Below are 288,358 nucleotides of genomic sequence, written 5' to 3' on the forward strand. Positions count from 1 at the left end.
AAAAATGAAGCTGCTTAGAAGAGGTCTGGATTTCCCAGTGCTATGTGCTAAGTGCACCTGTGTATAAAGCAGTGAAATTTTATCTCCCAGCACAAAGGTATTCATGGAAGGATTCATCCTAGAAATGTCCCTGTGTTTCCAAGATGAGAATAGCAATTTCCTTTAAATGTTTGCCAAAAATTAATTTCTGTAGAGTGGAACTTGCAATCTTTTAATATAACAACATCAATTTCCTCCAACATGCATATAGTTCATATCTAGATCTATTTCATAAATATATTTTATGAAAACATGAAATAGCTATACTTACCAATTATCTTCAAGTACTCATTTGTGATCGACTCCATCAGTTGAGAGATAAAAGATGATACCAACATAGGGAGTTAAAGACATCCTGTTTTTATAAATGGGAACCCTGCATGTAATACTCTTGTGCCTTACACAAATAATGTACTCAGGATTCCCACTCATGGATATATGCAGTAGAAAAGCCAAAGAGAACACTTCCCTAATGCATACATATGCCTCTTCAAAATATCAAAGAGACTTCATTATTAGTGAATGAAAGGAAAGCAATGGAGTACCCACCAGTTCAGTTCCATCACCTGGAACACTAGCTTCCAACAGCTGTTTTACGACCATCATAAAGAGCCTCTTAGGTTAATCCTTACTTCATTTCTATGTTAGTTTGCTATGTAGTTGAAATCAAAGGGATTATCTAAATGTGACATGACATTTAGCACTGAGCTGCTATGACACAGTAATTTAGGCTTTTCTCTGTAGCTTGTACCCACCATACAGAGATATATGACAAAAACAACAAAAAACAAAACAAACACCCTTTTGAAACGCAAATTAAAAATGCAGAGTAATTTGGGGACACTATCGACTTGAAAATCATATCTGTCTGGAAATATTGTATCTGCTATAGTTACAAGTCACTACTAAACTGATTATAACTGCATGAATTAGGCGGAATTATTTCCCCTCTGGTGTTTTTACTGTGGTTACTTTGTGTATTTGCAGCATTTTATGAATAGTCAATTTCACTGTATAGGAAGTTAAATAGTTTCCCACTACTGAAAAAGGCCTTTATAAACATAAAGAGGTGAGCAGAACCCCTCTCCAATAAAAATAATACTTTTAAAAAAATTCATGGAACATTTTATAAAGGGTGTAGCAGAAATTGGTTTTTTTTTTAAAGAAATAATCACTTTAAAAAAAATCAAGTTAACATTGTCCCTCTCAAGTGATTATACACAAGCAAACTTAATGTTCATCCAGCAATAGTTTTTTTCTCCCCTGGGGACTGAGTTTAGAAAATCAGTGTTCACATCTGAAGGCTAATTATGCTTAAACTTTGTTTTTCTTTAGTTAGAATCATCTTCTTAAAATAATGCTTAATAAATCTTTAAGAATGTTAAAGCCGAAGTGACCAAGCAGGTATGTGCAGAAATTAACCTTTTTATTATATTATATACTATAATAGTAAAGTTTGTTTGAAGTGCATGAATAAAAAGTTAGTGAAATTACAGGAGGAATAATCTATATAGCAATAATAGGTGCATTCAGTGTGCATCTGACAGGAAAAAAAAAGTTCTCACTCATTTTGGCCTAAAACTTTGTGTTCAGGTTTCCAGGATTCTGACATCAGAACCAAGATAACACTGATTAGAACCATAGGGCTTTACAATAAAAGCTAAAATATCGACCATATGATGGCAAAAAGTCTTTATTTTGTTGTTAACGTATTCTCTTCTAGCTACTCTCTGACGAGGTCGGTGGTGCTGTGGAGGAGGATCTCCGTCTCGACAAAGATCGTGATCTCTCAGCACTGTAGGCAACATGCTTGTCGTAATTTTGTATCTGAGCTTCAAGAAAATCCCTCTGTTGTTGGCTGATTGTCTGGCTAATCAGTCCTGGGAGAGCTTGAATGCTACCAATTAAGGTTTCCAGTTTAGTTTCCAGAGTAACAATCCTCTTCTCAAAATCTTCACTTCTTTCATTTAAGTCAGAAATCAGGTCGTACATGATGTTTTGAGTCTGAAAGGAGAGGATGCAAGCAGAGCTTTAGATCTGGTTTGCAAACATTTCAGTATGAAGTGTTATTCCAGTAGGGTTTTGTTTTTGTTTTTTCCCCTGCCCTTTAAAGTTGGTACTGAAAGAAAAGGTCAGCATGAGTGGAGGGCTGATGATACTACGACAAGCACCTGTCTCATGAAGTAATTTTACTCAGGGCTTCAGTACAAATCCCTCCTTGGTGCAACATTCAATGAAGTTAACATTAATTCCTTAATGAAGCTGTTTTAATTTCAAACTGTTGATGATTTGGGTAAAACAGAAGACCTTTCAGAAGTACAGAGATTTAGAAATGTGCTACCTTAATATTGGATTTATTCAACAAGTGGAAGAAGTCCAAAGGTTCCACTGTATATGGGATAAATTCTGGAATTTTTATCCTTTTCTATATTTGTGTTACATGGATCTTCATACTTCTAAGCGGTATGTTCTTCCTTGATCAGCACATGAAGCTCTCATTGGTGTTAATGGAGCTCCTTATGCCGACCAAGGAGAAAATATACTTTTAAAAGGTACAACCATCCCTCCCCCCAGAAAACAAAAATATAAGTGATAATACAAGTGATTTGGTAATACAAAGTGCTTTGAAAATAACCACATGCTCTATCGTAAATATGAAGCATAGAATTTTTATACTTCATTTTCACTGCTACAAATGACGGGTCTACACTGGGACTTGTTGAATCAATGATGCTTAAATGATTAAACAGAGTTTAATTTATTTTCAGAGTTCACTAGCTTTATGAGTAAGCAGAACGGATATCCCTTGACAATTTGAATTTAAAAGTACATTCATATTTGCATGGTTGTATTGCTAAATCTCTTTATTTATTTAAAATATATACATGTCTCGCTTAGTGACATATGAAGTTCAGATTGAGCAGCTGCTATGTACACATATGCGGATGTGAAAACTTGTACATTTTGGCCTCAATCCTATAAATCTGATTATTATTCCCTACAGAAAGCACATAATATAATAGAACTTTGCACCTGAATCACACATTTCATCTGAAGATCTCAAAGAGTTTTAAGAAGTTTAATTAATCAAGCTTCATAGCACACTATCAAAATAGGTAAGTATTGTCCCTATTTTACAGATATGGACCAGAAACACAGATGTAATGTAACTTGCCTAAGGTCACACTAGCAGTGCTGGACATGAACCCAGAACTCCTGAGTTCCAGTCCCTTGCTGTAACCAGTAGGTTATGCTTCCTCTCACATCATATGTAAATATAGGGAAGAATGTACTCTTTCACATATATACCATCACACAAACATGGCCCATTCCTGAAAGAGGCTAAACATCGGATCAGGCTCCTTGTTATATGCATTATACAAGGGCTTTGCCTTTTTTCTGAAGTATCAAGTATTTGCCATTTCAGACAGGATGATACTGGCTTTAACAGAATTTACCACAGCAGATAAGACAATTGGTCTATTTTCCTATAATGACAGACTGAAGAAGAATGTGTATGTGTACCTGTGAACTACAGTGAAGAGATGAGCTTTTTATTCTGAATTCATTTTGAGAAGATAAATATTAATTTACAAAAGAACAAATGAAATATTTGATAATTGCCTACTAACCTTCGCAAGGTCCACCAAAGTGTTTGCTTGATCGTTCAGTTTCCTTTGCTCCATTTTTACACTTCGTAATCTAAAAAGGTGGAATTTGAGGTCAGATATGTTTTTTTCCAGCTTAGGACTTCTAAAGAGCATGCATATAACTTACAAGAACAAATAACTGCATGGACAATGCCTTGAGTACTTTGTGTAAAGTCAGATCTGGTTATGTGTCTGGTACAATGAGAAGCATGCTTCCTCAACACCGCAAAAAAGAAAGAGCAAGAAAATGTGATGTCCTCAAGACTATTATTTGTCATGGTTAAAGTTGAATTCAAAAAGGGAGGTAAAGGTTTACTCATACTGTATGAAAGAAAGCCAAAACATTCCTTAAAGCCTCAGTATCATGACAAGTAGATATAGGAAGAGAAACAAAACAAGTCAGATTTCATCAATAATGTTATAACAGTCAAGAATCTTCCTATACCTACATGACTAGATACAGATATTAGCCCTGTTCAGTCTGAAATGGATTGGGTTAGAATGTGTTTGAACCTGATGAAAACACAGTGATAAGTGAGTTTCTTTTTAATTAAAAAAAAAAAAAAACTTTTATCTGACCAGCAGCTAAATAATCAGAATACTTGTCACTATATTAATTTTATTGTCCTACTGAATTTAACTTGCAACTTACCTCTAAATAACAATAAATTTCAAAATATATATCAAACACGTTTTTCTGAATTATGCTGTTAATATGTCAGCATGAAAATGTACTGCTTAAACTACAGCATTGTAAAAACTCTTGTATTTTTTTCCTCTGGATGCCTGAGTAATTGAATTAAGTTAATTACAGTTATGCACATACATTGAGAGAGGGAATGCAAGCTTTCAGTTTCTCACACTGTTCTAGGAAAAAAAAAATCAGTATGCTTTGTTAAAAGGCCTGTATTTCCAACAAGGCCTATACAAATGGACAATTTTAATCAACGATTTTGTGAACTCAAAAACAGTGAGAAGGAAAAAAATCCTCATTCATTTGCTAAAGTTAATTATATTACCAAGCTTTATTGCAAATGGTAAACTGATCAAACACACCAACTGACATAAATGTGTTTTTTTGTTGGTGACAGAATGGGTCATTTTATAATCTTTTACTCAAAATACAAGATTTGTTTTGTATCACAAATATAAATTTCAGTATATAAGAGTTACAACACCTCTAACTTCTGATTTCTCATATAAAAAAAGTTAGGGGCCTGAATCTCTTCTCACTAATACTGGTTTTACCCTGGTTTAAAGTCACTGACTTCAGTGCTCCTGGGTTACACAGCATAAGTGAAAGGAGAATTAGGCCTAAAGCCAGGACAATTTCAGTTTTACAGGTAGAGAATCAAAACTCTAAGGGCAAAATTCTACCGTCAGTGAGATTTTTGTGATTAATTCCATTGTTGAGCAGATCTCTCCATATGATCAAGGCTACAAAACTTTTCCACATTCTTCCCTGTCACAAACTCAGGTTTCCAGATCAAGCTATGGGAGTGGTTTGCAGATGTACTCATCCGCAATAGGTTTATGAGAGTTTAACCATTTAAGTGTGAATTGTTTGCTAAGGTGTTTCATTTTAGCTGACAAGCAGAAATTGGGCTACTAACCACATCAAGAGTCCTAATGGATATTCTTAAAAAACACACTATTTTCAAAAAAAAAAAAAAAAAAAGTCACACCATATGATACAAATGGAGAAATATCATGCACTCTAACTAACATGCTAGACATGTATGCATAATTAGGGAATAGATTCCTGTTCAGTGGCAATTCTTATTTTTTGGAAATTTCAACAGAATGAACTCAGGAAAGCGACTCCAGTTGCCATTAAAATACTAAGAAACATATAGGAGCTGGAAGTATTATTCTGTGTCTCAAGTCAGAATTTTTATGTAACCAAAATACTTCAGGAATTTTCCAAAATCCACAAGAAGTTATCAAATGAAGTTTGTATTTGGATCTTTACATTAAGCAATTAATTTGTAGAAACATATTGACTTCCAACTTCATGCTTGAAAAAAAGCTGTGAAGAGTAAAATATCCCACTGAAGGGGTGTAATAATTTCTGTTCCTGAGGTAGGAATCAATTGTTTTCAGAAGACTGACATTCAGTCAGTGTGCTGGCTAGCTTCCCCTTTTGGGGCAAACCTAAAGCTTCATCACCTGAAATCTTCTGAAACATTGTTGGTGCACAAAGCTGTAGCTAAGCCCTTTTGGAATATGGAAAACTCCTGAAGAACATGAGTTAAACGTCACAGTCCAGAACAGACTCACTCAAGATACTTTTCAGAGATAAGGATGTACAGATTTGACTGTAGAATTATACCCTTAGTATTTTGTTGTGAATTTATTCAAACAATTGAAAAGGTACATATACATTTTATTTTCTAGCTTAACACACTATATATTGTGGACAATCCAATTGTCAATTCTTTACACTTCAGCACACTGGACTAATCTTTGTGCTGACTAAAAGCCCATGTAATTACATGGATAATGGAACAGCAGAAATACCAGCTGACAAAATTTGGCCTAGGGGCTGCAAAGGTACAGCTATTACATACAGATCATTCTTTAGCTGCAACAGCCAGATTAAAAGGAAGTTGGCAGATTTTATTTTTTTCTTAAAATATGGATATTCCAATTCCTTCCTTATTAACTTCACTTATCACAGCAAAGATCATGATTTTGGATCACATTTTCACAGCAGCAATCAGACCATTAAATTCACAAATAAAAAATCCATTTGTTGCATGCAGACAGTGGTAAATTCTGCAAATTTGAAAGGAACAGCTCATACAACTTACTTCCGAGCTCTATTTTCATTTTGTTGAAATAAAAAAGACAAAACAAAAGAAAACAATCTTTAAAATATACTAGAACAAAACAACACAGGGGGGTGGTGTTCATAGGCACACAGTGGATTCAATTCAGCAGGTCCCATGGTTTCACCATTGGCTTCTATGGATCAGCAACAGCCATGGGGGTTAAGCCTGATTTGTTTGCACAATAACGATGGGATTTGCAATAGTGTTACACGTCATTAAGCCTTGCATTTCTTTCCCATTTTCCTTTATGCCTGCCTGTGACGCATGGATCTTCCTTATCCGTATAGAATATACCATTTATTAATTATGTCTAGTGGTTCCTGTGATTCTCCCCCCGCACCCCCATTTAATTTACATGAGGAAAAAGGACAATGAGTTGCTGAAGGCAGAGCCAGAAACAATAATTTCATGGATTTTGTAGTTTTTAAGGGTCAGAAAGGATCATTTACTCTAACCTCTTGTATAACACAGACCATAGACCTTCAACCATTGATTCCTGCAACTAGTCCAATAATTTGTGGTAGAACGAGAGAATAATGTGTTTTAAAAAATTAAAAACTATCCCAGAATAAAGATGGATAAGGGACATATTGCCATGAATCAGAAGAGAAGTAAACCAAAACATTTCATTGTGCCCAGGTACTCTAACTAAAAGGGGGGGAAAAAGCAGCATTCTGGAGCTGTACTCCCAACAGATTATCATTGCATGCACATAGGAGGCCCTCTGATCTTTTGCTAAAATACAATATGTAATGCAAAGTACCCTTCTGAATCAGAAGCAAAGTGCTGCAGGGCAAAGGAAAACTCATTAGCATGAGCTCTCAGAGCCCTGGACTGGCATAACTAGAAAAAATGACCACTGCAGTCCAACTGAACTGACTGCTGAATAGTTAAGGCAGATGCAGAACAAATATCTGCACCCTTGTGCACCTCTTTTGGGGTCTGAATGGCGTATAAAGCTGCAGATTGAGCCAGATGGGCTTTTTATTTTAAATTCATTTTTGCATACACACACACAAAATAAATGACAAGGTTAAAATGAAGGAATATCCTATGTGGTCAAAGGACAAATGTAAAATGGTGCAAAGGATGACAAGGCTGAGTAAATACATTTCAGAATACATTTTCTTAACTACCAAATCCTAATCTTTTGTGGACTTTTTACATAAAAGTATTTCAACTATAAGTGTTTACAACAGTTCTACATTAAAATTTGCAACTTTGCTAAAATGAACCAACATGCAGTGTTTGTACAGTATTTTAAAACCTTCAACGCACTGCACAAACATTAACTAATATGCAGTGAAGCAAATATTATCCCCAATTTATAGATGAGAAAATTAAGGGCCAGATTGTGCTCCCAATCCCTATATCCACACAGGAAGAGAAAATTTCCTCCTGCAGATCTCCCACCTCCCGAGCAGTGAGAGTGAATATATGTGAGCCAGCCAACACCATCCCTTCCTGCGGCTTGGACCACATGTAGGCAGAGGTTGGAGGGCTTGGGGTGGGGGAGTGGGTATGGGATGTGCACGAGCCCACATCAACCTGCATTTAGAATTTATTAAAAAAGCCAGTACACCCAAAGGCTGAGTTAACTTTTCCACACTATGTTGCGGAAGCTCAGCTCATGGCAGGTACCAAAGGCTTCAATTAGCTGGGTTGCCATGCAGCTGGAAGGGTAAGCAGGGGGTCCCAGAGCAGGTGTGAAAGTGCCAGACCTCCTAGCAACCCCCTGGGATCTGCATTTTTGGGGGACAGAAGTCCTTTCATTCCATGCAGCTCATCTTTGGGTTGGAGGAATGCTACTCCCCATGCACTATATGTCTTTACTTTGAAGCCCAGAAGTTACTGATGTGAGGAATCTAGTTGGGAGGAGTCTTGGTCCTCCCTCCATCCTCCTGGCTGTGGATCTGCTTTATGACAAACACTTACTGTGAATTTTAGACCAAATTTAGAACGTAGCAGAGATTCATGGGCTGTATTATGATGATTCAGCTTACTACCACGACTGGGCCCAGCAGAGAATCTGGTCCAGTCTCCGTCTTTATCACTCCTGATTCGCAGACTGGTTTTATCCTCTGGTGGAGATCAGGACAGGCTGGGGGCTGATCTAAATTATGCTGGTAAAAACTCGTAAGGGGCCATCTGGGGTTTGCCAGAATACAGCATGCTCTGGCCATGCTACGTCCCTGCCTAGATGCCAGGGGGTAGTGTAAGAGTCAGCGATGCCAATTACACCCACTGAGGACTCCCGCATACTAAGGAAATCTCCAGCTGAGGATGGGCAATTACGTTTTTGTCCCTTTGAGCTGCTGGAGCAGCTCTAAGGGCCAGAGAATCTGGTCCATTATCTTTTCATTAAATATTAGTTGCAGTAATAGCCTCTATTTTAAAGTGATTAGATTATTCTGACATGAGACGATTAAAATATTTGCTTTAAATGAAACTGACATACTTGCTGCATTTCTGTTTTCTACTGTGATAAAAGGAGGCAACTGCTTTTCAGCCAATTCATAAAACAGTAACAACAAACTACTGGTAATAACATAACATAAAAATCTTCATGGTAATTTATGAAGCATTATAGAGAATTCCAGGAAAATGTTTACAAAAATTCAGATCATAGCTTTGCACTGCTGGCCCAGTTTCTTTTGTGAATAAACACTACTCTAAAATCTTATTTTGCTTTATTCTAAGAGAAAGAGAAAATTCAGAACCCAGAGCAAAGTTCTGGGTGAGGATAGATAAGTCTGGACAGAAAAACCAAACCAAAATAGTACTTACTGATGAATAGCTTGCAAGAATTTGCGTTGATGTTTCCTTACTTTTGCATGGTCTATCTTTTTAACCAGCTTTGTATTTTTATAAATTAACCATGTTTCCCTGAGTACATTGGCAGCTGCATTTTTCACCTGTTTAATAAAAGAAAACACCAGGCTCACAAAAATAGCATTAATGTCTCTTTGAATTTTCTCAGGTGTATACCGTTTTTCAAAAGCACTCATGGTCCTAGCTATCTGTGGGGTTGGGGTGCTATATGAAGCTACAGCAGTGATGCAGGAAAAGCGATGACATGACCAGAGACAATGAGGCCTATCTAATAAATCTATACTTCTTCTAAAAGTGATATTTGTAACAGCTTCCTCTGTGACTGAGAATCACATCTGTTTCTGATGGGAACTTGACCCATTTGGTGCTCTGAGTATGTGTAAATTATATGAAACAGACATTAAAATGTTACATGTCTAGTATTTAACTGGAGAGATTGTACAGGACCAAAAATGGATTTCCCTATTACAAGTTTGTCTCTTCTGGTCACTTGTAAGATTTCTCCCTCTCACTTCTAATAGTGATTTAACAGTCTTTTCTTCTGTGATAAACTCAAAAGATGCTCAAATAAGTGTTTCTGTTTTTCTTTGTTCTGGTTCTCACATTTTTGTCCCTCCACTTTCTCTGAGATAAGCATGTTGTCAAAACCTTCTAGCTTTGTTTACTGTATATGATTCAAGTCTGCTTTGTATTTTTCTAAAATGAGGGTCTCTATAAAATGATATTCACAATATAAAATGTAAGGATACCTTCAGTTTTCCTATGCCCTCTGATGTCCCCAGTGTGGCACTGACAATTCTTATAGAAATATTGACAAAGCATTTCAATGTATTGATGACTAATGTTAATTGATAGGATACTTCCTATGGTAAATATAGAGTATTCAATTGTAGCTCTTATCTCTCTCCTTATCCCTCTCTATCTATGCCTCTATCATATCCACCATTGCAGTATTCAAGCTAAATCACAGTATACAGAAGGGAGCAATGCAGAGCTGCAATTGGATCCTGCAACTAGCAGGAGCTCCCAGAGACAACGGTCCCAATCATGTACCACTGTAGTCAACGGGAGTTTTGCCACTGATGTCAGTGGAAGCAGAATCAGGCTCACTGGACCTCACTCAAGGACTGAAGTCCTTGCTCTCTCCTTAGCTTTGGACACCGTCAGTTTGTGATTTATGCCAAAATCCAACTTGTGTTTTGTGATCTAACAAATATTCAGAAACAGGAAGGTTATTTGCTTTCCTTTGTATTATCTGAGTGGCTGAGGTTACTGCACAAGTATGCTCTAAGGCTAACTTAAATATTACACTGAGCTGATGTTTAGATTTATTTGGAGGAATAGATAGATAGAGAAAGCGGATAGACTGTAATTAAAGAGAAGTGAGTGAAATCCTAAATTCACATGAGCTAGCAAATTTGTATGAATCCATTTTACTGCCTAGATTTTCAAGTGTCGTTAAAGATATTTAAGAGACAAGGCAGGATGAGGTAATATCTTTTATTGGACCAACTTCTGTTGGTGAAAGCTTGTCTCTCTCCCCAAAGAAGTTGGTCCAATAAAATATATTACTTCACCCACCTTGTTCCACATTGGGAGGGAGGGGAGGAGAGAGGGAGAGTTTTACCTCCCTATTACTCACGTTCATGGTTGGCATGGTTCAGTTTCTTAATACCTATGTGACTACCACCACCTTCTTCCTAATCTGCCAGGTTGTGTTTCCTGCTTTTGGGTCTGACTGAGCAGACTTTTCTCACATAAATAATCCCCCTGAAATGAATGAGACTAATCAAATGAGAAAGGATAAACTCCATTATTTGTTCCCTTTACATAAACATATTTTCCCAGGATTGTAGATCTTCATTGTCTTCTTAGCTGTGATGCTTATATTTTCTGAAATTGTTATTTTTTAAATAAATTAAAAACATTTTCTTATGAATTTTAGTTTCTATCTGTGAAATATCTTTAATGGGTGTATGAGATTGCTACATTATTGCAAGTGGCTGATTGAATAACCCCAGGTGTTCAGTAAATGAAGCAATAGCAGACTTGACAAAAAATCGCTTGTGAATATTTTTAATCCTGTTTTTCAAGATGTTCTCTTTTACAAAGAACAGTTTTTCTACTTGTGTATGTTTGGATTTCAATCTATATAACTCTTTAAATTCATATAATCTAATAGAACTACAAGAATTACATATATGCTGTAGTTTTTTCCTCTCATATGCTGCACAAAACTCAATCTAGTTTAATACATAATAAACTCGTCTTTCAGAATAATATTCTGTTCTTTGCTGGTTACCTCAGTTAACTTCCAGCTTTGGTCTAGTTTCAATATGTCCTGCTGGAAGAGAATCTTCAAATCTACTGTCATTGCACCAAATCCTCATTAGGAGTGAGAACCTGCAACTTCCGTTGAAGTCAATGGAAGTTCAGGTGCTCAGTACTCCCAGAAGGCACCCAGCACCTTGCAGAAGAAGGCCCATAGAGAAGTACAAGAAAGAAAATTATATTTTTTTCCCCAATGAGTCTCTGAAATACATTAAACAACATTCCTTTTTCAGTGGGGAATATAAAGATCTGCAGATATAACTTACTCTTTTAGTTAGCTGGGTATCCATCATGAAATTATGCACATGTTTTTCAGCTTTGGTAAGTTCTAACTTCCTTGCAACCACAGCTACCACCAGCGCAGTGCACCCTGCACCCTGAAAACAACAATAAAACAAACCCCAAGGAGTTACTACTGTGTGTTTCAAAAGCATTTTTTAAAGAAGTTTCGCCTTCACTGAAGAAATATGAAAGGCATCAGATGAATCACCATTCCTAATAAATGTGATGAATATAGTACAGCTATTTTAGTTTAGGGTTATATAAAGAGTCTGTTACCATAGACTGGTAAACTGTCAAGGCATTATCAATTGCTTACTGAAGAGCATCATTTTAAAATCCTGCTTTTTTTCCTCTAGAAGTTAAAAAAAAAGAAATGGATTTTAGAGCAAATTCAGTTTCTAATGTCTGAACAAAGGCAGCCAGATACAATGTTTAACATTTAGAATACAGCCATAAATGAATCCAGAAAGGCCTGTTCATAGTCATGGTATCTGCAATTGCTAAAAGGAAGTAAGATTGGATTAGTATCTAGCACAATAAAACTAGAATCTGTTTTAAGACTTTCTTTAAAGTCTAAAGATAAAGTTACCTTAAATCTAGTTTTTAGTCACATATATTCTTCCTTGGAGAGCTGGTCAAAATTTGTTGTGCAAAATCTTTTTTTACTAATACAGATTTGTATTGACTAAAACAGTTTGCGAATTTTGGTTGAATTCACGGAACTGTTTTGGCCGAACAATAGAAATAAAACATTAAGAAAAATCTAACTTTAGTTTCAACATTTTCAACTAAAACAGTTCAATTTTTAAAATCTGAAATGCCCTTTTGTTTCAAATTCTACTGTGATTTTATAGGCAGGGAAAAAAGATTTAAAAAAAACCCAGAAAATGAAACAAAACATTTTCTTTCAGGTAGAATGAAACATTTAGTTTGACCCAAAATAAATTTTCCCCACTTTTTCAAATTACCAAAACCTCTTGGGTCAGCCCAAATGATTTTTTATGGTCAATTTTTTGGTTTGGATACCGAAACAAAAACAAAGTTATTTGAACAGCTCTATTTCCATGTTCTCTTCTGACAAACAGAAGTGATCTTTTTCTACAAATTATGCTTAGTTGACTGTATTATTTTGAACAACACACGTGTCTTGCAGAAATAGCTTTGTAACTTGGACCTTTGTAACAACTGGAGTTTGTTTTGTGCCAAGTATATGTATGTTTGTAACTATAAATACTGTTCCAAGAACAGCCTGGAATAAGCAGATACAAATCCCATGGAAGAGAAATATAGTGGGGTAGAGTATGTGCCAAGAGAGTAGAAGCAAGTTGTAACAGGTAAAACAACTAACAGGAGGGTGTAATATAAAGCAGTCCCCAACTACAAATTAACCCGCCAATTTCCAAATCAGCTCTGTTGTAATACACCTGGCCAACTTCTACAGACAGCCCATCTATCCCCAGTATTTTTCTGATACATATACACACTGAGTTACACTTTGTCTAGTCGTCAATGAAGCTGTATCAGTTCAACTCCTAGTATAGACAGACAAAGTCTCTCTTTGCATTTTGAAGTTTATCCTGGTTTCACTCCTATGCTTGCCTCCACTTTTTCTCATTCTAAATTCTTCTGTTTCCCTCACTCTCTCATCCTTCCCTCCAAAACAATCAATTCTGCTACCTCCAATAAATATGGAGATTTCCCTAATTAATTTGCTCCCTATAAGTTCCCCTCAATTAATTTATTTGCCCCTACACAAAGACCCCACAGTGAATTCACCTGACTCCCTCATTAACATAGACTTGTCAGTGAATTCATCTGCCTCCTTCTCCCCATATACTGAGACACACCAAATACATTCATTTGCTTCCCCACCGCCCGCATACCATTTAACTTGTCCTGGATCCCTCCCAAACACAGACCCCTCCAGTGAACTCATCTGCTCACCACCAACAAATGCAGCCCTGATCTCCCCCAATTAGTTCCGCCCTAGCTGAACCTCCATGCCAATTTTACCCCCCAAATAAGTCTCTCCCCAGAAGTTGCAGGTGCTGCTCCCTGTTCTGATTCTCTCTTTAAGCTTCTTCTTCTTCAGAAGCTCTACTCCCTCACTCCTATTCTAGTGCTGGATGAAATCAAGGAAAGGGAAGCTGGAGTCTCCCATGCCCTCGAGGCATGTGGGAGCCAGGAGGAAGTGTCTTCACTTCTTCCAAATCCCAGCCCCAGCAAGGAAGCATTGCTGAGAGCTGCAGAGAAGGCGCTATTTATACCAGTGCTAGGGGTGTGTGTAGTTTATATACTCCACATACCGCCAGAAGTGTAGATGTAGTCTTATACTCTGCACACATTTTCTGACCAATCTCCCCCTAGCATGTAAATTAATCAACCCTTAGCCTCACCTTTGAATCTGGGTGAAGTTACACAGGGTGAGGGCAGTGGGAGTGCACAGGGAGTCAGTGCAGACTCTGAGCAAGGTCTTTTAGCCAGCAATGGAAATCAACTGGTTTGAGGATCACCATGTTCTCTTAAAAATATAGCCCTGAAATCTAAACTGTCAAATGTATCAAAAAGAGGCTATAATGAAGATCACTAGAAAGTCAGTGGTGGTGAACTCGGTGCCTCAGCTCAGGAATGCTATTATTTAGTCCCAATAATTATTTAGTCTCTGTACCATCTTTCATCAACGTTTCTCAAAATACTTCCCAAATATTAATTACTTGAGTCTGAGACCATCCCACTGAAGCAGTAATGTACAAAGAATAGTTCACCTGCTACTGGCATGATGGAATGAAGCAGCTGTTTAAATGGCAAATCACAGTCTAGAACCAAAAGGTAAAAAAGAATATTGTATCCAATTGAAATTAAGGGAATATAGGTAAACAAAATGCAATTACCTGAATTGGAATGATTATCATCTGAAAGACTGTGCCTGTAGCAGCTCCATACTGCCACCAACATGCTAGGGAAATGCCTTATATTGGCCTATGGGACAGAATGCTATCTCCTGAATCATCAAAACTGCTTCATGAAGCATCAAGATGTTTGTTGGAGGGTTCTCATGCAAATACTAATTCACACTGGCTCTGTTCGGCTAGTGAAATATGACAGGATCACATCATGATGGTATGTGTGAAAATGCGCACTTTTTACCTTTGTTCAAAGGAGGAAAGGTAGAATATTACTTGTGGATTTCTTCTTTGCACTACCATGGAAGAAAACAAATGATGTTTATTCTTTTAATAATAAATAGTTTACAGAGATAGCATATTAATTTAAATTGGGATTTTAACATTTTATCATTATTATAAATACACTGAATTATTATCATACTTTGTACTTTCACTTGAACTAAGATGTGGTATTCACATTTTAAAGATCAGGAAACTGAGGCATAGATAATCTGTACTGTTATGTTAAATGATGGCATAATGTTGCATAATCACACCCTCCCCATTTTTTCCATAATTAACACTGCACAAAAAAAACAACAACATTTTCTGTTGGAATTATATCTGCTGGGTAAAAGCACAATTCCAGTTGCAAGAAAGTCTTATTTTAAGCTGAAAAATGTATTTCAATTATTGTAGTTTGAACATTATGCAGGACTAAGGCAAACAATAAACTAAATCACTGCTTCAAGCGCCTGCTCTCTCTTCGTGGGAATCTTATTTCCTCAAAAACAAAACAAATGGGGAAATGCACACAGCTTTTGGAATGTCAAAGTAGTAATATACTCTATCTGGAGTTTACACACAGTTTGGTTTGGTTCATTCTTGCCTGTTAGACTACATTTTATTTTAAATTGCATATTCTGTGTTGGTAAACATCAAGTTTTTAAGAACTTGGGAATGCCAGTTATCATTCACAGACCAAGTTGAAAGGACAAATACAGAACAAAAGCAGTATATTGTTAGTACAGTTAAAAGGTAACTTTCAGATGTACTCTTGAATGCTACTATGGTCTTCAGCCATCCTGATCTATCTTTAGAACAGAATCTGCCAACCAGGTTTTTATTTTTTACAAGAATTAGAGAGCAGCAAGGCCTGCTAATTAATTGCAAAGACTTTGTAGAACATCTAAACATGATGACTTGTAGCCATTTCAGAAAAGGAGGAATTTATCACACATAGAACAGAATAAATTCAGAATTTACTAATCCATTCTAGCTATCCTGAGCCTCATAAACTGCGCCAATTTTTCAAGACAGCCTATGATTGCGTATACAGTTTTACAGTGTGCATAACCCTTCCTTTGTCTAATGCAAACAGAATTCTCATACTCATCTCATATAGAAATCTACCTGATTTGCATATGCAAATAAGCATCAAATAATTGCAAAATCACTGGCACAAATTTAGAGGCAGCCTTTTAAAATGTGGCTTTCATGCTAATTTTTATAACCGATATTCCATTAAAACTCATTTTAATTTTTTTATGAGATCTCCTGCATTATTTTTCTAACAGCACCACTAATTCTTAAAACACTATATTTAGTAAGGTGCTGGTATTCTGGGGGATGGTATATTTTAAATGAAAGCATGCAAGTCCCTGTGTTAAGTAAAGTAAATTTAAGTATTTTAAACAATAATGTATACAGTAAAATAATTTTGTATCCATTACATAAAATTAAATTATGTGATTTTATTCAGTCTTCCCAGTACAGTTCACAAACACCTTAAGTAAATGTCCACCTGCCTTAAGAAATTGTTTTTTTCTCTGCCTCTTGCCAAGTGGTTGCTTAAATGAATTTAAATTTAAATGCTGTACATTAATTCCATTTTATTTCATAATAAATATTCATAAAATAGAATAAAATAAATTATGAGCAGATATGCAGTTAAATATTCTCACATAAGTGTTCTAGGAACTCAGAAGTTGCAGGGCAAAATTGTAAGCAACACATCTATTTTATTTAATGAAAGTGGATAGCTGTTGCTAAAAGCAGAATTAGGGACATGATGTTTGTTTTTCAGGAGTACTGTAAATTATGCATTAGATGGATTTCCAGCAAACTACACACTAAAATGATGACCTGCCTAGATTCTTCAATTCTCCTAAAGCGTCAACAGATCTGTCACGGAGTCCCCGGGCGATGCTCTGGAACTGCTCCCCACAAAGCCAGTCAGGACTCTGGGGAGCCTCCTCTCCCTCGGAGCAGACTGTCTTCAGGGCAAGAAGCTCACATGGCTTCACCTCCTGGGTCTCTCCTGGGAGCATTCAGCATATGCCCCTCCGTGCGCTTCCCACAGCGAGTCCGCCCAGGCGGGGTCCTGGGGAAGCCAGAGGGTCCTGCACCCCCACTTCGCAGTCAGTCGTGACTCTCAGCCAGCCAGTAAAACAGAGGTTTATCAGATGACAGGAACACGGTCTAAAACAGAGCTTGTAGGTACAGCGAACGGGATCCCTCGGCCGGGTCCATTCTGGGGTTCAGAGAACCAGACACCCACGTCTGCCCTCACTCCTAGTCCCCAGGTAGCTCCAACTCTCAAAACCCCCTCCAGCCCCTCCTTCTCCCGGCTTTCTCTCTTTCCTGGGCCAGGAGGTCACCTGATCGCTTTGTTCACCTTTAGCTATTTCCTTGCAGGGGGGGAAGGGGCCCTGGCCATTTGTTGCCAGGGAGACAGAGTGTCAGTGATTTATGCGCACTGGCCTTTCCCCACCACGTAGAGACTTAAGAAATGCATAGGGGAAACTGAGGCACCCACACAGTATTTAGAGGAAACATTAAGAACAGTCCCACTTCGTCACATCTCTCCCCCCTTCGAGACCGAACTGAGCGAGGTCACTTTAGCCAGTGACCCAGGGAAGTTCGAACCCACCAACGTTCCCATGGATGCCCCCGCATCCCTCCCATTCCTTGGTGGGAGTTACACCAGGCCCTTCCAGATTCACATCCTCCCGTGGGTCTGTTGTGCTTGATGGCGCTTGCAGGCTGCATGTGGGAAGGTTTATGCGGCCTGTACCCTTTTGCCAGCCCAATACCCCTGGGGTCTAAACTGAGATTGGGTCTTTTCCCAGCGCTCCAGTTTGGAGGGCTGCAATTCGAGCTCTCGGTTAAGAGCCCCCATCTTGACCTTGGCCACCCTCTGACCAGGTGTCTCTGTCCTCAGCCCCTTGCATGTGACGCCGCCCAAAACAATACAGCTGCAGCTTTCTAAGGGCCTGCCCCATGGCCGGGCATTTCCTCTCTGAGGCCGCACAGTTCTGCTCCCAGGGCAGCAGTTTCTTGCTCAGGTACCCGGTGGGGTGTCTCCCACCCTCAGCATCGGCTTGCATCAGCACCGTGCCCAGCCCTGCGTCTGAGGCGTGGGTGAACACTGCAAAGGGCTTGGCAAAGTCTGGGTTTACCAGATTTACCGGGCCCTGGATTAGAGCCTCCTTCAGTATACAGAGAGCCCTCTGGCCCTGCTCGGTCCAGACCACCTCGTCTGGCTTCTTCTCACCTAGCTCAGGGATGGGGGCAGCTAGGGATCTAACGTGGGGTACAAACCTCCGGTAGCACCCCGCCATCCTGATAAAGGCCTGGACTTGTCTCTTGGTCTGGGAATGGGCCAATCTCTGATCATCTCCACTTTGCACTTCTCGGCTTTTACCGTCAGTCCTGCCTCCTTGAGGCAGCCCAGCCCCCTCTTCACCTGGGACACATGTTCCTCCCAGGTCTGGCTAAAGACACACGTCATCGATGTACGCTAGGGCCAAGTTCTCCACCCCCCTCAGCTTGTCTAGAATCTCCCCAGGCCTAGGCGTGGGGCAGGAATCGCACACGGTGATGGCTTTAAGCTTCCAATAGTCCCCACAGAACCAGATCATCCTGTCTCCCTTGGGGACCAGCCCCACGGGTGAGGCCCAGGGGCTGTTGAACGGCTGGATCCCATCTAAAGCCAGTATGTCCTTGACCCCTCTCCAGGTTCTGGGCTGCTTTCCCAGTGACTCTGAACGGGAAACACCTGATGGGGAGATTGGCTCCCACCTCAGGGAAGAGATCCACCCAGGGGTCTTCCCCCTTCTCCTCCCAATCCTCCCCTTCCAGGTCCGGGGGTCCCCTCACTCTCCTCCCTACAGCAGCTCGAACGGGAAGAACCCTGTGGATTCCTGGGGCATCACCAGCTGCCTCCCGATTCCCCCCAGTTCTACTTCCCCTTGGGGAGCCCATACCCGGTACAGGAATCCCTTCTCCCACAGGACTCTGTCCCTGCAGCCTTCCCCAAGGGGGTTTGCAGCGCTGTGGCCAGCAAGTCCCCTCAGCTTCTCCAAGGAGGGATCCCTCTGCAGCTCGGTCGGGAATTCAGCTGCTGGGGGAGGGAGTGGGACCTGTTCCCTCTCGCTGGCTGGGCCTGGGGTCACAGCCTCCCTGAGCCTTGTCCCTGGTAGCTCCCTCCCTGCTGTGTAATCACTTCCCAGCAGCACGTCTGGACCAGGCAAACCTGGATGGCAGCCGACCTGCCCTGCCTGTGTCCCGCCACTCAGCTGGGGTCTTAGCTCCCACCATGCCCAGCACTGTCCTTGTTGTCCCAGTGGGGGCAGGCAGCGAGCTCTCTGCTCTCATCACAGCATCAGAGCCAGCGTGAGCCCCCTCTCCGTGAGCCCCCTCTCCGGTGTGCAGGGGGGTGGGGAGCATCTCTCCCTCCCACTCAGCCCCAGGGGTCTGGTTACAGGTAGGCAGGTATCCTGAGTCCAGCAGCCCCTCCCTCCTGCCAGCCAGGTCATTTGCATTTTCACTGACCATTTCCCTCTTAGCCAATTGGTTAGCGGGATTCAAATTAAAATCCTTGGCCGTTACAGGGGCAGGGGCCTGGATCCTGTCCCAAAGAGACACAGTCACCCCCCAACAGGACCTCACAGCCAATATCCTGGAGAACCCCAACGACCAGCCAGCCCGACCCCTCCTGGGTCTGCACAGGGATCCGGGCCATAGGCAGGGCGAGGGGCTTCATCCCAGGGACCTTCACCCAGGTCACACAGCCCCTCAGCACCTGCGGCTGCACCCCCGGGGCCCGACAACAGTTCTCTGTGTCCCAGGGTCTCGCCACCCCAGGCAGGTCTCCCCATTGACCCCCACCTTCCACTCCCACTGCGGGTCCGAGGGGCCTGAGCCCAGGAGACTCCACACAGACATATAGGGCTGGGCCAGGAGTGGGAGCCTGTCCACCACCCCACCCATCTGGCTGACAGCGTCTATGGCCTTGGGACCCAGCAAGGGAGCTAGATACCGGGGCTTTTCCGCAGGGTCCCTCTGGTTCAAATCACCTGCCTGCTCGAAGGCCGTGTGGTGGGCATCCACATCCCCCCCCTCCTTAACCAGGGGCAGCAATTTAGTGTCGAGCTCCCTGCGGAACTGGCAGCCCGGGGTCTATCCCCACTCACCCCTGGGGAGCCCCCTAGGCCTCTCCGCTCCACCAGCGCCAGTCCATGCTGCCGCTGCTTCTCCTGCCGCTTTTCCTCGGCTCTCGCTCTCTCTCACGGTCCTCTCGCTCTCTCGGACTCAGCTCCAGTCCCATCTGTCTCAGATCCCCTGATGGGGAACCCGATTGTGAAGACCCCTGTCTGGTTGGGGGCCAGACTCTTGGGGATGCCTGGCTACTGCTCCAGCTGCTCCCAGATCCTCTTGTAGCCCCGTCTGGGTCAGGAATCTGCTCCTTAGAGCGGTCCTCGTCCTCCAGCTGCACGATGAACTGGGCCTTGGTGAACTTCCCAATGCGTCACCCTCTCTTTGCACAGGATCACAATGTCCTTCTTGAGGAGATGGTGATAGGCCATCACTCCGCTCTTCCCAAGTTGCTTTGGACTCAGAGGCCCGTGTGCTCTCAGCTCCCCCACAGTTTCCAGGAAGAACCCCTAGTGTGCCAGCCCTTCTCGTGGTCACCACCTCTTTGCCAGGGTCGAGCTTCAGACTCCTCCGCCCTGGGACCGCTCGCTGCAATCCCCAGGGGACCCTGTTACTGCAAACGTCCTTCTCTCTCCCAGGTCGAGCGGCAAGCTCCTCCGCCCCTGAGACTGCTCACTGCAGTCCTCAGGGGGACCCTGTTACTCCAACAGTCCTTCTCACTGGTCACACACTCCTAGGGGTTAATCGCCCCCTGAAACCGTCCCTCTCTGAGCTTCAGCACGCTTGGTCCTCGTTATCCCCCCTCTGTTTTACTGCTCCCCAGTCACTTACTGCAAGAAGCGCCATTCACGGGGTGCAGTACATCCCACCGCTGCCACCAGTTGTCACGGAGTCCCCGGGCGATGCTCTGGAACTGCTCCCCACAAAGCCAGTCAGGACTCTGGGGAGCCTCCTCTCCCTCGGAGCAGACTGTCTTCAGGGCAAGAAGCTCACATGGCTTCACCTCCTGGGTCTCTCCTGGGAGCATTCAGCATATGCCCCTCCGTGTGCTTCCCACAGCGAGTCCGCCCAGGCGGGGTCCTGGGGAAGCCAGAGGGTCCTGCACCCCCACTTCGCAGTCAGTCGTGACTCTCAGCCAGCCAGTAAAACAGAGGTTTATCAGATGACAGGAACACGGTCTAAAACAGAGCTTGTAGGTACAGCGAACGGGATCCCTCGGCCGGGTCCATTCTGGGGTTCAGAGAACCAGACACCCACGTCTGCCCTCACTCCTAGTCCCCAGGTAGCTCCAACTCTCAAAACCCCCTCCAGCCCCTCCTTCTCCCGGCTTTCTCTCTTTCCTGGGCCAGGAGGTCACCTGATCGCTTTGTTCACCTTTAGCTATTTCCTTGCAGGGGGGGAAGGGGCCCTGGCCATTTGTTGCCAGGGAGACAGAGTGTCAGTGATTTATGCGCACTGGCCTTTCCCCACCACGTAGAGACTTAAGAAATGCATAGGGGAAACTGAGGCACCCACACAGTATTTAGAGGAAACATTAAGAACAGTCCCACTTCGTCACAAGATCTGTTTGGCCTATCTGCTGACACAAGTGCAGATTTCACCCCATTTCATTGAAATCAAAGGTAAATCCCATTGACTTTAAGGGGACCAGGAGTTTTTCCAGGTTCTGGTCAACACCTATTTTTCATGGTCAGAAACTGGGAGAGTTTGAGCTTTATAGTAAATGTACTAACAACATGTTTACATCATTAAGTGAACTCTATGAATACCAATGTATGACAAATTCTCAGACCTTCACTCATGCAGAGTGACAAATGTTGGAATGGATCTGACTGCATGATAGCTCTCACATCTGCAGGCATCATTTCTTAAAACTCTGTGACGTCAATGGAGCACACATTAGAGAATGGCTCATTTCTGAAGCAAAAGCCTGACAATCATTCACAAGTGGACAACATTTTCCCTTGACCATTGATCTACATTTTACCTGTACTGTAGGACGATGTTTCAGTTATATATACAAAACAAAAAAGAGCATTCCTCATATCTTCATTATAGACACAGTCCTCCCAAATAGAATAAACATGAATGAGCTTCAAGATCATTCAATTTCTAGTTCAAATATTGGTCTATGCTATGTCTTGTGAAATCAGTTACCAGGAATCTTGCTTAATGCCAAGAATCTAAAATAAGACCCGTTGTTAGAAGACATGTGTGTGTATGTATTTGACCCATTTTGGGGTTTTGGTATTGAGAGCCTAACTCTCTACTCATTTACACCAGTGTGAATCATGAGTTGCTATCCTGAAGCAAATGGACTTGCAACAGTGAAAAATGGGCGTGAGTGAGGGAAGGATCATACCTGACTGCCTGGATATACGTTTCTGGCACCAGTCTGGAACTTCGAAGGCCTACAGCCTCCCAATCCGGCAAAGAGAGGTAAAGTAATAACATATAAAATTATTATTTTGAGATAACCGTAAAAGTGAAGCATTGAAATCTTCCCCACCAAAAAGGTTGTACGGGCTGTTATCTTCAATTTGGACCTCTCTCTAGGTGCTCACATCCAGGCTACATCTAAATCTTGCAGATTCTTTCTGGATAACATCTCTAAGATACAGTCTTTCCTATCCATCCACAGAACTAATACTGTTATCCAGGCTTTCATCATCTCATTTCTCTATTACTGCAACATCCTTTTCGCTGGTCTTGACAAATTTAATTTTGCCCCACTCATATCCATTCAGAATGCTGCTGCAAAGATCATTCTCCTAGCTCATTGCTTTGGTCATGTTGCCCCTCTCTTTGTACCCCCCCCCCCACTGCCTCCCTCATTGCTACTGCATTAAACAAAAGCTGCTTGTCTTTACATTTCAAGGTCTTTTACCATCCATTCCCACCACACCTATTTTCTCTCACTATCAAGACATTGACTCCTGCCTCTGACTGGTCCATGAAACCAGCATCCGCCACCCACCGGTTAAATTTTCAAACAAGCATCTACATGCTTTCTGTCATGCTGCCCTTCATACTCAGAGGATCTCCCTGTAAATATATGCAAAGCTACCTCATTATCCTACTTCAAATCCCTCCTTAAAACCCTCCTCTGTAGTGATAACTACAAAAAACAAACAACCTGACAATGGTTAGGCTGCCAGTGTTCTGAGACCACTGCCTATCATGCTGACCAGTCATCTCAGTTTTTCCTTGTACTCCCCCATCGGTGTCTGTCTCATCCATCTGTTATCTATTGTCTGATACTTAAATTGTAAGCTCTTTTGGGACAAGGACTGCCTTGTTGTACAGCATCTAGCATAAAGGGGTGCTGGTCCATGACCAGGGCACTTATGTGCTACACTAATACTACTACTAATAAACAGCTCCTCAGTGGAGCACAATAAGCAAAACAGCAGCTCTAGTGGGGAAAGACAAATGTCACCCAGAGGAACCAAGGCTACAACCGTGATAGCTAAAAACAGACTTGAGATGTAAAGTCTGGATCAGTTTCCAAGCTTTCTTCAAATACAGAGGTGTTCAGATTCATATTTTCAGCTTAGGCACAACACAAAGAAAGGCCAGAACTGCAGTGTTTTGATCTGGACATTGACAAAGTGTAGAGGGTTTGGATCTAGGGTACTAGTGTGGGTTCAGTTTTAGTGATAGCCAAAGAATGGTGCTGGCATCTCTTAAATAAAAAGTATGAAAAAAAAATCTAAGATGATAAAATGCACTTGGACTTGAAGAAATTCTAGATTTCCTGTGGCATTTCCTCTTAATTCTGCGTTTGGCAGGGTATCAGAATTGCATTTAAATGTTGGCAGTGAACTAGGCAATTGCTTAGTCTAGGCCTACCACCTATTGTTTACATCTATCCATGCCTGTGGTGGAGGCTATGGGAAATGGAAGCAACTTTATGCTCAGTGGCTCAGCTGGAAATCTCTTGGCAGCTTTGGTCTAGCTGGACTGGGAGTGAAGTGTGTTCTTTAGTGCTGCAGTTGTCACAAAAATGTCCTGCTATACTTGCCTGGTACTGAGAGAAGGCAGCTGCCACATTTTCTTGCTCATTTCCCTTGGGATCCACTGAGGCAGAGAGAAGGTCCGCTTTGCAGACATATGTCTCTGGTGGGAAATTTAGCTCTGCACCAGAAAAGGCACAACATTCCTCCTGCTGCTCTGCATAAAATGAAAAGCCTGTAAGAATTTAAACAGATACTCTGTTCATTTGGCTCTCTAGTAGGTGGGCTTATTGGACCAGGAGGAAAAAAATGTCCTTCTTGAAGCAAAATTGCTCTCCAAACAAGCAATGTAAGAATGTTGAAAGAGGAATCCACCCATGAAATGGACACAGGGCTAAGGAAATGGGAGTTGTACAGCAAGCTCATACACCTGAACTTTTGCATTTATCACAGCTGCCTACAGGGAGTGAGGAGTAACCCTGCAGTGTTGAACAGAGCAGGAGACGTGACAGCACAATTACTGTATCCTCCAATCCAAAACTGTGACCTAAAATTGTTTTGCATTATGGCCCTTCTATGTGTTCAGTAGTTGTGCCTAGCTAGCAACTGGCTTCAGTGGCATTTCTGCCTGTTTGAATTTGATCCATTGTATTTGAAACATTTAAGCTTCTTCTACTCATAGTGTAGTACTTGAGCACATTTCCTCGCTTTTCACCAGTCTTTCAGGTTTGTCAGCAATATTAGAGAAAATACAAATTGTGTGAAATACTAAAAACGACACAAAATAACGTAAATTAAATACCTACAGATAGGCCAGGACCCCAGGAATTGCCTGATAAATACAGAATAGACCCAGTTTTAAAAATAGATCCAAGAGACAGAGAGAGAAAGAGAGGGCCAGTTTCACTTTCTGATAGACTTTCTGCTGCAAGAGTCAGTACTATTAGGTGAGAAAGGGGGTTAATGTTTTGCAAGACATGTGCATTCTACTCTGTACCAGAGAACCTGCAAAGGGTGGGTGGTACTGACTGAGAGCTGCATTGATTCAATGCAGCCTGGTGGTGGGGCTCCTACGGAGCCTCTGATGGGTTCTGCAGCTTTAATGTCCACTGCAGAGAGTGGTGGTGGGAAAACTGCCTGTCCTCCTTGGAAAGCATGAAGACTTCTTTCTGCCTGTGTGCAAAAATCTTTGCTGGAACAAGGAGGTGCAATTGTCTTCCCTGGACCAGAAGGGGGGAAATCTAGCTCACCCCCTGTAAAAATGGAAGGAAATGTTAGTTTTGTTCATTCAAGACAGTAGCCGTTCTTACTGATGATGATCTGCAAGTATCTGACAGTCACATGACTTACTGAGTTTAAATATATTGTTTTCAGTACAGCAGGCACAGCTAAATATTCAGACTGGTACCCAGCCACATACACATGTAGATTACAAAGCACTGCAGGTTGTGTACTATTGGGAAATAAAAGTTATATTTTTTCAACTCGTAAAGCAACAGTTTTCCCATAGTGTTGCTACAAACTATTCTTCATTCCAGTCAATAACTTCAGGTCTTTTAACTTGCTGAAATTTGATTTTGACTCCTAAGGGCTTCAGCGAGCGAGTTGAGCATCATTAACTTCCTTCCCCATATTATGCATCTGTGTGATACTAGTGTATTTGGAGCATACTGGGTTAGAAGAAAGACATCGCTGGAGGAAACGAGCTGTTCTGAACTGTGAGGTCATTATTGATATTTATTATTAAATTCTCAGAACTTAGCTTGTTAAATTCTTAGCACAACCATCTTAGTAATGGATATAAAATGCCACTAATGTGTGAGAAAGACATTTTCCCTTACTCACAGGAAAATGAAGCTGTTAGAACCATCATATCTATGTACAAAATGATAAAAAAAAGATTCCCACTAACACTTACAAATTAAATGAAGGAAAGCCTTGGGTAAATCTTTAATTGACAATGCCATCTATTTTCATCTGGTTGATATTACACAAAAATTGACTCCTTTCAAACTTCTGCCTCTGGACTGGGCATTAGTTTTAATGATACATTCCTTGAACATGACTCACAGCACTATGTTTTTGTATTTAGAAGTTACAAAATTAAACTGCGTAAAGCTCAGTTTTTCTAAAAATCAAATACAAGTTTTTAACTATTATGATTTAGGGTAATTCATGATTTCAGTGCACACTATGCATAAACATCAGTTCACAGCAAACTGATATTTATTTTCTCTCTTTTGTTTTGGATTCTTAACAGAAGATCTGTACCCAATGTTAACACTGCAGCTAGATTCTCCTCCTTTTCCTTCATTGCCTATCCACTATTATATATTAAATGCCACAAACTACATTAATGGGATGGTTCTGTTGAGATTTTGCTATATTTTTCTGCTTTACTACATGACTGCAGTGCATGCTATGAGGGAGCAGGATTGGGCCCACAGATGTTTGAATTTCTTTTCCTTTAAAGAAAAAGCAAGTAAGACCTAGAATCATAGATCTGTAGGACTGTAAGGGCCCTTGATAGGTCATCTAGTCTTGCCTCTGGCATCGAGGCAGGACTCAGTATTATCTAGACCATCCTTGAGAGATGGTTTGTCTTACCTGTTAACAACCTGTACGATGGAGATTCCACAATCTCCCTAGGTAAATTGTAACTACCCTGCCAGTTAGGAAGTTTTTCCTAATGTCTAATCTAAATCTTCCTTGCTGCAATTTAAGCTCAATACTTCTTGTCCAGTCATCAGTGCAAATGGAGAACAATTTAACAACCTTTTAAATACTTGAAGAGTGTTATGACCCACTTCAGTCTTCTTTTCTCCAGACTAAAATCATACCTTTTTCCCCCCTCACCAATCTTTCCTCAGAGGTCATGTCTTCTAGACCTATCATCATTTTTGTTGCTCTCCTCTGGACTTTCTCCAATTTGTCCACATCATTCCTAAATCGTAGTGCCCAAAACTGGCCATTGCAATTCATTGCCCTTATTAGTGCTGAGTAGAGGGGAAGAATTACTTCTTATGCCTTGCTTACAACACTCCTGCTGATACATCCAAGAATGATGTTTCCTTTTTTTTTTTTTAAAGTATTACACTATTGACTCATATTTAGTTTGTGATCCACTATAACCCCCAGATCCTTTTCTGCAGTACTCTTTCCTAGATAGTTATTTTTCATTTTGTATTTGTGCAGTTGATTACGCCTTCCAAAGCGTAGTACTTTGCATTTGTCCTTACTAAACTTCATCCTATTTATTTCAGACCAGTGGCAGCTGTGGAGAAGTAAGGATGGCATGGTATTGTGGAATAAATGCATCTTAACAGTTTGCAAAAGTGTGACAATGACCTTATCATATACATGTCTCTTTTCCTGGTTAGCTCTCTCAAAATAGATCACATTAAATATATACTCCAAAAACAAATTCACTTTCAACCCAAAGGGAAATGTTTCTGGAGAGTTAGAAGCACCTGAAAACAATAGTTTTGAATAAGAGTTCCTCTTTAACTGTAACACAAACTGCACACTGTCTAATTAACATTGAGAAGACCTGTTATAAAGAGATATGTGGGGGCAAATTCTTTCAACCTATGCAAACCCTGAGTATGCCAGCTTCCTTAGCGGTATCTAGAGGCCACTGCCCTTCACAGTCACATATCCCAGCTCTTCCCTAGTCTGTTCCAAATCCCTGTTCAGAAGCATGGTTTAGCCTGTACAAAGCATTCTCCTTCCCATATAGCAGAAACACTGCAGTCCTGGTGCCTTTTAGGTCCCAAGCACGTATGTGAGAGGAGGTAAGGTTTGCCCCTTTTAAAGCAAATACAGACCCTAATTTTCAAAATGATATGTTCTTTAATTCGTATGCATCCCTGATTTACACCTGGACTTTGAGAGTTGCACCTCAGCAGAACAGGCTTGAATACTTGTTCCTTACTAGAGATTTTTAATTGGCTCTTAACACTAGTGAAAGCTAGTATGGTGGCATCAGCTTGCCACAACTGTCTTCACTGTGACTATTCCTGATAACTGGTCACCTTTGTGAGGAAGGGGTTCATGATCCAGCCCTTAGAATGTGCTATTTAAAGATTTTCTGAAAGAAATTGCTAACCTCTCCCCCCCCCCCACCCACTTCCACTGTGCAGCCTAAGAATACCTTCTACATTTGCTTGCTTCACCCTTAAGCTTAATGAGCTCTCTAGTGCAGGCATTTACTTTAATAAAAATGGTATTCAAGTTGTGTTGTGAAGTTTCAACAACACAGAAACACAGAGCTGGTAGGGAACTCCTGTGTCACTGAGCTCAGTCCCTTGCTATTGCAGGTCACCCTGTTGTATAATTGACAACTTAGCCACCTCAAAGAGTCCGTAAGATAATTATCTGGTTAAAAGCAACCCTCAATCAAGCTACATCAGACATCTGTGTGCATCCCAAAGGATAGCAGTTATCATAATCTTCATTCTCCCATTTATTTTAGAAACATAGGATCTGACACAATAGATCCATCAAATCCAGTATCTTGTCTCTTGCAGTGACAAACACATGATACTTCAGAGGAAGGCAAATCCTCCTCTCTCTACCACCATAATGTCCCATCTCTTTCTGCAGTGCTGCATGTCAGAGGAAAATATTCCTTCCTGATCCTTGCAGCAGGATTTTTGGGTGCCATTATTTTCTCTTATATAAATACAAAAATTTATAAATTATATATACAATTATTTTTAGGGGTTTTTTAGATTATCTATTTAAATTTTCAGAGTTGTGGGAAATTATGGGGAGGGTCAGATAATTATTTAATTACAGTAAACACAAATTTAAAAAGTTAAAGTTTATAACCATTAAAGCACAAACTGTGAACATAACGTCAAAACAGACAAAGTGAATATCCTTAAAATCAAACTCTAAGAAGTTCTCAAGCAGCATTTTCCTTATTTTACCTATCTGTACATTTCAATTACTATTGATAGAAGTATTGTTTTGTCGGCTTGTGTGTGGTGAAATCGATATTTACTGATAAAAATTGAATCCTGCCAAGTTTACTTATCAAGATTTATAAAGTTTCAGAGTAACAGCCGTGTTAGTCTGTATCCGCAAAAAGAAGAACAGGAGTACTTGTGGCACCTTAGAGACTAACAAATTTATTAGAGCATAAGCTTTCGTGGACTACAGCCCACTTCTTCCGAAGAAGTGGGCTGTAGTCCACGAAAGCTTATGCTCTAATAAATAAATTTGTTAGTCTCTAAGGTGCCACAAGTACTCCTGTTCTTCTTTTTTTGAAGATTTATAAAGTTATTCAGACACACTGACTTGTTGACCACCTGTGAGAGTGAATTCCAAAGAGATTATATGTTCACGAAGAGGTATTTCTATTTATTTGTTCTAAATTTACTGGTCCTTAATTAAGATGAATACATCCCTTGTATGAGATGGTGTAAAAAGAAGGGACGGTTCAATTTCCTTTGCACCCATCATACATTTTTAATAGCTTAGTCATGCACCCTGACTCTTCTCCTTTCCACACTATGTAATTCTAGATCTTCCAATCTCTCATCAGATGTAAGTCTCCCATCAGCACCAACACTTTTCACTTCTCTCCTTTGACTCTTTAGAGCTAGATCCACAAAGAGGACTTAAGCTCAGCATTGCAGTGCCTAACTTCAGGTGCTCTGCCACTGAGTGGAATCCACAGTTCCAAGTTAGATACCCAGGCTCTTTATACAGGGCATGGGTGTGGGGGGGGGGGGAAGCTAGGCACCTAACAGTGAGAATCAAAAGCCAACAGGGATACTGAGCAAGGAGATACCCAAGCTAGCCAACAGAAAATGCCGAAGTGTGTATGTGTGTAGGTTATAATGCGTATGTGGGAGGGATGACATGCTGCATCTTGTCCAGCCTCTGGGGCTTGTCCTACCCTCCACTGTTGCCCTTTGATGTGGGAGTGGTGCAAGCTCAGGTGACAGGCTCCTGTCTGGTGATAAGTAGGGACACAGCAGTGATACAGTCTGCTTGTCAGGGGAGTAGCCATTCTCTTTCAGCCCCTCCCTTCCTTAGTCTAGTACCCAATATCTCCTCTGATTGCCAGTTCTAGGAGCTGAGAGGGATTTTCCCCCCTACGATGAATTCGGCAAACTGGAATGTGGAGTTTTCACCTTCCATTCAGCATCCAGGATGTCTGGTTTGGGTATGGGCGTGAATTTACAAATGTCACAAAGCTGGTGGGTTCAAGTTCAGTTGGTGGGCTAAGCAGGGTCCAGCAGAGCTCCCTGCATACTGGTTGAAGGCATTCCCATGGCATATTTAGGAGGTATGACTATGCCTGGCACAGCATGTGGCTCCTCATATCTAATACCTCTGCGCTCTGGTTGGGACTCTGACTCCTATCAGGGTCCCTTTGCAGGCCGGTCTAAGAGTGTAGAGGCAGCACAGCCTTTACACTCACCCAGGTTATTTCAACTGGCACCAATGGCCCAGATGAAGTCCACTCTGGAACAATCCTGCTGAGTAGCTCAAGATGGCTACCCCAGTTAGGTTTTAAAGTTGCAACTTCCATATTTAACCATACTATGGTGTCTGTGTCACACATCAACTGCACACGTCTAGTGCTTCTAAATGCACCACGGCTCAGCATGATGTTGTGACAACAGATTATGCATCATTTCTCCCAGTTTTTAAAGTATCCAAATGTCCTATTTGTGTTTTGTTGCTACGTTTGCTTTGTTTTTTTGTTGTTATTTAAGCTGCTCCTGCACCCAGAACAGACTTTTAAATGCATCTATTCTTGATGACTCCTGAGGTATTTTCCCTTCAGTTTATCCTTGAAGTTCAGAGTCTATCAACATATATTAGAAGTTTAAGCTATTTTCTGGCAACAGGAGTTAGTGGGATTTAAATGATGTCACATAGTCCAATCTTCCAAGACACTAAAATCCATCTGGAGTCTGACAATATATCATTAGTTTTAATAGTCAAAGCAAACTGTAAACACTCAAGGTCTACTTCTCTAACAAGTCATTATTAGACTGTTCCCAATATTGACTCTTGGGTACTTTATGTAACTGTTCTTGCATCCACTCACTACAACTGCTTCCCATTACTTAAACAGGTTTCCCTTCGCAACAATATTTTCCCTTTTTACCTATCGTTACTTATTTTCCTATCTACTCCTTTATCAGGGCCCTTAATAAGAGTTTCCGGAAACCCAATTGAATTAGGTACAGATCAGAGTTATCTACTAATTTATTTCCTTATTCAAAAGGTTAGAGTCATGATTTTCCTCTGAAAATGTTGACGGATTGACCTTATTTGGATGTATTTATTCAAGTGTTGTACTAGTAGACCTTTTAATTTGACTACCAATCATTTCTATAGAGCTAAGGTGAGGTTTACCAGACGGTAATTCCTGGCAGCTTGCTTTTTTCAAAATAGATAAAAAATTAGGTTTCCAGTCTTCAGAACAAGTTGCTGTTTTTGCTCTTGGGGTTCAGTCCCAAAGATCACATGCTCATTAGTGTGCCCACTATTTTATGCCCTTTGGAAGACTAGCAGGAAAACCAACTGTATTTACAGTACTGGAATTTCTCCAGTTGCTCCATAGCTTCCTTCTTAGAGATGTCAGTCTGTCAGAGCCAAATTTCAACTGCCCTTAAAAGCGTTGCTGGGGGCAGGAATGTCAATATTATCTTATTTTAGCTTCACCATTTTTTTCAATTGCTTCTCTCCTTTTCACTAGTTTAGAGCAGGAGTTCTCAAACTGTGGGTTGGGACCCCAAAGTGGGTCGCGACCCCATCACCAGGGCTGGTGTTACACTTGCTGGGGTCCAGGGCCAAAGCTGAAGCCCTAGCCTCACTGCACGGGGCTGAAGCCAAAGTCCAAGGGCTTTAGCCCTGGGCTGCGGGGCTCAGGCTTCAGCTTCAGTTCTGGGCAGCAGGGCTCAGGTTACAGGCCCCCTGCCTGGAGAGGCTTTGCCTCCCCACCCCCATGCACAGGGTGGTGGGGCTCGAGCTTTGTCTCCTCCCCCCACCATCTGGGGTGGTGGGGCTCAAGCGGACTCAGGCTTTGGTCCCCCTTCCTGGGGTTGTTAATTTTTGTCGTCAGAAGGGGGTTGCAGTGCATTGAAGTTTGAGAAACACTGGTTTAAAGTGTTTACAGTCTGTCCATTTCTCTAGGTCAGGGGTTCTCAACCTTTTTCTTTCTGAAGGCGCCCCCTCCCCCAACATGCTGTAAAAATTCCACAACCCAGCTGTGCCACAACAACTGTTTTTCTGCATATAAAAGCCATGGCTGCCATTAGGGGATAGCAAGGAGGGCAATTGCCCAGGGCCCTATAAAGCTAAGTTACTCAGACTTCAGCTTCAGCCCCTAGTGGTAGGGCTTGAGGGTCTTGGCTACAGTTCCATGCAGCAGGACTTCGGCTGTCTGCCCTGGGCCCTAGCAAGTCTGATGCCAGCCATGTTTGACGGACCCCCTGAAACCTGCTTATGGCCCCCCAGGGGGCCTTTGACCCCTGGCTGAGAACCACTGCTCTAGGTGTTCATATCACACTCATCACATGCTAACTGAGACTGACTGTGTCAGTCATATTTGAAGCCTCAGTGCTTTTAATGTATTTGGAGAATTTTTAATTATTTACTTCATGCCTTTGACTATGTTCTTCATATTCTCTCTGCATTTTATAGGCCAAATTATCAAAAAGGGTCTTGCTTGGCCTGGCCTCCAACTGTGTGTGTAACTTTGCATATGCAAATACCAAATATTAAATGGTAATTTAATTCATTTTTCACCAAATACAGTAGAAGCAACTATGGCAAACTATTTTATGCTTGCAGTAGAATCACATTCTCATAAGTAAAGTGACAAATATTGCTTATCATTCCAGTCTTGAGTGTGATTAATTCATGAATATGGAGAATGATACTTGCAACAATTTGGAGTCTGTTTTTAATTATTTTATTTTTACTATGTTCTTACCACATTACAGTTATACAGCAGACCCTTAACCATCAAAGTCTTCGAAAAGAGGCCCTAATGCTGATCTCAGCTATGCTAGCACAAATCAGTGCTAACTCCATTGGTGTCAATGGAGTTGTACTCGTGTGAAACCCACATGAGATCAGAGCCAGTGTGAGTGCACTTACCACCCCTTTTTGAGGCTAGGAAGCCCATCATAAGAGTTCTGTATAAAATTTACTCCGCACAAAAGGATTTTTCATATTGCAAATATCAATCATATTCCAAAATTTGCATTGAATGCATATTCAGATTAATTTAAAACCGAAGTTTGGCTCAGCAATTCTTCAAGCACTTAGGAAAAGGCAATGTACCTCTCAGTAACTGTAGCATGAACCAATCAGCTGCTGTTGCTTCTCATTTCTGAAAGGGAGTGGGGGACTGTTTCCTTCCAGTTTCTCCCCACACTAATGCTTTTCTCCCCTCTTCTTCCTACACTACTCATGTCAGATTCCCATGGCAAATTCTTCTTTGAGCCCCCTCCTTGGTATCAAAACCCATCTTGTACTGAGGAGGACAGTCGAGCACCTTGGAAGATGGCAAATTTGAACTTGCTTTGATACACTCTATGGAAGTTTTCTTTTTCACTCCTCACCTCTTCCAGACTGTGTTTTAAGACTAAATTGCAAACTGTATTTTAAAACAATCTGTATATGCCACTATCAGCAAACTTTGCTAAAAGGGCATGGAGACTTTCTTATTATCTCAACCACTCTAAGTTAATGACAAGAAATTTATCATAAGTAAAAGACCAGTTGGCATAAAGTCTCCAAGCCTTCCAGAGTGCATTAGTCTACTTCACATTTTAGAAACAGAAATATATATCATTATATACAAAGAAAAAGGAATTATTTTCAGATGAATTTGTCAGAATATCTGTACAGAAAAGGCAACTTTTAGAAAACAACCCTTAGTTATCATTAGGTATGAGCCAAAATCCCAACACCTGTTTAATGAAAGGCAGGTGTTCAAGCTGTATTTTTTTATTATGTGTGAACACAAGAATAGAAAGTTATTAAAATAATAGAAAAATATAACTACAATATATGAAGTTGGGTTACCATTGGTGCTGATTTGGGGCCAGCTTACATTACATTTAATGGACGCTTTCATGAATAAGAATTGCAGGGTCAAGCCCTTTATTACTAACATTCTGCAGCAAAATAAGATCAAATTAAATACATGTGACAGTCATTTGTTGCTCTATCCATTATTTGGCTTTAACCAAATACCACGGTCAGTTATAGTGCATTAGCCAAATATTAAAATTAGGCATTCGGTACAACCCTAGTAATATAGTATAATAATATAGTAACCAATACCACATTAGCATTGCACTTATGGTAGACATATTATATAAACCTATATATATATGTGGACTACCTTAGAAAATTCATGCACAGTAAAACATGCTATGGGAGACTAGCTACAGTAGCTTTTCTATATATTTAAATAACTTTAAAATTTTAGTGCCTTGCATGGTGTCAAGTATCAGGGGGTAGCCGTGTTAGTCTGTATCTACAAAAACAACAAGGAGTCTGGTGGCACCTTAAAGACTAACAGATTTATTTGGGCATCCGAAGAAGTGAGGTTTTAACTCACGAAAGCTTATGCCCAAATAAATCTGTTAGTCTTTAAGGTGCCACCAGACTCCTTGTTGTTTTTTAAAATTTTAAGAAACAGGTATAGAAATTATAGTTTTGCTATTATTACTGATCTACTTACATATGCCCAAACACAAAGCAAGATCCATAAGTGTTGTCGCTATATCGTAACCTTTAGAAACAGGCTTTATTGAGACTCTGATTCTCAGATAACAGCAGGTTAGATTCAATTTCTCCGTGTTTTATGATAAAGCTCTGCATTTACCTATAGAAGGCAAATGCTCTCAGTTACTGTCAGAATAAAAGATTTGGGAGTGGCCCAAAGTAACCCATGTACTGTACAAAACTACTGATAAGCATTTTATATCACCACCAAGAAGTGCTGTGTTAAAGCTAACAATCTTATGCTAGACTTAACTGAATTCACGAGAAAGTTAGTGAAGAAAATCAGTGACGCTTACCATTATTCCAGTAAGTAAACAGACTCCTTTCCCACAGTATGTATTAGGTACCATGTCACCATATCCAATGGAAAGGAAAGTTATTGAAATCAACCACATAGCTCCAAGGAAGTTGCTAGTAACATCCTGTTGATCGTGGTACCTAAAAGATAGAAACATAATTACTCTATCATAAATACTTCTACTAAATTTCTGTGCTTTGAGAGGGAGCTTTCACTAGCTGGTGTCTCAGCTGTTCCTTCTCAAAGATGTAATGCTATTTTTATTTATGTATTTTTTGTGTTTTGTTTCTGGAGATAAGCAGTTGTTATATAAAACTCAGACAACAACAAAAATCAGCTGGTACAACAGCAGAGGTATTTATCTGTGCTATTTAGTCAATATACTTTTATTATCATCTAAAGTGGTGGAAGCCTTTGGCTGAAGAACCCCACACCCCATAGAATCACTTCATTAGGGGGCAAATTCTCCACCTCCACAGGTGCAGTGGAACCAGCACAATCTGCTGCCTATACGGACGTAGCAGCGGGTCTCTGCAGGTGGTGGTGGAGGCATGCGTGGGCTGAGGGCAGGGCACCCTGTTCATCTCCCCAGCGGCTGGTCTGAGGATAGCCTTATAAGCAGAGGTTCATTATTAAACTGACATATGGACACTGAATTAAACTGAAGCAGCTTGGCACCTTCATTCTACTTCACTGCATTCAATAGCTGTAAGTCGGCTGTCCTGCATTGCATTCCTATTTGACCATGAAAGGTTCATGTTAAAAAGGTAAATATTCCTTTCTGTTAAAATCCAGTACTTACTATACTTTGATTTTTGGGGATGTGTCTTTTTGTTAAAATACTCTAGAACAATACAACTATTCCCACCCTCCATCCCCTGCAAAGAGAACAGTCTCAGAGAAAGGTTAAACAATACATTTGGCCCTTATATTACATTTGGACCCAAGCAGCTGTGAATCTAGTGGGACCTGCTTTAGGATCAAAACTTGTTGCCAACACACTGTCTGAATGAAATGAATGCTCACCAGCGAAGCTTGTGGTGATTACGGCAAATGGACATCTTGTCTCCCAGGCACAGAGCAACACAGAAACCCTCTGCTTCAGGGTAACCCCACAGCTGCCAGGCTGCTCTACATGAATGATTTAGGCTGTTGTATTCTGGTGTTGCCCTCCCCATGGTGTACCTGAGCCACCGTCCTCACCGGGCACAAGGTCCACTTGTGGAGCTATGCTCCGTGAAATGCAGGAGTATACTGTCTCCTACCACAAAAGCAATTTCCTTAGCGTTGCTTCCTTAAGAGTCTCCTATGCTTGCAGAGATGGGCTAGGATTGCACAGGGAATGCATCAAAAGCTCTCTCCTTCACAGAGTGCACACCTTTACTACACAGCTATTTCAGAGATGCAAGGATGCACATTTTTAACAGCACAATTATCAATGGTAATTTTCCAGGTTTCACTTGAGAGGTGTATCTTAATTAGTAAGGTCTTTTAGATGAAATATTCATTAAAGCTGTCTGCATCTATATTTAGTAGACACCACTTCAAGGACCTGTTCAAATGTTTTTATCTTGTTAGCTCGCAGCAACAAGCTGACTGATCTCTGGGATTTCCCACTCTGGTTATTTAAGCCTTTGATTTAGCAACATGCTTAATAGTGCTGCCAATTTTTGTGATTTTACCATGAGTCTCATGATATTTGGTGTTTTCATTAAAGCCCCTCAAGCAACGTGGTTAAAAACTCCTCATGCAATGAGATAACAGCTTTCATAAAATAAAGAACCGTTTCCAGCCCTAATGACTGCAGAAAACAAGTTTGGAAATGTGACCCCTAATGCTCAAAAACCAGAAGGCAAAACAAAGAAAACCCAAAATACATTAAATTTTATAATCTTGTGATTTTTAAGCCAGCTTCATGACTTTTGTGGCCTGAGTCATGTTTTTGAACCCCTGAGGTTAGTAATCTAGGTTTAAATATGTGCTTAACTCCTACTGATTTTAATGAGACTATTTATGTTCTTAAAATTAAGCACATACTTAAGTACTTTGCTGAATCATGACCTGTATGTCTTTATTTATTGGATCAGGTTCTAAGGGCTTGGTCCTGCACCATGAAAGTCAGTAGAAATTTTTCTGACTTCAGTGAGAGCAGGTACAGGCCCCATGTCTATATTTAAGATGTTGCATGCACTGTACATATGATCAACTACAAAGTGAATCCAGCTATATTAAAAATGGAAGAGGGGAAGAGCATTTTCTGCATACTAGAAATTGCAATGTTGCATTACAAGCTCTACGAGAATGACGACAACAACTGCAAAAGGATAGATGAGACATTAAATCAGTTCAGTTTGAAATATCTATTTTTTACCTTTCAGACTTGTTTTAAAGGCATTTTTAGTTATGCCAGACCCACAGCTATAAAGCCCCTATTTATCCACAGAACAAGTACAATGTGGATAGTGGCAGTTCAAACCTTCCCACAGCGTTCTACCAACATACCTCAAATCTGTCATAGAGAACACTTCTAAGAGTGAGAGGGTAGATAGGCTCAGCAGAGAGACAACAGACAGAACCCACCACTGAGGGAGCCAATTGGATTGGTGATTATTGTGGTGAGGACACCTGACTACTAGCCGTTGGAACCAACTTACCAAGATCACCAACTCACTGCAGAAAGGTTACTGAACAGCCATCAGCTGGCAATAGCATTTGCTCAGTATCAACCTGGGCTGGATTTTGAATGGCAACCTAAATGTTAAAGACTCCATAATCCAACTGCTATCCATTCCTTCCATGTCTGAAATCTCTACTACATGACAGTGCAGTCACCAGTGAGCAGTTTAGATGCATATCAAAAGTTTAATAAAACTGTAGCAATACAAAAGACAATGGTTAGATAAAATTGCCTTAACACAGTTTTGTATAGCAGATTTTGTATTTTGTATTTTATCATTACAGCTAAAAGCTGGGTCATTTCAGAAAGCACGTGCAGTAAAACTGTGTCCGACTCAGATTGTTCTTATATAAGAATGGCAAGTAAGAAGAAGAAGTGTGCAGACATACTCTATAAACTTTTTACCTACAAAAATAAGTGGCCACATTACAAAACACTTAGCTTTAAAAATGACCAAGTTAAACTAGATAAAATGAGGGCAAATTTGGACCCTTCTAAGGATCTATGAGTCAGAGGTGGGAGCTCTGAAATGGAACTGAGGGCCACATTAGACATAATTGTGCTTTGTTTAACTTTATCACTCAAACACTTATCACATTTCTAATGTGATATGGCTTGGCTATTTCTTAAAAAAAAATAATTAAATAGAAACATACTGTAGAAGTTGCTATACTGGATCACACCAGTGGCCTGTTTAGTTCAGTATCCTGTCTCTGACACTGGTCAATAGTTCCTGCTTCTGAGGAAGCAGCAAGAAATCCTGCAGTAGACAATTATGGAATAAATTGCCCTTAGTGGAATTTCTTTCTAAAAGACAACAATTCACAGTTGGCTTGTACCATGAAGCTCTATATCCTTTCAAACAAACAAACAAACAAACAAACCACCTTACCAATGTAACTGTGGAAGTTCTCGCTATCCATAGAAAAGTCTATGCCTTTTTTGAATCCTACTAAGCCTCACTGATATTTGTTGCAATGAGCTTCACAGGGTCATTGTGAACTGTATACAAAACAGTATTTCCTTTTATCAGTTTAGATGAGACACTATTTCCTTTATTGCTGGGATGAGATATTTATTGACTTTTTTCCTAAAGAACATTAAGGGGAATATCAATAAGAATGGCCCAGCTCCTGGCCCATCCTCCATTCCTTTTACAAAACTCTGTGGGGCAAAAGGGGGCAGAAACTGACCTCATCTCCCCAGCTAGGTATTCCCTCCATTTGGAGGAATTCTTGGCAAGCATACAGCTGGTTCCTACATAAAGCCCCTGAAAACTCTGACATAAATGGTTACAGGTGTGTTGTCAGCAAGATTAGAGATGCATCAAAGTAGCTCTCCAGCTGACAGATGGTTCCTTGGGATCAGTTACCAGCTAAAGAAGCTTCACACAGATGGGGTAAAAACAGCCCCAAGATCTGGGGTGCAACTGGCTCCCTGGACCCCTCTAAGGATCTAGAACAATGCATTTCTAATTGATTTGACAGAAATAAAATAAGAAATCAATAAAAATTGATGTACAGCTTGAAGAAGACTTGAACACAATATCTTGAAACATCAGATAGAAAATTAGGGGCTGATATTGTTCCTTGGGAAGTCAGTGGCAGAACTACCAGTGACTTTAGAAGGATGTAGGAATGAGCTCTTTATCCACTATAATCTTTGGCTAACTTAGTGGAAAGATAGAGGCAATAATTTGGCTACTAGAAGACTCTAGTGCATATCCATTAATAGAACAGAAATATTCAGGATTCTTAAAAGACTAATTTCAACACTGAATGTATGGAATACAAAGTTCTTATGCAGTGCATTCCATAGTTCTCATCACATGCATTCCAAATGTCACGGATATTAAACAAAATACTCTTCAGAATCTTTTGATTCATTAACAAAAAGATATATTTAAATATTTTTATTTTATTATAATGCAATATTTTTGGACAATGAAAGCAAGCCTTGAGAACAGTCACCCATTTGAAATAGAGAATAAGAGCTAGCAAATTTTAAACCCAACTATAACCAGTCACTGGGACACAACTGCCCTGCTCTGGCAGCACAAAGGGCTGCTTATGACAGCTGAAGATTCCCCTGGTGTGCGGGAATCCTTGGCTGGTGCAAAGTAAGGCAAAGCTGCCTTTGTCTGCATCATCTTTTCCCCTGCTGTATGGGTACACTAAAAGAAGGGAGAGAGCACAGCCAGACCACATTTCACTGTAATGGGGGGTAGTTAAAAACCAACATAAATTAGAGTAGTCCTGAGATTGCTGTAATTTACGACAAGGTCTGAAATGATTATGCCTTTGCAAAAAGAGAGTAGGTGTGCTCCTTCTCACATTAACGTTAAGGAGTTTTGCCATTGGCTTCAAGAGGATTAGCATCAGATTCCTCAACTAATAAAGCTGCAGTAATTCAATACTCCAGATTCCATGTCAAGTCTGGGTCTACAGAGAATGTAACAGCAGTGGCTCTTTTTCTAATCTGGCTCAAATCAATATCATGACTCAAAATTATTTTCCTTCATAACTGCATTTGTATTTGGTGATATTTCATTGTAACTGCTATGCCTGCCTTTAACAGAACATATTTATCACCCAGTAATTCTGCCTTGACAACCGATTACATTCATCTTAAAAATGATGAGTAAAAAGAAACAAAATGTAAGTTTTAGCCTAACCAATGACATATTACTTCACTCTTAGTAGCTTTGTTTCAGTTTAGCCTACTTCACCTGACAGCTGACTAAGAAATTTAACATTCCTTGATTTCGCTTTCCTAGACAATCCAAGCAAAAAATTACTGTGGGATCAACTGAGATGACTATCCTTTTAGCCGGGGGAAATATAATAGACTGTTTGTATAGTAATCATAAAAATAAGTAAAAAATCTTAAGCTTGCCAAATCAAGTAGGGTTTTGTTAAATCTTAAAACTCATAGACTAGTAACAGCTGAAAGTGTGTTCCGCTCCTTAAATCAGAAACTTGTCAAGGCTCAGATAAGACACTGATTTACTTAACTAGCTATTAAAGTTCTCCCACTATATTAAATCTTTTTGGCTGTTAAGTGCCTTTTCAGCTCTAGTTAGACAGTAGGCACAGGCAGGTCCCCCCCCCCCCCTTTAATACAGTGATGATCACAGATAGGTCTTAATTTTTCCACCATTTAAAAAGCAAAATCAACTGTGCTTAAAGTAACATACACCATGACTCAAAGTTGGCTTCTATGAAGTCAATGGAAAAAACTTCTGTCAATGGGCTTTAGAGCGGTGAGATGGTTTCAAGTAGGTGATGTTAGATTTCCTTCTTTCTTTCCCTCTGTCATCTTTTCTGGCCTCCTACAAACATTTATGAACAAAAGCAACATTTTTCTTGCAACACAAATAATTTCACAAATACACCAGGTTCTAAGGCAGATGTCTGGAATCCACAAACACAGATGCAAAAATACAGCAATTATAAATGAAAGTAAAGGTAAAAGGTGTAGGCAAGGGGTCTTTCCTGAAGGTACTGAGGTCAAAATGTTGCAAGTAACTATAATTTCTCTTTTTAAATTAAATATTTATTAATTTTAAAGAATGTTTATAAAGGTAATGATTAGCTTGTATGTAAGAGAAATAAAGACCGCTGCCCTGGTTTTCAAAGGGGCTGAGCACCTGCAGCTTCCAGGGATTTCAAAATCTATCCAGAGTCCTGAAACTTCTGAAGTTCTTTCCATTGTTTATAAAGGAGTCAAAAGCTGTCATTTCAGCTAAATTATTATACCAGTACTCAGCCTTTGGAGACAAACAGGATTCCACCTTTGCAAGAGAAGCCATTTGACTTCATAGGTAGCCTGAAGGAACCAGAGTTTCTAAGAGTTTGGACAACCTAATTTTAACTCTGTCAGTCCTAATATGGAAGTTCCAGATGTTACAGGATTATTCACATCTAAAATAAAACTGGTTCTGGCACAGACATCCTTCACATGATGGCAGTCCAAAAGCACAAATACTAATGAATCATAGACTTTGCTGCACCACCAGCATCTCTGCCTGCCTTAAATAAATGTGAAGTGTTCCTGCACATTAAGGAGCATCTCCTGTTGAGCTAACATTAACTGTAGGTCAGCTGAAGACTGTTGAATATTAGTGACAAATATTATTCCATTAAGAGGCAGTTAAGTACATCCCTTAGGGAAGCTAGTTTATCAAGGCTTATTACAGTATATCCTTTCCTGGTGAAGGAAACAGTAACAGAAGGCCTAACATATCTACCAGTCCCTTAAGGAATTTTAACATATAGTGATTCTAGAGCACTAAGACCAAATTGGTGTTCTAAAAAAATGCTTGAACTGTAGATGCTGCCAAGAGCAGATCATTGATTAGAATGGAGCTATGACAATTTACAGTGGCTTACGATCTACCCCTGCATGTCTTGGAAGGCCTTAAATATACCTGCTTAAATGAACTGGGACAGAGTTAGAACTCCCTACAGAAGCACTATAGCTCTGCTCAGAAGACTAACTAAATGTTGATAATCTTACACAATTATCATGTATTAAAGCCAATGATGAACACCAAAGTCCTCTCCTGGGCCTCCTATGTGAAACTGATGTCGAATCATCCAAAACATCCCTATTCAGGAATAGTGGTATTTTACTTCACTACCATATTCAGTCATTTTAAATAACCACTGCTACTATTGTACTTTCTCTAAATGTTTGCTAGAAATATTTATATGTACACAAACAACAACAGAACTGCAATCTCAGCTGACTTTGAGCTGAACAATGACAGCATGCAAAATTCAATCTATAATTTACTGCAGCACATAAACTGGAATATATTTCAGATACACATGAATTGTTCATCTTGGTTTTACATTCTTTATTGATTTAACCAAACATACACAATGTAACACCTCATCAGCGATAGGAAGAACTCGTTCCTCAAAAACTATCATTCAGGAGTGATTTTATAATTGGGTTTTGATGACACAGATACTAAGTTAGAAACTCCACTAAATCCGTCTGTTAATTCTCTATAGGTAGTTAATATTTGCATAATCCAGTGTAAATTGTTCTGCTTAACGAAAGACACACCTTCTACAAACATATCATAAGAAAAATCCTTAGACTTTTATTTAGTGCTGAAGAAATATTCTGAGTGCCAAAAACTGACCTGAAAACTTCCCCAGAGTAAAACAGGCTTTTCCGCATGCCCACAAACTAAACAAGTCTAGAAAACTATAGAATAATATCCCCAAGAGGTGGTATGCACAACTAGGAGCTGTTCTAAGGACACTGCTGACCTATCCCTTTGGAGGCAGCAGGATCCGGGGAGAGGCCTGTCTCCCACAGAGGTACCACCTCCTCTGTGTGCTCTACACATCCCATAGTAAAGACATCTGCTCACTCATCTCTATTATGCCCATCCCCCTTGAGAACCCCCTCCCCAATTACTACACACACTCCACCAAGATATTGGACTACTTCGTATTGGGATGTACCATCATCCCAATGAGGCAAGAACATGAGACATCCAACCCCGAAAAAGGCTCCGCTAATTGCTAACGCACCTCTGCCACCAATATGCAAGCTCCAAGTGTGTGCTCTGCTCCCCAAAAGACTCGAGACCTTTAACATTCCTTAGGAGGATGAAGTGAAAAATATCATTAACTTATTGAGGACCAACTCTTGAAGAAACTAAACAGGTTTTTATGATAGCTCAAGCCTTCCCCTCTGCCTCACTGAGGCAATCCACTTCTCCCAATTCATCCCCACCACTCCACCCACACACTTCCTTTATGAAGAGGAGAAATGGGGCTCTCTGAGCCAGACAACTTTTCTGAGTAGTTTGAAGGACAGTATGTAACAGGATTGCTCAATTACACTGTGTATAATTAGCTCTTGCAGAGCACCTTTCAACAGTTCTGCTGCTTCACAGCAGAGACAAAAGTTATGCTGAACTCACACACACAAATGAAATGGTATGTTTCATTACATTTTGATACAGCAAAAATATTAGTGTCATCTTTTTACACTTCACATATAATGCTAAATCAAAATTTGGACTAGGTTTGTTCATGCAGCTCTTTTCCTGACCTTGAAAGCACTGGGGAAAGAGCACTTCCTTTGCCTCGCCATGCTCAGCACTCCCCTCTCGGGAGTAAACCAGTCCCAGTTCAGAGAGCTTTTATTCCTCACTCAGGTTTTATGTTTCAATATTTTACAAGCTGGGCCTCAGTGTTGACCCAAGCAGTACTCTTCAGCCAAACAAACAAAAAAATTCATAACACAAAGAGGGAATCTCTCTCCCTGGCCCCTTCTCTGGGGTGCTGCCTTGTTATGCTAGCTCTAGGATGCCAGTCCTTCTCCAAACAGGCAGGTACCTTGGTTACTTCCCTTATAGGGAGGGAAGCAGCCTTCCAGCCAGGAGAAACCTTTTCTCCCTGAGGTACCTTATTTCATTTCCCTCTCTCTCACCAGAAAAGATTTTTTTTTTTTTTTAAAGGTCACAGATAGCCCTTAATTGGACTCAGGTGTCCCTAGCTGACCTGAAGTAACCTCTTTTCAGCTCAAGGGGGAAAGACCTTTACCATTCTAGGGCTCATATACTGCTTTTCACCACTCTCTTACAGCTGTCCAGCCTGACTTTGTCACAGCACATAATGAGTTTGTCCCCCCTAATTTAACAACACTTTTACAACTACAGAACCCTCTTTGTTGACTTCAAGTAGATTCAGATAACTCAGATGAAATCCTGGCTCCAATGAGGTCACTAGCAAAATTCTCCCTGATTTCAATATCGCTAGGATTTCACCCCTCATTTTTGATGGAGCATCAGCAAATCAGTCTTTTAAAAATGTTTTTCTGCCCTAAAATATATTTGCACTCAAATACTTCTGAAATGTTTATTTTTATGTTGTCTTGGATTCAAGTTTTTGGCTCTTAATTTTGAATAAAGCTTCATTTTTTAGTTTGATTTTAAACATTGAAAGACATTTCACATTCATTAAAACAACCAATGAAATTAAAGCTAATACAATTAAACAAGAATTTATTTTTACTTCTTAAACATTCTAAAGTGTGATAATGATTCAATAGGTTGATATTTGTTACTGAAACTTAGTTAATATTGATTAACAAGAACCAAAATAAGCTTCCTACAAAATATTTTCTGACTGTCCAGATAGCTAAAACTTTCCTCATCTCCCATATTGACTTCTTCAACCTCTCTCTCTCTCTAACATTTCGCCATGAAAACTTTTATGACCAGTATGTGGCCAATCAGCTTACTTGTTCATTCATAGAATCATAGAAGATCAGGGGTAGAAGGGACCTCAGGAGGTCATCTAGTCCAACCCCCTGCTCAAAGCAGGACCAAATTCCCAAACAGATTTTTATCCCAGTTCCCTAAGTGCCCCCTCAAGGACTGAACTCACAACCCTGGGTTTAGCAGGCCAACGCTCAAACCACTGAGCTATCCCTCCCCTGGAGGCTGTTTGTTTCTGCTGAACTCTTTGGAACAGGGATGGTGCTTCCTTTTATGTTTGGAAAGCGCCTACCTTATTTTGGTCACTGCTGGAAACAATTAGTAATGATAATAAAAATAAGTTTAGTCTTGAGGAATTAAAATAACATGCATAAAGATTTGTATTAGACTTGGAAATGTTAATTAAAAATGCCAGTGTAACACCATAGTTGCAACCAATGGCCACAATCTTGCTGACTTCAATGGAAAGTTTTGCAAGCATAAGGCCTGTGGGACTGTGTCGGGTGTGAGAAATTACAAGGATCACTACATTACAAAGAAGAGTAAATGGAATGAGAAAATATGTTAGAATACACACAAAAAAAATAAAAAGAAAAAATATGTATGGTTGGGAATATACTCATTGCTAAATTTACATTAAAATATGGATGCAGAGTACAGAATGACAAACTGTAGAAGAAAATTAAAATCTGGTTGCAAGGAATGTCAAATTTATTTTCTATAGCTTGAGTGGTTTGTACTACAGATTTTTCAAAACAGCAAAGAGAGGTGCTACAGTATAATTCTGAGTTCATTAAAACAGTGCTAGGCAGCAATATAAAACAAACAAAATTGTATTTAGTCACCGTCTGTGCCTCAGATTACACATTTATATAATAAATCTCAGATAAACCATAATTCTATTACAATACGTAAACATATAAAGCAGTCAGACCTTGTGCATTACTGTATACTCTATTGGCTAATTTACCCAAGTATTAATGCCTATAGCTAGGTGAAGGGGAAAATATTATTTAAAGACAGACTACCTTAGTAACGTTAAACAATTATATAAGAATCCATGAGATTTCAAGGTTCTGAGAGCTCATTAGAATATTTTAAATGTTCAGGCTTCCGTTACAAACCATCTGAAAGTCCCATTTCAGGAATATATTGTATGAGATTTGGAAAAAGGAATTTATATCACCTGCATTTACTAAGAATGAGCCAATGAAACTGGAAAGAAACAAATTAAAAATGGATAAAAGGATATTCTGTGACACAATGCACAATTAACCTATAGAATTTATTGTCACTATTTGTCATTGAGGACAAGAGATTAACAGGATTCAAAACAAATTTGACAATTATATGTATAATGAGAACATCCAGTTACATTAGTGAGATAAAAAATGCATAAATAATAAAAATCTTGATGTTTCATGGCATAAAGCAACCACTAACTGTCAGGGATTAGGAGGAAATTTTTCCTATAGGCAAGTTTAATGGATCTGTTAATCTCTCCATGTTTCATACCTGACTTAGCAGAATTAATGTTAAGAATGAATTCTAGCATTACACACGCACTGTAGCTTTCAAAGCAGATGAAACCAGCTTCAGGATAACACCTCGAGTCAAGACAATCGTCATGAAAGCATAATCCTTAAAACCCAGCAGTGTGGATAGACAACCTGTGAGGTAGGGATGCTTATAGGAAATTATAAGATGAAAAAGTTGAATGGGCAAACAGGAACTGAAACAATTTAGGCATAGCACTAAATATAGTTCTGCATGATTGTGGGACCAGACCCTGGTGAACACCCCTTAGTGGGCGGGAGTCATCCGGTATGATAACTAGCCAGACATATCAAAGAAATCTGAGAAGGATTCCTGCACTGTGAAGGAACTTGAAAGGAGTAAAATCAGAGGTACACCTCTACCCCACTATAACGCGACCCGATATAACACGGGTTCGTGTATAGCGCAGTAGCAGCGGGGCTCCGGCAGCACTTTAAAGGGTCCGGGGCTCTGGCTGCTGTGGGGAGTCCCAGGCCCTTTAAATCACCGCTGGAGCCCTGCCGCTGCTACCCCGGGGCTGCGGCAGCGAGACTCGCCAGCGATTTAAAGGGCCCGGGGCTCCGGCTGCTGCGGGGAGCCCCGGGCCCTTTAAATCACAGCTGGAGCCCTGCCGCCCCTATTCCGGGGCTGCAGCAGCGGGGCTCTGCCGGTGATTTAAAGGGCCAGGGCTTCCCGCAGCGGCTGGAGCCCGGAGCTCTTTAAATCACCACCGAAGCCCTGCCGCCCCTACCCCCATATAACGGGGTTTCAGCTATAACGCGGTAGGGATTTTTGGCTCCCCACGACCGCATTATATCGGGGTAGAGGTGTATGTCTTTCTTACAGACTGGATGGCCAAGAAGGTCACAGAGAAAAAGGTAATTTTTATAAAATGCAGTCTTCTTTTTTGTTCCTTTATCACAAAGAGCTTTATGCAGTTGTTATACATGCTGCTTCTTTTGTTTTAATTTCTGTTCTCCTAGACTGATGTTTCAGAATTATCTAGAGAGAGAAAAAATAAGCTAACAAAACGAGTCTGGAGCCTCTCTCTTTTGAGATCATCATTCAAAAGGAGCATGGATTAAGAAGTCCCCTCCCATAAGGTGTAGCCCAATGGACACATGGAAAATGCCAACTAACCATACACGAGAAACAAAGTATAGGGGATGGAGGCAATAGCAGGTTATTCCAAAATTGCCCATTATGGAGTGTCTTGCACTTTCCTCTGAAGCAATTGATACAGATTGGATCTAATATGGTAATTCCTGTGTTCCTACAAATACTGTATGGAGTTTTTATTGTTTTGCCAAAGTGACATGAAGGACCAATTTGAATGGTGGTTTCATATTGCTCAATATGTGGAAACAGACATCTACCCCCCTGGGCTTGACTATCCTCTTATTTACATGGATGTAAATCCTGAGCAAGTGAGAAAGGATCAGGCCCTCTGTTTCTAAACAGAGTTCAATTTAAATAAAAGCATGCAAGAAAATAAATGAGAATTTTAATTTAAAAATACATATACTAGCTCTCTCATTCTCTTATTCAGAAATTATAGGTTGGGCTGGGTAATTAAAGACTTTGTCATATTGCATATGCACAAAGGGACAATAAGGTTGTACAGGCAGCCTTAATTCTGGCATCTCTTCACATTTGAGTGATTGACTTTGCAGCCTTAATAATGTTCTATTAGGTTAGCGTGTGTGTGTGTGTATTAATATACATATATAAAAAAGGCACTTTCTGCACCCACAGTTGTAGTGAGCAGCATAACGTTAAACATTTGCATTAAGTATTGATTAAAACAGAATCCTATTATTTGCAAAATGTGTTTCAATTTCACAAAGTTTGTAACAATATATTAATCTAATATGTCTCGTTTTAGGAGTATCAATCTTTCACAATCAAGAGTCCCTTAATGGATTCCACTGTGAATCATTCAGGATATTCACTTGCAAGCAATATACTCCTTCCTCATCTTCCTTTGTCTTGCATTGGATGTTCTCTCTGGGTGTGTTCTGCTACTATTTTATATACAAATCCCTTTTTAAAAGGACAAGTTTTTTCAAAGCTAAAACCAAACAATCAATTCAGGTCCAAAGAAAACTCTGTCACTCAACCGTAACTGCTTCAATCTCAAGCAGATCAGAAAAAAGTATTAATCATAATTCACTTAAAACCAAACCCACTGGTGATATTTTTGTCCTGACATAAAACTGTACAACCAGGGAAAGCTTACCCTAGCCTTTCAGCCATATGGAGGAATCATGCAGCTGAGCTAATGCTGCAGTGTCTGGGAAGATTCTGTGACAAACTGAATGGTCTCTAGGGTGTTTTTCTGCTATGAAACTAATTTCACTTGTCATCATTCATTATGCAATTATTTTTTTAATTCCTTGTTTCTTCACTATAACAGCAAAGCTCCATGTATGCGATCTCACAAAAGGTAATAAAGTAGAAGCTTACAATTATAAAATTTAATCTTAACAGCTACAATACTTCAAAATAAAAACAGTTTTACTAGTGTGAGCAGATTTTCAAATTTAAAGTATATAGAATAGGGAGGGAGGACAAACAATCTTATTTCCTTCAAAATTCACTGATAAAATAAAATACTACTATTACCCAAAATATCTTTCCTACATAATACAGTGTTAATAACCATTTTACATAAAGCTATGTATGAAGAACCTTTTAAATAACTTTGGGCCTGATCCAAAGCCCCTGAGAGTCAATAGAAAGGTTCCTATTGATTTCCATTGGCCCACGTCTCATGCTACATTATTAGGACATTTCATTATTCCAAACAATTACTGCATCGATCATCATTTGGCTTTTTTTTAAACCATTTTTAAAGGGAAAGGTTTTATTTATTTTTATGCTTCAACAATTCATTCGGTTGGAAACTAGACAGGTTTTCCTGAATATTTATAAGCTATTTCCAAAGATGAACACTGTTTACTTGCAAGACATCTGAAAGTTGTGCCAGATTTCATCAACAGTCTGCCACTGATGTGGAGGTGACAATTAGTACATGTAATTTCATGGAATGTAAGAAAGTATACAACACAGCTATTACATATTGTAATTCAGGAAACAAAGCAAAGAAAGCACATGTTTGTAAGATAAATATTATTTATATTTTTATATGAAACTCTTTAGCATGTTACTGCAAACACTTTTAAAAATTGCTTTCTCTTTCCCAAATTTTTATCACCTATCACCGCTACAGGCAGACTTGGAAAATATTTATAAGATGACCTGGATCTCATATTTAGCTGTTCAACAAGAACATGTGGTTGTCCTAGCGGTTTTGCAGTCAGACATAATTGTCAATGTACAGACTTCCCAAAGTGCAGTCTGAGGCCCAATTGCCTGAGCTATGCAAGTGGAAAAAAATTAACGGAGTATTGGGGCTGAGAGAACAAATCTCCCATTTCTTTTGCTGGTCGCTAGTGCTTACTAGAAAACAGAGAGGAGGACACTTTCCGTTTTCATCTTCAGTTCCAACATACAATCCCAGGATGTACTGATGGGTAAATGGAAGACAGCAGGTGGTAATTAAATTCCAATGGTCCAGAAAAGGTTGTTCAAGCTGCCAGATATCAGGATTTTTCCTAACCTTCCATGGACATCTTTAATTAAATAATATACTATTCCTTAGAATATATATCATAATATGGACATTACTTTTCAGGAGATTAGGAAATTTTTCTCCTTTTCTATAGACAAATCAAAAGTCTATGCTTTCTTTGGTAAGACTACTACACTGTTCTATGCCTAGCAGATTAGCAATTGGAAGCACTTCTATGACTGTATAGCATAGAGTAAAATGAAAAGCACTTCCATCACAGATGTTGAAGAACAAATGCTGCAATGGGAGAAATACTGTACTTTCGTCTTGCTATCAATAAACATGACCTACTTGTACTGTCTATATTGATAGTAATATAAGAATATCATGCTTAGTTTATTGCACATCTCCAATATCAGATTTGAAGCCAGAAGTATTACCCAGCAAGACACATTTGATAAAAATGAAAGCACCTCAAGTGATTTTCACAATGTCATGTATTAGGGTTTTATACTGTCATCCATCACCATAGTATCTGGGCTAGTGGACTTCATGGAATCTCTGGCTCTTCTCCCTTTTCACAGTAAACACCTCTGCTTAGGGTAGAGTTTGGGATGTTTTGGTTCAGTTGGTCGGTCAATTTCTTTGTTTGATAGTTTCAAGTTTGTTTGATTTGCTTCAGGGGAGTGCAGATAGAAAGGGTGTCAATGTAGTATCTTGTTGTGGTGGAAATGCTTTATCAAAAAGAAAGATTTTGCAGTGTTTCCTAAAGATGCATTCACACAATCACCTCTGGAAGTTCGTTCATAGACAGATTGACCAAGAAAACCTTGTTGTCAACTTTCATGCACTTCATTCTAGGCTTTGTGATCTGCAATGGCCATTCACCCAGTGATCTCGTATATATATTGAAGAGAAAGTCAATATAGGACAGTATTATGGATCCCTGAGGGACTCAACATGTGAGCTTCTTCAGAAAGGAAAAGCAATTACGTATCATCCCTCTCTGAAGTCTACTGGAGAGGAACAATTGGACAGAGCCATTGTAGTGCTGTGCCCTCTATTTCTGCTATGTCATGTGGGCAGGTTAGCAGTACCTTATGCTCTACTAACTCTACAGTTGCAAAGAAGTCCACCAGTATGCACGTGGAAAGCTTGTCCGATGTTTATTGTTGGCAATTTCCTTGTAAACTATTACTGATTTTCCATACAATGTTTGTGTGAGGCAATGAAAATGACTTGACATTTAAATTGGCCATTTAGGTCCTGATTCTATAAAGCACTTAAGCATGTGCTTAAATGTTTTGCTCAACTGCGTCCTTAAAAAAAGATTAAATGAAAGGGACTTGGTAGTTGTGGGAGTGCTCAGGGGTTTGATAACAGGACACTGAATTTTTCATTGCTGAAGTTACTGGTTTGTATTCAAAACAGACAGTTGCCAACTGTATGCTGTTCAGCCTATGTGATATGGATCCACACCAAAAAATCTATCAATACGATTAGTACTAAATGGCAACAAGGCAGGTAGCCTGAGCAGAGAGGTCAAATATCAAATGAGCATGGAGATTAATTTGCAGTACTCTCTTACCCCAAGAGATGGTCTGTCTAGCCTGGCTGAAGCTCATTGATGAGGCAGTGTGGAAGAGTCTGCATTGCCCATTTAGCTCTATGGATAGAAGACTTGTGTCTTCAAATCTGTCAATTCTACTCTTTTCACAAGGTCAAATTCAATTTTAAAAGATAAATTAAATCAAACATCTTACTGTTGCTTGGAAGAGTTGGCCTTCTGAAGTACAAGATTTCACATACATAGTAGGAAAAAACTAATTCTGATGTCTATCATATTATCAAAAACCCAGCATGCTGAAGGATTCTAACAATAAAACCCAGGTCATAGCCATAGTGCAGAATATTTTTGGTTTGGGGAGCTAAAGAGAATTTAAGATATTTGTGTTGTTGCTTTTCCTTACATGTCCCTCACCAGAAGTTACATTACTGGATCTTCCAAAAATTAATTTTAAAAATTGATAAAAAAAGAAACATTTAAACATTTGAAAATACGAAAGTTACAATTCCTCTACATTTTGAATGTCACTTTTTAAATAGGATTTAAAGAGATATAAGTAAAGTGTAAATTACTGGGCAGATAGCCCTTTTGATCTACACATGGAGGGTTCCCTGGACCCTATGTAGGGAGCTTTATGGGCATAAGGACCTATGCAGAATGGAGTAGAAGGGCAGTCGGCAGATCAAGGGAGAAGTGGGTATTTCCCTTCTTGGCCAACAGAAATTTCCAAGAAACGTAGCACAGACACAGGCTGTATTACATTTCCACTCTCCAACTCATGGTGGTGACCTCTCCCTTTAAGGTGGGTTTAGGGGGAAGCTGAGGTCAGAGGAAAACAGAGACAGGGCTGCTGCACAGACACAGGGCCTCTGCATAGAACGTCCCAGGCCCCTTGCAGCTCTCCGTTTCTTCCCAAGGAGTGAGAGGAAGCAATGGAAGGACACAGAGGAAATGCCTTGGCTGAGTTCCCAGCCCTTCATCATGGATATTACCAATTCAGCAATTGATTTTAACTGTTGTAAAGTACGAGTTATGATTTTACACTTTTCTAGACCCTTCCATCTGAAGATCTCAAAGCAATTTAACATTACAATCCCCCTGCTACTCAGAGATTAGTATCATTAGTACTGTTATCCACGCTGAAACTGAGGCTTAAGTGACTTGTTCAAGGTCACAATAAATTTGTGACTGAGCCAGAAACAAATCCCAAATCTCAACTTCTCACCCAATGTTTTAATCACAAGACCATCTTCTGTATATTTAGTTAGACAACCAACTGCACTTTCCACTAGTTTGTTGCACTTTTTTATTAATAGACTTTGGATGATGTACCATATGATTCATGAAAACTTTCATGTACTAATTATATTGAATAACAGGAGGATAAAGAAATTATTATGGAGGATCTCTTTAAAATCTATGTATATGATTCATTGAATTTGGGTTATATTCTGGAGAAAGTAAAAATGAATGGTGAAGTTACAGGTGCATATTGCGTATGTATTTATCACATATTGGTACAACAGATTTCTTACCTTGGCCATTTGGTTGACTGGTGCCAGACCTTACCCTCAAAATAAACAGAAACAAGGCCGGCTCCAGGCACCAGCCCAGCAAGCAGGTGCTCGGGGCAGCCAAGCGAGAGGGGCAGCACGTCCAGCACTTCGGCCACAATTCGGCGGAGGGTCCCTCAGTCCCTCTCGGAGCGAAGGACCAGCCACCAAATTGCTGCGAAGACTGAAGCGGCGGCGGTAAAGCTGCCGCAGAAGTGCCGCAGATTGCAATCGCGGCTTTTTTTTTCTTTTTTCTTTCTTCTTTTTGCTGCTTGTGGCGGCAAAAACCCTGGAGCTGGCCCTGAACAGGAATCATATATCTCAACATAGGTGCAGTAAATGAAGAGTCATAATGTTCAGATGAGACAAGCCGATTATGTCAGCAGCTATGTGTCTACCAGTACAATTAGCAATGAAACCAGCCAAAAGAGCAGGAAAGGCAACCTCTGCAACCTGCTTGGAAGCAGATGCCATTGTTAGTAAGCAAATACACTCCAGTTTGGTATATGGCTTTCAGAAGTGCCAAGCCTAATGTGTTTTCAGTGCTGGGCTACAGAGAGAAAAGGGAGCAGAATTAATGTCCACAAATGTTTACTGAGCTGTAACAAGCCTCTCCAGTGTTAAATGATATACATGTAACATGTAATTTGCTTTTGAATTGCTTGGAAGGAAAGATCTACTGGAAAAGAATATTTACATTTACAGAGGAGTTTGAATAGGCAGGAGTAAGATTTTAGAAGCCTATTAAAATGGTGTCTGATGGCTTTCTGAAAAGAGGACTGAATAAAAACAAAGCCAAGAAAAAATGACACATTTTAGGGTGAGAATTTGTTCTGAAATTGCACTGTTACATCACTGGTGATTTTGCACCCCCAAAAAACTGTATTTTACACACATTTTCCTAGTGTCTAATTTTTGCTTTGAAACATGGGACACCATAAGAAATCACCTTTATTTTGAAATGTTGCAGTAATGAAATTTCAAGTGGAAAGGGAATAGCAGGCTTCTTTGAAATGTTACTTTTGTGTGTCACAGGTGAGGAGAGAGGAAATATTACTACAATGCTGGCTCCTTCTACTACTGGCCTGTTTCTTCCCCCAAAGCTGATCTACTGAAGACTCAAACACGGTGGTCCGGCTACTAGTTCACATATCTATTATGAGGGCAATTATCCTGCATAGCACCCAAGTCAACAAGTGTTAGCAGCAGCAAACTGAGTACCAACATTTTTAGGTTCGGTTTACTTCGTCCTGGCCCAGAGCAAGGGGCTGGACTTGATGACCTCTAAAGGTCCCCTCCAGTCCTACATTTCTACGATTTTTGACAGATTTGCATTATTCCCTAGGACATGAGGTGTCTGAAATTAAGCAAAGCAGGCAGGACACAAAGATTACCAGCATCCAGCAGTAACCTTTCAGTCCTGCTGCAGAGTTTAAACAAGAAACGATAGGCACAAGTGCACAAGCCAGACACCACCTGCAGCAGCAAAGGTAGCCTGTTCCCCACCAGGATCCCACAGCATTGCTGATCCTTATGTCACACCTAACACACTATATTAACCATGGAAATGAAAAGCAGCTGGACCACCTGGCATGATTGGTCATCAACCATCATACTCCGCCTTACAGGAAGATTTTGGACTTTTCCTCTTCTCTGTGGAGGGGAGTGGGGAGCGCTGGGCTTCTCCCTCTGGATATCTCTTATGGTGTGTGCTGGCCAGGTGTAGGTAATTAATGATCCAGAGGACAAGGAGAGGGCACATTCAACCACCAGTTTCCTATCTAGCACTGCAGATCCAAGGGGCAGAAAGCTAACTTTTTTTTTTTTTTTTTTAAAAAAGCTCAGATTCATTGATTCCAAGCGCAGAAGGGACCACTGTGATCATCTCATCTGACCTCCTGAGATGATGACTAGGAAAATAATTTCTTGTGACTGATTTTAAAACAGCCAGGCATAGTTTAGCCAAAATGAGTGCAGAATAACTCATTCAAAATGAAAGCAGAAAACACTACTAATTAGAGCTGCAAGAGAAGTGTGGGTCAGTAAAATGCAATTACCTCAGGTAACTTACCTGTACTGGATTTTGATTAGACCAACACTGTTAACATATCTACGCTTGTGAAAAGTGTTATGGGGTTTTCTAAGGACCAGTGACTTTAAGTTTCATTTGAAGATGGCACCTCTAGCAGCACATTGGGCTCTAGCACTCTGCTTGCATACTGATTCCAAGCTGCCTGTGTGCCCCCTATTGAATCACCAGTATCACTTCCTGCAGCAGCATCTAGGTTTTTCCTAGAGGCCTGCCAGACAAGTATTGACCTAGCTCAAGCTCCCTTACCTTATGATAGCTAAGATCACAGCTGGGGTTTGTATTGCTGCACATTTTAAAAACTCTGCTTTCATCAGTTGAAGTTTGGACATTTAATAGGGTATAATTTCAAAACACTGGATTTTAGCTACATGACTCCTATTAACTTTATAGCCACACAGCTGAAAAAACGCTGCATATTGCTTTCAAAATCTATGGAATCCACCCCACCCCCTGCCCTTTATCATGAGGAACAAAGCATCCAATCAAAGATAAAAGGATGTGAGAGCTAAGCAGCTCACACAAGCAAGTTGCAATATTTTCTTCTGAAACTAAGAATGTTTTCACAAATGGATGTGCATAAGCTAGCAATGCCTTGGTCCATAATCACTCTTTGGTTCACCAATCACTAAAATATCTCTAAAAGAGAGGAACTTAAAATCGCCTTCTCTGATAGCATTGATTAAAAGTGGTATCCTGTTTTGTTACAGACTGCAGTGTAAGTAAACTATTTGTATGATGTTATAGAAATTATATTCTATGTAGTTACAAGAACATTTCTCACAAGAATGTGTCTGAGGCCTTGGCTACACTGGCAATTCACAGCGCTGCACTTGCTGCGCTCAGGGGTGTGAAAAAACACCCCCTCTGAGCGCAGCGCTGTAAAGTGCCAGTGTAATCAGCGCCTGCAGCGCTGCATGCTCGCTCGCAGCGCTGCACGCTATTCCCCTTGGAGAGGTGGAGTACTTGCAGCGCTACGAGAGAGGTCTCGCAGCGCTGGCGGCGCGACTACACTCGCACTTCAGCGCTGTGAATCCGCAAGTGTAGCCAAGGCCTGAGACACCCTCTGAGTAAGGTGAATCAGACACAGACAAATTTCATTTACACTGTCAGACTCACAGTCTTCATGGGATCTTCAGTTGTGGGAGCCAAAATCCCACTACACAAACACTAGCACCTTCAACTGGAAATAACTGTAAAGGGTACTTTGTTAAAACATTACATCTGGGAGTCTTGAAGTTAGCATACTTGGACTTTCAGAAAACTTTTGACACGATCCCCACCAAAGGCCCTTAAGCAAAGTAAGTAGTCATGGGATAAGAGGGAAGGTCCTCTCATAGATCAGTAACTAGTTAAAAGATGGGAAACAAAGGGTAGGAATAAATGGTCAGTTTTCAGAATGCAGAGAGGTAAATAGTGGTGTCCCCCAGGGGTCTGTACTGGAACCAGTACTGTTCAACATATTCATAAATGATCTGGAAAAAGGGGTAAGTGAGGTTGCAAAATTTGCATAGGATACAAAATTACTCAAATCATGCCGTTCAAAGTAGACTTAGAAAAGGGATTTCACAAAGCTGGGTGAATGGGCAACAAAATGGCAGGTGAAATTCAAGGCTGATAAATGAAAAGTAATTCACACTGGAAAACATAATCCCAACTATACATCCATAATGATGGGGTCTAAATTAGTGGTTACCACTCAAGAAAGAGCTCTTGGTGTCATTATGGCTAGTTCCTTGAAAACATCTGCTCAGTATGCAGCAGCAGTCAAAAAGGCTAACAATTGTTAGGAACAATGAGGAAAGCGATAGATAATAGGACAGAAAATATCATATTGCCACTATACAAATCCATGGTATGCCCACATCTTGAATATTGTGTACAATTCTGGTACCCCATCTCATAAAAGATATATTACGATAAGAAAAGGTACAGAGAAGGGCAACAGAACTGATTAAGGGTATGGAACAGCTTCCATATGAGGAGAGATTTAAAAGACTTGGACTTTTCAGCTTGGAAAAAGATGACTCAGGGGTGATATGACAGAGGTTTATAAATCATGAATGATGTGGAGAAAGTGAGTAAGGAAGTGTTGTTTGCCCCTTCACATAGCACAAGAACTGGGGGTCATCCAATGAAATGAATAGGCAGCAGGTTTAAAAACAAACAAAAGGAAATACTTCTTCATGCATTGCATCAACTTGTAGAACTCATTGCCAGGGGATGACGTAAAGGAGAAAACTACAATGGAGTTCAAAAAAGAATTAGATAAATTCCTGGAGGATAGGCCCATCAATGTCCATTAGCCAAGATGGTTTAGGGATGCAACCCCATACTGTGGGAGTACCTAGCCGCTGACTGCAAGAAGCTGGGAGCAGATGGATCACTCTATGATTGCCTGTCCTGTTCATTCCCTCTGAAGCACCTGGCATTATCCACTGTCAGAAGACAGGATACTGGGCTAGATGGACAGTGGTCTGACCCAGTACGGTCAATCTTATGTTCCAGTATCTGAGGCAGCCTTTCAGTAATTCCTATCTGGTTTTAAAAAGTGTATTTGAACAGATGATAGGCAAAGCCCTCAGCAGAAAGTGTTTGGAACAATAATAATAGGTTTAGCTTCTGTTGGACTTTTAATCTGAAGATCTCAAAGTGGTTTATAAACATTAATTAATTTAGCCAGCTAACAACCGCAAGAGGCAGGGAAGAATTAACCCCATTTTATAGATGAGGAAGCTGAAGCAGAGAGATGGTATATAATTTTTCTTAGGGCCCACAGACAGACTCTGAAAAAGCCAGAAGTAATACCCTGATCTATTTTTAATCCTGATATTTAAAAGAATACTCCTTTTAGCTCAGGCCAACAGTCTTACAGTTCATAAAGTTAAAAAAAATTCTTACTTTGGACTCCTATGAAGTTCTGTAGAGCTAAACATATAGGAGATAACATTGCTTGGAATGCAATTTGTCAGATACCACAAAGCACGTGTTATTTGAATACAACTGTATCTATAGATTTACTCTCAGGTTTGGGACTATTAAGAAGAATATTTGAATATTGATCATTGTCTAGCTTATAATGGTGTTATCATAAAATCACCTGATTTATTAAACAATTATAAGTCATTTGAAATAACTGACGGACATTTTTATATCTATTGCACTCCAAAAGACAGGACATGGCCCTGCAGTCCTTCCACACCCACCACTACCTGCTGACTATGAAACTACATTTGTATTAAATATATAATTGTATTATACTTTATACATGAATAACATCATGGGGTGAGAAAAGAGCAGCTGCTGGCTCCCATAACACTACATCCTATTTTTTAATTGTTTCTATGACACTGGTAAATGAAGTGCCAGCTCTGGCCAAGGCCTTAGGTGTTAGCTAAGAACTGAGAAACTCATAGCTGGAGAGCAAACCAGCTCACCTGTATGACAGTTTTTTTTAAAATAGGTGTTATATATCTATAAGCATGTATTTAGTGTTTAGACTCTATGAAATGCTTATAAATTGCTGCATACATTAATCTCGTGTAAAACGCTGCGTGCCCATTTAGGAGCCCTAGCAAGATTAAGCGGGTCATTAAGGAACATCACGACACAAAGGACTGGTGAATGCCCCTATCACACCTACATGCAAGGGAGCTCATCTCAGAGTTTGGAAGACTAAATGTAAAAGATAAAATAGGGTCACAAGAGAATTTTGCATCTCTTTACTGTTTGAACTATCTCACAGCCGAAAACATTAAACTAAGGCACAGATCCCCATGGGTTACCCCTGCATCCACCCTGAAAGACATTTTGTATTGACAGATTATCACATTTTTGTCATCTTTAGGAATCATAGATAGTAACTCATTGGGATGTATATGTTTGCTTGCTTTAACCTGTAAATAACTCATTTCTTTTTTCCTAGTTAATAAACCTTTAGATAGTTTATTATAGGATTGGCTATAGGCAGTGTCTTTGGTGTAAGATCTAGGGTACCAATTGATCTGCGATAAGTGAGTGGTCTCTTGGGACCTGCAGCAACCTGAATATTTAGCGATTTTGGGGGTGAGTGACCATTTATTACTAAGTCCAGCTTACTTTGGTGGCAAAATAGACTGGAGAACCTAAGAGGAAGTGGGCTGTAGCCCACAAAAGCTTATGCTCAAATAAATTTGTTAGTCTCTAAGGTGCCACAAGTACTCCTGTTCTTTTTGCGGATACAAACTAACACGGCTGCTACTCTGAAACTTGTCATGGTAAGACTGTTCTAGTGATCCAGAAGTTCACATTTGTTACTAGGTTGGTGAAATCTAATTATAAAACATACCAGAAGTTTGGGATGATTGCCCTGTTTTTGACATTCTGCCCTGAGATAGGCACTCATGGTCGTGAGACATTTCAGACAGCATGTCAATTTCACCATTCCATATTTAAGTTATATATTACAAAATGCAGCATTGTTACAAATTCAATGTACAGACTCCATGTTTATTATGAGTTTCAGCTTGGGGCTAGTCTTTTGTAGGAAGAGAAGTTACCTGTTTTTATATTCATGAAATTAATTGAAGTGGAAAAGTTTGAAGACAATATTTGACAATTAAGGTTTTTTTAAAAAAACCTTCTCTCTCTCTCACACACACACAGTGTCACACTGATGTTACTTTTCAGGAAAGCTGATGCCAATAATAGCAATTAAAGTATTTGTTCTTAGTTACACTTTGCAATTTACTAACATTGATGAGCGTTACTTAATAGGGATGTGCAGCAGTCTCCAACTACAGCACTCATCTGAATCTGAATTTGGGACCAGTCCCAATTACATTTCTCACCAAGTACCTGATCCAAAGCCCAGTGTAAGTCTTTCCACTGGCTTCAAAAGGCTTTTGATAAGGGCCTAAAGCCAGGGCCTAATCCAGTGTTGATGGGCTAGGATCTTTTACCAGACCTCTTCTCATCCTGTAGGGTCAGGTAGTGTATGTGTAGAATGTCCTTTTATCCTCAGCCCCTTTCTCCAATTCTCAGGGATTGATCTTTCTCTTTTTCACACACACACCTTGTGCTAAAGGGTAGATGGGACCACAACACAGTTACCAGCTACAGCTCACCCCATTTTTCCATGTTCCAGATCATTCCTTGCTGAGAGGAGTTAAGGGGAATGAAGGATTCCTTTCTCCCCCTGCTCCAGTGTGGATGAGAGGGCTCACTGGCTCAAATGCCACAGTCTCTTTGAGAGTGGGGAGCCATTAGTTAGAGCTGTGTTATTTCTGCCTGGTCAGTGCACTCAGTGCTATCTGTTACCATAGCTTACAGATTCTGAACATAGTTTAACTCTTAACTCTAAGTATCAATAATCTTCTGCACACTCATCTGTATCTGAACATGGCTGGCCTTCAGAAGAAGTGTTTGATTTAGTTCTCATTTCTCCTTTTTATTAATTATTATTAGTAGTATTTATTTGTATCACAGTAACCCCAGTCATGGGCTATGCTAGGTGCTATATAAACACAGGACAAAAAGATTGTAAGCTGTTTGGGGCAGCAACCACCTAAATTACCTGAAATATTTACTCAACTTTCACTGCACTAATATCTGGAGTTCTCCATTTTTGAAGTGTGTGGGCCCAAGCCTGCTCTCAGTGAAATCAATGGGAGTTTTGCCACAGACTTGCACTAGAACCGGATACAGTGGTGGTGGTTTCTGTTTTTAATGCTCATACTGTAATTGTAGCACAGCACAGACTCACCTAGCAGCGCCTCCTGCTGGCTGTCTCAGGGAATTAGCTCTGCCAGCCTCAGAGCACCCTCTGCAGGCCTGTGTCTTGCCACCACTGCTGGCCCCTGTGTCCCTCCCAGAACCCCAGTGCCCCTTTAACTGGGTGCTACCCCCAGCAGTACCCCCACAATTCTGGGTCTCCCCCTCCCAGGGGAAGCCCCACCCACTATCCCCACTTCATCTCAGAATATGGCTACTGCCAGTCACCATCTAGCCCCGCTCACTGGGGGCAGACTGCAGTGTACATGCCATTCATCACTGGCAAACGGGGGTTTGGACCTACTGCCTTTGCCTAAACCAGGCTACCCCTCTGTAATCCCAGTACCTGTCCTGGCCTTTATCAAGGCCTGCAGCCTGGGGGTTCTCCAGGCTGGAGCTCCCCAACTCCTCTAGCCTTTCCCCAGCCCTGCTCCACTCTAGGTACCTTTCCAAGCTTCAAGGCAGCCAGGCCCTTCTCCTTCAACAAGCAGAGGGAGACTGTCTATCTGTGCCTGGCTTCCCTGCCTTTATAGGGCCAGCTGAATCTGTTTGGGGTGTGGCCCCAGCTGCAGGCACTTCCCCCAATCAGCTCAGCCTAAGAGCTGCTTTCTCCAGCCACAGCCCCCTCCTAGGGCTGTATTTCAACCCCTCTGGACCAGAGTGGGGTGACCACCCCACTACAGTAATGGTAATGCTTAAAAAAAAAAATCAGCATCTTTACACCAGTCCTGATCAGATTGCTGATGTCCATGATGCTAGAGATGCTATTAGGTCTACTGTCTGAGATTTTGCTCATCTCAGGGGAAGCCCTGAATGTGACCCCTCAAGAGTAACCATTTTTCAGTGATGAGGCTGTTGATCTTCAGTACATCACCACCACACTAGCAGCACTGTAAATGCCATGTAATATATTACTGTTAAATGCACTGCTGAATTGATTACATTTGCCAGGAAATAAGAGGTCAGCTCATAGTAACAGAATCCAGAAGAAAACACAATCTCCTTCCAAAATATTTTGTTAAAGAGTGTGTTTCACCATTGTTGTTAAAGACGTTATGAAATGCAACACTACTGTTGGGGATGCTACGGATTCATATAATAATTAATGCTAGAAACTAAAAATTTGAAACTAAGTGAAAAGTATACAAATGGGAATTATATTTCACTCCTGATGATTAATATGCCAGACTGTAAAGTTTATTTGATGTTATAATCACATCATATTGAACAATTCCCTAAATGAGCCACAATTGGAAAAAACATCTATATAGTGAATTATATTTTACTCTATTTTAATTTGTTTTCACATATTTCCATCTACATGGCCTTGTTCATAATAATAATTTATTATTTGTACAACATCAGGGGTAGATATGGTATTTTACAGAAAAAAACACACACGATACGGTCCATGCTCCAAGAAGCTTATATTTTAAATCATATAAATCAATAAGATGTGATGAAGGTATGGGTGTGTTTGGGAATCCAAAATATAAAAGTCAGCAATAATGTGTATTTACATGGTACAATATTTTATTTAGCATTTTTGGGGGGCTCATTACTTCTGGTCATATGGCAAAACATTTTTACATTTAGATCTTCCTTGTAAAGATTTCTAAGGGGAAAACAGTGAGCAGGGGCTGGGACAGCATTAGAAGAATGCTCCTGTGTTGCCTTCACTCATGGAAAAACACATGTGGGACATCAGCTACTGTTCAAACTTTCTTTTTATAATGGACTGCTAAGTTTTCTACATATACAAACACTTATATATTTTAAAGAAGGACTGTCCAATGCTGACTAAGATCAATTGAAAACCAGCAACTAATTTCTCTTCAAGACTCACTTCTGGTCAACATCTTTCAGAAGTCAGACAATTTATGATGACACCACTTCAAGGCAGATAAGAACAGCTTGGACTTATTTATAATAATGTTTAAAGTTGTTAATGCATATACATTTAAATTGTATCCATTTCCTCCCACCCATCATGTGTCAGGTGTCCAGTTTTTAACCGGAATGCCCAGTTGAAAAGGGACCCTGGCAGCTCCGGTCAGCACTGCTGATTGGGCAGTTAAAAGTGCAGTTGGTGACACAGTGGGGCTAAGGCAGGCTCCCTGCCTGCCCTAGGTCTGTGCAGCTCCCGGAAGCAGCAGCATGTCCCTCCTCCGGCTCCTATACATACGGAAAGCCCAGGGGCTCCACACGCTGTCTCTGCCCCAAGCACTGGATCCGCAGCTCCTATTGGCTGGGAACCACGGCCAATGGGAGCTGCAGGGGTGGCACCTGTGGACGGGGCAGCGCGCAGAGCCTCCTGCCCATGCCTCCATGTAGGAGCCGGAGGGGGGACATGGCGCTGCTTCTGGGAGCTCCTTGAGGTAAGCGTCGCCCAGAGCCAGCACTCTTGACCCCCTCCTGCGCCCCAACCCGCTGCCACAGCTCTGATCTTCCTCCCATCCTCTGAACCCTTCAATCCCAGCCTGGAGCACCTTCCTGCACCCCAAACCTCTCATTCTTAGCCTCACCCCAGACCCTGCACCCCCAGCCAGAGCCCTGACCCACTCCTGCATCCCAACCCCTTGAACCAGCCTGGTGAAAATGAGTGAGTGAGTGAAAGTTGCAAGAGCAAGCGACAGTGGGAGAGGGGGAATGGAGTGAGCGGTGGCGGGGGCCTCAGAGAAGGGGTGTGGCAGGGCATGACCTCTGAGGAGGGGCAGGGCAGGGAGTGAGGCAAGGGTGTTTAGTTTTGTGCGTGTAGAAAGTTGGCAACCCTACAGGGACTGTGCCTTCATAGGTGCTTGTGCAATAACCAGCACAGTGAGGCCCTGTAGGCCATACACTAATATGAATATTAAACGACTGAACTTGAACGCATTCCTACAGCACTTTCCAGGAACTACTGGAAAAGAAGTCATTGGTACAGAACTGGATCTTGTTCTCAGTCTGGCTACTGCAAAGAGACAGTGTTCCCAAAGTGACCTTAAAATGGAAATTAAGGCTGTCAGGCTCATGACAACCCTCTAACATACCCCAAGACTCTAGTATCAGCAAGGATTGTAAGAACTTTGGGCTATAGAAACAAACACAACAGATGAGGATATGGAAATATGGAGAAGAGTTTTTTAAAACAAAAAGCAACTAAATAAAACATACAGTACGATTTGTGTATAAAAGTTTAAAATTGTTTATTATAGTTAGGCAATATTTTCATAACATTACCGTACACCATATACTTCATTCTTATGTATAAAGAATATGCCAACTTGATTGCCCTTCCAAATTGCATTGTGGGATGTGTGCTGATGCGCGTGTCCCTACAGGAGAGATATTTCATAATCTCTTCATCTAGCAGTTTTTAAAAAGACAGGGTCTGATCCTCTCGTTTGCAATAAAAAGCATGCAAAGAAAAATGATGCTCCAAAACAGAAACATATCAATTCTGCACCCTGCCACCTCATAAAATCCATAAAAAATTAGCAAAAATTAATAGCAGCCACTAAATGTTGTTTCAGTGACAGTGGATGTTCCATATATGAAAGATGCCATATTTATCTATGTGCTATCAAAGCATCCTTATTTAGTTTCTGGAAACCCTGCAAACAGCATAGTGTAACCACAGCAAGTGGCTCATATGTGAAAGATCTTTATTATGCACAGCTCAGAGGTAATTGCAGCTGATGGTATAGCTATAGTAGACAGACAATAGCATGGGCCAAATTTTCAGTGGCCCAGTCACTTGACTGCGGGTGCAATTTGCAAATGAGGTACCCATGTAAGCACTAAGGGTTATGTCCACAATTCATTTGCTAGGGTAAAGACTGCATGTATATACTTGTGCCAGCAAAGAGACAGGCAAACCTTTAGCCTAGCTGAAAATTTCCACTGTGAATATAGATGAGTGGAAATGAGAATGTAATCCAGAATTCCAGAAGAGATAACTCATAACAAATAAGATACACAAAAGCAAACAATCACTTGATATAGTTGTGACAGTGACAGACATTGCATTTAGTATAAATCTGCTGTCTACCTGCTGTGTAATACTGCTCCAGCAGTCACTCATGTTGTTGGAATGGGTGTTACCCCAAGTAACAACAATCTGTAGCCCAGTCAAATGAAGAGGGATTGTGAACCAGACTCTGTTTGGTGTTGAGAGCCCCTAACACTCATTAATTGGAACACCATGCTCTGTTCCTCGCAAGATTGGGCCCTATATCCATAATCAATATGACCCATTTTGTGACAGAACTGTTATGGGCACAGTGATCCCATCCACCTGGACAGCACACTTTCTAGTGCATATAATAGAACTTGTATGCAATACCGTCAGTAGGATATACATTTTCAAAACTGAATATATATATTTGTCTCTACTTCATCCTGCAGGTAGACCTCATAAACTGCAATGACCTCTCACTAGCACCAATATCATGATTACAAAAAGCACAAGTTAAAGATATCATGGGCAGCAAATTGTTGTTTTTTTTAAAAACAGCAGGATCAGAATTGGACACTACTGAGGTACTTCTTGGAGATACCATTACGATAGGCTATTACATGTTCAACATAGCTTTCCACCAATACTTATTACAAAGTGTCTTTGTATGTTTGAGACTGGGAATTATACTTTATAAGGCAAAAAGCAAGCATTTCCTTATAATTACTTTTAAAGAGATATAATCCTAAAAGACCACATATCTTTTAAACAACAAGAAAGAATAACTGAGAAAAATATGCACATCTTGGGCCTTGAGAACATCTTTGGGAAATTCCGGAATAAAGATGTTTAATGAAACATATTATAAAGACTTCTTGATCTAAAGTGCCTAGTGTAGGGTAAAGCTTTAAGAGGTTACTCTGTACCTACCAGAACGAATAGATGATTCACTTCTTTATGCAAGAGAAAATCCATTGCATGGAAGACAATCTTTTCATATAGGAATCCGTATATAAAATGTTGCATTAATTCAGAAAAAATATCTTAAGGCTTTTATTTCTTTATAATAAAGATTAAAGGATGAGGCGGAGAATAACTAAAGTCTTGGGCTTGATGCAGATAGCACTCTTTGATGTGTTCAAATCATAACTTGCTCCTCCCCCCATCATAGAACTCATTCTGGAGGTAGGCGAATCAATCACTTAGTTCAGGAGACTATTTTTGAATCCACTTTCATGATAAATGGGAATTTAGCAGAATGTGCAAAGCACTAATATTATTGCCCAAATAAATGGCCAGCAAAAGGCAGAATTCAAAGCAGTCCAATTCATCAACACTACAGAACTGCAAAGCATTGTACAATCGGAGCAGAATGTTGTATTTTCAAATTCTGGGCCATAAACAGAAGCCCACTGGCATAAGCTGAAAACACTTGCATTTGTGCATATGGGGAATGATGCTGTACCCATTGAAGCCAATGGTAAAGCTTCCACTGACTTTAATGTGGGAAAAATCAGGTATACAGTTATCATGACTACATAGGCAAGGCAAGTTAGTGCATGACAGTACGAGCTGGGCTCTTAAGTAGGCAACCCACACTTCCCCCACCTGCTCCCAATTTGCACACAGGAATCTTGGCCCTTCATTTTGAAAATGAAGTCTAAATATAGTGACATGAAATTTGTTACGTTTCAATTTACATTTGTTCAACAAACCAACCCCAAATGGAAAATAAACCTACAAATAACACAGTAGAAATTTAACAAAATGTTTACTTCTGCAAAAGGCATCATGAACAGGGTCCCCTCTTCCTCTCCAGGAAAGCCCTAGCTGGTAAGCCCTCTTTCTGAATTAAGAGCACATGGTTCCATCAAGGTATCCTTACCATGTGAACATGTTTGTCTCCTTCTTAAACAGCAGACAGAATGTAACCATATAAGAGCAATTATGAGAAACCCCCTTTCCTATTCCCCAGGTTAGCTTTTTATACTGCCTGCTTTCCTTCCTGGGTTCTCTGGCTGATTATCTAACTACCTCATTAACTCATGAGGCTACCAGCAGGCGTAAGTGCTCTCTTCTACCTTAATCACATCCAGTGCCTGGGGTTTTCTAAGTGACCAGGGTGCTGGCTTCCACTGAGCCAAATTTGAAACTGTTAACAGTACCCTGTCACAGACACCTTGACATTTATTTTCATGTATGAGTATAGCTCCTCTTAAATGTCAATTCAAGGGGGGAAAAAAGCAAATACAGTACAGTACTGTTTTAAATGTAAACTACTAAAAAAAAAAAAAGGGGGGGGGGGAGTTTAAAAAAAAGAGTTGACAAGGTAAGGGAACTGTTTCCGTGCTTGTTTAATTTAAATGAAGATGGTTAAAAAGCAGCATTTTTATTCTGCATAGTAAAGTTTCAAAGTCAAAGTCAATATTCAATTTAACCTTCTGAAAGATCAGTAAAAATGTTTTGTTCAGAGTTACGAACAACCTCCATTCCCAAGGTGTTCATAACTCTGAGGTTCTACTGTATATGTGCTGTATAGATGCAACATATACTGGCGAAAGAATGTTTTTGCCAAAATATCATATACCAGTTCCTTGAATTAAATAAGCTATGCTGGCAAAAGCACTTTTATGCCAATATAACTACTACTACACTAGGCCTTCTGTAGGGTTACCATACATCCGTTTTTTCCCGGACATGTCCGGATTTTTGGTAATCAACCCCCCGTCTGGGGGGAATTGCCAAAAAGCCGAACATGTCCGGGAAAAATACCGGCCGGGCCCTTCCCCTCCCGGGCTCCAGCTGCTCTGCTCCTCCCCTAACTCTTCGGCTCTGTTTAAGAGCTGAGCTGCCCGAGCGCTCCGGCTTCAGGCAGCCCCCTTGTCTCCGGACCCCGACCCGTCGGCCGGGCACTTCCCCTCCCGGGCTCCAGCTGCTCTGCTCCGGCGGCGCAGGGTCTGGAGGCAAGGGGGCTGCCCGAAGCCAGTAGCGCTCTGGCAGCTTGGCTCTTAAACAGAGCCGAAGAGTCAGGGGAGGAGCACAGCAGCCGGAGCCCGGGAGGGGAAGTGCCCGGCTAGGGGCGCAGGGTCCGGAGGCAAGGGGGCTGCCCGAATCCCGAGTGCTACCGGCTTCACGGTTTGCCGGGCAGCCTCCAGACCCTGCGCCCCTAGCTGGGCACTTCCCCTCCCGGGCTCCAGCTGCGCTGGGGAAGCGCCGGCCGGGAGTGCAGGGTCTGGAGGCTGCCCAGCAAACCGTGAAGCCGGTAGTGCTCGGGCAGCCCTTTTCGCGTGGCTGGGAGGGAGGAGGGGGAATTAGGGCAGGGACTTTGGGGAAGGAGCGGAGTTGGGGCGGGGCCGGGGTTGGGAAAGGGGTGAGGCCAGGGCATGTGGAGTGTCCTCTTTTTTTATTTTTTAAATATGGTAACCCTACCTTCTGCTGTAATAAAAATGTCATAAAAATAATATCACAACCCTAACTTACATTACTATACTGGCAAAAGTATTAAGCATAGACCTGCACTGACTCTCAGCCAGTAAAAGCACCCATTCCTATAGCCCACTCCCTATTACACAGATTCTCGTGTTCTAAATTTTGAATGTGTTTGGCCATTTGGTTTTGGGAACTGGGCAATGGATTATCTTTGCTACATATTTATATATAGCTTTATCTATAGCTGTTTTGCAGTACAACAGGAAACCTACTTGAATTCAGTGATTCCACCCCATAAACACAAGGGTGTTAACAGTCTATCCAGCTTGACAACACTTATTCCCCAGACCCAGTGGTAACCATTAACTGAAGGTGACATTACTGGTTCAAATATCAAACACTTATGTCCAAAACTATTTTAGGACTGGTCTTCACACAAGATGCACTGATTTAACTGCACTGGTTGCAGACCCCTTATGCAGGGGCACCATTTGCTATGGGGCAAAGGAGGCAGTTGGTCTCTCTCATCTCCCCCTCCCCCCTCCAGTCTGGACTTTTCATAGGTCTATATGTTCTATTATGTCTTCCATGTTTTGCCCCTCATCCTCATCTCTCCCCCACTCGCTGAAATTTGCAAGATAAAACATTTGTGATTATATTGTATTTGGTAACAGAACTTGGCACCTCCCACTCCCAATTTTTTTTTTCTGAAATGATGTCCCTGCCATTGTGTGGACATTCTTAAATGGGTTTAAAAGTGCCTTTTATTGATATAGCTTAAGTTGATTCCTTATTTTAACTGCTTCAACTTTTGTGTGCAGACAAGGCATTAGGGTTACTTCTTAATACATTAGCCACAGAAATAACTGCCATCTGCAAGATTACTTAGGGCAAAGGTTATAAAAATCTTTGGTTGATTTTGAAATTTTCAAGGTAAAAAATCAGCAATGCTGTTTCAGTACATAAAATAACATCAAAAGCAAGGAGATGTAAGGAGTCCACAAAGCTGGAAAAGAAATCAAATTAAACTAGTAAACTGCATATTACTGCAATCTTGATTTAAAAGAGGGATTCTCATGCAAGGAAGAGAAACAATGTACTTTTTCAGTATTCCCTTCATATAAGTATCAGTGTTTGAAGCATATGAAATTTCTCCTACAAACCCCAGTTTCTCCTACAGCTGAACTATGCAGTTAGGGCACAGGGTCAAATTCTACTCTCATATTAAAGTTAATGTATAAACATCTAAGGACAGAAGTTGGTCCACAACCCCCCAATCGGCTACCACAGAAATGATTACTATGTTACAAATGTTATATTCTTTTTTGCAGCTTACAAACTAGGTCAAGTAGCAGGAGAAAACAGATGGTAAAGCCTAAGATCCCCCCATTTGAATGTAAAACTCTTTCCTAAATTAAGAGGCAACAAAAAATAAAGATTAAAAAAAAGTGAAAGATTGTACTGAAGCATAAATCAGTTTACCATGTATATTCTACAGTTTTTCCTCAAGGATAGAGTCCTTCTGAGGCAAGACGCTGCACTATTAAGAATATTTCAGTTTAAAAGCAGTCAAAACAATTTAAGTTATACATTACAAAGGAAAAAAATTCTGCTTTGACACTAAAATTTGTCTTTGTTTGAAAGCAGACTTCAGAGATTATAACGTTGACTTTGAACACTGAATAAGGATATTATAGGAACACACACAAATTTCCAATTTCCTGTAAAAAACAGTATCAGTTTGGGAACATGACCAGCTTTCTTTCTATGGGAGGAAGGTCAACATCTATATCATGTTTTGAAGAATCCAAATTAAACCAGACTTTTTTTGTCCTTGAAAGCAACTGTGCACTTCTCTGTTTCACACTCTTGTGGTTTGATAATGAAGCACTTGTGATTTTGCTCACCTGCTGTTTTGAGGCCCCAGAATCTTCTAGGTGATTTGGTCCTGATTCTACAAGAATTTATACAAGTGAAATTAGGAGTAGAACTGTGGAAATAACTGATTTTTCTGTTTACTATCAGTTCCAAACAATACTAAAAAAAAGATTTAATTTTAAATCAACCCAAAGGGGGGCGGGGAGGGAGGAGTGTTTGGTGTTTTTTGTTTGTTTGTTTGTTCTGCTATTCAAAAAGCTGGGGGGGGAATTGTTTTGGTGGTAACACAATGTTCTGCTTTCAGGCATTTTTAAACCTCTAAAAAAATAAATAAATAAATAAAAGCAAATGAAATTTACAAAACTGTTGTAGTAGTGCCATTCTTTACGCTCTATAGCCCAGCAGTTAAAGCACTCACCAAGGCTATGGGTTCAAGTCCCTCCTTGGCCTAGAGTGGAAAAGGGATTTGAACCCACATCTCTTATATCCCAGGAAAATACCCTAGCCACTGCGCCAGAGCGTATTCTATGGCTGGGCTCATAATCTCTCCTGCTGAAGTTATTTCATTTTAAATAACTAATTAATATTCATTAGAGCAGGAATTAGAATTCAGGTCCCCTACTTTCCTATACACACCCTCAGTGTGTGCCCATGCCACCAAGCCATAGAGTGATTCTCACTCAGTCTAGCCCAATAAATATTGAAGTACTTCATGCAAAGTAGAACAACTTCAGTAGGAGATATTGAGAGTGATTTACTGCAGAATACCCCATAGCCCAGTAGTTAGTACAATTTGCTTGAAAATTGACACAAATTCACAAAATGTTTCAGCCAGCCTGCATCTGCATTTTTCAGAAAGAAAAAAAAAATCAGACAAGTTTTGCACAGCTTTAATCAGGAGTAATGTCAATAAAATCAATACAGTTACACAAGCATAAAAACAGTGCAAGTAAAAGGAGATTCAGGCCCCAAAAGATTTTCTAGCTTTAGTTGGATTAAACTAAAAAATAAAAACAGAGACATTATTTTAACCAGTTATAAAATCTCCTGCACTTAAATATTAAAGAAAGAAAAAAAATTTTTTTAGGTAGCCGTTGTGTTGGATATGCCATTTTTTGGATTGGTTAAAGACTGACATTGCCCTGGTTCACTAACACCTTTCCCTGAGATTTTGTAAAGAGAGAATGTTACTCACTGACACATTACTCTTTTCTTTGTGATCTTCCATTATAGTGAAAGTAATTCCATAAATCAAGGCTAACAGAAGAACATGTCAGTGCAAAGTGTTCCAATTCATATTCCACGAAGTTCTGGCAAAAACCACAATCATCATCGCTCCAGAATATAATCAAGGGAAGAATCTAAGACAGAGTGGGGTCAAATTCACCATTAGTATGAACTGGTGCATCTCCATTGCCTCCACTAAAGGTTCCCCCTTCAGACTGTGCAACAACATGGTACATAGTAATTTTCCTTTAGCATTACACTGAAGGTCAGTTTCTTCCCTGGATCAGCTACACTGTGTTGGGTATGGGCCTTCCAGGATTTATCTGCCCCCAAACAGGTTGTGTATACCATACAAGGGTAGAGCTTCAGTGATAACACCCCTTACGTTTGTATTGTTGTTTTGTAAAACAATATTGTTAGTGCCTACTGGTAACTTTCACAAATGGAAAGGACGGTTACATAAATGGTTACATCTATTTTTAGTCCCTTGAAGTGTAAACATTTAAAAAGCACTACAACTTACACTTACAGTAATTAACATTCACTCTGCAACATCCAAAACTAAAGTTGGAATGAAAAGAAAAATATTTGATCATTCATAGCATTGGAACAGAGTCATAAATCAAGGTGATAATAGGGCATGTTTGATCACTGTTGTAATGAATATTTTATGATTACTTTTACAACCATTGAAGAAACCTGATCACAAGTAATGTGTTTCAATTTCAATCAAACCAAAAGGAAATAAGAGATTCTGCACTGAATGGACAGTAATGATAAAAATAAGACGAAGAGAGAAGAACACTGGTTGTCGGTAGCTGAAAGGGCAATGGAACAAGCTATGTTGGGAATTTCCCTTCTGGATCGTATCCCAAATGAAAAGATTAGAGAACGCACTGGTGTAAAAGATATTGTCATGGAAAGCAGATATAATAAGCTATGATGGGCGGGCCACATAGCACGGTTCACGGACAATAGGTGGACCACAATCATTACTGAGTGGTACCCGCAAGAACAGAAAAGACCACCTGGTCAGCCTCCAAGAAGATGGGAAGATGACATTGTTAAACGTTTCAGACGAACATGGAGAAGAAAGGCAAGAATGCGAGAAGAATGGCGGATGTGTTGTGATCGGCGCAGTCTTAACGACAGCTGAAGACCGATCGATCCAGGTGATAAAAATAAGAGAACAATTTCTTTCATATTCTTTTTGACATTGTTTAGACAGGTTAGCTGAAAAAATGAAAAATTTGGTTTATTATTAGTAATATATATATACCTATATCTCATAGAGCTGGAAGGGACCTTGAAAGGTCATTGAGTCTAATCCCCTGCCTTCACTAGCAGGATCAAGTACTGTCCCTAACAGGTTTTGTGTGTGTGTGTGTGCGCACCCCAGATCCCTAAATGGCCCCCTCAAGGATTGAACTCACAACCCTGGGTTTAGCAGGCCAATGCTCAAACCACTGAGCTGGTGCCTTTCCCGTTAGCCTCGCATCCTGCAGACCTGCCTCACTCCAAGAACCATAGTGTCCTCTTCATGACGGCTCTCAAGTCGGGTCACCATCCGTGTTTCCCACTTCCAGGGTTACCCCCAAAGTCTTTCTATGCAAACAGTCTCAGGCAGTCTTCTTCTGTGGTGCCCTGATGATGCCACTTCCCCAGTGGCCAGTAGGGGAACCCAGGCCTGAAGTCGACGTATTTAGATCTACTTACCGCGGTGTCTTCACTACGGTGAGTCAACTGCTGACGCTCCCCCGTCGACTCTGCCTGCACCTCTTGGCCTGGTGGAGTACAGGAGTCGACAGGAGAGCGCTTGGGGATCGATTTATTGCATCTAGACTAGACGCGATAAATCAATCCCCACTGGATCGATCGCTGCCGCCGATCCAGCCAGTAGTGAAACATACCCTTAGACATTAAAGGGAAAAGGGAGAAAGGGTAATAGTTCGAGAGAGACAAGAGGGGCAAACAGTGGATTTGTTTTAAGATGGGAGAGACTAAAGCATGTTTGTATTGTGAAGGGAAAGAGCTAGAGAAGAATGAGAGGTTAAGGAGAAGAGTAAAGGGACAGATGAGATAAGAGTGGGTGTAAGACATAAGAGTTGGGTTGGAGTCACTGAGGCAAATGGGTGATTAGAGGAGGAGAGCAGCAAAGAAACTTCTGCCTCTGTGACAGGAAAGAAGGAGGAGAGATATAGGAGGAGAAGCAAAGGCAATCTGAGGGGAGGAGGAAGATTTGGATGAAACTTGTGAGAAACTGTGCAGAAAGGGAGGTTGAGGCCAGATCTTAACATCACTATCAACTAGACTGCAAGATCTGCAGGGCAGGGAATAGATTTTACTGCATATATGTCCAGAGGATTATAAATATAATGGGGCCCCAATCCTGATTAAGGCATCTGGGAGCTACTGTAATTCACGTAACTTCAATCTGTCTGGTAAACATCTATATTAAAAAGTCTTTAAAAATAGATAGATAGCCCATGCAGAAAACAGGGGTCTACTCAGTTTACCACGTGATATGTGGCATTCTGCTTTATATGAATACTTTAGGACACATTTCCCTCTCACACCAGCAAATGATATTGGGCACAAGTCATGAGGAAATTAGATATCTAAATAACTTTCATTTTCAATGAGAGTTTAGAGGCTTGACATGTCTGAGTTGTCAGTATGAAAAAAGGGATTCTTAGATTTCCAGAATTTGCCTCACACTTACGATTTCTAAGTTTCTTGTAGAAACCTTTGAGATGACATCTGATTTCCAGAAAATAAGGTACACAGAAGTTCATGTATTTGTAGAAAAATGAAAGAATGTACAGCAAGTACAGAGGAAGTCCAAGTGAACGCAAAAAGAGAGTAAACAAATATCTGAGTTAAATCAAGGACAGAACAGGACAGAACAGAATCTGAATGAGAAAAAATGATGACATAAGCTTCTTTGTCTGAAATGGCTTCACAGTCAAAAAAGTCAAAAGAGAGACACACAAAAGCAAACAAGATGCCAATGTCATTTGTAAGAAAAATGTAGTGGACCCAATTCTGCTCTCAGTTAAACTGCTGTTAATTCAGAGAAACTCCAATGAAGGGAATGGAGCTACTCTGGACATACAGCAGTGTAAATGAGGGCAGACTTTGGCTCAGAATCTTTTTACAGAGACGCGCTGGAATATTTGCATAGAATATTATAGTTACAGCTGCAACCAGCATTCCATTTTAAGCTCTCTTTTTGATCCTCCTTGTGCCGGGAAAAATAATCTCTTTTCAGCGTGAAATAAAGGGGTTTTTAATTTAAATTTTTTTAAGCTTGAAGCAAATTTGCCAAGCCATTTTTCAATTATAAAATACTAAAAATTTAATGTTTCTCTAACTTTTTTGTGGAGGTAGAAGATATTTATATTTCACCTGTTGTAACTGACTGACTGCCGGAATGAAGAGCCATTTCAGCAACAATTGAAAGATCACTATGATGGAGACAGTAAAAACCTATTAGTTTCACACTTGAATACTGGACCCAGTAAGCAAAGGCATTCATGAGTGTTGTAGATTAAGAGTCAAATGTCTCAAAAAGACAAATGAAAAATTAAGCATTTCCTGGGTTGGGCCAGATAAAACTAAGATATATTTTAGGGAGCACATTCATGACAGACAGCTGTGCATCAAACTGATACCTGCTGGTGAGGTGTAGGTATTCAACACTATGCCACATTTGCAGCCCTAGAAACCACAAGCAATCAGTCAGGTTTCCAGGGCTGCATGTATGGCAAAGACTTGAATACCTCCACCATGCTCATCTATGTTTCTTTTGCCAGATTATCCTGGAACGCTGCTAGACTGCCTACACTCAGTACACAATACCTGCCTGCTCTCATTTTCATGCATACCTAATGCCCTCAAGGATGACCTTAAGCTGCATCCTGTAAAATGTCTCATGCACACACCAACACAAAGGATGCCACCTACTATTGTTAATTTGCTGAGAGCTGACACTATGCTCAGTGCCATACAAAACATTGAGGAAGACACAGTTCCTGCTCAAAAAGTGTTTAGACTAAGTCAAGCCAAAGGATAGTCAAAGCAATGACTAATCTAGAGACAGACGTTTCCTTCTCAACCATGAATATTCCCACTCAAACCTATCCATCACATTTCCAAGAGGTCTATGATGTGACAGTCTCCAGAGTCCCAATGGGACAACCGATTGGCCAAACAGTTTAAACCAAGTAGGACTGGTTACTAGGCTGTCATTCAGTTGCTGCTTCTGTTGTTAACATGAGTACTCAGGATTTTACAGCACTTACATGAAAATCTGTTATGCCTTTTCTGTTTGCCATTAGCTATTCCTGGCTATGCATAAACCTTCATGAGTGCTTTGGAATGGGATGATAAAGTCTAATATGCATTCCATGATTTTTATTAATTTTTTGGTGAGTCCTGTCTCCATTCACACTATTTTGCACTAACTGGAATAGTCAGGCAAATTGATATGAAGATATACAGTCACAGAAACACTAAAACAACTTGCTATAGCACTTTATCGACCACTGTGTCTGTAGGAGAATTAGTGATATTTGTAGAACAGAACAGTTACTTCTTCTTTATTTCATTGTCTCTCATCAGGAAAATAAATCAAAATCCTGACAGAGTTTTAATTTCTGCTGAATAAGAATCTGTCCCCCCACCCCAAAAAAACAATTAAAATATTAGACTGCCATGTATAATGCCAAGTAAAACTATAAATTCTTTCTAATTGTAATGTTTATTTTCTGACACGCTTAAAACAACCTACTAGAATAAAGGTTCTCTCTACTTATGATGGAAAAATCAACTTAAGTAAATGAAACATGTGGTTATCTGTGTACATTTTTGCTAGGGAGTGAATCAAGCCCATTAAATACGGTTTCAGATCCATCCTCTATCTGGGGATTATAACTGCACTAACCTCAGAATGGACTCAATTATCTAAATTGTCTTTTCCATCTCTAACTACTATTATAACTATGAATATATACAAGAAGATGATGTTGGTTTAAAAATAGACACACCTTTTAGCATTCTGTGCCTGTGGCACTTTCTTACTGTACTTCATTACAGAGTGAGGAGCCACAATTTTTTAAATGTGACTAATTAGTAACTGGGCCAGTGACACTGATTCAGTGCAGTTCTTCTATGAAGCATAATCCCTCCAGGAGAAATACAAAGTGTAATGTGCAGGAAATTGGCCATGCAACTCCTATTAATGATAGGAAATGAGTATCCAATTCCTCATGCATTAGGCCAAAGCTTTTAAAATTCATAATTACTAACAATAAGGAGCCAAACTAATCTCTCATTTAACTCTACTGAAGGAAGTGCAGTTACACCAAGTATAAAGTTAACCCTAGGACTACTGTATGTTGATCTGGTGTTTTTTTAAATAAATAAATAAATAAAATCAGTGAATGATCCCGCCTGGTATCTACATTCATTCATTATAGTGAATTCAAGAACTGCAAATGAAATTAAAAATTCACAAATTCTGTCATTGGTTTTGCAGAGAATAAGACAAGTCACAGTCATGATATATTTGCAATTTTGTCTGAGTGCAATGGAACTAGATCACATTAGCAAAAGTATTCACATGCTTAAGAGCTTTTCAGGAAACTCACTGTTTTCATTCAGGACCTTTCTTCTTGACAGAAACTGGCTTTATCATAGTCTGTTTTGAATATTCATTTAATACAGGGCAATAATAATTAAATTACAGTATATTCAAAAACAATGGTGTTAAGTAAAGTTGAATCTGCTCAGCTCCTCTTGGGAGGCTACTGGAAGGTGTCCCAATTGAAGGGAAATTGGAGGCAATATGACAAAAAAAGGACAAAATTGGTGAAAAATTAATTATGTTTGAAGTTTATTGTTAACATTCAGGAGGAGAAACTGACTTTTAATAAATAAAACATATTAATAATAATTTGTTATACCTGTCCCAGCTGAGGGGACTATTCTGATAGACAATGACTAATGTTTGTAGTGTTGTAGCCACAATGGACCCAGGAACTGAGGCAGACAAGGTAAGTGAGGTAATATCTTTTATTGGACCATTTTCTCTTGGTGGAAAGTACAAGTGTCTTCTGAAGAAAAGCTCTGTAGTGGTCAAAAGCTATACCACCAACCCATGTTGGTCCAATGAAAGATATTACCTCATCTACCTTGTCTCTGTCAATAAATAATATGACATATGATCCTTAGCATGGTGTTTCAGAATATACTCTGATGACAAGCTATTCCTGGCATCACATGCTATACACTGTACATCTTCACCACAGCACTTGGATCATTGACAATCCAGAGGAACATACTATATCACACTTTATTCCACTGTTTTTCAGTTCTGAGGTTTTTAAACAGGGAAGACTGTGATAACAAGATAACTTCCATATTCGGTTTATAAAATTTGCCACTTTTCCCCTTATCTGAGTGGAGATGTGACAAGCAACTTTCAAAAACAACATGTTTACAGCCATTGACTGCCAGAAAGCAATTGCAAAATTGTTTTCAAAATGGGCATATAGGCAAAGTACTATAGAGTGATCAGCAATTGATAGTGGAAATCTTGGAAATATTTTGAAGAAGGTATTCCACCATGAGTAACTGAGGGTATTTCAGTGTTGGGCCTGAGAACCACATCAGATATCAAATCTTTCAGAGATTCTTCCTAATTGTTTCAATCAAATGGTCCTGTTCTACCTGTTCTCAGTCACTCACTCACTCGAGTCCACAGTAGTCAGAAGTTACCCTGCTCATTTCTTTTTGTAAGTGGTATTTTTGAGAAATCAGATTTGATGGTGTCACTACTGATACTGATTTGTTCTGTGCCTGTTCAACGTCCATTGGTTGCTGAAGCTTGAAACGTAAGTTAACAAAATCTGACATCAGGAATCATAATACTCAAAAACCAGTGGGAGAACACTTTAACCTGTCTGGTCATTCAATGACAGACCTGCGGGTGGCTATATTACAACAGAAAAACTTCAAAAACAGACTCCAAGGAGAGACTGCTGAGCTGGAATTGATATGCAAACTAGACACAATCAACAAAGGATTGAATAAGGACTGGGAATGGCTGAGCCATTACAAACATTGAATCTATCTCCCCTTGTAAGTATTCTCACACTTCTTATCAAACTGTCTGTACTGAGCTATCTTGATTATCACTTCAAAAGTTTTTTTTCTCTTACTTAATTGGCCTCTCAGAGTTGGTAAGACAACTCCCACCTGTTTATGCTCTCTGTATGTGTGTATATATATATCTCCTCAATATTTATTCCACTCTGTATGCATCCGAAGAAGTGGGCTGTAGTCCACGAAAGCTTATGCTCTAATAAATTTGTTAGTCTCTAAGGAGCCACAAGTACTCCTGTTCTTTTTGCAAAATATCATGCTATCAAGTGCACTTTTTCTGGACTTCCGAAAAAAGGTGTCAACCACTATAACTCCTACCTCTTTCCTCTATTGTTATATTTGTATTTCTACCAAAGTAAATCAAGTATTTGTAAATACACCTCTACCCCAATATAACGCGATCCGATATAATATGAATTCGGATATAACACGGTAAAGCAGCGCTCGGGGGGGGCAGGGCTGCGCACTCCGGCGGCTCAAAGAAAGTTTGATATAACACGGTTTCACCTATAACGCGGTAAGATTTTTTGGCTCCTGAGAACAGCGTTATATCAGGGTAGAGGTGTATAAACGATATGCATTCAACCTAACCAAAATAAAAAGATCTCTGTCAATAGAATATATTGGGATTACACCTTTGATTTTTCATTTTCACTAAAGGGCACTAGAATTATGAGAGTTTTTGGAATCAACTTTTTACTGGCTTTTCTGATTACTGATTTATTTACACCATTGTCAATAACTGTAGTAAGCCATAAGCTAAAATGTCTGAGACCTAATATTAATACAGAATTTTAAAGACTATTATTAAAAGTAATATTTATGGCACTCATGTTCCACTATCCACTTTAATGTTCTAGGCTACTCATAATAAAGCACTCAGATAAAATTAGAATGAAGTAAAAAACTCATATCACAATGCTATGGGAGAAATCTCTGACAATTTAAACATCCCTTTCAAAGGCCTTTGAGGTCAAAAGATAAAAGTATTCTAAGAGAGCCATGATACAAAAAGCACAATACAACTAACAATCAACATGCCTCTAGCAGGGCTGGTTCTAACTTTTTTGCAGCCGCAAGCAAAAAACAAACAAACAAAAAAAACGCCCCGCCGAACCAAAAACACCCCCCCCCCCGAGCGCCGCCCTGCCGAAACAAAACAAAAAACAAAAAAACCTACGCGCCGCCCCGCCACCCCAAGATTGGCCGCCCCTTACAAGGTGCCACCCCAAGTACATGCTTGGTTGGCTGGTGCCTGGAGCCGGCCCTGGCATCCAGGTATTGGAAGCCTCACTCCTCAACATAAGAGAATGAAATAATATCCAAGGGATTAGAAGAAAAACACTTTGTAAGACATTTACATTTCTTAAATATATATATATATAAAAGGAAAAAGAAACTTACCTTTCACAAGCTCGGACAGTCCATGCAGCAATTATCCATAATGAGATACTAAAAACCAACAATACAGTTCCCGGACATATTGTCATTAAAGTCTTCATAACAAAACGTGTATTGAAATTTATCTTATTTAGTGCTCCAATGCTTCTAGATGAGGCATCTGTGAAAAGTTTGCTATGCAAAAGCATAACTCTGGCAATAAGATATAGTCTTAAGAACATTGGTATAGATAAAATAATATCCACATCAGCTGTTGTTGTGGATGGAGCATAGGAGAAGGCAAGCCGGGCTGTCCATGTGAATGTATAGTTCCCAGGTATGGGATGTATAGCACACACCAGTATTTCCAAGCAGATGAAGAAAATACGCTCGTAAGTCATGGCTATTCTCCAGTCATCTGCTCCGTTGTCCACCATGAACAACTGAAATAATAAAATATAAGGTCTACTTTAGTAAAGGGTTTACAAATTTCTTTAAAAAAAAATCAAACACATATGCAGTAGTTGGTCATTAGCAACATTACAACTGACAAAATTTGAAAATTGTAAATATGTCAAATACCATTTGCTAAACCACTGTGTTATGGAGTCAAAGGTATAACTAAACCAACTCAATACATAATTTTACTTAAGCTAGAAAGAACTTTTATATAAAATAGAAATTGATGTAAAAGATGTTTATATAAAACTGAAGTTTACTCAAATTCTTATATCCTCTAATTGTAATTTTTGATTAAGGCCCTGCATATGCTAAGATTTCTTATATGCTTATACTTTCCACACTGTGAGTAGTCCCATTGAAAGTGATGGGCTACTCACAGTAGGTAAAGTTTAGAATGTATGAAAGCTTTCTCAGGATTGTGGCCACATGACAAATTTTAGGCCCCTTTCCTGCAAAGTATCAGGGGGTAGCCGTGTTAGTCTGTATCTACAAAAACAACAAGGAGTCTGATGGCACCTTAAAGACTAACAGATTTATTTGGGCATAAGCTTTCGTGCGTAAAAACCATCTGAAGAAGTGAGGTTTTTAACCCATGAAAGCTTATGCCCAAATAAATCTGTTAGTCTTTAAGGTGCCATCAGACTCCTTGTTGTTTTTCCTGCAAAGCTTACTCATATGATTAACTGCAGCACATGAGTAGCCTCAATGAGTTCAGCAAGCCTGATCACATGCTGAAAGTTATACATGCTGCATGAGTAAGCCTTTGCAGGATCGGGGGCCTTCAGCACAAAAGGTATCAGATACTTCACTATATTTTATCAACTGTCACCTCCCAAACTTTTCTAAATAAATACCAAACCAAACAAAAAATTCACTCTGGGAGTGGGAAAAAATTGATAATTATGATATTGAGTTAAAATATTTCACATACAATAAACAACCTTATGGCATCTCCTTTCTTTCACAATCCTAACTGGCTAAGTCCTTCCACAGGCAGACCTCCCACTGATTTGAATTGGAACTATTCAAGGAAGAACTGCAGAACCAGGTTCTATGAGCAGCTTTGCAAGAGGGAAAATAATCCATGACACTAGCAGTGTTTCGTCAGTGATAACATCCCACCATGAGGCAGAAAAAGGAATGTCTGGTACTGCAAATATAGTCTGAACCAAGCTTTTCACTATGTGGGCAGTATGTAAAACTCCTTTCCATAGCTGAAAGATGAGAATCCTTCCTAACTAAGGTTGTTAGAGGTTTTTTTTAAATCAAATTATTAGGAATTTTTAAACTGATTTTTAAATACCACAATAAATTTCTAAAAGGAAGCTGCAGGAGGACTATGAACATGTGAATGGTACCCTAAACAATGTACAGTGCCTCGCAAACTCTTCTTCACTGGCAGAGTCCTCGAGCAATCTCACCTCTCTTCACAAATCAGGAGTTTAAATGGTCGCCTGAACTTCCTGTATTAACTCTTACAGACTGCTAATACACTGCACATCCTCCTAAGAATTCAATCAACTTGCAGTTTAGAAAATGCAGCTGCTCTTTGGGTTAAGACTGAGATGGACACACAATTTATTTTAAAAGAAGAAATGGAAGACTACAGTTCATGAACTAATCTGGAATTGAGCAGACCATAAAATTGAAACATTCATAATTCAAACATTCAAAATTACAGTAGGTACAGATCATAAGTTAATGTAATAATCGTTCAACAAGTGTACATAACAAATGCAAAGAGTTATTTGCTGTTTCACCTCTGTCTGACTTTCAACTAACTCTTAAAAAACAAACAAAAAAAAACAAACGAGCACAGTTCACTTATAGTTCTTAACTGTGAGAAAGGACACTTAAGAAGACAGGGGTACTTATACACAACCTTTCCAAGGCATGACACATCTGATAATATGGTGCTTTCACCAGAGCATAGGAAGGTCAGTATTTCCACATGCTGAGTGCATGACCTCTGCTCATTGCTCAAGTACATAGACAAGTATTTATTAATCAAGGAATAAAAATGATTCATGTAGCTGGTTGATCACAACAATCAGGGTTCTATTGTTCAGTAATCATCTAGTGTTCCATCCCGTCGCTCATTCCCAGCTTCTGGCAAACAGAGGCTAGGGACACCATCCCTGCCCATCCTGGCTAATAGCCATTGATGGACCTATCCTCCATGAATTTAATACTTCTTGGAACCCTGTTATAATCTTTTTAATTAATGCTCTTTACCTTCATCATAGATGATATTCTTATCTTTGCTTACTTCAGTAGTAACAACCAGGGCCGCCTGGAGGGGGGAGAGAGGGGGCAAGTGAGGCAATTTGCCCCAGGCCCCACAGGGGCCCCCCACGAGAATATAGTATTCTATAGTATTGCAACTTTTTTTTATGGAAGGGGCCCCCTACATTGCTTTGCCCCAGGCCCCCTGAATCCTCTGGGCGGCCCTGCTAGCAACAACTAGTTGTGGTATGCTAAAGAAACTGTACAGACTAAATTCCACATAGACAACCTGTACTCAGAATATTGGTCAGTAAATTGCTCAAATACTCTTCCCAAATTATTTCAAAACCTTGTCTACAGACTTTTACCAGTTCCTCCTCCACCTTTCAATTCTCACATACAATTTCACCGGAAAATAAAGGAAATTTCTCAAGTGCTCTTGAAAAATGCAGATGAAAGGAAAATAGTAATTTATATTAGAAAGATCAGTACAGCAAGTTTACAGTGAAGAAACACTTTCTAATTATTAGTTCCATGCAGAAGTCTGTATGCAACCATATTTAAAATCCATATGGTGGCAAAACTTCCACTGATTTTAATGGGAGCTTTGCCTGTGTACTGACCTCAGGATTCTGCTCTACAGTAGGAGTCTGTTCTCTCCTTATTGCTCAGGCATAACTCATTAATTTTATAGGGACTCCTAAATTAAATACATGGTTAATCAGCACCACACCCACGTAACTCAGAGCAGAAATGTGGATTGGTTGATCACAGGATGACTCTGAGCTGCCAATGCGATGTGGCTGTGAAAAAGGCTAATGCAATCGTCGGATGCATCAGGCGAGGTATTTCCAGTAGAGATAGGAAAGTGCTAGTACCATTATACAAGGCACTGGTGAGATCTCATCTGGAATAGTGTGTGCAATTCTGGTTTCTTATGTTTAAGAAAGAATTATTCAAACTGGGACAGGGGCAGAATAGGGCTACTAGCATGATCAGAGAAATGGAAAACCTACCTTATGAGGAGTCCGGTGGCACCTTAAAGACTGACAGATTTATTTGGGCATAAGCTTTCATAGGTAAAAAAGGCAGAGCAGACAGCAGCGGCTACAGGCCAGGTGCCTAGCTCTGAAGGTAGTGCTGCACCAGCAGCAGCACAGAAGTAAGGGTGGCAATGTGAAACATGATATTTGTCACCTCTTTCCAAAGCAGACTTAGCTCCCCATTGCCACCCTTACTTCTGTCCTGCTGCTGCCACCCCATGGCTGACAGCTGGAGCCCAACCAACTCCCAGTGAGGGATTGGTGGGGGGGAGAAGGTGAGCCCGAACGCAGGTGGCGGGGCTCTAGATGTCAACCCTGGGCTCTAGCTGTCAGTCCTAGGGTGGTGGGGCTCCAGCTGTCCACTTTATCCCCCCCTCCCAGATGTGCATGGCCTTTCTGCACAAGCCTCAGTCACCCAGGCCTGACAGCCAGAGCTCTTAAAAAAATAATCACACATCTCGCGCCTCCCTTGACACATTTCCACACCTCCTTTAAGAGGCCCACCCCATAGTCTGAGAATCACTGATCTGTAGGTCATCCAGGGTCTGTTCTTCTCCCTTCTTAAGCCTGGAGAGATTGTCGAAATTACTGAGGGCTGCTGGACTCCAGCATGGTTGACAGGAACAAGTCTTGGATACAAATCTGCATGGCACAGAAATTAGGAATTTCTTTTTATTTTGTCTAATTTTGTATAAGGACATGGTGAATCCAATACTTACTGCATAACAAAACAAAAAGAGGTGAATCAAAATATAACCCAGCAGTGACACAGCACCTTAAAAATACTCCTGTAATATATTTTTGCTTATTTTGCATATAAGAGCTTGTTACCTTCATACAGGGGTAGAGACAAACTTTTCATTGGGCCACTAAAAATGTGTCCATAAACTCTTGTTAGTATAACCACCTGTATGCATGAAACACATCATTTGTTCAAATCGGGTAATTAGACAAGCAAATACATTATTTGCATGCATAAATGCCTAATTTGCTTGTAAAAAATCTCAAATTAAGGGGACAATTTGAAAATGTGTCTTTTCATGTCATCATGAAAACAATTTTCTGCATGTTACTGTTTATGTAAATGTGATGCCATTAAATGAAATTATACAAAATGAGGTTTCCATGAATGTCAACATCCTGTGGTTCTCCTATGAATACTATATAGGTCGGCATATGCATAGGAAACCTCACGGTGAGGCAAGTAATGGTGCTAGTGATTCAGTAGGTGGCACACTTCCATTTGAGACAGTAATAAGCCACTTCTCCTGGCACACAGTTAGAGAGGTGCTGTCATTTAGATGAAACATTAAAATGAGGTCTGACCACTTGTGGTCATTTTGGAAATCTGATCTACACATGGAGGGCCAAGGTCTGCAAATAAAAATGCACCCAGAATTCTATGCTTAATTATTATGTGTGTATAATTGTGCATGCAAATAGCTAAACAGGTGTTTTAAGTAACATGTGCATAGTTGTCCAACTTGTGCATACATTTAAATACATGGTCCTGGGCCGTTTTGAAAATCTAGCCCAAATATTTCTTGGTACATTTTGCAAAAGAAGAGATATTAATCAGGGTGTCCTGATCACACTACAGTTAAGGTTTCATTCTGCCCACCCAAATTTCCCTTCTGTTTTCTTCACTTCCTCTCCTGAGCTGTTGTATAACAGTGATTTATACTGTTCAACACTATGGGCTAGTCTTCACTACAGATGTAAGTCAACCTAAGTTACACTACTTCAGTTATATAAGTTATGTAACTGAAGTCGACGTACCTTAGGTTGACTTACAGCGGTGTCTACATTGTGCTGTGTCGACAGGAGATGCTCTCCCGGCAATTTACCTTATGCTCTCGGGGAGCTGGAGTACAGAAGTTGATGGGAGAGTTCTCTGCCATCGACTTAGTGGGTCTTCACCAGACCTGCTAAATCAACACAGCTGCATCAACCGCAGCAGTGCCAATCTAGCTGTAAGTATAGACATGGCCTATGGGCCAGAGCGTTAGCTCCATCTTTTGTCCACATGACGCCTAAGAAGACAAAGGTGGCATTAACTGCTCACTTTCTAGAGTCCCAAGGGGCCAATACTGCAACCAGCAATCACTGGGACATAGGGAAGCCCAAGTGATGCCATCTTTCCTGTCAAACATACCCACTGCAGGAATCAAGCGGGGTGTAGACTCTGCAACAGTGGCTCTATGCCACCCAAGAATTCCTCCATGCGAGGGGAATTGTCAAGATGCTAGATACAAAGGCTTTGCGGTAAAAAAAATGTCTTAGTGCTGCTGGGAAGATGGAACCTTACCAAAGACTGCAATTCAGTAGTGAGTTAAGTGATTCCTGTAAGTCTATAAAAATATCATGAGATCAAAGAAATTAGATGAGTTTATTAATAATAAAGAGGTGTTAGCACAACCCAAAAGTTACGTTCTGCTGAATTAAAAAGGTATATCATGAGCTAATTTACTGAGTATAATTTCTTCTGGACTCTTGCTGGAATAATCATCAGTCTTAAGCATCATCATATTTGTAGTCAATAGGGAGCTATTTATCTAGATGAATTTTACACATCTTTCAGCCAAATCAAAGATCCAAATATAAAATCCTCCACTCAGGGATACCATCTGGATTTGTGACACTCCTTGGATCCATAAGTAAGTGACTGAATTAAGATAATACAATAAATGATCCTTTCATCAGTGGCAGTTTTAATACAGATAATTTAATTTTTCATTTAACAGGTAAGCTAAGTGTAATTTAACACAAATGCATGGCCTGTTTCTCCCTAATGTGGGAATAAACAGTGTAATAAAATATTTTTATTTTTGTATTAAAAAGAGAAGGGAAAGGCATTTATCCCTTTATGCACTTATATATAAAGTTACAAACCAAGACACTGGGCTTGATTTTAGCTGCACCGAATTCATTCTCAGTACAGCTGATGAGGGATGGGGAGAAGGGGAAGCATGCATAGCTTTAAACCACGTTTCTGACTCTTGATGTCAGGGGTTAGCAACGGCCAAAGCAGCCCACACCTCAAGTGGAGCAACGTAATAGCTGCTCCAGCTTCTGCCAGATTGTAATGGTTCCTCAGGCACTGGCAAGGGTAACGCATTCTGGCCCCATCACACCCCATCCCCCAATTCCACCTCTGGCCTGCTCTGAAACACCCCTACTACCAAGAAGAGAGAAGGTGGCATAGAGCCACCTATGTCAGCTTTACAACACGACAGTGAAATCCCCAAAGAAATCCCCAACTGCCCCCTTTAAGGCGGCTTTAAGTTCCCTTTGCACATCTGGAGAGATACATAATACAGGGACATAATTACATTACACTGATGATTATACTAATAAAACTCCAGAAAGAAAGGCCAAATCTCTTAGAACAAACATCATCTTGTCTTTCAGACAGTAAGATATCCCTCTCCAATTTTGTCAGTGCACTAATCCAATCACCCCACTCAGTAATGTTATGGAAACACTAGTTATGGTTCTGTAATTCATGGGAAATGGTGGCCTCAAAAATATAGGACCCCACCACCTTCCCTGAAGGCAGCTTGGCATCTCTCCCTTTGGGAACAATGGAATGAAGTGACCATTTTGAAAGTGAGCATCCTTCCTAAGAAATCTAGAGGGGTGTGTGTAAGGGAATGTGAGGGACGGGGGTTAAGAGAAGACAGTCTGAATGTGGAGATCAGAAGCTGGAGGATACTGGCCATTTCACTTTGGGTGCTTTCCACTTGTCCAGAGTGAGATAAAGCACCAGAACATACTGGTGAATCTGGTCCTAAAAGTTAAAATAAAGGGAAAAAAGTAAGGATGATACTAATATATTCAAATAATTAGAAATACACATAACATGCTCTTTGAGTTTCTTGTTTATTGTTTATATATGATTTGTTTTTTAAAAATCTAAGGAACTTCCCAAATAAAACTATGTTAATTGGAGTTAAGGTTGAGGACATACCAGTAATTTAAGGGTAAAAACATTACAGGGATGTTGTAACTATTTTAAAAACAAGCATTACAAATCCAAGAAATTCCGAAGATAACATTAAACTTAAAAGATATCCAAAGATGCTAAGGTATAGAAATACAGAATTAAAGCACTTTAACTCTGCTCTCTAGAAAAAGAAAAAAAATCTGATGCATCTTTAAAAATCAGTTTTTAATCTACTGTGGGACAACAAAGACTATTTTGCACTAAACGCAACTGTATGAATATTGTACATGCAGATTACCCCCAGATTATCTACCTTCATCCCCATCACATCATTGGGATACTGGCACAAGGCTCCACTGACTCTCCACCCAGCTATCCAAGAAAAGCAAAAACACAGCAGCGCCTCTGTCCCCAGTTACCCAGATTATACTCAGGGCATAACCATAAGGGAGAGCATAAAGGGCCCTCATGCCCTCCTACTTCACTGTGCTGCTTCATATGGCAAGTTACAATCTTGCCATAAAGCAAGACTTTCAACAGCAGGGTCAGATAAATGAGGAAGCAGAGGACATGCGGTGCATTCTTTTACATATTAAAAATGTTTTTTTCCCTGCACCATTAGTTGTGACTGAAGCTGCTATATCAGCATAAAATAGCTTAACCCATCAACAAAATCCTTACAAACTCAAATCTATCAAGCATAAAAAAGGAAATCCCAGCCTATTCTATCAAACACCTTTTCAGCATCAAAGGTTATTGCTATTGCCTGGTTGTTGACATTTTTATTAGTGTTTAACACATCAACAAAAAGTCTAATGTTATTATCGGAATGCTTCACTTTTATCAATCCCATCTAGTTTATGTGAAGTATCCCACGAAAAAACAGGCTCTATCTAGCCTCATAGCCAATAGTTTTGCAAAAATATTGCGATCTATGTTTATAAATGAGATTGGACTGTAGTTAGAGCAACTAACCCCATCATTTTCCTCACCTTCAAGACAGAGAGATAACTGCATTTCATAATGTTTCAGGAAACTTCCTTTCCACAAACTGCATTCTGCACAGCAGCCCAGACTAGGAAAAAGCCCATTGTCTAGCAGCCCAGGAAAACCAAACAAACAAACAAACAAAAAAACAGGCAGAGAGGTGAAATTTAAAATCACTTACTGCCTGCTATACAAAGTGTTTATCTGAGTTCAAACTCCTAGGTGCATTGACTAACACATCTGACCTGAGGCTGAAAATAAAAATTGCTCAGTCTCTTCTGTTTCTTCCACCAAACAGCAGCAGAAAAGAGTGGTTTGCCAGCCCTGCCACTACACTGTTAGGCTTGGTCTACACTACCCCCCCCAATTCGAACTAAGGTACACAACTTCAGCTACGTGAATAACGTAGCTGAAGTCGAAGTACCTTAGTTCGAACTTACCTTGGTCCACACGCGGCAGGCAGGCTCCCCCGTCGACTCCGCGGTACTCCTCTCGCCGAGCTGGAGTACCGCAGTCGACGGCGAGCACTTCCGGGTTCGACTTATCGCGTCCAGACTAGACGCGATAAGTCGAACCCAGAACTTCGATTTCCAGCCGTCGAACTACCTGGTAAGTGTAGCCAAGGCCTTAGTTTTCTCCTTTGGCTCTACTCAGCCAGTAGTGTCCCACACTGCCTTTGGGAAGTAGACACATGTCCAAGTATATATGGCTACAAAATACAAATGGATAATCACACATTTTCTTATCTGACAACCAAATCTGAGATGCAGGTTGCCATTGTACAGAAATCCTTCATTTGACTTTGCTGTCTCAAACCATCTCATTTGAGAGATCACAACAAAATGGAAATTGTTCATACCAAACTGGATGTAAGACACAACTGAGTGCCATCTTGTGTTATTAGAGGCTAGTCCTGAATAGGGGGCAATACAGTGCAGTATCCCAGTGGGTGGATCAGGAGAGTGACATTTTGCTATAGTAGTGACCAAAGAGAAGCTGTTCTACTATACTGAAGTTTGGCTGACAGAGGATTTCGTCTCCATCAGCCTATCCTTTGTGCACAATCGAGTTACATCAGCTGCACTCTACAGTCAAGAATTTGAGTCAGATCAGCTCCTTGCACAGAAATACTGACTGGAATGAAAAAGAGCACTAAAAGAATCAGGCCCTTATTGTGTCATAATGCCTTTTGAAGAAGAAAGTGCTAATGTCCCAAACTGATGGCTTTGTAAGATAAAAGGGCAATATGATTCCCACCCATTTATGCACTTTCATAAATGCAAACCTCACTCTGTGGTAACATTTTGCCATGACACACCTCATGTTGGTGTGCAGCTGATAGCTACTCCCATATCTGGGATAAAACTAATATGGGTGATTTTCAAAAATAGCCCTTGATGTGTTGCCAGTGAAAGCTGTTTGATGGCTAACTACAAAATTTGCAAGTGCAAATTGTTATTTCTATTTATTATTTATATTTCACTAGGTGATAACATGTTAGGCACTGTCCAGACATATATGAACACATAGCCTTTGTCCTGAACAATTTACAATCTGAGATGTGGGTTCTGCACATGCAGAATCTGTGGGGACAATTTTAGAAATTGGGTCAAGGCCACTTTAAAAGATTGGGGCTACAGTGATAATACAAGGTGCCTCAACACCAGGCTGTAATCACACAATAGACTCCTCATAAATGGACTTATCTGAAAGTATAATTGTCTTCCTATCAGGGAATAGCATTCGTTATCTGAAGCACACTGATGTGTTTCATGAGAGAGTAAAATTGAAGCACTGGCCTACAATTCTAGTCAAATATATCACATATATTGGTCAAGAGTGTGTAAAGAAAGACTGCCTAAGATAGTGTCCCATGAGAGGCATCAAAATGCTGTGGAGGCTTGAACAGATGTTCATAACAGCAATCTAGTGACTCATGGAGGTTTTCAACATTATACTATTAGAATGCTTCCTAACACTGACCTACATAGTCCAGTAATACAATATCACTGAATCGTTTGCATTGCAACATTATGTTGTAGGGGATGTAGTGTTGTGCCATATGCCATGCATATCAGTTACAGTGAGCTATGCTATACACGTGCTTCCTGACTACAGCACATTATCCAGACATTCATGAGAGTATTATTTTATTGTATGTTACAGTCTAAGTGTCATATTGCAGCCAAAGTAGTATTTGTATGACATGCCTCTCATTTCAATGGCATGTATTTCGCTGAGCACAGGACTGGGCACCAGGAAATACTGAGCTCCAGTCATAGCTCTCACTCCAATTTATTCTTTGGCTCTGGCCAAATCAAACTGTTTGCCTCAGTTTTCCCTTTGAACAGTTTTCTATGAAATGGCAGATAATAATAATTATTTAATTCACAAAAGCGTTGAGAGGATTAATTAACATTTTGAAGTCACTGTGACAGTGAAAAGCACAAGGTAAATAATGTACTCAGGTTTTTTTTCGTACTTTACACACACCCTGTACCAACCTGTGGAGGTAAGGTGGTTACATCTTTAACTGTTCATGAAAGACATGCAGCTACCATTTAAACAGTTCAAAGCAAAAAACTTTACCAAAATTCTATTTGACAGGTGACAACTTATACACTTCACATCTCAGCAGACCAAATATAAAGTCCCATTCAGAAATATTTGTGACATATTGCAGATGAGAAAATTAAAAGATGGTTTTATTCAAAAAAGTGACTCTGTAGAAATGTCATTGTGGGGTCGTATATTTTTGTCTCCCAATTATTTCCATAGCAAACATGCTCCTTATACAAGCACAAAATCTCTACCACCCTCCCCAGTCCTGAAAACCTAGGCTCTGAGAGTCAAGCAGGGTTCCTTCCTTCTAAAGCATTATCACCAGTAATTAATGTTCTGCAAGCCAAATTACAGCTTCAGTTAAACCTGTGCAACACCTTTGTTTTCTGGTTATGTCTCCAGTGACACCTGTGCTGTCCTATTGCCTTCAATGCGTTTTCTCAGGTGCAACTGATTGTAACATAGTAAACAATTCTGTTGATAATGCTCAAGGGATAGACTTCAGTTCCCTATGTGGGCTCTGAGGTGTCATATACTCAACAGCAATATTAGAAAGGATATACACAGGATAGATACATAATACACCTCTACCTCGATATAACGCTGTCCTCGGGAGCCAAAAAATCTTACCGCTGTTATAGGTGAAACCGCGTTATATTGAACTTGCTTTGATCCACCGGAGTGCGCAGCCCCACCCCCTCCGGAGCACTGATTTACCGCGTTATATCCGAATTCGTGTTATATCGGGTCGTGTTATATCGAGGTAGCGGTGTATAAAACAAACTATCAGTATCTTCAGTTGCGTAAGTCTAGTTTAAAATAAATTGATCCTAAGTGACAGCAAGTGCTTCGTCTTTTACTATTCTCTTTAACACTAGAATTCTTTCTAAACCAGAAAGATGTTCTATAAAAATGAAATGTGATCCAGTGGCAACTATGAAATTTGTTTCAATAAAACTTCCAAAATTAAAGTACCAGTAATATAACAAAGTTGACCAACCTAGTCACAGTGAAAATACATAAGCTACTAAAAGTAAAATTGTTAAATATTGCAAAGACCAAATTTTCAGACTGGACTTTTCTCATCCACCTGTCAAATGTAATAGATTTCATAAAATTACAAAAAAATTAAATACTATTAAAACAAGGAGCAATAATCGATAACTAATACTGATTTTCTCTGTTCAGTCATGTGCTGTAGCTCTTTTATTAATTGTAATTATGTAAAAAAAGGGAAAGAATCCAACTTTACATTCAGTGAATGCAGCATTTTCATTGAGGGAGTTCCCATTGACTCCAATAAGTACCCGGAGTGCATCACGGGAATAATTTGGTCTAGTGTTTATTGTAATAGTGGAAGTTTCTTAATAGCTACTAAAGCTCCATATAAGTTTCCTACTGGTGTGTGTTCCAATCTGCATATTTTGGGGACTGGGAGGGAGAAAGAGAATCTCTGGGTTCCCCTATTTATTGCCCTACCAACACCTTTGGGCTACAGATTGTAATGACTTCCCCTGTGTTGATGAGAGTTGCATGTGGCTCAGTCATTGCAGGCCCATCAACAGCACTATGACTGCTAGCCAAGAATCACTTAAAAACACTCCAAGACACTTCCTCTTCCCTCTCTGAGGAACCAAAAGTGCTGCCTCCACAAAGAAGTCAGCCTCTACAAGCCTTGGAAGTGATGGATTGAGCTCTGGAAATTAACATGAGCTCGAATGGACCAGCCATGGCTTTGGAATTTTATTATGGTTTGTACTTCACTATTTTAAAGCTCACTGAAGTCCTGTAGACTTTCATCAAGACTTTTGCCTGAAGGTCCAGTCTTATGAGGTGATGAGAAACTTCAGCTATTCAAGGGCTGCCGATCCTGATCCAATTCTAATGGCATAATTTTAACTTTCTGTGCCAGCAACTGAAGCTACATCCTAGAGGGTGTCACTTCTGGGGAAAAGCATGTGGTGGTTCCTCAGGTTAGGGCAGCTTTCACTTACATCGTGGGCTCTGTAGGAGTTCCAATGGTACAGATCCCCTGGAGGTGGCACTGAATTAGTACACACACGGAACATGCTCCACCCTAGCCAATGCTACCCATCTCCAAGGCCATACTGGTCAGCTCCAGACCCCTTGTGAAAAAGGGATTATGAACATGTTATATCACGGTGTCCTCCCTCCTGAAGGATTTTTGTGAGATTAAAAAAAAATAGTCACCAGAGGCCTTCAGTTCTGGGTTATGTAAGAAGAGGTCAGTATAACCCTGAGCTGCATCCAGCTCTATGAGAAAAAAAGGCAATGCCACCTCCAGTAATATCAGAGTAACATGTCTAACTTCTAATGCATTGCTATGAAAATTTTCTCTGTACAAATTATGAATTTCAACATTATGTTCTCTATCTTGGAAGAACAAGTTTTAATCACGATATATATTGCTATTTAAATTATGTAAAATAGTATGTGGTAACAGGCTGTGTATACATAGAATGAGTGCCTTACACATTGTATATCGGATGCCTTATACATTTTTGCAATAAATAATTAATTCCAAAAATAGAATCAGCAAAAACTACCAATAATTCCTGTTTAATGTATCCTATTCATTTGTGTATTTTAGGACCATGAAGCAGCAGAAGGAAACTGACCCAAAATTTTCATGTTAGCCTTTTCCTTACTTTAACAGATTTAGGGTTATCAAATGATCAAAAAAAATCTCAATTAATCACAAGATTAAAAAAAATCATGATTAATCGCAGTTTTAATCACATTGTTAGACAATAATCGAATACCAATTTTATTTCAGCATGGAAGCTTGAATGGTGGTAGAAGCATGAAGGGGCATACGAATGTTTAGCATATCTGGCATATAATTCCTTGCAACACTGGCTATAACAGTGTCATGTGAACGCATGTTCCCACTTCAGGTGACGTTGTAAATAAGAAGTGGGCAGCATTATCTCCCATAAATATAAGCAAACTTGTTTGTCTTAGCAATTGGCTGAACAAGAAGTAGGACTGAGTGGACTTGTAGGCTCTAAAGTTTTACATTGTTTTGTTTTTGAGTGCAATTATGTAAAAAATAATAATTCAACATTTGTAAGTTGCACATTCATGATAAAGAGATTGCACTACAGTACTTGTATGAAGTGAATAGAAAGATACTGTTTCTTTTGTTAATCTTTTTTACAGTGCAAATATTTGTAATAAAAAATAATAATATAAAGTGAGCAGTCTACACTTTGTATTCTGTGTCGTAATTAAAATCAATATAATTGAAAATGTAGAAAAACATCCAAAATATGTATAGCAAATTTAAATTGGTATTCCATTATTATTTGTGATTAAAACTGCAATTAATTGTGACTATTTTCTATTGCACAACTAATTGTGATTTTTAAAAATCTAGTTAATTTGTTTTGCGTTAATTGCTTGAGTTAACTGTGATTAATTGACAGCCCTAATTAGATTCTATTGTGGACACACTGAACTATCTAACTGCTCAGTAATGGAAAAAATACAGTGATTCAATGCCCAATTACATTTCCTCATTCTTGACATGGTTGACACCGTACTAACTGCAACTGACAGGGAAACTTTTGCCATTCTAGTATACTTTTATTTTTAGCTGTCTCATTCTTCAAATGAGACAGCAACGATGAAATTCATCTGAGCTATTTCCTTTTCCTCAAAACTTTCAATCAGATGCCCAGAGAGAAAAAACAGTTATTTAACACTGTCACTAAAGAGTTATAAAGGTCAGTTCTGAAATCAGAAGCCCCTAATCCTAAAAATGAAGTATTGCAGAAAATTTAGCCAATGTGCTTTTCATTTACCTTATGCTGAATCAATGTTGAATAAAAATTCCTGTCTCCCTTCTCCCATAGCTTTCCCAATATCTTGTTGGTGGCTTCTGCCTATATTGGTCTTCCTGCCACACATACTTATGCTGTGCATGCATGACAGATCAAGAAAGGCCAACAAGCCCATTTTGTGGTAAACCAACAGCAACACATACAATTAATTTGTGGTGCAACTCCATACACCCAGCAAGCAACGATATATTATCATTCTATTATATAAATAATGGAAGAACCTCTAGATGTGCAGAATCTTTATAAGTAAAGCACTGCTAAATGATATGTGGTATGTAGTGGATACCAGAAATCATAGGGATTATGTCTCATTTCATTCAATATGTACAAAGGTGGCAAAATTTAGAACCCTATAGTTAAACTTATTCCAGCTTTATTTAAAATATAAAGGAAGGAGAAATCAAAATTGCCTCAATCATCATAATCAATGTGTATAGCATATCTCAAGGTTCATTATTTTCATTCATTAATTCTTCCACAGTTTTCTTGGGTTTATAATTTTAAAGTAAACATTCTATTTAAACTAAAAGTCCATATAGAAAATATACCATAAATTATGATGTATAATTGCAAAAGTAAACCACTAGCCCTGGAGGGTTTCTGTCTCCATTACACAGGTTCCCAGTTCCTCAGTGGGATATTTGATAAGCCTTAGAATGATGGGCCACTAGTTTGTCACTGGCCAATAAAAATAAAGTTTATTAGTCTTACCCTACCTATCTCAAAAAACTTCCTTAGCAGACTTTTGCAGTCAGGGAAGCAGCTACCCTGTGTCAGGACTCTAGGGAAAGCATTGAGTATGCTTTCCGTATGGAGACATACGTTCTCCTCCAGAGAACAGTTTCTTTGATGAACCCAGAAGGCTTACAGATCTTTCATGGGCCAAAAGCCACCAACCCTTCTTTTGCTTGGATAGGCATGCTAATGCATATTTCATAATCTCCCAACTAAAATGTTTTCATAGCATTATGGGTATGAGACAAATGAAGAAAACTCAGCGTTAATGCTGTCTGCATCTTTGACTCCTGATGTTCTTGCCTTGTTCACAAAGACATAAGCTAAGAATAAAGTACGATCCCTACATTTAAAATGTCCTGGATCCTGCTGATTTGTGCTAGACTTAACATAACAGTTAGAAAGTTAATAAATTATTGTACTAGATCACCCTTTACCCACTGAGAGTTTCAAAATAAAACGTATTTTTATAATAGACTTTCAATTATTGTTAGTGTATTTCAAAAACATATTTCTTTGAAAAAAAACTTTAAAAAGGTTGCAAAACATCCAAACATCATACTTTTCCTAGTACTCTAGAAATATAGTATTCAGGAATCCTTGATCTATGTACATTTATTGGAGCATAAAAATGAATTTGTTTTGCTAATGGGTTTAGAATGCAGGACTTAATGTGCATTCAAAAATCATGAATTTCTATTCAGTTAATATCAAAAGCCAATAAAATGTCATTTAAACCTTGCATTTCCAGGAGCATTTTGAAATGGAAATTGAAAATTCTTTATTAATGATGTTAACATGTAGTTTCTGTTTAGAACACCAGGACGTAAAGCGCCATAGCCAAGCATTGCCAAGAGAATTTCCAATATGGAGCTGTCTGTGGTGCTGAAAGAGAACAAACCAACCTATGGCATGAGGAACTGCTGCCCTTCTGCCTTCTCACTATGGAGTACATGGTCTAACAAAATAATAATCTAACATGTATCAGCTCAACCAAGGCTGTAATATAAAATTTCCTTCATAAAATAACCTGGTGAAGGAACCTCATAATTCTAATAAAACCCGCTTACCAAACATCTTTAAAATAGGATCCTTGTGAGGTCTGGACTGGCAAACTGCAGAGTTTAGCTTTATTGCCAATTTGACTGTTTTCCTATCAGAATATATCAGAAGAGACATTTAAATTGGTAGCACACAGTCATCTCCAGTACAGGGAAGGACTGAACCACACATTGTTCAGACTTCCCATTGGCAGTAGCTCAAGGTAGTCATTGAAAATAAAGAAGAAATTTTGATTCCAGCTAGTAGGCATTTTAGGCCATCAGGTGCCATCAAGAATAACTTCTGAGAGCAGAAAATCTGTAAACTTTCATCATTTGTCACAAAATACTTTCCATCATGTTTTGTAGAATAATACCTCTCATTTCCAAATAGCGTTGCTTCCCTCAAATTGTAAAACGTGACACACTACAAACAGAGACTATGGATAGTCTTCCAATTCCTAGAATATTGTTTGCTATCTCAGCAAGTTCCTGTTAATTTGCACTGTACTGACTAGCACAGTCTCAACACTTCTCAGATGAGGATTAGAGTGGAATCAATGCTCAAACACAGATTAGGTTAACAACAATTAGCGAGTTCAAACAACCCACCAGAGGGGAAAAAACAACCAAACAATAAAACCTTCATCGTCAAGTATGTCACATCTCTATGGACATAATCCTGTAGTCCTCACTAAGGATAAAACTCTCACTGAAACTAACAGAAGTTAAAAATTTGGCAATATAGATGTCCCTTCAGAAAACAGATGGCTAAAAACTTGATCTTCTTTAAATCTACTGACAGTAGGAGTGTGCAATATTTTTCATGGAACAATAATCTGAAGAATAGATTTCACAATTTCTGTTACAAGCCAAAATATTTAAATTGTGTCCACTGTATTCAGACATGAAGTGTAACATTCACTTATATACCCAGTTATTATTTGCTACTTATATGGCTATTTATGTTGCTTTTTGTGTTTTTTTACAGAAAGGGGAATAAAAAGTTTTAAGTAGGTTGCCTCTAAATCAAGAGGATATTTAATGTTGTCAGCTTAAAGGTGATATAGTGCCCTTTCCCATGTTGCTGGAAAGAGATCTCCTTCTTCATTGTCCAGGTAAATGAACTGAGCCCTGAAGATCTGCAGTTTATCCAAAACCCTACAACTATTGGCAGTCTATAGTACCTTCCTGATGAAAAGAAACTGTATCACTATTTTGCAACTAAGGGCTTGTCTACACTACCGTGTGGGGTCGATATAAGATATGCACCTTCAGCTACATGAATAGCGTAGCTGAAGTTGCCATACTTAGATCTACTTATCACCGTGTCTTCACTGCGGTAAGCTGACTGCTGATTCTCTCCTGTCGACTCTGCTTGCGCTCCTCGTTCTGTTGGAGTACCAGAGTCGACGAAAGAGTGCTCAGTGGTCGATTTATTGCATCTGCGATAAATCGACCCCTGCTGGATCTGGCAGGTAGTGTAGACAAGCCCTACGTATGTTTTTAGTTTTAGTGCTGTCAGGCAGTGTTAAACTATATTAACTTTGATTAAGCTAGTAGATGGTGTTACTCATTCTATATCATCTCATTTACTGGGAAGCTCTCTAAGAGGGGCACCAAACCCAGAAGAATTCACAGAAATACAACCAAAGTTGCATTTTTGTTTATTACTGACCAGAAAAACAAATGAGTCACTGTAAGGTAGGGTTGCCAACACTGTATTTCAAAAAATAAGGGACTGTTTCCTTAGCACCTTCCCCTCCCCCTGTACTCACCTACATTCGCCGGGGGTATTTCTTGCTGCTTTTTGCAGCACTCAGCAACTCCCGATCTTGTTGTACAGAGATAAAAAAATAAGGGACATCCCTTGTAATAAGGGACTGTTGGCAACCGTACTGTAAGGTATTTGATTTCATATATATTAGCTGAAGAACAGAAGTCCTGGATTATTTTATCTTTTGTTAACAACTGATGACACATACAGAAAGATGCACAAGATTCAGCTTTACTACCAGCTGTAGCAATTATTTGCAAAAATTTAGCCAACACATGTAAATTTATGGGCTTTCTAAATAATTAGTACTAATCAAAATCCTAGGACAAAATCAGTGATATATTTTTTGGATCTGTTGTAGATTATTCGAGTTCCCTTATGAATACAATTGTAGGCACATTTCTCTACAAAACATTAACTTCTCCAAACTTCAGAAATCTTTGGGCTTTTTCTTAATATTATTTATTTTGATTAGGGTTGTGAGTTGGTTTTTGGAGGGCAGGGCAATAATCTACACATGGCGACTGTTTAATGAACAAATGCTTGAGTACTTTCAAAATTTTTATTTTACTGTAGTTTGGAAAATTAACTGATGTATACATAGATATAAAGAAATATTAAGATAATTTTATTTTCTATTTAAAGTTTCTTAACAGAATTGCATACAGCAACTGAAATATCTAGGAAGGTTATTTTTACATAACACACTTCTACAATTTTCATTATGAAAAGCACTGTGAGGGAAAAAAATCTCTGCATTACAGAAATATCAACAATTTTTTTTCTATTTTTCTTAAGTCCTCCAATAGTTTATATTAACACTTCCACAGCAACTACTCAAGAAGAATTTAATTAACAGGTTTCCTAGCTCTATGATCTTAGTGCAAAGAAACTAGAGCCTGATTCAGAAATGGGAGTTTTGCACGTATAAGGACTGCAGGATCAGGGTCCTATTTTGCAAATGGTCTCAGATAAAACAGTATTCTTTTACTCTAACCTTAGCAGGTAGAAGCCTGTACTTACTCTTATATAACAACTATATTATAGAGAGACAAAATGGATGAGGTAATATCATTTATTGGACCAACTTTGTTGTAGCTCAAAAGCTTGTCTCTTGCACCAACAGAAGTTGATCCACTAACCTTGTCTCTCTAAAATCTGGGACCAACACAGCTGCAACAACAACTATATTATAGTTCCTTTATAAGTGTTCCATTTTTCTTTCTGTTAATTGATACAACACAAAAAAAGCTTCTTTGTCCTTGAAAATATTCACTACTGCTTTAAGCCACAAGTTCTCTACAGCAGGAAATAACAATAGCATTATATGCATCTAGGAATAAAACACCAAGGAAAAATTAATGTGGAGATTATCCTTATTTGATTATAAATCCAATCCTTCTTTCACTCCTTAGCTAAGCAAAATCCCAACTGAAAATTTGGGTTATTTATGGAAGGAAGTCTACAAGTCCTGAAAAGGTACATTTTTAAATACTAATGAAGGCAACACTTGTTGACCATTACATTTTTTTCTCACATTTCTTTACTAGATGCCTATAATTTCTGTGCCATTAAAAATATCTGTTTACAGTTTAAACATTCTATGGCTTGTTTTATTTATCTTTTTTCTTTCCAACTATTGTCTTATCTTCAGTGTTTAGGACAGCATGGTTAAGACTTCATATCTAGAGGTGACCGAAGTCTCCCTACAATTAATCATGTGATCTAATGAGGATGTCTGGATCAGCATAATATAGTTCTAAATTCTGGGCTAAAAATTCCCCTTATAGCATAAAACAACAAGTGTACACAGAATACTCTATTCAGTCATTCAGAATAAGTGATTATGCAGCATATTACAGACATTTTTATAACTTCTAATAGGAATATCAATTTATTATATTTAGTCTCTAAGATCCCTTTGAAATAGATTCAGTAAACTGCACCAAAAACAAAGTGAATGTTTTCTGAAATACTGGAAAAGAGTAACTACTCACCAAAGAATACCCTTGAAAACTGAGTCTTTTCATTACCGACAGTTTCAATGTTTGGTAGTTTATAAAGTGAAACATTACCTGAATTTCCCTTGCGTGGTATACAATAATTAGACCAAGCAGAATAATCGTGGAGAGGCTAATAAGGCATTTTAGAGCTAATGAATACAGCGACTCCTGCAACAGAAAAATATTTGAGTGTCCATGAAAAGATATACACCTTTATAAAGACTTTTTGTCCTTCACCCTTCTGAACTGTGATGGGGGGAAATCTATCTTGCATAACAGAGACCAGGATTACTGACTTGATTTCTCTCTTTTAAGGATGAAGAATAGGTGCCCTAAATCAAAACGGCTACTTGTCATTGCTTCAGCAGCAAGTCCAGTACAGGTGGGACAGCTAGCACTGGGAAACCAATTTACTCTAGGGACTGCCATTGGGATGGAGAGGGGAAAAAAGTCTCTCTCTCAAGTCTATGGAATTACACAAATCCAAAGAAATTGACCCTGGTTGGCAGAATGAAGAGTTGAGCGTGGCGATTTAAACCGCTGACTTAGAAAACAGTTTTCTTTTCAAGTTGTTCTTAAATCCCTTCTCTCCCTCCTCCTCATCCTTTCCCTCCCAGGTATGTAGCGCATGTCGCAAAGGAGCAGCGCCTAACGGACACTGGTGACACTGGCAAGTGAATGTAGAAAGTGTCTGCAGGGCATGCACTGGGTGGGAGCCGCTCTCCGCGGGGGAAAGGCGGACTGACTGACAGACCAAGCAGCTGGCTGGGACCTTGGAGAGAGCGCGGAAGGCAGAAGGAGGGAAGGGTGGGTAGGAAGCTGGTGCCTGGGAGAAAGCAAGCCCAGCAGCAGGAGGAGTGAAGGTGGGTGGGTGGCAGCTAGCGCTTTGGAAGGGAGGCGAGCGGGGAGGGGCAGGTACCTTGGTGTAGGCGCCCCAGGACAGCTCGGTCTCGATGACCATCACCACGATGCCGAACATGCCGAAGATGAGCGCGTAGTCGCTGAGCCGCTTGCGCTTCTCGAAGAGCGCTCGGCGGTGCCCCAGCTTGTAGCCGATGTTTTGGTTTTTCTTCTTGCTGGACTTGCTGCCGCTGTTGTTCTGGCTGCTGCCCCCCACGCTGCCCCCGGGGCCGGGGCCGTGCAGCGCCAGGTTGTTGGAGTTGTTGTGCTCCGGCTTGGACACCACGATCTCCGGAGCTGAGGAGGCGGCGGCGGCGGCGCCGGGGCTGGAGAGCGGCGGCTGCAGCGGCTGGGACTCGGAGTCCAGTTCCTGGAGGTTCCTGCGGGACGAGCTCAGGTGGCTGAGCGGCCGCATGACGCCGCCGTTGTACCTGCAGCTGCTCATGGCTATTTCGGTGAAGGGGTTGCTCTCCCGGCGCTGGTGGGGCTGGTGGTGGTGGTGGGTGCTGCCGCTGCTGACACTGCTGCTGGGGCTGGCTGCCTGCTGCTGCAGACTATGGCACTGGTGGTACTGGTGGTGGTGGTGGTGGTACTGGTGGTGGTGTGGCTGCCTGGACGAACCGGCATGGCTGGAGGGGGTGAGCTCGCTCACGTTCAGCTGGCTGCCCTGCCTGGAGGAGGCGGCGGAGGAGGAGAGCGGCGAGGAGTGGGTCCTGAAAGCGCCCGACAGGGGCGAGGAAGTGCGGAGCAGCAGGGGCAAGTTATCCCCCGCCGCAGCCCCAGAGTAGGTGCAGTTGTTGCACTGGAGGCATGGGCTGTGCTGCTGGGGCAGGCTCTGCTTGTCCTGGACCGGTGGCTGCTGCTGCTGCTGCTGCTGCTGGCAATGCAGGCGCGGGCGCTGCTGCTGCTCTGAGCAGAAGCCCGGCTGGAACTGCAGCGGCGTTTCCATGTCAGAACTGTTAAAGCTGCAGGAAGACCAGGCGGTGGTGCACCCTGCGCAATGCGTTATGGTCGGCAGCGGCGAGTCCTGCCGCCGCCACGAAGGGCCCATCCCGGCGCCCGTAGAATCCAGCCGGCGAGTCCGATTGGCCGGGCGAACCAAAACAACGGGCATGACGTCACCTGGAGGACGGGAAAGCTGCAGCGTGAGGCGAGGAGCGAGGGATGGGAGGGGGCGCGAGGAGAATCCCGGGAGCAGCTGCCAGCCAGCGCGAGCGCTGCCCCGCCCCTGCCCGGGGAATTCCACCTTCCCTGCAGTGCAACACAGCCCGGGCGGGGCGCGGCGAGCCGTGCTGCAAGAGCTGCTCAGGCAGGTAAGGGTGCGTCCGTCTTCTCCCTCGGGGGCACTTACACCAGGGATCGTCCCGCCGGAGCAACAACAAGGCACAATTAATAACCACAATCACCATTCGTAGCAATATTCCGCCCTCCTAGAGCCTACCACGGTGGATGCCTCAAACCCTTCGCAAGCACTAACGACTTGCTGTCAACACGCAGCGCAACCCTGACTAGCGCAGCGCAACCCTGACTAACACAGCACTTGAGGTGGTTATATTCCATCTGGAATCCTGTTATAATACCTTTGGCCCTACAGATGCTGCCTGTTAGGATCAGAAATCTCTGCAGTTAGGATTTGCTGCTGCCTGTTTACAATAATATGCAAATTATTCCTCATTCCACCCAATTTGTATCCAAAACTGGGGGAAATGTGGCCTCGTAATTACTTGTTAGCAAAAGGTGCTGCAGTTATGATACTAAAAGTTTGACAGGTAACAGTATCAGTTTCAATAGGATACAAATGCGGTACCAGTGCAATACCTGGTGTATTTAATTTGACTTCATGGGGAAAGGGCTGCATGCAGGAATTTTCCTCTGCCCGGATAATTATTTTGGGAGTAGCTTGGAACGGATTGCTCGATTTGATTCATAATAACAGGAAATCCCAGAATTACAGTGATAGAGGCAGCGATGATGCCCTTGCCTGTGTATTGTGGTTCTGATCTGGAGGCAGCGGTGAAAAGCTTTGCACTGAAGTGCGGGAGGAGTGAATTGTTGAGCCAGGACGTGTGGCTGTTTCTAACGCGGAACTAGGACTGCACCTGTTCACAAACAATTAGCTATAGGGAGAGAAATAACCCCCACCACCACCCCACACACATACTCCAGACCCTTCTCCTCGACATGCTTAAATGATTTTCAGTCCCGATGTGCATTGGAAGCATTGGCATGCACGTCCGAAAGCTCTGAACTAGGGGGAAATGGGGAAGCCTGGCTGGAGGCGGGGATTTCCCCGGACCTAGCAATGCCCGCCTCGGCGTAGACCGTTGGATTCGCTCACATTTACGCTTTTTCCGAAACATCGGGCTTTGCGCCCCGCTTCTTCCTGTCCCCGTCTTCAGCTGCACGGGAAAGATGGTAGTAGGTGAGGCCTGGCCCCGGGGCGGTAGGAGCAGAAAGGAGGCCCTGCTAGTGGCCGCGGGGAGCTGTCCAGCGATCCCCAGCAGAGCCGGGAGGGAAGGCGCGGCGGAGTCCTGCCCCTCGTCTTCCTCTTTCTTCCTGCTGGCCACCTGCAGCAGGTTCCCTGGAGACCTGAAAGACAGACATATAGCATGACTTCATGCCTCCAGCCATCCTCTCCCTGTCTGCCTACCTATGCACTCAGAACAAGCATACATATGAGAGAATAAAGAGAAGACCCAAGCTATTTCAAGAAAGAGGTTGCCATTTGTATGTGTGTTTTAATGTACATGCAGAGACACTAAACTCTAAGGGTGAAATCTGGACCCCATTGAAATCCATGGAAAAATTCCCTCTGATTTCCATGGGACCAGGATTTTGCCCTGTGGCTCAGGCAACTAAATGCATGAGCAGTCCCATGTGCATGCATAAGTGTTTGCAGGATTGGGGCCTAAAACTGCACTCATTCACTAAGTTTGTTATTCATGTGAAGTCAATGGACTATTAGCAAAAGGATTATTTCTGAGTAAGGGTTTGCAGGATTGGGTTCAGAGGCTTAGATATACTCCTTTAAAAGTGGAGGGGTAGGGGGGAAGGGAGAGAAGAGACACAGGAATTGGCAAACCTGTAACTGGATTTTCCCACTAAAAATTAAAGAATACTCAAAAATAAACTAAATTCCAAACATTTTTCAAATCCTACAATTAAAAAATTTGAGGGATTTTGCAATATGATTTAAAAAAAATTGAGAGAAGTCAGTCAGTAGAAGATTCACAGTGTTTTAAAAAAAAATCTGCTTACAATAGTCCACCAAAAGATTTACATGATAGAGACTTGTTCTAATAGGTCTAAGACTTACTGTGAAACAGGATCACTTTCATTAAGTAATTGTATTTCTGACCTGGATCCAATTTCCTGAAATTCTATTCTGCAACAATTCTAATGTTGGCCATCCACTACCATTTTGCCTTCTTTTCCCCAGTGACTTCAAGTGAATAATTCATTTTAGCAGTTCCCTTAGACAGTTTAATGTCTGGGCCAGATAAAGTCTCTATTTTGCATTTGCTTAGAGAGAGGAAAGAATCGTGAAAATGGTAAGTGATTCATTTATTATAGCCATGCTACTCTCACTGCTAGAGTTAAGGCTGTGTCAGCATTTCCATTATGCAGATAGTTTCCAAGAACCAGAAATTCAACTGTTAAATTTCATTTGAATGGCCTGACTTTAAGGGGTCAAAGTCTCTAGAAATCTTTATTTTTTCCCTAATAGTTAGGGGAAATGTTTGTTCAAGCATTTGTAAATTATAGAAATGCAGAAAAAATAATTGTTGATGATAGGTTTGTGTTTTTCAGTAGGTGTTTCCATCTCACAAAATAATTAGATTCCCAATGACATTGTGTATGCTTTAATCAGGTCTGTCTTGGGTAATTTTATTGGGGGTGAGGTTGTCAGAGAGGAGTGGATGAAGTGTCTGAACAACTAAGCTATTTAATTTAGGAAAGGCAAATTTACAACAGACCAATAACTTTATTCTCAGCCAGAATGTGGTATATTGCTTTTAGGACACCGATCTTGTAAATACATACTCATAGCAGTTTCACTGATGTAATAAAACATTATGGTTCTAAAAACCAGTCACAGGATTATTGCAATGACCCACAAATTGGGGTGCTTAAGTATGCTTAGACATGATTATAAAATAAGTGCCTGTAAATATGGATTTGCATGATATACAGTATCATAATGTGACATCTTTTATGAGCATCTGTTGGGTTAATAATCTGGATTTGAAGTCCCTCCTAATACATATTTGAATGACAGATGAAGTTATAATATTCTGTTAAATCAATCTGCACCTTCAAACTATATTAATGTACTTGATCTGTATAAACCCACTTCTCATATATTTGAGTAAAAAGGAAATTGTTTTACATTTAATAAGAACAAATATTTTAAGTAAATTTAACAGTATTATAAGCAGACAAAACAAAATCCAGAGTTATGCCATGCATTCTACCTCAAGTTGTTCTGTTTTGTCTAAATCTTGAAGGGGCTCCTATGGTAATATTTGGGTCTCAGATTAGTCCACAGTGGCACAACTCAGGGACTATATTTGTAAATCTATCTATGCATGGAAATTCTATGTAAAGTTAGGGACCAAGAGATTTGCTTCATGATAGGATGAATTAAAGAATGTAGACAGTTTTAACTTTGAACTTCCTTACTTTTGTCTGTTCATGACATGGTCTTAATGTTAGCTTAATATACTTTTTTTTCCCCTTTAACCTTTCTGGCCACATTTGTTCTTTATCCTGAAGATTTCATATCATGTCAGTTTATCATGAGTTAATCTTAAATGCGTAACTAAATTTTCAGATTCTCTGTGTTTTCATCTAATCTGATAATTTAGTTTTAATTAATTGTGAATAAAGTTATAAAATCAGAAAAAATAAGATGAATTTTTAGTAGTAGAACACGTATATGTAAAAGCTTGCTGTGTTCTGTAAGGTAAATTATATCTTTATTCTATTATTTAATATATGAACAGTTTATTGTTGACAGATTGTGTCTGTCCTTAAAATTAGGTCAAGCACTCTGCTGCTACTAGCTTTTGGAATATCTTATGTGCTTGCTTCATCTTTCTTTAAAACAATAAACAACTGAATATTCCCCTGTTTAACACAAGAGGGCATACGAATACACTCAACATATTATAAAACTAATCAACTGCAAGCTCTTATTTGTTTCAATTATATAGAGATTATTTTTACTACCCAAATTTTAAAGGTCTAAAATCAAAAATTAGTGAGAGCTTACATTTTTAAATGCTAGAGGAACAGACCCCCTCTCTCTCTCAATTTGTCAAAGATGCAAAAGAGCAGGAATAGAAAGGCACATTATTTAAATCAACCCTGCTTCTAATAATAAGCATTTTTGAAACTTTATATAAGAATGGGTGAGTAAAAGCATTTTAATAGTACAGACAAAAGATGCTAATTGAATTGCCTTTGTATGAAAGGGACACTAGCATGGCATAACGCAAAACTGATAAAATGATATCATAAGGCATGTGCCAAGGTGTAATGACAGACCCCCTACAGAACAATTTAGAGATTTTCTTTGTTTCATCAAAACATTTTTTAATTCCCTATTAAGCCTGCTCTTAGCACTATTTTAGGTCACAAAGCTGTTGTGCCAAAGATGCCATGTTATGGGGAGAGATTTATTTTAGATCTAGTTTGATAGTATGTTTAGAAAAAAGTCCTGTTTTCCAGCTGGCTACTCTAACAGCCATTCATTGCTAGGGCAAGATCAATACTGTAGAGTAAAACTGTATCACTGATAACATGTGGAGTTCAACAGATACAGAAAAAATTATTGCTAGGTTTCTTAGATCAGGAAAATGCCTGACCTGACAGCTAATGCCTAACTATCTTAAGTGGCCTAAGTAAAAGCCCTCTACATTGGTCATTATTGTTTTAGCCCATAGGTGTTTTAGGAGGCAAATAATGGCAGCTGTTGTATTAGAGCACATTATCTGAAGTTATAGATAGCTATTTTGGCCAAAGTCCTGCAGTCCTTACTAAATCAAAACTCCTATTCAAGTCAATAAGAATTTTGCTTGTCTAAAGTTAAGGGTTCAAAGCTACCACAGGATGCATGCTTCTGTTAGTTGGGGCAGGGAACAAAATAAGTTGAACAGGCTAAGAAGTTGGTTTCCCATGTTTAAGAAAGATGAATTCAAACTGGAACAGGGGCAGAGAAGGACTCCTTGGATGATCAGAGGAATAGAAAATCTACCTTGTGAGAGGAGACTTAAGGAGCTTGGCTTGTTTAGCCTAACCAAAGGCTGAGAGGAGATATGATTGCTTTCTGTAAATACATCAGAGTAATAAATACCAGGGAGGAAGAGGAGTTATTTAAGGTAAGTGTTAATGTGGGCACTAGAACAAATGGATATAAACTGGCCATCAACAAGTTTAGCCTTGAAATTAGACGGTTTTTAACTATCAGAGGAGTGAAGTTCTGGAAGAGGCCCAGGAGAGCAGTGGGGGCAAAAAATCAAACTGGTTTCAAAGACTGAGCTTGATACAGTTATGGCGGGGGTAGTGTGATGAAATTGCCTTCAGTGGCTTGTGGCCCATCTGTGACTGCTAGTAGCAAAATATCACTAATGGCAAGAGATGGGGCACAAGATGGGGAGGATTCTCTTTTACTACAAAGAATTCTTTTCCAGGTGTCTGGCTGGTGGGTCTTCCCCACATATTTAGGGTCTAACCGATCACCATAGTTGGAGTCCGCAAGGAATTTTCTCCACAGGCACCAACTTTCCCAAAATGCTGGGGGATGCTCAACCCCTGGGTCTGCCCAGGCCCTGCCCCGCCTCTTCTCTCCCAGTTCCGCCCCCTTCCCTGAGCATGCCTTGTCCTTGCTCCTCCTCCTCCCCCCAGAGCCTCCTGAATGCTGTGAAACAGCTAATTGCAGTGGGTGGAAGGTGCGGGAAGGGAGGTGGAGGTGTTGATACATGAGACCCGCCGGCAGGCAGGAGCTGATAGGGCGGCTGCCAGTGGGTGCTCAGCACCCACCAATTTTTCCCTGTGGGTGCTCCGGGGCTGGAGCACCCACGGAGTTGGGGCCTATGATTTTCCCCCAGGTCAGATTGGCAGAGACTCTGGGGATTTTTTGCCTTCCTCAGCAGTATGGGGCATGGATCACTTGCTGATATGAACTAGAGTAAATAGTATATTCTGTGTAATTGTAAATCTTTAAATCATGATTTGAGGACTTTAGTAACTCAGCCACAGGTTATGGGTCAATTACGGGAGTGGGGGGTGAGGTTCTGAGGTCTGCAATGTGCAGGAGGTCACATTAGAGGATCACAATGCTCATTTCTGGTCTTAAAGTCTATGAGTAAGAAACAAAACCTGTAGCATGCTACATAAGTGTCAGGCCTGTCAGCTCCAAGAGATGCAGCTGTTAAATCATGGCCAGTTTAGGACTATTTTCCAGAATTAGCTTGTGCTTATTATTAATTCAGTGGCGTCACTTAACTGTGGCAAGTTTTCTCTTGTATAGTTCAAGAGGAAAATAGCTTTTGAATCATTTGTGGTCTCATACCAATTTTTGTATAGAAAATAAAAGCAAAGAATTTGCTATTTGGAATATAAATGTAAAGGTACATTGTTGACTTAATGAAACATTTTTAAAAGGCCACATATAAAAGGTGCATAGATTCCCCCCCCTCCCCCCCCAATCTACCAGCAAATTACTTTTAAAGCTGCCAAGGAAAACTACCAGATAATCAGTCTTTCATGCTAAAGAAAAGGAAATTTAGCAAGGACAATTGTGCTATTTCCTTATCTGTTATTTCCAGTTTTTTTCCAAAGGGTAGGGATTCAGTTACATTCTCTTGACTAATTTCATTTTTTGACTACCATTAGGTTGGACACACCTAATGACAGACTTGCAGTACATTTATCCAATACACAAATACATAATGTAAGGTTGTAGTTTATGCATACTCATATTGTTTGATCAATGTTACCATAAGTCTCAATAGAAACAAGAAAAGACTGGAAAATTACTCTGTGATAATTACATAATGACTAAAACAACACTGAGCAATAAAAGGCATAACGGCCAGATAAATGTGCAGCGTGAACACAGAGGGCTACATTATGAAATATCTGTATTGTAATTGCAGTCTGAACATTCTTGCATGCACCCATTGCCAGTGTAAAACTGTAACTTGGATATGCAAATGAGTATTGTCACCTGCCAAATGGGTAACTGCATTTACAGATGGATATTTATGCATATCTCTTATCAGCATTTGAACAAATACTTCTTTGCAAATGCACAGCTGAATTTTGTGTATGCAAGAGATGTACATGTAATATTTTGAAGGTGCAGTTTAAATGCCTACATTTGAAATTTTGGCCCAAAAACCCATGTCAGAAATAAATTCAGAACTAATAGCATCTGAATTAAGACTGTAAATCTGGAACTAGTGAAATGTGCAGAGCTCTAATAAAAAAGTTAGAAAATTTTTGCTGAAATATAATGGGATACACTTTCAGAAGGATGGTTTCCCTTATGCCCACTTTTTTGTGCCTACATTTCAACTGTAGGCATAAATCTGAAAACTTGTGCCTCTAGCTACCTGATTGCAGGCACAAGGTGGAGAGTTAAAGGCAGAAGCACACAGAACTGCAGGGTTTTTTATGGGGATAAATTGTGCCTGTTATGAGGCCAGGCTTGAACCTTAACTGAAAATATCCCCCTTCCCCATATGCATATAAATAATTTTTGAGTGAATACAATTGGAGTAAACACCAGTGAGAGACATTGATCTGTGGTATAAAAGTGACATGTGGCTGGTCTGGAAATGAAATTGATACGCTAGTTACTCTGAAAGAATATTGGAACTATAGAGATGAACAATTTGAGATGGAAGAAATGGTTATGATGAATAAAAAATAGCAGTTACAAAATAGATGTGACAGATATTAAAAAAATCTAAAAGTTGGGAATTGAAAAGTGTAATTATGAGAATGAGAGGTGATGTTTTGGTCAGAAATACAATATATTGACATAAAAAAATTGTCTGAACATGACATGTAGGCAGCATTGAAATTCTCAACAAGCAAAGTTTTTTCTCGTGTATTTAATGGCAAATTCTGAGAACAGACTTAATCCTGTAGAATAAGCAATACCACCCCTCTTCCTCAATGGGTGGGGGAAACTGAATGGGCCCATTGGGGAGAGGAAAATCTCAGCAGTCAAGTAGGCAGATGCTCAATGAGGAACACCAGGTAGCTCCAGCCTCCCCTTGGAGTCTGATACCCACTGGCCAGCTGGGAAGGAGAGGGTCTGATTGGCCAGCATTTCACAGTTCCCAGGATTTAATCTGGAATGAGAGCCATTTGGAGCGTCTTCCAGCTCCATTCCAGCAGCCCCACCCTGAACTAGGAATGGGAATCAGGCCTGACATACTATGGGTCAAGCTGATCACCTGTTTTGGGGTCAGGATGGAATTTTTTATCCTATGGGCCAGCTGGCAGAGGATATGGGAGTCTTTTGCTGTCCTTGCACCACCTTCAGGCCAGTTTTTTAAGTAGGATCATGCTTAGTACCTAGCTAAGGTTGAGTTGTTAAATTGCCACAATTTACGATCGGTACCCAGTGTGGTTAAAAGAACAAAATGACTGTTCCCAAAGGTAAAAGACCTGGAATTTTGGTGATGGGCCTTGGGCTCATGGGATAGGATCAGAGCAAGCTGAGTCCTGGTGAGTAGGCTGAGAAGAGCCTACCCAGAGTTATACGGTAAAAGCCCTGTACCCCATACTGGAACCAATTAAATGCCTGGTATAGGAGAGCATGGGTGATGTGTGCATAGCGCCCCTCCTCTGCCTTAAAGTTTAACAGAAATTGGGCCTGTTCCACCTGTCTTGTAAAAGGTGCCCCTGTAGTACGATTCAACTACAGTACTCTTTATAGCACCATGACTGCTCCCCTCATTGCAACCCTGGGATGCAAGGCACCCCAAAGAGGGCGGGAGGAAGGCAGAGCCATCCCCCCATACATCAGCCTGTCGTGTTGGCAGCTGTGCAGTGGGAGTGAGGGGAAATGCTTCATCTTTTAAAGCAGCATATCAGCAAGCAAGCTCCTCCTGGGGGGTTGTGGTTCTACGTGGCCCTCAAAGCAGAGCTGTACATTAAAGGCACAGTTGAGCCCTAAGTGAGGTATTTCAAAGGTTTGTATAGGAGTAAGAATTCCAACCACATTGCTGTATCCAGAAATTTACAAGCTTGTTTTGCATCTGCACTGCAAGAAGACAGTGCAGATATTTAGAAGGTTATTGGAAAAAGTTAAATGAGGAAGATAAAGTATGGATTATCTCATTGTCCTGGTGGTCTATAAACCCCTCTGTAGAAGATGATTTCACCAATTCAAATGCTGATTTAAAAGTGACTTTAAACAACTGCATACTGCTCAAAGAAAAGATGAATGCTAACATACCTAATACTGCATTAGAAGTAAGGGATCCTATCAAATCAAGACAAAAACAAAAGCTGCAATATGACATCAGGAAAAGTGTTGCTAAAGTCACATGTGAATCTGTCATTGAATTGGAAAATAATGAAAACATACTACCATGGAAGACAGAGCAAATATGCCAAGTTCTTCAATAAGCACTTCATTGATCAGAAGTGTCTAATTATATTTTAAATACATAATACTCTAATGCAGTGGTCCCCAAACTGTGGAGCATACTCCCTTGGGGGGAGTGGAGGAATGTTCAGGGGAGCCCGGGCCAGCCCCCACCGGGAGTGGCCAGGGAGTGTCACCCATCGCAGTTCTGACCCCAGGCACAACTCCACTCTGTCCTCATCCCAGCTCTGGCCCCAGTTGCCGCTCCAGTCTGCTCCCAGCCCAGCTCCACTCTTTCTCTGCCCCCAGCCCAGCTCTGCCTTCTAGTCCCAGCTCCTCCCCCATCCCCAGTTCAGCCCCCAGCCCAAGCTGCTCTACTGAGCCACCTGTGCAGTAATGGAGGGAGACACAGACAGATTCCATTACTGATAAGGGGCAGTGTGACAGGAAAAGTTTGGGCACCGCTGATCTAATGATATGACAATCTAACAACACTAAGGATCAAGTTTTCAAAATTATCTCAACCCACCCTCCATTTGTGTGCAAAAACCTGTGTGCATGAGCACTTTAAGCAGTAACACTTGAGTGCAAAAGATGCAATCATCAGATTGTGAAGGTAATGTTCGGTCCAGCAACCTACTAGGTAAACAAAAAGGGGAATGAACAGTAGATAAAAAGATAGGAGGAAAAGAGTGTAAGAAGAAGGAAATTAAAGAAAAAAGTTTGAAGGACAAGGGGCAATCAAAAACATGGGGAGAAAGGAAATGAGTTTCCCATGACGAAGGTCTGAATAAGGACTTCAGAAATTTTCTTCTTCATCCCCCTTTTCCTCTCTCATATGAAGGAATATAGTATGCACTGATCTTCCAAACTAAATGAAGCAGAGCCAGGCAAGCCTCTGGGCTTCCTCCAAAGAACCTGGGGGCACAAGTTAGCTAGTTAAATCCTCAGATGCAAACAAGAACAGAGGAAAGGCAATAGAGCATTAATCACAGGAAGTTTTCAGATTTGTTTAAGACAATAGGAACATACTGGAATTGCCAAACTGGATCAGACCTGACATCCATCCAGTCCAGTATCCTGTCTCTGGCAGTAACAAGTCCCAGATGCTGCTAAGGTAGGTGTAAGAACCCCACTGTTAGCAGATCTGAGATAATTGCCCTCACGCTAAATCACATCCTGATCTCTAGTAGTTTTGAGATTAAACTTAATGATTCAGCCAATGTCCATTACAAAGTTTTTGTTCTTAATTACAACTCTGGCTAGTCTAGTCATCCATGTAAGTGTGTCATACTTTCTTGAATCTTGCTGAGTTCTTTGCCTTAGTGACTTACTATGGCAATGAGTGCCACAATTTAATCACATGTGAAAAATATTACCTTTTCAATCAGTTTTGAATTTTACATTTAAAAAAATTTAATTGTATGTCTTCTTCCTCTTGTCTCATGAGATAGGGAGAACAGAAGTTCCTACATACCATTCATTATTTTACATACTTTTATCATGTCCCCTTTTATTTACTTCCATTCTAAGGTAAACAATCTTAATCTCTCCAGCCTTTCTTCCATGCCCTTGATAACTGTTGACCTTCTTTCAACCCCCTGCAATTCTGAAATATTCCCTTTCAGATAGGGTGACCTGTGCTGCATGCAGTATTCCATATGAGGCCACAACATTGATTAATATAAAAAGTCTTTATAATATTCTCCATTCCTTGTTCATCTTAACTTTGTTTACTATAGCTGCACACTGAGCAGAGTTTTTCATTGAGCTATCTATAATGACACCCATGTCCCTTTCCTAAAGGGATTTCCCAGCTCTAGTGGTTATAAAGACGCACATCTCTTGCTACATTAAGTAATAATGGTCTGTCATCCCAACATTTCCCTACATAGTCTGTTAAACCAAACTCTTTTAGAATGAACAAATGAAGAACCATTAAAGATAAACAAGTACCTGAACGTAGTGAACAGTGCTATACCCCTTTCTTATTTAGCTACATTCTTAGCTTAATGGGGTCCCCTGAATCTTTGTTTTAGCCTTTTTTCCCCTGTAATATGGATACAGTCGGTAGTAAACCTAGCCTGATGAGAGAACAAATTCACTTCACGGGTATAACAGAAGAATTTGGCTCAATTGTTTTAGCAAACCACAGACACTACAGAAGAGTCTTAAAGCAATGGGCCAAATCTTGTAGAACTTTAATGTTTTGTTAGTAGGAAGCATTGATGCTTAGCATTTTTGAAAATAAACCCACCTATTTAGATACCAAAGTGTGCATTTAAAAGTCTAACTTAAACACACTTTTTTTTTAAAAAATCCTAGCCAGAGCTTTTCTCTTGCTGCAATGTGCAAATGGGTGCTCTGAAGCTGCAGTGTTAAGACAGATGGGATAATGTAAGAATTACTTCCTTGGCTCTAGAAAAATGGACTACATTTATGTTAAGCCATTTTCGGAAATGATTTAGCTGTTCGAACATCCTTCATAAAGCTGTGGAGAATATGGATGATAAACATTTGTGCTCATAGCTTTTCAGAAGAAAAATTTTAAAATGCCAGTAGTTCCCTCTGAATGCAAGAAATCAAGAGCCATTGCTTCCCTGTAACATTTTCCTTAGTACTGCTTGTTCTATGTAGTGTTAAAGTGACTTTTATACTAAATGAACATATATGCCTTTTCAGTAAGGCATTTTCAAAGAGGCCTTACCAGAGCCATAGTAATTCAGAGACAAAAACAGTTGAAAAGAAATGATAAATCGTTGAAGTCAGAAGTGCAAGAGAAGCAGAAAGAAAATTTCATTAGTTTAAAAAAAACCTACAACAATATAAAACCAACATGGCACACCTTTCACGAATTAAAAAATGACTAACTGATAGGTCTCAAAATGTAATTGTAAACAGTGGGGTCCCACAGGGACTGGTTCTTGGTCCTATGTTCTTTAACACTTCTTTCAGTGACCTAGAAGAAAACAAAATCATCACTGATAAAAAGCAACAGAGGGTCCTGTGACACCTTTAAGACTAACAGAAGTACTGGGAGCATAAGTTTTCGTGGGTAAGAACGTCACTTCTTCAGATGCAAGATGTACTTGGGGGAGTAGTAAATAATGAAGGGGACAGGTCAGTAATACAGAGCTATCTGGATTGCTTGGTAAGCTGGATGCGAGCAAACAGTGTTTGTTGTACTACAACTAAATATATACATTTAGGAACAAAGAATGTAGGCCTTATTTACACAATGGGGGACTCTATCCTGGGAATGATTTACTCTGGAAAATACTTGGGGTCATGGTGGAAAATCAGCTAAACATGAGCTCCCAGATATGTGGCCAAAATGCTAATATGATTCTTGGATACATAAACAAGGGAATCTCAAGTACGAGTAGAGAAGTTATTTTACCTACTGTACTTACTATTTGGCATTGGTGAGACCACTGCTGGAATAGCATGTCCAGTTTTGATGTCCACAATTCAAGAAGGATGTTGATAAATTGAGGAGCGTTCAGAAAAAAGCCACAAGGATGACTAAAGGATTAGACTATTTAGTTTTAAAATTCTCAATATTGATAGTCTCAAGGAGCTCAATATGTTTAGCTTAACAAAGAGACGGTTAAGAGGTGACTTGATTACAGTTTCTAAGTATCTCCAGGGGGAGCACATTTTTTATAATGGGTTCTTCACTCTAGCAGAGAAAAGTACAACATGATCCAATGGCCAGAAGTTCAAGCAAGACAAATTCAGAATGGAAATAAGGTGTATATTTTTTAACAGTGAGTGCAATTATCATTGGAACAATTCACCAAGAGTGGTGGTGAATTCTTCATCACTGGCAATTTTAAAATCAAGATTGTATGATTGTCTAAAAAAGATACACCCTAGAAATTATTTTGGGGGAAGTTATGGCCTGTGTTATATAGGTCAGACAAGATTATCACAATGGTCCCTTCTGGCCTTGGAATCTATGAATCTACGAAAACATGAGTAACTAGAGAGAAGTATAAGGTAGCAACATGTGGTCACAAAGAATCTAAGGTTTTTCCTTACAGATATATATCTAAAGAAGTCTGAGAACTGTGGACCTTCATTTTTAGCTCCACCCATCAACATCCACTTCTTGTGTTGCTTCACGCATGGAATTTCACCTTCTCTTAATGTATTGTTAACTAAGTTCTTGAGCAGGATCCTGAATATACATTTTGGTGCATTTTTTCCTCAGGGATGTAATAGGCAAGGGGATTCAGACTGGAAAGCATTTTCATATTTCTTACTTGAAGCAGATCCTTATTTTAGCTACCTGGCATATTCTGGCACTTTCAGAATTACTCAGAATAAAAGCATGACTTGAAGGTGAGCTTGTGTAGTTCCAAAAATTACTCATGTTAGTGAAAAACAGATGAAAATAGGTTGTCTCTGAAAGAGAACCTCTCTCATTCTAAGTATATAAAACACAATGCAGCAATAAGGACCTGGATTCATTTGAAAATATATTTATTTCTCTTTTAGTCATATCCATTGAACAACAAATAAATACAAAATTACAGTCAATGATTTAACTGGAAGTTGATTGATAATCTTTCCTTCCATATCTCCTATACTGAGGCAATGCTATTTGTTTTTTCACATTACTAAACATGTATTTTTCAATGGACTTAAGAAAAAAATATATTTTCCACTGACAGTAAAAAGATGAGCATTCAGTTTCTCTTTAGCTTTCATTGCTAAATCAGTTTTCTTTCTCTTCAGTTTCCTTGGACTCCAGCAGTCAGTCTCTCTCTCTTTGAGCTTGTTGTGGTCTCTTTTGGCATCAAGTTAAATTGCCTGTCTCCAATCAACTCCACCCACCTCCCCACTTCTCTCAGCAAGTCAGTTTGATGTCACATATATGGCCAAGCTAGATAAAAAATGTGAGAGATCCGATTCTTGTGGAACAGTGAAGAATCAGTGGAGCGTGGAATACCATTGGTGAGAGTAGGGACTGTTGAGAGAGACTAGGGGGTAGGATCTCAAATATAGCTCATGCTCTTACATTTGAGCTTGTGTTTACCTTGTTTTAGACACCGATTTGAAGTGGCTTTCAAGTCAGTAAAAGAGGTTTTCATGGACTAGATGACTGCCTATAATTCCATATTTTCTTTGTTACTTTTTAATGGCTGTTTAGCAGCCAATGCAAAATAAGTTGGTGGTCCCAGGCCATTGGCTGGTGGACAGATTTCTCCATCACCGTAATTAGCTCACATCATTGATGAAACAGAAATTAAGAATGATGAGCCCTCTCGCTATTGCTCCAGTTCACAGTTAAAGCACTTAAATCTTATTTATATCTGTGAAATTGCCCACCATTTTTATCAGTTGTTCAGCTCCAGCCATGTTAGCCTCATTGGGAGCCCTAGAGTGGATGAGCCAACAGCAACCACAAGTGTTTTAAGCACTGTATGTGTTAGACCCTGGTCTGAATAGGGTTAAATGACACTGCTTAAAATACCGGTGGTAGCCATGTCCTTCCTGCACTAGGACTTCTAGCATTGCTAATACTGGGGGAATTGAACTGGTGGTGGTGAAAGTGGAAAATTTTGCAAAACTTTAGAAAAGACTATGAAGTGGGTTGTATGGTAAGCTTGCATTGCTGCTGCTGATGCTGTACTTGTGTGCCTGTTGTGGCTAAGTAAAGGACCTGGGTTTACCATCTGTTATATGGCATTTTTTACAATTCACATTAAAGGGGAAAAAAATCAATTTTATACATTCAGCAAAAAACAAATGGAATTTTAAGATGGTGCTTTATCCAATTACACCTAGTGATTAACTTCATAGCTATTTTAGATGTGTGGAAACATTAAACTACAGGCTTTTAAAAGTCTGTGCTCCTCTTAAAAAAATTTAATTTAAGAAATGCAAAGTTATACATAAATGAGCAAGAATCTTTGAGCTGCAAACACGTAGTGCTCTATTCTAAATAATTAGGATGCCATTTACCCAGACCCAAGAGGTGTATCTATCTATATACAGAATAAGCAGCTATTAAATATTGTCTCCTCATTGAACTACTTACCATATACCATTCAAATCCTGCTCTGAAGATGGAATTTATTAATTTCCTTGATGTTTTCCTATGATGCACATCACTGTAGTATCTGTGTGCTTCTCAAACATGAAATTTATTTCACAGTACTCCTGTAAGGTGAGGTGGTATTATTATTCCCATTTTACATGTGGAGAACTGACACACAGAGATTATGATCAAAAATATGTACTAACTTTGGGTATTCAAGTTGAGACACTCCAGGTTTGACTTTTTCAGAGAACTTAGCATTATACCTGCATGTAATATGTTCAAAGCACAGCTCCCATTGACTTCAGCTGGAAGTGCTCAGCCCCAAGCTGTCAAGTTGGACACCCAGAAAAAGAACACACAAGTTACTGAAACCAAACATCACATAAAAATGCTGTGGCAGAGGCAGGAATAGAATTCAGTTCTCCAGGACAGCATTCAATTGCATTAACCATTAGACCGGGGCAGGCAAACTTTTTGGCCTGAGGGCCGCATCGGGTTTCAGAAATTTTATGTGCCTCCCTAAACAGGCAGGTGTGGCCTGGCCCCCGACCCCTGCTGATGGCCCCCGGGGACTCCTGCCCCATCCAACCATCCCCATTCCCTGACGGCCCCCCAGACCACTGCCCCATCCACACACACACCCCCGCTCCCTGTCTCCTGACCGCCCCCAGAACCCCCACCCCTGACTGCACCCCGCCACCCCATCCAACCCCCCCTCTCCTTCCTGACTGCCCCCCCGGACCTCTGCCCCATCCAACCACCCCTTCTCCCTGACCGCCCCCAGAACCCCTGACCCCATTCAACCACCTGTTCCCCACCCTCTGACCGCCCCGACCCCTATCCACACCCCTGGCCCCTGACCATCCCCCAAACTCCCCTGCCCTCTATCCAACCCCCACCCCCCACTCCCCGCCCCCTTACCATGCTGCCTGGAGCACCGGTGGTTGGCGGCGTGGCTACACCATAACAGGCAGCCGCGCCGTCCACCCGGAGCCAGCCACGCACCGCACCGCACAGAGCACCGGTTCAGGCCAGGCTCTGCAGCTGCGCTGCCCCAGGAGATCACAGCCCCGCCGCCCAGAGCATTGCACCGGTGGCTGAGGCTGCAGGGGGTTGGGGGTTGGGGGGGGGAAGCAGGGGAGGGGTGAGGGGTGAGGGCCAGGGAGAACGCGGGCCGTAGTTTGCCCACCTCTGCATTAGACTCTTCTTTCTCTTCCTGCAGTCCCCTGCTGCATTTGCTACTAGAGCAGAGTGAATAATTAATCTGATTTTTCAGTTCAAAGGGCCAAACTGAAAAAAATCAGTTTCAGCCAAACCCATTTTTTTCTGGATTTTCAGTTTCTCAGCAAAGGAATAAATTTCAAGTAGAATTAAACTTTCATTGGACCTTAAATGAATTTTTTTCATTTTTTGGGAGGGGGGGTCATTTTGGAGTGTTTTTCAACCTTTGTTTTTTAAAAAAAATTGCTAAATTTTTAAACAAAATACTATTTGGAAATGAAAAGTTAAAATGTTTTTTTCCATTGAAACTGTTTGCCAAATTCAACCAGAGTTTGCAAATAGTTTAGGTTCCCTGAAAAAAAATGTTTACACAATTTCTCACATTTTATTTGCCAACTTTATTTACTACACACTCCTTACAACCAAGAGGCAGGGGTACTACAAACAATATCCTCCACAACAAAACCTGGATTGATTCCCCGGCATTGACCATCCTGTGTGCTGAGGAAAAAAGTATGTGATCACATAATTAAAGACTGTATCATAATATATATGCATGAGGGGGCTGAATCAAAGTTGTACAGGCAATCTTAATTCTGGCATTTTCTAACACTTGAGTCCTTGGTTTTGCAACCTTAACATTCTTTTAATGAGGGACATTGTTTCCCATTTGATATCGGAAGGACAATGGTAGAAGAGGAGAAAACAAGCCACATATGACAGATGTTAGTCATGTTACTAATGCACTATTGGAAGCCACTCAGGATATGTCTACAAGCGAATCGCCCAGCCCAGGTAGATTGATTGGGGTTGCAGGGATCATGCTACACTCTAAAAATAGCTGTGTAGGCAGCACTTTAAAGTTGTGTCTGAGGCTGGAAATTCGGCTTCAAAGCCCACTCTCCTTCTTAGGCTTCAGAGTCCGAGCCACAACTTCAAAGAGCTGTCTACACAGCTGTTTTTAGAGTGCTAGTGCAAGCCCGAGTCTGTCAGCCCCGGGCTGGGAGGCGTGCTGTCAGAGTCTGTGTAGACATACCTCAGATACTGTGGTGATGATGTGCCTATAAGGAATAGAACACAACACTCCTTGCCCTCTTCTACTGCACACAAAATGGAGTCACTAAGATCATGCTTTTTGCTCATCATTTTGCTCACGTCTGCTCACCTTTTTCAGTCCTTTGCTGGCCCCACTTTTCCACCATTTCTTGTTCCAGCAATGTTCAAGGCTCTGTATAACTGTGACTAACTTCTTCTCTATCCTTTCCTCTTGTTAAATCTTACCCCATCTCCAGCCTTTCCCCTCTGCCAATGATGCCAATTTATTTGTCCACATGCCACAAATAACTCCATATTTTTTCCTCCCCCGCCTTCTCAATACAAAACTCTTCTTGAGCCACAAAGCCTTTCTACCTTCTCATTTCAAATCATCTGACGATCTCTTGTTTCTGTGACATATGCACTACACCAACTGATCAAGTTTTCTACTTATTTATTTTGCTTATTTTGAATGAATTGGATCAAATGCTGAAAAGAAGGGTATATGGACACAAACTGATACTGGGAACTCATGTGCTGGGAAAACAAGGAGTAGAATTATGATAAGAGGAAAACTGAGTGTGTTAGTTCAGAGACTGTCTTCCTCTGCAATCCAAATAGTAAATACCTTTTTGGATGATAATTGCACTTATCATATGGCTGAAGTCCTTTGATTTTGTTACTAGTCATATGCTCAACATGTGTTGGGGTAAAAAAAAAAAAATATATCCATTTCATTTTTATTAATAAGGTTTAGCACCTCTACACAGTGATACCTCTTCAAACTACTGTACAAATACATTCATATTTGTAACTGAACACAACACTGTTTTTGTAAAACCTTACAGCCCCAACATCTATGTGGGGTGGGGGGGCAACCGACAGGGGCAGGGAATGATAGGACAACATATGGCAACTTTATGCCATACCTGCATATGTCTCAGCCTGTTGTGGCCCCTTTACAACTCCTATACACTACAGTAGTAGTAGTAGTGTGTTTGTGGCAAGAAAACCAGTGTCCTCTGCATTATGGCCTAATTCTGAATCACTTCCTCTGACAAAGCTCAAAAAATATCAGTGGTCAAAAAGTCAAATCCAAGCCTCTGTAGCTCATCTCCTACAAAAGTACAGTGCCATACATGCCACACTAATAAAAGGGCTCCTTTTCCTGCAGCACTGAATGTTGCATAGCTGTACCTAAAACTAAAATAGACCATTTTGTCAGTGGCTTGGTCGCATGATAAAAGAATACAACAAATCAATTCATCTTTCTTAGTACTGAAAATAGATTTGAATGGGAGTTTTGTTTTTGAGTAGGAGCTGAAGATTGGACTTATAACTAGCAAAATTATGTATGGTAGGCCCTGGTAATGTTATCCACTGTTCCACATAATGTGCTACTCATTAAATGGAAGAATGGAGAAGGCCAGCTTAATGTGAATAAATTACACAATAAAATGCACTACAATCTTATTTTGCATTAAACAGAGTGACCGGATTTTCAAGTGGAGGCACCTGTCAAAGGGGATGTTTTTGCTGGAAGTCAAGGACGTTTAGAGTGAGTGGTCAGGAAAAGGATGCCCATTTCTTCCCCTTTGTAAAGCTGTCCACCTCCACCTCAGGGTAAGGACACATGCAGACGTGGCAGGCTGACTGAGTGGATAAGGTGGCAACATGCGATGATGTTGGGGAACAGGGTCCTTGAAGCATACATGTCCGTTGTACAATTGGTCGATTTTTCATTCAATACCCCCCTCCCTCTGGCCTTTTTTCAAAAGGTTTCAGTTTTTGAACATTAAAAACTAAGGGTTTTTTGGGGATGGTCTCCCTCCCTTCTTTTTCCTACTGTCCCCCACCTCCTTTGGGGAGGTGGAGAGTGGTGTGGGGGAGGCAGTTTCAGCCTTCATAGTGGAAATCAATACTATGGACAGAAAAGGGAGATCTGATTCCAAAAGAAAGACATAATTGAAATTGTATTGGAAAATTATGATCTTATGCAAGAGAAACACTTCTGCCTTAGAAATGCTAAGTTAATGAAAGTTGAAACCTACTTAACCTGACTTTCTTTTGAATTCTCTCTCTTACATCTAACAGTACGTGCATTAATAATCTGCAAGGAAACTATCATGCCTGCCATCTTACCTTGAAAGTGTCGGGGGAAAAAAGCAAAAGCTGAACTTCGCCAACATTTATTGGACTATTTACATTCCAGAGATGTAGGCCATTGTCCAGCACTCCACTGGGTTTATTTTATTTCATCATGTGGTTAAGCCAATGACAAAATTATCCATTTTAGTTTTAGTTACAACTTCTCAGCATTAAGTGTGGCTGAAAAGAGAGCCCTTTTCTTTGAGTATCCCATACCATACAGAGCACACTGCTAGTCACTGGCGAGGAGCTACAGAGGCTTACACTTGGCTTTTTGTATTACATAGGAGGGCGAGAAATTACAAAGAAAGAAGAGGACTAGATATTCCGTATTGATAGATGGTCCCTTCCCTTGAGTCAACAGTTGTAAGCAATAATATACGGTATCTTTTTTCCTCCCACTATTTGCATAAAATTCTTTCAGTGGGTATTTTGCCAAGCTGCTCTTTTTGTTGAACACAGGAGTCTCTTCCTTGGTAAGTACAGTGCTCTTTGTATAAAGAAACTCTGCTTAAAAAAACCTAATCCTTACATATTTTGTGGCCAATATTTTCAGTCACTAGTGCTTTTGGTTGCTTAACTTGAGACATTTTAAAGAGGCCCAAGTTTCAGAAAGTGCTGAACACCACACTCAAATATCAGGCACGTCAAAGATATATCAGGTTGGACACTCACACTGATTGTTAATGACTCAAGAGAACCTTGAGCTCATGTCATGCTGTATTTGTTGCTAGGTCAAATAATATTGTAAGCATTTCTCTCTCTCTTTTTAAAAATCCATTCAGAGCTGTGTATATGAGCTCACCAAGTATTCTTCTCATTTCTAAAGAATAAAAGCCTAATTCCTTCACCTCTAAGGACCAGATCCATTACCTGTTGAAAGTAAATGGAAAGATCCCCATTTATTTCAATGGATGTTCTGTCAGGCTCCCTAAGTGTATATATAACAAAATTTACACTATCTTCTTTAGAACTGTTTTTACACACACACCACAGTGTATCTTTTGTGGAAAGTGATATGCCTTAAGGGTACATTTACAACTAATTAAGGTCCACATTTTGCCATCTGCTCTAGGTATATGCAAAAGGATTAACAGATACAAGAAGTCTCCCCACCGCATGTCATGCCCTTGCCCATCAGCCAGGTACAATCACAGTCCCCTGTGCTCCCCTGAATTTCAGTTTTTTTGATATGGCCAGATTCCTCCAAGAGCTGTGAATAACTAACTCAGAATCTGCTTACATTTCTCCTCTGATTGCCTTCTAATAGGCAAGAACAGACAAGGGTGCTCAAATGAACTGCTAATATTTTATTTATGATTCATCAGCAAAAGCTTTAGGGACGAGTAAAAAAAATATTCTCATTGATTCAAGTGAGAAGAAAAACAGAAACCAGGATTGGTCTTCAATTAGATAGCACCCCCCACAGTTAAACGGTAAATTATATGGATTAGATTGTGTGTTCATCCTTATAACTGCATTTAGTGGATGCAACACTTCCTAAATAAGTTGTACTATTAAGATAATAGTTATAAATTTAGTAGTTAACATAGTAGTCAGAGTTGAGAGAGAAAAACTTGTTTCCTTGATTTTAGTAATTACACTAATTCAACAATCAAGAAAAGTGATTTCAGTGATGTTGCACTTTCTTTTAAATTAATAGGAATCGCAGTACTCAAAGAATTAATTTAGTGTGTGGACATGCTCTAAAAAAGCTGAATTTGCTGCTTACCCGTTAGACTGATAGTAGGTATCCAAATAATCATTTAGCAAGCTTAAGACCACTTTTTAAATTTTACCTCCTACATGCCAGTGCAGCATGGTATGAGACCATTAGTAGTTAGAATGATTAACAGGAAATTGTAACCCACTAAGCTATGCTATGTTACAGTTTCAGAGACTCATTAAAATAAAATGAACATTCTGTAGTTTATAGTATTTCACTACAATATCGATAATGTTTCAAAATCACTTCCATTACAAATATATGCTACTGGGCTGGCAAATATATGGTCTGAATTATTAGCATTATATACAACCAGACAGTCGATGGGATTTTGGCTAAGTGCCTAAATCCCTTTTGAATGTGAGATGTAGGCTCCTAAATCAGTTAGTGTTGCAACACTGAGTGCATCAATGCCTTTAAAAATCTGGGCCTAAGTGATTTAGAAAGCTAAATCTCATTTTAAAAAGTATATGCAATTGTCAAATTAGAGACTCAGATTTCAGGGAAAAGTTCTTTTCTCAGCTCTGAGAGATGTCAACTCTAAAGCTCTCTTCTCTCTACTTTCTCCGAACTCACCTTTATATCAGTTACCTGAGAGGAAAATTTTGCACTTGGAATTAAAATTAAAAAAAAAATTAAAATTAATGGAGATATCCCATCTCCTAGAACTGGAAGGGACCTTGAAAGGTCATCAAGTCCAGCCCCCTGCCTTCACTAGCAGGACCAAGTACTGATTTTGCCCCAGATCCCCAAGTGGCCCCCTCAAGGATTGAACTCACAACCCTGGGTTTAGCAGGCCAATGCTCAAACCACTGAGCTATTTCTTGTCCATCAAGTAAGACCCTTTGTATTGAGGGATTTGTATTGAGTCCACAGTAAGAGAGAAAGGGATGACATGGTGTTCACACTTCAAGAAGGATGTGTAAATACTGGAGAGAGTTCAAAGAAGGGCCACAAGAATGATCCAGAGGCTGGGAAAACAAACCTTACAATGTAAGACTTAAAGAGCTCGATCTATTCGGTTTATCCAAGAGTAGGCAGAGGTGACCTGGTCACATGTACAGGTATTTACATATGGAAAAAATATCTAAGAGTGCAGGGATGGAGGGTTTTGATCTTGTGACAAAGGCATAACAGGACCCAGTGGCTGGAATCTGAAGCTGATAAAGTCACCCTGGAAATAAGATGCAGTTTCCTAGGGTCATTAAGCATTGGAATAGCTCACCAACAGAGGTGGTGGACTCAACAGTACTTGGGGTCTTTAAAACGAGATTAGATCTCTTTCTAAAATCTATGCTCTAATTCATCTTCTGGGAGAAATTTAAGCCATACAATAGTACTTTATATATGTTTGAATGGGGAGTTGAATCTTGACCATATGACCTAGATGCTGTGTGTAGCAGAGATTGTGTGTAGTATCCGTAATGTTCCCATAAAACCATTTTACAGTGCAAGAAAGAACCCAAATATGTATTCAGAACAATGTCAGTTTTGCTTCTCTTGTGCTCTCTCATGCTTCATGACTTAATAAGTATGCAAGCTTCCCTCTGTTCTAGGCTTCTCTGGGAGGCAAATGGTGGTCCCAGCACAGAGCCTGAGTAACTACAGCCTGTGATATGGAGCTCCTGCACGAGGAAGAATCCTCACACTGTAGCTTCATTTACTATTCACATAGAAAGACTCTTCTTGACTCTGCATTCTTGAGCTCCCAATAGCTTTGTAAAGCTGAAATGTTTGACCTCTTATGTGGTGTTTTAAATTCATCATAGTTTGGTATTTTCTCCCCTCTGCCCTATTACATGCATCGTTTGGACAGGTCAGTTATCTTTCTGTACCTGGGGCCAATTTCTGCCCCAGGCTCCTGTGGAGAGGCTCCCTGTGCAGCAGAATTTCTCTGGTTTTGCTGCTTGGAGGGAACATTTTTGGGGGAACTGTGCAGGTGGAGGACACACAGTATGTGGCATAAAGTCCCTGCATGCTGGAGGAGGAGCAACCCTCTGATATATAGATGGAGGCATGCCTCCCTTCTCCACCCCAGGAAATGGACATGTTAGATTTATTGGGGAGCTACTGCAGCCTCAGGAATTCACTCCACAGAGTGAGGGGAAGATTGCATCACTTTCACCCCCTCTCCAACCACTTGTATCTCTCCAGCATTTAGCTAGCTGGTTAAGGGTAGGTACTGTGAGAAGGATTTGTGTAAACTCATTCCCATATATAACCTCAGCCTCAAAGAATAAGGAGTACAATCATGAGCTAGCCTGTTACCTCTGAAATCACAATCAACTTCAGAGGGAGGTTATGGCAGCGATCCCAAGACTGCAGCATAGACCAGTGCAAGGGACAATAGAGGCTGCCGTACAACTCAGGAAAATAAACATATGCCAACATTTACCTTTAGAAGGGCTGGCTTGGAAGGCTTTCAAAAGCACATCCCCAGAAGATGTCAGATACTATGTATACTTGAACTTTCAGAACAGACAAGCTAACCATATAAGATAGTCATGAATGTTTTACCTGGATCCCTTTGGTGAAGAAACCACAGGTCTTGACTAAATGCTTATGAGAGAGATTGGAAAGGAACAGCATAACTGTGGGAGGAAGCTGGTTGAAACAAACCTGTGCCACTAAAGCAAGAAAGCATGGGCCCCCATTTGCAAGCTGAACCGGATGGATAACAACCAAAGCACAATCACCACAATCTTGCCAACCCAGGTTTCATACCAACTCATCCTAAATGGGAAACCAGCCCACAAAACAAAAATGAAACAAGTGAAGTGGGAACTTTGCCTGCTCCTCAGAGATAGCAAAGTCCACAATGAGCAGCTCAGCATTGAGAAGCTGACAATAGTCATGAAAACACTCAAATGTGGAAAGGCAGCTGGACTTAATGCTATATCTAATGAACTACTGAGGTTAGGGTTACCATTCGTCTGGATTCCCCCGGACACGTCCGGCTTTTTTCAGCTAAAAATAGCGTCCGGGGGGAATTTGTCAATGTCCGGACTTCCCCCGCCCCCCATGCAGGGCTTACAGGGCAGCCGGCTGGATGGTGCCACTCGCACGGGCTCCGGCAGCCAAAGCCCCTCCTCTCCCTCCCCCCGCCCTGCATTCACAGATCGCCGGCCGTCACCTTGGCCTCCGGCAGTCTGGAGCTCCGACCCTGCTCCCCTCCCCTGCTGTCGAGCGCGCTGCTCTGCAGCACAGTAAGGGGGTCGGGGGTCAGAGAAGCAGCATGGAGGTTTGGGGGGGGGTAGTCAAGCGAGGGAGCAGGGGGAGGGTTGGATGGGTCAGGAGTTCAGGGGGGGCTGTCTGGCGGTTGGGGGTGTAAGGTTTTGGGCAGAGTACAGGTGGGGGGGGTCTCAGGAGGGGGCAGTCAGGGGACAAGGCACAGGGAGGCTTAGATAGGGGGTGGGGTTCTGGAGGGCAGCTAGGAGCAGGGGTCCCAGGAGGGGGCAGTCAGGGGACAAGGAGCGAGGGGGTGTTTGGGAGTTCTGGGGGGGGAGCTGTCAGGGGGCAGGAGTGGGGAGAGGGATCGGAGCAGTCAATGGGACAGGAAGCAGAGGGGTTTAGATGGGTCGGGAGTTTTGGGGGGGCTGTCAGGGGGTGGGGAGTGGTTGGATGGGGCGTGGGAGTCCCAGGGGTCTGTCTGGGGGTGTGGATAAGGGTTGGGGCAGTCAAGGGACAGGAAGGGGGTAGAGTCCTAGGGGGCCAGTTAGGATGTGGGGAAGGTCTCAGGAGGGGGCAGTCAGGGGACAAGGAGCAGGGAGGCTTAGGTAGGGGGTGGAGTCCTGGGGGGGCAGTTAGGGGCAGGGGTCCCAGGAGGGGGCAGTCAGGGGACAAGGCGTGGGGGGGGAGGGTTGGGGGTTCTGAGGGGGCAGGAAGTGGGAGGGAGTGGAAGGGGCGGGGCTAGGGCAGGACAGGGGCGGGGCTCCTCCCATCCTCTTTTTTGATTGTTGAAATATGGTAACCCTAACTGAGGTGAGAGAACAGAAGTGGCTGCTTGATTCAATTCTTGCATGGAGACAATGCAGATACTCAGGCTGTAGAGACAAGCCAAACTGGTTGCATTACTTAGAGCACAAAGACCCTAACTCTGCAAATAGTTGCCACCCAGTATCACCCACTCTGTTTAATGGATAAGCTATATAAACGGATGCTAATGTGTAGAATATTGCAAATACTAGAAGGGCAACTGACTGATCAACTGGTTTCTGCCCAGCATGTTCATATTGTGTCCAAGTTGCAAACCTGAGTACATAGAAGATGGCTTCAAAATCTGCAAAATTACAGGGAACGCAACGTGTTTGTTGATCTGTCAGCTACTTATGATGCTGTGAAGCCATCATGCTCTTCTACTGAAATTGGCAAGAATGTTGAGAAATAGCAATATGGTCCAGGTCATCTCCTCCCTGCTTGAAAATGACCTTTTCTTTGTCAAGATGAGTGATCAGAAAAGTCAGTGGCATACACAACAGAATGGATTGCCCCCAGGTTCACTGCAGTTACCCTGGCTGTTTAACACCTACACAGATTACAAACAAGAATTCACCAACATGTGAAGATTCATTTATTTAGATTATCTTTTCATCACCATCCACTCAGAAAGATTCAAGGACATCAAGCTAATTTTAACTGGCTCACTGTACTTGGAAAATACTATTTTACTTGGTCCCTGAGTGTCAATCCTCATAAGACATAAATGTTCACTTTTCACCTGAAACACCACCATCAGACCAAGCATAAACTCCTGATATCAGAGGATCTTTGAGCACTATGAACTTCCAGTGATCTTTGTGGTTACATTAGACATCTAAAGAGCACATAAAGAAGCTGAAAAAAGCAAGTGAATTCCACGAATTGTGTGCTCCAGAAACTAACCAACACAAAATGGGGAGCTGACCCCCAAACACTGAGCAACTGGTGTCATCTTGTGTTACTGAACTGCAGAGTACTGTGCCCCAATCTGGTCCTGCTCAAGTCAGACACAAAATTGATCCTGAAATAAATCCTGTAGATACTGAATTCATCACAGGGACTTTGAAACTCTCTCAACACTGTCACTATACTGCCTCACAGGGAATGCAACACCATCAGCGAGGTTAGATGCCTGCAGTAAAAAGGAGAGACAAACAGATGCATGATCCGAGATATTCACTTTTTGGACACACTCACCACACAAAATCCGAAGTCCAGAAAGTTTTGCCTCTGAAAATGCCTTACCCCAAAATACCACAGTGGAAGGCTATAGAGTAACAAAATGGCAGGAAATGCCAATCTTGGAAAACCTGCCCTCTCTCCCTTCTCCTTCCCCTCCCCCAGCACTGATCTCAAACAAAAACACAAGTATACTCTACATTGAATAAGAGCTGGAATTACAGGGGTGAAAATGTGACCAAGTGGAAGTTGATAAATGACCCCAAATGTGAATATGGAGAGCCTAGGCAAACACTTAACACTGCCTGATGCAGTGCTGCCTGTGAACATCCTGTGCTCTCAAGGAATTATTTGAAAAGCGACAACTCCAGGTCTTGGCTATGGTTTTGGAGGGACAAGCAATGATGATGATGGTGACTACCTCAGCTTTATTAGCCATCATATGAAAACACTAGCAAGAACTTTACAGGTCAAATCTTGCCTGCCTTACTCATTCATGTGGTCACCTTGAAAGCCAAATCCTGAAAAGGGCAGAGCACCTGCAACTTCAGTTAGTTAAGTAAATGAAAATAGTGAGTGCTCATTATCTATCTCTCAGGATTTAATTTACTGACTTCATGTAATCCAAGCTGTTGTCCCCACATTTAGTAAGTAAATGTATAAAGTGTGTCCTGTAACTATAATTATTTGCCTCTTCCTTAACTCTTTCCTTTTGTTTGACAAGCAGTAAGAGAAATGGAACCATTTGCTCCTCTGTTGCTTTGGACTTCTTTTCTAAAAATGGAAGTGAAATGAGAAGGGAAATTAATTTGATAAGACAGAGAACAAAGGTTCTCAACCAGACTGTATGGACTTGACCAATGGCCAGCCTCCTTCCTTTCATTATAATCAGGCTGTATCTGATCAGAGGCAAAAAGTTGCTACCTTGCAACCTAATTTGGTTTCTTAGAACAGTTTTCACAAGCATTATACGTAGCTTAAGGTCATACAAGCTTTTCAAAATGTTCATGTTGTGTTAGGTGCATTTTATGCAATTAAATAGTCTTTTATAGGCCAAGCCCCCTATCCTTAGTGATATATTAGACTTACTATGTGGCAGTGAACCTGGATTTATGTAGCAAGGTATCCCAATTCTCCCCATTTAGTTTATCCATGATCCACTGCCCAACTTTGCTGCCTGCTAGCTTCATCCTCGGCCACTTAAAGTGCATAAAGAAAAGGGGGGAGGGATCTAAGAGTCACTGTATAATCTGTATGCTGGTAAAGAAATAAAGTATAGGAGCTAAAGTATTAGCAATACAATATGTAGTGTCTCAGTGCTGCGCCATATTAACGGTGCTGCTAGAGAGTTGTCACTAATTTTTATATTCTCCAGCCATTAAAGATATTCTATGCAATTTCTCAACAGCTACTAACATTGCTCTGCCATCCAATATTTTAATATCTATGTGGAAAAAAAGATGGATCCTTTTGTAAAGGACTTTGTTACACTCTAGACAGTCAATTTGCATGTCACATTAGTGCACCTATTCACACTGAATCCCATACCCCAAATTTGCTCATTTAGAGACTCTTACTGACAAATTTAAGGCTCCAATCCTACTCATATAGAAGTGAATTGGAATTTTGCCATTGATTTGAATAGAAGCAGTATTGGGTCCTTTATGCCCTATATTCATCTTTTCAGTTGGTCACTGTTCTATTCCATTTAAACTTACTGTTTCACAGCCTTCAATTGTACCAGTCAGTGAGCAAGGACAGAAAAGACAGGATGCTGTCTGCTTCGCTGCTTGAGTTTGGATTTTAATCTGGATTTTTGCTCTCTCTCAAGCAACTTGGCTAGTGTGAGGTGGCATAACACTGCTTTTAAATCATCATTAACACACTGGCCCCTATCTACACTCCCTCGTTTAATCAACATACATACAATGCATCACATTGGTGTAATGAAGTATTTTAGAGAAATGAAAACAAGACAGCCTCCTCTTGTGTGATGCTAACGGCTTTTGGACTTTAGAGGTATTTTGACATGTGAAGCTTGCTTCTGTCTATTACACTCTTTATTTTCTAAACTAATTGAAACCTGCAGGAGTTGCCCCAAGCACCTTTGTCATTCATGCAATTGTGATCTGAGCAGACCACCATAATGCTTTGTTTGCAGGCCTTTATTTATCTTCTGTGAGATTAATTCACTTCATACAAAATTAAGCAGAAGGTATTCTCATCTAACAAGTTCCCAAAGCATATAAACCTCTGTTTTAAGAATCTTGCATCAACTGACAACTCTTTTAGAAACTGATTTAAGAATTTGGGACAGATTCTATTCTGTTACACCAGAGGAATCCTAGAGGGATTCCAATGAATTTCCTCTGGAAAGTCAACAGTGTAACAGAGCAGAATTTTGCACTTTGCTTTAAATACACAAGCCAGTGCACAGCCTCAGACCCTTGTACCTCACCTGATTATTATTAATCCCTGGAATAGTCTTCCAAGGGACATAGTGGAAGCCACATTGCTTGAAACTAGATAGCTATATTTTCCATTGCTATTTTCAGTCTCAATTGTACCTCTAAGCCAAAGCCCACAGTAGGGAGCATTTCAGAGGTACACCATCCCAGAAGAAGTCAACAAGCTCAGGTGCTCAGAAACTCTGAATTCAGCTACTTACATTTAGGCACCAGTGGCTGAAAATGTTGGTATGTGTAATTCGACTACAGACAGATGGAAACAGTGTCAGGGTTTAGCCCTTAGTGTAATGAACTAGTCCTAGAGTCACAAATGGGATTTAGGCACTTAAATCCAAACTTTATATTCTCAAAACCTTGGTTAAGCTGCCACCTACTCCTGTAGGCACCTACATTTCCACTGGAGAGGTCCCCAAGATGCCTACATTTCTGCTGGTGGGCATGTGTACAGTCACCTCAGACCTGACACCACCAAGCAGCCTGATGCCAAACTCTAAGCCCCAGAGGGACTGTCCCCTACTTATCTTGTCTGCAGGGCCTGAGGCAGTGGAGGTGCTCTGAGGCAACTGCTGAGCAGGTCTGCCAGCCAGAGAAGGAGATGGTTTCTCCCTTGTACCCAATAGCCCAGAGCTAGAGCATCACCTCAGATGTGGGAGACCTACGTCCAAATCCCTCTGATCACAATGGTCCCTTCTGTCCTTGGAATCTAGTTTAGGCAGCTCCCCACTCAGCGTGTTGAATTCTGTGAATCCAGTTTTATGCACCTAACCCTCCCCAAGCATTGTATAGGAACCGTCGGTGCCTAACTCAGGCTTGTGAATTCAACTTGGTGGCAGGGTATCTAAAAGTTTGGTTCTGCAGTGGTCAGCCTAAATTTCCCTTGTTAATCTGGCCCCAAGACCTGTAATTAGTCCACTAGAACTTGTTCCTCTTGCTATTGAGCCGCCCCTCGTAATGACCAAAGTTCATGCTGGCAGCTCAGCAGAGGAATGGACGCAGATGCAGATGAATGGCTACTAATGAGTCTGTAGCATCCCTGGTGTTATCAGTGGTAGTGAGGATTGAACTTCCCCAACAAATGTGAACTGATCTGCCATCTTCCCAAAAATCATTCGGGTAGCTGTGAAAGGATCATGAATAACTTGAGAGCTTTAAGAAAAGATAATGACAAGCTTTTGAGCCTTGCATTCTGTTAACATGAAAAGGACTAGAAAATTACTACTTTCTTTTAAAGAGACAGTGGAGATTCAGCTACATTTCTAGCTCCCCCAAATTTAGGTTCTGAGGACTGCAAACACAGGCTACAGAGATTTCTCTCCGAGCTATGTCCATCCAGTGGCAGGTGTGGTTATATTTGCTATGATGTATGTGCTGAATGATTTATATAAATCTCTCTGCATGCAAAATGTGGGAGGCTTTAAAATATTACTAATGCTTTGAGATCTGCAGATGAGTACCATGATAAGCACACATCACTTCAAATATATGTATAAACATTGTTTTCATTTTAAACTACAGATTTTCAGGTATAAATTAAAAACAGGTGTATTTGTGTGAATGTTCACCCTCATAGCCACAGGAACTTTCATACAAGCACTCAGCTCTATAGTCAGAGGGACAAGTGCTCACAAATTGTTTTATCCATCAATCTATTTTAGTCACGATCAAAAGCTCTTCTCTTGAAAAGATCAAGATTATGAAGAACTGTGGACAAATGCATCAATTATTCTTGATGGATCAATTCAAAAGTAAAACACAGTGGAGACAAAAGGAGGCCCACACATTTAAATGATCCTGGAGTACAAGATTACTACTAACAGTGGTTGATTGTTTTCTATGTTGCTTAAAGCAAGAAAAAATAAAAATCTACAACTCAGATGAGTATCGCAAAAGGTGTGAATTGTCACTTATTTCCACAGAGAAAGGAGCAGGTTATACTCCCTGTTGAATGGTGAAAGAAAACTAGACTGGTGTACATTTGGCTATGAAGTAAATCAACTTTCAGTAATGCTATATCCAAACCAGCAATTTTCACACCACATGAGGAATGTCAACGCAGCCCAGGGCAGTAAGCTTCCCAGCCCACATTGACAGACTTGGGCTAGCTGTGGAGACTGAGCTTTGAAGTTGCAGTTCGGGCTGGAGCTCAGACTCTGAAACCTTCCTTGCCTCCCGTAGGCCTGAGCCACAACTTCAAAGTACCGGCTACACAGCTATTCCGGGAGTTCAAGTCTGTCGACCCAGGCTGGGAGGCTTGCTGCCACAGGCGGTGTAGGCAGATTCCTTGGAGAGCCAGTCTTTTTGCCCCAGGGGTTAAGGTTTACAGAAATGTTGAAATAATATTATACAATTTTTATTTATAATACTTTATTAATATATAAATAAGGAAAGTATTAAGCAATGTTAACCATAGACGTTGCGGCCAGCTCCACCTAAAATACATATGAAATATGAGATGTGGGGCAGACAAGCAAGTTCCCCCAATTTGGGAATAGAAAATACACTTTCCAAAAAGACAGGCACATAGAAAACATGATCCTAGATGGCTCCTACCTGAATTCATTATATGATCATTTTGATTTTTAAGGATGAACCGTCTCTGAATAACTAGCAAACCCACAGATTTTGTTTGTAATAAGACAGTAACTTTTTGTTCTGTTTTTTCCTTGAGCAAATATTTATTGCATATCATGGGAAAAAATCCATCTCTTTGCGGCCTTGACCCTGCAGGCTGGTTTATGAAGTGCAGAGAGCCAAAGAGCTAGCACTGATCACACAGTATTTGCTATGCACAGGTCTCAGCAATGTGAGCAATCCTCCACCCACCTCTGCTGAACTGTGCATGTTTCATGAGAAAAAACAGCACGCATGATGAGTGAGAGAAATACGGTTTAAGGGCTTAAATGCAATCCAGTGAATTGAAATGAGGACTTCAGCAGCCATTTTTAGCACTTCACTTTACTCTCACCACCCTCCAGCAGTTGAATTATACTGCTGAGAATCTGGTTCCCAGTCTCTCAGCCAGCTGTATGATGTCTCCTGGCATATTCTAGGCATAAGGTGCATACTGGCTCACCAGCCTGGATCTCCAATGCCCCTCAGCATGCTTCATCTAATGGCTCATAGGGTTGCTTTCTCACAGACTTCAACTCTACAGATGCAAGTTCAAGGCCCATACCTTCTGAATTACTTTGTGCTTCTCTTCCATTATCTGAGAGACTTGCTTCTGGAGTACAGGATCTTGTTCCAAGCACAGATCTGTTTCGTTTGTTGGTGTTTAGAACTTCTTTTAAGAATTCTAGTAATTAGAAATGCACTATTGTGATCTTTTCTTCAGCAGTTCTGCCTTGTAGGGACACAAATAAACCTTCCTCATCTACAGGGCTGGCTCTGGCTTTTTTGCCGCCCCAGGCAAAAAAGCCTCCCCCCGCTCCCCGGAGGGGAGCGCGCCAAGCCCGGCCGGGGCCCCGCTCTCCTCAACCATCCGGAGCACCAGGAGGAGGGCGGCGAGCCTGGCCGGAGCCCCGCTCTCCCCGGGTGAGCGCCGTCCCCCTCCAGGTGCCACCCCAAGCACATGCTTGGAGGGCTGGTGCCTGGAGCTGGCCTTGCTCATCTAGGCATGTGAAAAGCAGAGTTTTCCCTTCATCACTCAGAGAATGTACCATCGCATGAATGGTACAAGATGCAGGGGTTATAGATATAGCCTCACCACTGAGCAGGCTCTAAAATCAGCCAGTTCCCATGCACTGCATGCTGATGGAAATAACCCCTTCAGTCAAATATATCTAAGGGATTAAAGAGATTTTTCTTCTTGTGTATCTAATTTAGAATAATAACAGGCTAGATTGGATAACATCTTTAGAGACCAAAATCCTGTGTTTATCCTTCTGCTCTCTGTACTGCTGAAGAGGGAGTCAACCCAACTCAGCTGCTGTGAGACAGACATTTTAAAATCAGGCCTATTCCACGGTGGCCCAGGAGGAAAGCTTAGCTGAGCCGTCACTTGGTGGGGAGGCTGAATAAAACCACTTCATCATCCAGTCTATGCCACCCATTAAATCACCACAACGTTATGCCCAGCACAGCTATCCTGCATAGCAAATCAGCTAATTGACATGAACCATGTAATCCAAGTATTAGTCCCAAGCATCAACTGCTGTGAAGAGTGCCCAGCCTACTTTGCAGAAAAGATCCACGACTCTTGGTTGAGGAAAGCCATAGAAGAACAACTGTGCCTACTGCTACTGAAAATTGTCAATGCCTCCTTCAGAGAAGCAAGTCTGCTAACCTGCCTGATCCTCAAGAAACCAATATTAGACACAAAGTTAGCCAGCTATGCCTCATCTTAACCCCTGTTTCTAGATTAAATAATTTAAAAAGTAGTCACAACTAAGCTCCAACAGGAAATACCTTTTAAATCAGGCTTCAGATGGCCTTGGCAAGACCAAAATGATGCTGGTCAAGAGGGAAATTACTTCAAAAACTGGGACATTATTCTCCCACTCCATTGAAGATATACTTCCCATTTCCCACCACATCTTCATTTAGCAAAGGGGTGGGAAACCTAAGGATCACTAAGCCTAGAACATCAGGTAACATCAGTGGTGCAAACCACCACCAACTGCCCCTGTTTTAAATGAGAACGTGGCCACACTGATCCACCCATCTATTGTCTCCATACAGGATCACTGCAATTCAGGACTTGTCTAGGTGCTTTTTTAAATTCAGTTTGCTTAATTTAAAATCCCTCTCTAAACACCCATGTAGACATAATTTAAATATATTTAGCTCAATTTTAGCAAGTCAAGAAAGAGCCTATATAGGACCCTTTGATGGCTTCCAGTTTGTTTCCATTGCTCAATCTTCAAGCCCACCCATGGGTCAAGATGCTGTTATGTTTAGAACTGGGTGAATAATGGATATTTTAGTTTATTGGCAAATTGAAAAACATTGAGTTAAACAAAACACTTCATTTAACCAAAAACAAATTTTTGGTTATGTTTCAGTTTCAGACTGTGGTGACTAAAGCTGGGCAATTTTTTTTCCAGCAAATATTACATTTGGGTAAAATTTGGCCAATAGTTTCAGCAAATGAAAACATCTTGGAAATGTTGAAATGGTTCATTTTGAAAAAAAATCTGAGTGAGCTGTTTCAAATGGCAATTCAGTTTGGCCCAAATGAAGTTTTTTTAGCTTGTCATTTCTCCAAAGGGCGGGGGGGGGGGGGGGGGGAAGTAATTTTGGCTCCCCCCCCAATTCAGCCACTAAACCAAAAAGAAAAAAACAAAAGAAAACCAATTAGTCACCCAACATTGGCATGCCACTACCCTCCTTATAACTTTAAACCCATGGGTTAGGGCACACACCTGGGATATGGGTGACTGAGGTTCAATTCTCCTCTCTCCCCCTCATTCTGGAGGAGTACTTGAACTTCAGTCAAGAACATTGCAAGAGAGCTCACTGAGCTATGGGATCTTCTGTTGTGGGTCTCGTCTCTCCTGTTGAATCTGTTCCCCTTTGGATACATAATAGTAACCAGAGCAGGGACTTGAGTATCCCTTATTTTAGGTGAGTGTCCTAACCACCAGGACATACAGTCATTTTCACTCTTTCCCTGGCCCAATGACTGTTTGTTTTCACCACAAATGACTGTTGCCCCTATAAACCAGAAAAGGGGAAAAGAAAATTATACATATATATCTTAAGTATAGCTTAGCCAACATCACTTTGCAGATTTAGTTTACCAAGGAATTGCTATGTTAGGTGATTTAAAAGTTCCTAAATAGCTAGTGTGGTAAGGCACCTTCTTGGTCTCACCAGCCTCAGCTGGTTTTGGTCTTAGAAAGATGGGCTTAAGGTAAAACAGTCCCTCTTCACTGCAAAGGGGCAGTCCATACCTTCTATCAGCCACTCTTTTAGGCTTGGTTTTCTTCCTTATAGGAGAGGCTGTCATCTCACCTACTAGCAGCTTGACTTCCCCCCTCTCACCCCCAACAGGGGAGGGTTTAAAAAAGTCTCAGGCAGCCCTTAGTTGGAATCAGCTGATCCTAATTGATCTCTGGTAACCCCTTCTCAGCTGAACCTGATTGACGTGTAGTTGACAGGAAGGAGGGCCTTTTACCCTTCTGGGACTGTTTTCTGCTCTGCCCTTGCAGCTGTCTGTCCTGAGTTTATCAAAACAATAGGTAGCAAATTGGAAGTCCACTTATTTATTACAAAATCAAAATCAAAATCAAACTCTGACCATGTACTGGTCTTCACACAATTTTGCTGTGCTACAAATGTATTGTTGCAGAGAAGTCTGTAGTAATGAGAAGATATATCATGACTCCTTGGTTATAAGTTAAACTTAATTTTTAACTTTTCACTGTGTTCAACCCAAGATTCATAAGCAAAGTAGTTACCATCTGTATAATATATTAATCTAGCATGCCACCAACCCTTTCTGCATGCTTAAAATTTGCCAAAAGACCAACAGCAGATTAAAAACTCAAGAACTATATAAATAGTTTACATATTTTCTGCTTGAATACTTGAAAATCAGAATTTAAATCTTCCCTGATCCTTTCCTTCCTCCCTCCCCCACCCCATATCCCCTGCCCCTGCTCCTGCTCCCCCCACCCTCAGGTTAATTTCCTGTACCACTTAATTGTGTCCTAACTGGCTTTAGAGTAAATAGTATTTCCTCTTTGTGACTAATAAGATGCGCTGTTACTTTTTGGGATGGAATTTCTTGGGATGGAATTGCTCTTTCTCTATATATTTTATTTTACCAAATCATCATTTCAATCAATTGAATATTTTAATTTGCACAATTATACCATGATCCAGGTAACTATTAAAATGCATCTTTACATCTTATGAAGGAAATTCCATATAGAAAAGAGTCTTAATTGTAACAGCTTTGCAGCTTAAATAGGCTTCTCCCTGATCCCTTACTAGAATATTGTAAAGGCTGATTCCACTAAATATTGAGTCATATGAATACCTGAAAGAAAGAAAGAAAATTAGCATGTTAATTACCTGCATAATCTTAATATGTCACTATCAAAATAAAAAAAAATTCTTTCCCACCACGCTAGTAAATTGGAAAGGCCCTTCATTTTCAGCTTTTATTTTGTTTAAAATTTCCCAGGAATTTATCGATTTAAGTTAAAATGGGTAAAAAAAGCCATTATGTGCAAAACATGAACTTCATTGTTTTTTGTGCAAATATCAGGGGTAATATTAGTGTGGGGATGGGAGGACAGAAAAAAAGCAACAAAAAGAAAAGTAAGATTATTGGACATAAGAACAGTTGAATGTTGTGGTTTGTTTCATGAACTGTACATTAACAGTACATACACATATGCACACATGCGCATATCTTCCACTACATTGTCTTACTTCAACAGTCAGCCTAACGCGCACACTTGGACTAATTTATTATTAAAATAAACACTAATAAACAGCTAATGTAATCAATTAAATATTCTTAACATAATCAGTATGTTCATGTACCTGTGTGGTCCAAAATTCAGGTGAAAGTCAGTAAAAATTGAATAATAGTTTTTGTAAAACCCAGGAATTTGAGAAAAATAAGTAAAAACAGAAAATGTAAATAGTGGTAAAATATTTACACAACACAATGTTGCCCTGTGGTCTAGTGATGACAAAGTACTGCATATTGTAGATACCTAAGGTAAGGGGACAAGTAGGGAAGTGGAAGAAAAACTAAATTATGCATGGAAGAAAAATTGGAGAAAAGTAGAAGGCAGAGGTGACAAAGGGTGAGTCAACATTATCTTCAATTTTATTGGCTTTTTGTGTTTAAATCGGGAATTTTTTTTAACTGATGCATTATAGACAGCATCTACAGGGGCATTTTAAGTATAAGATACAGGAAATAAATTCCTTCATTTCTTAATTGGGCTGTATTCTCAGATGGCATAAATTGGAAAAGCTCCACTGATTTACACCATCTGAGGATATGGCCCATAATATTGTAATTTATTATGTACATTGCATTTAGTGACAGCCTGTGTTTCAGTAGAGTTAGTCAGAAACAAGAACTTGGATCAAAAGTAGATTTTGAAATGCCAGAATTTCCTGCAGGATGGAAATCCCCCCAAAATTAAAATTGGAACTATCAAAGCATTCTGCTTCGATAATGTCAATGTTATAATTTATATATTATAGAATAATAAAAATAATAGTTTACAAGTAATTGTTTACTTATTATATTAACCATAAAGTCTAAACAAAAAAGTTTACTTTATCAAAACAAAATGTTCCAATATTGAAACATCTAAATATTGCATTTAGACTCCCCCTCCTCCCCATGAAATTTCATCAAAAGTCACATTCCTGTGTTATGTTTGTTTTGATCTTTGTATTTTCCAATGGAAAATTATTCCTTGAAAATTTTTGATCTGCTCTAGTTCTCAGCTTTATCATAAACCTTACTTATGTGAAATGAAAGAAAGATGGTCCCCAGTAATAAATATAACAGTGCTATATAGTAGTCAATTTAATAGACTCTTGGAAAATTAAGTTTGCCAGGATGTGTGTAGTAATCAGTTCTTAAAAGTGCCTTTTTTGGCGGGGGGGGAGGGGGAGGGAAACTAGGGGGTTACTTTGATTTTCCATTTCATGGGCTCCTAAATCATAACACAGCAAGCTACAGGAATGTATGGTAGCACACTTTTATATGTGTACCCATGACATGCACCCTGGACTAATGAACACGGGCAGGTCCAGGCACCAGCGCAGCAAGCGCGTGCCTGGGGCGGCAAGCGGACACAACATCAAGAATGTCAGTTTTATGGAGAATTAAAATAATACAATCTGCATTGGAAAGAACCACTCCATCACTCAAATTTTGCATGAGTGTGAAGAAAAGAGCCATGAAAAATAAGGCAGAAGGTACAGTTGTATTGAACTGATTGTTGAGTAGAAGTCTTAACAGGAGATTTTTGTCTGGAACATGTTAATTGATAAAAGCGCTGCAGGGAATGGCAGCATGTCTTTTTGTTCTCAGAACTCCTGTTTGTCCATATTAATCCACAATCAGCCTGGGTATTTCCTAATATTGTTCCTAAGGAGCTATAACCACAAATAGAAACTGACTGGCATATGATGTCAACAGCTAAATTTGAAATTCTGGTCCATGTACCTTGGTTACCATTTAAAACAATCAATGTTTAACCTCAGTTACCACACTTAAATATTTAATATGTTGGTCACTGTGGGCAAATTACATTTTAATGGCAACCACTGTATACTGACCTTCATCCATGGCAGCACTATCAATGTGCAAATGTTTAATCAAAGATAGAGTCTAGAAGAGAAGCTGGTTCACAATGATGGGGAAAGACAGCCAACTACTGTAACACAACTGGGGGAATAAATTAACAGGCTGCCCGCAAGGCAGGATGGAATAATCTGAGCCCGTGGTGGAAGATGGGAACTTTTAAATTAATATTTTCTTGGCAGTCAGAATTAGATAAGCAGAATATGCATGCATATGAAAACAGCTAACTACTACAAATTGTTTACTTGATGTTATGGCTGTGACACTGCCAACCAGTGCCAGATATTTCCAAGTTATGCTGACATGCTGTCCTTAACACACCATTGTGAAATAAACAAGTAAATGAGAAATTAAGGATCAAGGCTTTAATATGGATTTTCCTGGCTTTTGAGAGTTTGTGTCACAGTCATAACATCCTCCGATCAGGAGTTTAATGTCCTCATTTGTTTTGGGCATTTTAGCTTTGGGATATTGTTTGTGCTAAGTGCGTAGAAGGTTCTAAAATATCAGTTCTTTACTCAGGAGATTCAAGTGATCCATTAGATTTGTCAAGTAAACAATCAAGCAATTTAAAAATATTTACAAAGAGTAAGTTATATAACCACCCTATCAGTTATAATTACCTAAAAATACATATTGTATAAGTGCATATTGGTGAAACTCATTGATTTTCTCTTGATTGTGACCTGAAACCATAAATCAGCCTGCATTTGCTTGAAACTCAGCCTGATTTGGGTCACAGTTTAGCCAAAGCTGACAAATTATTGTGGGCATTGGCTGAGATTTAAGTTGGTTGTAAGCTTAGTTACAAATGTTTTGTGGGGTTGGGAGATTGATTGATTTTTAGGTGGGAGTGGTATGAGCAGGGGGATAATAAAGGATGATTCAGACCCCACAAGTGGTGCACATTTTTATCCATGATACCAATAGCACATTGTAACTGCAAAGTGCTATGAGGGCTACCTTTGTCATTGCTCTCCTGTTTGTCACACACATTGCATCTGGTTAGATTGAAAGCTCTTTGGCATGGCAGGGACCATGTCTGTCTTCGTATGTGTTTGTACAGCACCCAGCACAAAGAGGCTTCAATCCTGACTGGGATGTTTGAGTCCCACAGCATTACAATAATGAATAATAGTGAGGATGGTGTTTCATGTGGCTCCTGTAAGTTGCCAAATCTGAGAGTTAACAAGCAGTTATTGTTACTATGGAAACTGATTTATTTCTTGGTTAGCTCAACATGTCTGTCTCATTCTGTACTTGCATGAGAGCTGTTCTGTGATTTTAATTCCACTACTCTGAGAATCACAAGGAGTGAATTATTCAGCTTGTTTGCAATAGACCCTTGCAGTGAATAACATGCTTGTCTATCGTAACATAATATATTCATTCAGGTTACAATATTTTCTGACCTAAATGAATATATTTTTGATTCAAACAACATTAAGGTGCAATAGAGCAATTAAACTTCCAACTGTGACAGTATGGAAGCCTGTTCACTGCTACTGAAGTAGCAACTGCATTCATGCCTTACTAGCCCATCCATTTGGAAAAGCTCATAAAGGCATTTTTTCCTTTGTAAAGGGTTGAGTTCTTGTCTCACAGACCATTAATTCTCATTCAGCTGTGTTCTCCATTCCCCTTCTTTAGCTGAGCAAAAAATAATTGTACCCCATGTGTCCCCCCAACTCGAGCATGTGGCAACTCCCCCTTGTAGGCTGTGTGGTTAGGAATTATTGTCATTATTTAAGAGATGATTGTACTCAGCACCATACAAGTCACACAGGTAAAAACAGTCACTGCCCAGAGGAGCTTATGATGAACTACTTGACAGATACAGGTAAGTTGGCACACACTAGGAGATCCAGAAAAGGTGTTAATTCAGAACACCACTATTTTTATTTCTTTCTTGACTGGCTAGGGCTAACCGCCTAATGGAATAAATGAGCCAGTGTTTCTGAACCTTGCCAGGTTGACAATCCCGCATTTGAACTCCAAAATTTTGGTGCTCCTCTTCTATTACTATAGAAGTAAGAGTAAAAACATATCAATGATAAGCCTATATAAAACTACCACTACCTTTGACCTCACAATCGTTGAAGGTTTTAACTACCCTGAAGTTACGCTGGTAATTTTATTTTCTTCAATTTAGAACTGTAATAACATTTAACATCTTGCAGCTGGTGCTTAATTTGTGCCAGGGCTGAGCTCTGGCACCTCTAGGCTTGGCAGTTGATGGACCCAGCACCTCTGGACTTTCCCCGTGTTAGGAAAGTAAAAAAATTGCTTGGTACCCAGCACCTCTTTCACTACAAATTAATCACTGCTTGAAGCGCCCTTACCTCCAATAGGCTTTTATGACCTCCCTAGAGGTCATGGTCTACCACCTGAGAAACATTGCAGTAAAGAATTTGAATGAAAAGGTGGGAGTGGGAGGTCATTCTATTTGAGGAAACCTGTAGTAATTGTAACAGTACAAACTCTCTGAAGAGACTAATAAATTCTTGTTACAAGAAAGCATGAAAGTCTCTTTTATGATTCATGGTAAGAGACAAAATATATATGAATACCGGGGTGATGGCATAACAGCAGACCATAAAAATGGTACACTTGCAGCTGGAAAACTAGGGATAAAATGATCTTGGGACCCAATTCAACAGCTGTAATAGCAAGGAAACCTATACAAAGCAGCCAAAGCTCCCAAATACTAGCTTGTGTTGCCAAAGCAGAAAGATTTTTTGTTTAAATGGTCCCTGATGGTTATCAGCTTCAATTTCTAGTATAATCCCATTTAAATTAAGTACAATTTAACAAAATGTAATTAATTTCCTAGGCCTGGATCCACTGCCATGTCTTGATGTTGTGTAACGGAGTGCACCTCAATTTACAACGTTTCCACTGCTAATCTGGCTGTTTCAAGTAGCACAAAAACAAATGTCTGTAGCTGGTAATTTTTCTGATAACATTGTTAAGAAAAAGGAAGAGCACAGAGTTCTCTCAATGAAACATACATTAGTCCCTTAGTATTTTAGTGATTAAGATCTTTCTTAACAAATAAAACACTACTTGTTTCAGTTGGTTGAAGTTTCCTGTAGGAGAAAAGAATGATTGAAACATCAATGAGATCTTTATGTGAATCATATGACTAAAAATGGGTGGTATACTTTTATTTCTAATTTACTGATTTTTTTTTCTCATTTATCTTAATATTTGTAAGCTGATGTTTACCCGTCATTAAAGGCAAAGCCATTTTAAGGCTTTAAATCAGTATGCACTCCATTATGATAATAGAATGGCAGTATTGCCAATTCCTCTAATGTGCATGGTTGAAGTTTCATTCAGGAAATTTGTCTGGCAGTAGGTTCTCAGTATGTAGTGGACTGATTATGTCAAAGAAGAACTCAACACAGGGCATTATGACAGATCAGTAACAGGCCCTTAAATATCCTTTTAATATTGCTGGGACAGATGTGATGAAGATGACAACTTTATTGAAGTAAAATATCTGATGTGAGATTAGAAAGTGTGATTTTATATTGCCAGCTACGTTATACCCAAATCAAAAATCCACAACAAACTTCAGCAGGGAACTTATTTACACATTCGTTGTCACATTGTTATAGCTATCGCTCTTCAAATATCCTTTTCACATATGAAGGGTGGGAGTCAGTTTTCTCTTGGGGCTCAGTCCAACTCCTATTAAAAATAGTAGGAGTTAGATCAGTCCACTTGCATGGTGGGAGAGTCCCAGATGAGAGTCAGATATTGGTACTTACTGGACATAGGCCCACTTGGTTGAGGTCATTGATTCTATTCAGTGGCATCCACAAATGTGTTTATAGAGTAAAATTCACAAATGTAGTAGCTTTGGGAATTGTGTCTTCAGAGAGCTGCTGGCTCGCAGAAGGTTTTCAAACCCAACTGCTTTTTCTGGAGTTCTGAAAGCAGCGCTATGCTTGTGAATTATAAGTCTGGCTGCTGCTTTGGAAATCAGAATTCTTGTTCAAAAGTGTAAATGCTTTTTTGATAGAAAAGCCTAGGAATACCGAATTCTGTGTTTGCATCCATTTCAGTAATTCACAATTGGAGTCCGTTCCCTTCCAGCTGCTCAAACCATGACAATAGTAATTATCCTCCTTCAGACTACCTCTGCCATGATGCTTACAAAACACTCAACAATGGCTAAGCAGCTGGCATGCTATGACCACTCCTTATTTTAATGAGTATCCGCTGTCTGTTGCCTATGCTCCCTCTCTGTTTGTTGCATTCTACTGTTGTCTCATTACTGTAAGCTCTTTGGGGCAAGGACTGTCTTTTTGTTGTGGGTCCACAGTGCCTAGCCAATAGGGTCACAACCTCTGATGCAAGCCGTTATGATATAGCTACAGCTGGAAAGGTGGATGGAAACTAATCTAAACATTAACCTAAATGAAACATTCAATGGAATGGTCTCTGTTGTAGCTTGTAAAGAACCCACTCTCTTTGCTCACTTGATTGATTTGAGGAGTTACTTTATTTCTCTAGTCATTTTTATTATGGTCCAATTAAAGTCACTGTAATTAAAGCACATTTGGTTTAGTAGATTTCAGAAGCAAGATCAATCTGCATAAGAAATGGCATGGAGGGGCTCTGATATGGCCCACTCCAACCTTTTGTGGCTGAGGTTTAGAAGCCATGATTTAGCATTTGAAAGGGTCTGGGGGAAAAGTTGAAAAAATATCTGGAGTTGTTTACAGTGCAACAGGGAAGTTTGTGTGTGCACGCGCATGCCCGCATGCGCTTTTCAGTAGTGCATTGCTTGCATTACTTTATTTACAACATATAAATCAATTAACTAATCCTAGTTACTCCCTGCTTTGTGTGGTAACTATTAATTGCTCTAAACACAGACTCAAGTAGGTGGAGGAACTGGCCCATAGACTTTACAGTTGGATACTCAAAACTGAGAGAACAAAAATCATTTGCCACTTAGAATATTTTGGCCTAAGTCAGTGGTTCTCCACCAGGGATACGCATACACTTGTGGGTATGCAGAGGCCTTCCAGGGGGTACATCAACTCATCTAGATATTTGCCTAATTATACAACAAGCTACATAAAAAGCATTAGCGAAGTCAGTACAAACTAAAATTTCATACAATGACTTGTTTATACTTTTCTATATATTATACACTGAAATGTAAGTACAATATTCATATTCCAATTGATTTATTTTATAATTAGAGGATAATAAATGAGAAAAGAAGCTATTTTTCAGTAACAGTGTGCTGTGACACCTTTGTATTTATGTCTGATTTTGTAAGCAAGTAGTTTTTAAGTGAGATGAAACTTAGGGTACACAAGACAAATTAGACTCTTGAAAGGGGTACAGTAATCTGGAAAGGTTGAGAGCCACTGGCCTAAGTGACCTACCCACAGTGAGTGAGGGACAAAGCCTAGAACAGAACCCTTGAATTCTGGTTTCCAGCTGAAAAAAACAAGCTTGTCTCTCCCTGTTTATATCTCTTCCTTTGTAGATCATTCCTGAGAATGTTGACTTCAGTTATGTTCTGTTTTTCTTCAGCTATATATAATATGTATTAATCCTGTCATTCCTTTTGGAATCAGCATATTGATGAAGCAACAGCAACCCCTTTTTGATTCGGCATAACCTAACTCATTTGACAAAATGAGTTCATTTTATAAGCATTTACAGAGGAGCAATCTTTTCTTCTGATCCCACTATTTACAGCACTCACTGCCTTCTGTACAATTTATTTGTAAGGTAACATCATGATGAATCACAGATTGATTCTTCTGTGTAAAATACCATAACATTTATATGCCCTAATAAAATAAAAAATTGCATTTATGAGTTTTCAAAATATATACTTTCCCTAAATTGCTGGATGAAATGAGCTGAATAGCTGATAGATCTGCTCTCTGTTGGTCTAGTTGTTTTCTGTTGCATAACTGTTCCTGAGACAGACTATATAGTACTTGAGATCGCTAGCAGTGGAGTCACATCAGCACATCCAACTTGGCAGTATGATGTTACCCTGTCCCTTACAATGAGTCACTGTCATTCTAAGAGCAAAACGTGCCAAAAATTTAAGGTGGACTATGGCCTTTGCTTCACTGCTAAAAAAAAATGGTGCATGCTTTACCTCGGTGTAACTAACACTCATGAGCTTTAGTTTTACCTTGAGACAAACTTGCTAAGGTCAGCCCCAGAAGGAGTTTTAAGGCTGTTTATGCACAATAAACTTAAAGTGCCTGCTCAGGATAGCTGATGCATATTGGTTACCCGAAGGTAAAAGTGCACCGGTTTAGCAGTGAAGGCAAGTTCTTGTTTGCCAAATATCTCACTCCATGGTGAAAGCTATAATAGGTTAGATAGTTATAGCTAGTAAATGACACTCAGTAGTATAAATATAGTTAGAAGAGGCAGAAACTACAGTATTATTAACAGAAGGCATATTGACTAAAGCAAAAGCAGCTTTATGGGAGGGGGATTATAGCTGAGTTTCTCCTTAAATAAGAAAGGCAGTGATTTCTAATCCCATCAAGCGCTAAGAGGCTGCCCTTGTGCACATCTTTGCACAACAATATGGCTAAATCATAGGCATGCAGTAATGTGCTGTAGGGTGAGGGAAATACTATACCTTGGGGGCAGAGGCAGACTTTAAGGGAAGTGTACTCAGCAGCAGCACTTACTGCATCTTTTTTGGAAAGGTATCATATGTGCTTTCCCAAGCACCAGAATCCAGGGACACATGCAGAAATGGCTTTCAGCACACACCCCATCCCAGCTTCTGCCTAGCACTTCTGCCAATCTCCCTCGTAGTGCTCGGAGCATTATGGCAGGTTTAATGAGAAAGAGCAAGCCCTTTTCCCTGTAGCAGAGTTGGGAGAAGTCACAAGCTACAGACTGAGAAACTGATTGCATGGTACAGCAGAGGTTCTGGGGTCAGGTTCTGATCTCTGGTGCACCATTTAAGGCAGGAGTAGTTCCACTGACAAGAGTGACCTGCTGTCGAATCTGTAAGTGAAATCAGAACCAGGCAGTCAGTCTGGCAAAAGCGTCCAGGAAGGCTGGGAACTAGTGACTTAGGCATTGCAATACTGAGCATCTCAGCACCTACACTTTTAGGCACCTAGAAACTCATAGGAACAACCCTCCGATCCACAAAGCCTGAGTTATGTGCCTAGGCTCCCTATACAATGAATGAGGAGAAATAGGTGTCTTAGAATGCGATCCACAAAACCCAGCACTCTAGGACGGGAGCCACCTAAACTAATCAATGGGAGATGCTGATGAGAGGGATGTGTGCTAAGCCCTGCCCCTCCCATGGAGATAGGGGCCTACCTGGGGGCTGTAGGGAAGTGCCTATGCCTCCTGAATGGTCCATGAATGGGAACCAGCAGCCTAGAGTCAGGTTTAGGCTCTTGTGGGAATGAGTTAGGCACCCACCATGCGCCACACAAAAATGGCCAGAGGAGGAGAAGGTGGAGCCCCTCCTATAACTTTGGTTGGGATGTAGAAGACCCTGGTTCAGTCCCCCTGTCTACCAGAGGCACAGAAGGGAGAGCCCTGTTCAAATCTCATCTCAGGACAGTGCTGTAACCACTGAGCTATGGTATAGTCTGATAATCTTCTGTTGAAGTATTTATCTGCAGTGGAATAGACATTAGCCAGGGGTGGGGAGAGAGACTCTAGTCCAGTGGTTTGGGCACCCAACTGGGAGGTGGGAGACACTGGGAGCAGACCCTCTGCTCCAATCACACTTTCATTATTTATCCAGAGTGCAACAGCTTCCAATGGAGAGTTTGAGGGAGGTTCTCCCCCCCCATCAGAATATCCCGTAGCTCAGGTGAGTGTTCCAAGGTGGGTGGGTGGTGACAGCAACACTACCTGTTGCTGCCTCTGCCAGGTTTTAAATGGGGTCTGCTCTAGTAGATGTGCTCAGAGGCCACCTGCCAGAGCAGGTCCACATGCAACTTAGACTAATGCTTATCTTCCCCCATTGTGAATTGTTTTGGGGCATAGGTAAGAAATAGGCATCAGGACACATAGAGGGAGAGAGCTGCGCACGTGCCCAGAGATAGAAACATAGGTGCCTACTGCCGCTGAACCCAGTTTTGTGGATCACAGTGGAGCCAAAACTGGGATGTAAGCACCTATGTAACTTTGTGGTTATGATGTAATACATTGCAACAAGACATGCAATTGCTTCCATAGTTTTGAATAGAAATGAAAAGAAAATACTTTTAAAAAGAGATGAATCTGTGATTATTAACAATTCTACTAAATACAACTTGGTCCTTCTTGGTTCTTTCATTTGCTAGTGCTTTAATAAAGGTGGTGCTAGGTCATCTTATCTTTTAGCATTAAAATAGCTTTTAAGTTAGTTGTTTGGAAGATACACAGGGTGTGGGGGAAGAGCAGCTGTAAAATTAACACAGATCCTTTGAAATGGAAATTGCCTAATAAAAAATTATCCATGATAACAGAGGATTTGAAGAAAGTGAGAATACATCAAGGCAGTGCTTTTTGAAATGCTGATGCATATGGGCATCCTCTGAAATAGATTTTCATTACTACAGCACGTCAACACATCTTGTGTTCACTTAGCCTACTTTCCAATGCTATTATATGTGTATTCAAATGGTTAATTTCATGGTGTGTGAGACAGGGTTTGACTAACTAGGGTGACCAGACGTCCCGATTTTATCGGGACCGTCCCGATATTTCCTTGTTTGTCCCGCGTCCCGACCGACATGCGGTCGGGACAACCGGACAAACAAGGAAATGCCCCGGAGCCTAGAGCCCGGAAGTGCTCGCACCCCCCCCCCCCCCGCCCTGACTCCGCCCCCTCCTCCCCCGATTGGCTCCCTCCCCGAATCCCCGCCTCTTCCCCGGGCTCACCATTCCTCCCCCCTCCGCAAGCCCTGGAGGGAGGCCCGGGAGACTCAGGGGAAGCGCGGGGCCGGGGTGAGTAAGAGTCCGGCCTGGCCCCGAGCAGGCAGGACTCAGTCGGGCGGTAGGGCGAGGAGGGGGGCGGCTGTTCTCACCCCCGGCCAGCGGGACACAGGAGCAGCCGCTGCTGCAGCTCCCACTGCCGCGGGGGAGGAAGCGGCCATGGCGCTCTGCGGCTGCGGCGCCTCCGAACCCCCCGAGCCGGGGCCTGCTGCGGGGACCCAGCAGCGCGCACGCTGGGCCCAGCCCCTGGCCAGTCGCGTCTGGGCTCTGCCCAGCTGGTGCTATCCCGCGGCGGCCCCGGAGCGGAGGCATCGGCAGCCCAGCCCCGTTCGTTCCCCTGCGGGACCCGAGCGGGACGGGGGGGGCTGGGGCCTGCTGCCCCCACTCCGGGGCCGCCGCGGGATAGCACCAGCTGGGCAGAGCCCAGACGCGACTGGCCAGGGGCTGGGCGCAGCGTGCGCGCTGCTGGGTCCCCGCAGCAGGCCCCGGCTCGGGAGGTTCGGGGGCGCCAGAGCCGCAGCCGCGGAGCGCCATGGCCGCTTCCTCCCCCGCGGCAGTGGGAGCTACAGCAGCGGCTGCTCCCGAGTCCCGCTGCCCGGGGGGGAGAACAGCCGCCGCCTGGCCCCGCGGGCCGCCCCCCTCCTCGCCCTACCACCCAACTGAGTCCTGCCTGCTCGGGGCCAGGCCGGGCTCTCACTCACCCCGGCTCCGCGCTTCCCCTGCGTCTCCCGGGCCTCCCTCCAGCGCTTGCGGAGGAAGGTTTTTTTTTTTTTTTTTTGCCCCGCCCCCCGCCACGCCCCCCCCCCCACGTGACTCCCCCCGCGTCCCGATATTTGTCTTTGGTGATCTGGTCACCCTATGACTAACTGCTGTGGCACCTCCTACTGGCAGTCCTGGGAATTAGCTTAGTTCACCAGTGCGCCCTCATCTGGTGACATCTCACCCCCATCACATCTACTCCAGGAAGCATGTTGTCCCAAAGAACACAGCATCCTCTTCAGCACACAACCCTCCAGCTGTGTTACACTCAGTTCTCCCCACTTCTGGGGGAGCGGAACAGCAGTCCATTGTCTAGCCACTTCCTTAGTGGTGATTGGCAGGGGGACGCAGGCCCATCCACTACTCTGGGTCCCAGCCCAGGGACCCTGTAGATGGCAGCCATGTACTGCATCCCCTCCAACCCCTCAGTCTACTTCCTGGGCCACTTCCCCGCAGCACCAGCACTTTCTCTGCCCTTGTCTCAGGGCCTCAGCATGCCAGTAATCAGCCAGGAGCTCACTCTCGCTTCCCTGAACCTGCCCAGCAGTGCTAGCTGCCCTTCTGCCTTCAGGGTAGCTAGTTCTCCTCAAGCTCCAAGGAGTGACTGAGCTACTCTCCCCTGCGGCTCTTCTTATATGGGCCTGCCCGGCCCTGATTGGCTGCTCCTCGTAGCCCTCTCCAATTGACTGTCTCCTGCGCAGCCTCCCTAGGGTCCTCTCCAATTGGCTGCCTGTTGCTCAGCCTCCCTAGGGTTCCATTAACCCTTTATGGTTAATGGGCTAGTGTGGGCTGACGCCCCATCACAATGTGAATCAACAATCTTCATGAATCCCTTTTAGGATTAGTAAGCTATCCTTTTGCTGACACAGCAGGTGCCCTATACAGTCAACAAGAGGGGTCTCTTGCTTCCAGTTGTATCCGAATATTAGAAATTATAAGCAGCAATATATGTGATTGCCAAAGTGCCTATAAACTTTCTCAAGGATCAGATTATTCTGGGATTTCAAGGTTTCAGATGCTTATGAATCAATCACTTACTGCACATTTCAGAGCAGGGATGGGTATTTAGTGGAATTTTCCCCCTGTAAGTAATTGCTTTCACTCATGCCACTATCAGGCATTGATTTGCAGATCACCGCAGTGTTTTTCTTCTTTGTATAATAGGTTACAATGGGCTTCATTTCTATTCAGAACAAGTGTCTGCCAACCATAATTAACAAAAAGTGACAAGTTAGCAAGAGGAATGCATTGGGCTTAGACAGTTAAATAAGCCAAGCATGTTTGGGGTTTTTACCCTACATACTTCTCACCATTGCTCTATCAGATGGCAGCTATTTCTTGGGGATTATTCTCTAAGTTTTGTCTAAATGAGGATAATTTGCACTGCTGTAACTACATGACTAGTTGCACAAGTGCAGAACCCCTGATACAGACACACAGCACTGGTACAAAATGGAGCTTGTGCTGGTGGGTCTTACACCTCATCCCAGTATATTTTGCTCACACTGTAGAAATGCAATAAAAAGGGGGTTTCTTGCAGGGAAAAATGGTCCAGTGGTTACGGCACTAACCTGGTACTTAGGAGATCAAGGTTCACTTCCCTGCTCTGTCACAGATTTCCTATGTAACCCTGGGCAAGTCACTTAGCCTCATTTTACAGATGGGAAACTGAGGCACAGAGAAGCTAACAGTACTTCCCTACCTCACAGTGGTCCTAATGCATTAAAAGATTGTGAAGTGTTCCATTACCATGGTAACAAGGGTTAAAGTAGTACTTAGGATAAGGAATAGCAACATTAATAATTTCTGTATATGGATCACATGAGTAATAGCTGAGGCTTGAGAGTGTGTGGGACAACCCCCACTTGCTAAAAATCTTTCATGATTTCTATGAAAAACTAGAAGAGTGCTTCAAAACCCACGGACTGTTTGCCCAGGGCCGAGCACAAAGGGGCCTGACCTCAAGATGCTACTGTTATAAAAATAAATAAACGGAAAGACTTCTTAGAGTTGGTCATAAAACAGAATGTCCATTTCCAAATTTGTTTTTGTTCCAAGTTGGAGAAGCTGAAATTATTGGCACAACAGGAATCGCAGATTTAAAAACCAAAATGTTTAGTTTTGAGAGGGTCAAAATATTTCAGTACTGTCAAAATTATATAAAAATAATATTTATAACCATTTAAATGAATATACTATAAAGGAAAAATGGAATTGATAAAGTAGAAATGAAATATTGTGTCATTATCAAAATGGAACGAGAGAGTCAAAAGAATTCATTTAGCCTTTTTCCTGTTGAAAACGGACATGTTGCTCGCCATGCACAGGAAATACTCCACAGACAGTTTCAATAACTGGGCAAGTTTGCCCATGCAGGCAGCCAGACTCTCTACCCATCTGGATCCAGGCTCTTGGCCCTGCTTCAGCCCCTTCAGGCTACTGACAAGCCAACTCAACCAGTCTCCTGAGTGGGATGGGGGCCTGAGAGTACCACTGTCCTGCAGCAATTGCCCGCTGTTAGCACAGCCATTGGGATTCATAGGCACCTTGGCACAAAACTTAGAGCAGCTCCAAAACTGAAATCCACACAGACCCAGGTTTGGAGAGCTACAAGAAGTGACAAAGCCACATTCTTTCCATTCTTATCTGGTCTTGTATTAGACACAGCTCAGCTAGATCAGAGAATGTGGTCCCTGGTGTTTATTCACATATTTAGACTTTTACTTTTGTAATGCCTAGGTCTATGTGCTTATTACAGCAAAACTCACCAGTATCCCCAGTCACAAGCACACTAGGACTTTCAAGCCACAATCCCACCTCTAAATCAAAAGTCTATGTTAAAAAAATGTGGGTGGTATGTGGGGGTGTTTGATTTGCAGCATCCCTAGAAGACTAACAAATCCAAGCTCCTGCAAGCATATTGCTATAGCAAATTCCAGAATGAAAGGATAGCAACCCCCTCCCTTAGAAATAGAGGGGGTCCCACTTGAGAAACATTGTCAATTACAAGTGCAACAAATTGCCCGAGAGAGAGGCTGTCTCACTGGGTAATAATCTGGCAAAATAGCTACCCTGCCATCAATTTACAATCTAGCTCTACAGTTACATAATTTCTTCAGGCAATATAAAATATAAGGCCAGACCCTTAGCTGTTGTAACTGAGTGTAGATCCTGCGTGATCTTAGCGATTTACACCAGTTGTTGTTCTGGACCTCTGTGTGTGGGAAATGACAAAATAAAAGTTTGTGTGGTAAATACTCTAAACAACAACAAGAAAAGATAGTTTAAATGCTTTACACTCTGGAATACAAATGCTGCTGGAATGCAGATAATACAGTACAAGTAATTCATAATACAACTAAACATGGATCACTTTTGAAAACAGTTTAAAAGACTGTGAAAGATCTGTAATCTGATCTCAAACAAAGCATTTAAAGAAAAATCTCAGATCTGACAAAAATTGTTTGCGTCCTGCACCACTGAAGTTGTAACAATATACAACCTCTGATATTGAATCAGTGATTTTTGGCTTATTTTGTTTTGTTCAGTTGAATTATATCTTTTGTTTTTTAAAAAGAGTTTAATTCAGAATTGATTTTGACTAACACTGTCTTTTTTTACATCCAGACTTTTAGATCCCATCACACGACAAAATGCAAGGCCATTTCATTACAATATTAAAGTGCTCCTTTTTTACCAATTCCTTCCTAGTGAAAAAGCAACCTGCTTTTCAGATTGAAAAGTAATGACACACTAGTGTAGCTCTGTAGCATTTCAAAGGGGCATGTTCCCACATAACATCAGCACACTGTTGCTAAGTTAATGTAGAATTAAGTCTCTAATTACCACAATCAGTCCTAAACAGTAAAAAGCAGGAGCAGAAGAGGAAAGAGGGAGGCCATGCTGGAAGCTAAGGGACTGCTGCAATCTGCCTCTAAGAGAACATCTCACATTAATAACTAGGACTGTGCAGAGGATGTAAATTTTGTTTTGTGAAGGATTTCAAAGATTTCAAAAATTTGACTTCATTCAAAATTGGAATTCATCCCAAAAATGTAAAAATTCTCCACAAAGTAAAATTCTGAAAAAACTACTTTGTTTTGATTTCCACTTTTAAAAAAAATTATTATAATATAACATAATAAAATAAAATAAAAATTGGAAACAAAAAAAGTCAGCATGAAAACCATTTCAAAAACATCAAAACAGGACATGTCGAGAGTGTCAGAACTTTTTCCCCGGTTTTCTTCTGAAACAAAATTCCGAAGACTTCGACTCCATTTCACAAAGCATTTGGATATTGAGAGAACTACATATTCTAACAGAATGTGTTTCCATCAAAGTTTCTCCTACTAGCTCCATGTATAATGCTTTCCTGTATTACCAATAGTTATATTGTACTTTACATTTTCAAAGCACTGAACAGTCATGAACTAATAAATCCTTACCGCCCTATAAAGAACATAAGGAACACACATGGGATTTTGCCATTTTATAATTTAATTTTAAATGACAAAGGGTTCCGTTGTGGCTTTGCCATAAGCTTAGAGTAAAGGGCAGCATCATAATATGCAGACCAAGGACTTGCATGTAACTCATGGAGTCTCCATCTGGTCACTGGTTCCCTTCTTGTTACAGGTAGGAGGCAGTCTACAGCAGCCTTCTATGTTGGCTGGAGCATGGGATGGGGGGCAAAGCCAAGACTCCACTTATTCCTCTCCCCGATCATGTGGAATGAAATATAGTAGCCTTAAAGAGCTGTTCTCCCTTGTCCCCATATTGCCATCAGCAATATGAACTCCCATTCATGCACAAGTAGCCAGAGCCATGGTTGTGCCCAAAGTATATTCAGTTACACTGCATAGAAAGTCATTCTTTAAAGTTAAAAATAGAGTGTACTGATTCATTTTGAGTAGGCACTTGTGTACCGCCCTCCTTGGTCACCTGTCCAAAGCTTGAAAATGGCCTACAGATATAAATTTTTTTTTCTAAACTGAAGAATAAATGTTGGTTCTGTATTTACATGTTCTCTCAACTGCTGCTTGTGTGTTTCCTTTTGAAATATTTCCCCCCCAGAATAACAGAGATGTGCCTGAGCTGTACAAGTTGGATCCAGATCCAGATTTTAAACACCACAGGGTTTGTGGATGTCTAGATCCAAGATTTTGGTTTGCCACAGGGATGGGGGGTCAGTTACAAATTTTGTATCTAGTTCTGGGTTCAAGTGCATTGGTGTTTGGATTTGGGGACTTGGTTCTCAGCTTAATAAAAGTATCTTTTGGTAGAGATGTTAAAAATGTGTAATTGGTTAAAAGGATAAAGCATCTCTGAAGAAACCATTGACTTCAACAGGCTTTTGGTTCTGGCCCTAGAGCTTGACTAAAAGGTTGAACATGGGAATAGAGAAGTAAACTCTCTTCAGCCTCTCTCTTCTGTGGTCTTAACTCTCTCCTCCATATTTTCAATGTATTATTTCCAGGCCTTCCTACTTCACTTTTGGGTCACCTGTCTCCCTCTGTATAAACTGGTAATACTGGAAATAATAAGGCCAACTTTAACAAGAGAAACCCTAGTTAGAAAAGGACAACTCATTAATAAAATTCACAACAAAGGCTGTCCTACAACATGCACAATGGAATGATTCAAGAATGTACCCAAGGTAGATTCCCTGCAGCTTCCACTGAACTTCGATTTCCTTTTATACTGCATTTTGACAGACCCTTCCTATTCTTTCACAGCATTTTTGTTGTAGTTCCTTTGTTAATTAGGCTGGGTTTTTTTTAAATACACACATTACCTTTAATGTATTCCATTCACCAGATTGTGATGCAAAAAGAGAGCAACTGAGCTGGTCAGAAAATGTGGGGAAAAGTCAGCATTTTTCAAAAATTTTCATTTCTGGTTTTTGGTCAAAATTTCAATTCAACCCTTACCCCTCATGGATAGTGAGCAAGGAGACTTGAGGTCCACTACTGTTGAGAATTAACTCTTTCCTGTGTGAATGCAACATGAGTGGCGTTCAGGGTGGACAAGTCTTTTCTCACATTGGAAGCAGAGGAAAAGTCAAAAGAAGTGATTTCCAGTCTTATCCTTACAGCAAATGTACAGTGATCAGAATAAGCAAATGCAAACACATTGAGTGAAATCCTGTTCTCACTGAAGCCAATGGACATTTTGCAATTGACTTCAGTGGGACCTGGATTTAATCCATTGGCTTTTTTCAATTATGTTTGATCCATATAGACAAGCTATCACGCCTAGCAGTGATTAATAAAATTCCACTGTACACAAATATTTCAAACAGAAAATATTACACCATATATTTTAGTTCCTTATTGTAGTCTTACCAAAAAAAAAAAAAGTTTCTGCTGTTTTCTTTGCTCCTATGGAGTAATTTTCTTTTACTCTAATCTGGAAATCTCTTTCAAATATTCATTTCAATATGTAAAGAAATAATACAATCTTTTTCTCCTTTACTGCTCAACCTTGCCAATGACAGTTCCCCCTCTTCTTACCATCTACTGTAATGTGTTCATTTATTAATATTATTGTAATGATAAGAAAACCAATTAACAATTCTATGACAAAAGAATGAAAGGACTTTGGATGTGATATTGTTCATAATAGCAGTTCCTCTTTAATTAAATAGATTTAATTTGTACAGCTAAATTACTCTACACGCACAGAGCCCCATTGAAGTCAGTGTGGTTCTATGCAGATGCAGAACGCTCTGTGCAGATAACTTGCAGGATTGGGGCCCTAATTTGAGAATCATATTCCACATTCCTTTACTTCCCAGACCTACTCCACTCTCTCCCACTCTCCTCTTGGATTTTGGAGCCATGTCCTTCTCCTTATCGCCTTACCTCAAAGGCCCCTCTCGACTCTGAGACTTTTCTGTATTTAAATAGATTTTTTTATTTTAGCTCCTCTCCCAAACCTCTTTTTTTCCCCTTCAACTGCGTCACCCTTCTCCTCCCCGGCGTCACTTCCTTCACTGCTTCTCTTTTCACTAGCAGCCCTAGCTACTCACCACACTTCTGTCATGCTCAATTAGGACTCAGTCCTGCAAGTTACTGAGCACTCTGATCCAATCCAGAAAGTCTCTTGAATACTTGCTTAATTTTAAGCACATGAATAATCTCACTGAAGTCAGTGTTCTTAAAGTTAATCATGTGTTTCAATACCTTGCTAGATCAGACCATAGTACTCAACATCTTGGAGGCTCAAGCCCTTCTTGCTCTGATCCCACAAGCACAGTTTTGTTACTGGATTCCAGATTTACTTGAATGAGTTCTTCCATCCCTAATTAATGTAATAGGAAGCTGGATCTTGCCTTTAAAACACCTTAAGTGACCCATTTAGGGCATTTCAGATTAGTAACTAAAAACAACTCTTATAATGGACTCTTGGGGTGGTTAATTAGTAGGGTGGATGCCATCACAGACATTTCTCCAAGCATCCTCAAATGTGCAGCATGCAAATGAAACCAAGCAGAGTTACTGTTATGTTATGACTTTCAAATAATACACTCCAATGTTCCACCCTATCATGGTGTGTTTGGATAACAGCTTTTCACAAATCAACATCCATTGAGTAATCATTTTTCTCTGTCTCTCATTTCCATACAGTTTAATGACTGAGCAATTTTTTTCTTTCTACCAACATCGAAAATATAATCAAAGTCTTCATTAAGCCATGCTATTGTGTAAGAGATTAATTTTCCTTGCCTCCAATATATTTTTTGGTTCAATGAAAAATAGATTAGCTGATTCATATTTTAGGCAGTTTGATTTAAGATTAAATTACTGCAGTAATAATTATTCAAGATTGCCTAATTTGTTCTGAACATTTTGGCATGTTACCCTTGATGTGGCAAAACAGGCAGTCTTATCCCTCTGTAAGTGATTTTAATAAGAGAAATGATGTCTCTATAACTAAACTGTTGAAATCTCTAAAAGGAATACATTCTTTAATAAATGGTCACTATGAAGAAGTCAGGATTTTCCAATAGTTTCCACCAAATGGTATTTGCACTAGCAATTCCTTGCTATTTGCAAATACTGATTTTTTTAAAATTAGATCATTGCCATAGTCATCAGGGCTACTATTTTAATTTATGTCTGATTATAAATGCAGAGGCATCATAGCTCACCCTGAGGGGAAAAAAGCACAAAGGATGAAACTTTTCAATAGGTCCATTAAAAAAAAAGTAAGTATGAAATTAAATTTGAAATCAAAGAAGTTACCATGCAGATACAGTTTCTCCTTGTCATTTTACACTAAATAGAGGAAATATTAACATAATCAAAACTAGTTTAAAACTTCACGTTGTAAGCCTCACACTTTGACTTGCACCACCGCTGGTGGGCTGTCCCCACAGCATCATAGACCCTAAGCAGTAGTCCAGATCATCTGAAGCTCCACTAGCAATTCTCTTCAGCAGTGGTTCTCAAGGCGGCCAGCACATCCCTCAGCAGGGCGGCCAGCCCATCCCTCAGCCCCCGCCACTTCTCGCAGCCCCCCATTGGCCTGGAGCGGCGAACTGCTGCCAGTGGGAGCCACGATCGGCCGAACCTGCGGACGCGGCAGGTAAACAAACCGGCCCAGCCCTCCAGGGGCTTTCCCTGAGCAAACCGGCAGACCGGCTTTGAGAACCACTGCTCTACAGCATAGGGATAGATGCAACAAGAGCAAAAACTACTGTTGCTGTGATGTGGCAATAGCTGCCATGGAATCACTGTTCTATGGCCTTAGAGGATTTCCCTCTCTGAACAGGGAGATTTTGGCAAACCAATAAAGTGCCTGAAACCACTATGGCTTATTGTTAAAAGCAACCTAGTCATCAGGTTGTAAAGTGGCCATGCAGCTTGACTCAGGAGGAGGGGAGGGGGGTTTGGGGTGCCACAGAAAGGGCAGCTTGACCCCGTGTCCTTCCTGATAAGAGTTGTGTTGAAGTTGCTGATACATGCATTTTAAAAGAGCAGGATGTGCTCCAGGAATGTCTATTGGGGTCTCAAGGCTGAAAACTCTGGAAAAACACCTGGTTAATCAATAATCAGAAGGAACCTCTTGCTTGACCATTGAAACTGCTTACTTAACAAGTTTTCTTTAAGGGACATGTCATTCTATTTCTAATGTATAAATAAGGGGGGAAAGTTTGAGATAGTTGGACTCTTTTTGGACTTGCCCTCTGGATACATCGTGCGGTCCCCACTGGCAGACAGAAGATTTGGCCACCGGAAGCCTGCTGCTGTGTCACTCAAGAGCCATACTCACGTTTGGTAATTATCAAGGGTTGGGGGTGTTTTACTAACTTGTTGCGGACGTGTGTAAGTGCTTAAGACTAAGTAAAGTTTAGCTTTAAGTGAAAGCACTCTTGTGTTGTCCTGTTTGTGCCAGTCATCTATTGGTCGGATGGACGGGTCTCCCCTGATTTATTTCCTGACACCACCTCGCACAGAGTAAAAGTTACCAAGAGCTTTGGGTTGAAAGAACCCCAGGTAACAACTCCTCTGGAAGTATTCATGGAGAACTCTAGTACACAGTCTAATTACTAGTGCTCTGTAATAGAGTGAGAGTTGGGGACCTCTCGAGGTCCCTTCAAGTCCTACAATTCTATAGGCAATCATGGAGTGAGAGCCAGCTTTACGAAGCAGTAGTTGTCTATTGTTCTTTGTCCGGTTATTCACACTGTTAATACTGGAAGAGATGAAAGTGCAGTTGCATTAGCAGAGACTCTGAAACTGCTAGACTCCTTACAACTACAAAAGGAAAATCTGGAACTGCAGCAGTACCACAATTTCAAACTATTACAAAAGGTCATGTTTTGCTAAAACACTTTCTATACTGAGAGGTGTAGTGGGCCTGTCATTGACATTGTTCTGAATATTTTTGTTCCTTCAGGGATAGCACAGTAATATTTCAGTTGCTATGAGAAAACTGACAACAGGATCTCTACCAAAGGGTACAAAATGATTATGAGTCATGTTCTGAATTCCAATCTGCAGTGATGTTTCTGATGACATAAGAGACCCAAGGGGAAAGAGACTGAGATCACTAGGCAGGCACTATTTATGTATGTATGTATGTATGTATGTACTGCACACCCTCAGTGTATTGGTTTGTAAGCGAAATCTAGGGTCCAATCAGATGAAGGCTTTTATAACCTTCAGCAATTTGTTCATCTATGTCACCATGACAATACTGAACAATGAACAGTTACCTGCTGTTATACAGTACTAAATGTGAAACACAGGCCAGACTCTACTGTAATCAAGATATCATACAGTTTCTTCTTATGCTGCTTTTGAAATGAATGTTAAGTAATAAATAAATGCAATCACTTTCAAATCTGACCTTTAGGGGCGATTTGCAGACTCCAAAGACTAGGGATTCCACCAGGGAGGACAGCTTTATACTCCGTTGGGGGCTCTCTTAAATCCTCACCAGTCAAAGTTGCTGGGGAATGAACTCAATCAAGGTATCGCCCAGGTATCCTGGTTCACTCCACATCCAGCCAGCTCTACCGACTTTCTGAATTGCACCAGGTGGCTCTTGATCGGGAATGGAGAGCATCCAAGCCCACCCTGACATTCTGCCCAAGCAGGCATTATGCCACTGAGGGTCCCTAGCCCATGTTTTTGGTGGTGGAAGTTAAGCCCTTAAGAAGACATGTTTTTATTGAATGTCAAGTTTATTCAATTTGTTAACTAGAGTGACTAGATATAACAGAAGTTTTAAAATTGTATTGTTTGTTTAAAATGTTTGAAATATGTCACTTCAACAGAAGGTTTATACAGGATTTATGAAATGCACTTCAGTATGCTGTATGTCCCTATGTTACATATATATAGTGTCATGAAGGGGATTGAAAAATATATGCGAAGTATTTTGGTATCTCTCCAAGTATAAAACAGTCTTACCTCAGATTGATGCATACACTACTCTCCACTCATGTGCATGATGCTGTGACAATCCTGAGGCTGTGCAAAGAAAGTGTTTGTACTGCATTTTCACAGTGGATGCATAAGCAATACTGAGTTAATTATTGATGTTATTAATAAGGCTCCATGTTTGTCGTGGAAGTCACGGATTCCGAGACTTCCTGCAACCTCTGTGACTTCTGCAGCAGCTGGTGTGGCTGACCCTTGGGGACAGCCACAGCAGGCCACTTCTGGAGCAGCTCTGTAGCCAGCCACTCGGGGGGCCCTGCAGCCAGCCGAACCAGACACTGCTCTGGCGGCCCCGGGCAACTGCCGATGCGGCTGGCCCCAGGGAACCGCCTGAGCAGCAGTCCTGGGGGAGGGGGGAGGAGGGAGCAGCCACAGCTCAGGGGCTCCCGGCAGTGATCCCGGGGCAGCCAGAACAACGGCTAACCCCAGGGCTCCCCCAAGCGATCCTGGAGCAGCGGAAGCCGCCACTGGTCACCTGGGGCTTCCCTCCCCCTTTTCCCCCTTTTCCCCCCTTTCCGCCCCTCCCCCCCAGAGGCAGCCAGAGCAGCCTCTGGCCCCTCCCAGGGCTTTCCCCCCTCCACAACCACAGCTGGAGCGGCAGCAGGCCCCCTGCAGCTGGTGCTGCAGCCCCCCCCAGGTTCCTCCCACACAGCTGGTGTCACGAGCTCCCTTCGCCCACAGCACCCCCACCTCACAGCACCTCTCCCCTAAGATTCAATCAGGGGTATTTATGGTATAAGCCAGGGATCGCAACCTTTGGCATGCAGCCTGCCAGGGTAAGCCCCCTGGCAGGCCGGGCCAGTTTGTTTACCTCCCACATGTGCAGGTTCGGCCGATCGTGGTTCCCACTGGCTGCGGTTCGCCACTCCAGGCTAATGGGGGCTGTGGGAAGCGAAGCGGGCCGAGGGATGTGCTGGCCGCCGCTTCCTGCAGCCCAATTGGCCTGGAATGGCGAGCCGCGGCCTGTGGGAACCGCGATCGGCTGAACCTGCGGATGTGGGAGGTAAACAAACCAGCCAGGCCCGCCAGGGGGCTTACCCTGGTGTGCCGCATGCCGAAGGTTGCCAATCCCTGGTATAAGTCATGGACAGGTCATGGGCCATGATTTATTTATTTTTGGCTCGTGACCTGTTCGTGACTTTTACTAAAAATACCTGAGATTAAATCTTACCCTTAGTTATTAATACAACAGATGGTCAATAAATGAAATATAAGATAGGTGCAATGTGCCCTGCTCAGATTTGCATCATTATGGTTTCATTAATGAGAACCCTAATGTTATCAAAACCTGTCCCATATGTCCTGAAACACATACTAATTAAGAAGTATTTGCTGGTGACAGATTCTTTCTGCTGCAAATAAAACAGAGAGGATAGATATTATGAAGAAAGATCTCAATAGCCCATGTGATAAAGGAAAGTAATCCAAGGATTAGTCTCAGAAAATCTGTTTTGCTTATCCCACATAAAGAATTGATAAGTGCAGTTAGTTCTTCTGATGAAATTACAGCATTACCAAAACAATTTCTCAGAAGTCCTATCTAATGTATTTGTTTTATTGGAAAGTTACTACAATTGCATCTTATTTTAAACCTCGAGCAACAAATGAATTCTAGCCAAGCTTCTGAACAAAGTATGTAAAATTAAAACTGATATGTACCAGTCATCTTCTGGTGACCTTCTGTCACCTTCATTCAGTGAGCTTTACCAATATGAAATTGATAAGCCATAATAGTTGATCTTGAAAAACTGATTCATTTTAGTATCAATTCTTCAAATTTCTTCAGGAAGTCTCTTCCATTCAAAATGAGGAATGTTCTTAAAGTGAAAAATTAAGTCTGCATTAATACACCAGAAGAGCTAAAAGAAGCCAAGTCATTTGTGTAAATAAGTACACGTATCTTTTAGACTGCATGCTCTTTGGGGCAGGAACTGTCTGTTATTGTTTGCTAACCCAAAGGAAAGAACATTGAACCAGTATCTTCCCTCCTGGCTTCAATGAACAAAAGAGTTTCAACACGGCTAGTATTCTGTCCATTTAGTTGAGCCTGATCAACAGGCAAAAGAGGATCTCTCTAAGTAGATTGGATACCCCGGCATTATGTTGTGAAATTAGCTGAAGTGTTCTTGGTGCTTCTTGTTACAAAACAACACAGTTCAATAAAGTCATAAGGGAATTTATGGTGCTGGTTTGAGGCTGGCCTCTGGCTATCACAGGTCATGCTGGCACGGTGTAGGAGTGCCACAGAAGTAATCCTCTCACTCTCTGGAGAAGATGAGAGAATGCCAGATTGTACCTGGGTAGCCTCCCTTTAGTGGTCCACTTTGCCTGACATTACTGAGGTGGAAGAAACCTCTTCACCATGAAGTTAACTTCTTCAAGAACATGAGGCTTAGTGGAGGGAAATTTAGCATGAATAAAAAATTAGTGGAGCTGGTGCAGCATAAGTAAAAGCTTCTTTACTGTACTAAGACTGTCCATTCATTATTACCCTACCTCAAGCAGAAGCAAACAGGACCGGCGCAACCCATTAGGTGACCTAGGCGGTCACCTCGGGCGCTACATTTGAGGGGCGGTGACCGTGGCAGTATTTCCGCAATGGGATCTTCTGCCGCCTCTGTGGGGGACGGCATTTCGGGGCGGGATCTTCCTCTGCCTAGGGCGGCAGAAAAGCTGGTGGCGCTCCTGGAAACAAAGCCTCCTTACTAGTTAGCAAATTTGTTAACTGAGTCAATATGCTAATCACTGAGTCCCCTCACATAAAATTGTGTTTGGTTGAAGATACAGACACAGCTGTTATGTCTCTTTTGCCCTTTGTTTCTATAATATGATAGTTTGCACTTTATATAATAAGTCTAGCAGGTGCTCTGAGCGTACTGGGCACACAGTTTTGGAGTTCTGAATTCAAAGAAGGATTTGGGGGCTGTAACAGAAAAGTCATTGACGCCATCAGTCTAACATACAGCTGATTTTTTTAAAAATAAGATAAATATTTTACACTAGCACATGGACAAACTAGAAAACAAGTTGGTGAGGTTACTGCACTTTTTAAAGGCATTTGTCATCCCCCCAAAGGATTGTTTTATGCAACACTGGTCAATGCATCTGTGATGTTGTGTAGTCTATATGGTTTTATAGAAACATAAGTGAATATAAAGTAATTGAAATAGTTTTATAGAAACATGACAATAAGTGAATATAATGTAACTGGAATATGCTTCATGCAAAAGGTCTCTTGTAAGATATCATTACAGAGCTTTTAATCTACTGAGTGTGATCATCCTATTTGTATAAATGTACCACTCTTGTATCTAGAACTAGAAATATAAAATATAACTCTGAGGGCCTATTGTAATTATGCAAAGTATGGGTCATTAATGGTGGTTTGGAATCTTGATGACTCCCGTTAACCAGGACCATTGTCTGCAGATGGCTGTGTTTTACCTGTGAGTTTTCCTGTATATCTGTGTACTGGCAAGTGGGTAATGAAGTCTTGCAGTGACATATGATCATGTCACCTGCTGAACTGGAATCCATTTTTAACCTGGTGCTTTTCCAGTGGGGGGGGGGGATGGAAACCCAGAGGGACAAAGGGTTCCCACCTTATGCAAAAGATATATAAAGGGGAGAGAAGAGCCATCATGAAGAATCCCCTAGCTACCAACTAAGCTGGAACAAGAGCTGTACCAAGGAAAAGAATTGTGCCCAGGCCTGGAAGGTGTCCAGTCTGAGGAAAAAGCTTACGGAAGCAGCTCTGAGGGTGAGATTATCTGTATTCAGTTTGATTAGACATAGATTTGCGCATTTTATTTTATGTTGTTTGGTAACTTACTTTGTTCTGTCTGTTACTACTTGGAACCACTTGAATCCTACTTTCTGTATTTAATAAAATTACTTTTTACTTAGTAATTAACTCAGAGTATGTATTAATACCTGGGGGAGCAAACAACTGTGCATCTCTCTCTATCAGTGTTATAGAGGGTAAACAATTTATGAGTTTACTCTGCGTAAATTTATACAGGGTAAAACGGATTAATTTGGGTTTAGACCCCATTGGGAGTTGAGCATCTGAGTGCTAAAGACAAGTACACTTCTGTGAGCTGTTTTCAGGTAAACCTGCAGCTTTGGGGCAAATAATTCAGACCCTGGGTCTGTGTTGGAGTAGACGGGAGCATCTGGCTCATCAAGACAGGGTGCTGGAGTCCTAAGCTGGCAGGGAAAATAGGAACAGGGGTAGTCTTGGCACATCGGGTGGCAGCTCCCAAGGGGGTTTCTGTGATCCAACTCGTCACAGCATCACAGGAATGATATTATTGTTTTGGAGAGGATGCAATAAACGGAATGGAAAGAGGATATCAGGACTGAAGAATAAGTCAGTCCTACCTGAGCCAGAGTGCCAAGAGTGAAAGTCATAGAGCTGTCAGGTGCCAACATTTGTGAAGTTTCAGTTTTCTTCCCTCCCTCCTTCCTTTTCAGTCTGTTTTACCTTCCCCTCCAGTTTGTTTCCCTTTTCCTCCCTTTCAGTTTGACTTATTCCTCCCACTTCTGTCTCCAACACAGGACTCTCCTTTGCAATGTCTGAAATTCTATTCAGGGAACGTGCCACTGGAAATGGCATCATGTGCTGTTATGAGGACACAATATACCATCTCTTAACAAAGAAAAGTTAAAGGAATTAGTCTTGGGCACCTTGGAAAAGAAGAATTTGATGTGACCTAATAGAGAGCTGGAAAATGAAAAAGGGACTAAGTCAATAATGTGTTGGTAAAATGAGTATAGTGATGGGGGGGAGGGTGTCAAAATCTATGGGACAAAGTGAAAATTAGAAAACTAGAAATAAGCAGGAGATGTAGGCGGTCACTCAAAGGGCAATATACATAGGGAATCATTTACCAGAAAGGTAACTGAAATAAAGAAAGATGATGGGTTCAAACTGAGACACCCAGCATGAAATTCTGGATCCACTGACATTGATGGGAGTTTTCAATTGAATTCAGAATGGCCCAGATTTCATCCTTAGGGCCTGAAATTGCTCTCATGGTATAGCAATGTCAATCAAGAGAAACTATCGAAATCAATGGAGTTCCAGCAGTGCAGAACCAGCATGAGAGTGGGATCAGGCTTCTAGCTTGGCTTACATCAACAGTAAAAATGGTCTGGTGGTCCCAGTGGTATTACTCAATGGATATTTAGCCACACAAAAGAGCCAGCTTTGGGGGTATATACGCACATGCATAATTTAGAACATTTGGAAGGCTTCAAAGAGGTAATGCCCAGGACTAGAATTGCAGGAGGTAGATGGGCAGAACTGGATTGAGAACTGAAAGGCACTCTGGGGAATTCAGAACCCGCTCAAGAAGGCTGTGGCTGTGATGAACAGTGTAATTCACGCAAAATTCAAAAAATAATAATGCAGAGCAAAATGATTATATTTTAAGTTTAGAGCGTATGGTCCAGCCTTCCATGGTTGAGGCACAGGACTATCTCTAACACAGTAACAGTCACCACAGGTCCAAACGTGTGCTGGTACATTTCTGACTCAGGTAAATGCAACCCAGTATGTTTTCTGTATAGGAGTTCCTAGAAGTTAATTTATCTGATAATATGTTTACTACATTGGATTGTTACACAAAATAACAGGCTGTTGATACAGTTATAGATATATATACACACACTCACACACACTATTACTCTTCGTCACAACCCCAGGCAGGAGGCCTGTAACCTGAGCCCCGCAGCCCAGGACTGAAGCCCTTGTGCTTTGGTTTTGGCCCTGAGTGGCAGGGCTCAGGCTTCAGCTTTGGCCCTGGGCCCCAGCAAGTCTAACACCAGCCCTGCCGACCCTGTTAAAATGGGGTCGTGACCCACTTTGGGGTCCCGACACAGTTTGAGAACCGCTGCTTCGTAATTGCAACATAAAGCCATCTCCATTAAAAAGGATAATGAGAAGAGAAATTAATTTTAACAAATAAATTATATTCTTATTCCTCCTTTCTCTGCATAGGAAAGTTGTACTAAATATCGCTCACTTGTGATAATTGCCAAATTTCTTCATTTTGAGACAAGCGGTACTTCGTATGGTAAACAGTGAATTGTGCTATTACGTGCAATGCTGCTGGCCTCCTATAAACAATAGAATTGGTAATTAGCACAATGTCTACAAGTCAAATCAAATTCAGAATTCAATAGGGCAAGATTGTGGTTCTAAGCCACTGCCTGTGTGAGAAGCAAGGAGATAAGGAGGGTCTGCATCCAGGAGTGCCAGAGGAATGTGCAAAGCAGTTTTATAAAAGGTGGAGCCTGTTTCCTGCAGGCTCAACTAATTCTGCCTCCTTCTTCAGAAAATATAGCAACTCTGTCTGTGCCGGACTCCTCCATCCTTATGGGCCAGGAGCACAAGGATCAGGAGTGTTTCTAGCCAACTCAAGGAGGGGAACTAGGTCTATAACCATGTAGGGACAGGAACAATTACTACTATTTATTTTATGGGAGCACCTAGAAGACCCAACTGGGATCAGGTTCTCATTGTGCTAGGTGTTGAGTACACACATACAGAGAGAGTCCCTGCCCTGGAAAGCTTATAGTCCAGCTAGACACGACAGCCAAAGGATGGGAGAAAAGAAGCTTACAGGTGTGGAGCATAGATTGTAAATCCTGGCCCCATTGAAGTCAATGGAAAACTTCAGATTTTAAAACCTGGATCTTGCACTATTCAAGTCAATGGTAATTTGCCTCTGACTTCAAGTGTGGTGCCCAAGGTCACATAGCAAGTCTGTGGCATAGCTGGGAATTTCACCCCGTTCTCTTGAGCCTCAGTCCAGTTCTTTAACTACAAGACCTTCCTTTCTCTCTTATACTCTTTTCTATAATGGATAGCAATGCCATTTATTCATTTAAACTCAAAAATCTAATACTATGTCCTGGTTCTCTCTTTGAGAAATGTTGCCTGTAGTTTCAAGCATCCTTATAGTAAATACATCATACATGAAAAACTTTAAAAGAACAATGGGACTTTTATAGCAATTCTAACTGAAAAGGAGGTTTTTCAATAACTGCTGTAAAATCTGAATTAGATAATTTCCATTTTAGAAAAAGACAGCAGATATAATATCCAGGGCTCTCAGCACCTTGCAATAACCATAGGAATAAATAATAACGACTTAGCTCTCATACAATGCTTTTCATTCATAGTTCTTACTTTCCTTTGTAAAGTGCTTTGAGAATAATTGAATGAGGAAGATTGAACACACAGCACAGAGAGGCTAAGTGACTTGCCCAAGGTTGCACAGCAAAGCCGTGGCAAAGCTAGGAATAAAATTGATAGGAATAGTATTCTGATTCCCAATCCATTCCCTATTAACTGGACCTCATTGCCTCCCAAATGTACAACTCCCATTGTACTCAGTGGGAGCAGAAGCAGGTCCACCTGTGTTTGTAAGTCAGGTTCTATTCATACATGTTTATACAACACTCATCACCATCACCAAGGTGCAGAAAGAAGACAACTGCTAACCAGGGTCCCAGTACTACAGTAGATTAGTGCCCATGTGCAGCCCCAACTTCAGTGGGGCCAGCCACAGGCATGGCAGTACGCCCATGAGCAATCAATTGTAGGATCAGGGCTTAATAGCCCAATCCATTGACATTCATGAGATTTCAACTCTAGATTAAAAGATATACTATGTCCTTTAGTTCTATAGTGAGATGTTCATTTGGGTAGAATACAAGGACATGTCCCTCTGCGGAATTATAGAATATGCATGGACTTGACTGGCAACGATAGGCCTCAGTCAATTTCTGTCAGTTTTCCCAATTATGGATGCAAAGATGCAAATGGGGGAATCAGTTTTCACTGATGCAAGTCGGTTCACATTTGCTCCAAGCTGTATACAACATTCATTTTGTTTTTCTTTTTTATTAAGATCACTATTTGATGATGACACAAATGATTTAGGGGTTTTTGTTTGTTTGTGGGGGAAGTGGCAGCACCATGTCTAGTGGCAAAAGAGGTAGAGAAGCAGTGTCATGAGAAAGAGCTGAAATGGTATGTTATTTCAGTACTTGTGCCTCGTGAATCTGTAGCTGTGTTGCAGCATTTTTTTAGGTTACTGACTAAATAATATGATGTACTGTTGCCTCATTAGTGTAGTGTTCTACAATATACATGAAAAGTATGTAAGATTGGGCAGAATCACATACATTTTCTATTTGTGAGTTATTAAATATTTTAATCAACTTCTCACAGGGGTATCACATGGTACTAATACCAAAGAATCATCTGTAGAGCAATAAAATTGCGTAAGATTTACCTATACAGTTATTGATCGTATTATGATTATAGAAATAATATGGTTACACTGATTGAACAGATTGTAGGATACCAGTGAGAAATAAAAACAATTACATATGTCTACACATAAGATTATATGTACATAAACACACTATCAGGGGAGTGATCTTTGATGAATGAAACTGATGCATTTCTAGCAGGCTAATAAATACAAATATAACGTGAAAGCTTTTGATCCTGTTTGAATCCCCAGGCAAAAGGCTGCCTTTGATTTTAAATTGAAATGTATGAGGGGTCATAGGAAAGTGACAATCTAGAATGAAAGCCCAGATCTGGTTTCATGTAAAGTTTATACTGTGACTACAAGATAAAGCTAAGTGCAAAGCCCAAAATCAAAGAAGAGAATATTGCTGGAGTTTATGTTAATGAGCTGGAAAGATCTAAGATCAACAGTGATAAAAGTCTTTTATGAGCAGATGATCTGCACTATAAAATGTAATGAAATGCACACCTGCCCTGCATTTTGTAAATAAGCCAAGGATAATGAATAGTCTTTTTTTCAATTGTATCATGTATTTTGAATTTAGAGTAATAAAAAATATTGATCTCCTAGCTGTTTTCCACAGAGGAAACAACTGTGTTTTATTTTCTACAAAGCAGTTACTAATGTAGGTGACGTTTCAGTCTTCATCAATAAAACAAAAAATAAGAGCCTTCTAAGATTGCTGTCTTTTCTGATTTGAACTGCATATTAATTACACAGAAGAATGTTAGATTGAAGGATGATATTTTCTGTCTGCTTGGTTGTATTTTCTCATAGTCAAAGACCTAACCTGCGTAGCATAACTTCGACATACTCTTCAGGAGATAAAAGGCAGTTTTTATTAAAGCTTCATGTCTTCGAATCATTTACTTGTGATGGCAATAATCTCCTAAATCTAAGTATCCCAGGTAAAAAATTACAATATAAATGCATTGTATTAATTATTTGGAACTTAAACTAATGAATTTCTGACACAAAGTGTTCTCTTGATCCCATAACTCAATACTGCCAGCCTTATTTACGTTGAACAGTGCCCCACTAGGCAAGCAGTCCCGCTGATTTCAGTGAGACTTCTTGCAACCAAAGTATTACTTGGTGTGTGAAAGGGTGGCAGAATCAGGCCCATAATAATTACTATTGCAAAGTAAGCTTACCAACACACTTAAGAAATAAAGACTTGGAAAAAAAAAGGGACCCATTCCTTGTACAAGATACGGAGATTCACATTGTCATAGAAAGCAAATACAAATTGAATGAATTTCAAATAGTTGTTGGTCAGAGAAGTTTTAAGAAAACAATTGCACTAAAGCCATAACCTATAGAGATTAATACAATGAAAATTATGTAAGCTCAGTTCTCTCCTGTTAAAAGTGCCTTGTTCAATGACTTTGCAGCTGGTAAGAAAGCCTGATTGGCAATGGCTATATTTTCATATTCAGATAAAGATACTTTGAGCTTACCTGTTCTCTCTCTTTCTCCTGATTCAACAGTATACTCTCCTGACAGCTTTGTTTTTCAGTTTGGGCTCAGCCCAAAGGTTGCTATCCCCAGATTCTGGTGACTAATTGCAGACTGCAATCTCATCTGCCATACACAGCCTTCTTATTTGTCAATTCAAAAGCTTCTTTATAGGAGTGAGTAGGAGAGGGTCAAAAAAACTGCAGGTTCAGTCATTCTTGATCTCCAACTGAGACTTTATGCTGTGCGTTCAAGTTGTAGAGCTTTTCTCTTTTCTTTTGTATGTGGTGGGACAGGGAGCAGAGGGCGGCTGTAGAAAAACAGCTACACCACAGCAGGTGAGAGAGAAAATGACCCTTCACAAACAAGGCTTATTAGAAGTTCAAAAAGAAGTGTTAATAAAGCCACCAAAGATATAAAGAAACCTCTTTCAAAGTCAGTCATCTTCTAGTGCTCGGGGGTGAGGGGAGAAGGAACTTCTGTACTTACAAAAGAGATACATCTGACAGGAAGGCGGATTACTGAAGAGGAGGGGACAGGCTATAGAAATGTTTGCATGACTGACAGCCCTGACTACCATTTTTCCTTTTGTTGTGCAGTCTTCCTCCTGCCTGGTGCACGCAGACAGCCACATATTACTACAAAATAGCACTCAGCCAGTTTCAGTCATCACACCCTCAAAAGATGAGGTCTGTTTGGCTTACCACCCAGCTCCACCAAATGTGCATTACTAGTACAGTTTTGCTATGCAGCTTGCTGTCATATTTGAGGATTACTATGATGTCGTCTATTTGATAGGACAGGGAATGACAACCTGAGTTTTCATAGGATTTCAATTTCCATAAAAGAATAGTTTATTTAAATACTTTCCTGCTTTTCTCCCTCATTTGGGGCACAATCCTGCATCTTTGTCCTTTCATTGACTGATGAACTACTAGAATATGATAGTAAAGAGATGTAAGGTGAAACTATTTGCCAAGGGCCAGATTCTGCCATCCTTATTCACTCTGAGCAGTACCTCACTCTGTAAGTGTTTCCATTGATTTTAGTGGGCCTACTTAACAATCAATGGGACTTCCTGCAGAGTAAGCAGAGTAAGGGAGGGAGAATCTGGTTCTAAAGGTTTATTTAGTGCTGGTGGAAAATGTCAGTTTGAGACTGGAGACTGTTTATCCACAGAACAGATAAAGCAGAAGCAGTGCAATCCTTCACTCACCAGCTATCTGCATATCTCAAGCCTGACTTGATGGATGACATCTTCAGAAGAGAGGACAGTTCTGTCTCAACATGCATTCAGTCTGTGACCTCCCTGCTGAGACTAAAAAGCGAGTGCTAAATTAGGGCCTGGTTCAAAGCCCACAAAAATATGCAAATGTCCCCTGACATCAGGGTGCTTTGGATCATGCCATTTGTACCAGTTCTGATAGTGTTGTTTGTGATGTGGACACCTAATAGGAAATGGACTGAGACAGTCAACTTTTTTCAGATAGGCCGGGCTTCTGATGGTAACAACTTTCAGCAGGCGACATTTGAAGTGGTCTGGATTTCAACTGGTCGCCCAGGTTCTCTTTTAATAATTATAGCATTTCATTTCTCAAACTCTAAGCCATAAATTCATTTTTTCCTGGTTATGTTATGACTCAGCTCAGCTTTCTCTGTTTTTAATTGTAGAACAAATTGGTTTTGATTCAAATTATGCAAAGACTGTACCCACATGAGTTGAATCATTTTTGTTTTGAGCTTATTCTTGTATATTTTCATGTGCCTTTCCTTTTTCTTAATTGCTTTCAATTACAATTCTTTGAAAGAGTATTGAACATTTATAACAATCAATTTTATGTCTGTACACATCCAGTTGGTATAATGGCATACTGCTCTTTTTGAATTAATGAATGATTTGACTTGTGATTTTGAGGGGGACATTGTTGGTGAGCAGTGAAAATGTAGAGTAGAGATAACAAAAGACTTGATGAGAAATATTAATTTGAGGGGTTTTATGATGGCATGAACAGAATTAGATATTGTAATGCAAATATAGTTATAAGCATTGGAAATACAAAAACTGTCACAAAGAGGACAATAAAAATACACAAATATTGACAGAGAACAGCTCAGTAATTTAAAAAAGAAAAAATATAATGAGGAGCAGACTTGTGATTTAGAAACAGGTGAGAGTATAATCTGTATAAGTACTAAACCATACCCAAGTACAGATGGGTTAATATGAGCTCTAATGAACCACAGTTACATTCAAGGCTGATGCAAACTGGGACTAAGAAGTTCCCTTTGAATTATGGCAGCAAATAATACACTAGTTTTATTTTCCATGGCATGCTGCATCTCTGATGCATTGGATTGTAAGAAGATTTGAGGCTGACTTGACTTAAAAAACAAGGCTAATTTCTGAAGCCCTATTTTGTCTCTGTTCATTCACAGTGGGCATCATATAAATGAGTAAGTGGTGTACTAATAGGTCAGTGTAGTACAAAAGTTGAAAGCAAAAAACACTTAAAATAAAGCTGAATCCACAAAGAAATACCAAAGGAAAGAAAGGAAAAAGACTAGCATAGCCTCTAGTGGCTGGTACCTGTCACTTGATTGATATGATAGGTACCTAACCTATTTATGCACTGTTATGCACCTGCCCTTCCATAAAACATGATGCCTTTATTTTATATTCTGTAAAGTGTATCTACGCCTAAGACTTTTTCCACCCCCACATACTGCGTGGTTAAGAAGGAAGTATATAGCAAATAAGCTATGTTGCTCCTTCTGATACCAAGTTTTCAGTAAGGAGACAAAGAAAATGATACCCTGTACTCGAAGAGCAAAAGCATTCTAACAAATAAGTCACAAATAGTTCTTAAATTATCATAGACATTACAGACCTATTAGGTCAGAATCCAGCCTAACTGCTGCCAGTGCACAATTTTCTCCCATCTGTGCATTTTCTAGTGTCTAGACCAGACTAAGTGGTATAAGTGATGAGGCTTCCACTACTTCCCTTAGGAAATTACTACAAAGCCCAATAGTCACAGGATGAAAAACTAAATACATTTCTGTGTCTTAAGATTTCCCCTGTAGCTCTTCGCACATGTAGTCACACCCATTTAAACTCCCACCTGGCACTCAAGAAAAATATCTACTATTCATTCAGATATTACTCAAGGAGAGGGAGGGAATTTGAAAAGTTGTAAAATTATTCATTCTTTTTACTCAGGAGGCATCATATAAGTATCTAGATCTCATGTTCTGGGTGCCAAATGCCAGCTTAGTCTCTGACCCAGAAATATGAATCACATGGTCACCCCATTGCAAAGCTGCATCCACCTCACTTCAGTGGGGCTCTATAGTGCATAGGGGGCATCCACTTGGTTCTGAATGCAGCACTTGGGGCCTTAGTCAAAGGTACTCCAAATCTGGTGATCTGACATCTTTCAAACTCCTTTGTCAAACTGAGCTATTCCACTCTGGCTAATCCTCTCCCCACTAGTCATCTGCTGCCTTTCATCCAAAAGAACTTTATTCTCCCATAGCAGTCTTCAAACAGTTATGGAACCAGCTGAGCTTGAGAACAGCTCAGGTAAGTGGTCAAAGTATAACACCACATATGCTTATATTAAAGTGCTGCAACAGTTAAGATAATAATGAAGGCTTGTGTTTGGGTTGAAACAAGGGAATGCAGAGGTTCAGGTTGGTTCGCTCACCCTTAGGCACAGTCTCACTCCTATTATTCATTTACCCTCACAAATTTGAAAGGCTGATTCTCTTAGATATCAGTATGTTTCTAGTCTATAAGTGAATATTCTCTTCCTAGAATGTAATTCAGCTTCCATGTGGGCTGACAGTCTCCTAGGGTGTCTGAAGGAGCTATACTGTATCATAATTATTTTGTCAGTAAAGAGATCCTAATTGTGTTGAGTGGAATGAGGAGAATATTGACTACATTGAAAATCGAAGAAATCATCAATTCCTATGATTAGGCTAATGAAACCTATTCCATTTGTGCAATCTTTTCAGCATCTTCTTTTGAGAGCCCTCATTCCCCAGCAGCGAAATTAAGTCCCTGCAAGTGACAGTTTTTAGACCAAACTTGCAGCTTCTGATTGTTTCTGCATTTCAGGTCTGAATTCTTCTCTGATATAGGGCAGTGGAGGAAAGAGATCCTGCAAGCTAGAGTTAGTTTACTAAGAAAAGACTTAGGGCCACTGCCACTATTGTACATCATTCTAAAATGCTTCCAGTTAACCATACAGAGTTAGCACGATGAGGGGGCCTTCAGAAATCTCTGCATATGGATGAGATGATGATGTAAAGAGGAACGGTTTAAGCGCATTAGACACTATGGACTTTTTTGGAGATGAGAGAGGCTGTGTGAAAAGGGGTTCCACTTGAACCAAAGTAGAACAAGACTGCTGGTACAAAAAGTCATCCAGGTTTAGGGGGATTATTTAAAGTAGGAATTGAGGAAAAGCCAAGAGCTGCCAGAGAGCACTCTTATCAGATATAAGATTGTTAATAATTAGGGCTGTCAATGAATTGCAGTTAACTCACGCAATTAACTCAAAAAAATTGCAAATAGAATACCAACTGAAATTTATTAAATATTTTGGATGTTCTTCTACATTTTCAAATATATTGATTTCTATTACAACACGGAATACAAAGTCTACAGTGCTCACTTTATATTATTATTTTTGTTACAAATATTTGCACTGTAAAAATTATAAACAAAAGAGATAGTATTTTTCAATTAACCTCATACAAGTACTGTAGTGCAATCTCTTTATCATGAAAGTGTATCTTACAAATGTAGAATTATTATTTTTTAACATAACTGCACTCAAAAACAAAACAATGTAAAACTTTAGAGCCTACAAGTCCACTCAGTCCTACTTCTTGTTCAGCCAATTCCTAAGACAAACAGGCTTGTTTACATTTACAGGCGATACTGCTGCCTGCTTCTTATTTATTTTGTCACCCGAAAGTGAGAACAGGCTTCTCATGGCAAGGTATTTACATGCCAGATATGCAAAACATTCATATGCCTTTCATACTTCGGCCACCATTCCAGAGGACATGCTTCAATGCTGATGATGGGCATTAAAAAAATAATGCACTAATTAAATTTGTGACTGAACTCCTTTGGGGAGAATTGTATGTCTCCTGTTCTGTTTTACCTGCATTCTGTCATATATTTCATGTTATAGTAGTCTTGGCTGGTGACCCAGCACATGTTCGTTCTAAGAACACTTTCACAGCAGATTTGACAAAATGCAAAGAAGGTACTATTATGAGATTTCTAAAAATAGCTACAGCACTTGACCCAACATTTAAGAATCTGAAGAGCCATCTGAAATCTGAGAGGGATGAGGTGTGGAGCATGCTTTCAGAAGTCTTAACAGAGCAACACTCAGATGCAGAAACTACAGAACCTGAACCACCAAAAAAGAAAATCAACCTTCTGCTGATGGCATCTGACTCAGATGATGAAAATGAACATGCGTTGGTCTACTCTGCTTTGTATCATAATCGAGCAGAATCCGTCATCAGCATGGACGCAAATCCACTGGAATGGTGGCTGAAGCATGAAGGGACATATGAATCTTTAGCACATCTGGCATATAAATATCTTGCAATGCCGGCTACAACAGTGCCATGTGAATGCCTGTTCTCACTTTCAGGTAACATTGTAAACAGGAAGGAGGCAGCATTATCTATTGCAAATTGTAACCAAACTTTTTTGTCTGAGTGATTGGCTGAAGTCAGACTGAGTGGACTTAATGTTTTACATTGTTTTGTTTTTGAATCCAGTTTTTTTTTTTATTTTTACATAATTCTATATTTTGTAAGTTCAACTTTCATGATAAAGAGATTGCACTACAGTACTTGTATTAGGTGAATTGAAATATACTATTTCTTTTATTTTTTACAGTGCAAATTGTTGTAATCAAAAATATAAAGTGAGCACTGTACACTTTGTATTCTGTGTTGTAACTGTAATCAATATATTTGAAAATGTAGAAAACATCCAAAATATTTAAATAAATGGTATTCTATTATTGTTTAACAGCACGATTAATCATGATTAATTTGTTCAATTGCTTGACAGCCTATTAATAATACAAAGGTATCTCTGTATTCAGCAATGGATAGGAAAGAAGTTACAACTGTGCTGAGGTGGGGACAGGTTGAGATCAAATTCTTGGATAGTAATAAAGTGCCATAAAAAGGAATTAAATAATTAATATACATATTTATATAGATACTATATATATTATAGAGAAATGTAAAGGTGAGAAGGGAGTAGCGCTATGCTTAGAAGATGCCATAGAATCTCATAAGAAAAATCTAAAGTCAGAAGAGGGAATTTGAGCACACAATGTAGAGCTGAGTGAATAATTGATTTTTCTGTTTGGGGTGGCTGAACTGGAAAAATCAAAATTAAAATTTGGTTAGTTTCAAATTGAAAATCAAAACCAAAATTTGGTTAGGTTCAAATTGAAAATTTTTGTTTTTTCTTGCCAAAACAAAATAAATTTCATTTTGGGTCAAACAAGTCAATTTTTAGATATAATTTGTTTTTTCAGTTAGGTTGTTTCTGGTTGTTTTGTTATTTTTTTTTAAATTAAAATCTATCTAAATTTCAAGATGACTTTTGATTTCAAAATAATGCTTCAAGACATTTGTTTCAAAAATGTAGAAACAAACCATTTCAACTTTTTCAATTTTGTCTCTTATTTAGCCAAAACTTTTTTCCAAATTCAACCCAAATTTAAATAGTTTTGATCATTCCAAAAATTGAATTTTTCAGCAAATTTAGTTATAGTAAAATAGTTACCCAGCGCTAATCAAAAGACTAATTAAATATAATAAAAACAGTAATGATTTGTAAAAACTGTATAAGATTGATAAATGAAGGAGCAACACATCATTAGGACTGGACGGTGGTATTTATCAAAAACATGCAACTTTCATGTCAAAAGCATCCAACAAGAAGATATAAAAGAAACCAAATACCTACAATCTGAAAATTAAAGTACTGTCATGTGTTAGAAACGGGCTAAAAATAGAAAACAAAAAGAAATAATAAATGGTCAATTTTCAATATTCCAAGAGGGTAATGATAGAGTTACAAAAGATTTCATGCCAGGACTGGGGGTATTTAATATAGTTAACAGTGATCTAGAAAAGGGGTTGAACAATGAGGTGGCATAATTAGCAGTTGCTATAAGACTGGAGAAGAGTTTGAAGAAATGTGGAGGGACCTAACAAATCAGGTGACCATATTTTCCCAAAGGGAAAACAGAACACCCTAGGGGATGACCGAAGACCCCCCTCCCTGCGCAGGGCCGGCCCCGGCCCTCCCTGCCGTCCGCCCACACAGGGACAGCTAGAGGCCCCCTCACCTCTCTGCGCGTGGGACAGCCTGAACTCCCCTGCCGCCCACCCGTGGCCAGCCCAGCCCAAGCTGTTCTTCTGAGCCCTCCCTCCCATGCGAGGCTAGCGTTGCCTCTCCCTCCTCCCCCTGCATGTTCCTCTGTGCCCCTGATAATCAGTTGGCAAGAGCAATACGGGACAAATGCCCAGTTTTGCCAAAAAAAGGCCACGCTGACAAATGTATAAAGAATGGGAAAGAAAATACTGAAAATATAATTTATAACACAATATAAATCAATAGTGTACCCTGACCTGAAATACCATGTTCAGAGCTAGCCAGTCTATCTAAAAAGGATACAACAGAAGTATAGGGAGTTCATAGATGAGCAACAAAATTGATTAGAGGCATGGGAAGACTTGCGTATGACAAAAGAGAGAAATAAATTGGGGCTGTTTATTTAGAGAGGAGACAAGTAAGACGGGACAACAATAGAGGTATACACAATAACAAACAGTAGAAAGATAAGTCAAGCACATTTTAATTAAAATATATGGTAAACAATTTAGAACCTGATTTAAAAAAACTACTTTCTTTCCACAAAACACAGCTAACGTTTGGAACTCACTGCCGCAAGGTACCATTGAGGCCAACAGCTTAATAAGATTTAAAAAGATTAGACATTTTTATGGGTAATGACAACAACCAGATTAGACCAAGTAAAAAAACTGGACTAGATATAAAACCCTATACTTCAGAGCAGAAGGTTATTCCATAAATATCAATTGTCTAGTTTCTGGAAGTTTTCTCTGAAATGTAATAATTGACAGTGTCAGAGGCAGGATGCTGGATGGGATGAAATGATTGGTCAAATTGGATATGGCAATTCCTGTGTTCCTATATTCCATGTCAATTAAACATAGTGCGAGTGTAATCCTATTTATGTCCTGCTGCTTGTAGCATTCTATTCCAGTGTAGTTTTGGAACTCATAGTTGGCTCAGGTGTTTCCTTCTTCTTTATTGCTCCCTTTTTACTAGTTTGGTACCCTGAGGTATCTTGAAAAAGGCAGCAGCTAATGCATCCGCACATTATGCTAACAACAATGCTCACAAGCATGTAGGATGGAACAAGGCCACAGGTGCAGCAATATTTCTGGCCACAAAGTGTCTTCAAAGACCAAATGTACTAAAACAAATTTTTGTAAAAGCCAGCAGCATCTTTAGTATTAAGACAAATGGAAAATTGCACTACAAATGGGCTCAATTGTGACCAGCCCACACCCACATGCCCACATTCCTCAGCTGCAGGACAGCACAAGCACAGCCTTTGTCCCAGAGGAAGAGGGAAGGAGGCAGAGCCATGGTTCTGTCCCCATCTGCACCAGACACAGAGGGCAGTACGCACTGTATTTCCTTCAGGGATAGAAGCATTGCCCCTGCATGGTGGGATGACCCAGGAAGCACTATGCTCCCAGAACTCATGTATCCAACATGCACCAATGCCTTACTGGCACAATAGAGCCAGGTGTTCACATCAAATGCCAGATATGATTTTACCCATTTTGCTGCTTGTTAATGATCTGTGAAAACAACTACAGTTTAGATTTACCTATCATGTTACTTTCTATTATGCTGTATCATAGGCTGGGGTCTGATGCAGCAGGTCATTAAAAAAAAAATGCAGAGCTACCAACATATGCCACCATTTTAAGAGCCAGGAGCTGTAAACCACTGAATACAAGACATTCCTAATTGAAATTCCCTTCCTTCTACAGTGAAAGCAGCTTTTTGTAGCAAAATAGCAGTTCTGTGCCTGAAAAAGTCTGCCTTTGGTTTTCATGGAAAATGGTGAAATGCAAATTGCATTAATTTACGTTGGACTGGTAAAAATACATTCTCTTTCTCCAATTTCATGGATAATAGGCTGAACCCTCCTGTCCCCCCCCACCCTCCCACTCCCCTTCACAACTGCAGGCCTTTCAAGAGCGTGTGGGACCAGCTATGGAACTAAGAGAAACTGTGTGTATGTTAGAGTTTGAATTCCCACATTGTGCCCAGGATTGACACTTCTTTTGCTTATGGCCTTCATAATGCAAGCAAACTGGAACTTTACAGTAGTAGTATAAACACAATGTAATTTCACACCCATCCTGACCCCAATCTGTGCGTTCTGTATCTTGGTGAAGGATTATCTCCAGAGCTCACTCTTATAAGCTAGTCCACCACCAGGGGCGGCTCCAGGCACCAGCGCAGCAAGCGCGTGCTTGGGGCGGCAAGCCGCAGGGGGCGGCCTGCCGGTCGCTGTGAGGGTGGCAGGCAGGCGGCTTTCAGCAGCGTGCCTGCAGGAGGTCCGCCGGTCCCGCGGCTTCGGCGGCAATTCGGCACCAGGTACGCCGATGGCGCGGCACCGGTGGACCTCCCGCAGGCATGCCGCCGAATCCGCGTGACCAGCGGACCGCGCCGCTGAAAACTGCCTGCCTGCCGTGCTTGGGTCGGCAAAAAACATAGAGCCGCCCCTGTCCACCACAGTAAGATACACTGGAAGCCTGTCAGAGAGTGAAAAAAAGAGAAATTAGAGCCTTTTCTATGGGGCCCGGCCTCACGGGCCATACTGCTGCTTGTAGTTCATTGAGAAGCCTGAAATAGAAGGGAATCCTACTATCAATACCACCGCTGCTCTGCTCAGTATTATTGGTTACAATGCATACAAAGAACAATCTCTGAAGAGGTCTGTGGTGTCAATATTAGTTCTACATCGACCAGGGTTTCCCCATCAGTCCAGACCAAGAAAACAGCGTCTTTCTCGGTGTAGGCACTTAGCTATACCTCCTTCCCTGGACACACACATCCTGCACTGGGGATCAGTAGAGATGAAAGAAAGAGAGGGGAAATGGTAGGAAGACCCTAGCTCCTAACTGTAGTGGAAAGGAAGAAAAAGTATAAGAGGAATCTATGATTACAATATCTCATTCTGAGAGCAACTGAACAGCAGTTCCAGGGCATAGTGTCAACGATGTGGAGGTAAGTCATTCCCCATCCTACACAGACTCCTATGTCAATTCTACAAATGCCCTCATGTCACCAAAACCCAGTCCAGAAAAATTCAGTCTCAATCAGTTTCAAGTGCTGTCATTCTCCCTGACCAGCTATTGGTGCCACAAGGTGCAGTACCAAGGAAGTCAGCAATCTGAAAGGATTTTTACATTAATTTAACTAATGTATTGTGGGCCATTTACACCATCTGCTGCCCAGGTGTCAGTCAAGAAAAGAAGGGTGGAGATGGGGCAGAAGTCTCAAAATACCATTCGGAGGTAAAATTCTTGGCCCAGCGGCTAAAGCTCATGAAAACAAAGTCTAGTGGCCAAAAGCCTACTAGTGAGAGAATTAAACCAGGTACTGTCAATATTATTTCTGAATTCTGTGGATCATGGGAGATTTCTTTCCAATTGTTTCCTGTCTGTAAATGTATGTGTACCTGTATGTGCACAAACACATACAGACATGTGCGGTTGAATGAACATAAGACTTTTTACTGGGTGAGTGACTAAACCAAAAGCAAACAGCTCACAATTAAATAATGGCCCTGAAAAGCCTGTACACAACAAGTTATCCTTCTACAAAGGTTTGGCATAAAAATGACCCAAGGTGTTTCTAAATGTATTTTTGTAGGTAAATGTCTGGACTAATTTTGACATTGCCTATAGGTCTCTGAACATAATGACTGATTCATTGTGGAGTCACAAGAAATCTCTGCTGCTGAGTAGTTAAAGGCCTTTTTATGTATGTCAAAAAGCCAGGGATAGACATTCATGATCAGCATAGCTCCATGCCCCGGCGTGCCGTCCTCCTCCCTCTCTCCAAGTTGAAATATGCCCCCACAATCCCTTCCTGTAGATAGCAAGTTTCTATTTCTGTTTTCTCTTTCTAGGTGGATGACTGAAGCAGCAGAGAACCTTGGTGTCTGAAGAATGGCTAGTGTTGCTTTAGTGGAGGGAGAGCATTGCGGGTAAATTGTTTTTCAGCAACCTTGTCTTTTTTTTTTAAAAATAGCTCATAGGTGCAATTTAATTGCATGATTGTGGCATAATAGATGGGTAAAGGCAAAAAGAGTTCTCAAGCACCAGGGTCACAGAGAAGGATTTCAGCACCTCCACCTTGTCCATCAGTCCTTTATCCCTGCACCCATTGAGATGGTAAGGCGCAAAGCAATGCGAGATAGGGGTGCATAAATACCAACTGATGTTTGCCATTTGTGACAAAATGTGCCTTTTACTGGGTTAAGCTATAACGTTACTAGCGCAAGAAATTTAGAAACAAAAGTTTGGACCAAGGAATGAATATATAACTTCCACAATAGGCTCATATGGTTGGAGTTCCACAGCAGGAAATTATGAGCGTGTACAAGGGAACCACAATGTCCAACAGCATTACCCAGCAGAACATACCCATTTTTATGATCCGTTCTTCCAAGGATTTGCCAGAACCAGTCATGCTTTTTCATCCCACTTTAGAGTCTCAAGCTCAGTATTGTGTTTTAGGAATTCTCTGAACCTTTTACACTATTATTGGCTTTATCCTGGATGTGCGGAGTACTCTGGCTTGGATCCAGCAAAGCACTTAATTAGCTTTTAAGCACTTTAGTACTGTTGAAAGCTAATTGTGTGCTTAAGTGCTTTGCTGGATTGAGGCCAGATTGCTCAGTACCATGCAGGATTGAGCCCTATTAGAGTAAAGAAACAACGCATTTCTTGGACACATTTGAGTTGACCAGGCATCTACTTGTAACTAACTACATCTTTGCCAGGAGCATAGTGGGTTTCTTTACAGGACATTATAATATGTATTGGACCTAAGGCTAAGGCAGGATAGGTCCATTTTCATATAATCATTTCATTTGTTATGCTCATAATTTTACTTGCATAAAGTGGCAGTGTCAACTTTACAAGGATTTTTGTTTTCCCCAGAAGAACTTTACAAAGGTTGTAGTTATGGGTTGATCTCTCTCGCTTTTGATCCTGCTTTACCAGTTGGGATGAAAGGAATTTGCACTTCGAGGAAAGGAAAGCAAGAGCTAACAATTTACAGATTGTACACTCAGAAACAGATCTTTTCCCATTTGCCACTCACCAACATCTGTGTGAAACTATCATTGTTTGTTCTCTCTTTGCATTGCCAAACATTTTTAGTTGGCAGTGGGTGGGAGGAGGAAGAGAGAAAAACTAAACAAAAAAACCCCCCAATAATAGCCTGCCTATTATTTGAAGGAAAAATAAATCTTATTTTTCCCCCAAGTGATCCATGTGGCATCGCTCACTCCTATGTGTTCTCCATGTTATCCTACGGGAGATGAGTCAGAAGCTGAAAACAATGTTTTGTAAAGGTACACCCCTGTAGAAAGCTCAAGTAAACAGGCTTTGTACAGTGAATTAAAATAGAAACTTGGCACTGAGGTAGACAATTCTGCTGCAGCCCATCTACTACAGTTGCCCCCTAACCTGCAGCATTTGTTTTCTAGTGGATGTAATTCATGGACCCACTGGCCACTGCTCCGTCACTTCCTTGACCTGCCCCCCCCCCCCCCCCACACACACACACCCCCTCTCCTCTGTGCAATGCCAGTGTGGAGCTTGACAACACAGAGATAGATTCTACATCACTTTATGCAGTATTTTCTGTGTCTAGCTCCCCTCTGTTAGTGGAACCATTGCAATCTACTGCATTCTGGCCTTTCTGCAGTCACAGAGAGGCCAAAAGGATGTCATCCCCATAGAAAAGAAACTGCAGCAATGTATGAGTTCTATAGATCTTCGTCATAATAAAACCAAGGTTTTTCAATGTTGTGAGCTCATTTGATATTCCAGTGAAACAACAGGTATATTCTGCAGTCACTTAACATTTCTGCGGGACATGGTGCAGGGTAACATGAATATATATTGCAGCTAATGACATTCAGCTTTAAATCAAACAGTTCTAGCTGTGTTTCAGCAAAGCATGCTTAAAGCTAAGCATGTGCATGAATGCTGACTGAATATATGCTTATTTTAGCTTGGGCTGCCATTAGTTTGATCAATTACTATTCAGTTTCCTGTTAAAGCAGTTCAACAGTACATGTGTTCCTTCTTGCAGCCACACCTAGCAATGATTTACAAATGCTCCAAACACTTTGATATGGCATAGGTCATTGCAGAAAAGGTCAGCACTCATCATCCAGTTTCTGTCACTCAGCATTCGCACTCCGTTTCTTTGCTCTCACTGCACTGGGAAAGCTGAGCAGTACTACCTGAATCTCTCTTCCTACATGAAAATAATGCTTCTTATATTTGTATCTCCACAGGGAAATGGGTTTGTATTAAAATAATTCCCTAACTACAAAACTTTCCAAAAAATGAGAAGCATAGATATCTTACCAACTCAATGCACCCAGAATAATCACAAAGGCAAAATGGATAAAGTTAAAGAGCTTAGCAATTAATTCTTAATTACTGTGGATAATAAGGCCATTTATTTATTAAGGATTATAGTTGTATTAGCATTGTATTATTCATTCGAAGGTCAGAAAAATCTGCTTTTCATATCACTTTGGGACTATAAGCACTGCAAAAAAAGTTACCTTGTTTAGTCTCAAAACTAATGTCAGCATTAATTCATGACATTTTATAGGTCCATTCAGGCCTTAGTTTTTTCATACATAGCTGTGATCTTCATAGAATATTAGGGTTGGAAGGGACCTCAGAAGGTCATCTAGTCCAAACCCCTGCTCAAAGCAGGACCAATCCCCAGATGTTTTTGCCCCAGATCCCTAAGTGGCCCCCTCAAGGATTGAACTCACAACCTGGGAATTTAGCAGGCCAATGCTCAAGCCATTGAGCTATCTGTCCTCCCCAAGGTAAGGGTGTGTGCAGGGTGGGGTGTGTGTGTGGATATTTTCTTTGCTTTATATTGCAATAAAATTTAACCCCTTGCAATCCCTCAGTTCTTCTAATTGAGAAATACTGTCTTAGATGTTTGGTAAAGGGGATCACTTGAATTTTTTGTGTCTAAGTCATTTGTTCGAATCCAGCCCAGGACTATAGTGATAGAAAGTTGTTAGTTACTGACATTTACTTGCAGTATGTGAAGTGAGTTGGTGGTCTCAGTCCAGTTTGCTAGTGGACAGGTGTCCACCCCACATACTGGTTGTAGTTAAAATTTATCTCTTGTGGGGGGAGGAGCTGATATTCCTTTTAGTATGAGAGTTTCAGTCCAAATTTGGTGGGTCTGGATGAGGGTGCTTCAACAGAGGGACTTCTTTAGGCCAGCCACATAAAAACATATGGCCCAACTCAGTTAAGTGGTCAAATATTAAAATACTTTCCTGGTTAGTACTGTCTTTATGAACAAATAGAACAGTACAAGGTAAGATTTCTCTGGCATCTCAAATACACGTACAAAGCTACCTCCCTCCACTCCCTCACCTTTTCCAGAGCACAGCAGCTCAAGCTCTAAACTTCTCCCTTACCCCATCAGCCAACCTGTCTGGTAGGTTTATGTGATGACACTCTTATTCCCATTATCTCAAAAATGAAATGTTAATAGCAACAGCCATCTTTAAAAGCTCTCCTGTACCATTGTCTGGTTATGTAGACTCTGTCCTAAGACCCTACGCTACCAGCACTCCCAGCTATCTTCGAGACACCACTGACTTCCTGAGGAAACTACAATCCATCGGTGATCTTCCAGAAAACACCATCCTGGCCACTATGGACGTAGAAGCCCTCTACACCAATATTCCACACAAAGATGGACTACAAGCTATCAGGAACAGTATCCCTGATAATGTCACAGCTAACCTGGTGGCTGAACTTTGTGATTTTGTCCTCACCCACAACTATTTCACATTTGGGGACAATATATACCTTCAAGTCAGCGGCACTGCTATGGGTACCCGCATGGCCCCACAATATGCCAACATTTTTATGGCTGACTTAGAACAATGCTTCCTTAGCTCTCGTCCCCTAACGCCCCTACTCTACTTGCGCTACATTGATGACATCTTCATCATCTGGACCCATGGAAAAGAAGCCCTTGAGGAATTTCACCATGATTTTAATAATTTCCATCCCACCATCAACCTCAGCCTAGATCAATCCACACAAGCGGTCCATTTCCTGGACACTACTGTGCTAATAAGCGATGGTCACATCAATACCACCCTATACCGGAAACCTACTGACCGCTACACTTACCTACATGCCTCCAGCTTCCATCCAGGACACACCACACGATCCATTGTCTACAGCCAAGCTCTAAGATATAACCGCATTTGCTCCAATCCCTCGGATAGAGACAAGCACCTACAAGATCTCTATCAAGCATTCTTAAAACTACAATACCCACCTGCTGAAGTGAAAAAACAGATTGACAGAGCCAGACGAGTACCCAGAAGTCACCTCCTACAAGACAGGCCCAACAAAGAAAATAACAGAACACCACTAGCTGTCACCTTCAGCCCCCAACTAAAACCTCTCCAGCGCATCATCAGAGATCTACAACCTATCCTGAAAGATGATCCTTTACTCTCACAGATCTTGGGAGACAGACCTGTCCTCGCTTACAGACAACCCCCCAACCTAAAGCAAATACTCACCAGCAACCACACATCACTGAACAAAACCACTAACCCAGGAACCTATCCTTGTAACAAACCCCGATGCCAACTCTGTCCACATATCTATTCAAGTGACATCATCATAGGACCTAATCACATCAGCCATACCATCAGGGGCTCGTTCACCTGCACATCTACCAATGTGATATATGCCATCATGTGCCAGCAATGCCCCTCAGCCATGTACATTGGCCAAACCGGACAGTCTCTACGCAAAAGAATTAATGGACACAAATCTGACATCAGGAATCAAAATACTCAAAAACCAGTGGGAGAACACTTTAACCTGTCTGGTCATTCAGTGACAGACCTGCGGGTGGCTATATTACAACAGAAAAACTTCAAAAACAGACTCCAAAGAGAGACTGCAGAGCTAGAATTGATATGCAAACTAGACACAATCAACTCCGGTTTGAATAAGGACTGGGAATGGCTGAGCCATTACAAACGTTGACTCTATCTCCCCTTGTAAGTACTCTCACACTTCTTATCACACTGTCTGTACTCGGCTAGCTTGATTATCACTTCAAAAGTTTTTTTTTTTCTCTTAATTAATTGGCCTCTCAGAGTTGGTAAGACAACTCCCACCTGTTTATGCTCTCTGTATGTGTGTATATATATCTCCTCATTATATGTTCCATTCTATATGCATCCGAAGAAGTGGGCTGTAGTCCACGAAAGCTTATGCTCTAATAAATTTGTTAGTCTCTAAGGTGCCACAAGTACTCCTGTTCTTCTTTTTATTGGGTAGACAGATATTGTGCCTCTTATTGGAATGGAAGCAGAGAGCTCCTCAACAGTTAGCATCTCACAAGAAACAGTGGAGCAATTAATTGTTTCCTGGGAGGTTTTACAGGGTATCCATCTTAATCTTCCCATCTCATTACCAAGGGCTAGCTACATCACTTCTCCCCTCCCCTCTTTTCATTGTTCCTTCTTTTTTTTTGCTATCCTCTTATTTAATCTTCAGGTACCCACCTAACATGCCTACCCTACCTCCAGATTCCAAAAAGAAAATGGATAGGGTCAGTAAGAGTAGTTCTCAACTGTTTGCTGTCAGACTGGGAGGGCCTGTCTAGTGGGATCCTGCAGGGGTTAGTCCTGTGTCCAGTACTAGTCAATATTTTCATTAATGACTTGGATAATGGAGTGGAGAGTATGCTCGTAAAATTTGTGGAGGAGGGGTTCAAGCAGTTTGGAGGACTGGATTAGAATTCAAAATGACCTTGATAAATTAAAGATTTGGTTTGAAATCAACAAGATGAAATTCAGTGAAGAAAAGTGCAAAGTACTGCACCTAGGAAGGAAAAATGGAAAGCTCAACTACAAAATAGGAAATAACAGCGTAGGTGGTAGTACTGCTGAAGAGGATCTGGAGGTTATAGTAGATCACAAATTGAATGAGAGTCCACAATGGGATGCAGGTGCAAAAAAGGTTAATATAATTCTGAGGTGTATTAACAGGAATGTTGCACGTAATAGGAGGTAATTGTTCCACTCTACCTGGTTCTGGTGAGGCCTTGGCTGAAGTTCTGTGTACTACACTTAAGGAGAGATGTGGATAAATTGCTGAGGATCTGGAGGAGAGGAGCAACAAACAACAAGTACAAGATAAAAGGTTTAGAAAACCTGACCTATGGGGATAGGTTAAAAAAACCTGGGCATATTCAGCCTTGAGAAAAGATGACTAAGGGGGACCCAATAATAGTCTTCAAATATGTTAGGGGCTGTTATAAAGAGGATGGTGATCAATTGTTCTCCATACCTACTGCAGGTAGGACAAGAAGTAATAAAATTAATCTGTAGCAGGGAGATTTAGATTAGATATTAGGAAAAGCTTTGTAACTATAAGGTTAGTTAAATTCTAGAATAAACTTCAAAGGGCGGCTATGGAATTCCCGTCATTGGAGGTTTTTAACAACAGGCAGACAACCTGTCAGGGATAATCTGTCAGGGATAGTCTGAGTAGATTTAGACTGTCAGGGATAGTTTAAGTTTACTTGGTTCTGACTCAGTGCAGGGGGCTGGCCTTTATGACCTCTTGAAATCTCTTCCAGCCCTACATTTCTATGATTCTAGCTATAATGACCAAAATTCTCCCATTAGTGAGGTCCATTATTTGTTTCTCAAACACATCAATGGAAGTCAATCTGTTGTAGGTAGATATTTGTAATTGGGAATCACTTGTATTTAAGGGCAAATCTTGCCCCCTCTCTGAGGCTAGCAGAGGTGCCTCTGGTATGGTTCTATTGAAGCTGGATTTGGAGGTGGTGCAGGGACTACAAAGCCTTATGTTAAGCAAAACACAGCTCCATGGCAGCCCCTACCTGGCAACGTAGAAGGAAGGAACCAAGGGTAGGGCCAGAGAAGAAGCTGCTGCACAGGTTTTACCCATCCCCCCCACCACTCCCCTGCCATATTGGAAGCATGCTTGGTCTATAAAGGCTAATTCAGCCATTAAGCTAAAGTAGCTCCTGCTGAGAACCTGTAGAGCTGATCCATGCCCTGGAAGAGAGATTCATCCCTAGCACAATACTCAAATGCCCAATTCAGTATTTGGCTAGGTCCTTGGATTTGCCCATTAGGAGTCATATGTAAAATGATACAAATTTTGAGCCTGATCCAAAGCCCATTGAAGTCAGTGGAAAGACTCCACTGGACTTTGGATTGTGCCCTAATAATCTAACGAAACAGCAATTTGTTCCTGTGAGATCCCGTTGTCCACAATTTAGCAGGACATATGAAACCAGACAGGTTGAATTCTGCTGAAGTTTGTGTTATCTATTTGAACAGCTACACAGCTGACAACCTCAAATTTAGAAACTTCTTTCTTTTAGTACAGTCTCAAAGCAAACCACTGCCCTTACTTACATGAGCTACAAAAATGGGGGCGAGCAAGTGAAGGCTGGTGACTTAATAAAGAATCCAGTAGCCTTCCTGCAAGTGTAGGGCAGCCTAGGAGAATACTCTCTGGCATGCATCATACTGCTGCTTAGAAAGGGAACAATGTGCACCCCCTGTCTAGTACGTGTAGCCACCATAGGTATAGGTAGACCAAAGGTGTAACCATACACCCAAACTGAAAGGCCATAGACCCTAGAAGCCATGGAGTATCAATGAGTATGCTAGATCGCCCTTCTCCTGGTATCCTACCATTCAAGAACCCTGCTATTACATGGGTATGTTGGGAAGGAAACAGGGAATAAGCTCCATACCATCTTCCTCCACCCTGCAAATGTAATCATGCGGCATAGAGAACTATTAGGTCCATAATTGAGTACAAGTTTCATTTATCCATTGGTTTAATATGCATCAATGTTGGGGTAATAAAGATAACATTTAGCCTTTGCAGATCTCAAAGCACTTCACAAAGCTTTTGCAACAGTATGTGAAGTAACACATTAAGACAAATCAAGTGACAATTCTTTCCCCTACCAGGGTCAATGTGGATCCACTTCTCCTGCCTGTAAGCAGCTGAAGTCATCAAGAGTCATATCAAAGACACTTTCGAATTTTATATTTGCAATCTGTTTCCTTTTTTGTTTTATTAGCATTTTCTCTGCTACATATTAATTATTGCAGACCTCTGCCAACGCGTGTGGTTAATATCCAGCTGCAGACTGTTTCAAAAGGAAATGTCAAAGATTAAATTCAAATGAAGGATGACATTTCAGAGTCTGCATATTCCATGAATAATTGCTCTTCTCTACTTTCTGGAAACTTTAATGATAAAAAAAATACTATATTAAAAGAAAAATCGCAAAGGTAGATTTATAATCTTTTGATATAAGATATCTAGACCCCCGAATCGTCTTTCCAGAGGCAAAACACTCTTGAAAACAAAACTTGGAAACAAATTCAACTCTTTCAAAGATCTACAAGCTTCACTTACAAAATACTGACAGGTGACTGCACTTGATCAGAAAAAAACAAACACAATCACCACTATCCCGCCCCGCCCCCCCAGGCTTTGTACCGTACTTGGCCCTCTGGTTTTTCTGTCTGAGTGTGTAGGCAGGATGTAGATAAGCACTTCTGCTTTTCATGAGCCCTATTCAGCAATATGTCTAAGCTTGTATAAGAAAGTCTAGAGAAACTCGTAGTGTATTGTATTCTTTCTTCCAGTCCCCTCAGTAGGCAAGTTATGGCAGCTTAGGCTCTCTCCAGATTCCCTCTAAATCACAGGATAAAATTCAAAGATAGTGGATAATTTTGATCTACAATATCTTAGACCCTCTCCTCCCATTTACCTCTTGGAGCTTCTTACAATTACTTTTAATTGCAGTATTATCTATCGGCCCCATTGTCCTAGGCACTGCACAAACATGTAGCAAAAAGACTTGCTGCCCCAGAGAGTTAAAATGTCGGGTTTATGAAAATGGGTGCAGAACAGACAAACAGGGTTGGCTGGGGAGGAGAAGCTAACAGTAAAACAAACACACTTTTTCTTTCAGTGTCCTCAGGAGTGTCAGTTGGTGCAACATATACTTCAGTGAGCCAGAAGAAACTAGCTTAGGTATAAGTAGCACACTAGGGCGGCTTGTCTTCACAGGGAAATTGACTAGAGTAGCTATAGTGGAATAATTATGGTTATAACTGTTTCACATGTTGACAAGTCCTAAGAGAGTTTAACTGAGCATAAGTTATACTTCACCTCTGAATTTGACTTTAAGACATGGCCAGTATTTTTGGTCAAAAATATTGTAAACCATAATATGAATCCCTGGTTTAGTGTTTATAGCCAATATCTGTGAAGTTGGTTAGACAACTTACAAAGTGGCCTTATTAGTAGAGGTGTTGAAAATCCATAGTTCTCATTGGTAGTTGTGGGTGCTCAGTACCACCGAAAAGTGAAGCCACTTATTGCCTATGATGGATTTAGGAACCTAAGTTTAAGACACCCAAGTTTTGTGTCCACCATGTGCCTCATTTTGGTTGTTGAAACTAAAACAGGCATCCTACTTATTTGTCTAGCACCCTTATGGAGAAGTCCTACAGAATTTAATAGTTTAATATTTTTTTAAATGCTACAGAATTCAATAGAGAATCATAGCAATTCTGTAAGATTGTTCAGAAAGCCTCTAAAAAATTTATTGTACTTATCCTAATAAAGAGCATTCAAATATTTCATAGGTCCTACCTAAGACCCTAAGGTTTATGTGAAATGGCCTCATTCATGTCCAAATATAATTTTGCTTAAGTGATTTGCTTGGAACACTTCAAGAACTTTGGTAATGAGAAACGGGCCTCATTTCACCATCCAAGTTTTGTTGTGAGGCTTTCAGTCCCCACTTTAGATTTAAATGAAATCAATTTGAAATAATAGTATTTCATGTCTTTTTATTTATTTTCTATTCTCTGTGTTTCCTTTTGCTGTTTGGATCATTTTAATAGCTTCTGCTTTTTATTAAGTGATTGAACTTTCTCAGACTACCTATTTTTAGAAGCAATAAAAGAACTCCAATAGAGCAGAACGTGGTTAAATCACAATAAATCACTGGGCACCTTTAAAAGATGTGTCCCAAGGACTTGAATAAAGGCTATTACATTTTGGTATTTTATCAAAGAATGCATTAGACTGTACAGTGTACTGTACATATCCATCCATCACCTGGCATGTTCAAGTCCCCAGTCTTGCAAACATCTTAAGCAAATGTGTAACTTTATTCATACGAGTAGTTCTATTATGGGACATTTCACATTAATGGCACTACTCACAAAAGATACAAACATCCATCTATGTTTGGAGGACTAGGCCCTAAAGGTCCATCCTGAAGCAAGATGACCACTGAAGTCAATGGGACTTTTGCCTGAGTAAGGAATCAAAGCTAGACTGTGCCTTCAGCTTATGTGCCAGGTGGGTGAGTAGAACAGGGCTTAAGCCTCCACTCAGCACCTCCGCATGTGGACAACATAGACCTGTCCATATCATGGCTCCTGGCTGAGTAGGAAAGAGAAGAGCTCCCTTCCCTCCTACAGCTCCCACCAGTGGGCAGGAGAGGAGTGGATCATTGGCTCCTACACATCCGGGCAGTGGAGCTAGTTGGATGCTGTGTCCTGTTAAAGGGCTGTGGTGGGTTATTTCTACCCCAAACAGAAGAGGGTGAGGAATTGCACCTCAGTGGGGTGTCTCAGGGTCTTATATATATATATAAGAATGATGCCTCTGTTTTAGGGCCCAAACCTGAATACTTTACTAAGGGCTAGATTGTGCCTTTTAAACACAACCCTGAGACACCCCACTAAAATTCTTCTAGGTAGATGTTCCAAGCTAGAGCTGTATCGCTTAGCATTAGAGAAAGAGGAGGAAAACAAAGGGGAGAGAGATGGGAACTGGATATCAGCCAATGTGATACCATAGGTTAAAACACAACATTTCCTTGTTGGGGTCAGATACAATGTCTAAATTCCTACGTTTGAGCAATAATATGGTATGAAATAGAAGAAGAAAAATTAATATATATATATATATATAAGAATTTTGCAGATACGGCATATCTGTTTTCTGATAGAGTTACTGCATAACATGCATGTGTCTATTATAGCAAAGCAAGAACTGAGCTGAATCAGATATCAAAAGTAGGTGCAGTTTTCCATTTCTGCTTCACCAGCAAGCCAGCTAAGTGGCTCACTCTCAAAAAAAGTATTCAAATTAATTGGAGAAATACAAAACAGAAAAAAATAGGGATGTACTGACCTTTTCATAATAAAAATAAAAACAGAAAACTCTGCAGCATGTCATTCTGTGCACATTCTCCAGAGTCAAGCATTTGTACTGCTACTCCAATCAGTGAAATAAATGTGCACCTAACATATAATATAAAAAATGGCCAATTCTTAACCTCAATGGGATTTTGCCTAAGGGCAGAGTGAACACCAAATCAGGACCTCAGGATTTGTCCCATGCTGTTCAAATGTCAGATATAATGTATTCAATGGATAGCACCGAATTATAATCAGAAACCCCTGATTTATAATTAGGAGACATCAAACAATTCTTTAAAAGGGGCTGTTTGTACTTTCTGCTTTCATTTGTCTTGTCTCCATCTACAAAAACACACTCTCTCTTTTCTCTTACCACATGGAGAGCCTTTGAATTCTGACCTGCATAAAAGAAAGCAGCAAAGGCTGTAGATGTTGCATATCAGATGGTACGTTAATTTGCTGTGTCACTTCCAAACATTTTGCTCCCAGCTTTGTTTAGTTTCCCTCTGGAACCTGGCAAGTTGCAGGTTAGTTATCAAGTTACATTTTCATAACAAAATGTTATTATTTACATTTTTAGTCCTTATCACCCTTAAGGATCCAAAAGAACTTCGCAAATTGCATATACATAGAATCATACTACTGAAATACACCTCCATCTGGGTTGGAACACCTCTGCATTGGAACACGTTAGCCATTCTGTAACAGCAGCATATTTTAGAAAAATTAGGGGAAAATACCTATTACAACCTCTAAGGAATTATGCATGAAAATGTAGCACACATTATGCATACTTGCATATGGATCTTTGGCTATCTGTGGGGGAGGGGCTCCCTGGACACCCCTCCCCCCAGGTCCCCCTGTCTATTGTTTACCTTTTCTTCCCCCCCCCCAGTTGGAAGCCCTTGAGGAAGCTCTCTTAGGGCAACCACCCATGGGCAGAGGGTTGGCTACTTCACTTCCCTTGCAAGAGAGGAGGATCTATCTGGAAAGAGGACCAGTTTCTCATGCATCCCCTGGATGTTCAGCTCTAAGAGTTTAGTGTCCTGTAGTCTATTGCCCCATTGCGGAGTTTACCTTCTACCCCTCTTCCTGGGGCACATTGTTATCAGCCAGGGCAGCTTCGGGAGCAGTGTCTCCTCCTCCGAGAGGTGTCACAGCTGTCTCCTCCTCAGCTGATCTACCTCTGTTAACAGAAGCATCTGCTGGGGCAGCCTTTTTCCTGTTGACCACCCCTTCCTGTGGTAAATTCCCCACTTTTAAGCTCCGCCTCCTCCAGGCCAAACAAGCCTTGCAGGTGCATCTCATTAGTGAGGAAAAGGACCAGAGGAGCTCATTAATCTCCACCATATCTGAGTGAGGGCATGTCTCTTCACAGTCCCTTTTTTTTAAAAATTGGGCCTTTTATACTGAATTGGGTGACTCCACCAAAACATTTAAAAAGGAGAGAGCTCATCTTGTTGTAAAATTAATTAATAAACCATTCAAATGCAGTATTAGAACCTAAATAGATTAGGTGAAGTAGATGGGGTGAGATGGAGGATACTAGGAGGATACGGTCACGCTGTCTGGAGTGGCTCATGACTATGAGTGCCAACCTCAGGGCAGACTGTCAAAAAGCAGGGTAGACACCCCAAACCGGTTGTAAGTTCTATAATTAGATTTCACCAACCCAGTAACAAGTGTGAACTCCTGAAGCACTATAACAATCTTACCATGGAGTCACAGACAATTCCCTTGGGCTCCCAGTCTGTCTTGCCACCCAGGCAAGCTGGACTTAGTGATAAATGGTCACTTACACCAAAGATCACAAAATATTCAGGTTGCTCCCAGTCCCAAAGGACCAGTCACTTACCCCAGCTCAATTTGTCATGCAGATCTCACACCAAAGACAACACTTGTAGCCAATCCCATTGTAAACTATTTAAGGATTATTAACTAGGCAAAAGAAATGAGAGGGAGTTATTTACAGATTAAAACAGGCAACATATGTGTACAAATGAGTTAGTCTGTGGTTCCAAAAGGTGACAGATGTAGTAACCTATCCACTGAATGTCTTTCAGGGCTAACCCAGGTTGCCCCTGGGGATCTCTACTTTTGTTTCCTAGCTGCAGCCAACATGAGAGTTCAAACAGCAAAGAAATGAAAAAATCTTAACGTCAGCTATCTTTATTTCCCTCTTCCAGAAATCAAACTGAAGGGATGTGTCCTTCTGCATGTAGCCTGTGTAGGGGCATTTAGTAAATTCTGTGTATTGTGATGCTTCACAATGGCCCACTTAGTCTTGATAATCCCCCTTGATGGACTGGGGGAACCTCTCCTCCTGTCTGAGTTCAAAGCAGGCATTTTTACAATTATAAAACAAAACTTTCATATTACCATAGCAGGGGTTCCCAAACTTGGTTCATAGCTTGTTCAGGGTAAGCCCCTGGCGGGCTGCGGGACGCCTTGTTTACCTGAGCGTCCGGAGGTACGGCCGCTCGCAGCTCCCAGTGGCTGCAGTTCGCCATTCCCGGCCAATGAGAGCTGCGGGAAGATGCATACAATATTTCTTGGGGTCATGTTCCTTAGCTTCATATTGAAAACTGGACAAAAAATACTCTCCAGACACAACTGAATGATTTAAAAAGGGCTGGGGCATTTTTTTTTTAAAGAAAAGCTTGCAGACAGTACAAAGAAACAAAAAAATCCAAAATACATACCACAAACAACCACAAGTGCTGGGACAGGTTTACATGTGACCCGGCGTGAAGCAGATTTGTAGAGGGATCCCAGCCCAACTTCTAGCTGTGCACATGTTATTATTTGTACATGTAATTTTCAGCTATATCTCTGACATGTGCAAATAGCCTTCACAAAATCCATTTGGACTGGATTGGTGCACACAATGGATTTTTCACATGGAAATTTGCATATGCACGTGATAATTTTAAAAAAAAGTGTGCCAGCAAATAAATCAAATTTTGAAGCTTTGATCCATTTGCTTGAAAGCTGAACTGACAATATATGTCTGAAAATTTGAAAGCTTCCCATTCTTCCCCCATTTCCCACCCAAACAACAATTTTTAAACAGAACATCAGACAATCTTGGGAGAAAATAACCCAAGTTGCAAGTACTATAGTTTGTCACTGCAGACAAGCCTTTTGCTTTAAAAATATTCCTCTACATTTGCAAGACATTTGTAATGTATTTGTCTTTACAGTAATTACAGTATCTCTCCTGATTCAGCCTGGTGTTACAGAGGTAATTCATTTGTTTTTCCATTTTCATTCTTGTAATTTGCTGCCTCTAAAACATTTTTTAGGAATAGAGAAATTGTTAAGTGTTGAAACTTAATAAAGCATACATTTTCTTGTACTAAAATGTTTTATAGAAAGACAAGAATAAAAAAAGGTTTGTTGTTTATAAAGAACAGTGTATTTGCACAATTTGTATACAAATATGTAAGAAGAAAATAATTGTGTTGTTTTAATTCATTGATGTTCTACTAAGGTTGGTTGTTTCATTGTTTCCCCTCAACCTATTAGCGTTGCATCAAATGAATATTGGTTGATTACAGATTGTCAACTCTGGCTCTTGCTGACACCACCTTACACTAGGCCCATGGAAGTTTGATAGCTGTTCTTTCACCTTTGGTACTGATCTAGTTGAACTGTGTGTTTGCCACCACAGAGGTACCTCCATGATGTTGTTCCTGCTGGTGCTGCATTGCTCTGATTTCCTTTCTCAGTTCTCCTTACTGGAGCAAAATGAGATGACTTAGGCGATGTCTACACTACAGACCTTACAGCGGCACAGCAGCGCTGGTGTAAGGTCTCCTGTGCAGCCACTCTGCCAACGGAAGAGAGCTCTCCTGCTGGCATAATTGAACCACCCCCAACGAGCGGCAGTAGCTATGTCATCAGGAGACTCTCTCCAGCCAACACAGTGCTGTCCACACTGGCGCTTTTGTTGGTGAAACTTATGTCGGTCAAGATGTGCTTTAAATTATGGCTGAGGAGAGAGAGAGGAAGTCAGATTTAATAAGAGTAATGAAACCAGTCTGCTCAAGCAAACAATCAGCAGCATGTCACTAGTACTTTTAAGAGACAGAAGGATCTGAATTGTTTTATAATTACTTCACAGCAGTAATAGCCTTACACCATATGTAGTCCCAGTGACTTCAGTGAGACTAATAATGGTAGGACATTCTATTAAATACACATAAAGGTTGATCTTTGTGTCCTTTCTAATATAACCCACCCCACCCCACGCGCGCACATACACACACACACACACACACACACACACACAAAATCACCACATGCATTTGTCAATGCCCTAAAAGTAATTACCATTCTGATTCTTAGGCTTGATTCTGATATCACTTACATTAGTGTAACTCTACAGACTTCAATGGACTTACTCCTGAGTTACGCCAACAGGTGGGAGATCAGAATCAGGCCACAAATTTGCTGAAACTCCTATATTTGTAAAAGCTTGGGTTATGGAGTAATTTTAACTAAGTCAAGTTTCTGAACTCTATGTAGTCTGAAATGAATCACAAAGAGACCATAATTTGAAGCAAAATAAGCAAACACAGTGAATATAGGCTTCCAAGTTTGTGGGAAACTAGAAAGTTTCATTTGGCCGTCACAAACTGAGCATCAGAAGGAAAGTTACTTCAATTTCTATTTCAGTCATCATACTGCTGTTTGTTCAGTGTCCTTATCAAATTTGGGGCATTACAAATAAAGAGATAGTTCTTGCATTTTGCCCCAGGAGGGGGGAAAAAAGGGAGAACGAGTGTAACATTACAATTTAATCTTAGAGTGATTCACATGGTCAAAGGCTGTACATTTAAAAATTACTTCTTTTTGGACTTGCTGTGGAAGGACCTTTTTATACTTTCAGAAAGCAGTTGCCATTTGCAAGGGTGGGATATGCTTTTCAGTTACTCAGTCATCTTTGTTCTGTACATTTTCCTTTCTGCAAGCTAACAAACAGGCAAGTACATTGTGAAGTACATTACACTATTTTTCTGCTTGCCTGCATAGATGTACGTTAATTCATACCCTTCCTTCTCCTCCTCTAAAGAAATGTCGAAGGACCTTGTCAGCCACTTGGGGCTATTGCTACCTCCTTCCCAATCACAGGGTATTGCATACATACTACTGACTGATTGCAGTATACAAAGAGTTATCTGATCACACAATATTAGTTTCAATCACCATTCTTTTCATCATTACAGCAGAGTGATACTTTTGTAACCATGTACAAAAATATTGAGTGACTCTACAAACAACTCCCATGTGTAAATACTCTGAATTTCAGCTTTTCTTGATGTGACTTTCCACAAAGTACAGACTTGGTCAATTGTTGCCTATATTTAGCCATCTAAATCTTGTTTTATGTTAAGTTTTATTATAAAAACTACCTACTACAGCTATGACACAGTATTATTTCCCAACAAACCCACACATTGGTATTTGCAACTCTTCCTTTGAGACTCTCTTCCATCCAAACAACTCGAATCTTTTCCCCTTCCTCCTAACATTTTGCTACACCATTTCTCCTTGTGACATTGCACTCCATATGATTTTATGAAAATATGCTAATGAGTGTGAATATAATGTAACTGGAATATGCTTCATGCAAAAGGTCTCTTGTAAGATATCATTACAAAGCTTATAATCTACTGAGTGTGGTCATCCTATTTGTATAAATGTATCACTCTTGTATCTGAAACTAGAAATATGAAATATAACTCTGAGGTCCTATTGTCATTATGCAAAGTGTGGGCCATTAATGGTGGTTTGGAATCTTGATGGCTCCCATCAACTAGGACAATTGGTTGTAAATAGCTCTGTTTACTTGCAAACCTTTCTGTGAGTCAGGCCAGGAAGAATGAAGGCTGGGGTCTCACAGGACATGTGACCATGTCACCTGGTACTGGAATCCATCTTAAACCTGGTTCTTTTTCATTTAGAAGGAGGGGTGGGGACCCAGAGAGACAAAAGATTCCCGCCTTGTGCCAAAGCTATATAAGAGGCTGGAACAGAACAAGGAGGTTCCAGTTATGAGAAATCCCCTAGTTACCACCTGAGCTGGAGCGAAAAAGAACTGCACCAGAAGAAAGAATTGGGCCCAGACTAGGAAGGAGTCCAGTCTTTGAAAGAAGCTTATTGGAACATCTCTGAGGGTGAGATTTTATCTGTAATCAATTTCTTACTGTATTAGGCGTGTTTTGTTTTATTTTGCTTGGTAACTTACTTTATTCTGTTTGTTATTACTTGGAACCACTTAAATCCTACTTTTTATATTTATTAAATCACTTTTGCTTATTAATTAACCCAGAGTAAGTAATTAATACCTAGGGGAGCAAACAGCTGTGCATCTCTCTCTATCAGTGTTATAGAGGGCAGACAATTTATGAGTTTACCCTGTATAAGATTTATACAGAGTAAAACGGATTTATTTGGGGTTTGGATCCCTTTGGGAGCTGGGTGTCTGGGTGCTGGAGACAGGAGCACTTCTTAAGCTGTTTTCAGTTAAGTCTGCAGCTTTGGGGCATGTGGTTCAGACCCTGGGTCTGTGTTGGAGCAGACTGGCATGTCTGGCTCAACAAGACAGGGTTCTTGAGGCCCAAACTGGCAGAGAAAATGGGCTCAGAGGTAGTCTCAGCACATCAGGTGACAGGCCCAAGGGGGTTTCTGTGGTCAAACCCATCACACTCCTCTCCAGTGCTAAGCTAAGGGCTTTCAGCCATGCTCTTCAGAAAGATCCTCTATAAACCAGACATTATTTGATCACAAGAACTCCATTGCATTTGTGATTAATGATTGGAGACGCTCAAGAGGTTCAGAAGTTCTGTTCACATAATCATCTGAACTTTTTAATGCTTATCTTCAGCTTAACCAAGTCCCTCTGGTTAAGAGATCAAACTGGTAACCTTACAAAAACAAGCTCTGCTGAGACTTTTACTACAGCCTCAGTTTAGTCAGATTGTTTTTGTACTCTCCAAACAAGTCTGCCATTCTCCAATTATCAAGGGGTAAAATTCAGCAGAATGCAGAAGGCCTATTTGATACAATACACTCCATAGATCTAATTCATGGAAATATTTTATGATTTTCTTAAGTCCATCCCTATTCTGCACAGCATTTAACTTTTAGCATGTGTTTAAGTTCTATATCTTTCAATGGTACTTAAGCCCTTGCAGAATCATAGAATCATAGAACTGGAAGGGACCTCGAGAGGTCATCTAGTCCACTCCCCTGCACTCAAGGCAGGACTAAGTATCATCTAGACCATCCCTGTCAGGTGTTTGTCCAACCTGCTCTTAAAAATCTCCAATGATGGGGATTCCACAACCTCCCTGGGCAATTTATTCCAGTGCTTAACCACTCTGACAGTTAGGAAGTTTTTTCTAATGTCCAACCTTAACCGCCCTTGCTGCAATTTAAGCCCATTGTTTCTTGTCCTATCCTCAGAGATTAAGAACAACAATTTTTCTCCCTCCTCCTTGTAACAACCTTTTATGTACTTGAAACCTGTTATCATGTCCCCTCTCAGTCTTCTCTTCTCCGGACTAAACAAACCCAGTTTTTTCAATCTTCCCTCATAGGTCATGTTTTCTAGACCTTTAATCATTTTTGTTGCTCTTCTCTGGACTTTCTCCAATTTGTCCACATCTTTCCTGAAATGTGGCACCCAGAACTGAACACAATACTTCAGTTGAGGCCTAATCAGTACGGAGTAGAGCAGAAGAATTATCTCTCGTGTTTTGCTTAAAATACTCCTGCTAATACATCCCAGAATGATGTTTGCATTTTTTGCAATAGTGTTACACTGTTCCTTCCTAAGTGGAGTACTTTGCATTTGCCTTATTGACAAATTTACTTCAGACCATTTCGCCAGTTTTTCTAGATAATTTTGAATTTTAATCCTATTCTCCAAAGAACTTGCAACCCCTCCCAGCTTGGTATCATCTGCAAACTTTATAAGTGTACTCTCTATGTCATTATCTAAATCACTGATGAAGATATTGAATGGAACTGGACCCAGAACCAATCCCTGTGGGACCCCACTCGTTATGCCCTTCCAGCATGACTGTGAACCACTGATAACTACTCTCTGGGAACGATTTTCCAGTTATGCACCCACCTTATAGTAATCCATCTAGGTTGTATTTCCCTAGTTTGTTTATGAGAACGTCATGCAAGACAGTATCAAAAGCCTTACTGAAGTCAAGAAATTCTGTCCTGAACAGAGATGCTGTTTTTTCCAGTGAATTTTTTTCTGTGAAGATTGTGGTAACTAGTAGATTCTAAAGCAAAGAAAAATCTGGATAATATTCAGCTAAAGAAAACATGACTAAGTGCAATTAATCTGTTGTGATAGCACAAAACTGTTGTAGAAACCACAATGAAAGGGCTTCCTACCCCTACATACAACAAGGCAGTTTTCTAGGACTCATTTGGTGCATTTCTTTTAGAATGGCTCTTGCCCTGCCATATGGCTTCTGATGGTCATAAACAGGAACCAAATCACCTCAGTAATTAGCTTTGAATCAGCATTCACTACCCAGCAGGTAGTTAAAAGCCCAATTATGGCTGTCTCTGTGTGGCTATCAGGATTACCCATTCCGCACACTACTTCCAATCAGGAGGCAGCAATAATTCAGCTTCCTGAACTGATAGTGCAAGGAGGAGCTGAAAGTGCTGCCTCGCACTGCTCAAATTCCCAGTGGGGCATATCTGGGTGGGGTGCCATAGGGCTATGTCCTGCCCCCTCCTGTATATTGGCAAGTTGCTAGGGGGCTACATATGTTACTAAATGTGTAGTAAGGGCAACTGTTCAGGATGCTCCCATCTCCCTAGCATTATAGAAGAATTATTATGTTCCTGACTTACATATGCAGACTGCTGCCCTCCACCCCAAATTTAAAGCCATCAGTCATGCTAACTGAGCCCACAATAAGGCAATAAGGCTGGTGGCATGAATTCAACCTGATTTTATTTACTGTGTGTCACAAGCAAAGGTGGCATTTGATTTTTCTCTTCAATACTGACTCATAGAATGCAGTCAAGTCCCCCAATTTGTGCCTGTTGCTCTAACTCATTACTACATTTACAGGAAGATGGATTGAATGGTCTAATAGACTGATTGAATCCTAGATGTTTAGAGATGGAAAAATCAGTGATCAAGACATGCTGGTAACTGATGGCTTTAAAGGGATTAGAAACCAGAAATTTATAATATGAGAAAACAAAATGCCTCATTCAGACTTTGCTTTGTTTCAAAATGCTCTATGAAACCACCATGCATTATACTGATAAGAAAAAAGAATGAGAGAGTTGGTTTATTTTCCTTAGGGAAGATTCCTTTCAAACTGCCTGTTGCAGCTATTCAGCTTAATCAATAACACTTATCTGATTCAGTGTGGTGTTGCAATTTCAGACACATTCTTTATAAAAAAACATAAGAAACCTTGAAAAGCAGTTTTACTGGTAAATATCCATTTACATGTATAGAACTGTGTAAGCCTACATAAGACCATTTAGTAATCTCAGTAGTGAGGGCATTCATTACTAAATGTATTTTTTTTTTTTTTTTTTTTTGTAACAAGCATCACTGAAGCAAAATGCTATATCAGGGGTCGGCAACGTTCGGCACGCGGCTCGCCAGGGTAAGCACCCTGGCGGGCCGGGCCAGTTTTATTTACCTGCTGACGCGGCAGGTTCGGCCAATCGCGGCCTCCACTGGCCGCGGTTCACCATCCTGGGCCAATGGAGGCGGTGAGAAGTGGCGCGGGCGAGCGATGTGCTGGGAGAGGGTTTATTTTTTTTTCCACCACAATGGATGACGTAGTGCGGGCACTGATACAAGCTACGGCAGCCCAGCAGGAGGCTACCCGTGTCCAGGCAGCTGCCCAACAGGAGGCAGTGCGACTACAGCAAGAGACTAATCGCCTGCTGATGGACCAGGCTGCTCAAGACAGAGCTATGTTGCGGGAACTGGTAAACCAGGTAAAGTCCCTTACAGAGCTGAATCGCTGCCATGATGGGACGTGGCTCATACGGGCCAGCCATTGGCTGCAGAAAATGACACAGGAGGATGATGTAGAGGCATACCTTCTGGCCTTTGAGAGGACAGCCCTACGGGAGGCCTGGCCTCAAGATCAGAGGTCTGGCATCCTTGCCCCATTCCTGTGTGGGGAGGCCCAGAAGGCCGACCATGTTCTGCCTGAAGAGGCTGCGGCAGACTACCCCCAGCTGAAAGCAGAGATCCTGGCCAGATCTGGGGTAATGACAGCAGTGCGGGCCCAGCAGTATCACGGTTGGAGGTACCAGAAAGACAAAACCCCGCGGTCCCAATTGTATGACCTCATCCATCTCGCACGAAAGTGGTTGCAAACAGAGTCCCGGAATCCGGAAGAGATACTAGTGGTTCTGGTCATCGACAGATACATGAGGGGACTAGCACCACACCTTCATGCCTGGGTAAGCCAGAACGAACCTACCACCTATGACGAGGTTGTCGCCCTGGTAGAGAGGCAAAGGACAGCGAGGGAGCTGACCCGACCAGTTCAGGAGGAGGCACCCCAGGTTAAACTAGCAGCACCAAGCCCTAAAGTTCGGGTGACTGGGCCACCAGGAGGGCCCAGGTGGAAAAAGAGAGAGCCTGAAGGCCCACTAGAGGCCACAAAGAGTTGGAGCACTGAGGGAGAAGAGGATCGTGATGTTAGACTGCCCAAACCAAGAGACTGGGGAATGCCTAGGGCTCCACACAGATGTTATACCTTCGGGGAGTGGGGACACATAGCTGCACGGTGTCCCAATGCTGAGGAGCCTATATCAGTGTAACCTGGGGAACTGGGCAGATCCATGCTCCCTAATCCACCTTGTGGGGGTCTCACTAACCCCACATATGTATACCAGACCAGTGAATCTAAGTGGGGTAGGGATCACAGCACTGGTTGATTAGGGGAGTGCTATCATGCTTATCTCAGGGAAGCTCGTGAAGCGTAGTCAGCTGCTAGAGGCTAAACGTACAGGGATAACATGTGTCCATGGGACAGTTAGTTACTACCCCACCATCCCAGTAAAAATCGAGATCCAAGGGAACACTACTGAGGTAGCAGCAGGTGTAGTCCCTAAACTCCCATACCCGGTGCTCATATGGAGGGACTTCCCTGGGTTTGGAAACTTACTCCCAGTAGGGGGATTGGAGAAAGATGGGGACCCTAAAATTGGTGAGGCATCCACAGCAGACTGTCAACCCCCAATCTTCTCTGAAATATCCCCAGATTTGTTCTCCACTCCCAGACACGGTAGAAAGACAAAAAGGGAAAGAAGGGCAGCTAAGGCCTTGGGAACCCGAATACTGACCCAAAGCCAGAGGGTCGCTCTTGTAGGTAGGCAGACCCGCGCAGCTGAAAAGGAGGCCACGCAGGAGGGAGAAGCACCTGAGTCTGACCCCCACCCTAATGCTTCTGAACCAGTAGAGGCAACAGAGACTGGGCCCCTAGATCTTGGGCAGATTAGCCCCAGGAGAGGAAATTTTGGACAGGGCCAGGCAGAAGACCCAAGATATGACAACATTAGGAAGGAGGTGACTGAAATAGATGGGGTCCCCGTGGAAGGGAAAACCCAGGGACAAGGACCCTACTTCATAATGAAGAAGGATCTCTTATACTGGGTTGCACCAGTACAGGGGCAGAAGGTACAGCAGATCCTAGTACCTCAAAAACACCAGAATGCAGATGCGAGACCGGATAGCCTGGGTTACCCCTATTGTACGGGAACATTTGGAAAAGGCATAGGAGGTCCAGCAAACCCATTACAATCGCCTGGCAAAAGTGCGACAGTTCCAACCAGGGGATCGGGTTATGGTGTTGGTACCCATGGCAGAAAGCAAGCTTTGACCCAATGGCAGGGGCCCTATGAGGTGGTTAAACCCGTGGGGGAAGTAACTTACAAGGTGCGGCATCCAGGACACAGAAAACAAGAACGGATTTATCACATTAACCTTCTGAAACCCTGGCATGCACAACGGTCCAAAAAGACCTAACCCAGGAAAACAAGCCTTCCAAACAGGTGAGAGTGTCTCCCGATTTTACACCAGACCAGAAGAATGAGGTGTCTGAGATGATCTTCCGGAACCAAGATGTGTTCTCCACAAAACCGGGGTCGAATAACCGAGACATATCACCACATCGTCATGAACCCTGGGGCCAGAGTAACAATGAGGCCCTATCGGGTGCCAGCGGCAAAAAGGGAGGAAATAAAAGCAGAAGTAAAAAAAATGCTGGAGTTGGGGATCATCGAAGAATCCCACAGTCAGTGGTCCAGCCCAATTGTGCTGGTACCCAAACCTGATGGCACCACAAGATTTTGCAATGACTTCCGGTAACTAAACGAAGTATCCCAGTTCAATACGTATCCCATACCTCGCATAGATGAGCTAGACCGTCTGGGTAATGCCCGGTACTTGACTACCCTAGACTTGACAAAGGGGTACTGGCAGATTCCCCTTGCAGAAAACGCAAAGGAAAAGACTGCATTCTCTACACCAGAGGGTCTTTTTCAATATACTGTCCTCCCTTTTGGACTACATGGGGCCCCAGCTACCTTCCAGCGCCTCATGGACAAGCTATTACGCCCCCATAACAGTTATGCTGCTGCCTACTTGGACGATGTGGTCATTCATACCCCAGACTGGGAAACCCACCTGGAGAAGGTGGAGGCAGTCCTGAATACCTTCAGGCAAGCTGGCCTTACAGCAAACCCTGCCAAGTGCGCTGTAAGGTTTACAGAGGTCAAATATCTTGGCTACATTGTGGGAAAAGGTCTAGTAAAACCCCAAGTGAACAAGTTGGAGGCGATCCAAAATTGGCCCCGACCAAGTCACAAGAAACAAGTCCAGGTGTTCCTAGGTGTAGTGGGGTGTTACCGACGATTTATCCCCCACTTTGCCACAAGGGCAAGCCCCCGACAGACCTAGTGAAAGCCCGTGGACCTGATCTGGTGAGATGGTCTGACGCAGCAGAGGAAGCATTCACAGACCTACGGACTGCCCTCTGCAGTAACCCCGTACTGATAGCCCCTGATTTCACCAAGGAGTTTATCCTGCAGACAGATACATCGGAAGTGGGGTTGGGGGCCGTTCTGTCACAGATGGTCGGGGAGGAGGAACACCCAATTCTATACCTCAGTCAGAAACTCCTTCCAAGGGAACAAAAATATTCAGTGGTGGAGAGAGAATACCTCGCTGTAAAATAGGCCATGGAAACATTGCGCTACTCCCTGCTCGGGCGCAGATTTGTCCTCGAGACCGACCATGCCCCTCTTCAATGGATGCAGCAGAACAAGGAGAAGAACGCAAGGATGACCAGATGGTTCTTATCCCTCCAACCTTTCCAGTTCCGTGTGCAACACAGAGCAGGGAGCCGTCATGGCAACGCCGATGGCTTGTCACTTGTGCACTGTCTGGCATTCCAAGCTGCCCAACCCCTTGGCGTTGAGCAGTGGGCAGGGATATGACAGACCCAGACCAGTGGGGTACAGGAGTCTGGTAGAGGGCAAATATACTGGTCACTGGATGAGTAGTTTTCTGTTCCCTGAGTGACCAGAGCAGGGGCTGCACTAGAGTAATCAGGAACCTGCTAGAACCAGTTAAGGCAGGCAGGCTAATTAGAACACCTGGAGCCAATTAAGAAGAAGCTGCTAGAATCAATTAAGGCAGGTTAATCAGGGCACCTGGGTTTTAAAAAAGGAGCTCACTTCAGTTTGTGGTGGGAGTGTGAGGAGCTGAGAGTGAGAGGGTGTGCTGCTGGAGGACTGAGGAGCACAAGCGTTATCAGACACCAGGAGGAAGGTCCTGTGGTGAGAATAAGGAAGGTGTTTGGAGGAGGCCATGGGGAAGTAGCCCAGGGAGTTGTAGCTGTCATGCAGCTGTTACAGGAGGCACTATAGACAGCTGCAGTCCACAGGGCCCTGGATTGGAACCCGGAGTAGAGGGTGGGCCCAGGTTCCCCCCAATCTTCCCAATTGACCTGGACTGTGGGTTCTTCCAGAGGGGAAGGTCTCTGGGCTGTTCCCCAACCTACATGGTGAATCTCTGAGGCAAGAAAATCCGCCAATAAGTGCAGGACCCACCAAGATAGAGGAGGAACTTTGTCACAATACATTTCCACAAAATCAGCCTTTTCTGACAAAAACATTTAGCTCCCACAGGAAACCAGATGTTGCCCTGCCTATGTCACCTGTGGGGCCCGATCTGTTAGGCATGCTCTGGGTATGCCTAACTCCATACAAAACAACCAGGAAGTTGGGGGGAGAAGAGGCTTTCCTCATAACCGTTAACCCAATGGTTAGGAAACTTCCCCTCCCGGGCTCCGGCAGCGCAGGGTCCGGAGGCAAGGGGGCTGCTTGAAGCCCATAGCGCTCGGGCAGCTCGGCTCTTAAACAGAGCCGAAGAGTCAGAGGAGGAGAGGGGCAACGTTTTTCCCAGACATGTTCGGCTTTTTGGCAATTCCCCCCTGGACGGGGGTTTGAGTGCCCCCATGCCTCCGGACCCTGCGCCGCCGGAGCTTGGGAGGGGAAGTGCCCGGCTGGGGGCGCAGGGTCCAGAGGTAAGGGGGCTGCCTGAAGCCCAAGCGCTACTGGCTTCACGGTTTGCCGGGCAGCCTCCAGACCCTGCGCCCCCGGCTGGGCGCTTCCCCTCCCAGGCTCCAGCTGCGCTGGGGAAGTGCCGGCCGGGGGCGCAGGGTCTGGGGGCCGTATTGGTGAACCGTGAAGCCGGTAGCGCTCGGGCAGCCCTTTCCGCTGGGCTGGGAGTGGCAGGGAGGAGGGGCGGAGTTGGGCAGAGCTGGGTGGGGAAATGGGCGGGGCCAGGGCCCGTGGAGGGTCCTCTTTTTTTATTTAATCGATATGGTAACCCTACGCTAAACTATGGGCTTCTATGCTAATGACAACACTTCTGAGTTTTGACCCGTAGGCAGGGGTATTCATACACTTTTGATTGATCAGAAAAAACAGCATGCCTATTCTGGGATCTGAAACTTTATTTTCATAGTCACCTTTCACAGACCCCTTAGACATAGTCTGCGGCCCCCAGGAGTCCATGGACCACAGGTTGAAAGCCACCGATGTACAGTATCTTTGAAACAGACACTTATTTGTATGAGACCATGAGAAGGTCTAACAAAGAACAATTTTATTGCTATAATGAGCTTGTTGGAAAAGTTTAATTTAAAAATATAACAAAATATAATCCTACCTTTTAATTAGTGATATTTAGAGGTGACAGCCATGTTAGCAAAAATATAAATCTAAATAAAGCAACACAAGCTGCATCAGGTTCAGTATTACCATATGGGATCCAGCAGGTTCTGCTGCTTTTACCTCTGTTAACTCCTGATATTCTAAGGAGAAGAATTAGCAGTTGAGGATAATTAACCACAAGAAAATTTTACCAAGAATTGTGGTAGATTCTCCATCACTGGAAGTTTTTAAATCTAGATGGGATGTTTTTCTAAAAGACATGCTCTAGTTCAGTCAACAATTACTTAGGGAAGTCCTATGGTCTGTGTTAATAAAGTCACCAAGATTTTTGCCTGAATAATAATGAAGAAATGGTGGGTCGATCATCTTCTGCTGGTGAGAGAGAGACGCTTTCTAGCTTACCCAGAGCTCTTCTTCAGGTCTGGGAATTTTATTCAGAGTGTCACAGTTAAATACAAGATTGTTTAGCATAAGTAGTTAACACATATTTCAAGGGACCATTCAACTTAAAGTGGACTGTTAACACCCCACCAGTTATAGGGAGGAAAGGATGGGGGGAGCAGCTGGGAGGGAGGTTTATTAGTGGGTTACAGATTGTTGTAATAAGCCATAAATCCCATGTCTCTATTCAGTCCATGATTTTTAGTGTCTAGCAAAGTTATGAATTTAAGCTCCCAAGCTCATCTTTTTAAAGTGTTGTGCACAGTTCCTTTGAGAATAAGGACCGATAGCTCAGCTATAGAGTGATCACTTTGTGAAAAATGTTCACCCATAGGTGATATGGTGTTTGTCTTTTATCAGTTTCCTGTGAAAACAATGAGGCGTCCTTGTGGCACCTTAGAGACTAACAAATTTATTTGGGCATAAGCTTTCATGGGCTATAACCTACTTCATCAGATGCATGGAGTGAAAAATTAGGTAGGCAGGTATAAACATACAGCACATGAAAAGATGGGAGTTGCCTTACCAAATGTGGGGTGAGTGCTAACGAGGCCGATTCCATTAGGGTGGATGTGGCCCATTCTCAACAGTGAACAAGAAGGGGTGAGTAACAACAGAGAGTAATTATACTTCAATGGAATTATACCAGGGATGAGTTTGTCCTTTTTTACCTAATGTCCCCTTAAATCACAACATGGATGCACTAGCTAAGTCACAGGCTATTGTGTCTTTTGCTCTTACACAATAAACCAGATATGCAAACACAGGCCTCCTCCCTAGTGCAGATCCCCTCTCCAGACTTGGAAACTGCTTCCTTCCCACTGTAGCCTCTTCCACCCTCTTGTACAGTACAGTTTTAATTCACCTCAAGCCTAATCAAAGCCCACTCAAGTTAATGGAAAGATTCCCATTGACTTAAGCAGGCTTTGGCTCAGGACCTTAGTTTTTCCCAACTACTCTTCTCCCAGTGCAATCATACACCACACCTCATTCCTTTCCTAACGCCTGGTCTACACTGGGAAATTAGATCAGGAGAACTATGTCACACAGGGGTGTGACAATTCCACACCCTTCAGCAATGCAGTTAAACCAACCTAACCACTGGTGTGGACAGTACTAGGTCAATGGGAGAATAGCGACCACCTCTTGGGGAGGTGGAGTACCTACACCAATAGGAAAAGCTCTCCCATCGGCATCGGTAGTATCTTCACTGAAGCACAACAACAGTGCAGCTTATGGCTTTGTTGTCAGCAGCCATCCAGCATTTTGAAGGAGCAGAAGAGGCCCAGACAGACAAACAAAACCACACACAGGCCTTTTAGTGGGCAGGTTAGGATGCTTTCACCATCCCAATCATAAGAGATATGAGAAGGAACAGGAGTAGAAAAGGGTGTAAAAGAAAATTCAGAAGGTTAAAACCCCAATCCCCAAACACAGCTCTTTCAGTCTCAAGGTAAAGTAGGAAAGAAAACTTTGGTCTATTATACTTTTGTTTTCTCCTGTAGGAGACAGTCAGGACTGCAGTGATTGGTGATACTATATCAATTTAGCTAAGACTGAAACATCTTGGATGTCAGGATCCACCTGAGACACTAAGCATGTTTTTAGCTTTAGCCTGTACGCACCTGCTCTTATACTTGACATTAATTTTAGGGAGTATTAGAGCATATAACATCTGTCTTCTCTCCAGTATCATGTTTGTATTAGTAAGCCCCAGGGCCATGCAATGTATGTAGCCACTGAATTTCCTATAATAGCAAGTACACTTGCAAGGGATTGCACTAAAAACATTTAACCTCTCAAGGCTGAGAGCAGGTGGGGAGGAAGAGAAAGAACATTTGAAAGTTAAGGAACAGTTTAAATAATTTACAGAAAAATATGCACACTTCTCTGTATGGAAGGAATGCAGGAGTTTCAGGCAAGTTTTTTTCCATTAATAATGCTTAGAATGGTGTATGGCCTGATACCCTGCATGAGAATCACAAAAACACCTTCCAAGAATGCTGATTCAATAGTCCAAATTAACAATAGTCAGAATATGCTGCCAAGCACAATGGCCCCAAGAGAAATGAAAATTCTTCAGAATATACATTCTAAGTGCTTTCTTCTAGAAGTATCCATTTATGTTCCTAAATATATTCCAGTACAATTATGGTTATGAAACTCTTTAGAAACCCTTTGTTATTGCTGTAGCAGCAACAAAGAAGTGTTTAACCAATTAGCAACATGGCATATACATATGCAGCAAGCACTTGATCCTTAAAAAGCCCTGAAACAGCTTCATCCTTGCAAACTATTTTATAACAATGCTGAATTTTTAAACTAAAAGGAGTGATAAATAATCTGTTCTAAACATAAGGTCTGTTCTGGGATGACCATTACTAGCTTCTATATATCCTTTATATTGTCAATACACAGAAAACTTAGTTCTGCTAGACAGTCTATTCTATGCCACTGTTTGGCAATTCAGTGCAGGACTGTCCACCTCAAAGATCTGTTGGTTGTGTTACAGTTCTCCTCTATATTCCATTCTAAGGTGATAGTTGAACAGAAGTTCCCCAGTTTCTTACATTTATAATTAGGGTACTAGAAATCTATGTGTATTTTCTTGAGCAAACATATACTTTCTATTTGTCTTATAGAAGCAGCAAAAGGGCCTGTTATGCTTGACACTGCACCAACATGAAATGAAAAGACAGTCCCTGTCCCTAAATAACTTACATTCTAGGCTGATAAGGCACAGCAGGTCTTGAAATTTCACAGCTTTCCACCTGCCTGTCCATGGTTATCTGTCAGTGTCAGGGATTTTTTGGCATCATGGCAGAGGAGAGCCTTAAGGAGGGATTTGAGGGAGGCCACGGTTGTGCTTTACAGATTTTTTTGAGGATGTTATTCCCGTGTGTAGAGGCCAGCATATGAGAGGACGAAGATGTACCTTGTAGTCATCATTACTTGATTCCATTTGTATAGAGAATAAGAATTACAAAAAATCATTATCATTGGATTGGAAGGCTTTCTTTGTGGGATGGTGCAGAAAGACAGACTTTTGGATAACAGGAAATAATTAACAATATGTAAGAATGGTGGTATTAAGGAAGCAGCTTTTGTTTCTGCAAGAGGTAAGACAAATATATTCATGCCGCGGTTTGCCTTCTGTTTTTTGATTATGCACTGCCTGACAATTATGGGCACAATCCCGCTCCCAGGTATACCAAAGTAGTCTTTAAAGAATAACTGAAAAAATGCAATAAGGCTCTGAGAAGGAAGAGCGGCAGTATTATAGACTTTGCAGCTGATTACTACTGTTGATGAAATTTATAAATTGTATGCGGCACACACCTATATGAGATTGCATTTTCCTTAACAATATAAAATGAAGATAGATTTAGAAGTGTCTGGCCCATGTAATATCTATGTAGATCACTTCTTTATTAAGAAGAGGAGAAAAACTATTCAGAATTGTTTGGAGAACTCATTTAAACCTGTTTAGTGGGTGCAGATTTAAGTCAATGGCGCAATTCCCCCTGTCCTATGGGGGAAGCACTTTAAAAATTGATGATCAATAATCAGCAGCAAAGACTAGACAGTTGACCTAATTCTGATCTCACACTGATTTTTATATTGACAACTACATTTACTTCAAAGGAGTCACATCTGTGTAAAAAAAAAAAAACAAAAAAACAGCAGAAACAGTGAGTCTTTTTATGCAGTAGAAATTTCCATGGATAAACAAAGTTATGATAACTGTAGTAGTGTTTTTTGTAGTAAAGGGTTACACAGGAAAAATACCAGATACATATATGCTCCTTTAACCTGTAATATTAAAATTAACAACATTAATTGTTACTTGCATGCACTGAGTGAGGGCACAGCAAGACTTAGAAAAACTGCTGGGAGAAGATTTAACAAAGACAAATGCCAAGTGCTCCACTTAGGAAGGAAAAATCTGTTTCATACATACAGAATGGGAAGAGACTGTCTAGGAAGGAGTACGGCAGAAAGGGATCTAGGGGTTATAGTGGATCACAAGCTAAATATGAGTCAACAGTGTGATGCTGTTGCAAAAAAAGGCAAACATGATTCTGGGATGTATTAACAAGTGTGTTGTGAGCAAGACACGAAGTCATTCTTCCGCTCTACTCTGCACTGGTTAGGCCTCAACTGGAGTATTGTGTCCAGTTCTGGGCACTGCATTTCAAGAAAGATGTGGAGAAATTGTAGAGGGTCCAGAGAAGAGCAACAAGAATGATTAAAGGTCTTGAGAACATGACCTATGAAGGAAGGCTGAAAGAATTGGGTTTGTTTAGTTTGGAAAAGAGAAGACAGAGGGGACAGGATAGCAGTTTTCAGATATCTAAAAGGGTGTCATGAGGAGGAGGGAGAAAACTTGTTCACCTTAACCTCTAATGATAGAACAAGAAGCAATGGGCTTAAACTGCAGCAAGGGAGGTCTAGGTTGGACATTAGGAAAAAGTTCCTAACTGTCAGGGTGGTTAAACACTGGAACAAATTGCCTAGGGAGATTGTGGAATCTCCATCTCTGGAGATATTTAAGAGTAGGTTAGATAAATGTCTATCAGGGATGGTCTAGACAGTATTTGGTCCTGCCATGCGGGCAGGGGACTGGACTCAATGACCTCTCGAGGTCCTTTCCAGTCCTAGAATCTATGAATCTAAGATCCTCAGCTAGTGAAAATTGTCATAGCTCTGTTGAAGTCAGTGGAACTATGACGATTTATACCAGCTGAGGATCTTCCCCTTCATGCTTAAAGCTCATTAATAGTGAATGCAGTAGAAGACATTCCCCATGGAAGCCAGATGGTCAATGACCCAGGAAAAAGAGGAAAGTTGGATTAACTGGGAGGTAGGATAGATGGAAATACATTTTAAAAGGGAAGCAACCACACTGGAAATAACCTGAATTGTTAAGAAATTGTATTTGCAGCACCTTATTATGAGAAGCAGTAAATTCACAATCATTAGGAATCTTTAAATCTAGTTGTGACATTGTGCAGTCAATATGGTTTTATAAAAACATAATAAGTGAATATAATGTAACTGGAATATGCTTCATGCAAAAGGTCTCTTGTAAGGTATCATTACAAAGCTTATAATCTACTGAATGTGATCATCCTATTTGTATAAATGTACCATTCTTGTATCTAAAACTAGAAATATGAAATATAACTCTGAGGGCCTATTGTAATTATGCAAAGTGTGGGCCATTAATAGTGGTTTGGAATCTTGATGACTCCCATTAACCAGGACTGTTGTCGGCAGATGGCTGTGTTCTACCTGTGAGTCTTCCTGTATATGTGTGTGCTGGCAAGTGGGTAATGAAGTCTTGCAGTGACATGTGATCATGACATCTGACCTGGAATCCATCTTTAACCTGGGTGCTTTTCAAGTGGGGGGGTGGGGGTGGAAACCCAGAGGGACAAAGGGTTCCCACCGTATGCAAAAGATATATAAAGGGGTGGAAGAGAACAGAGGGAGAGAGGAGCCATCATGAAAAATCCCCTAGCTATCACCTGAGCTGCAACAAGAGCTGTACCAGGGGAAAGAATTGTGCCCAGGCCTGGAAGGTGTCCAGTCTGAGAAAAACTTACTGAAGCATCTCTGAGGGTGAGATTATCTGTATTCAGTTTGATTAGACATAGATTTGCACATTTTATTTTATTTTGTTTGGTAACTTACTTTGTTCTGTGTGTTACTACTTGGAACCACTTAAATCCTATTCTCTGTATTGAATAAAATAACTTTTTTCCTTATTAATTAACTCAGAGTGTGTGTTAATACCTGGGGGAGCAAACAACTGTGTATATCTCTCTATCAGTGTTATAGCGGGCAAACAATTTATGCGTTTACCCTGTATAAGCTTTATACAGGGTAAAATGGATTCATTTGGGTTTAGACCCCATTGGGAGTTGGGCATCTGAGTGCTAAAGACAAGCACACTTCTGTGAGCTGTTTTCAGGTAAACTTGCAGCTTTGGGGTAAGTTATTCAGACCCTGGGTCTGTGTAGGAGCAGACAGGAGTGTCTGGCTCAGCAAGACAGGGTGCTGAAGTCCTGAGCTGGCAGGGAAGACAGGAGCAGGGGTAGTCTTGGTACATTAGGTGGCAGCTCCCAAGGGGGTTTCTGTGATCCAACCCGTCACACTAGTCTGATATCTTTCTAACATATACTCTTTAGTTCCTCCAGAAATTATTGGGTTCAGTAGTATTCGCTAATGGAGTAGAGATACTATGGTGACAGGCACAATATAAGAACTTATGTAGAATAGAATAGAACATTTCCCCTCCACTGCAGAAGTTACTGAAATTCTAAGGCCTCTAGGTGGTGAATCTCAATTACCACAGTGGTCAGGAATGGCCTTATAGTCTGTGAATATTTTTAATTGTGACAAACTGAATGCTGTTTGCCATTAAAGATCAGCACTTTGCCTACTACTACCATACGCTGGTATATGACATTGTCATAGCTTTTCAAATGTATGATATATGTGATAAAAGGCAGCAATGTTAGGGTTCTTTTTTATTGGTAAGAAGACTTACAAACTTACCCAAAAAATCTGCCAGGAATCAAATAAAAAACAAAACAAACACACACACTGGCAGATGTCAATCAGTGTTACAAGTACTGAGAGCATCATCAGAAAGTCCTGAGTCAGTCTTTGCTGAAGCATATTTATCAGTTTCTAACACTAGGTGCCGTCTCTGGGTGTAGCCAAAAGTGATTAAACATTGGTCTCTGAGGGATTTCATTTTCTAATGGATGGCTTTATTGTGAAACTGAGAACCCTTGATGGGCACAGTATTCAATTTAATTCGCCCTTGGTAAGACAAATAAGGGTCTGTTTTCTTGATTTACTTTTCAAATGCCTGAGCAGATTATTGGTTTAACTACTATCTCAGACATAGTGTAAAGACCCAGCAAGTGAAAGAATTTAAAAACTGAATCAATAAGATCACTAATGTCACTTTGAAGTTTAAAACCTGAAAGATGATAACAAGCAATAGAGAGATGCTAAAATAGCCTAACAGGGGACATTATATTAATTATCAAGTTAGATAAAAAGAACTTGTGCCAGTGGCACAAACCTGTATTTCCCCAGCATCTTGACACATGTTTATGGTAGACGAGAGTGCTAATGAAGGAGACGGTTACTTGAAAACATGCCACAGAGACTTAAAGAATTCACAACATTTAACATTTCACTTCTATACGAAGAACCTTCTATTAAAGTGAAACTTCCAGTAACTGCATGATCTAATCTGTCTGTTATTAATTATAGAAGTTATTTGTTTGGGAGCAAACACTTCTAATTAAAAAAACCCATGTTCCTAAATGAGTAGAAATATAACTGTCTGTCCATACTCTCCATTTGGCTTTAATTTTTAAGTAGAGTAAAAACTCAGCCCTCTCCCACAGTCTCTTGAGACCAAGTGTTGGGCACCAATCAAATCACAAGAACAAGCTTTGTACCTGCCAATTGCAAAACTGCCTCATCCTAAAGTCAGTCACGCTGGGAAATTAATTTTGGTCCCTGGCTTAGCATACATAGCAAACCCAATGGTGGCTAATAATGGCTAAGAAAAGAGAGGCTTTTGGGTCAAACTGCTCATCCCAGTATGCCTACAGTCACTCTCAAGAGTTATTAAAATGGAATTGCACTTGTGTCTTTATGTACAATTTCTGCAACTGTGAACATAATCAGGTGTTTAAACAAACACTTTATGTTTGATGCCTTCTTCTGGATTCATTTGTTTTTAAAAGTGACAGATTTTGGCAGCTTTTTGTAAGATTCAGAAAATTTTGTAAGTCTGCTTTTATATTGTGGGACCAGAGACATTTTTAAGTGTATTTTTTTAGCTGTATCTCATACCCTTCTATATATAGGAAAGAATGGAATAGCATAGCCTAAAGAGAATTCATGAGCGAGCACAGTGTGCCTACTGCCCATTGAAAAAAAAACATTTATTCTTGCCTTCTTGCTAAACCTCCTTCTGAGCTTTTCCTTGGTCATTATTCACCTGGTTGTCAAAATTTCTCAGACACAACTCCCACTATTTCATTTATTTGGCTCAAAAACTGGTCAACATCAGCAATTTCAGTTCAACCTTTTTTGACCTTCACTCAAAGTAAGAACATAATCGTTGAACTGTTGTTTTTATGCCGTGTTGTTGCAGCCGTGTCGGTCCCAGGATATTAGAGAGATAAGATGGGCGAGGTGATAGCTTTTACTGGACCAATTGCTATTGGTGAGAGAGAACTCACCCACCTTGTCTCTCTATTTTTCCATGCAGCCATTTATCATGACTGCTTACCCAGTCATTGGTGTATGCCATCACTAATTGCACAGATGTGAAGGATTGTAATCACATTTTTTGCATGTACTCTTCAGGCTTCCTTTTTCAGAAAAATGATCCAATGAACTTTGCTGCCTCTGGTATTTGGCTGATCGAGGTGGTTACTTGACTAGGACAGTGAAGCCATCCCAGACACTGACTCCACTATTATGATTTGTATTGCAGTTGCACCTAGGAGCTCCAGTCTTGGACCAGGACCCTATTGTGATAGGCACAGGAGAGACACAAAACCAAACATAGTCCCTGGTCCAAATACCTTACCATCTAGAATTAGTGCTTCTCTTCAGTACCTACAGAGAGATTTCCTTCATTTAAACTTATCGAAATTTTAACCACCCTGGTAGGTTTAGGGTTTTCCCCCCTAATTTGTGCAGGTGCAATCAATGTACTTATGGAAATGTTGTTCTTTCTTTTCAGTGAACTACACCCTTAAATTATTATAATGATGATGCTTTCAGCAGAAGTAGCTGCCTGTAGCGGAGTGGTCAACCGCTCCGGCCCAGAAAGGGTTAAAGCCAGCCCTGGGAGACAGGGCCGGCTCTGGCTTTTTTGCCGCCCCAGGCAAAAAAGCCTCCCCCCGTCCCCCACCCACCCCCAGCGCGGCAGGGGAGGGCACCGAGCCCAGCCGCAGGCCGCTCTCCCCAACCGGCCAGAGTGCCGGGGGGAGGGCGGCGCGCCTGCCACGGCTCCGCTGGCAGCCGGAGCCCCGGGAAGAGGGCGGCGAGCCCGCCGCGGCTCCGCTCTCCCCAGCGGCCAGAGCCCCGGGAGGAGGGCAGAGAGCCCAGCTGGGGCTCCGCTCTCCCCAGTAGCCAGAGCGCCAGGAGGAGGGCGGAGAGCCCGCCGCGGCTCCGCTCTCCCCGGCGGCCAGAGTGCCAGGGGGAGGGCGGAGTGCGGGCCGGGGCTCCGCTCTCCCCGGCGGCCGGAGCGCCCAGCTGGGGCTCCGCTCTCCCCGGCGGCCGGAGCCGGAGCACCGCGCCGCCCCCCTCCAGGTGCCGCCCCAAGCACAAGCTTGGTGGGCTGGTGCCTGGAGCCGGCCCTGCTGGGAGAGGGCTGAGGCTGGGAAGGAAAGCCTGGGCTCATTGGGGAAGGCAGTAAGAGCTGGGGACACGCCCCAATCAGGCCCAGCTGGTTCCTATAAAAGGCTGTGAGCCAGAAGCCGAAACAGTCTCTCTCTCTGCCTTCAGAGAGAGAAGGGCCTGGCTGCTGGGAAGCTCAGGGTGCCTAGAGTGAGGCAGGGCTGGGGAGCTCCAGGCTGGCAACTCCCCAGGCTGCAGGGCCTTGTCCAAGACCCCAGAGAGGCACTGGGTTCCAGAGAGGGGCAGCGGGTCCAGACCCAACTTTGCCTATGATGAGTGGCTTAAACTGCAGTCTGCCCCAGGGAGTGGGGCTAGATGGTGACTGGCAGTAACCTTACACTGAGGCGAGGTGTGGTTAGTGGGTAGGGGTTCCCTGGGCAGGGGAGACCCAAAGAGGGTCTTTGGGGGAGGCATAGCTCAGTGGTTTGAGCATTGGCCTGCTAAACCCAGGGTTGTGAGTTCAATCCTTGAGAGGGCCACTTAGGGATCTGGGGCAAAATCAGTACTTGGTCCTGCTAGTGAAGGCAGGGGGCTGGACTTGATGACCTTTCAAGGTCCCTTCCAGTTCTAGGAGATGGGATATCTCCCTTAATTTATTTATAAAGAGAAAGGTGTTACTGTCAGGGGGCAGCCCCCAGATAAAGGGACACGAGGGCCAAGAGGCAGGCAGATCACCAGCCTGCAGAGGGTGCTCCAAGGCTGGCAGAGCTAATTCCCCTGGATGACCAGCAGGAGGCACTGCAGGGGTGAGTCCGCACGCTTACACTGCCATTTTCTGAGCACAGCTGATGCAACATGTTCGAGAGGAACCATACACCACTCTTGTCTTTCTTGTTTTGTGATTACCCTTAATCTAAAATAAGACATAAGATTGAAAGTTTATAAATGCTTTTTCCGTATGGAAAAGTATAATAGCAAGTTAATCCAACTCATTGGTCCAATAATGGCATATGTCTTTTCCCAAAGGTACACAAACTCTGGATGGAGAATCAGCTATGGATTTCTGAACTATACCACTACTTAATTGCAGATACAAGGGAAATAATCTTAACATGACATATTAAAGAAAAGGAAATTTGACTCCTCCCCAATATAGTACTCACCCTCTGATCATTTCTTTCCTCCTAATGATCTAAATAAAATATTTTCCTGCATTTTAAAACGGGCTTGTAGGACCTTTTGTTTTCATTTACTGTGCTGGAGCAGATAAGTGACTACAGTTTCTGTCCAAAGCATGGATATTTATGGCCAACAGTTCTGCATTTTAATAGGGAAAAAATTGCTTTCATCTCAAATTATTGCTGTCGGTGCAAGACAAATGTGTGAATGAGGTCCTTTTTGAAAATGAGAATGTCCTATTAAGTCTAGCAAAATTATGCTTTCAGATAAGCTAAGTGTTTCTGTCAACAAAGCAGAATACCCCTATCAGATCAGCCTCTCTACTGCTTCTATCAGGATTTCAATTATAAGTAAAATTACTCAATACACTGTTGTTTTAGAAGAGCCAAACTGTTTCATTTTTGTGAGGTCTCTATAGTTACGTTGTGTGTCTGTGAATGGTGCTCATGGATGAAGCAGTAATGACACTATCCGTGACAGAAGTTCTCTGTTTAGCCACTGATCATATACAGTACAGGTAGTAGCAGTGCAAGCCACCCATGGACAGTGCTCACCAAGTGGGTAGCTATTCAATATTCCTTTCTATCCTCATTATTCAATGTGTGGCCCAGGCCTATTTACTGCATCACATCCAAACCCCGCACTGGAAACACAATTATTAATTTCTTCTTGGGCTTTTCTACAGCACTTATCACCGTAATATTTGAGTGTTTCACAAACCCTTACGCCCTTGTCCCCCTAATCCATTCCTGCTCCTATTCCCCCCACCCATCACTTCTGCCCCTGTCCTCACAGGCTCCTGTCACTGTGTACCTCTTCTCCTATTGCTCCTGTCTTCATTTGCCCCCTCCTCATATCTTCAGCTGCTTCCTCCTTCTCCTTTATTCTGACTGGTTCTAAGAAATGTCTGAATCTTAAAAAAAAAAAAAAAAAAAAAAAACCAGCCTGAGGCAGACACCTAGCACAGGAAATTTCAACATGAACAGTTAACATTCAACAAAAAGTTATAAGCAACTGAAAACAGGGCTATAATGGAAAGTGTTAAGCAGCTTTAACAATAAGTGTCACAACTAGAGGTATTTTATATAATATATACACACATGCACACACAGCACTATAAAAGCTTTACCCTTTTAGGTTAAGAAAATTGATGTCAGTGGAAAATAGATGCCTTTAATTTTAAGGGGCCACAAAATTAATTTAATTATAGATTGCATCCATAGCCAACTGAGAGACAGTGCTTTTTTTTTTTTTTTTTTTTAAGGCATCTAAATATTCGGTCCCAGGATATTAGAGAGATAAGATGGGCGAGGTGATAGCTTTTACTGGACCAATTGCTATTGGTGAGAGAGAACTCACCCACCTTGTCTCTCTATTTTTCCATGCAGCCATTTATCATGACTGCTTACCCAGTCATTGGTGTATGCCATCACTAATTGCACAGATGTGAAGGATTGTAATCGCATTTTTTGCATGTACTCTTCAGGCTTCCTTTTTCAGAAAAATGATCCAATGAACTTTGCTGCCTCTGGTATTTGGCTGATCGAGGTGGTTACTTGACTAGGACAGTGAAGCCATCCCAGACACTGACTCCACTATTATGATTTGTATTGCAGTTGCACCTAGGAGCTCCAGTCTTGGACCAGGACCCTATTGTGATAGGCACAGGAGAGACACAAAACCAAACATAGTCCCTGGTCCAAATAACTTACCATCTAGAATTAGTGCTTCTCTTCAGTACCTACAGAGAGATTTCCTTCATTTAAACTTATCGAAATTTTAACCACCCTGGCAGGTTTAGGGTTTTCCCCCCTAATTTGTGCAGGTGCAATCAATGTACTTATGGAAATGTTGTTCTTTCTTTTCAGTGAACTACACCCTTAAATTATTATAATGATGATGCTTTCAGCAGAAGTAGCTGCCTGTAGCGGAGTGGTCAACCGCTCCGGCCCAGAAAGGGTTAAAGCCAGCCCTGGGAGACAGGGCCGGCTCTGGCTTTTTTGCCACCCCAGGCAAAAAAGCCTCCCCCCGTCCCCCACTCACCCCCAGCGCGGCAGGGGAGGGCACCGAGCCCAGCCGCAGGCCGCTCTCCCCAACCGGCCAGAGTGCAGAATACTTTCTTTTAGGGTAATTCACCACCTTTTATTGGTTCATCACAGGAGATTTTTCTTATCGATGGAAGAGAAATAAAAAGGAGAAATATTCCAGTTTCAAAATAACTGTCTCAATATGACTACAAAGGAACATTAAGTCTGTTCACAGGAACCTCTCAGAGACAAATTTCAGAAACAGAAAGCACCAGACTAGCTTCTAAAATGATATTCATCTCTCCACTGACACAGAGTTATCCAGACACAGCCCTTTGACATGCTGATGGGCATAACATGAGTGAAGGACAACGCACACCAAATGAAGGCATGGGAAATTAAATTCTAAACTGGACATACAATATCAATAACAACAAAGGTCTTGTGCCAATAAACCCTTGCCCAGCAGTATACCCAAGGTTACCACATTCCATCACAAATGTGAGCAGAGGCTGGGCATGCACACAATTAAATTTACAACAGTCAGTCCCATTATGTTTAAGCACATGCTTAAGTACTGTACTTGGGGTTGGGGCTTTGGTGAGTTTCTCCACAGTGAGAAGCATTAAATCTCAAGGCCCTTGTATGCCCTCTCCCTCTCAAGAGCGCAGTGTAAAATCTGGGCAGGGAGTGCGCATATCTGATCGGGCAATGTTTCTCTCCTCCTCCCCACCTTCCAGGTCTGACTCCTGCTACAAGGTAGAAATAATTTAGTAGTTGTTCAGGCAGCACTCTTTATAACAGCAGCAGACTCCCTGTCAGCCCAGGTCCTTTCCATCACTTTTTACCTTGCACTTACACATGTGATACTCTATACCAGCACTGTGCAGGATCCACCCCAACAGACAAACATTTCCACTAACTGATTCATGCATGATCATATGTGCATGCTAGACAGAGACACTCTCAATACCGCACTGATGGCTATTTGAATGTATACGATCAAGCCAGTATAACTAAAGTGAATCCCACTTGAAGCCTGCTGAACTTGATATTCCTTGTGATCTGCTCTTGGTTTTTGCTGAGAAACTTGTAGTTTTAAAAAGACTTCACTAAAGAAACTACACTTTTCTTTTATAACTGTCCATGGACCTTTATTTCCAATAAATTAAGTGCTTGAACCAAGATGATGGATGTTATGAATGAATCTGTGAATGACAGAACTCTCGACTAACGTAAAGTAAATTGGCTTATCAAATTTCATTAGCTCTGTGGTACAAAGAGAGAGAATATACTGAAGCTTTCCTAAGCTTTCCTTTAGCTCAGCAAAAACTGAAGATGAATTATGCTCGAATATTTCCCAAAATGAATTACAAATTGTATCTTCAATTATAAATTTCACAACTCAGGCTATGTTGGTTAGTCATGAAAGTAATCCAGTCAGTCAAAGAACCATATGAACAATGCAAATAATGGACATAGCATGACTTGCAATGACAGTATATGCAAAAAACTCTTCATGAACAATCTGCAGCCCAAAATTTAGAGAATACTTTTGAGCTCTTCAGGGCAGGAACCTTATTATCTTATGCATTTGTACAGCTTCTAACACAATGGGACCTTGATCAGACTCTGAACACTACCACAGTAAAAATTATATATATATAGTAGAATTTTTCAATTTACACTTTGTGAACAATATAAAAACAGAAACATTCTTTGAATAAGTTATTTGTGGCTAATTATTTAATATTCATGTTTAACTGCTATGAAGATCTAGGTAATCTGAGTTATTTTTATGATTATTATGTGTACCTGTTTGATTGCTAATTGCTAGAGGGGTTCAAAGAATTAACTCCTTCCTGAACTCATCTCTCTTCCATGAGGAGGGAGACAATGGTAAACATTTGTATGTCCCTTCATGCTTTGGCCAGCATTCCAGAGGACATGCTTCCTTGCTGGTGGTGCTCCTTAAAAAAATAATGCATTAATTAAATTTGTGACTGAAGTACTTGGGGGGGAGAATTGTATGTTCCCTTCCCAGGGGAACCCCCAACCCTCTAAACCCACCTTGCCTCAGTGGCTGCTGCCAGTCATCATCTAGCCCCTGCTCCCTGGGGCCGACTGCGGTCTGTAAACAACTCATCATTGGCAAGAGGGTTAGGACCTGCTGCCTCTGCCTATCTCTGGGCTGCCTCTCTGCAGCCCCAGTACCTATTTTGTGGGCCCTTAACTCTGCCTGCGGCCTAGGGCATTGCTAGGCTGGAGCTTCCCAGCTCCCTCTGCCCTTCCCCAGCACTACTCCACCCTAGGTACCCTCCTCAGCTTCCCAGGCAGCCAGATCCTTCTCTCTTAAAGGCTAGAGAGAGAGTGTCTGTCCTAGCTTCTGGCCCACTGCCCTCTTATAAGGGCCAGCTGAGCCCTGATTAAGCTGGCCGCAGCTGTGGCTGCTTTCCCCATCAGCCTACCTTTTCCCCCGCCACAGCCCTCTCCCAGGGCTGTTTTAAGCCCTTCAGGGCAGGAGCAGGGTGACTACCCCGCTACAAGCATGCTTTCAGAATTCTTAAACGAGCAACACTCTGATGTGGAAACTACAGAACCCGAACCACCAAAAGAGAAAATCAACCTTCTGTTGGTGGCATCTGACTCAGATGATGAAAATGAACTTGCGTTGGTCTGCGCCTCTTTGGATTGTTATCGAGCAGAACCCATTATCACCATGGACGCATGTCCTCTGGAATGGTGGTTGAAACATGACGGGACAGATGAATCTTTAGCTTATCTGGCACATAAATATCTTGCAATGCCGGCTACAACAGTCCCTTGCGAATATCTGTTCTCACTTTCAGGTGATACCGTAAACAAGAAGTGAGCAGCATGATCTCCTGCAAATGTAAACAAACTTGTTTGTCTGAGCGATTGGCTGAACAAGAAGTAGGACTGAGGGGACTTGTAGACTCTAAAGTTTTACATTGTTTTGTTTTTGACTGCAGTTATTTTTTGTACATAATTCTACATTTGTAAGTTCAACTTTTTTGATAAAGAGATTGCACTACAGTACTTGTATTAAGTGAATTGAAAAATACTATTTCTTTTATTTTTACAGTGCATATATTTATAATTAAAAATAAATATAAAGTGAGCACTGTATGCTTTTGTATTCTGTGTTGTAATTGAAATCAATATATTTGAAAATGTAGAAAACATCCAAAATATTTATATAAATAGTATTCTATTATTGTCTAACAGTGCGATTAATTGCGATAATTTTTTTTAATCGCGTGATTGCGATTAAGTTCTTTAATTGCATGACAGCCCTAATTGTTACATTTCCACAGTTAATATACAACTTTGTTTTGAAGAAGCTGTTCACTATATTTAATTACTGGTCACAACTTCCAAATTGAAGACTCTTGCAGGTGCCAAACCTAGCTGGATCTGTTAAAGGATCACAGTTGGTAAACTCTAACCAGTCTGTGTGTGGGAGAATTGTGGGGTTTGTCCAAGAGGAGTGAAGGCACCAAGTCTGTCACCTGAATGGGAGAGTCAGAAGGTGCAGCTGACCTTGTAACTATGACACCCATCTTCTAGCCAAGAAAGATATTTTAAACTGACCAAGCCCCCCAAAACGGGTTTCATTTTCAAAATGATTTCTTCATGCCAGAATTTTTAAAGGACAGTACAATTGCTTTTCTAAATTGTTTAGAAGTACAACCCACAGGTAGTCTCTTTCTAGAGTAGGGGTGGCTGAAGACTTAAGACACCCCGCCCCATTGGGCAGAAGCCAGAGGCAATGTGCGGGGGGGGGCATGCCTCCCCAGATTTTTCCAAGGGTTTGCTGGCCCCATTCAGTCACATGGTTCTGCCGGCCCCCTCCCTGCACGGCAGCTGTTGGAGCTGGCAAGCTGGGAGCTGCGGGCGTGGGAAGAGGCAGCAGCAAACAACTGGGAGCTGCAGGAAGAGCTGCTGCTTTTGGTGCTGCCTTTCTTGTAGAGCTAAAGGCAGTGGCCCCTCTCTCCAGCTCCCAGCTGTTTGCCACTGCCTCTTGTTAGCCAAATGGGCTCGTTTCCCCCTGGAGCTGCCCAATTACCCCAAGGAGGCACGGGAGTCTAGAAGACGGCTTCAAGTTCTTTATTGATCAGTCAGCTGAGCGGGTGTCCCCCTCGACTCATGCCAGAGGGAGGAACACACCTTACAAGCGGAGAGCAAGCCTTTTTATACCCAGTAACAAATGACTTAACGTGCATACATTCTGCTGACCTAAGGAATTTTAAATTCCTTTCTAGGGGTATATAGGATACATCTGTTGGGTCCCCTTGATTGATTGCCCTTCCAGGGTCCAGGGGTAGGGGTAATGGGATACATCTGCTGGGCCTCCTTGCTGTTGGGCCTCTTTGATTGATTGTCTTGCTATACCTTTATATATGGGAAAAACAGCTGGGATAATAGGCAAGTATTTGGCCTTTATTCTAACAAGTTTCTCCCCCCTTAAAAGCATTTTGAGAGCCTTATGGCCCCCAATCCTCAGCTTTTACCGGTTGATATAATGCCATCATGCGTTGGCATACAATTTGATTAGCCATTCGACGGACTAATGCAATTACACAGGGAGCCACTCTTGAGCCCCCCACTTTTGGGAGCTTCCAGCAGTCAATGCGGAATCAACGAACCGCCTCTCCCTAATCAAGTCGTCATATACCTTAATTCCTAATTTATTTCCCTGGATTTGGGGTAGTAGAAAGAATAGGGGCCTAATGTACCCAACATAACATATTCCTGACCAATTTGGAGGCAATCTCCAGGGGTCCCCCTAATACAATAGATGTACCGTCAGGATTACAATAGTCACATTTCCAAGCCCCAGCCCCTTCCCTCCAAGCGCAACTACAACCAAATTTAGGGCTATTTGTAGTAGACCAAAAATGATTAAAATGGGTTACCCGAGTTCCATTAGAATGTTGCATGCCCACTGATACCAGCGTACCACGTGATCCTTACTGTCGGTATTATCTCGCTGGCAACTTAGAAAGAGGGCATCAAAGAACCCATCTTGTCCAACTGCCTTACAGCCTTCACCAGTATGCTGTTGGTAGGAACATGGTACCCAGCTATGATTAGTAAGTTTTACGTGGGTATGGTTCCACCGTCCTTGATATTTAGAACAGTCATACATATGGCAACTAGGGTGATCATAGCAGTCAAATCCTAGAGATAGGGTCCAGTCACATCGGCTTTTGCCCACATACACCCCTTCTGGTTTTGTTCGGTTTAGACAAAGGATCCCCATCTCAGAGGAATAGAGTCACCAAGGGCTACTATCCTCATCCCAAACTTCTGTTCCTTTGTGGACTATACTTAAATTACTGATCCACCATTTAGCTTGCACTGACTGGGCTACCCAAGGCCATTCATTCCAATCCCCTGGACCTCCACAAACCCAGCAGCTACTAAGATTGAAGGAACTCGCTATTATTTCTCCCAGTTGTATAAACCTATTCTCCCAACCATAGCCGTGATAGACACCTATGAACAGAAATATCAATAATGAGTTCATTATTGCTTTTTCCTAAACAGTCCTTTTAGCCCATCGAGTCCTTGATACTCCCAGACGGTGTCTTCGCCCGTGCCACCCCGGACTTCCGGGGCCGGGGTGGGCAGAGGGCCGGTGTCCTCTTCCGTGGGATTGGTTCCCTGGTCAGGATTCAGAAACCGCTTTACCCGGGTGTGATGTGTCCATTTGTCGCTCCCGAGAATTTTAACTGCGGCCTGGCTGATGAGCGAAACGGTGTGTGGACCGTCCCACCTTGGCGTAAGGGGGTCGCGTTTCCACTTCTTGACAAGGACCTGGTCACCGATCCGGAACGGATGCACGGTCTGGTCCAAGGGGAGAGCCTGGAATGGTGCCGCGTCAATGCAGCTGTAACAAAACAGATTGCAACCCGGAAACCTGTTTCCATAGTAAGTCATTTCCCACTTCCCAGGTTACATCTTCCCGGAACCCCGGGATCAGGATTCGGGGAGGGAACCCAAAGACCAGTTCAAATGGTGAGAGCTTAAGACCCTTACGTGGGGCCCTTCGAATGCGAGTAAGGGCGAGTGGTAACGCATCAAGCCATTTTAGACTAGACTCTGTGCATAGTTTAGTGAGGGTATCCTTGAGAGTCCTATTCATTCTTTCCACCTGGCCCAAGCTCTGCGGCCTCCAGGGGGTATGCAACCTCCATTGTATACCGAGTGCCTGGGACACCTGTTGCAAGACTTCAATACAGTCATGAGTGGGGCTGGTCTCATAGGAAACCCAAGGGTCAGGCAATAGGGTAGCTGGGTTGAGGGAGCTAACTGTCCTAAAGGTTAAGTTAGGGGCTAGCAAGAGCCCTACCTCATATCTGGTATGTCAACTGGGATTTAAATGCTTTTCCCCAGCGCCTGTCCCCAGTATTTGAGGCATCCCGTGGGGGACCACAACCTCAGTGTCCCCCCCCAGGGTCAACTTTTCAGCCTCCTGTACGAGGAGAGCGGTCGCTGCAACGGCCCGTAAGCAGGCAGGCCACCCTTGGCGACAGGGTCCAACACCTTTGAGTAGTATCCAATGGGTCGCCAGGTTGGTCCCGACCTTTGGCATAGAACTCCAGCAGCCACCCCTCCCCTCTTGTGAACGTATAGAGTGAACGGCCTCCGAGGGTCGGGGAGGGCTAGAGCGGGAGGCTGAACCAAGGCTTCTTTTAGCTCTCGAAATGCTTTTTCCATCTCTTTGGTCCACGTCCAATGAAGCAGACCTTCTTTAGTTAAGGATTCATACAGCGGTTTGGCTCTTCCCCCGTAGTCAGGGATCCAGAGTTGACAAAACCCAGTCAACCCCAGGAAAGCCCTCAACTCTCGGGGGTTTTGAGGTCGAGGGTTATTGAGTATCACCTGGATTCTTTCTTTACCTAGACTACGACTTCCCTGGCACAAATGATACCCAAGAAAAGTGACCTGTCGCCTAACCAATTGTGCTTTTTCCCTTGAGACCTTATACCCCTGTGCCCCAAGGTAATTAAGGAGCTTTACAGTCTGCTCTTTACAAGCTGCCTCTGTTTCAGTACTTAAGAGCAAATCATCGCAATACTGGACTATGTTACATGAGGGGTGTCTAGCCAGGAATGGGGCAAGGTCCCTTCTCAACTGGCTGCCAAAAATCTCGGGTGCACAGGTAAGTCCCTGTGGGACCACGGTCCAAAGGTATAGGGCCTTATAGTGAGTATCTGGGTCCTCCCACTCGTAGGCAATCAGTTTTTGAGATTCCAAATCAAGGGGGATAGAAAAGAAGGCATCTTTTAAGTCTATTACAGAGAACCAACTGTGCTCTTTGGGAACTTGGCCCAAAATAGTATGGGGATTTGGGACGACTGGATAGGGAGCCTCTATTAACTTGTTAACCTGTCTCAGGTCCTGGACCAACCGATACTGCCCATTAGGCTTAGGCACTCCCATTATCGGAGTGTTGTACGGGGACGTGCCTTCCCTGATCCACCCACACTGCAGAAACTTTTGAATCAGAGGTTTTAACCCGATTCTAGTGGTCAGCTTAAGAGGGTATTGTCGAATTCGGACCGGGCTGCTTCCTTCCTTAAGGGAAATATGCACTGGTGAAGCATTCCGGGCTCGAGCGACACCTCCCTCCTCTGCCCAAACCTCAAGGTTAACCCCTGACAGCTGGCTTTCTTCATTCCTCCCCCAGCATTCCGGGAGGTGATTTCCAGCGCTTATCAGGGTCATCTGGTAATTTGAAGACTGCTGCTTAGGAAGTCTAACTTCCATAGTCCCTTTATCAAACGAGATTTCTGCCTGTAGTTTAGTAAGAATATCTCGTCCAAGCAGCGCGATGGGGCAAGAGGGGCTGCAAACAAATTGGTGGGAAATTTGGCGGTCCCCTACCTTTACTAGGAGAGGCAAAGTTTTTTCCAAAGCTGTAGTTTGTCCCTCTATCCCCTGTACCATGGCACATTCCCGAGCTCTATCTCGGGGGGCCTTATTAAGGGGGAGCAAACTAAGAGTGGCCCCAGTATCAATAAGGGCTTCAATTGGGCGGCCCTCCACTTTAATTTTTACCGTGGGATCCAGGCTGGCAGCTTGTGCTGTCAGGAGGGGCCGCTGGGTCCCTCGGCTTCTCTATGGGGAAGATCCCTCCCCTGAACGTCCCGTGTTGTTGTAAAGGAGGGGAAGGACCGGGTTTTGTTTTTACGTTCCTTTCCCATGGCCTGTCGCCGGGGGCATTCATTCTTCCAGTGCCCCTCTTTCCTACAGATAGCGCACTGATTTCGACCCAGGCGGGGGTCCCGTCCCCTCCCAGGTGGCCCTGGCTTCTCCTTAACCTTGTCCCCCCTTTCTGCATATCCTTCTCTCAGGGCCATGGCCAAAACACGGGCCCCCTTTCTTTCGCTCCTCATCATCCCTCCGATCATAAACCTTCATGGCTATTTCTAAAAGTTCCTCTATATTCTTGCCCGAAGCCCCTTCCAATTATATAGCTCACTAGTGGTAAAGGGAACATATACCATAGTGAGATTACCCTCAGGGGCTACAGTTTCCCGCAGTGGACACAAATAATTCTGTTGCAGGGGCCCTTGGAGTACCGGGCCACCCTTGCTCCTGGTGTGGTTAGACACCGGGGAGCTCAGAGAGATCGGAGGGGGCTCCCGTTTGGAAAAATCCTGGTTGCTTGGCTCACCCCTTTCAGCTGAGGCATTATCCTCAGAGATGTGGGGGGGGATTTCAATTGAGGGTACCGGAGCCGGGAGGCCAGGATACAAAGGGGGAGGGGGCATAGGATCAGGGGCAGAGGGAATCACAGCCCGCAGACAAGATTTCTTAACAGGGAAACAGGGTTTCCTAACAGGGGCACGGGCCATTAAGGTTTTAATAGTTTGTGATCTACATTTTTGCAACCATGGGGGATGATTGGCCACAAGGTCCTGCCAAATATCTATATAGGGATATTGGTCCCAATGCCCATCCCAGGTCACAATGCTATGTACTGCTTGTACAACCCCTGGTTTGAGCGTCCCTCCCTCAGGCCATTCCACCCCGAATGTCATCCATTCAAGAGTACAGAATTTTACAAGCTTGTCTTTACATAATACAATTCCATAATTAGCCTGGCGTCTAAACGCCTTCCAGTTATCCAGCATACATCCCAGGGGTGTCCAGGAGAAGGTGCTTTGTCCGGACCCCATTATGCTTTACCCAGAGTTTTCCGAGACAGAGATATCAAGAGGGGGAAGAGGTATAGATCTAGTTCTAACTCAGATATCCGCTGGGTCACGAGGTTCGGCTGACCCCCCTTGCAATCAAGATATCCTGGTCATCGGGTTTCCCCTCGCAGGAGTCTTGGGGCGGCTGAAGTCAGCTTAAGCCTCAGACCTGTCAGCAGCACTCATTCATCTTTCACACAGATCCTTTAATCAGGTACAATCTCGGTTTCCAACACACCATTAAGAGGAGAAACAAGATTACCCTTCCTATAAACAAGAGTAATCCCTGAGGTTGCTCCAAGTCCCAATAATTGTTAAAAACGGCCCATGGACTTGTGGAGTTAGTTACGTTACTCACTGGCCGTTATTTGCTTACCCTTTAACCAAAAACACAACAACAAGACATTTACAAAGCTACAATAATGTTAACATACCTTCCCGTATACAGGCTGCCTAGGGGATTTCCACTGTCCAACCCACACCTCGGGGGCGTTATTCCTCAAACCCAGGAGGTAAACGCACTTACCGCCCGAAGTGGCCGTGTCCGGCAGTCAGACTTCCCCTCCTTCTGAAGCCGTCTTGCTTCCGTGTCTTTCAGAGTTCTCTTTAGAGAGGACACAGCCGCCCCGACCGATTGTGACGATCCGAGGCCCGAGCAAAGCAACAGCTCGAGGTGGCCACTCCTCGGAATCGCCCTCGGCCGTCGGTCAGTGCCCTCTACAGGGAGAGAAGTCCCGGCGGAGTCGCCATTTGTTAGCCAAATGGGCTCGTTTCCCCCTGGAGCTGCCCAATTACCCCAAGGAGGCACGGGAGTCTAGAAGACGGCTTCAAGTTCTTTATTGATCAGTCAGCTGAGCGGGTGTCCCCCTCGACTCATGCCAGAGGGAGGAACACACCTTACAAGCGGAGAGCAAGCCTTTTTATACCCAGTAACAAATGACTTAACGTGCATACATTCTGCTGACCTAAGGAATTTTAAATTCCTTTCTAGGGGTATATAGGATACATCTGTTGGGTCCCCTTGATTGATTGCCCTTCCAGGGTCCAGGGGTAGGGGTAATGGGATACATCTGCTGGGCCTCCTTGCTGTTGGGCCTCTTTGATTGATTGTCTTGCTATACCTTTATATATGGGAAAAACAGCTGGGATAATAGGCAAGTATTTGGCCTTTATTCTAACACTCTCAACATGGAGCTAACACCTGAGCTGCAGGGAGGGGCCGCTGATGGTTGTGGGGGAGGGACTCAAGATGTTGGGGGGCCTGAACCTTTAAATTGTCCCCCTCCACTCTCAGCAGGCATCAGGCATCTCTGGCAGAAGCCCCTAGCCCCACCACCCCGTTGCAGGGCAGAAGCCCCAGGTCCCCCCCACACACGCTAATAAGGGAGAATGGGGAGCATGAAGGGCTCTGCGAGCCGCACTTTAACTGTAAAAGAGCTGCATGTGGCTCACAAGCCACACTTTGGCCACCCTTGTTCTAGAGTGTGGTACATTGAGTACTATGTAATAATCACATGCTATCACTTTAAGAGTGAAGGGTTTCTGGTCCTGCTTGCAGGGTAGCTGGCTCAGTTGACAATACTGTTGCCAGTCCTGTTCATTTGTCACACTGACTACAAGAAAGGATCCCTAACTTGTGGATGTATAAAAGATACTCATGCACCTCTTGAGAAATAAAAGCTCAAATCCTAAATAAATTGGGTTAAATCCATATCACTATCTCCTGTAAGGCAGAGCCTATTGTTACATAATCAAAAGTTATCTAAGCTGTTCTTCTTCCAAGACATCGGATTGGTACTATAATTAGACAGGGGAGAATGTAAAAGGGAAATTAGCAACAGGCTGTCTTGTGATTTGTAGAGGGGAATTCAGGTAATATTGAGGTAAACATTTCCATTCAGCTAAGGCAAAAAGGCAAGTTTAACAGTGACCACAACACACAGTAAACAAACAAAGTTAAGGAATATATTAGGTACTACTTTGGTGTCATTTGTGTTGTAGTTCTTTCAGAGGGAAGCAAAGCACAGCACAACCCAATTAGAAAGTGTGTTTTAGTCAGGCATATGACTGCGTGCCGTCACACTGGTTGATTTTAAGAACTTGTGCTTGTAAATAATTTGTTTCCTAAACATTTATTTCTGAAGTTTGCATCCCCCTGAGGTCTCTTCCATGCAGGGCGACTTAAAGGACCTTCCAATTTAAAAGACTTACCGGTACGCCGGAGTCCTGAGCAGGGGCGTGGCCTCAACCAGAAGAGGCGGGGCCTTTCAAGATTTAAAGGCTCTGGGGCTCCATCTGTGGCTGGGAGCCCCAGGGCCTTTAAATCACCCCAGAGCTACCAGCTACAGAGGCGGCTGGGAGCCTGGGGGCTCAGGGGTGAATTAAAGGGCCCGGGGCTCCGGCCGCCGCGGAGCTCCGGGCCCTTTAAATCACCACGGGAGCTCGGCTGCTGGAGCTCTGGTGGGGATTTAAAGGGCCTGAGGCTCCCTGCAGCGGCCGGAGCTCCAGGCCCTTTAAATCCCCACCCGAGCCTGGCTGCAGGGGCCTTGGAGCTCCGGCAGCTGGGCTCGGGTGGGGATTTAAAGGGCCCAGTGCTTCTGCCACTGCGGGGAGCCCCGGGCCCTTTAAATCACCTCCGGACCCCTGCTGCCACTTGGATAGCAGCAGCAGGGTTCTGGCGGGGATTTAAAGGGCTCGGGGCTCCGGCCACTGCGGGGAGCCCTGGATCCTTTAAATCCACTCCGGCAGCCGGGCTCAGGCGGGGATTTAAAGGGCTCTTTAAATCACTGCTGGAACCCTGCCGCCGCTACCCCTCGGGGCTCGGGTGGCGCTTTAAAGGGCCCAGGGCTCCCTGCAGCGGCCAGAGCCCCATGCCCTTTAAATCACCGCCGGAACCCTGCCGCTGCTGCCCTGGGGTAGCGGCAGCAGGACTCCGGCGGTGATTTGCAGGAGCCCCAGGCCCTTTAAATTCCCACCTGAGCCCAGCTGCAGGAGCCCCAGGACTCCAGCAGCAATTTAAAGGGCCAGAGGCTCCGGCCGCTGCAGGGAGCCCCGGGCCCTTTAAAACGTTGCCAGAGCCTGGAGCTCTGGTGGTGCTTTAAAGGGCCCGGGGCTCCTCAGAGGAGCTGGAGCCCTGGGCCCTTTACATCACCACCAGAGAAGCCGTACTGGACCATACCTGCTTACTTTCACCTCTGCTTCCAACCCTAATCTTCTATGATTCATCTCCTATATCCTGTAGTACATCAGCCAAAATACAATCAGTATTTGAGAGCATTAGAGAGCAATAAAGAATTGAAATGCATTGTTACACCTTACATTTTTATACCTGAAGTCATATGTAATTTTATCAGCCTTCCATTTAATTAACTCATTTCTGCTAGCATATTTCACGTACAACCTGCTACAAAAAATCTCAGATATTTGTACTCATGATTTTAGACCTGACACTTATTGGGTAGGAAAGTAATGTTGACCTCAGTGTTCCTAGATTAGCACAGACATTTTCCAGAAAAATCAAGATTTTGGTGTACGTTAGTAATTGGGTTGTTTGTGGATTTGGTTTCGTGAGGCTGACACATTTAGAAAGTTTGTTCCAACTTTCCTTAAATAATCATGCTGTCCTTTTCTTCCCCTATTAATTGTGACACGCTATAGGCCACTAAGTGCCATCAATGGATCAGATCTTCAGCTGGTGAAACTCAATGTGGCTCCACTGATTTGAAAGAATTGTGAGGATCTAGCCCTCTCTCCAGGATCTAATCTACATTCTTCACAGATACTATACGGATCCATATATATATATATATCATGGGCTCGATTTTGATGTCAGTGAGACTATTCACAAGCTTAAAGTTAAGCGTGTCATTGAAACAGGGCCAAGGTACTTAGGAGAATCTAATCCTACTTGAATTTGTAACTACAAAAAACAATTACTTTTTAAAACATTCAGCGCAAAGCCACCAGACCCCCATTGTCTTGCAAACTGTCCCAGGGCCTCCAAAAATAAAGAAGACACTAAGTTGGAGCTACAAGCCAGCAAATTTATCAATACAAAACCAATATGAATATCAGCAAATACACCAATACCTAAAAAGGTTTTAAAAACACAGCACAATACTAACAGACTTTTTTTCTCTACCAGAAATCACAGTCTTAGCAGCAGTAATGGATTTTCTACAAAGCTCCTAAACAAGCTCAGAAGCAAGAATTGGCCTCAGTCTAAGAATGAGCAAATTAATTAATCAGACTCACTAGTGTTGTTAGCATTCACTTCTTAAATCCTGCCTACTGTATAATACAATCAGTCAATCAAGTGTTATTGCATACACAACTAGGCTTCACAGACATATATAATCAAGTGACAGTAATAGAGAGATTAATGAGTCAAAACAGATGCAAAATCTCCCCATTAAACACAGCAGAAATAATCCCCAAAAACTCTATTTATGTCAATATCTAATTGAGTTTGCATAATATGCAAACTGAAAACTCTCTCAACAGGGAATGTCAGTACAATCTGATGCCAGCAACCAAATTTTCTACTCTTTTGGAAACAAATTAACGGTCTAAGGAAAGATTTGTTCTCTAAAAACTGTCTCTCAAATATAAGTAAGACCTGTTTGTTGAATCCTGTAACAGCTAGGGGTTTCCACTCTATGTTCACTGCATGAACATATTCTTTCATTCACGTGGATGCCCTTTAATCTGCCAATTAAAACTGCAGACTTCATTGCTTCAAATCTCAGTGAAACGCAGGGTTTTCGGCATTTGACTTTTTTAACCAATTTACTAAAATAAATACAAAATATTTTCTTTGGTTCAAAAAAGAGGAAATAAAGTGACAGGGGGCAAATCAAGATACTCTGGGCCCTTAGTTACATCCCAGCCCCTTTATGCCACTCTGTTGGTATAAAAATAATCTTAAAGAGGGCAAGAAGAGCATCCCCCGCTCCCCCCCCCCACCACACACACACACACACACACACACACACACACTAAAGATACACCAAGTGCAGAAGGCATCCCTGGCCAGCATAAAGCTGATAATCATTTTTCCTAGCATAGGGGCAGGTTGAGGATGTGGCCAGAACACACTGCATTGGCTAGCCAGTGATTTCTACAGATCTTAGAAATCAGAGTAAATTAGGGTCTGGCTACACTGAAGGTAAAAACCTCACAGCTGGCCTGTGTCAGCTGACTAGGGACTGTTTAATTCTGGTGTAAATGTTCAGGCTGCAACCTGAGCTCTTGGACTTTCCCACCTTGCAGGGTCCTAGAGCCAGAGGTGGAAGTAAGCCGGTATGGTCCGGTTCGGCATACCAGCGAGAGCCATTACGTCGTGCCGGACCAGATCGGCTTCTGCTGCAGTGATTTAAAGGGCCCAGGGCTCCAGCCACTGCGGGAAGCCCCGGGCCCTTTAAAGCGCCGCAGGAGCCCCAGGCCCTTTAATTTGCCACTGAGCCACAGGGCTCCCAGCCGCCTCTGCAGCTGGTAGCTCCAGGGTGATTTAAAGGCCCTGGGGCTCCCAGCCACAGCCGGAGCCCCAGAGCCTTTAAATCTTGAAAGGCCCCGCCTCTTCCCGTTGAGGCCATGCCCCCACTCAGGACTCCAGCATACCGGTAAATCCTTTAAGTTACTTTCACCCCTGCCTAGAGCCCAGGCTCCAGCCTCAGCCCAAATGTCTACAATGCAGTTAAACAGCTTCTTAGCCCGCGTCAGCCAGCACGGGCAAGACACAGGTTTTTAATTGCAGTGTAGATGTACACGTAGAGTCCCTGAGACTGCTCTAACTACCTCAGGGGGCCCATGAAGGGGGCTTAAAGCCACATTTACCCTCTCTGTGTCTGCCCCAAACACAGGAATGAAGAAACTGGAAATCAAGACCCTGAATCTAGCCTCATCTTCCTGTCTATTATCTTTGGTTCATAGTTTGGCATAAACAGAAAGTGATAAAAAAATTCTTCCCTCAGGTGCCCAAGAGCAAGCTGAGGTCGTGAATGCTTTATGAGTTTTATCTATTATCATTTTTACTAGTCAGAACTGTTTCTGATAACAAAGCAATATTAATAATCTTTGAGGCCTTTTCCATTAAGATATCAGCTAACGTTGATATAATTAGGATTTGTTTCCCATCTGAGTAACATTCCCGTTACAGAAGAGTTAGGCCCAGGATTTTAGCCAGAAAACTATTTTGAACAGAATCTAAGACTAAGCAGTCCCTCATAGCCCATAACTCAAACTTATATGACAGCCCTGAAGGCACCTTGACTTGCAAAACATTATCCCATAGTACAACTATACACGTCCACATAGTTCTCATGGTCTTGAATACTATGTATGAAGTATAACTCAGACTACCGGCTGTACAGAACTCTCCTGGGAAGAAAGGATTCTGCTGCTGTGCATGCTTCATTTAAATTACTCTTATTAGTGTTTGCAGCTGTACAGTTTAGCAGCAATCAGGACTAGAAAAGAACACATGATGAGATAAGAGGCTGTCGTAATCTTAAATTATATCTATAAGTAATAAGGAAGGAAGAGTAAAGTTACTTATGTATTAAGTACTTAACATGAAGAGAAAACGTATAGATATTGCCCTCTCTATTTAATTAAGAGAAACTACAGACCAAATAGTCTATTGTCACCTGAAATGAAATAAAAGTTTTGTAAAACAATGGAGGGAGAGAGAGTGTGTTCAGTACAAAGCCGGCTCCAGGCACCAGCTTACCAAGCAGGTGCTTGGGGTGGCCACACCGGAGAGGGGCGGCAAGTCCGGCTCTTCGGCAGCAATTCGGCAGTGGGTCCCTCACTCCCGCTCGTAGCGAAAGACCTCCCGCCGAAGTGCCACAGATCGCGATCGCGGCTTTTTTTTTTTTTTTTTTTTTTGGCGGGGGGCGGGGCTGCTTGGGGCGGCAAAAACCTTGGAGCCAGCCCTGGTTCAGTATTTACCAACTACCACTCAACACCGAGAAAACATTTGTCAAAAAATAGTTACTGGAACATGGACAGTGAACCTCATTACCCCTCACACGGAAGGGGCATGTCAGACTGGTCAGCCACATCCTTAAATCAAATTCGCATCTACTCTATGGGATGCAAAAGCATGGCTATTCCCTGTATTCATTGAGCACTCCCAAAAAAACAGCCCCCTCCTTAGCCCCAAACTTCTCTGCGACCACATTCCTCCACCCTTCTCCGAGATTTTGCTGCCTTACAATCATCTCAAGTTCTCCTACCTTCAGAGATTTGTTCTGGTGTCCAAAAGATGGAGTAGTGTATTAACTAACCCTTTAAACGCTTTCTATATTCAAAATCAGCTCTGGTGCTTTTCCCAGTTAGGCATCTCACAGAATGCATTGTGCCCAGGAAACCAACACACTGGCATGCATCAGCAATAAGTAGCAGAAAATTAGTGGTGCTCTTCCAACTGGAAAAATCTGAGGCTCAAGCCTAACAAGCCAAAAAACTTTTGCTGGCCCAGCCAGATTTTTTTTAAATCCCTATTCTCTCTCCCCACAAGATTCTGGGGGAAAGGGTTTTTTGACACCCCACTTCTCCCATTTTAGGCTCCAATCAGATCTGACTAAAGGATCATGGCCATACTTAGCATCTTTCAAATTCCTTGGTGATCTGGAAGTGTCTTAGAAGCCCTTAGAAGAAATAGGAAATGAAAAAATTTTGGAAAGAATTTGGGAAAGAATTTTGCAACTATCCTCTTAAGACCTGTTAAACTGTATGATAGGGTAAGCAAACTGGGAGGCAGCTACTATAAGCTCTGATTCTGCAAATACCTATTCATGCATTTAACTTTAAGCATATGAACAGCACCATTTACTTCATCTGAATTGCCCACACACTTAAAATCAAGCACATACAAAAGTGATTGCAGGATTAGGCTATAATCTCTCAGTAGTCACTAGGAGAGTCTTGATGCGAAACCAGTCTGATTTAGAGGTGTACTGACATGCTTTTAAAATAAATATAAAATATTTTCAGGCTCTGATTCTGCAAATGTTTACACACAGACACCTCTACCTCGATATAACGCTACCCGATATAACACGAATTCGGATATAACATGGTAAAGCAGTGATCCGGGGGGGGGGGGGCGGGGCTGCACACTCCGGCAGATCAAAGCAAGTTCGATATAACGCGGTTTCACCTAGAACGCAGTAAGATTTTTTGGCTCCTGAGGACAGTGTTCTATCGAGGTAGAGGTGTACTTAACTTTGAGTAGTCCCATTGATTTCACAATACTAAAGTTAAGCACATGCATAAGTGTTTTCAGGATAGGATCCCAAGATTGTAACTCATTAACTTTAGCTTTAAAGTCTTACAAATCAATGCGTTTAAAAAAATATCTGAGAACTGTTTACTCTTTGACTTACCTACCAAGCAGGGCCGGCTCCAGGCACCAGGCAACCAAGCACATGCTTGGGGCGGCTCCTGGTAAGGGGCGGCCAATCTTGGGGTGGCGGGGGGCAGCGCGGTGTGGCATTCCGTGGGGGGGCCCGCTCCGGCGGCGCGGCGCTCGGCGGGGGGGGTGGCGCGGGGCGCAGCTCTCAGGGGTGGGGTCCGGCGGCACGAGGCACGGCGCTGGGGGGGGGCAGCGGTGCAGCGCTCGGCGGGGGGGGTCTCGGTGGGGCAGCGCTTTTTTTTGCTGCTGGGGCAGCAAAAAAGTTAGAGCCGGCCCTGCTACCAAGACCTAAATTCAGGGTTACTTATTTTTCCTGACAGAATGGATGGCACCCAGAACACCAAAAGCAGTACAAAGAATGTAGTTCCTGTTTTAGGCAATTGCAGGGTCACCAAGTTGTCAGAGACACACAGTGCCCTGAATTCAGGACTTGACAGGTAAAAACTCTTCCTTTTACTTTTAAAATACACTGGACACAGCATATCCGCTAGCAGGTTCCAACAGCAAAGAGCCAGACCCTTTGTTCACATCCAGCCTGAAAATGCTACTGCATCATGGACAAGGTACAACATCCAGGTTCACCCCAGCCAAACACTCCCCCAGCTGCAAACCTCTTGCTTCCTACACAGACACAACACTTCCCACATCACACACACAACATGGGCACAACCTTGAATATTTGCTAACGCTGCTGAGGTTGTATTGAAGGTTTTACATTATACTGTGGGGAAGATTAATGTACGTGGGTTTGGAGAGGGAAACACACACATCTATATACCCAGTTATTGATATTTCATTTGCAAAGTATGAAGCTGAGTGCAGGTTAAGTCGAACAAGTGGAACTTTATTAAACCCTATGTGCTGCTCTGTCCATGGAGATGAATTGCTTTCAGCCTGTCTGCTTTCCCTAGTGTCTCTTCAATAACAATAACACTAGGGAACATGGGCCTTCTGATTCCAGTTCCACTGATCATGATACAACTGAGACCCTACTACATGGCCTTGCCCATGCAACCTATGGTCCTGTTTTTAAGGTGGAAAATCTAGTTACTCTATATCCCAGCCACATTTCCTAGTACCATTGCTGCTCATTCACGGCTCTGAAGATGCTGTTGGGCATCTTAGGGGAAATAGGCTCCAAAAATGCAGAATGGGGGAGTAGGCCATTTGGCCAATACTTGAAAAAGCATGGATGGGGAAGGAAGGATGCTGATGGGTTCAGATCCTCAAAAGTATTTAGGTTCCTAACTCCTACTGATTTTGAGAATCTGGCCCTTGCTCCCAAATTGGTAGTTGGGGAGGTGGGATGTTGTAGAACACTGGGTTCCTTAAAAACAACAGAAAGAAAGAATGGGGACTATTGTGGAAGGCTTATCTCGGTTTATACCAAACCTGGGTGCAATGTCAGTCTTGCGTTTGTTCAACATTTGAAAAAGATCCCTCTGGTGTAAATATTGAGTTCAAATATTAACATTGTAAAGTTAGTCTCTTCTTACTATCAATCATATAAAAGTAAACAGGGAGCAGTTTTATTTGTCTCAAGTCTGAACAGGTCCTGTAGCAGTCTGTGGTTCACAGTGGTTTGCATTTTTTAATCTAGTGTAGCACTATTTTTACTGAAGAATGCCTGGTGAAGATTTATAAGAATATTTATGGCACCAGCACATACAGTGAGATGTTCTATATAAGTATATACTGTGAGAAAAGCTCCCATAAAAAGACTAAGGGTAGAATTCAGAAACTGCAAGGAAATATTGGATTTATAAATCGAATAAACAAACTGAGCTGAATTTTTCTTGTACTACTACAGTACAGTAAATCAGAATCACCATACACTGCAAGCGTCCCCATAAGGCACTACATTCTGAAAGTGCTATCTTTAATTGATAAGGACAAGATATGTAGTTTTTTATATTGCTTGCCGGTGAGAAGTCAATAGACATGGAACAGTAATGGCATCACTTTCAGAGGAAGCAGAGTGTCCTGCAAGCTGATTACTGAAGATTATTGGGAAGGAACTCCAGGCAGCATACCATAAGCAGGAGTCACTTCACCAACTGCAAGCTGCAGGTTACTTACTATTGTACAATGTAGGTCATATGCCCAGAGCTGAGAGATTCCTGAGCTGAGCATGGCCAGTAGAATGTAGAGTAAAATGAGGTACAGCCATGAAGTATAGCTGGGCTGAGCATGCCCAGTAGTAAAAAATTACATAAAATGAGGTACGACCATGAAGTAAATAGCCTGGGGCATGAGCAGTAAGGTCAGATGGGGTAATCATTTCTCTGAGGCAAAAACACCACAAGTGAGCATGTGCAGAATGAGATATTGTCAGACAATGAGCATGTGCAGTACAAAAAGTAAAAGGGAGACAGAAAGGTCAAACAAGCCTCAGCCTGAACTGGCTTGGGCCAGCTCAGTGCTGCTTTAACTGGTTATCAAAAATGAGGTAATGTTTGCTAGTGAGCATGCTCTGTTTGAAAATAGGTGAAAGGTTAGCTAAGCAGGTCAAGCAAGCATGCTCAGTAGAAGCTAATGACCAATGAAACCATATATAAGGCAGTTGATTGAGAGATGGGAAGACTGCCCGAGAGGATAGAAGAAGAGTACAGCTGTTGAAGAGACCTGACCAAGCAGCAACAAACAGCAGACAATGCAGCGGAATAAATTAATAGTGTAAGGCTGCTAGTTTCTAACTATAATATAGTATAGTTTAATACTAGTATGTGTATGCTTGAGAGGTATCCCCACTCAGCAACCTCCTGTCCCTATGTGTCCCTGCATCCCCTGACCCCATGTGTCCCTGTACCCCCCACTCAGCCACCCTCTGACAGGCGCTGTGAAGAAGGAAGGCTCTTTCTCTTCCCTAGCTGGCCAGGAGCTGCTGCTGTGTTCTATCACCACAGTGCCCTCTGGTGGGCAAAAGGCAGAAATGCAGCAACCTTTTGGCAGAAGCTTTTTTCGGCGCAAAAAAATAAATATGCACAACTCATTAATTATGCACACATGCAGTAGCGCAGAATTCCCCCAGGAGTAACTCTTTACAGTCTTGGGCCATAACATCCTGCTTCTCCTGCTTGTTTGTGGAGGTGTATTGACCAGCTCTCAGTGTTATTCAATGGAATGCACCTGCACAGCAGATGGGATTTTAAGGTTTCTGCACTGTTTATAGGGTGTTTTGAATGTTATGTAGTTTGGCAATTTTTTTCTTACCTCAGCAACAGCAAAACCAATTGAAATTAACAAACTGATTCACAAATGGAAAGGCTAATACCCAAGCAAAAGTGATGCCCCAGGCTCCCAGAAGGGGAGAAATCAAGTCCTAGGTTGCTTCCTCTTTCTACTCCTTTTGCTGGATGGGATCAGGCATGTGATTGTTTCTTCCCCCTGCAGTCCCACAAGGGTCAACTTGTGAATTTCAGAGCTTGCATGGGATGTGGAGCATCCAGGGGCAGGGCCCCAAGCAGCTGCTTGTTTTGCTCATGCTGAATGCTGGTTCTGTGAAAAGAGGGGAAGACAAAGGAACAGTCACCCTTGCTGTTATCTATTCACAAGCCAAAGAGACAGTAAACAGGCTGTTTTGGGGGTGGCAATGAAATACTGCCCACACCCATAGTATACTGGGGAAGGAAAATATTCTGAGAATATGGCAGCCTGTTCATAGCATCACTACTGATTCTGAAGCTTTCATACACACGGCTACAGAGCCATAAAATCCAGACAGCCCATGAACATGCAGTAGAGGCCACTTGAGAATGCATGTGCTAGCTTCTTGGCAGTAAGCGTACACAGGACTAATGGCCAGATGCTTGCTGCTGAGGCTGATTAATCCTGGGAACACCTTGCTTTTACCCAGTACTTCAAGAGTATATCCTTGAAGAGCTTCAATAATCTATTTCCTTTTCTGGATGTTAAACTCAGATTCTTGCTGTGCTAGGGGCCTAATTCTTCCTAATCCTCCAAAGAAAAAGAAAAGCAATCATAACTTTGGCTACTCCTTTCTTTCGATATCAGAAAAATATAATGTGATTGCTCTGTGGAATCTCAACTCCATGGTCTGAATTCTCAAAATACTCATTTGCCACATCAGATGGCATTACTGTTTCTAGTTTTCATTTGTAAGGGTTAATGACCTGAATCAAAATCCCTTCCCCCCCCCCTTTTTTTTTTTAGATTCATGGAAAGAACCATATCTTCCCACTTACATTATGCCATACAAAGCCATCTGTTTGCTCAAATACATCCCAGGCTTGTTACTTGTGGATGACTCTTAGCAAGAACTAAAGGAAACAGAACAGAGAAAATTGAATAAAATGTGGATGCAGAATGTTCTTGGATTTGTGAGCTTTGAAACCTACAGTACTCTCAGCCAGTTTAAGACCCTAAATCTGATAGCATATTTTCAGGTTAAAGAAATACTGGACTTTTTCAAATCTGCTGCTATTGTTAGACAGGCAGTAAAATATGAAGTATTGTTGTTAGCTCCTTCCCATACACTTCTTGGGTTCCAAATAAATGAACTAGGTCATGAATTCAGATAAGACAAGTGTTAATTTCTGAGTTAAAACTTTGGTTTGCCTCCATTTCTGGAGATTCTCAAGAGCAAGTTATATAAAATACCAGTGGAAATTAGGTAGGCAACAATCCTACAGGTGCAGGGGTTAGCATCAGATCATTTTGTTACAGAGCTTTCATCACGATATCTTATATAGTATGTGTGGACCTAAGTATAGATAATGTAATCCTGATTTTCCTATGATTTACACCAGTTTTATGTCAGTATGCGTATCTCCCCTTAAGGGGAGTTACTCCTGCTTTACACTACTGAAACAAGAGTCTGGCTCTGTAAAATTAGGCCCCTGTTTGTGATCCACTATTAATACATCTGCAGAGCAAAGGGATTCACACAATGAGTAAGGGCAGAAATTTCTCTAAAATTGAGATGGGGAAAAGGAGCTTGAAGTTAGTACTTTCAAGGATTTATTGAATATACTAAAAGTCTTTCAGATCTTAAGGAAGTAGTAGTGAAGAAGGGAAAGGTAACTATCCTCAGCTATACATGTCTGCAAACATGAAGTTAACTTATATGACAATCGTGCAACTTAGTAATGTGCTCTGACTAAAATCCTTGGTTGAGTCCAATCCCTTCCTAATAAAGCTGGTCAAAAATGTTCATCCTAAATATTTTTTCAACAAAAAATGAGTTTTCAACCAAACTAAAAGTTTTGGTGAAAATATTTCATTTTTTTAACCTAGTCTCTGCCCCCTCCATTCTTCCCCACACACACTTTTTCTGGAAAAGGGAGTTAAAAAGTACAACAGTACAAGAAGTTGTTGTGTTCCCTATCAAAAGTTTTTGCAATTTTACAAATATTTTTTGTTTTGAGATTTTTAATCAGAACGTCCAAAGTTTTCCTTTTGGGGGAATGGAGGGGGATTTTTTTGTGACACACGCTGACTGTTTTTTGACCAGCTCTATTGACTGCTTACTTCCACATGCCATTTCTACCTTAGTTCTCATTCTTGCTCCTTTTGCCATGGTTTAGATATAAGCGTTACTCCATCTAATGGTGGTAATAAGAAGAAAGGTACAAACCCTAACAAGCAAGGAAAGGCAGAGTTCTAGGATGCTTCCTAACTGTACTCTCATCCTCATGCAGCACATTTCCACTGACCGTTACTGATTCCACAGCATCACAAGGAATTTCTTTTGGCCGCCAGTGGATTAGGGAACACTTTACATAACACGTCTCCCTCCCACACAGAACAACACAAAACATTCATCACAAACTCAGCAAACATTTAGGGTTGACATATGAGACATATCAAGTGTGTCATGTATTTGTGGAGGAAATATGAGGTCATAATTAATGATTTTGTGTTTTGGTTTCTACCCTTAACTGTAGTGAATATTTTTGCGAGATTATAATTGATTATGATTGCTGTCTCAGTATTAAACTGACAAAAGTTCTCTTTGAATTCATATTTGTTTAATGTATTGTAACAAACTTCCATCCTATTCGGTCAAAGGCTTTCCTTCCTCCAGACTGATGGCTGTGTAATCTTGGTGTTTTTATGGTTAATCAAGTTAATTAGATCTATAGCAGCCTGATTTTATGGTAGGACATAGGAAAGTCTATTTTTTATTAGTCTTGTTTGCTTTTCGGATAATCTCATACTTGGGAGAAAGATTCCAGCTTTTTTCTAAGATTTTAGCCAATATCTTACTGTCTGCTGCACTGATAAGTGAAAAAGGGTAATAACTATTGCAGCTCCGGGCATTTTTTCCAAGGATTAAGTAACATGGTAATAAATAGTTTTCTCAAAGTATCAGAAAATATCTTGACTTGGAAGGACTCATCATACATTCTGTGCTGTATTGGGCAAAGCATATGCCTGAGGGCTATACAAAATCTAATTGACAAGACATCAAGACTTGCTGTTCTCCACTAATGATAAATGTTACTGATCCCAGGACCTCAGTCACCTGCATATTGCTTTCCAAAGGGCTTTCATTTTTATAGAAGTGTTTCAAAGGCCTGATGGCCTTTTCATCACAAATCCATATAAAATGCTCTGAATTCTATCTTCCTAATATTCAGCATCCTGTTGTGTTTATATCCATAACTTCATTATTACATTTGGTATCTGCTTATTTAAATCCTGTGAAGGACTTTCCATTCTTTTACCATAACTCCATTTCCGGTACCTCTGCTTTAGCCTAAGAAGCCTAAAATTCTTGAGCTCCTTGGACCCTAGCCTATGATGAATTGCTATGACAATTACCTACTCTTTGCAGAGACCTGACTGCTCTTCATTACCTGAAGGTTTACATTTGTGCTATAGTAGAATCCCGCTAAATACATACCCTTGTCTCTCGAATACATTCATTCATTTAGCAGGTTGCTGTCTCTAAAAGAGGATTGCTTATAGTGTTCTGTACTTGAAACAGTTTTGCTTTGATGTACATCAAATATATTCAGTTACATATCCAGTTATCAAACTGGTATTTATTTTATGGTGCTTTATGATTCTTTTCTTAAGTTCGGTACTCCACTGATATTCCTTTAGGGTGAAATTCACTGCTGTGCTGAGGGTTCACACAAAACTTCAGACCCACAGTAAAAATTTAAGTGGGGTTTAAGTGGTGCACAGGGATGAATTTCACCCTAAACAGGGGTTTCTTATTGGAAGTGACTGTCTTCATGGTAAATATCATAACAATTGATGTCTAGCTGTTCATGAGTACACAACATAATTCCAGTGCTGAATGCTCCAAATATGATGAGCATTTGGTATCATGGTGATATAGTGGTGTACCCTGTCCCCATTATAAACATGTGTAACTGGCTTGACACTTACACCAGACCTAGTAGCAGTGGGAATTATGTTCTTTGAAAAGGCACAGTTAGGTAATGCTACAATGGCACCAGGGAAACGCAGTTCTTTACAGTGGGTTGGATTCTTTAGCAGTCCTTGTGAATTCCCTTAGTGTTGTATCTTGTCTTAGGCTAAAATTAGTGCACAAAGTGGAACGGCATCAATTATACTCTTGAATAATTTTGTGGCATCTGACTTCTCTAAATCCCTCAAAAAAAATTGCACTTGAGTAAGATCCCTCTTTAATCAGGGCCAGCAGAGGAAGCACGTGCCTGGGGCGGTACATGCTAAGGGGCGGCATTCTGTCCATTCTTTGGGAGGCAGGCTGGGTGGCTTTTTTTTTTTTTTTTTTGCGCTTGGGGAGGCACAAATGGTAGACCCGGCCCTGCCTTTAATCTCCACTTTCCTAATTAATATAACCTAGTTTCCCTATAGTTATAATGTATGGGACTTTATTTCCTTAGGCCGCTTCTGTGCCTTTTAAAATTATCTGAATTGTTTGTTTCTTATGACTTTGTATTGCCCCTTTAATATGGTGCCTAAAAATGTACACTTCAGTCCAAATTTTGTACAGTGCCACAATGATCTATTTTGATTTGGACTCTTTCTACAATCTAGTGTCCCTTTTGCTTTTCTGACTGCTGCTAGATATTGCACTGATGTTTTTAAGTTTCATCCATTATCACTGGGGTTTAGGGTGCTGAAATTAGTACCTTTGCGAATGTAATGGTACATTCTGGGGCTTAAAGCCTATCCTGAATTTTAAAGTGACTGATCAGCAGGAAACAGTAGAGGGGTCATTGGGCCCCAGAGATGGCTGTTCATACACAGTGTCTGGAGTAGCTTAGGGAAGTTAGCTTCCATGTCTGCTCTGAAGACACCTGACAGTGGGGGTTTGGGGGTGGGAGGGGAGGGAGTACCTGATAACTCTTGAAAAGGAGAATATGATGCTGGAAAGGGAGTTGCAGCCTGCAGGACCTGTCACTATAGGTAAGAAGTGGAGATGTGGCTCTAAGACAAACATTCACAAGCCTCAAAAAAATTTGGGTTTGAATCCGTTCAAGGGAGGGCTGAATTCCAAGAGATGCAGAGTTATGCTTATTCCTTAGGCAGACTAAATATTTATCTGTATTACTGTTCTTGATCTTGATTATTAAGATTCATTATAGTATGGAAGCATTTGATTATGACCTCCAGGCTTAAGGGTCTCAAAGCTGAGCAACAGCACCTTAGTGTTTTGTGTGACGTTATCTGATCGTGAGACTTATAAGAATGAATTTTGTGATTTCTCTTTCAATTAGCACTAGTTCCAGGACTGCATTGGCATCATCAATTATGTTAGTGCTCAAATAAAATGTTTTAACATGATAAATTATATACATGAAACTTCTGTTCTTAATTAATTAGTTTTATTCAAAAGAGGGGAAAAATCCATGCCTGCTACATGGAAAATAACAAAATGAGCCGAAAAAAATTATTTTCAAGATTGTGAAAGAAATGATAAATTATGGGAAGTTAAAAAAATGTAGATGATTAAAAATATTTGATATTACCCTTTTCAGCCATGCAATTAAAATAAAATAGTGTCAATAGGAAAGAGGTGGTCTTTACCTCATGCTTTAGAGGATCTTAACCCTCAGTAAATAGGTGAAGGATGGTATAATGGCAGAAGAGATGCGCAGTATGGCCCAGATTCTATTTCCACTGAGCTAAGTGGGAGAAGGATGGAGCCCTAAAATATTTCTGAACATTTGTGTAATAGCAGTAGATTTCCACAGTGATGATATCCTGCTCAAAATCAATGATTAACTGTGTGTAAAGCATAACATTTGAATCTGCTGGAGTAGGACAAAGACAGTACCAGTAATTGCAATTTTTTTTTGTATATAAACTAAATTTGCTTCAGTAGTTTTCACAGTCCCTTTTATTCATTTTCTCAAGAGTCAGAGAAATGGTTTTCAAGAATGTCAGCAGGAAGAGAAAGCATCATAAATATATATTCCTGACAGAAGTGTTCTTGTGCTTATCTTGAAAGTTCTTGGAGGGATTGGTTATCATCCACTCAAGGAGAAAAAAATGCCACATGATTTAGGTGACTAATCTCACAGTGCAAATAATGAAGAGCCCAGCCTAGAGCAAATCAATATTTCTATCAAAATGAAATTTTGATGAAAAATAGACACCCCCCCAAAAAAGTAATGACAAATGTTTTCTAGTTTCCAATCATCTGTAGTAAAACTAATAGTTATGAGTGAAAATCATCCCTGTGCAGAAGGCTAGCACAAGGTCTAAACACCACGTACGTCTTTAAGACTGTTCCTCTTCCACATCTTTCCTTTTCCCACCTCCTTGCTCCTGAATTAAAAAAATAAACATGTAACTTACAGAGCTGGGCCAATTTTTCGTCAGGTTCATTTGCTTGTCAATTGTGTCCTCATCCTCAACCTTTCATCTCTCTGAGTCTTTAGATTGTAAACACTTAGAAGCAGGGATTTTCTTTTTTCTGTGTTTGTACAGTGCCCTGCTCAATGCGGCCTTTTGTGGATGCCATTGTATAAATATTTAATAATAATAAGTCCCACTTAAGTCCTCAAAATACCTTATGAGGGAGTTAAGTGTTGTATAGACCTTGTGCTGGCCCATTGCAAAGGGATGAATTTCACCCATGGTAGACCATGAGAGCTCAATTCATAGGCCAATAGATATGTTTGCAGTTTGCACAAATGTTTTCTCAAATAATTTCAAACAACAAAGACCTTAGTAAAATCAGATTCAGTCTGATGATAATTCGTGAGCAAAGAATAGTGGCTATGTTCATCACATAAATTGTCTATTCTCAGTAGTTAAAGTGGGAAGCTTTAAAACACTCGTTTCACTGCTGAGCCCTGGAATCCTCCTATACATTTCAATTGGCCCAGCTCCCATTTCAAACCCAATGTTATTTAACAGGAAAGAGTAGGGGAATGATTTAAGAACAACTTGAGACCAAACAAAATTCTTCAAAAAGAAAAGCCAACGAGACACTGTCAGAAATCTTTTAGTTTGTACTTATCAAATAGGCTGTGCAACAGTGGATTTATCCCTTCCTATGAAGGCTTACCTAGCACAAGTGAAAGGAAACAATGCTGCTGTCATACAGCAATATCTCAGTTGATCATCAGGCTGGAAAAGAAACAGATAACAGTGGGAAAAGATAATGATGAGGAAGAATAAAAGCAACAGGAACATACACAAGGCTCTATTCCTTGATTTCACACACACGATAGTGACCAGCTGCTGAGGGATTTGGCTAATAACACCATGATCCCTGCTGAAACTATTCCTGCTGCCACAAGTAACCATCACAAAGAGGCAACGGTCCATGAAAGACAACTCCTGCCTCTACCAATCTGGGAGTCCTTCTCTGTGAATTCCAAGAGCAACCCAGCTGTGCCATGGGCACTTACGCCTCCAACCTTTTTGGAGTGGTTTAAAAAACTAACGCTGCAAGGTGAATCTTGTAGAGTTCAATGTCACTTCTGGCCTCTTACTATAGATTTTACCAGAGGAGGGGACTGATCTGGTGCCATATATTTTACAGATATTCTCTCATTCCTAGGGTACTAACACCACATCTCACAACATCTGAGCACAGGCCAATTCACCAAGCCACCCCAGATGATTAATCCAAATAAGAAAGGAGGAAAGCCTGAGCCTTTTTTGAAGGGAAAAAAACACCCCTTAAAACCTCAATGGAACACACTTGTTAGTTCTTAAATCTGTGGCACTATCACAGGATGCATTCTGGAACTGATGGTTATTACAGAGACCATTCCTGTAATACCAGGAACCGAATTTCACAACAGTAACATTTTTCAGGTACAGCCTAAAATCCTGGCATGCATGCTGGATTCAGTTTTGTTCTTTTTTATTGCTGGTTTTATTTCAGACACTTTGAGATGCTGTTCAAAATCAGACTATTGTCTTCTAATAAAAGGAATAAGAAACAATAACTTTGTCTCTTTTGTTGATCCGTTACCAGCAATCTTCTAATGTCAATGAAAGGTAGCCATTATATATCTGTTGTGCTCACATTTATGATGGTACTTGGGCAAGGAACAGACTTATTGTGCATCCATATCTGTATGAAACATTTTTAAACCAATTTGCAGGGTAACCAACGGTGTATGAGATGTATGCCATGAACATTTTGAAGCCAGAGCTGTTCCCAATAGGATATATTGCAGACTAATACCCACTTGTGCTTCAGCTTTATTGAATGTAGTTTCTCTTCTGCCATTACTTTACCAGCGTACTGTTTTCAAATCATTTGAAATGCTTCAAAGCTATACATTGCAACTTTTTATTGCAAATGACATTCTTGGGGGAAGGAGGAGGGAACCCAGCTACCTAGTATTCAAAATTAAAAGCTGGTGCTAGAGTCTCATTTTGGGCTGAATTCTGGGTTTGTCCTCTCCATGAGGACTCTCTCGGTGGACAGAGAGAATGCAAGGAGTCGTCTTCTACCCACACTGGAATCAGCGAGAATGTTGCAGCAAGCACACTCACAAGTGTTCTAAAGGGGCATGGGCAGCTAGAGAGAGGGCATAGCTAGCCTAACCAAACACCTGCAGTAGCATCAATTGCTACATAACATATTCACTCTAGATCCCATTCAACTTTTCTGTCTGTATCCACCACATGCCAGGAGAATGGCTTGGCATAAAACCTTTGTCTGGCTGCTAAATATCTGCTTGCCACACCCACCCAGCACAGTTCTGAGAGAATAAATCAAGAAAATTGGCCATTTATGCGCAATACTTTGTCTCTTTTTTGTATTTATTTGATGGCACCATTTAAAGAACATTAGATAATTACCAATAAATATACTGGATTTTCTGTGTTCTGTGCTCTTTGTGCACATCTTTTTAAACAGTGACAACAGTTGATACTCGTTTAATCTAAGCAAGGGTTACGATTTGCTTGCTCAGAGATGCTCAAAAAGCATAGGTAATAAGGAATTGCTGCCACTGAGACAACTTATTGCCCATGCTAAATTCTGATACAGTCTGATGCCATGTTCTATGCAGATTCTGTCATATTGGGATGCAATACCTGAAGCAATGGCAAAAGCGTTAAGGAAACCTTCTGAAAGTTAGAGAAAATTCTTGTTTAAAGTTTCAGATACTATAGCTTTACGGTTATGCAACAATGTATAATTGTATTGTTTATTTGTTAAGCACCTGCAGGCTATTGTACCTTTAGATACTGCCTAGGAGTGGAAAATAGGGTTTGTATTGAAGGTCCTGATTTGGTCACCTTGATTGTTTTATGACAATGTGTAACGCCCACAGCCAAAACTAACTTCCTGGTCTTTATTAGCACTTAATTTGGTCATGATTGGTATGAAGCTTAAAGATACAGTCACAGAGAATTCACATATTTGCAGGTCAAACTTTTTTATTATTATTTTATAGATAAAGAAATTCAAGATAATTGTTCCCATCTAATACTTTTTAGAATAGACTATTAAGGTTGTTCTTTCTATAGAAAGCAACATGGAACAACAAGATAAAGCAACAGACAGCTCTAACAGCATGGTGAAATATTTTAGAATATTATTCTTTACTATTTGTATTGTGGTAGCACCTGTACCCTAACTAGTGTTCAGGGCCTTATCATGCTAGAGGCACTGAAAACACCTAATTCAAGGACAGTCCCTTCCCCCAAAAGCTTACAAAGTATATGTTGAAAGACAGCAGCTGAATAAAACAGACAGAGAAGCACAAGTTAACAGTGAGATGACTATGGCTATTGTAATAAGAGTGGCTTCACCACATGAGCAGCCTAGCCATTGTCAAGTGCTTTGTAGGCATCACGGCATCGGTGAAATTTAAAACAGCATAATGTGGTGCTTTGCAGATTTTTATAGGGAGCTGCTCCCATGCATAAGGGTAGACAGGGAAGAAAGGGTGAAGGTGCTTCAATACTATGGTGGTTTTATTCGCAAAGCAGGTAGTACTTCATTTTCACAAATATTTTCAGAGACCATGCAAAAAGCATCCCAAGATAGATAGGAATAGTGGACTCTTGTTTGTGCCCTAAGTGATGTCTGACTGGTTTTGCTTCTGTAACCTAGGCAGTAAAATCGTTTGATATTCTGCGATAACACTAGTGCGTTGGTTTCTAAATTCCAAGGGGATTAAGCTAGAAGAATTTCCATGTAACTTGCACAGAAGGGCTGTATAACCTGCTTCTTGAAAGCAGGTGACATTACAGTACTTCAACCCTTCTAGCTATCATGCTTATTAGCAGGGGCAAGATCAAAAGGGAACCAAAAAAAAGAGAAAGGAGAAACTCACAAAAAAAAAGAACAAGTTTATGTTGATGAACAAACAACAAAATGATATTTTTGACCACTTAGAAGCTCCTGGCTCAAGACAACAGACACTCTCACAATTATCTACTTAGAGCAGGGATAGGATTAATAATATTTTTAAACAGCACTTGATGAACAACATACAAATAATTTACAAGCTAAGTGCATGCTAGCAGAAAACATTTGGCAAACCGACTATAGGGTGCATCGTCTAACAAACAGGGCCAGAGCATGGAACACCCAGATGATCTCCATGTGTCTTTAACAATGTCTCTCAGATGGAGTGCATGATTCTGATAGATATGAACCCACAACAGTGGAAGAACCAGCAGAAAACTGGTGATAAATATAGATGACAGGCTAAAACTACTATGAAAATCCAATCCATCATTATCAACATTCCAAACAGCCCCCTGTTTGCAGGTAGCAAGGTTTCCCCTCCCCCCTCCTCCTTCCCCTCTCCTCCCAGACACACACACCATAAGGTAAAAGGAATGCCATTCCTAGCTAAAGACTTACCTTGCAACATGCTAAGGGCTCCCAGCTCCACACTCGGCCCTTCACAGGATCAGGACCTAAGCCAGTAAGAACTATGGTAACTCTTCTCAATTGAGCCACTCTTAAAAAGCAGCTCAGATTCTGCTGTATCTGATCACATGCTTGCTGTGTGGTAACAATAAAATCCTCTTCAGTTCTGGTCCTGTTTGTAACACTTCAGTTTAATGCAAAAAGATTTTCATCAGTTCAGATGTTGAGCTATAAAAACAAGAACTGAAAAGGTACAACTTGAAAGTGGTGTTTGGCCTATTTTAAAAGGTTAGAGGACCTATGGATTTCAGTGTTTCTTTTATATTTGTTTTCAGATGATACAAGTGCTCCACCAGGGTTTATCTGCTGGTACTTTATTGACAGGACTTGTCAGGCCACAAGGAGCTTCTTGTAGGTAAAAAGCATAGTTTGAGATCAAAGCATTATCTGATTCTTCTCAGAATTCTTGTCAGCTAACCACCAGCTCTCAGAATGACCATCCGTGTGCAGTCAAGTGGTATATAAAAAAAAATGGCCCGGATACGAATCCTTTTTATGGGCCTTGTATTATCTGCAGATAATCTACACATAAAGACAACAGATGTTTTAAGAATAAATAGCTTAGCTAGAAAATAAAATCACTTTTAGATGCCACAGTTTAATCATCAGCACTGCATTCCACGCACAATTCAAGAAGGTTTATACAATGAACTAATAATAAGTTACCAGCCAGGAATAGTTCCAACAAATAATGTGCCAGATTTCCAGCTCACTCCAGCAAAAAGGCCAGCAGATTAGCTGGATCATCCTAGTTGGGACTTTTCCCCAGCACCGGGGTAGCCAGAGAATGATGTACTACAGCTGTCCGTGGCTGGAGGCTGACCACTTGAGGTACATCTGCACAACAAACAAACAAAAACCCACAACCCACCGCAGCGAGTCTGAGCCCAGGTCAACTGACTCAGCCCTGTGGCGCAAGCCCTGTCCGCTTAATAATAGCAGCGTAGCTCTGTCTTGGGCTGGAGTCCAGACACTGAAACCCAGCAAGTAATGAGGGTGTAAGAGTCTCAGCATCAGACCAAGCCAGAACATCTACACCACTATTTTTAGCCGCATAGTCCAACCCCAAACCCTTGTTTTTACTATGTAGATGGACAGTGTGGGAACATATCCACTCAGGATAATTAAAACAGCTCCCCAGCTACTTTAATCTATTCAGAGTCTGGGTATGGTGTAGATGAGGCCCCGGAATCAGGAAATTGTGGCCCGCTCTATTGACCTCCTACTCCAAGATGCATCTGGCTTCCAGTGGGCAGATGTGATAATCTGGGCCACAATAACTGTGGTCTTGTCTACATGGTGCTTTAGTTTGCAACAGAGGAGTATACGTTTCTGTGCATATTTGCATGGCATGCACTTACTGGCACGTGCACAGTAAAAATGTCCTTGCGCACAATAACATAGTCCCATTTCAAATTACATTAATGTACAGTAGAGAGCTTTTAGTGCACACCAGCAGGGTCTACACGGGCCAGTTACAGCATGACACACAAGCGGACTCGAATTTTCACCCCTCCAGAGTGGGCTAAAGCACCATGTTGACAAGTCTTGTGAAATACAAAGAGTCAAGGTGGGTGAGGTAATGTCTTTTATTGGTCCAACTTCTGTTGATGACAGAGACGAGCTTTTGAATTACACAGAGCTCTTCTTGAGGTCTAACATTTGGCACCACAATCCATATAGACTCAGCCTTTAAAGCCAGAGGGGACCATTGTGATAATCTACTGACCTCCTGCACATTGCAGGCCATAGAATCTCATATGCACACCCCAATTGCTGTAATAGGCCCAGAACCTCTAATGCAGTCTGACATGATTTTCATAGGCTCTGAGTACTTGCAGCTCCCTTTGACTTCAGTGAGAGCCATAGGTAATCATCACCTGAGAAAGTCGGACCACTTTTGTTAGGGTGGCTTCATATGGATTTAGGTGCTTTGCTTTAAGCTCCCAGAATTGAAACTGTGGGCCTGAACATCTATGAGGTAAAATCTTTAAGATTATAGAAATGACTGATGTATTGAAAAAGGAAATCCCTTTTAAAAAAAATATAACTATAGGAAATGAGTGGTAATTTTTAATTCTACAGGCAGGTGAGTTCAAAAAGGGCTTTGCAGAAAGCTTGTTAAAATAATTTATAAATCACGTTGAACTATGGTATCTGTGTAGAGTTTGCTACTTGTCTTATGCAATAGGATGATATATTGACTGCTTTTAAAGCAGTCAGGAAGCAGAGTGTCACTCAGTCACTTTATATGAGTCCATGCCCGCACTCCTTGTGTTACTGTAGACCACTATCATTCTGAAGTTATGGCCTAAATATTTTTAATGTGTTGATTTTTCCAAGGCTAAGGAACTAAGTTAAAACAAAGCTCTGAGAGCTAGTCTGGATTTCCACCAGGTAAAGCAGAATTTGACTCATGGTCCCTGCTTCAAAGATCTTACAATTTAAGGTCTCATCATAGCATTGCTCTGCACAGAGGTACCCAAATTAATTTCAGGAGGAGTTACATATATGAAACTGAGGGTAGTTTTGAACCCTAAATAGTCTACATTCTACCTTGAATTTGATTAATTTAACTAAATAAATTAAGAGAGACTCTTAGGCCTGTGAGTATCAGTCAGCTGCAGGGGGACACCTGAAGGGATCACATGGCAGAATCCGCACCTATACCTAAACCTAAATGTAAACTGGAATCAGACTGCATATTGAAATAGCAGTCAGTGTGCTTTAAGAAAACAAATCTACAGAATATTAATGTAAAAAACTGCATTACAGTATTTTTATAGATGAAAATTTAACTACTACCCCAGTGAGGGTGATACTAGATCAAACCACCAAGAAAAGTAGTATATTCTCCATCTCTTCAAATCAAGACTGAATGCCTCTCTGGAACATATGCTTTTAGCCAAACATTAATTATGCTTTAGTCAAACACAAGTTATTGGGCTCAACACAAACGTAACTGGGTGAAATTAATAGCCTGTGATCTATAGGAGGTCAGACTAGATCATGTAACAGTCTCTTCTAGCCTTAGACTCACCTGTAATGATTATGGTTACAATGTTAACAAACCAAGCATCTCTCAAGTTTAAAAAAAGAGGAAGGATGGTGGTTACAGCACAGCGCTAAGAAGACAAGAGATTTGGGGTCTATTCTTAATGCTCTCTTGACTTCTGCTGTAATTTGGGGCAAGTAATTTAATCTCTCTGCTGCAATTTCCTTATCTGTAGAAGGGGGAAATAACACTTATCCATCTCACAAAGATGACTGAAATGTGACTAAAAGCCCAATCTAACGGCCACTGAAATCAATGAGACTTTCCATTGACTTCAATGAGTGCTGGATGAGACCCTCCACAAAAACAGAACCTTTTTACTCAGCTTCTCTTGTTATTCCTGAGTATACGTGGGGTTCTATCTGTTCCGCTGAGTGATAAATATAAGCTGTTGCTAATTTTATTCCTCTTAGCTCTGCAGAGTCAAGAGAGCTATGCATGAGTGAGCTGGATTTTACTCCTTGTGTGTGTCATCAACAGCATATTTGGCATGGCTAAATCTGCCCTCAGCTGCACCTATGATGCTGTGTTGCATAAACATAAATGAAGACAGAATTAAGCCTGCAGAATCTTTTTACTGGCAATGATGCATAAGCCAGAAAAAAACCAGGATGACTCTCAGCTCACAGACTGAGGTTAGAGCAAGCTGTTAGGAAAAAAGGATTTTTTTCCCCTTGGAAATTGAACAATTCTGGTATAGAAGTAATTTGGGACAAGAACCCTAGAATTCCATGGTGCCACCTTTTCAGTGCCAAACAGCATTTTAACATCTCTGAAGTGTTTTGACATGCTCAGATAGCAGGCAGGCAGGCACAAATGGGTTCCGCTCTCAGGAAATTGTCAAAGAGCTGTGGGATGAAATCCTAATTCCCACACTGAAATAAATTCCAAGGGTTCCATGCATTTAGTCCATGTATGCTACTGCTCTTCATATTCTGCAGTAGCTGGACATGGCCTTGGGGACTTCTTTTCATTTTGGGAATTTGGATTCTGCCCTGTAGCTCTTTAGGAATTTCATAAGAGCCACCACCTGTTTATTCAGACGTGCTCACTTTCCCCAATATTGAACCAATATACATTAGAGACTGTATGCTCGGCCATGGCTCAACTTAGCTATGGAATAGTTAAAATACACATTTTCTAGTGTCTGAGCAATCCACATAAAAGACTGCAAAGCACGTGCAGGCATACCTGGCCAGACTCAGCCTGTTCCTCTCCTATGCCATGCTGGGGCAGTGCAGATGTGCACTGCCAAAGAGGTGAGGTCTGCTGTATGAGGTCCATTGCTGTTTTTGCCATCCCTCATCCTTGTACAACAGAAATGCTTTAAGTCCCCCTATGCCCATTCAAGTTGGCTTAGTTGCTCAAACTTAAAAAAACAGAATCAATCAATCAGTGGTTCTCAACCCGTGGCCTCCTTGAGGCGCAGTCAGCACACAGCTGAGGCCCATCTGACATCCTCAGGGCCATACAGGTAGTGTATGTATATAAAATATTGTGTGGATGTGGCCCACATAACACATAGATTGTTGCATATGCAGCCCGTAATGGTAAATAGGTTGAGAACCATATATGTATCTATATTGCTGGAAGACAGCATTACCTTAAAGAATCACATGGCTGGTTGAAAAGATTGCTCAAGTACTTCTTTCCTTCAGCTCGATCCTTTGCTAACTTTTCCTCATGACACGTTTCTAATATCTATCGAGGCATTTCTAACATACCCATCTTGGTAGTATCTAGATATTGGATCAAGAGTGTTAGTCTGTCAGTGCCTCTTTGTATGTACTGTAAGGGTTACATTAAGGAGCAATTTTAAACTTTACTGTTGTATGCTTCCTTTCTTTATTTGAAAAATAGCTAGTCCCTCCTTTTATTGTTAGTTTGATGATATGTTCTCCATTCCTTTCAGGGTGCAGAAACCGAAAGGAATTATCTGTTCTATTATAGTTACTACTTATATCAAATATTCCAGAGCTTCATTTGTCACAAATTATTTCACTGCAGGACTGTGTTCATGCTGCCACTCAGTGGTAGCAAAGAGATAGGTAAGTTAGAAAAGTACATGTTAATATTTCAGGCCAATTTTTTGACATGGGTTCCTAAGACATACACCAACTGCATATGCCCATTTTCTGAGTATCTGAACATTTCCCCACAAAAATCACATAAGGCTAAATGCTGTTCTGATTTACATAAGGCATAGATCAGGAGTAACTCACTGAAGTCTGTGAAATTACTCAAGATTTGCACTGTTGAATTTGGCCTTATGTATTTCTTTCAGGGCTTAATTAACAAAGTCACAGCACATAACAAACAGAACAAACAGCACATCCTCCCAGAGATACACAGCAGGCATCTGAAACAAATTCTGCTCTCATTTTCACTGGTGTAAATCCAGAGTTATTCCATTGGCTTCATTGGAGTTATTCAAGGCCTACACTGGTGTGTGAGAGAGCTGAATTTAGCTATTTGGGGTCTGTTGTAGGGGCATCAGAACATTTTTTGTCTTTTTGTAAGTCTGACCCATGCAGCAAGTCAAGAGACTCTTAGAACTTTCACCTTCTGTTGAACTTATACATGTCTGTCAGGGCTGTATCAGCGTCAGTCACAACTCCATTGCAGTGGCATATCTAGAAATCAAAATGCAACTGAAACTGTTGCTCTCAAGCAGAGAGGCAGCAGGCAGCTGGCAGGCACGTGTAATTAAATTCCTGGCACACATTGTAGGTTTTTATAGTTTTCCTTTGGTCAGCAGATATTTAAGTGTGCAGATTCTCTAAATCCTCTGCATGGTCTTTTAAAGTGTCGCTTTATATTTGCAGGTCACTGCACATTTTGACTGATTGTCCATTTAGGAATTAATTCCTTAACTGTTTCAAAAATTCCAATATCAAACTACAGATGACATGGGCAACTCCTCAGTGATTTCAGTATTCTCCTTCCAAAACAAAGGAATACCAGCTGGGCTCTACATATAGCTGGAATGTTCCTATTCACTCCACAACTTGATAAGATGTGCGTTCAATCCCTCATCTACATCTGCCCTCCTCTGCAAAATTGTCATCTTCAGATCCATTGGAGAAAGAACAAGAATGCTAAAAGAGAATGAAAAACGAGCAATTGTGATTTTCCTAACAAATACGCAATGACATTTAAAAGAACATGCAGAGGGTTTCGCATACTTAAATATCTGCTGACCAAAAGAAAAGTATAAAAACATCCAAAGTGTGCCAGGAATTTAATTACACATGCCTGCCAGCTGCCTGGTGCCTCTCTGCTTGAGCAACAGTTTCAGTTGCCTTTCACATTGTGGGTATGTTTTACTACAGCACTATTCTCCAATAGGAAGTCTCTCTGCACCCTGGTACTCCCTTATGGTCAGTACATGGGATAAGGCTTTGGTGAATTTTTCACGCTCCTTTAGCCATTACTCCTCCCCCACCCCCACCCCCCGCAATCAAAAAAAGGTCATTTTAGGTACATCCAGAATGTTATTTTTATTTTTTAAAATGTACCTGTACATTATACACTCTGTAGTTCCTATCACTATTGTTAAGCACTTTATAAACACCTTCAAAATATGCAATAAATCAACAAGTGGCTCCAGTAAAATCAGCCCTCTAAGATGCCCTGAATACAGCCAAATTCAGGTCCGGGTCATGGAAATTGAGTTCCAAAGGTGAGGACCCTCCAGTCAGTCCTGGAAAGCTGAGACCCAGGTAACAACAGTAACTGCAGCTCCAAGGATCTAATGTCAAAGGTGTTCTGTTTTCTCTTTCAGCTCATCTCTGTCTATCGATTCCATCTGCATGCAACAGCTGCAGATAAAGGACTAGACACTCTTTAACCAGGTACTGCCTGAATAATGCATTAGCTGTCGAATCTCGGTGATATTCAAGTAATGTGTTATTTGATGCTCTGATCCCTAGGATTATGAGGCACAAGTTTACCCACATCATCAGTAATCCTGTATGCTTCATTTCACACCTCCCAAACTGTTTGATCCAATAGAATAATCGTATGTCAAATACAAGAATGAGAGCACGAAAGCAACCAGAAAGGAATGGTTTGGTAGCTGTAACATTGAGGAAGGGAACATTTGGATGGATTGTGTCCAGTAAATCATTCTGGCTCTACTTGCTCTATAGTAATGGGAGCAACATAAAGGAATTTATCGCCACTCTGCCATTGAGGCCAAGAATTTAGCAAGTTTCAAAGACAACAAGAGTTTGTGAAGGCATATAAAGCTTTGTGCTTCAGGGTTTAAACTGATCTCTAACTATTGGGATTAGGATGAGACTTTCATGAGGACAGTTTATCCCACATCTACCTACTTGCACCTTCCTCTGAAACGTCAGACAGTGGCCAGCACCAGAGACCGAATACTGGACTAGATGGGCGTTGGGTCTGATCCAGTATAGCAATTCCTGTAGTCCTCAGTAAACACCCAGTTAGATAAAAATACATTGTGGGTCAGATTCTCCTCTGTGCTGCAGCTGGTTTGGAATGCATTGCTGGTGTAAAGGGGTCCTACAGCTGATATTAACCAACCCTAGGAGAATCCGCCCAGTAAAGGGGGATCCTCCAGTGACAGAGACAGTGTAGCAGCTCTTACAGCACGCTCATTCCAGCAGCCAGCATGGAGGCAAGGCTAAGTTTCCAGAGCCCTAGTGATCTCCAGTTGTATCGGCAGCCTCTTAGGAACAGTGGCAGCTGGCATAAATTAGAACAGCCATCAGGCTGCTCTAACTGTTGACAAAGAACTGTCCAAGCACACAGCCAGCCCAAGACTGGGGAAGCACAAAGGAGGTTTAAAGCCAGCTTTGTGCCACACCCCACATCCATTCCTGAGTTGCACGGTGCCATAGCTGAGGATCAGGACAAGTATGTAGCTACCCATAGCCATGGACAGAAAGGATTAGAAATAGCTGTACGCTTTTACATACAGCACACATTGAAATTGGAAGTGCTGTATTTTCAAATACAGGATCCTAAGCTGTGAATGTTAATACAGAAGCAAACGTAATTACACACTGAAGGTGAAATCTACTCTGCCTGCATAGAGCCCTAGTATTCGGGTTCTATGTTGTAGAGTGTGAAATGGCTGGGGTCAGGGCAAAGCTGCTGTGCTGGTCTCTCTGGCTGCTATTCCAACTTGCGGACTGCCAGAGCCCCTTTGTGCCAGTTGTATGGGATACTGAGGCCACTTGATTGTGTAAAAGTTGATATATAGCCCTTCCACTGGCCCTTCCCTGTGTGTGGCCTTCTGCACCAGACTCTGTGAGGTCAGCTCAGAGACCCTTTCTGCAGCATAAAAGGAGTCCAAAGATACCCCTGTGCAGCTGCTCTGCCAGCTAACTCCCGGTGCAATCAATATGCACGGCTTAAGTGGCAGAGAAGACCTTGCACGATCCTCTGCACCAGGGCTGAATTTAAAACAAACAGTTGCAAGTACAAAATGCATAAAACTGTACCTGCTAATGCAGTGTGTGTTTGCAGTCGCCGAGTCTGTATGTATCATGCATATTTTGCACACCAGTTATCCCTTTGCACCCATTCATTCATATTTTGAATACACCATTCAGAAGCCTATTTTGAGAGAGACCATTAGATCTTCAGAGGGAAAGGGGTGAAAAGGAAAGATTATGCTGGCCTCAAACTTAATTTCAACAAACAGGGTCAGATCCTCAGGTGTAAATCAGCATAGCTCCACTGAAGACACAGCTCAGCCCCTTTACACAGCTAAGCTTCTGGCCCAAGGTTAGTAACAGTAACACATAACAAGTGTGATCATATGACAATGTGGATTGAAGGGTCTGGGAGCACTAAACAAATAATTATGTTTAAACGCTCAGCTGCCCTTTTCAGAAGTGTCTGGTCAGGAGCAAGTAAAGCTAAGGAATTTGTGCTACCTGAATAGGACTTAACTTTATGCCTTTATTTATATGAGCAATTTGCTCTTCAACAAATTCAGCAACAAGCTTTCTTGCTCACAGTTGCACACTAATCAGCATCCCTCTGCTAATTAACAAGTGTTTCCCACCGGGAATGGGATACCACTCCTATTCACCTCCTCATTTGTACCATTTAATAGCTCTTTGTTCAAACAGTGCCCTTTGCAACCAAGCAGAAAATTGAGAGCAGACAATGAAATTACTGCTGAAATTAAAATAGGATTATTTTCTCCAAATCCATAATTTAATATCCCTCTTCAATATTTATTCCTCCAACACTATTCAAAGCTAACCCTTTGCTTGCATGTCTCGTTAGCAGGGTTAAAAACACCTTCTTATTTTCTTCCATTCTTTGTAATACATCTAATGGAAATAGGAGATCATTGGGATTCCTCTAGACAGAGTTTTAGAGCCACAAATTCCCAGTTGCTGTACTATATTGCTCCTCAGCGGATAGGACCTCAGACTCTGCAGGACCCCTGGAAGACCTGCCATAAGAAATAAGTGTCCCTCCTTCCAGGTAGGTAGTCCAGAAAAGTTGTTACTACTCTCTTTGTCTTTGAGCCTGAGAACCAAGCACTTGAAGCTCTAGTGTAGGACTGATGTGTAGGGTGCATAGGCAGAACAGACCATGTGCAGAGGCCCTCCCAAATGCTGTGCCCCTTTATTGCAACCATGGATGTACACTGGTTCTGCTCAGATCAGGCTCTCTGAGGATGTCATGGAGAAATAAGAATTTGCACTTTAAAAATTACTGTTTCTTTAACTTCTGGTACTGCTGCATGTAATTTTTGTTGCAACCGGATAAATTTTGAGATTAAAAACCAAGCACAAACATCTCTGTAATTTAAGAGCATTTAGGGTAGCCAGTGGGTCTGAATTTTTTCTCTAAATAGAAAATCTGATTACCAGGACAAAGTACAACTGGTTATAAACTAATTTTACTTTATAATTTAAGGTATTTTGCTATTTCCCTCTAACTCTTATAATTTGGCAGTGATGCATGTTATATCACTTATTATAGATTTGATTCCACAGTGAAATGAACTACATTATGGTGACAACGATTTTTAAAATGTAAACACCATGCTAACCTAGGTCTTAAAAACAAAAACAAAAAAAAGTCTCTGCCAGGTGCAACAGACTAATGCAATTTAATGTCAAAATTATATGTGCAGCACATCAAAACAATGGTTTGCTGACTTGTACACCAATCTAGATGAAACACCACTTCAGCACTGGCCACATTTCCAGTTGCTTGTTGTTTTGAGAAGCTTCAACTTGCTGGACACTGCAATTGATTCCGATACCATTTAAGTAAACTGCAAAGAGAGGGGGGAAGCGGGTGGCTGAGTGGGGACACAGGGACACATGGGGAGTGGGGTGCAGGGACACATGGGGACAGGGGCAGATGTGCCTGACTGAATGGGTAGGGTTACCATACGTCCGGTTTTTCCCGGACATTGCCGAAAAGCCGGACATGTCCGGGAAAATGCCGGCAGGGCACTTCCCCTCCCGCGGCGGCTCTGCTCCTCCCCGGACTCTTCGGCTCTGTTTAAGAGCTGAGCTGCCCGAGCGCTATGGGCTTCAGGCAGCCCCCTGGCCTCCGGACCCCAGCCGCCAGCCGGGCACTTCCCCTCCCAGGCTCCGGCGGCACAGGGTCCAGAGGCACGGGGGCTGCCCGAAGCCGGTAGCGCTGGGGCAGCTCAGCTCTTAAACAGAGCCAAAGAGTCAGGGGAGGAGCAGAGCCTCCAGCCGCGGCGGCTCTGCTCCTCCCCGACTCTTCAGCTCTGTTTAAGAGCCAGGCTGCCCGAGCGCTACGGGCTTTGGGCAGCCCCCATACCTCCGGACCCTGCGCCGCCAGAGCCCGGGAGGGGAAGCGCCCGGCCGGGGGCGCAGGGTCCGGAGGCATAGGGGCTGCCCGAAGCCCAAGCGCTACCGGCTTCACAGTTTGCCAGGCAGCCTCCAGACCCTGCGCCCCCGGCTGGGCGCTTCCCCTCCCGGGCTCCAGCTGCGCTGGGGAAGCGCCGGCCGGGGGCGCAGGGTCTGGGGGCTGCCCAGCAAACCGTGAAGCTGGTAGCGCTCGGGCAGCCCTTTCCGCGTGGCTGGGAGTGGGAGGGAGCGGAGTTAGTGCGGGGTTGGGGTGGGGCTGGGGGTGGGAAATGGGCGGGGCCAGGGCCCCGTGGAGGGTCCTCTTTTTTAATTGGTTAAATATGGTAACCCTATGAATGGGAGAGGCTAGGGGTCAGCCAGGGGTCTGCATGTGGGAGGCTCCCTAACAAATCCCTCCCTGCCCTCCAAAAAAACCTGTTCCATATACTTCTCCCACCCACACCCAACAACCCTCAAGGTTCACTCCTAGGCTCCTTCCCAGCAATTACTTCCCTCTCCCTCAGTTTCTCCGTTACCCCTGACTCCCCCAAGCCATTGCACTGCTTCTGAGGGCTGCAGGAAATACATTTCTGTATTGTAGTTTAAATGAATTAGTACTCAGAGTTCTGTATTAATATGCCTAGAAGGAATCTATTTGTCAAAAAAACATGTATTGAATCTTTTTCATTGTCTGTATTGTTAGACATACTTGCTGACAGGTATTTTGAAATAAATTACCAAAATAATACAATCACACCAGTTTCAATTGTGTTATTTTGACAAATAAAATATGCAGAATTTTAAAATATTATGTGCAGAAATTTTATTTTTTTGGTGCAGAATTCTCCCAAGAATAGCAGCTGTACTGTCAAGTCCAGTGCTGAATGTGTCTGGATTTGAATGCTGTAATACAGCCCAAGCAGCCTCTGTGTATTCATGCTTGCCACCCATAGTGGCACAGTGCATTTCTGGATCCAGGCTGGCAGACAAATGGTCCAGAAACGAAGCATGGAACAGAGACAGTGGAAAAATGGATTTTTAATTTTTTTTTTAAACCTGGCTGGCTTCCACACTACATCCCACAATTCACAGCAAAAGCAATCCCATGATGCACACTGCTCAACCACGAAGCAAAGGACCATGCGATGTCTTCCACCCCCCAAGAACTCTACTCCTTCAGTTCACAGCAAACTATGACCATGTGTTCACACAATGAGCACTGAAGACAAAACAGGCATTCCATGTGCACACAATTGGTGCGACTTATGTACTGCAAGTTACAGACATGCATTGAAAACCTTTGCATTAATCCCTCCCACATGATGTAAATGACCCTATAGCTTTACTTGCTTGTTTACCAAAGTGACCAAAAAGATGTGGTATTGCTAATTAGCATATCAGGGTATAGGCAGCAGCCACAGCATTGAAGAAATCTCCTTAGCAGAGGGTGGGAAGTCAAATGAATTATGCAAAGCATTGCTGCAAATGAGCGCCTATAGCCATTGGAAGACAATTTAGTTTTCAACAGATAATTAGTGGAGCTGGTAGGCAGTTTTCAATACAACCCTAATTGTAAGCTAACAGAGTGCTGTTGTGAGGATTAATTGGTTAATGTTTGTCAAGTGCTTTGAATACGCAGGAGCTATGCAAGTGCTAAGTAGTGTTATTTTAATACAAAGGGATCAGGCAGACATTTGCATTTTTCCTCACTAGTCAGCTACGTATGATATGACCTGCTTTTCTTCACAACAAAAGGAATTGACTGTATAAGTGCATGAGTTCAAAAATATAAGACTGGAATCAAATGGGAGCTGCAACTTTAAAAAAACCAACACAATTATGTGGAACTCACTGCCAAAAGATATTATTGAGGTAAAGTGTACAGAGGATTCATAAAAGGTTTGGACATTGTTGCCTCAGTTTTCAAAAGTGACTAATTTGCAGTGTCTCCATTTCAGGGTACCCAATTTGAGACACCTTTAAAAAGCCTAATATTCAGAGTATATGTGCTTAGCATTTCTGAAAAATCAAACTCAGTTAAAGTGCCTCAAATTGGGCACTCAGGAACTAAAATCACTGGTCACTTCTGAAAATTGTGTTCTTCTGTAAATATCAAGGCTATCTGGAGTTGTGTTTGATAAAAAAAAAATGTATAAGGACTATCAACCATCATGCTTCAGGTTATAAATCAACCACTAGTTATGTAATATTGAGAATAAATTTCCATCTAAGAGTGTGCTAATGCGTAACTGTCCATGGTGGGGATTTTATTTCTTCCTATGAAGCATATGATAGAAATACTAGTCTAGCGGGACCATTGGTCTGATCCAGTATGGTTATTCTTATGTTTCTCTGCAGTTGAAGTTCTTAAAAATGGGTATTTTAAGAGAAGGACATATATTCCTCATGACATCAGCGAGATGAGGGTGTCAGTACTGGATATTAGAGACAACAATAACCTTGCTGCAGAGAAATGAGGACAGGAAGCATTATGGAGTGAGAAAATTTTTCTAGAAATCTGCGTGGAAAAACTGTTTTGGGGTTGAAGTCTCTCATCCTTAGTTTCAGTCCAAAATGGTTGTTTTAAGGTTTCAGGAAGTAATGTACACTACTTCAGCACACATGTACAACTGAAGCAGTATCAGAGTTCCACATAAGATCTTAACCTAACCCACAACTAGAATTTTCCTGATATCCCCTGACTAGCCCACCACTGATCTGGGAGCAAATGATGCCAAGGGAGCACCTTGAAAACACAAAGCTAGAAGAAGTTTTCTGAGGCACTGCAATGAGCGCCAGTTGGAAATATTTGAACAAAATATGGTTTTGTTGAAAAACAGCCTTTTCAAAAATAAAAATGTTGTGAATTTTCTCACATTTTTTTCCAATGAAAACCAAAGGCCCCCCATTTTTCTTTTCCATCCCCTTTTTCAGTGGCAAAATTGGAGAAGGAAAAAAGGGGGTGGGGGCATTTGTAGTAAAGGATTTCCCCCCAAAATTAAAAATAACTATTTATTTTTGGAAACTTCTAAATAAAAACATTTTCAAAATTTGAGAATTTTTTTAAATGTTTTTGATCAATTAATTGGAACCTTCAGATGCACTGAAGAATGTGACTCAAAGCACTACTCAACCTATATGTATTGGTTCAGTTTCTAGGATTCTTATTGCATCCATTAGTCCCAAAGCCCTAAATTAAGGTTTTCTGAAGAATATACAGTCAACATCTTATAAGAACTGCAAAAAATCTGATAAAATTTATGAGTTAATTGTTTAATTCTTTATGCTTTTGTAAATATTACCTCTGGTAAAAAAAATTCTATTGAAACTGCTTTCAGAAAAATTGGGTTTTCGACTAAACATTTTTCATGAAAAGTGTCTGCTTTGCATAGAAAATTTCAGTTTTCATATAACTATTTTGGCAAAATCAGTTTTCAGCCAAAATCTTTCAGTTTTTGGCTAAAAACTTGGAAATTTTGGTGAAAACAAAATTTTTCATTTTGTCAAAAATGTCAGACCAACTGTATTAAATATGTTTTTTATTAAGAGCTCGATATAGCAGACTACACACAGAGAACCATTTGTACTGCATAACAAGTTGGATTGGTCCTACAAAACCTAGGAAGTATGCACCACACTCTGGAACACAATCTACTGATGCTTTATCGATTAGCAAATACACACATATACAGATGCCTGTTTCAACACATTCAACATTGTAATTTCCATAGTGTTCAAAGAAACAGACACAATACTCATCATACACAGCACCTAGCTCACTTTTGGAACTATATAGATAATATCATACCATCACAATAACAAAATTATTATTATGTATTGTAAATATCAGTTTACTCAGTGGTCTTAATTCTCTCCTCACACATGTAACATAGATCATAGCATATCCAGAGGGCTTGAAGTAATTCATTTACCCAAGAAAACTCAATTTTTGTGCACTGTCTGCTTTTCTAACTAATTAACTATCCTGAGTGAAAGAAGAGTGACCCAGAGACTTGTCCAGTAAACACAGAGTGTTAATAGCTAGCAGTACAGTGAACTGAGGTTAAAACCACTACAACTGGGTTGCTTAATGGGTAGCAGATTATTATTACAGTGGAGTTCAAAGGGTGTATAAAGGCTGTTAGGGAAGGAACAGGGTGAATGCTAAGTTCTGGAATACAACCTACAGATATAACTGGACTTTATTTAGAGTTGAACTACAGACTGTGTTACACATGGGGTCACATGAGACTCAGGCCACATTAGAATCCAGGATCCTTCCAGCTCCCATTCTTTTATTTTACTTAGCATAACACCTGTCAGTCTTATTTAATTTACTAGCACCCAGTTATGTATGAATACACTGTTGCTATCTCAGGTCCAGATTCTGAAATGCTTACTCACAATAAGTAGCTCTTACTCATGTGGGAAGTCCTACTTACCTTCAGAGGAGCTATTTGCATTAATAAGTAGTACTCAGCATGAACAAGGGTTGCAGAATCTGGGCTTAATGTAAATATATATTTTAAACAGGGAAGTGTGATCAGAATGGAAGGAAGCTAAATACATTCTGATTGCTGAAGAGCTATTTCCATTAAGCAGTCACTCACAGGTATAAACACTGGGATCTATTTTGGGGGGAAAGAAATGTTTGCCAAGGTTATCAATAGCTCATTTTTAGAGGAGGCACTGAATTACTCATCTCCACCAGGACAGACTGTAGGGACAGGTGGAAGGGATCTCAATTTAACAACTCATCCAAAGGCCAGTAATGCTAAAGTCTAGCATCCTTTTAATAGTGTGGGGCAGCCTTAGTTTTAGGAATGAGTCTAAATCCTAATGTGGAACAGGGCCCCATAGCCTTCTGGCCCTGATGCAAGAATGGTACCCAATGAGCCATACAGGTAATGGAAAAGACCATTATAGACAATATATTATCTAATAAGGAGGTATAAAAGTCTTTCTTAAAATTATTTCACTATTAGCACATCCATTTTTAAAGTATAAAACTTTACAGTGATAAATGAGGTTACTGAAATGGCTTCTATCCATACAATCTATATTGTATTCAAAATATTTCTCTCATTAAAGTAAACTAAATTCCTCTTTTAGCCCTGGAAGAGCAATATAAAGCATCCCTCTCCTGTGAAAGTAGTTTAATATTCTCAACCAGAGAAAGGCACTTCAAGTCACTTATTTCATTCTATATAAAGCATTAAAAAATTTTCTAATACCAGTTTGCTCTACATACTCTATAATCTGTTCATTACAGGCTTATCAGCAGTTGGCTATCAAGTTACCTGCACCTATAACAAGGGGACAGCTCAGCTCTACATCCATTGGGCCTACCTGCCGACAATTGACCCTATGTATTAAAAACCTAATGGAATAGAATCCAATTTCCTTAATGTCAATCTGGGTGAAATGTAGGAGCAAAGGAATTTGCATGACTGAAGATGAAACTATATACAAAAATCTTCACTGAAGTCAGTCTGCATAATGCCCATGCGAGCAAGTAATGTTGGGTTTTTTTTAAATCATTGTTACCTGCATTGTGGCTATCATCTTGGCCAGTACTCTTGAGAGACCTCAAAGGCTAAACAGAATTGGGACAGGTCAATATTCGGAAGGGAAACCTCAAAGGAAACACAAGAACGCTATATAATAACTTGAAGCTGACACCAGAAACCAGAAGTCCTTTCTTGCCAAAGAGTTAATGGTGACTTGTCCAGGGAAAGTCACAGGAGCGTCTAAGGTAAAGGGATCCCCCCGTAGATTCCTGCCCTGGATCTGTGAAGCAAAGTCTGCTCATTATTTAACATAATAAAATCCTCTAAAAACTATCAAAAGAAGCTTTTACTTACCTCCAACTATAAATGTCACAACTTTAAGTCCAATGCCTCAGGACAGAGCAAGAAGCCAGTGCTGCTAGATCCCATTGGGAAGCTGGGAATACCCCTTTTCTAATAGTATAAAGCTCTAGCATGAAACCCTGGCCCAGTTGAAGTCATTGGAAGTTTTGCCATTCACTTCAGCGAAGCCAGGATTTCACGTTTGGTTTCTAGCCTTGCATGTTAATGGTCTTGAAGAGATGACCGCTTTGGGTACAGTACAGAAAAGCCAGCACTGGAATGACTGGTCTTGAACAATGGTAATTTTGAGGGGGAAGTACTATATTTGGGGGAAGAGGAGGGAAACATATCTGCGGTGGGCAATATTTTTTTAAATAGCAAGTGTTTCAAAAGTGGCAAGGGTTTGGAAATATTAGAATAAATCCCAGGAATATAGATTGGCGGGTGGAAGGCAGGTGAGCAGATCAAAAGTGCATGCTGAGTTTATCACATTGATATCACTGCCATGTGTATGGTGTATGTAGGAACATATTGAGAGAGAAAGACACTATCAACCTGTGTGATTCTGACTGCTGGAATTACCCTATAAAACCAATGCAAATTCTATGAGATGTTTCCCCACACTCAGCTTCCAAATCCTCTTGGTCCAGTACATCTTTCAAGTCTGAAATGCTGACTCTCACATACATGCCCCCCTGCCTTTGCCCCCAAATAGAACTTCTACTGCACCCACTCTGACATTCACACTTGCAAACATATCAGAATAGATATGGGATGTGTAAAAACTAGACATGAGTATGCATTGTACCACAGGAATGACCAGGATCCAGATAACGAGACAAAGGGTATACATTTCTCTGAAAGAGTAAGAGAAGGATAATCAGAGGGAGTGTTGTAAGTAGTTCAGCCTCAGGTCTATGAAACCTGGACCATATATAATCATCAGATGACGTTCGAAGTGTACAGGATTCAGTAGAGCCAAACCCAAATTCCTCTTTATAGTCTCTCTAAAATTGTAATAAGCACTTCTGGCAATTAACAAGAGAGGGGAAGAGGAGGCAGGTTGCAGTGTTACTTTTTAATCTGCTTTTTTAAAATGACCAGCAATGAGAATATCTACAATAGCAAAACAAGGGGTTTTAATGCAGTATTTCAGAATGACCGGAGTGCTCAGCCTACAAAGGAAGCCATTGTCCCCTGGGATGAAAAAAATATTTCTAGTAGGCATTAAAGCCCCAGCCTCTGGTTTCAGACATATCACACCACTGACCACTTTCTCAACATAGATGGCAATAAATTAATAATTTTATATTCTAATCCTTGATTGAAGTAAAGGTTTAGTGTATATTCAATATCATAGAAAGAAGAAAATGAAATTATTTTCTCCACTCCAGTGGTCTATGAACAAATTGATTATATTGCAACTACAGCTTGTTTACAATAAATGAAGACAAACTCATTCACATGCCTGGTAAAAGTTGCAAGGAATAACAATAGGGCTAACTATAGCATTGGTTACAATAATTTGATTTGATTTGACTGTAAGGTATGGCATTGTCTGATTAATTACTCCAGCCCAGCATATAAGAGCCAAATAAAATCAAATACTAGACACAATCCAAACTACTGCTGCCATTAAATTAACTCTATCCCCATTGCTGCCAAAGGAAAGGAGCCCATTTATCACATTGAAACTTGAAGCTCATTTATTATAGCAAAAATGAACTTTTATTAAATTATATGGTGGTATCAAATACCCTCCTATTTTTGGATGGCAGTTTGTTTTTAAATATGTTAGGTCTTTCCCAACTCAGTTGGGATCTGAGAAGGTGGCATGCCACTGACATACCTGAAGTTTAGTTAAAGCAAGTAATAATCCGGCTTCCCTGAAATACATTATATATGCCTCCTTGATTAAGTGACAAAATTATTTTGCTGTATTTTTTTCATTCCAGTTACAAAGCAAACACTCTATTGTAATGGAGAGTTTTCATGTCATGTGCCTGGCTCAAATCTACCTACTGTGGTACAAAACTAGCCATCATTTTAATAAATATTTTTGACGCTTTCAGAGGGCATCTAATTGGCCTGCCATCACCCTTTGGTAGGCTGGCTGGTGAGTTTATTACTTATGTGCCCATACTCCCCACAGCAATTTTGAGTGGACAAAAGGCTTACCTGTTCTTCAGTTCCTCAACAACACTTGGAATTGCCCTCATGTTCCACTGCACCTTAATCCATTCATAGGGCTGGACATCCTGAACCATAGCACAGTATAGGGTGATTTCACTGATGGTCTCCTTAGATAAAAATAGGCTCAGATTAGTGGCTGCAACTGAGAAATGTTCTGTTCAGCTGAGGAGAAGAGCTGCTGCCTGTCCTAGCCCTGGGGTTGCTCTGCATTTGACCATTATGCCAGCATCTTACCCCAGCCTGATTGCAGAGATGAAAGTAGCAGAGTAGTCACTATGGTCACTGTACAGCACTCGATTCCCCATCCAGTGGATATTTAAATCTGACTTTTAAGCAATTTTACACCGGCAGAGTCTGATTTTCTAATTTTAATGAGAGTTGGGATGGGTCCTAAATGATCAGATGTAGCTGAGCGCTAGTCTTAGACCCTGTTTCTTTATTGCGTTCAAGAGTTCCTGCAGCACCTGTTTAATTTTTCATCATTAGAAATTATTAAAAGTAATAGCTGCATACACAGATCTAAGCAAAGGTATAACCAAATGTCTGTAAGAGTTAAAAGGCAGCAAGGAGAAGCCATAGGCCTTCAGAATTCAATTGAATTCTGCTTTGATGTTTCTAGATGTATGACAGAGGCTATTAAGAGAGATTGTTTTCTCTGAAGTAAGTAAAGGATGAGGAAACGTCCTATTACCAGGCACACACATAACTCATTTCTAAGTGGATTGGCTCAGACCACATATATCAGTGCAGTAATTTATCATTTTATAAATCATTATTTAAACTCTGTGTGAATGATAAACTACAACACAACATAGACACAGTGAAATAATTCAACTCCTGGTGTCCAACCTACCTGTTTTTACCAAATGGGTATGTGTATTTGTAACTCCATTCAGAATATTAAAAAAACATGTGCACACAAAATATAGGGTCAGCATGCATACTTATCCCCTTATTTTCCTAAGTTATTATAAATTAATAGAATAAAAGATTGAACTCTCTTTAAAGATTTGTCAAAAAAAAAAAATCCAGGGGTTCTCAAGCATTTTCCGTAGCATGGACTGCATCTTAATAAAGAGATTGTCACTTGAACACTTCCCCTCTCCTTCTGGATTGTGTGGGCCATCTACCAGCAAACAGAGAACAGCCCTATGGCAAATGCAACTGTTTCTTAGATGAAAGAGTAGAACTGGGGACATATGTATGCATTTTAAGCCATTTTTTAATTAATGTAAGCAGCTGGAAATAAAGAGAGCCAAGCACCATGCAACCAGCAAGCTCTCCATAGATCAAGGTTAAATAACCTCTGCCCTGCAAGTATCCTGAGAAAAAGAGACTCCTCTCAGAGGTGGCCATATACAGTAAATTACTCCAGTCCTCTGGGATGATGTTGGGGGACGTGTGAGCATGAATCCAGTACTAGGGCGGAGTATACCTTCTTTTGCAAAGCTTCCAACATTGCCTATGGAAAGATCAGAACTGCAGCCAATCTCCTTCATACATGATGCATTCTGGGCCAGATCCATAAAGGAACTGAAGTGCCACTGCAATCCACAGAACACCTGTTTGCCTGCTACTTAACCATGTAGGTACTGAAAATTCTATTGTAAAAATCCCCTAGGTGCCCGAGTTACTGCTTCTGGCACACACACTGCTGCCTCAGGCAGGCACCCAGACACCTCTCTCTCTCACGTAAGCCCGAGTGTGATCCTCAAACCAGGAGAAGATAGGCATTGCCCCACCTATCTTTCTATAGGGCCCAATTGGGTAAGCATGCTCAGTGCACATCTAACTCCACACAAAACCGCTGGGGGAAGAGGGGTGTGAGGGTCAGCTGTGGAATGGGGGGCTCTTGTATAACTTCTAATTCATTAATTAGGGCACTCCCAGAGGGTGGGAGACTCCCAGTTCAGTTCCCCTCTGCCTGAGAAGGGATCTGAACAGATATCTGCCACCTCTCACATAAGTGCCCTAACCAATGGATGATAGTATATTCTGATATGGGTCTCTTTTGTTGAAGCTGTTCCACTTTGGACTAAATAATTACATGTTATTTAGGCCAGTTACTGAGAATATACTTGCACCAGTCCTGAGGTCTTGCCCAGTTCCACTAGATGCAGTGACCGAGGAATGATTAGGCTGTACACCTTGGGGATGTTCTAATCCATATCCAGCTGATGATAGCTGCTTGGGAGCCATTTTGTCAGGTAGGGTTTGCCAGAGCCTAGCAGCACTCTCAGCGCCCCTACTAGGGTTGCCAACTTTATAATCACACAAAACCAAACTAGCCTTTCCCCTGCCCTGCCCCTTTCCCGAGGCCCCGCCTCCCGCTCACGACATTTCCCCTCCTTCGGTGGCTTGCTATCCCCCACCCTCACTCACTTTCACTGGACTGGAGCAGCGGGTTGGATACAGGAAGGGGTTAGGATTCTAACTGGGGGTGTGAGCTCCGGGGTCTGACCAGAAATGAAGGGTTCAGGGTGTGGGAGGGGGCTCTGGGCTGGGAGTTGGGTTGCAGCAGGAGGTGAGGGATTTGGCTGGTGGTGCAGATTCTGGAGTGGGACTGGGGATGAGGGTTTTGGGGTGCAGGAGAGGACTTCAGCCTGGGGAGTGGGGCCAAGGGATTCAGAGTGGGGAAGGGGGCTGTGGGAGGTGGTGAGGGCTCTAACTGGGGGTGTGGGCTTCAAGGTTGGGCCAGAAATCAGAGGTTCAGGGAGTAGGAGGAGGCTGCAGGTTGAGGTAGCCCTCTTCTTCTTACATTACACCCAAGCCTGGCCAGCTTTGGGGTAGTGCGTGTGTGAGTATGAAAGTGGGTTAGGGCTTGGAGTTCTAATGCTTTCTTTCTTTCCCTGAGTGACGTAGGAGCGTTCCCAGCACTCTCTGCTGTTATTTTATTAATAAAGCTTTAAAATCTAGACACCTGATGCGTTTCGTCATCTCCTCCCCAAATGATTCTGTGTTGTCAGTCTGATCAACTGACGCTCCAGGCAGATTGGTAACGAAAATCTGTCATACTTATAGGTTCATTAGTTGCTTCATTCTGCTGGTAAATTCTACATAATCATGGGCTTATTTTGGGTTTTTTCCCCTTTATGTGGAGCTCTAAACTGTTTTTTTAGTAATGCTTATACACCGCCAAGTTAAAAAGATAATATAACTAGTAAAAAAGACCCTCCATGTTATAGCTTATTCAGCTAGAATCAACCTTAACAATCAATATCCCATTAAGAGAGGAAAAACCTGGATTTTCTTTGCCATTTAATATTTTAAATCTAGATCGCATCTAAAATAGCAGAAACCCAAACTAAACCTTTATTAAAAGAAAACATGAGATTAGCTTTCAAAGTATCTGAGGAGTTCAGGTTGGAGTATCTGGCTACCTTTTCCCCCCAAGGTATCCAGAACAAAATTGAGGAATCAAACCTACTAAGTGGATTTGGCTGAACTCTCTAGAATCAAACCTTTCAGTTTAAAAAAAAGTGGCTTTCCTAGCTCTTCTGCTTGGTGTCAGGATCCTGAAAAGGGCAGTCGGGACCAAGAGTCAGAGCAGGGCCAAAGCCAGGTGTTCCGAAGCAGGAAGCAGGAATGGTTAGGCCACTACAGGAGATCTGCACTGTTGCCTGGACTCCTGATTTGATTTGGACTTCTGACCTGGACCCTGGAACCTGACAGACTCTGACCCTTGATATCGACCCTGGCCTGGAATCTGAGTATGAACTCTTCCACTACTCAGGCCTCAGGTTTGATCCCGACTGCCCCTATCAGGAGACTGACAATTTGCCTGGGCACTTCCCGGAATGCCCCTTGGATTTATATAGGGCAGAGAGACGCCAATCAGGAGCCATGAGGCTGCTGCCTGTCAGACCTCTTGAGGCAGTACTTCCCATGATCTGTATCCACAGAAGGTTATGGGTAGTGAAGCACAAGCTGGTTAGCAGCTCTGCAGACCTGGGTTCTAGACCCACTAGGCCTTATATTTGGAAAATAAGCTTTGACTATATAAACTGATGCACTGCTGTCCAGTCTAGTTGAGTGCACAGAAAAGTTAATAAAACCAAGAGTTTGTAATGATGCAAAGACTTTACAGCCATGTCTCCATGCACTGGCTCCGGGGTCACTGGGAATAAAATTCAGGACTCACTGCTCCTCACAACTTGGATTACATGAAAGTCTCCATTAGTGCCCTCCCGCTACTGCCACTGAGAAAGGGAGCTGGGAAGAGGGCCAAAGCTCTTACTGTTGTTGGCAGAAATGAAATGAGATCTAGTTGGCAAAGCTGAGCGAAAAGGGAAGCTTTTACAAAGAGACAGCTCTCATTGCCATTACCCTATCCACTCCCCTGCTCTCTAATAGCATCTCTTATGATAACTGCACCTCTTCTGTGCACCCCTAGAGCTTTAGTCCCAGATATGAGGAGCAAAACAACATGGCCTCAAATTTTCTCTTCCCGTGAAGAAAGGGGCAGAGCAAGGGGCTCTCTCACGGAAAGGCAAGCTGGAAAACATCTATATTGTTTCCCCACATCTGGGCACTGTGCTGCCTGGAGCAAGGGTAGTGGCAGTGACTTTCGAACGAGTCACCAATGAACAGTATGGGAGAGGCACTGTGGCAGCCTTTAAAGCAGGGGTTCTCAAACTGGGGGTCAGGACCCCTCAGGGGGTCACGAGGTTATAACATGGGGGTTTGCGAGCTGTCAACCTCCACCCCAAACGCCGCTTTGCCTCCAGCATTTATAATGGTGTTAAATATATATAAAAAAAGTATTTTTAATTTATGGGGGGGGGGTCGCACTCAGAGGCTTGCTATGTGAAAGGGGTCACCAATAAAAATGTTTGAGAGCCACTGCTTTAAAGGCCTCCATTTCCTCAGTCAAGGTTACCAAGTTAGTGTCTTTACATTGATCAGCAGACATGACCCTCTTTCCATCTCCCTTCCTCAGCAGGAAGGGAGTAACACGGTCTTGCCAATTGTAAGGCCTGTAAATCTTGTCCCAGGGTATTACTGCAAATGGGATAACATGTTTTTTCCCACATTAGTCTGCATAGACCAGGGCATCACTGAGAAAAGTAATCGGCAAACCCAGCAGCTCTCCATACCTCCATTAGTGCAGACTAATAATAATACTTTAACTTTCCTTGTTTCTGCCACCCAAAAATCCCAAAGCACTTTACAAAAAACTATGCATTAAGCCTCACAAAATGCCTCAGAGGTAAAACAGTCTGATTAGACCCATTCTTCAGCTCAGAAAATGAAGGTGCATTAAGAGGCTGGAATGAAATTTTTCTAAAGTTCTTAAGTAACTAAGAAGAACAAGTCCCATTGAAATCCTACCCTAAGTACTAAGGTCACAGGAAATTTGCTGCAAAACCAGGAATTGAACCCAAATCACCTGACTTCCAGTCCAATGTATTAGCCGTAATACAATTCTTTTCTTCATTCCTGCAGGTTTCATGGATCAATTGTGCTAAACAACAAGTTAAAAAGGAAGGAGAAATAAATGGTCCCTCAATGACTCAAAGTGGAAGACTGAAAAGAGAGAGCTAAGCCATTTCCGCCTTTTAAGTTCTGAATTATGTTTGCTTTCTTCTTAATATTGTCTGTACATTGTGCTCCATGTGGAAAGGATATTCAGCTGCAACGAACAGTAAGTAATACATTACCAGAGTAAGAGGAGGAGTGGGGACACAGGGCTTATATATTCTAGAGCTGTAACTAGCTTTATGAAAACCTTGCTTGTTGCAAAAGCTAAGCACAACATTTTCAGATTATATTTGAAGTGAAATTGCACTGGACTCCCAATACATTCATTTTTAAAAGTCCAGGCAATATTTCTGGTACCAGCTTGAGGAATTTCCAGCCCCAGAGTATATAGCAAATGTGCCATACTTGATGGGTTGTTTTTCCAGTTAAGTATTTTATAGCTTATTATGATGACAGAGCATGACATGGTTTCTTCATTCCTTATTATATGTTTTAACTCCCTCTCCCTCCCCCAATAAATGAGGGAATTCCTTTCTTCATTTCTATAGAGAGGCATTAATCTCATATGCTTATGTTCATCTTTGATCTGCAAACTGTGCCAATCATTCATTTCTAATTACATTAACGTCATAAAATGTTACTTCTATTGCTTCTTTTTAATTGCCATGCAAATGACTAATTATACAAAATCTAGAGAATCCAATTAAAAATGAAATTCTTGACATTAAGAGTGTTTACTTTGGCTGTGACTTAAGATTTTGCAATGTGCTAGTAGTGCACATAATGCAGTTGGAATAACAATTTGAACCATGATTTAACAAAACACAAATATACTGCCAAACAGCTACTACTTAAATAATCTTTGGAATAGAGATTAATTCAAACCAAGTCCCTGGGTCCAAACCAAGACCCTAAATCCAAATACCCTGAGTTGGTTTTATTGGTGAGGAAAGAATCAGGGTTTTATAATTTGACCAAACATCCAAACTTTTCTGTCACTGTAATTGACCAATCTGGATTCAAACTCACCTCACTTCATCCAAACTCCCTGTGCATATGTATCAGGTCTAATTACTGCAGCCCAGGTCCATTTCTATTTTGCAATAACCACTGCAGTTCTACATGGGATCCCACATTAGTGCTACTACAGTTACTCCCTGTTAATGATACACAGCATGCTATTACTAGCATGCTTTCATTGTATAGCATATGCCTTTGTCTCTGCAGTACTTTTCTTTCACAATGAATTTCTACCTTATAAATTATATAGTTGAAATCAAAGTTAATTGGCAATGAATACTTCATCAGTGTGTTGCCAATTACTTCAAATAAATATTTTTGCCCAGAGCGGCTGTTGATCATGTGTATAGGAATTGTATGCAAAACCCATAAAACAAAACGAAAAAAAACCACCCCAGACGATTGGCTGTGTTTGGGAATGATCTGTTTGCCAAGCACAGCAGTTTGCAGTGGCAAATACAGCCTGTTTCAGAAGCAGTCAATAAAAATCGGAGCTGAAGATTTCAGGAACACAGAGGGAATAATTCATCCTCTAAATGAAGAAAGATCACCTTCACATTACAGAGTGGTAGCCGTGTTAGTCTGTATCAGCAAAAAGAATGAGGAGTACTTGTGCCACCTTAGAGACTAACAAATTTATTCAAGCATAAGCTTTGTGGGCTAAAACCCACTTCATTGGATGCATGCATGCAGTGGAAAATACAGTAGGAAGATACACACACACACACACACACACACACACACACACACACACACACACACACACACACAGAGAGAACATGAAAAAAATGGGTGTTGCCATACCAACATTACAGGAACTGCTTAACTTGTATTGCTTTGCATCCCTTTGTTTTAGAATAGTGAAACCAGCTTCCTCAACTTCATTCAAAGACTTTATTTCAAAGATGTACAATAAGAATTATTAAGATAAAAAGGCCCATTTATCTGATCTTATAGTAGCACTGCTCAGATGATATGGTTTACAGGATCAGATCCAAATAAAGATCTAAAACCACATGAAACTGTCTGCAGTTCTGTTTTTTTAATACATAGAGACTCATGTTAAAAATTATTATCGTTAGGGGAACTGGCATGTGAAAAATATTTGCCTTTAGCTTCTATCATATATATTGCTAACAGTATTACAGCACAATCTTGCTTTCCTTGCACATCTATGGGGGGGAGGGAGGTTGGGAGTACAAGGCGGGTTTACAGTGTGCAAAGAATGCAGATCTTGGCTCCAAGCCTCTAACTTATTTTATTTTTCACACCTACTTTTTTTTTTTTTTTTTTTTTTTTACATTTTATTCATTTCACAACAGAAATATACAAAACTAAGCAGAATAATGTTACAAATTGTCACGGGGCAGGAGATGTCTCTCTTTGCTTTTGTTCTCTAGATTTGAAGCAGCGTTTAAAAAAAAATGCATTTTGTTAATTTATGTAAATCAGGACATTTCCCTAACACCAGAATATTGGGAAATAAATCTGTAATCACAGCAGAAATATTTCAGTTTGGGATAGTCCCTGAAAAATTGTGACTACCATGGCATTTCCTCTAGCTTTTAGTTGTGAGTTGCATGCCTGTTTTCCCCCCATTGCAAGACTTACAGGGGAAAAAATCTCATATCATTGTCTTGATTTACTGAAATTACAGAAAGATGGATCCTTGTTTGGAATCCATATGGCTGCAGGCGATAAATGTATCGCATCACAGTGGGGCAAATCCTGCCTCCCATCACTACAGGTGAGCTTCAAAGAGCCCCAAATGCTGCAGAACTGTGCCCTGGTGGGGAGTGAGCAGCACGATGTAAGAGAAATGCAGTGTGTGGGGGTGGGGAGGAGTCTGGGGGTTGTTAATCCTGAACGCCACAGGGATTTCCTGTCTATAAGTGTTCGCGTCAGACTAGGAAAAAGGCAGGACCACATGGATCCCTCTGAATGCCACCCTCACAGAGGTGCAGGGCCAAGGACCCTATTGCAACCCTGATACTGTAGTTTTGACTGCAGCAAGGAGGTGAATTCCATCCCTCTCTGACTGCCAGAGGACCTTCCACTCCATTGGATGAATCTCAACCCCATTCACTCAGGCTTATCACAGAGTGAAGGACTGGACCGAAAGCTGCACACACATATATCAACTATAGAAATGCCACTCACAAGAACAAAAGAATTAAGAGAAGTATGGAAAGACTTAGATTAACAAGATGACAATCGGGGAAAGATGGACCTAGCTAAGTGAACTGATTATAAATAAGTCATGTGTTTACAACAATAGCATGTTGATACATCTTAATGTATACATCATGCTGTGTTACCCTTGCTCATGTGTCTGACAACCTGGGTTATACTGTTAACTTACAATAGTTTCTTAACAGCAACAATTCTGTTTACATTTAATATAAAAATTAGTAACAACAAAGTGCATTTTAGAAATAGAGGGCTGCATCTTCTTCCTGCAGCATACCATACAAACAAAGGTCACTGTGTCCTTTCATCTATTTGATGTCAAACACATGATAGCTATTCTGTAATTCACGCTAAATAAAAATGAAATCATTTTCACTTTGACAATTGGGGAAAAATTGTTAGCAGGCAAAACAGGAACAAAAGAGGATAACAGATTGTTGCAGTGGCAAGGTTGATACGGGCAATATATTCTTCACTAATATATATGCTGAATAACATGAAGGCTCTGACTTCGTCACACGAGACCATATGCATTCGCTTATAATGAAATTACTCTTTAACTCACCCTTATTATTAACTGTGATCTTACATTTCTGACATGCTGCAAGAGCTACATTAGACATAACAAAGGGGATATGTCAAAGGAAAAATGCCACGAGGCACGTTCTTCTCCACAGAGCTCTAGAAATATTTTATTTTTTAAACAATTATAATTTTATTTTTTTCTTCCCCCTCAGTTCTGAAAAAGCACCAGGTACACTGAAAAAAATAAAGCATACGGGAGCTCCACAATGTATTTAAAGAAAAATCTGCATCCATTTTTTATTCTTTTCTTCCCTGCCCCTTTTCTTCATTAGAATGCACAGCCATTCAGAGGGGGGAATTTCTTGCTTGCTTGTTCTCTCGCTGGAGGGTTGTTCCTTAACTGAAGGGTTATTCCTTAGCTGTTCTATTTATAGATCTGCTTCAACTGCTGTTGGGGACTCACCATTTGCTGTTCAGCACTTTATGCTCACATAGCCTCCTGGGTATATTGCATTTTCATAAATTCTGTGAATGGCAGAGAAATTGCTTCTAACATTCCATCTGCATTTTGATTTCTCCAGCAAAATCATCTCACATCACGGTTTTCCTTTTATGTTAAAAACAATTGTGGGCACCATCAATAATTTTATACATAAATAGAAAGGAAGCAAACTAGCTTGTCATTCCAGAAGGCTTTTCATTGCAATCTTTTTATAGCATTATCAGTTTATAGCCTTGCATCATTACCAGTGAAACAACCAGTCTGTCTGATATATGTATCAGCAGCGGCACATGGCAAGGAATGAGATGTTAAATTTATTCATGAAAAGCAACCGCTCTCACTCAATAACATTTCATCATCTTCTTAACAGGGGCCCTACATAGCCATGTAGAATAAATGTGCACTAACTACTTGGTTCATACCTTGGATGAAGCTTGTTGTTTTGATGCTATTGCAAGTCCATCCCAGACGCAGTGCACTGCTGGGTCTCTCCTGCCCTACTGAAGACAATGATGAACAAATGCAGTTTCCCCCACCCTCAATACACCGCTCTGACAATGTACATGGACTCGGAACTGTGCTGGGAGAAGCCAAGAGTGAATTCCCCAGCTCAGTCACAGACTAGGGCTGCCATAAACAGCCCTACATTGGCCCCCACACAGAGTGTGGTGTGTGGAAGAGGGCATGTCAGGAATAGGCGGAGGAATCTCTGTAGTGATGCTACAGTGGGGATTCTGGGCTGCTCTGGACTGCAGAGCATCTCATAGACAATCCTCAGGAGGCTACCATAAGCTGAAGCATCAAAGGGCTGCTCCAGCTTACTCTGGGGGCCATTTCGACTCTACCCTCCCCCACCCACCTATGAGCTGTGTCTTCCGCCTTGTACTTTCAGGAGAGCACAGCCCAGAATCTCAACCTGAAAGCGTTGCTATTGACTTCAAGGAGGGCAGGTTCAGATCCTAACATCAGTTGCTGGAGAAAACACAAAATAATGGTGACACTAAAGGAAGTGGGACTATTTGAAAGGGCCTTCTCCTAGCCCTCTGGAGGTGAGATTCTCTAGTGTAAACCAAAGCCTTAGGCAGAACCATTTGAGCCCATATCCTCCTGATCAACCTGTGAGTCCCACAGCCCAGCAGGGAAGCAGGCATCGGAGCAGCCAGAGCCACATTCAGGTGGCCAGCCAGAGGAGCTGTTGACCAGCTGTGGCAGGGAAGGAAAAGCTGCTTGAAGTGCTCTTGGGTCACACCAATGCAGGGGCAGCAATAAGGAATCAGCTGGGGAGGTAATGCCCTTCTCCCCCATCTCCTCCCTATAGCTCCCTGACTGAAATGCTTCAGTTTGAAAATCACAGATCATGGGTCAGGGAACATATTGTCTATTAGTAAAATACAAATTTTCTTCTAAACATGCAGTTGCCGCCTAGGGCCATGAGTTAGAGCCTCACAGCGCCCCAAGTGTCCCTCTGGTCACGCTGGCCTATGTCAAATTAGCCGAGTTTTGGTCCAGTTGCTAGGGGACAATTAGCCACATCCCAAAACCATCACCCCCAGGGTCACTAATTGGCACCGTTGTTGACAACCTAAGCCCATACACCAAGGATTGAATAAGCATGGAGACTAATCTACTCTCTCCTCTCAAATTGGTCCCTCTAGAGCAGGGCTGCACCATGTTCTCAAGGTAGTGTGGGAAAACAGAGGACTTCAGGATCCAGAACTATCAATCCAGCACATTCCAACAGCACTAAACATTTTCAATTAAAAGAAAAAAAAATACCAGTGATACAGGCCACTAATACAGGTCAGTAATTCTTACTTGCATGGTGATAATCTCATTGGTATTTTGCACATACATGACACTATAATGCAAATATAATACAGGACCATGTCTATCTGCTGAACCATAGTGAGAGTTACACAGTAACTACTCTGGGTCCTTCTAGGTGCCATTAAGCAACTACAAAATCATGTAATTAAACATTTTACCCAGTCAACTATGCAGTTTGCCCTGGTAATTAAAGACAGTTTTCATGATAACAGTCCTGCCCAGGATAACTCTTCAGCAAAAAACAGCATGAAAATACCATTTACCCACTGCAACTCTACTGAATTTGATAACTCTGAATTACCAGTTTCTTCCCTAGTTTACACTTCGTGTGGTTCCATTGACTTCTGCAATGATTTTCAGCCCATGCAACCCAGAATTTGGCTCATAAGGCCAAGAGCTCAACTGTGCTCCCACTGAGTTAGGGGAGTTTTGTTACGGATTTCAACAGGAGCAGGCCCCTACATCTGTTCACATTACTCACTGACTGCAGTGCACCTACTCACAAGCATTAGGAGAGCAGGATTTAGCATTCAATGTCTGTATAAAAATGAAACTTTCCTGAACATTACTTGCATTTAAAAAGAAGATTTACAAATATTATATCTACTACCATGGATTTTTTACTCTGCCTTGAAAGGACAGAAATATTTGTCATTTGCCATAAAACTACATTGCCACTAGAATACCAGGTATTTACCAGGTCCCAATCCTGTGCCCATAGGTCACCCTGCTGGCAGGATCAAGGCCTAACATGAACAGCAATTACTAATTTCTCTACCAGTTTCCAGTGAATCCTTGTACTGTAGTTAATGCAACTACAAGAGTTCAATGGAAATCTGACTTTAACCTTTCTACTTTTCAACAGATTCATTATATTCTGTTTAAAGGCACAAACTCATGTGCTTTCCATGATTCTTTATTGGAAATTATGTTTACCTTTACCATTGATCCTTCAGCTGTAAAAATTCTGAGTGATCAGGTTATCCTAATACATAAACATCTTACCTGCTCTCTCACTTTATCCCTTTTAGACCTCACAGACTAACATGAATATGGAAAATTTTGCACTCTCTTCAATCAGGAGACAGGGTTGAAATATTCAAAGCAGACTGGGAGATTTAAAAACACGTCTCCCATTACTTTGAATGGAATTAAAATTTTAATGTCTAAATCCCCTACACTGTTTTAAAAATCTGAACCAGAAGCCAGGAACTATATACTTATTTCAAGTGACACCTTACAATCAAGTGAGACTTTCAAATTATTATGTGATATTCCCAAACATAAGTAGGATATACTACCGCTATTCTGTTGCAACTGTAAAATCAGTTCACAGATGCAGTTCTCGTGCAAACAAACAGCTACTTACAGGGGGGGTCAGTCCTGACCCCATTTACTTCACCAGGAAAAGGATCAGGCCCAAGGAGGACCTCCTTGTCAACAGCAAGAAATGAATTAATTTCTAACCATTTCAAGTCTGGCTTTTATAAGTTCTCAATTAATGTACACACAATATATGTCTCTGAGGGCCTGACCTGAGGCCAAGTGAAACCAATGAAAAGAATGCCATTGACTTCAAAAGGCTTTGGGTAAGTCCCTTATTACCGTGATACGACAGGCTGAGTTCTGTGGGAACTACAAAGGATATTTTAATACAGACATCATGAATAATGTAGGGTGCAAAAAAACTCAATTGGTGATATGATCACCAAATTCCCAGGATTGTCTTAGGATTCATTCATAAGTTTTCACAAATTTGATGTCCATAGATGCCCAATAAATGGTTTTCTATTTTAGTTGTTTTAATTGCATTTGAAAAAGAAAACTGAGACATACACGTTAATTCATGGGCTTTAACAAGGCACTCAGGCCATAAAACTCTCTCCTAAGAGATTCAACACTTTTTATACCTCCCTTTGTTGTTCCATCTGAATTTGGCCTTCACAGATGATCATGCCATGCTGGCAACTTTAACCACCATGAAATAAGAAGATGGTCTGTCCAAGGGTTAGGACACTAGTCTGAGACAAGTGCCTACTCTGCCAGAGACTTCCTGTGTGTCCATAGGTAAGTTATTTAGCTTCTCTATGGCTCAGTTTTCCATCTGTAAAGTAGGGATAATAGTGCTGCCCCAGGGATGTTATGAGGTGCTCAGATACCCTGGTAATAGGCATTTACCTGCCTAAGATAGCTATGCATATGCATTCACATAATGACATCAATAGCTTTTCTGTAACTCCTTAAGGTTTTCCACAGTGTTAGAGCCAGCAGGAGAAAAGGGGCATCCCACAGGTAGTTGTTAGTGCAATATATATATATATATATATATTGCACTAACACCACGAGATGCCTGTCAGGATTGGGGCCCTATTGTGCTATGTGCTGTACAAAGGCATACCTGACATAGTGCACACTCCAAAGAGCTTCTCTTGATTGAAATGCTTCCCTTCCCAGCCCCTCCCCTCAAAAAGCCATGAGGGAGGACAGGCATTCTGCCTGCAGAACACCAGAGAGGAAACTAAATACCTATTTTTGAAGGCTTGGGGTTTTGAATTGCATAGAAGCTGCTCCATATTGCTAATAAGAAATCAGGAATGGCAAGTATACCATTTAATTTGTAAAATTAATATGTTGACTAGGATAGCTTATGGCACAAAAACAAACCTGACACCTATGTCGAGCAGCAAGTTAGTTGTGACTTTTGTTTCAGTTATATTAAATATTATGGATATGACCAAAAGGGAAAAAATTATCTCCAGTGTAAACACTTCTCTCTCTCTCTTTCCATACATGAGAGCCATGAAGCGCACACTAGAAG

The 288,358-nt window shown here is 41.4% G+C and overlaps 1 protein-coding gene and 1 long non-coding RNA gene across 4 annotated transcripts; one reads left to right on the top strand and one right to left on the bottom strand.

Moving 5' to 3' along the window:
* Positions 1 to 1,448: 1,448 nt before the first annotated feature.
* On the bottom strand, positions 1,449 to 103,016 carry KCNN2 (potassium calcium-activated channel subfamily N member 2). 3 transcript variants are annotated; one of them, XM_054032889.1, is made up of 8 exons: positions 101,900 to 103,016; positions 101,053 to 101,148; positions 80,358 to 80,776; positions 35,318 to 35,459; positions 11,953 to 12,063; positions 9,311 to 9,438; positions 3,672 to 3,741; positions 1,449 to 2,043 (listed from the first exon to the last, which is right to left on the bottom strand). In XM_054032889.1, exons 1-8 carry the CDS (start codon positions 102,992 to 102,994, stop codon positions 1,759 to 1,761), a joined length of 2,346 nt encoding a protein of 781 aa, XP_053888864.1. In that variant the 5' UTR covers positions 102,995 to 103,016; the 3' UTR covers positions 1,449 to 1,758. The 3 variants fall into 3 exon arrangements, with proteins under 3 accessions (XP_053888864.1, XP_053888865.1, XP_053888866.1); XM_054032890.1 differs by lacking the exon at positions 101,053 to 101,148 and having other exon boundaries at positions 101,900 to 102,870; XM_054032891.1 differs by lacking the exons at positions 80,358 to 80,776; positions 101,053 to 101,148; positions 101,900 to 103,016 and adding an exon at positions 36,346 to 36,406.
* Positions 103,017 to 103,081: 65 nt separating this feature from the next.
* LOC128839685 (uncharacterized) lies at positions 103,082 to 221,028 on the top strand. The gene is made up of 3 exons (XR_008445502.1): positions 103,082 to 103,193; positions 183,361 to 183,438; positions 220,909 to 221,028. It is a non-coding gene; the product is annotated as an uncharacterized LOC128839685 (long non-coding RNA).
* The last annotated feature ends 67,330 nt before the right edge of the window (positions 221,029 to 288,358 follow it).

This window comes from Malaclemys terrapin, chromosome 6, assembly GCF_027887155.1.
Source record: "Malaclemys terrapin pileata isolate rMalTer1 chromosome 6, rMalTer1.hap1, whole genome shotgun sequence".
Taxonomy (NCBI): domain Eukaryota; kingdom Metazoa; phylum Chordata; order Testudines; family Emydidae; genus Malaclemys; species Malaclemys terrapin.

Excerpts from the sequence above, each read along its gene's own strand:
- KCNN2 (XM_054032889.1), bottom strand. The coding sequence starts at position 102,994 with ATGCCCGTTGTTTTGGTTCGCCCGGCCAATCGGACTCGCCGGCTGGAT. Across the intron at positions 101,149-101,899 it reads CCTGGGGCGCCTACACCAAG|GAGTCGCTGTATTCATTAGC; the intron begins GTACCTGCCCCT and ends TTTCTGTTGCAG. Across the intron at positions 3,742-9,310 it reads TTCTTGCAAGCTATTCATCA|ATTACGAAGTGTAAAAATGG; the intron begins GTAAGTACTATT and ends CCACCTTTTTAG.